This window comes from Ranitomeya imitator, chromosome 2 (assembly GCF_032444005.1).
Source record: "Ranitomeya imitator isolate aRanImi1 chromosome 2, aRanImi1.pri, whole genome shotgun sequence".
Classification (NCBI taxonomy): Eukaryota; Metazoa; Chordata; class Amphibia; order Anura; family Dendrobatidae; genus Ranitomeya; species Ranitomeya imitator.
The window spans coordinates 28472869-28761226 of NC_091283.1; the positions used below are offsets into that span (position 1 = coordinate 28472869).

A 288358-nucleotide genomic window follows, 5' to 3' on the forward strand; every position below is an offset into this window, starting at 1 on the left:
CGTACCGACGCACGTTGTGAAATTTGTGTACAAAGTGGGCAGCGGATGCAGTTTTTCAACGCATCCGCTGCCCATTCTGAAGTGCGGGGAGGAGGGGGCGGAGTTTCTGCCGCGCATGCGCGGTAGAAAATAGCGGGCGCAACGGCCAAAAAAACATTCACTTGAACGTTTTTTCGTGCCGACGGTATTCCAAAACACGACTGATCCGTAGCACGACGGACGCGACTTGTGGCCATCTGTCGCTAATACAAGTCTATGGGTGAAACGCATCCTGCGAGCACATTTGCAGGATCCGTTTTTTTCCACAGGGACGTTTTTTTTCCGCTGGATCCGTTTTTTTCCGCCGGATGTTTTTTTTTTCCACCAGATCTGTTTTTTCCACCGGATCCGTTTATTTTCGCCGAATCCTTTTTTTAACGCCAGATCCGTTTTTTCTCATAGAGTTGTATTAGCGCCGGATTACACCTGATGGCCACACGTTTCATCCGTTTTTTGCAGGATACGTCAAAAAAGCTGTTTCCGCCGGACGGAAAACACATACAGAGAAACGGTTTTTCGGTACGTCGAAAAAATGCACAGCGACGGATCTAGCAAAAAACGGATGAAACGTGTGGCCATCAGGCGCACTCCGGCGGTAATACAACTCTGAGAAAAAAACGGATACGGCAGAAAAAAAAAGATCCGGCGAAAAAAAACGGATCCTGCAAATGTGCTCGCATATAGTATATGACAGCCTCCCCCATAGAATATAATATACCCCACATAGTATATAAGACAGCCTCCCCCATAGAATAGAATATACCCCCGCAGTAGTATATAACACAGCCACATCTATAATATAACACTGGGAGCGTCACTCTGTCCGAAGCCTTTATAGACTGCGCAAGCGCCGGCGCAGTCTGGACCCCACAGAGTGATGCTCCCAGGAGATCGAGGCATGCGTAAACACTGAACGCACACCGCGATCTCCAACGGAGAGGCAGGGACGCGCCAGGAGGGTAAGTATAAGCTATATTCACCTGTCCCCCGTTCCAGCTCTGCGTGCGGCTCCGTCTCCCGGGTCCTCTGCCTGTGATTTTTCACAGTTCAGAGGGCGCGATGACGCGCTTAATGCGCGCCGCCCTCTGACTGAACAGTCACAGCCAGAGGACCCGGAAGAAGTGGCGTGCAGCGCTGGAACAGGGGACAGGTGAATATAGCAAGTGTCGGGGGCCTGAGCTAGCGGCAATACCGGCACCTGACCCCCACAGCGCGCCGGTGATCCCGCCTGCTAAGGCCCCCCAGCACTCGGCACCCAGCGACGATAGGTGAGTATGTTATTTTTTTTTTTTATATATATATCGCAGAAGCATACGGGGCATATAATACTATGGAGCATCTTATGGGGGCCATCAACATTTATGGAGCAGTGTACGGGGCATATACTATGGAGCATGTTATGGGGGCCATGAACCATAATGGAGCAGTGTACCGGCCATATGCATGGGAGCAGCAAATTACAGAACGATGGCGCGGGATGGGAGCAGCGCATGTCAGAATGGGGCTGCAGGATGGGAGCAGCACATGACAGGATGGGGGCGCAGGATGGAGCAGCACATGACAGGATGGAGACCATATACCAATATAAATGCTCGCCACCTGGGCGTAGAACGGGTTCAATAGCTAGTAGTATATAACACGGCCTCCCCCTTAGCATATAATATACCTCCCATAGTATATATCAAAGCCCGCATATAATATAGCACAACTTGCATAGTATACAGCACAGCCCGCATAGTAGTATACAGCACAGCCCGTGTAGTAGTATACAGCACAGTCCGTGTAGTAGTATACAGCACAGTCCGGGTCGTAGTATATACAGCACAGCCCGCGTAGTAGTATATACAGCACAGCCCGCGTAGTAGTATACACAACACAGCCCACACAGTGGTATATACACAGCACAGCCCACACAGTGGTATATACACAGCACAGCCCACACAGTGGTATATACACAGCACAGCCCACACAGTGATATATACACAGCACAGCCCACACAGTGGTATATACACAGCACAGCCCACACAGTGGTATATACACAGCACAGCCCGCATAGTAGTATACAGCACAGCCCGTGTAGTAGTATACAGCACAGCCCGTGCAGTAGTATACAGCACAGTCCGGGTCGTAGTATATACAGCACAGCCCGCGTAGTAGTATATACAGCACAGCCCGCGTAGTAGTATACACAACACAGCCCACACAGTGGTATATACACAGCACAGCCCACACAGTGGTATATACACAGCACAGCCCGCACAGTGGTATATACACAGCACAGCCCACACAGTGGTATATACACAGCACAGCCCACACAGTGGTATATATACACAGCACAGCCCACACAGTGGTATATATACACAGCACAGCCCACACAGTGGTATATACACAGCACAGCCCACACAGTGGTATATACACAGCACAGCCTACACAGTGGTATATACACAGCCCACACAGTGGTATATACACAGCACAGCCCACACAGTGGTATATACACAGCACAGCCCACACAGTGGTATATACACAGCACAGCCCACACAGTGGTATATACACAGCACAGCCCACACAGTGGTATATACACAGCACAGCCCACACAGTGGTATATACACAGCACAGCCCACACAGTGGTATATACACAGCACAGCCCACACAGTGGTATATACACAGCACAGCCCACACAGTGGTATATACACAGCACAGCCCACACAGTGGTATATACACAGCACAGCCCACACAGTGGTATATACACAGCACAGCCCACACAGTGGTATATACACAGCACAGCCCACACAGTGGTATATACACAGCACAGCCCACACAGTGGTATATACACAGCACAGCCCACACAGTGGTATATACACAGCACAGCCCACACAGTGGTATATACACAGCACAGCCCACACAGTGGTATATACACAGCACAGCCCACACAGTGGTATATACACAGCACAGCCCACACAGTGGTATATACACAGCACAGCCCACACAGTGGTATATACACAGCACAGCCCACACAGTGGTATATACACAGCACAGCCCACACAGTGGTACATACACAGCACAGCCCACACAGTGGTATATACACAGCACAGCCCACACAGTGGTATATACACAGCACAGCCGACACAGTGGTATATACACAGCACAGCCCACACAGTGGTATATACACAGCACAGCCCACACAGTGGTACATACACAGCCCACACAGTGGTATATACACAGCACAGCCCACACAGTGGTATATACACAGCACAGCCCACACAGTGGTATATACACAGCACAGCCCACACAGTGGTATATACACAGCACAGCCCACACAGTGGTATATACACAGCACAGCCCACACAGTGGTATATACACAGCACAGCCCACACAGTGGTATATACACAGCACAGCCCACACAGTGGTATATACACAGCACAGCCCACACAGTGGTATATACACAGCACAGCCCACACAGTGGTATATACACAGCACAGCCCACACAGTGGTATATACACAGCACAGCCCACACAGTGGTATATACACAGCACAGCCCACACAGTGGTATATACACAGCCCACACAGTGGTATATACACAGCCCACTGTTATGGAGGCAATCCAGTGACACAGTGTACCAGCGATCAGAGCACATACAGTGATCTGACAATAACCCAAAAACAATAGAACGAGCTCTGAGACGTGGAATCTCTGTAGACTGCAATACCTGAACCTATCCTAAACACAACTAAAGGTGGCTGTGGATTGCGCCTGACGCTACCTATGCAACTCGGCACAGCCTGAGAAACTGACTAGCCTGAAGATAGAAAAACAAGCCTGGCTTGCCTCAGAGAAATACCCCAAAGGAAAAGGCAGCCCCCCACATATAATGACTGTGAGTAAGATGAAAAGACAAAACGTAGGGATGAAATAGATTCAGCAAAGTGAGGCCCGATATTCTAGATAGAGCGAGGATAGTAAAGAGAACTTTGCAGTCTACAAAAAACCCTAAAGCAAAAACCACGCAAAGGGGGCAAAAAGACCCACCGTGCCGAACTAACGGCACGGCGGTACACCCTTTGCGTCTCAGAGCTTCCAGCAAAACCAAAAGACAAGCTGGACAGAAAATATATCAACGAAAAGCAAAGAAGCACTAATCTAAGCAGAGCAGCAGGCCACAGGAAAGATCCAGAAGCTCAGATCCAACACTGGAACATTGACAGGGAGCAAGGAAAACAGAATCAGGTGGAGTTAAATAACGAAGCAGCTAACGAGCTCACCAGAACACCTGAGGGAGGAAGCTCTGAAGCTGCAGTACCACTTGTGACCACAGGAGTGAATTCAGCCACAGAATTCACAACAGTACCCCCCCTTGAGGAGGGGTCACCGAACCCTCACCAGAGCCCCCAGGCCGACCAGGATGAGCCACATGAAAGGCACGAACAAGATCGGCAGCATGGACATCAGAGGCAAAAACCCAGGAATTATCTTCCTGAGCATAACCCTTCCATTTAACCAGATACTGGAGTTTCCGTCTAGAAACACGAGAATCCAAAATCTTCTCCACAATATACTCCAATTCCCCCTCCACCAAAACCGGGGCAGGAGGCTCAACAGATGGAACCAAAGGTGCCACGTATCTCCGCAACAACGACCTATGGAATACATTATGTATGGAAAAGGAGTCTGGGAGGGTCAGACGAAAAGACACAGGATTGAGAACCTCAGAAATCCTATACGGACCAATAAAACGAGGCTTAAATTTAGGAGAGGAAACCTCCATAGGAATATGACGAGAAGATAACCAAACCAGATCCCCAACACGAAGTCGGGGACCCACACAGCGTCTGCGATTAGCGAAAAGTTGAGCCTTCTCCTGGGACAAGGTCAAATTGTCCACTACCTGAGTCCAGATCTGCTGCAACCTATCCACCACAGAATCCACACCAGGACAGTCCGAAGACTCAACCTGTCCTGAAGAGAAACGAGGATGGAACCCAGAATTGCAGAAAAATGGAGAAACCAAGGTAGCCGAGCTGGCCCGATTATTAAGGGCGAACTCAGCCAACGGTAAAAAGGACACCCAATCATCCTGGTCTGCAGAAACAAAACATCTCAGATATGTTTCCAAGGTCTGATTGGTTCGTTCGGTCTGGCCATTAGTCTGAGGATGGAAAGCCGAGGAAAAAGATAGGTCAATGCCCATCCTACCACAAAAGGCTCGCCAAAACCTTGAAACAAACTGGGAACCTCTGTCAGAAACAATATTCTCAGGAATGCCATGCAAACGAACCACATGCTGGAAGAACAAAGGCACCAAATCAGAGGAGGAAGGCAATTTAGCCAAGGGCACCAGATGGACCATTTTAGAAAAGCGATCACAGACCACCCAAATGACTGACATCTTTTGAGAAACGGGAAGGTCAGAAATGAAATCCATCGAAATATGTGTCCAAGGCCTCTTTGGGACCGGCAAGGGCAAAAGCAACCCACTGGCACGAGAACAGCAGGGCTTTGCCCTAGCACAAATCCCACAGGACTGCACAAAAGTACGTACATCCCGTGACAGAGATGGCCACCAGAAGGATCTAGCCACTAACTCTCTGGTACCAAAGATTCCAGGATGACCGAACAATGAAGTTCAGAGATAACTTTATTAGTCCACCTATCAGGGACAAACAGTTTCTCCGCTGGACAACGATCAGGTTTATTAGCCTGAAATTTTTGCAGCACCCTCCGCAAATCAGGGGAGATAGCAGACACAATGACACCTTCCTTGAGAATACCCGCCGGCTCAGATAACCCTAGGGAGACGGGCACAAAACTCCTAGACAGAGCATCCGCCTTCACATTCTTAGAGCCCGGAAGGTACGAAATCACAAAGTCGAAGCGGGCAAAAAATAACGACCAACGGGCCTGTCTAGGATTCAAGCGCTTGGCAGACTCGAGATAAGTCAAGTTCTTATGATCAGTCAATACCACCACGCGATGCTTAGCTCCTTCAAGCCAATGACGCCACTCCTCGAATGCCCACTTCATGGCCAGCAACTCTCGGTTGCCCACATCATAATTACGCTCAGCGGGCGAAAACTTCCTGGAAAAGAAAGCACACGGCTTCATCACTGAGCAACCAGAACCTCTCTATGACAAGACCGCCCCTGCTCCAATCTCAGAAGCATCAACCTCGACCTGGAACGGAAGAGAAACATCTGGCTGACACAACACAGGGGCAGAACAAAAACGACGCTTCAACTCCTGAAAAGCTTCCACAGCAGCAGAAGGCCAATTAACCAAATCAGCACCCTTCTTGGTCAAATCGGTCAATGGTTTGGCAATGCTAGAAAAATTACAGATGAAGCGACGATAAAAATTAGCAAAGCCCAGGAACTTTTGCAGACTTTTCAGAGATGTCGGCTGAGTCCAATCATGGATGGCTTGGACCTTAACCGGATCCATCTCGATAGTAGAAGGGGAAAAGATGAACCCCAAAAATGAAACTTTCTGCACACCAAAGAGACACTTTGATCCCTTCACAAACAAAGCATTAGCACGCAGGACCTGAAAAACCATTCTGACCTGCTTCACATGAGACTCCCAATCATCCGAGAAGATCAAAATGTCATCCAAGTAAACAATCAGGAATTTATCCAGATACTCACGGAAGATGTCATGCATAAAAGACTGAAACACAGATGGAGCATTGGCAAGTCCGAACGGCATCACTAGATACTCAAAATGACCCTCGGGCGTATTAAATGCAGTTTTCCATTCATCTCCTTGCCTGATTCTCACCAGATTATACGCACCACGAAGATCTATCTTAGTGAACCAACTAGCCCCCTTAATCCGAGCAAACAAGTCAGATAACAATGGCAAGGGATACTGACATTTAACAGTGATCTTATTAAGAAGGCGGTAATCAATACACGGTCTCAGCGAACCATCCTTCTTGGCTACAAAGAAGAACCCTGCTCCCAGTGGTGATGACAATGGGCGAATATGCCCCTTCTCCAGGGATTCCTTCACATAACTGCGCATAGCGGCGTGTTCAGGCACGGATAAATTAAATAATCGACCTTTAGGGAATTTACTACCAGGAATCAAATTGATAGCACAATCACAATCCCTATGCGGAGGTAGGGCATCGGACTTGGGCTCTTCAAATACATCCTGATAATCAGACAAGAACTCTGGGACCTCAGAAGGGGTGGATGACGAAATTGACAAAAATGGAACATCACCATGTACCCCCTGACAACCCCAGCTGGATACCGACATGGAATTCCAATCCAATACTGGATTATGGGTTTGCAGCCATGGTAACCCCAACACGACCACATCATGCAGATTATGTAGCACCAGAAAGCGAATAACCTCCTGATGTGCAGGAGCCATGCACATGGTCAGCTGGGCCCAGTACTGAGGTTTATTCTTGGCCAAAGGTGTAGCATCAATTCCTCTCAATGGAATAGGACACCGCAAAGGCTCCAAGAAAAACCCACAACGTTTAGCATAATCCAAATCCATCAGATTCAGGGCAGCGCCTGAATCCACAAACGCCATGACAGAATACAATGACAAAGAGCATATCAAGGTAACGGACAGAAGGAATTTGGACTGTACAGTACCAATGACGGCAGACCTAGCGAACCGCTTAGTGCGCTTAGGACAATCAGAAATAGCATGAGTGGAATCACCACAGTAGAAACACAGCCCATTCAGACGTCTGTGTTCTTGTCGTTCAACTCTGGTCATAATCCTATCGCACTGCATAGGCTCAGGTTTAATCTCAGGCAATACCGCCAAATGGTGCACAGATTTACGCTCGCGCAAGCGTCGACCGATCTGAATGGCCAAAGACATAGACTCATTCAAACCAGCAGGCATAGGAAAACCCACCATGACATCCTTAAGAGCCTCAGAGAGACCCCTTCTGAACAAAGCTGCCAGCGCAGATTCATTCCACTGAGTGTGTACTGACCACTTCCTAAATTTCTGACAATATACTTCTATCTCATCCTGACCCTGGCACAAAGCCAGCAAATTTTTCTCAGCCTGATCCACTGAATTAGGCTCATCGTACAGTAATCCGAGCGCCAGGAAAAACGCATCGACACTACTCAATGCAGGATCTCCTGGCGCAAGAGAAAATGCCCAGTCCTGCGGGTCGCCGCGCAAAAAAGAAATAATAATCAATACCTGTTGAACTGGATTACCAGAAGAATGAGGTTTCAGGGCCAGAAATAGCTTACAATTATTTTTGAAGCTCAGAAACTTAGTTCTATCACCAAAAAACAAATCAGGAATAGGAATTCTTGGTTCTAGTATAGATTTCTGATCAATAGTATCTTGAATCTTTTGTACATTTATAACGAGATTATCCATTGAAGAGCACAGACCCTGAATCTCCATGTCCACACCTGTGTCCTGAAGTACCCAAATGTCTAGGGGAAAAAAAAGACTGAACACAGAGCTGAGAAAAAAAAATGATGTCAGAACTTCTTTTTTCCCTCTATTGAGAATCATTAGTATGGGCTCCCTGTACTGTTATGGAGGCAATCCAGTGACACAGTGTACCAGCGATCAGAGCACATACAGTGATCTGACAATAACCCAAAAACAATAGAACGAGCTCTGAGACGTGGAATCTCTGTAGACTGCAATACCTGAACCTATCCTAAACACAACTAAAAGTGGCTGTGGATTGCGCCTGACGCTACCTATGCAACTCGGCACAGCCTGAGAAACTGACTAGCCTGAAGATAGAAAAACAAGCCTGGCTTGCCTCAGAGAAATACCCCAAAGGAAAAGGCAGCCCCCCACATATAATGACTGTGAGTAAGATGAAAAGACAAAACGTAGGGATGAAATATATTCAGCAAAGTGAGGCCCGATATTCTAGATAGAGCGAGGATAGTAAAGAGAACTTTGCAGTCTACAAAAAACCCTAAAGCAAAAACCACGCAAAGGGGGCAAAAAGACCCACCGTGCAGAACTAACGGCACGGCGGTACACCCTTTGCGTCTCAGAGCTTCCAGCAAAACCAAAAGACAAGCTGGACAGAAAATATATCAACAAAAAGCAAAGAAGCACTAATCTAAGCAGAGCAGCAGGCCACAGGAAAGATCCAGAAGCTCAGATCCAACACTGGAACATTGACAGGGAGCAAGGAAAACAGAATCAGGTGGAGTTAAATAACGAAGCAGCTAACGAGCTCACCAGAACACCTGAGGGAGGAAGCTCAGAAGCTGCAGTACCACTTGTGACCACAGGAGTGAATTCAGCCACAGAATTCACAACAGCCCACACAGTGGTATATACACAGCACAGCCCACACAGTGGTATATACACAGCACAGCCCACACAGTGGTATATACACAGCACAGCCGACACAGTGGTATATACACAGCACAGCCCACACAGTGGTATATACACAGCACAGCCCACACAGTGGTATATACACAGCACAGCCCACACAGTGGTATATACACAGCACAGCCCACACAGTGGTATATACACAGCACAGCCCACACAGTGGTATATACACAGCACAGCCCACATAGTGGTATATACACAGCACAGCCCACACAGTGGTATATACACAGCACAGCCCACACAGTGGTATATACACAGCACAGCCCACACAGTGGTATATACACAGCACAGCCCACACAGTGGTATATACACAGCACAGCCCACACAGTGGTACATACACAGCACAGCCCACACAGTGGTATATACACAGCACAGCCCACACAGTGGTATATACACAGCACAGCCGACACAGTGGTATATACACAGCACAGCCCACACAGTGGTATATACACAGCACAGCCCACACAGTGGTATATACACAGCCCACACAGTGGTATATACACAGCACAGCCCACACAGTGGTATATACACAGCACAGCCCACACAGTGGTATATACACAGCACAGCCCACACAGTGGTATACACACAGCACAGCCCACACAGTGGTATATACACAGCACAGCCCACACAGTGGTATATACACAGCACAGCCCACACAGTGGTATATACACAGCACAGCCCACACAGTGGTATATACACAGCACAGCCCACACAGTGGTATATACACAGCACATCCCACACAGTGGTATATACACAGCACAGCCCACACAGTGGTATATACACAGCACAGCCCACACAGTGGTACATACACAGCACAGCCCACACAGTGGTACATACACAGCACAGCCCACACAGTGGTATATACACAGCACAGCCCACACAGTGGTATATACACAGCACAGCCCACACAGTGGTATATACACAGCACAGCCCACACAGTGGTATATACACAGCCCACACAGTGGTATATACACAGCCCACACAGTGGTATATACACAGCACAGCCGACACAGTGGTATATACACAGCACAGCCCACACAGTGGTATATACACAGCACAGCCCACACAGTGGTATATACACAGCCCACACAGTGGTATATACACAGCACAGCCCACACAGTGGTATATACACAGCACAGCCCACACAGTGGTATATACACAGCACAGCCCACACAGTGGTATACACACAGCACAGCCCACACAGTGGTATATACACAGCACAGCCCACACAGTGGTATATACACAGCACAGCCCACACAGTGGTATATACACAGCACAGCCCACACAGTGGTATATACACAGCACAGCCCACACAGTGGTATATACACAGCACATCCCACACAGTGGTATATACACAGCACAGCCCACACAGTGGTATATACACAGCACAGCCCACACAGTGGTATATACACAGCACAGCCCACACAGTGGTATATACACAGCACAGCCCACACAGTGGTACATACACAGCACAGCCCACACAGTGGTACATACACAGCACAGCCCACACAGTGGTATATACACAGCACAGCCCACACAGTGGTATATACACAGCACAGCCCACACAGTGGTATATACACAGCCCACACAGTGGTATATACACAGCACAGCCCACACAGTGGTATATACACAGCACAGCCCACACAGTGGTATATACACAGCACAGCCCACACAGTGGTACATACACAGCACAGCCCACACAGTGGTACATACACAGCACAGCCCACACAGTGGTATATACACAGCACAGCCCACACAGTGGTATATACACAGCACAGCCCACACAGTGGTATATACACAGCACAGCCCACACAGTGGTATATACACAGCCCACACAGTGGTATATACACAGCACAGCCCACACAGTGGTATATACACAGCACAGCCCACACAGTGGTATATACACAGCACAGTCCACACAGTGGTATATACACAGCACAGCCCACACAGTGGTATATACACAGCACAGCCCACACAGTGGTATATACACAGCACAGCCCACACAGTGGTATATACACAGCACAGCCCACACAGTGGTATATACACAGCCCACACAGTGGTATATACACAGCACAGCCCGCACAGTGGTATATACACAGCACAGCCCACACAGTGGTATATACACAGCACAGCCCACACAGTGGTATATACAGCACAACCCACATGTCATCCCCCCGATAATGGCTCCACACTCTCCTCACCTTTCCTCTTGCCCGCGCTGCTCCTGTCTCGGCGGCTGCAGTCTGCCCGGGACACAGCAGGTGTGTGATGATATGACGTCATCGCGCACCCGCAGTGTCAAAGGCAGAGCGGGGAATGATGGGAGAGGGAGCGTCAGCAGACGCTCTCTCCTCCATCATTGCATTGAACTATACCGGCGTCAAAGACGCCGGTATAGTTGAATGCGGCGGCGGCACTGGCGGAAGGAGGGGGAAAGAGTGCAGCGGCCCACTACTGGCACCGGCCCTTCTGGCATTTGCCAGAAGTGCCCGATGGCCAGTCCGGCCCTGGTCACCACCCACACACTTCCCTCCTCCTGAACTGCAGCGTTTCTCGGACTCCACATCCACAGCAAAACTGCAGATATTTTTTACATATCAATGAAAGTCTGAGGCCGGAGTCACACTACAGCGAGATACAGCCGAGTCTCGCAGGTTAAATCCAAGCTCTGGCACTGGCACTCCGGAGCGGAGCGTGCGGCTCCATGTATTGCTGTGCGGCTGCACGCTCCGCTCCGGAGTGCCGGTGCCAGAGCTTGTATTTAACCTGCGAGACTCGGCCGTATCTCGCTGTGTGTGATCCCGGCCTAAGCGTGCAGAAACGCTGCAGTTCGGCACAAAAGAAGTGACATGCTGCGGAAAAAAAAAAAAGTTGCGTTTCGGTGCGGTCTTTTCCGCAGCATGTGCACAACAAGTCTGAGGCTCCCATAGACTTGCATTGGTTGTGCACTACACTGCGGATTTGCTGCAATTCTGTGCGGCAAAAAACGCTGCGGATCTGCAATCAAATCCGCAACGTGTGCACACAGCCTTAGCATTTAGTGAGCCTAGCAAAAAGGCAAGCAAAAAACAAGTGTGGGATTTGCACTTTTTTTGCAATTTCATCGCACTTTGAATTTTTTTCACATTTTCTGTTACACGACATGGTAAAACCAATGGTGTCGTTCAAAAGTAGAACTTGTCCCGCAAAAGATAATTCTCACATGGCCAAATTGACGGAAACATTATGGCTCTGGAAAGAAGGGGAGCAATAAACGAAAAAAGCTCCAGGGGTGAAGGGGTTTAGAAACATGGATATGGACATATCTATGGAAATAGATATATAGATATATAGATCTATCTGTATGTATTCATCCCATATCTATCTAATTCTATCTATCTGTCTGTCTGTGTCTATTTATCTATCTATCTATCCCATATCTATCTATCTATTATCTGTCTGTCTATTATCTATCTATCCCATATCTATCTATCTATTATCTATCTATCTATCTATCTATCCCATATCTATCTAATATCTATCTATCCCATATCTATCTAATATCTATCTATCTATCTATCTATCTATCTATCTATCTATCTATCCCACATCTATCTATCCCACATCTATCTATCTATCTATCTATCTATCTATCTATCTATCTATCTATCTATCTATCTATCTATCCCATATCTATCTAATATCTATCTATCCCATATCTATCTAATATCTATCTATCCCATATCTATCTATCTATCTATCTCTCTATCTATCTCTCTATCTATCTCTCTGTGTAATGGAGTGTGGGTTGTACAAATGTAAAAGAGGAGTTGGACAGAAATGACACCACAAATCTTTTTGAAGAGAGAGGAGGGAGGGGTTTGGGTGTGTTTTTGGAGTGGGTGTGGTAGGTCCGGGCTTAGTGGCAGTGCAAAGCATCATGGAACTTGTAGTATTAGAGCACAATAAGGAAGTTGTCGATTAACCCCATGAGAGCTGAATCCAGCACTGAAGATGTGCTGCTACAGCATGATAACAGCTAATATTGCTAAAATAAACACAGTAGATGTTTTCAGTGGCACATAATAGCAAGATTTATGAAAAAAAAACAAAAACTTTATAGTAGTGGATAACTTCTTTAATATCTGCCCTCAGTCACTTTCTTTCCCACTCTGGCGGAGAAAATTGCACGGGAGCCCACGCCAGCTTTTTCCGTGATTTAACCCTTTATTTTAACACCAAAATTTTGCACACAGACACTTCTAACATTATTAATGAGGAATGTGTAAAAAAAATAAGGGATATGAAATGGTTTACGTTATGTAATCATGTCTCATATCTTGTAGCAGAGATAGCAAAAGCCGCCAATTGAATTACCGGCTTTTCTGTTATCTAGCTCTGTAATATATATATATATCTCCCTATTCTATGTGTAGACATTAATTTTATCTATTCTATTCTAACCTGTTAGTGTGATTTTACTCTACACCGCACTGAATTGCCGGCTTTTCTATAGAACACCGCTGCGTATTTCTCACAAGTCACACTGCTGGTCCGTGTGTAATCTGTGTTTTTCTCGCCCCCATAGACTTTCATTGGCGAATTTTTTGCGCAATACACTGACAAACGCAGCATGCTGCGATTTTCTCAGCCCGTAAAATACAGCCGAGAAATATATGGCAGATAGGAGCTGCCCCATAGAGAATCATTGGTCCGTGTGCAATGCGTAGTTTTTGCGCCTCTCATACGTCCGTAAAACTCTCTAGTGTGACCCCGGCCTAACTCTTTGTTTGGATGTAGATAGTATTTTTTGAAGTGACGGGTTCCCTTTAACTTCTGGTAAAGCAGATATAAACAGAATAACAACCCTAGTGAAGGTAACAGTAACACACAGGCTAACTGAGCTTGTAGGAGAAGAAGTCTACCCAGAAACTATGAGGTCAGACTCCATTACTGAGCTCATTGGATGAAGAATATGAAACACTCCCTGTAATAACTTCTACTTGTTAGATTTTTGTGTTAGAAATAAGATCTGCAAAGGTTTATTCAGAATTTGTGCATTATACGAACAAGATGGTCGGGAGAACAGACGTGTACCTAGTGCTGATCTGTGCATTGTGCCTGAAAGTGTGCCCGGCTGTGCGAGGTAAGTGGGGAGGATGGGGGTTATACTCTGCTATGGTTTATAAATACAGAGGTGTAAAGAGAATAAGACTGTAGAATGAAGTAGACTAATGTATTCTTTTTACTATCTGTATTTTTTGTTTTATGTTCTTTTTAGGTCTTTATGAAATCCTTCATTCACCTGAATTTATTTTATGTGAAATATGATCATATAGCAAAAGAAAATGAAACTGTTTTTAGCAAAGACCAATGTATGAAAAATTCCTGTTGCTGACATTTTGTGCAAATTGTAACTTTTCACAAGTTTTTGTGTAAAAGTGTTTTTTTAAATTATGTTATTAAGTACATTTCCCAATGTTTTAAAAGAGTGTCAAATGTTGCATGTTAATGTTGAATTTTGTGTTAGTTGAGACTTTTTATCGATGTTTAAAATGGCTGCAACATTTGTTCCAATCAGAGGCATAGCTGGGGTTCAGCTCAGGGGGGGCGGTGAAACATTTGAGTTGTCCCCTAACCAGGTAACCATTTGTACAACTAGAGTTGTGAACCCTGATCGTGGGTATAGAGGAACGTCAGCAGATGACCGCGCTATTACTGAAAATATATCTACACAAAGACCAGCACTGATATTTCTGCCATATGGTGACCATATAATGGTAGATACCAGTGCTACAGAACATATAGGTGATTACAGTACAGTTATATATAGTAACTTACTGCAGAGATAACAAAAACACATTTGACTTCTTACATTTCCGGCACAGTCCCCATCTATTCCTATCCTGCTCAAACTCCTCATCCTGCCAATACCCCAATACTGATCCGTTGCTGCCATATGTGTCCCTATTACTGCACCTGCTGTGTGGTACAAAAACAACGTTCCTCTTACTGCCCCACATAGTAATGCCACCACTGTGCCCTTAAAAAGTAATAATGTAACAATGCCCCATTTGAGCCCTTTAAATGGTAAAATTACTCCATTGAAAAGATGAATACCCTGTGTAAATGCCCTAGAAAAGAGTCCACAATTTGCCCCTTTGATGGTTACAATACTCTGAGTGCCCCTATAACAATAATGCTTCTTAAGTGCCCATTTAATATTTAATTATGTCCACTGTGTCCCTCAATATACAGCATCTCTATATACAGTATAGTGGACCCACAGCTTCCTTATACAGAGTATGATGTACCTACAGCTCCCCTATATACAGTATGATGGGTCCATAGCTCCCCTATATACAATATTATGCCCCACAGCTTACCTATATATAGTATGGTGGGCCCACAGCTCCCCTATACACAGAACCACAGTCAGTACATGAATACTGCACAAGAACCACAGTCAGTACATGAATGCAGCACCAGAACCACTATTGGTAAATGAATGCAGTGCCAGAACCACAATCAGACAATCAGTATATGGGCAGCACGGTGGCTCAGTGGTTAGCATTGCAGCGCTGGAGTCCTGGGTTCAAATCCCACCAAGGACAACATCTGCAGGGAGTTTGTATGTTCTCCTCGTGTTTGTGTGGGTTTCCTCCGGGTACTCCAGTTTCCTCCCACATTCCAAAGACATACTGATAGGGAATTTAGATTGTGAGCCCCATCGGGGATAACGATGATAATGTGTGTGCAAAACTGTAAAGCGCTGCAGAATATGTTGGTGCTATATAAATAAAGAGATTATTTATTTATTATTTATGAGTATAGCACTAGAACCACACTTTTACTCTTCTGCATAGTGCCCACAGGATACTATGCCTTCACATTAGCATCCCTCATATACAATAAAAGTCCTTTTAACTGTCAGCTCTATAAGGCACTTACCTTTCCCACTTCGGCACCAGGGTGACAGCCATAATAGGGAACCAGACTGACTCAGTTGGGTGACGACCTCTAATCAGTTCTGGATTGGTATATTTGCACACAATCAGGATCATGGTCAGTACATGAATCCATTACCATATCCACTGTCAGTATATGAATCCAACTTCTCCATACTGTGCCACTGCTTTTCCATATTGTCCCCAAAGCTCTCACCTCTCCATACTGTCTCCCTACGCTGCCATCTCTACATACTGTTCCCCTACTTCTCCATGCAATCCCCTCACACTCTCACTTCTCCAATTCCCCATCATGTACCCCCATTTGTCCCTACTGTCCCCTATGCTCCATCCTGTTCTCCCACCTCTCCATACTGTTCCGCCACATATTCCTATTGTACACCCACCTCTCCACACTCCCATTTCCCCATACGGTCCCGCCACCTCTCTATAATGTCTCCTACTTCTCCATATGGTCCCCCCAGTCCTCTATATTGTTCCCCACTTCTCCTTACAATCCCCATACGGAGTTCTCCATAAAGTCCTCAGACACTCCCAATTCTCCATCCTGTTCCCCCACATTGTCCCCTATGTTTCCACCTCACCATACTGTCCCCCCACTTCCTCATATTGCACACCCACATTTCCATATTGTACCCCCACTCCAAATTTTCCATAAGGCCCTCCACCTCTCCGTAATTCCCCCACTTCTGTCCCAGCACTTCTCCATATGGCCCACCCTCATGCAGCTCCCTCTCACAATTTTCCCCACTGCCCCATAATAAGCAAACACAAAGCGACGGCTCTGTGATCACAGCAGAAGAGTGATGAGGTCAGCAGTGTGCTACCTCATCACTCCACTGCACTGCATGTCGGGGTGGGGAGATGACGAGTGCTCCCCTTCCTTCCTACAATGCTGTGTTGCTTAGCTGTATTCACGTTCAAGAGACGTGAATACATCTGAGCACAGGGAAAAAGAACCCGCATGCTGTGCAGCCCTGGATTAATTATATCGGCTCACTGTGCTCTCCAATGTGCACTTCGATATAGTTAAGGGTAGCATAGCTCCGGGTGGGCGCCCCGTGGTGGTCCTTCCCCTGAGGACGGGGCCCAGAGAGACCGCACCCTCTGTCCCCGCGATAGCTACACTTCTGGTTCCAAGCCATTTTAGACAGCTATGTTCTGTCTTGACTGTCACGATCTCCACATTGTCATTGTCTGCTAAGTTACTATTGTGTAGAGGGCGTCAGTCTGTTTGGGTTGTGCTGGGTCTGGGCTGTAATCACCTGTGTTCACTTCTCTTGATTAGTCCTCTACTTAGGCTTGCTAGCTCCTCCATCCAGTGTCAATCTCTCGGTGCTCTTTGGCTGACCCAGCCTGACTTTATTCCCTTCCTGGACTTAGACTCTTTGCTTGTGACCTGATTTCTCTTTTGTCTGCTCCCTGTAAACTATATTGCCTTTCTGGTTTTCCTGACCCGGCTCGTGAATTGGATTTCGTCTCTGACTACCCCTTGTTGTACTGTGCAATTTCCTGGATCTGACCTCGGATCGTTTGACCTCCCTTTACTTATCCAGTAAGTAGTATTATATTACCATCTCTTATTGTAGTCTTTCTCTCCACTTTTGGGACTTAATATTTCTATAATGACTCGCGTCACATTGACTGTCTTTGTTGCTACTTTTATGTAGAAATTAGAGTGGAGTGCATCGATTCATGAAACCCTGATCCAGAGGCCGGTTCAATATTTTGTGGTCGCAGGACAGGAGCACCACAAAGCGCCTCCTGCCTGCTTGCATCTTTGGTTCCTGGCTAGTCAAAAGAAGGTCAGGAGATGCCAGCAGGTAAGTGGCAGTTCAAAGGGCTTCCATCCTGCAGCCATGAAATACTGACCTATCCACTGTATCCGGCTCCTGCTGATTCACTCATTTCTAGTAACATAGTAACATAGTAACATAGTAACATAGTTAGTAAGGTCGAAAAAAGACATTTGTCCATCCAGTTCAGCCTATATTCCATCATAATAAATACCCAGATCTACGTCCTTTTACAGAACCTAATAATTGTATGATACAATATTGTTCTGCTCCAGGAAGACATCCAGGCCTCTCTTGAACCCCTCGACTGAGTTCGCCATCACCACCTCCTCAGGCAAGCAATTCCAGATTCTCACTGCCCTAACAGTAAAGAATCCTCTTCTATGTTGGTGGAAAAACCTTCTCTCCTCCAGACGCAAAGAATGCCCCCTTGTGCCCGTCACCTTCCTTGGTATAAACAGATCCTCAGCGAGATATTTGTATTGTCCCCTTATATACTTATACATGGTTATTAGATCGCCCCTCAGTCGTCTTTTTTCTAGACTAAATAATCCTAATTTCGCTAATCTATCTGGGTATTGTAGTTCTCCCATCCCCTTTATTAATTTTGTTGCCCTCCTTTGTACTCTCTCTAGTTCCATTATATCCTTCCTGAGCACCGGTGCCCAAAACTGGACACAGTACTCCATGTGCGGTCTAACTAGGGATTTGTACAGAGGCAGTATAATGCTCTCATCATGTGTATCCAGACCTCTTTTAATGCACCCCATGATCCTGTTTGCCTTGGCAGCTGCTGCCTGGCACTGGCTGCTCCAGGTAAGTTTATCATTAACTAGGATCCCCAAGTCCTTCTCCCTGTCAGATTTACCCAGTGGTTTCCCGTTCAGTGTGTAATGGTGATATTGATTCCCTCTTCCCATGTGTATAACCTTACATTTATCATTGTTAAACCTCATCTGCCACCTTTCAGCCCAAGTTTCCAACTTATCCAGATCCATCTGTAGCAGAATACTATCTTCTCTTGTATTAACTGCTTTACATAGTTTTGTATCATCTGCAAATATCGATATTTTACTGTGTAAACCTTCTACCAGATCATTAATGAATATGTTGAAGAGAACAGGTCCCAATACTGACCCCTGCGGTACCCCACTGGTCACAGCGACCCAGTTAGAGACTCTACCATTTATAACCACCCTCTGCTTTCTATCACTAAGCCAGTTACTAACCCATTTACACACATTTTCCCCCAGACCAAGCATTCTCATTTTATGTACCAACCTCTTGTGCGGCACGGTATCAAACGCTTTGGAAAAATCGAGATATACCACGTCCAATGACTCACCGTGGTCCAGTCTATAGCTTACCTCTTCATAAAAACTGATTAGATTGGTTTGACAGGAGCGATTTCTCATAAACCCATGCTGATATGGAGTTAAACAGTTATTCTCATTGAGATAATCCAGAATAACATCCCTCAGAAACCCTTCAAATATTTTACCAACAATAGAGGTTAGACTTACTGGCCTATAATTTCCAGGTTCACTTTTAGAGCCCTTTTTGAATATTGGCACCACATTTGCTATGCGCCAGTCCTGCGGAACAGACCCTGTCGCTATAGAGTCACTAAAAATAAGAAATAATGGTTTATCTATTACATTACTTAGTTCTCTTAGTACTCGTGGGTGTATGCCATCCGGACCCGGAGATTTATCTATTTTAATCTTATTTAGCCGGTTTCGCACCTCTTCTTGGGTTAGATTGGTGACCCTTAATATAGGGTTTTCATTGTTTCTTGGGATTTCACCTAGCATTTCATTTTCCACCGTGAATACCGTGGAGAAGAAGGTGTTTAATATGTTAGCTTTTTCCTCGTCATCTACAACCATTCTTTCCTCACTATTTTTTAAGGGGCCTACATTTTCAGTTTTTATTCTTTTACTATTGATATAGTTGAAGAACAGTTTGGGATTAGTTTTACTCTCCTTAGCAATGTGCTTCTCTGTTTCCTTTTTGGCAGCTTTAATTAGTTTTTTAGATAAAGTATTTTTCTCCCTATAGTTTTTTAGAGCTTCAATGGTGCCATCCTGCTTTAGTAGTGCAAATGCTTTCTTTTTACTGTTAATTGCCTGTCTTACTTCTTTGTTTAGCCACATTGGGTTTTTCCTATTTCTAGTCCTTTTATTCCCACAAGGTATAAACCGCTTACACTGCCTATTTAGGATGTTCTTAAACATTTCCCATTTATTATCTGTATTCTTATTTCTGAGGATATTGTCCCAGTCTACCAGATTAAGGGCATCTCTAAGCTGGTCAAACTTTGCCTTCCTAAAGTTCAATGTTTTTGTGACTCCCTGACAAGTCCCCCTAGTAGAAATGCAATCAAAAATAAGTCATATTTCTCTACAAAATGTTAACCATTCCTTTTCCTCATACATTTTCCATTTTGGCATGGTACTGGATAATTTTATAATAGTGTAATAAATCTATAAATTTGGCATTTATGACAATGTAATGTTGCAATTTGCATACATTTTGGCACAAACGTAATAAGTGTATGTCACTATAATTTCATTAATAGTGTTGAGCATTCCGATACTGCAAATATCGGGTATCGGCCGATATTCGCGGTATCGGAATTCCGATACTGAGTTCCGATACTTTTGCAATATCGGATACCGGAATCGGAAGTTCCCATAATGCAATGAGCCAGTTTGATTTCATTCAGCCAAGGAGGAATCATTAGAAGTGTGGGCACATCCTGTTCTGCATGTTAGGCATGTAACTACTGGCAAGGCTGTGATTGGCTGCTGAAATGATGTCATGATGCACTATAAAAGTCGCCGCCGCCATTTTGTGTTCACTCTGCTGTGAATTCAGTTAGGGACAGGACGCTGTGTTCTCACTGAGGGCCAGTTTGAGATAACGAGATGCTTCATTGTGCTTTACCCAGGCTAATTTAGCAACCACTGTGTGAGAACCTTGTTTTTGCCTTGCAGCGCTGTTCACGGCTGTCTGCAAGGTCTCTGTGTGAGTGCAGCTCACTCTGTAGTCTGTTCTGCAGCCACAGCTGGTTGTAGTCAGCTCAGCGTGCATCACTGCCTCATACTGTTCCATTGTCCTATTTTCAATTAGTGCTGCATGCTGCACATTTTTCCAGATTTATCCTATTAGTGGGTTTCCATCCGTATCCTGCTAGATTATGGAAAAACACTATATAGGAGTACATAGAGGAGCCTTTCTGCAGCTTTGTGCCCTGCAGCCCCAGCCAGAGTAGTATTAGCCTATTTTTTGGAGCCTCATCTATTGCATTGTAGGTTACCTTCCTGTATTGTAATCGCTAGAAAAAGTTTGTGATACTATCGGTTTTACATCTTTGGGCACATCCAGTGTCTTTTTGTGAAAAAAAACAAAAAGTTAATAAAGTTCACCAAACACTCCACTTTCCAGTTGTGTAGGCCGCATTAGCTCATTTTAAAGTCTAGTCCACACTTTATAAAATTAGTGTTTCTATTACGTTCTAGGTGAAAATAGAGTGGACCCTCTGGACCGTGGAAGAGACCTACCCCTGGGCGAGCTGGCCTAAGGGTAACCAACCCCTATACAGGCACTGTCAGGAGCAGGCCCAGAGGTCGCTAATCCACGGTAGCAGATACCAAGAGGGATGGCTCCGAAGGACAAAGAAAAAGACACAAACAGGAGTACCGGAACGGAGGCGGAAGGACTAATGGCAACGGAGAATGGAAGAGGACGTCTAGCTAGAGCTGAAGTAAGACTGGAACAGGAGCGGAACAGAGGAAGAGAAAGCACAAAAAGAAACGGGAAAGTGGCGAGCAAAAGGGCGAGAGCAAAGGAGTAACACTCGGAGCTGACTGAAGCACAGTAGCACAAAGCAGAAGGGCCAGAGACAGAGGCTAATAGCAAATGATACTCAGGCACCTCCTAACAGAGGAAGTGGCCTGAAATACCCCGAACCTACCCAGGATTGGCTGAGACAGAAGGTATCCGGAAACAGAGGATCAGCGTCAGCTGCGAACCCCTGCGCACCTGCGCAGAAGCTAAACAAGGTGCCGGGAACGAGCGCGCCGCCCACCAGTAGTAGGACAGCGGGAGCGCGCACTGAAGGCGGGAGTTCGCGACGCCGAGGAGGAAGCGCGCCGGAACCTGGAAGAAGAGGAACCGAGGAGAACGGAAGCCGCAGCACCGGCGGAAGGAGCGGCGCGCCGAGAGCCAGGGACAGAACCGCAAAGGTGGGTAGCGGCCGTAACAGTACCCCCCTCCTTAAAATCCCCCCTTCCAAAACTGGAGAGAAATTTGTTTAGAAGGCGAGGTGCATTGATATTCTCCAGAGGCTCCCACGATCTCTCTTCAGGACCAAACCCCTTCCAATCCACCAAGAAAAATTTTCTCCCACGAACCCTCTTCATAGCTAAAATATCCCTCACCTCAAAGATATTATCGGCACAGGCAGGCTGAGGAGAGGCGCAGGAAGAAGGGTGAAAGCGATTAAACGTAACCGGTTTGAGTAGGGACACATGGAAGGTATTGGGAACACGGAGCGAAGCAGGCAACTTCAGCTTGTAAGCGACATCGTTGACTCGACTCAGAACCTCAAAGGGACCGATGTAGCGAGGACCAAGCTTGCAGGAAGGTATCTTGAGTCTTATGTAACGTGAGGAGAGCCAAACTTTGTCGCCGGGTAGAAACGGAGAAATATCCAATCGCCTCTTGTCGGCAAATCTCTTCATCCTCACAGATGCCTTATCGAGAGCGCTTTTAACTTGTCCCCAAACAGACGAAAAGTCCGAAGTCAAAGTATCTGCTGCCGGTACTCCAGACGTAGAGGAGATCGGGAGAGGCATATTAGGATGTTGTCCGAACACGATAAAAAATGGAGACTTAGCAGAAGACTCATTGGAATGGTTATTATAGGCAAACTCAGCCCATGGCAGAAGGTTAACCCAATCATCCTGATGGGCGTTAGAGAAATGACGAAGATAGGTAGCCACGATCTGATTTGTTCGTTCAGCTTGACCATTAGTCTGAGGGTGATAGGCAGATGAAAAATCTAAAGAAATCTTCAGGAGTTTGCATAGTGCCCTCCAAAAATGCGAAGTAAACTGTACCCCTCTGTCGGACACAATGTTTTGAGGAAAACCATGAAGTTTGAAGATATTAGAAATGAAGATCTTCGCCAATTCTGGAGCCGAAGGTAGACCAGGCAGGGGTACAAAATGAGCCATCTTGGAAAACCGATCTACTACCGTAAGGATGACTGTACAACCAGAGGAATTTGGTAAGTCGGTAATGAAGTCCATGGCGATGTGCTGCCATGGACTAGAAGGTACTGGAAGAGGAAGCAGACCTCCATGAGGTAACTGTCTTGGAATTTTGTATTTAGCACAGGAAAGACAGGAGGCGACAAAGTCTTTAATATCAAGACGCAACGAAGGCCACCAATAGTAGCGAGAGATGAGAAGGAAGGTCTTCTTTATCCCTGCAGGGCCTGCTAATTTAGAGGAATGTCCCCAACGAAGAACTCTCTCTCTGTTGTTTTCAGCCACCAGTGTCTTACCAGGAGGGGGACAGGTCATCCTCAAAGGTGCCACCGTGATGATCTTGCAGGGATCCAAAATATGTGCTGGTTCTTCGTCCAAGTCTTCCGGCTGCGAAAGCCTGGACAGAGCGTCTGCTTTGACATTTTTGTCGCCGGGCTGAAAACGAAGCTCGAAATCGAAGCGAGCAAAGAACAGAGACCAACGAGCTTGCTGTGGATTTAGTCTTTGCGCGGTTTGAAGGTAGGCCAAATTCTTGTGGTCAGAGAAAATTACAAATGGATGAACTGCTCCTTCGAGAAGATGCCTCCATTCCTCTAGGGCTAATTTAATAGCCAAGAGTTCTCGGTCTCCAATGGTATAATTACGTTCAGATGCAGAAAACGTCTTGGAAAAGAATCCGCAAGGAACCAGATGACCCACTGAGGACCTTTGGGAGAGAACTGCTCCAGCTCCCGTGGAGGAGGCGTCCACCTCGAGAACGAATGGCTTGTTAATCTCAGGATGGTGTAACACTGGAGCAGAGGAAAAGGACTGTTTCAAGAGCAAAAAGGCATTCTCGGCCTCCGGGGTCCAAGTCTTCGGGTTGGAACCTTTGTGGGTGAGAGCAGAAAGAGGCCGAATAGTTGAGGAGAAATGAGAAATGAACTGCCTGTAGTAGTTGGCAAATCCCACAAACCGCTGGATGGCTTTTATCCCATGGGGACGTGGCCAATTGAGAATGGCATTCACTTTCTCAGGGTCCATCTTGAGGCCGGAATCCGAAACAATATATCCAAGAAAGGGCAAAGAAGTTTGTTCGAATAGACATTTCTCATATTTAGCGTAAAGACGGTTCTCTCTTAGCCGCTGCAGGACCAGGCGAACACTTCTTCTGTGGGACGGTAAATCTGCTGAGAACACCAGGATGTCGTCTAAACATACCACAACACAGGAATAGAGAAGGTCTCTAAAAATGTCATTAACGAATTCTTGGAAGACTGCGGGAGCATTACAGAGGCCGAATGGCATGACCAAGTATTCATAATGGCCGTCTCGAGTGTTAAAAGCGGTTTTCCATTCATCACCGGCGCGGATTCGGACAAGATTATAAGCTCCACGAAGGTCTAACTTGGTGAAAATTTGCGCCCCTCTGAGACGATCAAAGAGCTCAGGGATGAGAGGTAGAGGGTACTTGTTCTTGACCGTGATGTTGTTCAACCCTCTGTAGTCGATGCAAGGTCTAAGTGAACCGTCCTTCTTTTTGACGAAGAAGAATCCCGCACCTGCGGGAGACGAAGACTTACGAATGAAACCCTTAGACAAGTTCTCTTGGATGTATTCAGACATGGCTTTGGTCTCAGCCGGAGAAAGTGGATAAATTCTCCCCCTAGGTGGGGTGGAACCGTAGAGAAGCTCGATAGGGCAATCATAGGCACGATGTGGAGGAAGGCTCTCGGCCTCCTTTTTATCGAAAACATCTAAGAATGACCAGTATGGAGAAGGTAGATCAGAGGGAACGGAAACTGCCGGAGGTGGAAAAACAGGACGAACTGATTGCAGGAATTGTCTATGACAAGAAGAACCCTAACGAAGCACGTCACCCGAACGCCAGTCGAGAGTAGGTTCATGAGTTCGGAGCCATGGTAACCCAAGCAGTAGAGCATGGGCGAGGTTAGGGAGAACGTAGAAAGAGATCTTCTCGTGATGTAGGGCTCCGATCTGAAGTTCAATTTCTTCCGTTACCAGGGTGATGGCGTCTTGCAAAGGTCTTCCATCTACGGAGGCGATCAAACGAAGAGAATCCAAAGAGAGCACTGGAACGCGAAGCCTCCGAACCGCCTCAAGGCTGATAAAGTTGCCTGCCGCACCCGAATCCACATACGCTACCTCGGAAAAACGCTTCAGTTTAAAAATAAGCAAGACGGACAGAAATAGGGGTTGAGAGGGATCAGAATCACCTAGGGAGGCCTCTCTTACCTGTCCTAGGCGGAGGAGTTTTCCGGTCTCTCAGGGCAAGATCGTAGTAAATGCGAAGCACTACCGCAGTAGAAACAGAGTCCCTGGGAACATCTCTCCTGACGACGTTGCTCAGCCAACTTGATGCGATCTACTTGCATAGGCTCTGGTACGGATGCAGTAGAAGACAACAGGGGCCGTGGACTCCCTGACCTGCGAACGGAGGGTAAAGAGCGAACGGACCTCCTCTCTCTTATGGACTCACGAGTTCGCTCTTGGAAGCGCAGGTCTATGCGTGTAGACAAGGCTATAAGATCCTCTAAAGAGGTTGGGGTATCTCTTCCTGCCAACTCATCTTTTATCCGAGAGGACAGACCTCGCCAGAACGCACCTACCAAAGCCTCATTGTTCGACCCAAGCTCAGAGGCTAAGGTGCGAAAGCGGATGGCATACTGACCTACTGTTTGAGAGCCCTGTTGTAGGTTGAAAAGCGACTCGGTTGTGGAAGCTAAGCATCCGGGCTCGTGAAAAACTCGGCAAAAAGTCTCAAGAAAAATAACTAACTGAGAAACTATGGGATCATCCCGCTCCCACAAGGGATTGACCCAAGCCAGAGCCTCTCCCTCTAAATGAGACACAATAAAAGCCACCTTGGCTCCATCGGTAGGATATTGCTGAGGGAGGAGTTCGAAGTGGAGACGGCACTGGTTTAGGAATCCCCTACAGAGTTTAGGATCCCCGTTATACCTGGGAGGTTTGCCTAAGCGAGGTGGCGGATGGGGTGAAATCGTAGAATTAGGATCCTGAGGGGCTACCTGAGTGGAGAGCGACTGCAAGCTAAATAAACGGTCATCAATAGAGGCCATATAAGAAAGCATGCGTGTCTGCGTATCGCGCTGCTGGGAGAGCTCTTGCTGCAGACCCGCAATTTGAGAAGCATTAGCTGGGTCGGTGATTTGTAGAGCGGTCAGACGAGTCTCCAAGGTTTTTAAGAAAGACATGATGCGCTGCTGATTATCGCGCAGATGCGCCAATTCTTTCTGAGCCGAAAACGCGGCACCTGCGGGGTCCATGGCCTGAGTATACAATTACGTTCTAGGTGAAAAGAGAGTGGACCCTCTGGACCGTGGAAGAGACCTACCCCTGGGCGAGCTGGGCTAAGGGTAACCAACCCCTATACAGGGACTGTCAGGAGCAGGCCCAGAGGTCGCTAATCCACGGTAGCAGATACCAAGAGGGACGGCTCCGGAGGACAAAGAAAAAGACACAAACAGGAGTACCGGAACGGAGGCGGAAGGACTAATGGCAACGGAGAATGGAAGAGGACGTCTAGCTAGAGCTGAAGTAAGACTGGAACAGGAGCGGAACAGAAGAAGAGAAAGCACAAAAAGAAACGGGAAAGTGGCGAGCAAAAGGGCGAGAGCAAAGGAGTAACACTCGGAGCTGACTGAAGCACAGTAGCACAAAGCAGAAGGGCCAGAGACAGAGGCTAATAGCAAATGATACTCAGGCACCTCCTAACAGAGGAAGTGGCCTGAAATACCCCGAACCTACCCAGGATTGGCCGAGACAGAAGGTATCTGGAAACAGAGGATCAGCATCAGCTGTGAACCCCTGCGCACCTGCGCAGAAGCTAAACAAGGTGCCGGGAACGAGCGCGCCGCCCACCAGTAGTAGGACAGAGGGAGCACGCACTGAAGGCGGGAGTTCGCGACGCCGAGGAGGAAGCGCGCCGGAACCCGGAAGAAGAGGAACCGAGGAGAACGGAAGCCGCAGCACCGGCGGAAGGAGCGGCGCGCCGAGAGCCAGGGACGGAACCGCAAAGGTGAGTAGCGGCCGTAACAGTTTCTTATATCTGTTAGCAGCTGTTCAGGAATAAGCACACTAAGCCCTTAGTACTTTTCTGCCTATCTTTATCAGTCTACCAAGATGAAGAAGGCAGGGAGTAAGGCACGTGGTCTCTGGGCGTGGAGTTTCTGCAGGGAGAGGATGTGGGGATTCTGTGCCTGCTGTGGGCACCGGTGACTCATCATCTCCCAGTTTTAGCAGGGAACAGTCCTTCATGCGCAGCTTTGTAGGAGCTCGCCGCACCCCACTGTGGGACGAACAAATTGAAGCCATTGTCGGATGGATGGCAGCTAACGCATCGACTTCAATTAGTGCCACATCCTCTCAGGCACAGAGCACTGAAGAGCACCCATCTGCCATCAGGCAGTCAGAGAGCCCAGGACAGGAGCCATCTCTACTTCTGTTCTCTGAATCTCTTGGCTTGGAAAGAGGGGGCCAGCCAAGCAGCATTTGAGAAACTGAAGAAGAGGCAGTATGCAGTGATGGGCAACTGCTTTGTCTCTCTGAATCTGAAGAGGAGGGTGGGCCAGTGCCTACGGTCAGCACACATCAGTACGCATCTGATGATGAGACTCAGGTGCCACTTTCTGGTGCGTACTGTGCTGCCGAGACTACCCAGTAGAAGCAGTTGTTGGAAGAGGGTAGTGTAGATGATGAGGTCCTTGACCCATCATGGCGTGAGGTACAGGAAGGTGGTGGGAGCAGCTCTGAGGAAGAGATTCCCCGAATGGCCCAAAAAGGAAGGAGAGGGAGGGGCGTTGCCTGTAGCCTCCACTTCGGCACCCATTAGGAGCATGCCACTTCCACAACCCAAAACAGGCGCTCCCAAGACTTGCAGTGCCTAGTCCTTTTTTGACACAGTTGCAGATGACATTTGCTTTGTCAAATGCAAGCTGTGTAATCAGAAAGTCAAGAGGGAAAAGTGTTAGCAACCTCAATACCACAAATATGTGGAAACATGTGCGGACCAAGCACGTGGTGGAGTTACAAAAACACACTGAAGACCTAGGCCAACCTACAGCGGCACCTACCACCTCTTCAGCTCGTGTTGTAGCCTCTTCCTCCAGCTCACACACACAGCTGGTTCGGCTTCCTCACAGGATCGCCATGGAAGAACCTCTGGCACTGTTGTACAGAGACCCAGTGTAATTCCACCCACAGCACCACATTCCCTGTCATCCTCACACTCCCAGCCCAGTCTACAGCCATTGGTAGCACAGGCATGGGAGAAAAGGCGGCCATTCTTGGCAAACCACCCCCGATCACAGGCTCTGAATGCTGGCATTGCAAAACTACTGTCCCTTGAAATGCTCTCATTCAGGCTGGTGACACCTTCCGTAACTTGATGGCATTGGCAGTCCCACAATAGAATGTGCCCAGCCGCTTTTATTTCAGCAGGCAAGCCGTCCCTGCCCTGCAAATGCATGTTGAGGGAAACATTAAACATGCGCTACTAAATGCCGTCAGTAGCAAGGTCCACCTCACCACCGATGCGTGGACCAGTCACCATGGACAGGGACGATACCTTTCCCTCACTGCCCATTGGGTAAATGTTGTGGAGCCAGGTACAGATCTTGAGAGTGGCGCTGTACGTGTTCTGCCAACTCCAAGGATTGCAGGAATCCAGTCTGTACAAATTGACTCCTCTTCATACTCCAATTCCTCTGAATCAGCGCTGCAGGAGCCGTCACAGTCTACCTCCACATGGACCTGTGAACGCTTACCTGTTACGATCGATATGAGCACAGCCGTGGCCAAACGTCAACAGGACATATTGAAATTAATTTCTTTGGGGAATCGAAGCCACACAGCGCAGGAGCTCTGGAATGCCATCAAGCAGGAGAGCGACGTGTGGTTTGTGCCAGCGAATCTCCAGCCAGGCATGGTAGTGTGTGACAATGGCCGAAATCTGGTGGCAGCTCTGGGCCTAGGCAACCTCACTCACATCCCATGTCTGGCACTTGTGCTCAACTTGGTCGTGCAGAATTTTTTGAGGGACTATCCGGATCTATGCACTGCTGCACAAGGTCTGCCTAGAGTGTGCTCACTTGCCGCGTTCCAGCATGGCAAGATTGCGAATTGCAGCTCTGCAGCGTCGATTCCGCCTTCTGGAACATCGCATAATATGTGACATACCCACCAGGTGGAATTCAACGTTACATATGTTGGAGCGGTTGTGTGAGCAGCAGCCAGCAGTAATGGAGTACCAGCTGCATCAGGCGCAAAAAAGTTGCACTGCTCGCCATTCAGACTTCACAACCACTGAGTGGGCCACTATGAAGGACATCTGCCAGGTTTTGCGTGCCTTCGATGATTCCACGCGGATGGCGAGTGCAGATGATGCACTAGTCAGCATGACTATCCCCCTTATCTGCCTGCTTGAAAAAACACTGCAAGCGCTAAGGGAGGAGGTTGTGGAAGAGGTGGAGGATGAGGAGTCACAAATGCCATCTGCTTCTGGACAGTCTGCGCAACGTGGTTCCTCACAAAGGCCTAGGCAGGGGACACTTTGTTAGGAGGATGAGGAGGAGTCAATGGAGGAGGAAGACATCTGTACAGAGGAGGGAGTTACACAATGCTCTAGTAGTCAGTGTGTAGAGCGAGGGTGGGGTGATGCAGAGCAGGCAGAGATCAAGCTTCAAGCAGGGGACAGCGTTTCTTGGCCAGTTGGCAGTCTGCAGCACATGGTTGATTTCATGTTGCAGTGCCTGAGAAATGACCGCCGCATCGCCCACATTCTCAACACGGCTGATTATTGGGTGTACACCCTCCTAGATCCTCGCTACCGGGACAACTTACAAAGCCTCATAACACCGTTGAACCGGGAGCGAAAAATGCGGGAGTACCAAGACACACTGGTGCAGTCCATCTTCTCCAGTCCAATTGAGAGAAGTTCTGCTAGTGCTTTACAAAGCAGCTCAGTGCATCGAGGCAGTAGAGGAAGCTCTGCACAAAAAGGGAGCAGAAGCAGTGCCTCAGCACAAGGCAAGACCGGTATGGCCCAACTGTGGCAAACTTTTGTGTGCCCGCCACAAATGTCTACACCATCACAGACTGGTCCAGTCAGCAGGAGGCCATGTTTCCGTCAGATGGTGACAGACTACATGTCTTGCCCTCTCAGTGTACTCCCAGACGGCTCTTCCCCCTTCAAGTTTTGGGTCTCTAAGCTGGATACATGGCCAGAGCTTAGCCAGTATGCATTGGAGGTGCTGGCTTGCCTTGCTGCTAGTGTATTATCGGCAAAAAACAAAATACAATATAACCTATAGGTCAAAGAGAATCAAAGTACTACCAAATAACCTATAATCCTCAAATAACTATATAAAACAATATTTTATTGGTTAAAACCATAAACACAACCACAAACTCAGCATAACAGACAACCGTGCTCTCTATATATACCCTGCAACGGGGACCCTAAATACCTACTGCCTAACAGTGGAGGTTGGCACCCTACATATGAACGAGACTGGCGCCCCCACTCAACGACGGCTCACCCTGAAACTCCTATTGCTGCCCTGCATATGTGTCACAGCCGGGCTCACAGATATACAACAGGAAGAAATAGAGTAAATAGATATCAATAGCCAAGATTGCTTATTGATAAATAAGGCAATAGTATTATTGTATGTATTTTGGTAGGGTGAGAGACACGGACATACAAAGTGCAAAACAGTGCAAAATAAAGTGCTAAGTGAACAAAAAAATCCTAGCTATACTGCTCCCTAGGCTCCATACCTGCCTAGCTGTGGAGGTTGGCACCCTACTGTTCAGCAGAAGTGGCGCCCCCACTCCGCGACGGCTATCCCTTAAATTCCCTATGGATAGCTTAAAAAAATGGCACACAACAAATATATAAATGTGCCCAGATAAATAGCTATGACAGGCAAAGCAGAAAATAGATAAATACACTGACTAAATAATCAGTAGCATAGACAGCCTACCCATGTATATATATAATACAGAGACAGAGTAGTGCATCTCTAATATAGATCATCATAGTATGCACATTATTTTATAGAGGCCACCATGATCAAATAACAAGAGGTATAACACTGTTATACATAGATAGCCTCATTGATATGAAGATAACCTCATTTACTCACACATCCAGACATCATAGCCTCCTGATGATCCGAGAAGGTGAAACGCGTAGAGGCGCAAAATGACATCTTCAGAACGATGAGTATTGCTCCTAGCTCATTGCTCCATTAGCATTGTTACCCATGTACACTAAGAGACTTGTTTATGTTATAGGTAGTAAATGAGGTTATCTTCATATCAATGAGGCTATCTATGTATAACAGTGTTATACCTCTTGTTATTTGATCATGGTGGCCTCTATAAAATAATGTGCATACTATGATGATCTATATTAGAGATGCACTACTCTGTCTCTGTATTATATATATACATGGGTAGGCTGTCTATGCTACTGATTATTTAGTCAGTGTATTTATCTATTTTCTGCTTTGCCTGTCATAGCTATTTATCTGGGCACATTTATATATTTGTTGTGTGCCATTTTTTTAAGCTATCCATAGGGAATTTAAGGGATAGCCGTCGCGGAGTGGGGGCGCCACTTCTGCTGAACAGTAGGGTGCCAACCTCCACAGCTAGGCAGGTATGGAGCCTAGGGAGCAGTATAGCTAGGATTTTTTTGTTCACTTAGCACTTTATTTTGCACTGTTTTGCACTTTGTATGTCCGTGTCTCTCACCCTACCAAAATACATACAATAATACTATTGCCTTATTTATCAATAAGCAATCTTGGCTATTGATATCTATTTACTCTATTTCTTCCTGTTGTATATCTGTGAGCCCGGCTTTGACACATATGCAGGGCAGCAATAGGAGTTTCATGGTGAGCCGTCGTTGAGTGGGGGCGCCAGTCTCGTTCATATGTAGGGTGCCAACCTCCACTGTTAGGCAGTAGGTATTTAGGGTCCCCGTTGCAGGGTATATATAGAGAGCACGGTTGTCTGTTATGCTGAGTTTGTGGTTGTGTTTATGGTTTTAACCAATAAAATATTGTTTTATATAGTTATTTGGTAGTACTAGTGTATTATCGGAACGCGTCTTTAGTGCCGCAGGTGGTGTACTAACAGACCATCGCATGCGACTATCCTCCGATAACGTTGAGCGGCTTACTTTTCTGAAAATGAACAAGGCCTGGATCTCACAGGAATTTGCCACTCTTCTTCCAGATGAAATAATTGGTTGGCAACAGTATCCAGGTCTCCTATTGTGTTCATGTTTCTACCACCTGAACTGTAATCCCTGGGCTCCAACACCACCAGTTGCTGCACAGAAGTGCCATGTGCACAGTCAACACATGACCAGTGTTATTGGTTTTCAGTAACGTCAGCTGATCCCCAGATGTGTATCCAGCAATTTCTCCTGCTCCGTCCACGCTCACACTACAACAGATATTAAACTTGCTCCAATTAGGCCGCAGCCTACACTCTGTTTCTAGCATTGACCCTGGGCTCCAACACTGCCAGTTGCTGCACAGAAGTGCCGTCTGCACAGTCAACAGTTGCTCCTCTGTTATTGGGGTTCAGTAACGTCAGCTGCTCCCCTGCTGTGTGTCCCGCAATTTCTCCTGCTCTGTCATCTCTCAGACTACTACAGATATTAACCTGCCTCCAATTAGGCCTCAGCCTACGCTGTTTCTCCTGGATTCCCTGGGCTCCAACACTGCCAGTTGTTGCTCAGAAGTGCCGTCTGCACAGTCAACACTTGCTGCCGTGTAATTGGGGTTCAGTAACGTCAGCTGTTCCCTTGCTGTGTATCCGGCAATTTCTCCTGCTCCCTCCACATTCACACTACTACAGATATTAAACATGCTCAAACTAGGCCTCTGCCTACACTGTGTTTCTCCTGGAATCCCTGGGCTGCAACACTGCCAGTTGCTGCTCTGAAGTGTCGTCTGCAGTCAACAGTTGCTCCTCTGTTATTGGGTTTCAGTAACGTCAGCTGATCCCCTGCTGCGTGTGCGGCAATTTCTCCTGCTCCCTCCACACTAAGACTACAACAGATATTAAACTAGCTCCAATTAGGCCTCGACCTACACTCTGCTTCTAGCATTGACCTTGGGCTCCAACACCGCCAGTTGCTGCTCGGAAGTGCCGTCTGCACAGTCAACAGTTGCTCCTCTGTTATTGGGTTTCAGTAACGTCAGCTGATCCCCTGCTGTGTGTGCGGCAATTTCTCCTGCTCCCTCCACATTCACACTACTACAGATATTAAACTTGCTCAAACTAGGCCTCTGCCTACACTGTGTTTCTCCTGGAATCTCCTGGGCTCCAACACCACCAGTTGCTGCGCGGAAGTGTCGTCTGCACAGTCAACAGTTGCTCCTCTGTTATTGGGGTTCAGTAACGTCAGCTGATCCCCAGCTGTGTGTGTGGCAATTTCTCCTGCTCCCTCCACACTAAGACAACAGATATTAAACTAGCTCCAATTAGGCCTCGGCCTACACTCTGCTTCTAGCATTGACCCTGGGCTCCAACACCGCCAGTTGCTGCTCGGAAGTGCCGTCTGCACAGTCAACACTTGTTCCGTGTTATTGGGGTTTAGTAACGTCAGCTGATCTCCTGCTGTGTATCCAGAAATTTCTCCTGCTCCCTCCACACTCACACTACTAGATATTAAAGGGAACCTGCCCCCTCCAGGCATTTGTAACTTAAAGCCACCTTGTGCAGCACTAATGCTGCATTTGGACAAGGTGGTCTTTTGTTTATGCTCCTTGCACACTCTGAACTAAACACTTATAAAATGTGCCCCTTCATACCGTGAAAGTCCCGGAGGCGGGACTTTCCTTACTAATCAGACACGGCTCAGCCGTCATTCATACCCCCTTGGTGCCGTGGGCCGCCTCCTGAGCATTGTTTGAATCTGTCCCGTATCCTGCACTATTAATTTTTCCCTTGGGCATGCGCAAGGGGGGTTTACAGGTTCCCTTTCAACTTGCTCCAATTAGGCCTCAGCCTGCACTCTGTTTCTCTTGTAATCCCTGGGCTCCAACACCGCCAGTTGCTGCTCGGAAGTGCCGTCTGCACAGTCAACACATGCTCCAGTGCTTTGGGGTTCAGTAACGTCAGCTGATCCCCAGCTGTGTGTGCGGCAATTTCTCCTGCTCCCTCCACATTGAAAACACTACAGATTTTAAACTTGCTCCAATTAGGCCTCAGCCTACACTCTGTTTCTCCTGTAATCCGTGGGCTCCAACACTGCCAGTTGCTGCTCAGAAGTGTCTTTGGCACGGGTACTCCCTCCTGCCCAGCCTGGTTCCAGCACGCCAGCTGTTTCCGGGTAGCATCAAGGTCACTTTGCCTCCAATACGTTGTCCTGTCGGGTTACGGTCGGGTTAGCCAACTCTATGGTGCCTGCAGTTTAGGTGCTTCCTATGTGGGCTGCGGGAACTGGCAATCAAGGCAGGTTCCGTAGTGCCAATAGGACAAGCTCCCTCTGCAGGACTGTGGGTTTTCGGTAACTCCGGCTGGCTCGCAGCCTTGCAATTTTTTTTTCATGTAGACCTACTGCTGCGTATCTGAGTTCCAGCACCATTAGCTGGTTCTTTGGAAGTCAATCTTGAATAGGTCCCCCTGGCTTCCAGTACCATCAGCTGGTTCCAGGCAGAGCCTTTGGCTTAGGTGCCTCCTTCTTGGTATCCGAGTTTCACCAATGTCTGGTGGTCCTTGGTAGTGCTTTCTGGCACGGGTACCTCCTGCTTAGTAACCGGGTTCCAGTACCATCAGCTGGTCCTCGGTAGTTCCATTGGCTCTTGCACCTTCGTCTACCCATCTGAGTTCCAGTACTGTCAGCTGGTTCTCGGCAGTGTCTTTTGCTCTTGTAGCTTCTGCTCTTGTACCTTCTGCTCCCCATCCTGGTTCCAGTACCTTCAGCTGGTTCCAGGCAGAGCCTTTGGCTTAGGTGCCTCCTTCTCGGTATCTGAGTTCCACCACCGTCTGGTGGTCCTTGGTAGTGCTTTCTGGCACGGGTACCTCCTGCTTAGTAACCGGGTTCCAGTACCGTAAGCTGGTCCTCGGTAGTTCCATTGGCTCTAGTACCTTCGGGTAGCCATCCGAGTTCCAGTACCGTCAGCTGGTTCTTGGCAGTTCCTCAGCCTTCTTGTACCTTCTGCTACATTTCCAAGTTCAAGCTTTTGGAAATGGTGTTTGCTAATCACTCTGGATCTCCCTGATGATGACCCTAAAGACCACCCTGAAGAAGACGACGACCCCGGAGATGACGACCCCGGAGACGACGACCCCAGAGATGACGACCCCAGAGACGACGACCCCAGAGATGACGACCCCAGAGACGATGACGACCCTGAAGAAGACGACGACCCCGGAGATGAGGACCCTGGAGACCACCCCGAAGAAGACCAAGAAGCAGAAGAACAAGAAGCTGCAGAACAAGAAGCTGCAGAACAAGAAGCTGCAGAACATTAAGCTTAACACTAAAAATCAGAGCAAAAGATATTATCTAAATTATAAGCAGAAGAAGGGTATGTTTCCACGTGCAGGAAACGCTGCGTGTCTGACGCTGCATAGAGCCACAGCGTCAGACACGCAGCGTCCAGATGTTACAGCATAGTGGAGGGGATTGAATGAAATCCCGTCTCCACTATGCGTGGTAACACGCACGCGGCGGCCCTGCGACTCCGGACATGCTGCGCGTCTTTTCAGATCGCAGCATGTCCGTATATCTTGCGGCGACGCTGCGTCGCCGCAAGATATAGCACAGGGCCCTGTGGTGGGGAGCGATGATCCCGGATGTGTGCTATGAACACATCCGGCATCATCACGTCCCAGAAAGGGGGCGGGGCTTACCGCAGAGCGGCTAAACCGCTCCGGCGATACCGCCGGCCATCCTGAAAGTGGACACATACCCGAAGACTAAGCAGTGTATGGGGGTGAGTCCGTTCCTCCTCGTGGTGCCCCTGGAAAAAACCTGCTGCTGAAGGCCAAACTGAACGCAGACAAATCCTGTTGTAAATCTTTTGTGACAGGCAGAACGGAAGGTGTAATCTTCAAACTTTTATAAATAACAACTACAGGAAGGCCTGTCACAAATAAGAATATGATAAAGAAAAAGAATATGAAGAAGATGAAGAAGTAGAATATGAAGAAGAATAATAGTTGAATAAAAAGAATATGAAGAATGTAAAAAAAAAGAATAGGAAGAAGGTGAAGAAGAAGAAGATGAATAAGGTGAAGAAGAAATTGATGAAAAAGATGCTGCTGCTGAGGAAGATGAAGAAGAAAGTGTGGGAGAAGTAAAAAAAAAAGGTGAAAGTAGTGAAACTTAAATATCTGACAAAATATAAAAATATTAACATAGTCAATATATTTGTAACTCCGAACATCTTAAAAAGAAAAATTAATTCCTGCTATTCCATTTGATTGTGCCAAACCTCTATGCCTTTAATGTCTCCTCCATCTCCCCCAATACATTCTACATTATTCTTGTCACGATCCATGTTTGGATCTGTGGCAGATCTGGTTTCCCTCTGATTTAAACCTTTTTTCCTTTCTGGTCATTGGGGGTTAATGCAGTTTTTCCCCCCGGTGGCTGCTGGTGTTATTGCATTGCTGCTGGGTCAGCTGATGTTTGTGACCACTCCCATCATCCTTTATAAGGTCACCTGGTGCATCAGCTGACTGTTGGTTATACAGTTCCTTTCAGGAGACCAACCTCGCAGTAGCAGCTCCCTGGTGTCAGCCAAGTCTGGTGTTTGGAGCTCTGTTGCTGTACTATCTGTGTTGTGGAGTCTGCAGCGGCGTGCTCAAGCTAAGTTCTGAGTTTTGTTACTTTGTAGTTTGTGCATTCACCTTTTGGTATTGTGTTCCCGTTACTCTCATATGGTTTATTTGCTTTGTGGTGCTGTTTACACTGTTCACCTCCTTGGGTGGGGGTTGGGGGTTTAGTTTAGGGTTTAACAGGAGACAGGGACAGGTCAGTGACTTGGGCCTCCCTACCTTCAAGGGTACCCCCAAGTTAAGGAAAGACAGGGCTTCCCCTAGCCGGAGGGGCAGTTCAGGGGCCCAGATTCCTCATCTCCTGTTTTCCTATTTCTGTCCCGTGACATTATAACCAACCATTCTGTTTTTTTCTGGTAAGCCATGGCCCAAATGCAGGCCTTTGCCCAATTGCTACAGACAGTCACTGAGGAGTGTAAGGTGCTGCGTAGTGAGGTGGTGCAGCAGCTGCAGCAAATGTTGGTGTTTTGGGCCTCGGCTCAGGTACAGGCTCAACCAGAACCCAAGATATCTCTCCCAGACAGGTTCTCTGGAGGGAGAGATACATTTTTGGTTTTTAAGGAGGCCTGCAAGTTGTACTTCAGGCTCCGCCCTCGTTCATCAGGGAGTGAGGAACAACGGGTGGGGATCATCGTTTCCCTTCTTAAGGGTGATCTCCAATCCTGGGCCTTCTCCCTGCCGACCGGTTCACCATCCCTACGGTCAGTGGACGAGTTTTTTACGGCTCTAGCGCTGGTGTATTGTGATCCAGATGGTGTTTCCCTGGCGGAATCCCGACTCCGTAAGATCAAGCAGGGGGTTGGCCGGCTGAGGAGTACTGTTCAGAGTTCAGGAGGTGGGCCACTGACACACAGTGGAATGACCCTGCCCTTAGGAGCCATTTTGTGCAGGGTCTGTCCCCTAGGTTGCAAGATACTCTGGTCCAGTACGCAGCCCCCAGGTCGTTGGAGGCCGCCATGTCCCTTGCCATCTGGGTGGATAGACGCTTGAAGGAGAGGCATACACCAAATGTGCCCCCTATAGTCCTTGCTAGGGAGGAGAGGAGGACACACCTGGGCAGGTGGACGAACCCATGCTGGTGGGAGGAGTTGGTTCCCAAACAGGATTGCCTGTGGTTCGCCGTGGAATGGGGGCATGTTTCTACTGTGAGCAGACCGGTCATTTTATCAATGTCTGCCCAGCACGTGCCAAAGTACCTGCATCATCTAAAGAGCCGCGTCCCCCTGGTCGTGTGGAGGGAGGCGACCAGGGTGTGTATATTTCCTCCATTTTTTCTTCTCAGTGTACCATCCCTGCTGAGGTGATAATTGGTGGGGTAACTGAGAATATTCCAGTGCTTGTGGACAGCGGAGCAGGAGTCAATTTGGTGGATGCTCATTTTGTCCAGACCCATGGCCTGATGAGTAGGACGCTAGCGAAACCCTTAAGCATCCAGGCCATTGACTCTGCTCCGCTCAGCCAGGGGAGCATTACACAAGTCGTAGACAATATACATCTACGTATAGGGGCTTGTCATGAAGAGTCTTTATCATGCTACGTCTTGGAGGGCATACCAACTCCCATGGTTTTAGGACTCCCTTGGTTGAAAAGACATAACCCGGTCATAGACTGGCAGTCCAGGGAAATAGTCAGCTGGGGTCAGTCGTGTAAGGACTGCTGCCCGGGAGCTACGATCTCTGCCATTCTTCTAAAACCTACCCCTTCCCCTTCAGTGGGGGCAGCAGAGGTGCTGCCAGGGACTGGGGCAAGACTTTACCCTCACTACAGGTTTACCCGGTGGGTCAGAGACCTCTTAGGAGGAGTGGTCAGATGAGGGTGGTGGTTCCCTCGGAGCATTGTGGGGGTGTGAGTGTAGTGACACAGGGGGACGCCTCTGTTGTCAATTCCTCAAAGAACTCTCCGTCCTGTGGCAAACATTTGCATGGAAATAAACGTTCAGGTCCGGACCTGTGTGTGAATGAGTACGTATGGGTGTCCACCAAAAACATCAGGTGGCAGTGTGCAACTGGGACCTGGAGTTCCAGGGTGATTGGGCCATATCGGGTGTCGGCCATTCTCAGCCTGGGGACATTTCAGTTGGAGTTACCCCCAGTTATGCATGTACTCAACTCATTCCCCAGGTCGGCCCTCTGGAGGTTTGTGGCTCCTCTGGAGCCTACGTTGCTGGCATTTTCATGCGTTTTCGCATTTGCCATAAACCTGAGAGTCAGGTGCCTGACGAGGTGAACTCTGGTGGATCGAGGCGTCCTCACCGTAGGTAGGTCTGATGTCGTGTCCAGAGGCCACTCATTGAAAGGTGGGTACTGTCACGATCCATGTTTGGATCTGTGGCAGATCTGGTTTCCCTCTGAATTAAATCTTTTTTCCTTTATGGTCATTGGGGGTTAATGCTGTTCCCCCCCCCCCCGGTGGCCACTGGTCTTATTGCATTGCTGCTGGGTCAGCTGTTTGTGACCACTCCCATCATCCTTTATAAGGTCACCTGGTGCATCAGCTGACTGTTGGTTATACAGTTCCTTTCAGGAGACCAACCTCGCAGTAGCAGCTCCCTGGTGTCAGCCAAGTCTGGTGTTTGGAGCTCTGTTGCTGTACTATCTGTGTTGTGGAGTCTGCAGCGGCGTGCTCAAGCTAAGTTCTGAGTTTTGTTACTTTGTAGTTTGTGCATTCACCTTTTGGTATTGTGTTCCCCTCACTCTCATATGGTTTATTTGCTTTGTGGTGCTGTTTACACTGTTCACCTCCTGGGGTGGGGGTTTAGTTTAGGGTTTAACAGGAGACAGTGACAGGTCGGTGACTTGGGCCTCTCTACCTTCAAGGGTACCCCCAAGTTAAGGAAAGACAAGGCTTCCCCTAGCCGGAGGGGCAGTTCAGGGGCCCAGATTCCTCATCTCCTGTTTTCCTATTTCTGTCCCGTGACAATTCTTAGTTGTTTTCCTTCATGTAGAATTAACCTACAAGGAAAGAAAGGGTTTATTTTAATTCCGATATTTTTGTCCCATTGACTTGCATTGGTTTCCGGTATCAGTATCGGCAATATCCGATATTTTTTGAATATCGGCCGATCCAATCCAATACTGATATTTTCAGATATCGGAAGGTATCGCTCAACACTATCTATAAGTTCTGAAGACACTGCGGGGCGGGATCTCGGGCAGCGCGGCCACACAGGCGAAGTCAGCCTGACAACAAATGATGTCAGAAGACCGGCAGCGCTAACTGCGCATGCCTAAGGGAAAACATAACAGCGCAGGCTCCGGGACAGATTCAAACAAAGCTGAGGAGGCGGCGCCCGGAACCAAGGGGGTAAGAATGACGGCTGTGCTGCGTCTCATTAAGGAAAGTCCCTCCTCCGGGACGGTTTCACGGTATGAGGGGACACATTTTATAAGTGTTAAGTTCAGCGTGTGCAAGGAGCATAACTAAAAGAGCCACCTTTTCATTGTGCAGCATTACTGCGGCACAAGGTGGCTCTTTCAGTTACAAACGCCTGGGGGCGGGGACAGGTTCCCTTTCAGTTCTGTAGTAGTGTGAGTGTGGAGGTAGCTGGAGCAATTGCCGGATACACAGCTGGGGATCAGCTGACGTTACTGAAAACCAATAACACTGGGTCATGTGTTGGCTGTGCAGACGGCACTTCTGAGCAGCAACTGGCGGTGTTGGAGCCCAGGGATTACAGTTCAGGTGCTAGAAATATGAATAGAATACAATAGGAGACCTGGATACTGTTGCCAACCAATTATTTAAGGCTACTTTCACACTGGCGTTTTTTTTAATGCGTCGCAATGCGTCGTTTAGGGGAAAAAACGCACCCTGCAAAGTTATTTGCAGGATGCGTTTTTGCCCCATAGAGTAACATTACCGACGCATTGCGATGTATTGACACACGTCGCAACCGTCGAGCGACAGTTGCGCCGTGTTGTGGCGGACCGCCGGGAGCAAAAAACGTTAAATGTAACTTTTTTTGCTGCCGACGGACTGCTTTTTCTGACCGTGCATGCGCGGCCGGAACTCCGCCCCACCTCCCCGCACCTCACAATGGGGCATTGGATGCGCTGGAGAAATGCATTCGCTGCACCCGTTGTGCAGCGCATCAAACGCTAGCGTCGGAATCTCGGCCCGACGCAATGCGACGGGCCGAATCTGACGCTAGTGTGAAAGTAGCCAAATCTGGAAGAAAAGTGGCAAATTCCTGCGAGATCCAGGCCTTGTTCATTTTCAGAAAATTAAGCCGCTCAATGTTATCGGAGGATAGTGGCATGTGACGATCTGTTAGTACACCACCTGCGGCACTAAAGACGCGTTCCGATAATACACTAGCAGCAGGGCAAGCCAGCACCTCCAATGCATACTGGCTAAGCTCTGGCCATGTATCCAGCTTAGAGACCCAAAACTTGAAGGGGGAAGAGCCGTCTGGGAGTACACTGAGAGGGCAAGACATGTAGTCTGTCACCATCTGACGGAAACGTGGCCTCCTGCTGACTGGACCCGTCTGTGATGGTGTAGACATTTGTGGTGGGCACACAAAAGTTTGCCACAGTTGGGCCATACCGGTCTTGCCTTGTGCTGAGGCACTGCTTCTGCTCCCTCTTTGTGCAGAGCTTCCTCTACTGCCTCGACGCACTGAGCTGCTTTGTAAAGCATTAGCAGCACTTCTCTCGATTGGACTGGAGAAGATGGACTGCACCTGTGTGTCTTGGTACTCCCGCATTTTACGCTCCCGGTTCAACGGTGTTATGAGGCTTTGTAAGTTGTCCCGGTAGCGAGGATCTAGGAGGGTGTACACCCAATAATCAGCCATGTGGAAAATGTGGGTGATGCGGCGGTCATTTCTCAGGCACTGCAGCATGAAATCTGCCATGTGCTGCAGACTGCCAACTGGCCAAGAAACGCTGTCCCCTGCTTGAGACGTGATCTCTGCCTGCTCTGCATCACCCCACCCTCGCTCTACATACTGACTACTGGAGCATTGTGTAAATCCCTCCTCTGGACAGATGTCTTCCTCCATTGACTGCTCCTCATCCTCCTCACAAAGTGTCCCCTGCCTAGGCCTTTGTGAGGGACCACGTCGTGCAGACTGTCCAGAAGCAGATGGCATTTGTGACTCCTCATCTTCCACCTCTTCCACCACCTCATTCCTTAGCGCTTGCAGTGATTATTCAAGCAGGCAGATAAGGGGGATAGTCATGCTGACTAGTGCATCATCTGCACTCACCATCTGCGTGGAATCATCGAAGGCACACAAAACCTGGCAGATGTCCTTCATAGTGGCCCACTCAGTGGTTGGGAAGTCTGAACGGCGTGCAGTGCCACTTCTTTGCGCCTGATGCAGCTGGTACTCCATTACTGCTGGCTGCTGCTCACACAACTGCTCCAACATATGTAACGTTGAATTCCACCTGGTGGGTACGTCACATATGATGCGATGTTCCGGAAGGCGGAATCGGCGCTGCTAAAGCTGCAATGCGCGATCTTACCTTGCTGGGATGCCACAAGAGAGCAAACTCTAGGCGTACATTGTGCAGCAGTGCATCAAGATGCGGATAGTCCCTCAAAAAATTCTGCACGACCAAGTTGAGCACATGTGCCTGACACGGTATGTGAGTGAGGTTGCCTAGGCCCAGAGCTGCCACCAGATTTCGGCCATTGTCACACACTACCATGCATGGCTGGAGATTCGCTGGCACAAACCACACATCGCTTCTCCTGCGTGATGGCATTCCAGAGCTCCTGCTCTGTGTGGCTTCGATTCCTCAAAGAAATTAATTTCAATATGCCCTGTTGACCTTTGGCCACGGCTGTGCTCATATCGGTCGTAACAGGCAAGCGTTCACGGGTCCATGTGGAGGTGGACTGTGATGGCTCCTGCAGCGCTGATTCAGAGGAACTGGAGTATGAGGAGGAGTCAATATGTACAGACTGGACTCCTGAAATCCTTGGAGTTGGCAGAACACGTACAGCTCCACTCTCACGATTTGTACCCGGCTCCACAACATTTACTTAATGGGCAGTGAGGGAAAGGTATCGTCCCTGTCCATGGTGACTGGTCCACGCATCGGTGGTGAGGTGGATCTTGCTACTGACGGCGTTTAGTAGCGCGTGTTTAATGTTTCCCTCCACATGCTTTTGCAGGGCAGGGACGGCTTGCCTGCTGAAATAAAAGCGGCTGGGCACGTTGTATTGTGGGACTGCCAATGCCATCAAGTTACGGAAGGTGTCAGTCTCCACCAGCCTGAATGACAGCATTTCAAGGGACAGTAGTTTTGCAATGGCAGCATTCAGAGCCCGTGCTCGTGGGTGGTTTGCCGAGAATGGCCGCCTTTTCTCCCATGCCTGTGCTACCGATGTCTGTAGAGTGGGCTGGGAGTGTGAGGATGACTGGGAACGTGGTGCTGTGGGTGGAATTTCACTGGGTCTCTGGACAACAATGCCAGAGGTTCTTCCATGGCGATCCTGTGAGGAAGTCAAACCAGCGGTGTGTGAGCTGGAGGAAGAGACTGCGAACTGAAGAGGTGGTAGGTGCCGCTGTATGTTGGGATCATAGAATAAGCAGGAATTTAAAACATAACTTTTAATGTGTGTATAAAAAAGAAAAAAGAAAACAAAAAGGAAAATCATAAAAGTGTACTACATGGTGTGACCTGTCATGTAATACATCATATCTGAATTAGTACTCCTAAGGGTTTAGTGAAACAACACTAGCAATGGCCCAGTGTGTTTTTATCGATCAACCCAAGGTACCTTATTTGATAAGGGTAATGCACACATGCAAAAGCACTAATCGAGTGCCAAAACAAATAAATGGGTAACCTTGGTTGCATAAATATCAGCAGGTATCTCCCTACGCTGAGTGTGACGCCGGCCTTATACTGATTACAATGATACCTGGTGATGAACTCTGTCTTGTGGTTGTTGTTTAACCTGTTTTGTCAGAATAAGAAGAATAAGAATAAGTTATTTATTTTTATATAGCGCTAACATATTCCGCAGCGCTTTACAGGTTGCACACATTATCAATGATATGCTCCTGCTCCAGGGTGGCCTGTGGGGGTCTGCATGTGGTGTTCTTCAGCTTAATAGTAGGGGAGGATCAGTATAGCTTCTGACAGGTCACTGATTCTTCACTGACCTGCCATGTGGTTTACATAATGAATATTACATATGTACGGAAAAAAAAAATCCCCTCTGCAGGCAGGCGGCGGCGGTGGCGCCTGCCTGCACCATGATCGTATATGTAATGTGCAGTTCATTCTTTTTTTATGGTATCCATAGATTTAAAAAAAAATTACCTTATATACTCGAGTATAAGCCGAGATTTTCAGCCCCAATTTTTGGGCTGAAAGTGCCCCTCTCGGCTTATACTCGAGTCAATGTGGGTGGCAGGGTCGGCGGGTGAGGGGGAGAGGGCGCTGAGGTATACTTACCTAGTCCTGGCGATCTTCGCGCTGTCCCTGCCGTCCCACGGGCTTCTGTGCTGCAGCTTCTTCCTCTCTTCAGCGGTCACGTGGGACCGCTCATTAGAGATATGAATAAGCGGCTCCACCTCCCATAGGGGCGGAGCCGCCTATTCATTCCTCTAATCAGCGGTGCCGGTGACCGCTGACAGGAAGAGCTGCGGCACCGAAGACCAGGCAGAGGGACAGCGCGAGGATCGCCAGGACTAGGTAAGTATAGCATATTCACCTGTCCTCGTTCCAGCCGCCGGGCGCCGCTCCATCTTCCCGGCCGGTGCCTCCATCTTCCCGGCGTCTGCGCTCTGACTGTTCAGGTCAGAGGGCGCGATGACGCATACAGTGTGCGCGGCGCCCTCTGCCTGATCAGTCAGAGCAGAGACGCCGGGAAGATGGAGGCGCCGGAACGAGACGCCGGGAGCTGCAATCAAGGGAGGTGAGTATGTGGTTTTTTTTTTATTGCAGCAGCGGCGGCAGAGATTTCTATGGGGCACAATGAACGGTGCAGAGCACCGTATATGGCACAGCTATGGGGCACAATGAACGGTGCAGAGCACCGTATATGGCACAGCAATGGGGCACAATGAACGGTGCAGAGCACCGTATATGGGCACAGATATGGGGCACAATGAACGGTGCAGAGCACCGTATATGGCACAGCAATGGGGCACAATGAACGGTGCAGAGCACCGTATATGGGCACAGATATGGGGCACAATGAACGGTGCAGAGCACCGTATATGGCACAGCAATGGGGCACAATGAACGGTGCAGAGCACCGTATATGGCACAGCAATGGGGCACAATGAACGGTGCAGAGCACCGTATATGGCACAGCAATGGGGCACAATGAACGGTGCAGAGCACCGTATATGGCACAGCAATGGGGCACAATGAACGGTGCAGAGCACCGTATATGGCACAGCAATGGGGCACAATGAACGGTGCAGAGCACCGTATATGGCACAGCAATGGGGCACAATGAACGGTGCAGAGCACCGTATATGGCACAGCAATGGGGCACAATGAACGGTGCAGAGCACCGTATATGGCACAGCAATGGGGCACAATGAACGATGCAGAGCACCGTATATGGCACAGCAATGGGGCACAATGAACGGTGCAGAGCACCGTATATGGCACAGCAATGGGGCACAATGAACGGTGCAGAGCACCGTATATGGGGCACAGCTATGGGGAAATAATGAACGGTGCAGAGCACTATATGGCACAGCTATGGGGAAATAATGATCTATTTTTATTTTTGAAATTCACCGGTAAATGCTGCATTTCCACCCTAGGCTTATACTCGAGTCAATAAGTTTTCCCAGTTTTTTGTGGCAAAATTAGGGGGGTCGGCTTATACTCGGGTCGGCTTATACTCGAGTATATACGGTAAAAATTGGTTTGAAAATAGCGCCAGCCGTGCCTGTGCAGTAGTAGCTATCGGCGATCTGATAGCTGCTACTGCGTAGGCTCCATCTTGCTGCAGAGAAAAAAAATTCTAAGCGCTGCCATCTTTGAGGAGGAATTTTTTTTCTCTAGCCGCCTGCGCAGTAGCAACTACTGAATCGGCAATAGCTGCTACTGCGCAGGCACAGCCGGCGCCATTTTCAAACTGACTTTTTTTTCTTATTTTAGGAATTTATGGATACCATAAAAAAAATAAATGAACTGAACTGTATTTTTTTTTTCAAGCCATCAGTATGAATATCTAATTAGAGCACTACATGAAGACCCGCCCCACAGGCCGCCCTGGGGCACAGGTATATCATTAATAGTGATGAGCGAATATACTCGTTGCTCAGGTTTTCCCGAGCATGCTCGGGTGATCTCCGAGTATTTATGACTGCTCTGAGATTTAGTTTTTGTTGATTCAGCTGCTTGATTTACAGCTACTAGCCAGCCTGAGTACATGTGGGGGTTGCCTGGTTTCTAGGGAATCCCCACATGTAATCAAGCTGTCTAGTAGTCGCAAATCATGCACCTGCGGCAAGGAAAACTACCGTATTTTCTGGTGTATAAGACGACTGGGCGTATATAAGACGACTCCCAACTTTTCCATATAAAATATGGAATTTGGGATAAGCCCGCCGTATAACGGGGGTCATCTTATACGCCCAGTCATCTTATACGGCATGTGGTTCCCAGGGTCTGGAGGAGAGGAGACTCTCCTTCAGGCCCTGGGATCCATATTCATGTAAAGAAATAAAAATAAAAAATATGGATATACTCACCCCTCCGACGGCGCGGCGCCTCCGTTCCTAAGAATGCAGAGAGTGAAGGACCTTCGATGACGTCGCGGTCATGTGAGCGGTCAGGTGAGCGGTCACCTGACCGCTCACATGACCGCGACGTCATCAAAGGTCCTTCACTCTCTGCATTCTTAGGAACGGAGGCAGACGCTTGCAGCGGTGTCAGCCAGGGTTCGTCGGGGGGGTGAGTATATCCATATTTTTTTTTTTATTCTTTATTTTTTACATGAATATGGATCCCAGGGCCTGAAAGAGTCTCCTCTCCTTCAGACCCTGGGAATATCCGGGATCGCTCCCTGCACACGCCGTACCTGGCGTATAAGACGACCCCTGACTTTTGAACAATTTTTAGGGGCTAAAAAGTCGTCTTATACGCCGGAAAATACGGTAAATCTCTGAACACTAACAAATACTTGGAGACCACCCGAGCGTTTTCGGGAAAACCCGAGCAACGAGTATACTTGCTCATCACTAATCATTAACTGAAAACTGAAAATAAGGATTCAAGGGAATCTGTCACCCAAAATTCGCCTATAAGCTAAGGTCACCGGCATTAAGGTCTTATCTACAGCATTCTGTAATGCATTCTGTAATGCTGTAGATAAGCCTGAAAGATAAGTAAAACGAGTTAGATTATACTCATCCGGGGAGGTCCCGGTGCGGTCCGATGGGCGTCACGGTCTGGGTCCAGCGCCTCCCATCTTCATGCGATGACGTCCTCTTCCTTGCTTCATGCCGCGGCTCCTGCGCAGGCATACTTTATCTGCCCTGTTGAGGGCAGAGTAGAGTATTGCAGTGCGCAGGCGCTGGGTCTCTCTGACCTTTCCCGGCGCCTGCGCACTGCTATACTTTGCTCTGCCCTCAACAGGGCAGACAAAGTATGCCTGCGCAGGAGCCGCGGCATGAAGCAAGGAAGAGGACGTCATCGCATGAAGATGGGAGGCGCTGTACCCGGAGTTCGACGCCCATCGGACCGGACCGTACCGGGACCGCCCCTGGGTGAGTATAATCTAACTAGTTTTTCTTGTTTTTCAAGTTACATCAGGGGCTTACCTACATCATTACAGAATGCTGTAGATAAGCCCCTTATGCCGGTGGCCGCAGCTTATAGGCGAATTTTGGGGTGACAGATTTCCTTTAAACAACAACCACAAGACGGATTTCATCACCAGATATCAGTGAAAGGCTGGAGTCACACTAGAGAGGAATATGGACGAGTGCTATGTGAGAAAAAAAATCGCATAGCACTCGGACCAATGTTAATCTATGGGGCAGCTCCTATCATCCGTTTTTTTCTCGGCTGTATTATACGTGCGAGTGAAATCGTAGCATGCTGTGATTTGCACCGTATATCGGCCAAGACTCGCCAATGAAAGTCTATGGGTGTGAGAAAAGTCTATGGGTGTACAGTAAAATCACACTGACAGGTTAAAAATAGAAACGGTAGAATAGAAATATACACATAGTATAGATGTACAGCTTCTCATTCATTCCTCAGTTATTTACAGCCAGGCGGTCACATTAGCACTGCTCCCGATTGTAAACTATTTAACCTGAACAATGAAGACGGTTAGGTTTCAGCTCACCCCCATCAGCAAATCCATGAAAGTCCACAGGAACATCCGAGCAAGGAAAACGCCACCGCCCAACGTCCAATATTGAATAAGTAAGAAGAAAATCCAGTTCCGGAATAAAAAATCATCACATTTATTTCCACATAATTAAAATTCAGAAAAAGCTGCTTGGGAATGACTGCACAGCTATTCCAGAAAAGAAGCCATAAGTTAGCTGAAGTCAGTTAATCCTTTACAAATTTTAGGATTGTAAGGATAGGTGCCGCTGCCGACTCTTTAAAACGGGTCAGGGAATCTGTGGCCACATGCGGCTCGCAGGCTGGTCCTCGCAGTCCGCAATTCTCCGGCGGCAGCCGTATCCTGGCAGCTGCCGGCCGTTTAACCCCCAAGTGCATGCAGCGTTCATTACAGAATGATACAGTCCACACAGTCAGAAGCGGTGCACTCACTATACACTGGTGCTCAGAGGTAAAAAATAATCATATAATAGAAAAACCTCTAGCACTCAAAAAATAATATCACTCTTTAAATTTTCTTGAGAAAAATATTGTTTATTAATCTTCGATATTCAGCCGATATTTGTCATAGACATCAAAAATATCCCAACGTTTCGGCACACTAGTGCCTTTCTCAAGGGAGTCTATAATATTAGAAAAACAACAATATAAATAATGACATACATAATAATCAACAATTTAAGTTGAGAAAGAAAAAGAATGTGAACAAGTCCACCCAGGACGTGAAAGAAATAAACAAAAAATAATAATAAGTGTATGACAGATGAGAATCCAGAGGACCAAGAGCCCTAATAATACATATAGAAATACCGGTGCAAAGAAACACGTAATCTCCACCAACTTGAACAAGACCCCATCTCACAAACCACCGGGAGGTGCATCCTATTAGAGAGTGTGATTCTGAGGAAACCACATGCAAAACCATGTCATAACCACAACCATGCAGCGGAACAGCCATATCTACCTATTCCACAGAGATAAGTTGCCCAAAAGAAACACGGAGCCCTCAGGCTCATCCATATACTGGCACTACATAGAGGAATAAGGCACCAAGGAAAACATTAATGAAACAGAAGAACTCCATATCGCTATCTACAAATACTGCGGAACAAACCAAGACATACCTGTAGTAATGTATGAAATCGGCGCGTGTCACAAGAAGACAGGAAGTAGCGTGCAGTAAGTGGCCGTCCCGCGGCGTATAAATGCTAAGAGAACGCTGACGTCATATCCGGTATACGTTCGTCACAGGGCACGAAAAGGCCCGACGAAAGACGAAAGTGCGCACCTGCGCACATCACCGCTAAGGGAACAAAGAAGCCCGGAGTCCTGACAAAACCGGAAGTACATACAGCGCATGCGCACTGCGCCGCAAAGCTCTCCTATTATACCACAGCACCGCACACCAGGTATACCCATACTAAAGCCACGGTAACGTTCAAAGAACATTCAGAAAACCAATCCATATAATCGGCAGATGAAAGAGGTCAACAGAGAGCCCGCAAACACATAAATCCTGTCATCAAAAAAGAATAAACATGAAAGATAAGGGAAGGAAATACTAACAGCCACCTATAGGGCAGAGTAATCAATCCCAAATATAAAAAAGTTCAGGAGTACATATAATGACACAGACCAAGGGAAAATACACCTGATAATACTCAACACATATATACAATTATGTATATATATATATATACATATATGCTAAACATACACATAGACGATATCGAGAATCTTTATTATATATAACAAATGAACAAAAAAAAGAAAAAACACATGGCGACATTCAGAATCAATCCATCGATAGATCTCTACGCTGCATAGCCGATAGGAATAAAGGAAGAAGAAAAGGGGTGTCACCCAGTAGAAGAGCCACCTTGAGGAGAAGTAATAGTGTCATGAAGGCATCTATAAAAGAAAAATCAACATATATATACACAATTAGTATCATATAAAACACAGTAGAACCACATAACTATATATTTATCTATACAAGGCCTCATATTCTCTATTCATCCCATGTGGGTAAAGTGTCTGTAGTGTGTATATCCAAAAAGCTTCCCGCTCCTTCAGCTTCTGGACTCTGTTACCACCCCGTCTAGAAACAGGAATACATTCAAGTACCTGAAATCTCAGTTGGGCAACCGTGTGCCCCGCTGAGATAAAATGAGCAGGGACAGGTAATAACGTGCGTTGACACCTGATGGTCGATTTATGTTGGGAAATGCGGTCCCGGATATGCTGGGTTGTCTCCCCCACATATCCGAGACCGCATGGACATTTGATCAAATAAACTGCAAATGTAGAATCGCACGTATAAAAGCCTTTTATATGAAAAAGTTTCCCAGATCTCGGGTGAGAAAAAGTACTGCCCTTAGTAATGTTGGAGCACTGGGGGCAATGTAAACAAGGAAATGTACCACATTTCTGAGTAGCCAAGAGGGACTGCCGTTGCGTCATCCGAGATGAACCAATATCGGCTCTTACCAACATGTCCTTAATATTCTGAGGTCGCTTGTAACACCATAAAGGAGGGAGGGAGAACTCAGAGACAGAGGGGTAAGCTTTACCCAATATGGGCCAATGTTCGAGTATACACTTTTTAAAGAAATTCGTATAAGGATGGTACGTAGTAACAAATGCTACCCTCTTAGAATTCTCCACGCTACGCGGCGTATCTTGCAAAGCTTTTTGTAAAACCGAGGATGGATAACCGCGGTCCGAAAATTTATTGGTCATCTCTATACTACGTTGAAGTTTCAACCCAGGATTAGTAACAATACGTTGGACTCGCTGTACCTGGGATTTGGGTAATGACTGTTTAACGTGAATCGGATGACAACTGGAAAACAATAACAAATTATTTCTATCTGTAGGCTTAGTATACAGGTCAATATCCAAGAGGCCATTGTCTTTAATTGTTACCAATGTATCCAAAAAGTTAACACTCTGTTGACTCTTAGACATCGTAAATGTCAAATTAGATATCTGAGTGTTCATATCCTGAAAAAATTGAGTAAGAGAGACCTCATCTCCCCCCCATATGAAAAACACGTCATCGATGAATCTTTTCCAATACAACGAATGTCTCTGGAACAAGGGATGGGTATATACATAGTTTTCCTCAAAAAAAGCCATAAAGATATTGGCGTAGGGTGGCGCCATATTTGACCCCATAGCGGTCCCAACCTTTTGAATAAAAAATTGATCAGAAAAAAGAAAAAAATTCTTGGTAAGAATAAGCCGTAATAATGTCAAACAAAAATTGGTCTGAATAGATGTGAAATCGGTATATGTACTCAAAAACCAATTAACAGCCTCAAGGCCTCTATTATGTTCAATATTAGTGTACAAGCTGTTTACATCCATTGTTACAAGAAAACACCCCTTACGTAGAGTACCCAATGAATTAAGTCCATCCAGAAAATCTGGAGTGTCCTTAATAAAGGACACTATATTGCCAAGGAGGGGGGTAAGGATTTTCTCGACCGTTTTTGCTAGTGGTGCCAATAATGAATCTGTCGACGCCACGATAGGCCGTCCCGGAGGTAAAGTCTGATGTTTATGAATTTTGGGCAGTGCGTAAAAGACAGGAGTCACTGGATGTTTATTTATCAGGTACTCAGCCAATTTGGAGTCAATAACATTCTGTTCCTTAAAGGAATCCACCATCAGTTTGATCTCCTGAGTTATCTCCCTCGTGGGGTCCCTGTCCACTGGCATATATGTATTCACATCATCCAAATGCTGGCGAACCATCGAAATATAGAATGAAGTATCCATAACCACCACCGCTCCCCCTTTATCCGCCTGTTTTATCGTAATGGATTTATTACTCTTCAGATCTTCCAGGGCCCTCTTTTCAATTGGGGTACAATTCCTTTTGATAGATAGTAGTCCCTGATTAATCAGAGCACACTTACTCTGTATATCATGTGAGACAAAAGAAATATATGTCTCCACTGGGTGGTAAGTCTTTGGGGGATTATAATTACTCGACAAAGCCAGATTCAGCTCCTTAAGGCTGAAAACACTCCTATCGGAGACAGAAATAGAACTCGAGGGAACAACACCAGAATCGACAGTAGCAAAATGGGCCTTCAACCTCAGGTTCCTAAAAAACCTTTGGAGCTCCTGATCCAATTGGAATTCTCTAAAAGATGGCGTAGGACAAAATGAAAGGCCCTTTTGCAATACCGTCAATTCTGGTGGTGAGAGGTTGTAGGAGGAGATGTTGTAAACTAGCATATCCCTACCTGCGACCGAGTTCTGACTCTGGAGATGTCGTTTGCGTGATCCGGAGCCCCTCCTCGTCGGTTTCTGCTGGACCGACCTCGCCTTTGCTCTAAAAAAGGAAGGGTTGTGCGGGAACCAGATTCATTGTCAGAACTAGAGGATGTAGTATAAAAATTATTATTATCGCGCCTAAACTGGCATTACAGAATGATGCCTGCAAATGGATGATGTCATTGGGGTGGGCGGAGTTAGCGTGGAGGCGGGTGGGGTCAACGCCGAGGTAGGCGGGGTTAGCGCCCATGCTCACCTGTCCCAGAAGAGGAGCCGTTGCCAGCCAGAGAGAGTCCAGAGGGATCTCTGTGCTGGGAGATCAGTGCCTGCCTGTTTGCTTTTATTTTATGCCCCCCTGTGATCTGTGCCCCTGCCCAACTATATGCCCCCTGTGATCTTTGCCCCCAGCTATATGCACCCCTGTGATTTGTGCCCCCAACTACATGCACCCCTGTGATTTGTGCCCCCCAGTTATATGCCCGCTGTGATCTGTGCCCCCCAACTATATCCCCGCTGTGATCTGTGCCCCCAGCTATATGCACCCCTGTAATCTGTGCCCCCTGTTGTGATAGGCAATTCAGTATCACAATGGACATAGCGGTCAGAGCACATACAGTGATCTGACAATAACCCAAAATAATAGAACGAGCTCTGAGACGTGGAAACTCTGCAGACCGCAATCCCTAATCCTCTCCAAACAACACTAGAGGCAGCCGTGGATTGCGCCTAACTCTGCCTATGCAACTCGGCACAGCCTGAGAAACTAACTAGCCTGAAGATAGAAAATAAGCCTACCTTGCCTCAGAGAAATACCCCAAAGGAAAAGGCAGCCCCCCACATATAATGACTGTGAGTTAAGATGAAAAGACAAACGTAGGGATGAAATAGATTCAGCAAAGTGAGGCCCGACTTTCTTAACAGAGCGAGGATAGGAAAGATAACTTTGCGGTCTACACAAAACCCTAAAGAAAACCACGCAAAGGGGGCAAAAAGACCCTCCGTACCGAACTAACGGCACGGAGGTACACCCTTTGCGTCCCAGAGCTTCCAGCAAAACAATTAGACAAGCTGGACAGAAAAAATAGCAAACAAATAGCAAAGAAGAACTTAGCTATGCAGAGCAGCAGGCCACAGGAATGATCCAGGGAAAAACAAGTCCAACACTGGAACATTGACAGGAAGCATGGATCAAAGCATTAGGTGGAGTTAAGTAGAGAAGCACCTAACGACCTCACCAGATCACCTGAGGGAGGAAACTCAGAAGCCGCAGTACCACTTTCCTCCACAAACGGAAGCTCCCAGAGAGAATCAGCCGAAGTACCACTTGTGACCACAGGAGGGAGCTCTGCCACAGAATTCACAACAGTACCCCCCCCCTTGAGGAGGGGTCACCGAACCCTCACCAGAGCCCCCAGGCCGACCAGGATGAGCCACATGAAAGGCACGAACAAGATCGGGAGCATGGACATCAGAGGCAAAAACCCAGGAATTATCTTCCTGAGCATAACCCTTCCATTTAACCAGATACTGGAGTTTCCGTCTTGAAACACGAGAATCCAAAATCTTCTCCACAATATACTCCAATTCCCCCTCCACCAAAACCGGGGCAGGAGGGTCAACAGATGGAACCATAGGTGCCACGTATCTCCGCAACAATGACCTATGGAATACGTTATGTATGGAAAAAGAATCTGGGAGGGTCAGACGAAAAGACACAGGATTAAGAACCTCAGAAATCCTATACGGACCAATGAAACAAGGTTTAAACTTAGGAGAGGAAACCTTCATAGGAATATGACGAGAAGATAACCAAACCAGATCCCCAACACGAAGTCGGGGACCCACACGGCGTCTGCGATTAGCGAAACGTTGAGCCTTCTCCTGGGACAAGGTCAAATTGTCCACTACATGAGTCCAAATCTGCTGCAACCTGTCCACCACAGTATCCACACCAGGACAGTCCGAAGACTCAACCTGTCCTGAAGAGAAACGAGGATGGAACCCAGAATTGCAGAAAAATGGCGAAACCAAGGTAGCCGAGCTGGCCCGATTATTAAGGGCGAACTCAGCCAAAGGCAAAAAGGACACCCAGTCATCCTGATCGGCAGAAACAAAGCATCTCAGATAGGTTTCCAAGGTCTGATTGGTTCGTTCGGTCTGGCCATTAGTCTGAGGATGGAAAGCCGAGGAAAAAGACAAGTCAATGCCCATCCTACCACAAAAGGCTCGCCAAAACCTCGAAACAAACTGGGAACCTCTGTCAGAGACAATATTCTCTGGACTGCCATGCAAACGAACCACATGCTGGAAGAACAATGGCACCAAATCAGAGGAGGAAGGCAATTTAGACAAGGGTACCAGATGGACCATCTTAGAAAAGCGATCACAGACCACCCAAATGACTGACATCTTTTGAGAAACGGGAAGATCTGAAATAAAATCCATAGAGATATGTGTCCAAGGCCTCTTCGGGACCGGCAAGGGCAAAAGCAACCCACTGGCACGAGAACAGCAGGGCTTAGCCCGAGCACAAATCCCACAGGACTGCACAAAAGTACGCACATCCCGCGACAGAGATGGCCACCAAAAGGATCTAGCCACTAACTCTCTGGTACCAAAGATTCCAGGATGACCAGCCAACACCGAACAATGAACCTCAGAGATAACTTTATTCGTCCACCTATCAGGGACAAACAGTTTCTCCGCTGGACAACGATCAGGTTTATTAGCCTGAAATTTTTGCAGCACCCGCCGCAAATCAGGGGAGATGGCAGAAACAATTACTCCTTCCTTGAGGATACCCGCCGGCTCAGATAAACCCGGAGAGTCGGGCACAAAACTCCTAGACAGAGCATCTGCCTTCACATTTTTAGAGCCCGGAAGGTACGAAATCACAAAGTCAAAACGGGCAAAAAACAGCGACCAACGAGCCTGTCTAGGATTCAAACGCTTAGCAGACTCGAGATAAGTCAAGTTCTTATGATCAGTCAATACCACCACGCGATGCTTAGCTCCTTCAAGCCAATGACGCCACTCCTCGAATGCCCACTTCATGGCCAGCAACTCTCTGTTGCCCACATCATAATTTCGCTCAGCAGGCGAAAACTTCCTGGAAAAAAGAGCGCATGGTTTCATCACTGAGCAATCAGAACCTCTCTGCGACAAAACAGCCCCTGCTCCAATCTCAGAAGCATCAACCTCGACCTGGAACGGAAGAGAAACATCTGGTTGACACAACACAGGGGCAGAAGAAAAACGACGCTTCAACTCTTGAAAAGCTTCCACAGCAGCAGAAGACCAATTGACCAAATCAGCACCCTTCTTGGTCAAATCGGTCAATGGTTTGGCAATACTAGAAAAATTGCAGATGAAGCGACGATAAAAATTAGCAAAGCCCAGGAACTTTTGCAGACTTTTCAGAGATGTCGGCTGAGTCCAATCATGGATGGCTTGGACCTTAACAGGATCCATCTCGATAGTAGAAGGGGAAAAGATGAACCCCAAAAATGAAACCTTCTGCACACCAAAGAGACACTTTGATCCCTTCACAAACAAAGAATTAGCACGCAGGACCTGAAAAACTGTTCTGACCTGCTTCACATGAGACTCCCAATCATCCGAGAAGATCAAAATGTCATCCAAGTACACAATCAGGAATTTATCCAGGTACTCTCGGAAGATGTCATGCATAAAGGACTGAAACACTGATGGAGCATTGGCAAGTCCGAATGGCATCACTAGATACTCAAAATGACCCTCGGGCGTATTAAATGCAGTTTTCCATTCATCGCCTCGCCTGATTCGCACCAGATTATACGCACCACGAAGATCTATCTTGGTGAACCAACTAGCCCCCTTAATCCGAGCAAACAAATCAGATAACAATGGCAAGGGGTACTGAAATTTAACAGTGATCTTATTAAGAAGGCGGTAATCTATACAAGGTCTCAGCGAACCATCCTTCTTGGCTACAAAAAAGAACCCTGCTCCTAATGGCGAAGATGACGGGCGAATATGCCCCTTCTCCAGGGATTCCTTCACATAACTGCGCATAGCGGTGTGCTCAGGCACGGATAAATTAAACAGTCGACCTTTTGGGAATTTACTACCAGGAATCAAATTGATAGCACAATCACAATCCCTATGCGGAGGTATGGCATCGGACTTGGGCTCATCAAATACATCCCGGTAATCAGACAAGAACTCTGGAACCTCAGAAGGGGTGGATGACGAAATTGACAGAAATGGAACATCACCATGTACCCCCTGACAACCCCAGCTGGACACCGACATGGATTTCCAATCCAATACTGGATTATGGGCTTGTAGCCATGGCAACCCCAACACGACCACATCATGCAGATTATGCAACACCAGAAAGCGAATAACTTCCTGATGTGCAGGAGCCATGCACATGGTCAACTGGGTCCAGTATTGAGGCTTATTCTTGGCCAAAGGCATAGCATCAATTCCTCTCAATGGAATAGGACACTGCAAGGGCTCCAAGAAAAACCCACAACGCTTAGCATACTCCAAGTCCATCAAATTCAGGGCAGCGCCTGAATCCACAAACGCCATGACAGAATACGATGACAAAGAGCAGATCAAGGTAACGGACAGAAGAAATTTTGACTGTACTGTACCAATGGTGGCAGACCTAGCGAACCGCTTAGTGCGCTTAGGACAATCAGAGATAGCATGAGTGGAATCACCACAGTAGAAACACAGCCCATTCAGACGTCTGTGTTCTTGCCGTTCAACTCTGGTCATAGTCCTATCGCACTGCATAGGCTCAGGTTTAATCTCAGGTAATACCGCCAAATGGTGCACAGATTTACGCTCACGCAAGCGTCGACCGATCTGAATGGCCAAAGACATAGACTCATTCAAACCAGCAGGCATAGGAAATCCCACCATGACATCCTTAAGGGCTTCAGAGAGACCCTTTCTGAATATAGCTGCCAGCGCAGATTCATTCCATTGAGTGAGCACGGACCACTTTCTAAATTTCTGGCAATATACCTCTATCTCATCCTGAGCCTGACCAAGAGCCAGCAAATTTTTTTCTGCCTGATCCACTGAATTAGGCTCATCGTACAGCAATCCAAGCGCCAGGAAAAACGCATCAATATTACTTAATGCAGGATCTCCTGACGCAAGAGAAAATGCCCAGTCCTGAGGGTCGCCACGCAAAAAAGAAATGACGATCCTAACCTGTTGAACTGGGTCACCAGAGGAGCGAGGTTTCAAAGCCTGAAATAGTTTACAATTATTTTTGAAACTCAGAAATTTAGTTCTATCTCCAAAAAACAAATCTGGAATAGGAATTCTCGGTTCTAACAAAGAATTCTGAACCACAAAATCTTGAATATTTTGAACTCTTGCCGTGAGCTGATCCACACATGAAGACAGACCTTTAATGTCCATTGCTACACCTGTGTCCTGAACCACCCAAATGTCTAGGGGAAAAAAAAGGCAAAACACAGTGCAAAGAAAAAAAAATGGTCTCAGAACTTCTTTTTTCCCTCTATTGAGAATCATTAGCACTTTCGGCTTCCTGTACTGTTGTGATAGGCAATTCAGTATCACAATGGACATAGCGGTCAGAGCACATACAGTGATCTGACAATAACCCAAAATAATAGAACGAGCTCTGAGACGTGGGAACTCTGCAGACCGCAATCCCTAATCCTCTCCAAACAACACTAGAGGCAGCCGTGGATTGCGCCTAACTCTGCCTATGCAACTCGGCACAGCCTGAGAAACTAACTAGCCTGAAGATAGAAAATAAGCCTACCTTGCCTCAGAGAAATACCCCAAAGGAAAAGGCAGCCCCCCACATATAATGACTGTGAGTTAAGATGAAAAGACAAACGTAGGGATGAAATAGATTCAGCAAAGTGAGGCCCGACTTTCTTAACAGAGCGAGGATAGGAAAGATAACTTTGCGGTCTACACAAAACCCTAAAGAAAACCACGCAAAGGGGGCAAAAAGACCCTCCGTACCGAACTAACGGCACGGAGGTACACCCTTTGCGTCCCAGAGCTTCCAGCAAAACAATTAGACAAGCTGGACAGAAAAAATAGCAAACAAATAGCAAAGAAGAACTTAGCTATGCAGAGCAGCAGGCCACAGGAATGATCCAGGGAAAAACAAGTCCAACACTGGAACATTGACAGGAAGCATGGATCAAAGCATTAGGTGGAGTTAAGTAGAGAAGCACCTAACGACCTCACCAGATCACCTGAGGGAGGAAACTCAGAAGCCTCAGTACCACTTTCCTCCACAAACGGAAGCTCCCAGAGAGAATCAGCCGAAGTACCACTTGTGACCACAGGAGGGAGCTCTGCCACAGAATTCACAACAGCCCCCCAGCTATATGCACCCCTGTGATCTGTGCCCCCCAGCTATATGCACCCCTGTGATCTGTGCCCCCAACTATATCCCCGCTGTGATCTGTGCCCCCAGCTATATGCACCCCTGTAATCTGTGCCCCCCAGCTATATGCACCCCTGTGATCTGTGCCCCCAGCTATGTGCACCCCTGTGATCTGTGCCCCCCAGATATATGCCCCCTGCGATCTTTGTGCTTACCACTGATCTCTGTACCTCCCCCCTGTGATAGTCATGCCACCTCACGGTGATCTCTGTGTCCCCCCGGTGATCTATGAGCTCCACCACGTGATCTATGTGCCTGCCCGGCGATGCCTGTCCCTCCCAGTGCTATATATCCCCCTTTTTTGATTCCTGCTCTTCTCACCGTCCGAGCAAGGGACCCACTCCTGTGAACACCCGACGATGCCTCTCCCCAGCTTGGACACGGATTGGGTCAGCTCCACTTGGCCACCAACACTGGCTCCCATTACTAGGACTGCAGTAACCACAGGACTTGTATCCCTGTATATTCCCCCTTTGGGCCTTAACGCAACACAACTATATTACGGTTTGGGCCTGGCTGGTTGTACATTTTTCTGGCAGGTACTATACAACCATACACCTATTATCTGTTACCTGTCCAGGTACCTCATCAACCGTATTTTCAAGTTCTCCATACAGCTATTTGCCTTCAACCTCGTATGGTGATGTCACTTTAGCCGATACATACGATATGGCTATAATCGCATTAATACTGTGGTGGAACAAGCACCTCTAACCCTAGTTGAGTACTTCAGCAACACTGCATATTCATACTAGAAAACCTCCAGAAAGGCGATATTGTGACCAAGGCTACGGGTTGGCCGAAACGTTTTTTGCCTATCGCTCCACTACTTCTAATTTGAATAAGCTTTTCACTGAAAACAATTATTTCCATAGTACGAGTGCAGTGATTATACATTTATACAACACCTCAGCTGTTCATCTTCCCCCCCATCTCCATACCTGGGTGAGTCCCAATATGGAAACTTTGTGTATGTACAGCACTTGCACTATCACCTGTATACAGACTGCTGTGTATACACTATATAGGTGATACTGGCTGCTAAGTCTGTGTATAATCACAGTATCATCTATATAATGTACTAGCTATTGAACCCGTTCTACGCCCGGGTAGCGAGCATTTATATTGGTATATGGTCTCCATCCTGGTATGTGCTGCTCCATCCTGCGTCCCCATCCTGTCATGTGCTGCACCCATCGTGCGCCCCAATTGTGACATGTGCTGCTCCCATCCTGCGCCCCCATTGTGACATGTGCTGCTCCCATCCTGCGCCCCCATTCTGACATGTGCTGCTCCTATCCTGCGCCTCCATTCTGACATGTTCTGCACCCATCCTGCGCCTCCAATCTGTCATTTGCTGCTCCCATCCTGTCACGTGCTGCTCCCATCCTGTGCCCCCGTTCTTTCATGTGCTGCTGCCATCCTGCGCCCGTTCTGTCATGTGCTGCTGCCATCCTGCGCCCTCGTTCTTTCATGTGCTGCTCCCATCCTGCGCCCCCGTTCTGTCATGTGCTGCTGCCATCCTGCGCCCGTTCTGTCATGTGCTGCTGCCATCCTGCGCCCGTTCTGTCATGTGCTGCTCCCATCCTGTGCCCTCGTTCTTTCATGTGCTGCTCCCATCCTGCGCCCGTTCTGTCATGTGCTGCTGCCATCCTGCGCCCGTTCTGTCATGTGCTGCTGCCATCCTGCGCCCGTTCTGTCATGTGCTGCTGCCATCCTGCGCCCCCGTTCTGTCATGTGCTGCTGCCATCCTGCGCCCGTTCTGTCATGTGCTGCTGCCATCCTGCGCCCGTTCTGTCATGTGCTGCTGCCATCCTGCGCCCGTTGTCATGTGCTGCTGCCATCCTGCGCCCGTTCTGTCATGTGCTGCTGCCATCCTGCGCCCATTCTGTCATGTGCTGCTGCCATCCTGCGCCCGTTCTGTCATGTGCTGCTGCCATCCTGCGCCCGTTCTGTCATGTGCTGCTGCCATCCTGCGCCCGTTCTGTCATGTGCTGCTGCCATCCTGCGCCCGTTCTGTCATGTGCTGCTGCCATCCTGCGCCCGTTCTGTCATGTGCTGCTGCCATCCTGCGCCCGTTCTGTCATGTGCTGCTGCCATCCTGCGCCCGTTCTGTCATGTGCTGCTGCCATCCTGCGCCCGTTCTGTCATGTGCTGCTGCCATCCTGCGCCCGTTCTGTCATGTGCTGCTCCCATCCTGCGCCCTCGTTCTTTCATGTGCTGCTCCCATCCTGCGCCCTCGTTCTTTCATGTGCTGCTCCCATCCTGCGCCCCCGTTCTGTCATGTGCTGCTGCCATCCTGCGCCCGTTCTGTCATGTGCTGCTCCCATCCTGTGCCCTCGTTCTTTCATGTGCTGCTCCCATCCTGCGCCCTCGTTCTTTCATGTGCTGCTCCCATCCTGCGCCCCCGTTCTGCCATGTGCTGCTGCCATCCTGCGCCCGTTCTGTCATGTGCTGCTGCCATCCTGCGCCCGTTCTGTCATGTGCTGCTCCCATCCTGTGCCCTCGTTCTTTCATGTGCTGCTCCCATCCTGCGCCCTCATTCTGTCATGTGCTGCTGCCATCCTGCGCCCGTTCTGTCATGTGCTGCTGCCATCCTGCGCCCGTTCTGTCATGTGCTGCTGCCATCCTGCGCCCGTTCTGTCATGTGCTGCTGCCATCCTGCGCCCGCTCTGTCATGTGCTGCTGCCATCCTGCGCCCGTTCTGTCATGTGCTGCTGCCATCCTGCGCCCGTTCTGTCATGTGCTGCTGCCATCCTGCGCCCGTTCTGTCATGTGCTGCTGCCATCCTGCGCCCCCGTTCTGTCATGTGCTGCTGCCATCCTGCGCCCCCGTTCTGTCATGTGCTGCTCCCATCCTGCGCCACCATTGTATTATATGCCCCCCATAAGATGCTCCATTATATAAAAAAAAAAAATACCATACTCACCTATCGTCGCTGGGCGCCGAGTGCTGGGGGCCTGAGCAGGCGGGGACACCGGCGCGCTGTGGGGGTCAGGTGCCGGTATCGCCGCCAGCTCAGGCCCCCAGCACTTGCTATACTCACCTGTCTGTCCCGTTCCACCGCTGCGCGCCGCCATCTTCCCGGCTCCTCTGCTGTGACTGTTCAGTCAGAGGGCGGCACCGGCGCGCATTAAGCGCGTCATCGCGCCCTCTGAACTGGGAACGTCACAGCAGAGGAGCCGGGAGATGGAGCCGCACGCAGCGCTGGAACGGAGGACAGGTGAATATACTTACGCTCCTGGCGCGTCCACGGTCCCTGACTCTCCGGTGGAGATCGCGGTGTGCGTTCAGTGTTTACGCATACTGCGACCTCCTGGGAGTGTCACTCTGTGGGGGCCAGACTGCAACGGCGCCTGCGCTTGCGCAGTCTATAAAGGCTTCGGACAGAGTGACGCTCCCAGCGTTATATTATAGATATACAGCAGTCTATATAAATTATATAAAGGATACTGTGACTTAGGTCGGGGTCGCACTAACGTGTTTGATGTGAGAAACTTGCACCAGTCTCTCGCATCAACACCCGGTGCTGCAGCCAGTACTCGGGACTGGAGCATGAGGATGCATGTATTTCTCTGCAGCCGCACGCTCTGGTCCAGAGTGCCAGCGGCAGTGCCAGGTATTGATGCGAGAGACTGGTTTCTCACATCACACGCTAGTGTTAAACCGGCCTTATAAATACAATATATTGGTGATACTGCTGTACATATGTTACATAGGTGATACCACGACTATACACCCGTCACAGTATCACCTATATAATGTATATACAGCAGTCACCTATGATGTATGCAAAATAATATAGTATAATGCTGTCTTAATATAGTGTATAATGTAGAGAATATATATATATATATATATATATGTGTATATATATATATAATCTACTATATAATTGTCAAAGGGTCACTTCCGTCTTTCTGTCTGTCCTTGTGTCACGGTTATTCATTCGCTGATTGGTCTCGCCAGCTGCCTGTCATGGCTGCCACGACCAATCAGCGACGGGCACAGTCCGGAAGAAAATGGCCACTCCTTACTCCCCGCAGTCAGTGCCTGTCGCCCGCATACTCCCCTCCGGTCATCACTAACACAGGGTTAATGCCGGCGGTAATGGACCGTGTTATGCCACGGGTAACGCACTCCGTTACCGCCGCTATTAACTCTGTGTGTCCCCAACTTTTTACTATTTACGCTGCCTATGCGGCATCAATAGTAAAAAATTTATTGTTAAAAATATTTAAAAAAAAAAACTGCTATACTCACCCTCCGTAGTTGCTCGCACCGGCCGCCATCTTCCGATGGTATGGGAGAAGGACCTGCCATGACGTCACAGTCATGTGACCGCGACGTCATCACAGGCCCTGCGCGCCTGCGCGAGAAGGACCTGCCATGATGTCACGGTCATGTGACCACGATGTCATCACAGGCCCTGCGCTAGAAAGACCTGCCATGACATCACGGTCATGTGACCGTGACGTCATCACAGGTCCTGCGCTCATACCAACCCTGGGACCGGAAGCTGCCGTGGACTACAAGGGGCCTTCGGAAAGGTGAGTATATGTTTATTTTTTAACCTGTGACAAACTTGGCTGGGCAATATACTACGTAGCTGGGCAATATACTACGTGACTGGCCAATATACTACGTGGCTCTGTGCTGTATACTACGTCACTGGGCAATATACTACGTAACTGGCCAATATACTACATGACTGGGCAATATACTACGTGGCTCTGTGCTGTATACTACGTCGCTGTGCAATATACTACGTGGCTCTGTGCTATATACTACGTCACTGTGCAATATACTACGTGGCTCTGTGCTGTATACTACATCGCTGTGCAATATACTACGTGGCTCTGTGCTTTATACTACGTCACTGAGCAATATACTACGTGGCTGCGCAATATACTACGTGGCTGTATATATGGATATATATATATATATAGATATATATATATCTATATATATATATATACACATATATACATATACACACAGTACAGACCAAAAGTTTGGACACACCTTCTCATTTAAAGATTTTTCTGTATTTTCATGACTATGAAAATTGTACATTCACACTGAAGGCATCAAAACTATGAATTAACACATGTGGAATTATATACTTAACAAAAAAGTGTGAAACAACTGAAATTACGTCTTATATTCTAGGTTCTTCAAAGTAGCCACCTTTTGCTTTGATGACTGCTTTGCACACTCTTGGCATTTTCTTGATGAGCTTCAAGAGGTAGTCACCGGGAATGGTTTTCACTTCACAGGTGTGCCCTGTCAGGTTTAATAAGTGGGATTTCTTGCCTTATAAATGGGCTTGGGACCAGGGGTGCCGCTATCATGAGGCAAGTTGAGTCCTTTGCTTCAGGCGGCAGTCCTCATTGAAAGACGGGGTGGCAGAGCGGCAGTCAGAACACGTGGTGCCGACTCTTCATAATCCATAAAAATCAATGATCAATGCACACTTAACAGGAATTTTGCTTCAAGTGAAATGTTTTTATTAATAGGTGATAAGAGACAGGCAAAAAGACGTTTTGGCCACGCTGTGGCCTTGATCACAGTGTCGCTGAAAAAAAGGAAAAAAATATATATACATAAGATATACACTATATATATATATACAGTGAGACCCTTAAGTGAGGGGCATATAATGCATATTTACACAGAGAATGAAGGCATGTCAGGGGGACGAATGGACAAAGTACATAGCTGGTCCCAAGCACTAAAGGAACACGTTATATTGATAAGGAGCATCAATTCGAGGCATAGGAAACAATAGAAAAAAATAGTTCAAGAGATTGTTACGTATTAACGTTGAATGACGTGATGGGATGTATAGACCAGAAGACTGAACAAAACCAAAATAGCAAAATAGAACAAAATTGAACAAAGATGGACATACCGTTATATTGGTGCATCAATAAGTTGTACGTCCTGTAGGAGAAAACTATAATTGGTAAGTATGTCCTCAGTGGAGCTAATGCTGAGGCCGCAATATGATTAATGTCCAGCGTACGTCTTGCTATAGGATAAAGAATTATAACCGATAAGTATGGCGGTATGCAGAGTATGTTTCGTAAAAACAGAAGGGAATATATAGTTACCCTGTTAGATAAAGACGGTATTTGGGCTGCAAAGCCGTATTTGGTATGTGCTCATACTGCTGGAAGGAAAGGGTATCAATCGGTAAAATGTGGTAATGGTGTATAGCGTTAATGCTTATCCGTATAACGGCTGGACTTACATGCAGCGATGTCCGCAACGTGGTGCCTGTTACAAGCCGACGTTGGTGGTGAAGTGGGAAGGCTGGCACAGCTGTGCCTTAGCGTGGAGAAGCGATGGTGTCAGCGGCACCGCGCTATTTAAAATGCTCGTGGGTCAGATGACCGGAAGTGACGGACAACGCTGGCGCATGTGCGGTAGGGCGCACGCCACTATGGCAACATACAAACATCCTAACAATTAGGCTGCATTAGGTAACACGCCTCCCCCCACCGCGCATGCGCCAGCGTTGTCCGTCACTTCCGGTCATCTGACCCACGAGCATTTTAAATAGCGCGGTGCTGCTGACACCATCGCTTCTCCACGCTAAGGCACAGCTGTGCCACACATATAGCCTCATCCCCATACCCTATCCCCAGCAATGGGCCATTCCTTCTGCACGCTTTACATCAGTGTTCCCCAACTCCAGTCCTCAAGAGCCACCAACTGGTCATGTTTTCAGGATTTCCTTAGTATTGCACAGGTGATGACCTGTGCAATACTAAGGAAATCCTGAAAACATGACCTGTTGGTGGCTCTTGAGGACTGGAGTTGGGGGAACTGTTATGGACCTGATGGTTAGGACTGTTATGGACCTAGTGGTTAGGAGCACCCGGAACGACCAGATAGTTAAACAACACAGGACAAGCTCTGGGAAGTGGGAACTCTGCTGACCGCAGCCCCTAAACCTATCACACACACTAGAAATAGCCGTGGATTGCTCCTAATGCTCCCTATGCAACTCGTCACAGCCTAAGAGCTAACTAGCCCTAAAGATAGAAAATAAAGCCTACCTTGCCTCAGAGAAATTCCCCGAAGGAAAAGGCAGCCCCCCACATATATTGACTGTGAGCAAGATGAAAGTCACAAACACAGAGATGAAATAGGTTTCAGCAAAGGGAGGCCAGACTTACTAAACAGACAGAGGAGAGGAAAGGTATCTTTGCGGTCAGCACAAAAAACTACAAAAAACACGCAGAGTGTGCAAAAAGACCTCCGCACCGACTCACGGTGCGGAGGTGCCACTCTGCATCCCAGAGCTACCAGCTAGCAAAGCATAATCATAAAAGCAGGCTGGACAAGAAAATACTGAACAAATATTCAACTAGCAGGGACTTAGCTTCTGCTGAAGTAGACAGGTCACCAGAAAGATCCAGGAGCGAACTGAACCAGTACTAGAACATTGACAACTGGCATGGAGTAACGATCTGAGTGGAGTTAAATAGAGCAGCCAGCTAAAGAATAACTTAAGTCACCTGTGGAAGGAACCTCAGAAGCAGCAGCCCCATTCACAGCCACCAAAGGAAGTCCATGGACAGAACTCGCCGAAGTACCATCCATGACCACAGGAGGGAGTTCGATAACCGAATTCACAACAGTACCCCCCCCTTGAGGAGGGGTCACCGAACCCTCACCAGAGCCCCTAGGCCGACCAGGATGAGCCAAATGAAAGGCACGAACCAGATCGGCAGCATGAACATCAGAGGCAAAAACCCAGGAATTATCTTCCTGACCATAACCCTTCCACTTGACCAGGTACTGGAGCTTCCGTCTCGAAACACGAGAATCCAAAATCTTCTCCACCACATACTCCAACTCCCCCTCGACCAACACCGGGGCAGGAGGATCAACGGAGGGAACCATAGGCACCACGTATCTCCGCAATAACGACCTATGGAACACATTATGGATGGCAAAAGAAGCTGGAAGAGCCAAACGAAATGACACAGGATTGAAAATTTCAGAAATCTTATACGGACCAATGAAACGAGGCTTAAACTTAGGAGAGGAAACCTTCATAGGAACATAACGAGACGACAACCAAACCAAATCCCCAACACGAAGTCGGGGAACAACACAGCGCCGGCGGTTAGCGAAACGTTGAGCCTTCTCCTGGGACAATGTCAAATTGTCCACCACATGAGTCCAAATCTGCTGCAACCTGTCCACCACAGTATCCACACCAGGACAGTCCGAAGGCTCAACCTGCCCTGAAGAGAAACGAGGATGGAAACCAGAGTTACAGAAAAAAGGCGAAACCAAAGTAGCCGAGCTGGCCCGATTATTAAGGGCGAACTCAGCCAAAGGCAAAAAAGACACCCAATCATCCTGATCAGCAGAAACAAAGCATCTCAGATATGTTTCCAAAGTCTGATTAGTTCGTTCGGTTTGGCCATTTGTCTGGGGATGGAAAGCCGAAGAAAAAGACAAATCAATGCCCATCCTAGCACAAAAGGACCGCCAACAAACTGGGAACCTCTGTCCGAGACGATGTTTTCCGGAATGCCATGCAAACGAACCACATGCTGGAAAAACAATGGCACCAAATCAGAGGAGGAAGGCAATTTAGACAAGGGTACCAAATGGACCATCTTAGAGAAGCGATCACAAACCACCCAAATGACCGACATCCTTTGAGAAACAGGGAGATCTGAAATAAAATCCATAGAAATATGCGTCCAGGGCCTCTTCGGGACCGGCAAGGGCAAAAGCAACCCACTGGTACGAGAACAGCAGGGCTTAGCCCGAGCACAAGTCACACAGGACTGCACAAAAGAACGCACATCCCGTGACAAAGACGGCCACCAAAAGGATCTAGCCACCAAATCTCTGGTAGCAAAGATTCCAGGATGACCAGCCAACACTGAACAATGAACCTCAGAGATAACTCTACTAGTCCATCTATCAGGGACAAACAGTTTCTCTGCTGGACAAAGGTCAGGTCTATCAGCCTGAAACTTCTGCAGCACCCGCCGCAAATCAGGGGAGATGGCAGACAAAATTACCCCCTCTTTGAGAATACCCGCCGGCTCAGAAGCACCCGGAGAGTCAGGCACAAAACTCCTTGACAGGGCGTCAGCCTTCACATTCTTAGAGCCCAGAAGGTATGAAACCACAAAATCAAAACGGGAGAAAAACAGCGACCACCGAGCCTGTCTAGGATTCAACCGTTTGGCAGACTCGAGATAAGTCAAATTCTTGTGATCCGTCAAGACCACCACGCGATGCTTGGCTCCTTCCAGCCAATGTCGCCACTCCTCGAATGCCCACTTCATGGCCAACAACTCTCGATTGCCAACATCATAATTGCGCTCAGCAGGTGAGAACTTTCTAGAAAAGAATGCATGTTCTGCCCATCTTAATGTGCAGAGAGTTAATTATCATTTTATTCAAGTTGTGGCCACTGGAGGTCATCAGTTGCCTACTTTTCATGTTGTTTACCAACCTTTCCCTCCTAAGAGCAATGTCTTATGGGTTAGTTCCGCCCACATTCTTCTTGTGAAGACAAGCTTTAGTAGCCGTTTTTCCTCAGATCTGCAGAGAGGCACACGTGCTCCTGTCTCGCTTACTTTCTTACCCCTGTCCTAACGGATCTCGGTACGTTTATAAAGGTTTAATGCATCTTATGTTTGTGTTAGTATTTAAGCCTTATGCAGCTCCTATAGCCAGATATATTTAGGCAGATGTGCTTTGCAGCTTGCAGTTAGGTTAATGTGTACTCTGCATTTAGATAGATGCATTCTTGTATAGAATAGGGCAGTGCTGTTAGAATTACTGTGTAATGCACTCTGTATAATTCTTGCTGTTATGTCCCAGTTATTTATGTGATTGCACCCTGTATGTGCATATACTGAAATGCTGTTATTCTTTACAGTTTTTCACCAGTCATCCACTATGATCAGTCATCCACTATGATTATTCACTGAACATCCACTTTGTACATCAACATCATTCACTATTCGATCATCTACTATGAATACTGTCCACCATTGTTGTTCAACATTATAGTTTTGGTTATCATCACCCTAATAAATAAGACTTAAGCATCAACACAGTCTGTTTACTGGGATGTGGATGAAGGTTTAGCCGTATGTTGGAATCCACACAGCATCCTACGTGGAGGAAGACAGGACAATGCACATGGTTTCATCACCGAGCCATCAGAACTTCTTTGCGACAAAACAGCCCCTGCTCCAATTTCAGAAGCATCAACCTCGACCTGAAACGGGAGCGAAACATCTGGCTGGCACAACGCAGGGGCAGAAGAAAAACGACGCTTCAACTCCTGAAAAGCCTCTACAGTCGCAGAAGACCAATTCACCACATCAGCACCTTTCTTGGTCAAATCAGTCAATGGTTTAACAACACTAGAAAAATGAGCAATGAAGCGACGATAAAAATTAGCAAAGCCCAGGAACTTCTGTAGGCTCTTCACAGATGTCGGCTGAGTCCAATCATAAATGGCCTGAACTTTAACAGGGTCCATCTCGATAGTAGAAGGGGAAAAAATGAAACCCAAAAATGAAACCTTCTGAACTCCAAAGAGACACTTTGACCCCTTCACAAACAAGGAATTCGCACGAAGGACCTGGAACACCATTCTGACCTGCTTTACATGAGACTCCCAATCATCCGAAAAGACCAAAATATCATCCAAATATACAATCCGGAATCTATCCAGGTACTCTCGGAAGATGTCATGCATAAAGGACTGAAATACTGATGGAGCATTAGAAAGCCCGAATGGCATAACCAGGTACTCAAAATGGCCCTCGGGCATATTAAATGCTGTTTTCCATTCATCGCCCTGTTTAATACGCACAAGATTATACGCCCCTCGAAGATCTATCTTGGTGAACCAACTAGCCCCCTTAATTCGAGCAAACAAATCAGACAACAGCGGCAAAGGGTACTGAAATTTGACTGTGATCTTATTAAGAAGGCGGTAATCAATACAAGGTCTCAAAGAACCATCCTTCTTGCCCACAAAAAAGAACCCTGCTCCCAACGGTGATGATGACGGGCGAATATGACCTTTCACCAAGGATTCCTTTATATAACTCCGCATAGCGGCGTGCTCTGGCACAGATAAATTGAACAGTCGACCCTTAGGAAACTTACTACCAGGAATCAAATTAATTGCACAATCGCAATCCCTATGAGGAGGTAGGGCACTAGATTTGGGCTCATCAAATACATCCCGGTAAATCGACAAAAACTCAGGGACTTCAGAAGGAGTGGAAGACGAAATTGACAGAAATGGAACATCACCATGTACCCCTGACAACCCCAGCTGGACACAGACATAGATTTCCAATCCAATACTGGATTATGGACCTGCAGCCATGGCAACCCCAAAACGACCACATCATGCAGATTATGCAACACCAAAAAGCGAATATCCTCCTGATGTGCAGGAGCCATGCACATGGTCAATTGAGTCCAATACTGAGGCTTATTCTTGGCCAAAGGCGTAGCATCAATTCCTCTCAATGGAATAGGATACTGCAAGGGCTCCAAGAAAAAACCACAGCGCCTAGCAAACTCCAAGTCCATCAAATTCAGGGCAGCACCTGAATCCACAAATGCCATAACAGAATAGGATGACAAAGAGCAAATCAGAGTAACGGACAAAAGAAATTTAGACTGTACCGTACCGATAGTGGCAGACCTAGCGAACCGCTTAGTGCGCTTAGGACAATCGGAGATAGCATGAGTGGAATCACCACAGTAGAAACACAGCCCATTCCGACGTCTGTGTTCTTGCCGTTCAGCTCTGGTCAAAGTTCTATCACATTGCATAGGCTCAGGCCTATGCTCAGAGAATACCGCCAAATGGTGCACAGCTTTGCGCTCACGCAAGCGCCGATCGATCTGAATGGCCAAAGACATAGACTCATTCAGACCAGCAAGATTTTCTCTGCCTGCTCCACTGAATTTGGTTCATCACAAAGCAATCCAAGCGCCAGAAAAAACGCATCTACATCACGCAATGCAGGATCTCCTGGTGCAAGGGAAAATGCCCAGTCTTGAGGGTCGCCACGTAACAAAGAAATAATGATTTTTACTTGTTGAACAGGGTCACCAGAGGAGCGGGGTTTCAAAGCAAGGAACAGTTTACAATTATTTTTTAAATTCAGGAACTTAGATCTATCCCCAGAAAACAAATCAGGAATTGGAATCCTAGGCTCTGACATCGGATTCTGAACCACAAAATCCTGAATGTTTTGTACCCTTGCAGTGAGATGATCCACACAAGAGGACAGACCTTGAATGTCCATATCTACACCTGTGTCCTGAACCACCCAGAGGTAAAGGGGAAAAGAAAGCCAAAACACACTGCAAAGAAAAAAAAATGGTCTCAGAACTTCTCTTATCCCTCTTTTGAGATGCATTAATACTTTGGGCCAGCTGTACTGTTATGGACCTGAAGGTTAGGACTGTTATGGACCTAGTGGTTAGGAGCACCCGGAACGACCAGATAGTTAAACAACACAGGACAAGCTCTGGGAAGTGGGAACTCTGCTGACCGCAGCCCCTAAACCTATCACACACACTAGAAATAGCCGTGGATTGCTCCTAACGCTCCCTATGCAACTCGTCACAGCCTAAGAGCTAACTAGCCCTAAAGATAGAAAATAAAGCCTACCTTGCCTCAGGGAAATTCCCCAAAGGAAAAGGCAGCCCCCCACATATATTGACTGTGAGCAAGATGAAAGTCACAAACACAGAGATGAAATAGGTTTCAGCAAAGGGAGGCCAGACTTACTAAACAGACAGAGGAGAGGAAAGGTATCTTTGCGGTCAGCACAAAAAACTACAAAAAACACGCAGAGTGTGCAAAAAGACCTCCGCACCGACTCACGGTGCGGAGGTGCCACTCTGCATCCCAGAGCTACCAGCTAGCAAAGCATAATCATAAAAGCAGGCTGGACAAGAAAATACTGAACAAATATTCAACTAGCAGGGACTTAGCTTCTGCTGAAGTAGACAGGTCACCAGAAAGATCCAGGAGCGAACTGAACCAGTACTAGAACATTGACAGCTGGCATGGAGTAACGATCTGAGTGGAGTTAAATAGAGCAGCCAGCTAAAGAATAACTTAAGTCACCTGTGGAAGGAACCTCAGAAGCAGCAGCCCCATTCACAGCCACCAGAGGAAGTCCATGGACAGAACTCGCCGAAGTACCATCCATGACCACAGGAGGGAGTTCGATAACCGAATTCACAACAGGGAACACTGCTTTACATAGTCCACCATACCGCTCTTACCCATTAACGTTGAATTTCAATAGAATTAGGGGGTCTTTATGTCATTACATGTATTTTTATGTCTCTTTATGACATTGTACTATTCTTAAACAGGACATACTTACCAATTACAGCTTTCCCCTATGGGACGTACAAGTATGACTTATTGATGCACCAATATAACGGTATGTCCATCTTTGTTCAATTTTGTTCTATTTTGTTCTATTTTGGTTTTGTTCAGTCTTTTGGTCTATACATCCCATCACATCATTCAACGTTAATACGTAACAATCTCTTGAACTATTTTTTTTCTATTGTTTCCTATGTCTCGAATTGATGCTCCTTATTAATATAACGTGTTCCTTTAGTGCTTGGGAACAGCTATGTACTTTGTCCATTCGTCCCCCTGACATGCCTTCATTCTCTGTGTAAATATGCATTATATGCCCCTCACTTAAGGGTCTCACTGTATATAGTGCATATCTTATGTATATATATATTTTTTTCCTTTTTTTCAGCGACACTGTGATCAAGGCCACAACGTCGCCAAAACGTCTTTTTGCCTGCCGCTTATCACCTATTAATAAAAACATTTCACTTGAAGCTAAATTCCTGTTAAGTGTGCAGTGATCATTGACTTGTACGTACATAGGGGATTAGGTTTCCCATTCACTAGCACCTTTAATTCAAACTACAGTCGTGTGCTAGCCATTCGTCTATTCTTCATAATCCCTGACATTTGCTGAGTGTCACTAGTGCAGTGCATGCTCCCCTGCTCACAACCCAGAACCTATTGGCTGCTCTGTGCGCACATGACCTGTGATGAGGTCACAGGAGGGGAGGAGTCAGGGGGTCACATGATCGGGACCTCCATGGATAGCAGGACTCTGCTGTGCTGGTTGCCATGGTAAGCTACCTTATGTGTGGGGTCAGGAGGTGTTTACAGTGTGGATGTAGCAGAGCCGTGTGTGTACGAGGTGTACGGAGCGAAGCTGAATGTGTACGAGGTGTACGGAGCGGAGCTGAACGTGTATGAGGTGTATGGAGTGGAGTCGTGTGTGTATGAGGTGTACGGAGCGGAGCCGCTTGTGTATGAGGTGTACGGAGCGGAGCCGCTTGTGTATGAGGTGTACAGAGCAGAGCCGCTTGTGTATGAGGTGTAAAGAGCGGAGCCGCTTGTGTATGAGGTGTACGGAGAAGAGCCGGGTGTGTATGAGGTGCACGGAGCGGAGCTGCGTGTTTATGAGGTGCACGGAGCGGAGCTGCGTGTTTATGAGGTGCACGGAGCGGAGCTGCGTGTTTATGAGGTGCACGGAGCGGAGCTGCGTGTGTATGAGGTGCACAGAGCGAAGCTGCGTGTGTATGAGGTGCAAGGAGCGGAGCTGCGTGTGTAGGAGTAACTATGTGTGGCCATTATACAGTATAGAGCACTATGTGTGGCCAATATACAGTATGGAGCATCATGTGTGGCCATTATACAGTATGGAGCATCATGTATGGGCAATATACAGAATCAAGCACTGTTTTGCCATTATACAGTATGGCGCATCATGTGGGGCCATTATGCAGTATGGAGCATCATGTGTGGCAATTATACAGAATGGAGCATCATGTAGGGCCATTATACAGTATGGAGCATCATGTGGGACCGTTATACAGTATGGAGCATCATGTGGGGCCATTATACAGTATGGAGCATCATGTGGGGCCATTATACGGTATGGAGCATCATGTGAGGCCATTATACAGTATGGAGCATCATGTGTGGCCGTTATACAGTATGGATGCGGCCATTATACAGTATGGAGCATCATGTGTGGCCATTATAAAGAATGGAGCATCATGTGGGGCCATTATACAGTATGGAGCATCATGTGGGGCCATTATACAGTATGGAGCATCATGTGTGGCCATTATAAAGTATGGAGCATCATATGTGGCCAATATACAGTATGGAGCATCATGTGGGGCCATTATACAGTATGCAGCATCATGTGTGGTCATTATACAGTATGGATGCGGCCATTATACAGTATGGAGCATCATGTGCGGCCATTATACAGTATGGAGCACCATGTGGTGCCATCATACAGTATGGAGCATCATGTGGGGCCATTATACAGTATGGAGCATCATGTGGGGCCATTATACAGTATGGAGCATCATGTGTGGCCATTATACAGTATGGAGCATCATGTGGGGCCATTATACAGTATGGAGCATCATGTGTGGCCATTATACAGTATGGAGCATCATGTGTGGCTTTTATACAGTATGGCGCATCATGTGGGGCCATTATACAGTATGGAGCATCATGTGTGGCTTTTATACAGTATGGCGCATCATGTGGGGCCATTAAACAGTATGGAGCATCATGTGTGGCTTTTATACAGTATGGCGCATCATGTGGGGCCTGTTATGATCAGGTGACCTTGGAGCAGCATGAAAACTTTCACTGGAGTAGGTGGTAACTATACTGATCGCAAACCCTGATCTTAACACCGCAACTAGAAGTAGCCGTGGGGTGTGCCTAACAAAACCTAGACACCTCGACACAGCCGGAGGACTAAATACCCCTATAGGTGGAAATAGGAATACTAACTTGCCTCAGAGCAGAATCCCAAAGAATAGGCAGCCCCCCACAAATAATGACTGTGAGTAGTAGAGGAAAAGACACACGCAGGCAGTAAACTGGATTTAGCAAAAGAAGCCACACTAGCTAAAATAGAAAAGGATAGGAAAGGATACTAAGCGGTCAGTATTAAAATCCTTCCCAAAAATATCCACAGCAGAAAATACAAAAACTCCACCATCTAACTAAAGATGAGGAGCGTATATCTGCAACTCCAGAGAATCCAACAAGACTGAGAAAACACTGACACAGTCTAAGCTGGACAAGAGAAAATGTTGTGAATTCAGCTTTTGGGCTCCCTCCGGTGGTTGTAGAGGGTAATGCAGTTGTGCCTGGATTGCAGGAGTGGACATGTGTATCTACTAATTGCAGGACTGACTGGGGTATATAGCTTTGCTGGATCCTTTAGTCAGTGCCAGTTGTCCATTGTTCTTGAAGGATTCACTTCCCTGCTGGTCTTTCCAGTTTGCTGTGATTTTCTTCAAACATAAGTCCTGGCTTTGTTTTTGCTGTCCACCTGCAGTGGACCTTATAGTTCTGTGCATTTTCATGTTTTTGTCTTGTCCAGCTTGGTCTGTGAAGGATTTTTTGCAGCCTAGCTATTTCTCTGGAGATGCAGATATACCCCCCATGTCTTTAGTCAGATGTGGTGATCCGTATTTTCTGTGGTGGATATTTTCTAGTGTTTTTATACTGACCGCATAGTACTCTGTTCTATCCTTTCTTTTTAGCTAGTATGGCCTCCTATGCTAAAATCTGATTTCATTTCTGCGTATGTTATTTCCCTCTCCTCTCACAGTCAATATTTGTGGGGGGGCTATCTATCCTTTGGGGATTTTCTCTGAGGCAAGATAGGTTTCCTGTTTCTGTCTTTAGGGGTAGTTAGATCTTAGGCTGTGCCGAGGGGTCTAGGGAGTGTTAGGTACCCCCCACGGCTGCTTTTAGTTGCGCTGCTAGGTTCAGGGTTTGCGGTCAGTACAGGGACCACCTTCTCCAGAGTACGTCTCATGCTGCTCCAAGGCCACCAGATCATAACAAGAAAACAAATGAATAGCACAGAATATAAGCACACTGCATGTGTGCCACAGAAAAAGAAGCAGACACTTATCTTTGCTGAATTGGCAGCTAAGCAGGAGAAGCCAGAAAGAGATCCAACTCTTCACAAGAAACATTGCCAACTGGCAAGGACTAATGAATCATGCACACCTAAATATCCCAGTCAGAACTGCAATCAGCAGATATACCTGGCCAGGACTGCGACTCAGAGACAACTGCATTCCCACTTACAACGACTGGAGGGAACCCAAAAGCAGAATTCACAACAGTACTTCCCCCTTGAGGAGGGGTCACCGAACCCTCACCAGGGCCCCCAGGATGATCAGGATGAGCCAGATGAAAGGCATGGACCAAATCAGCAGCATGGACATCAGAGGCAAAAACCCAAGAATTATCCTCCTGGCCATAACCCTTCCATTTGACAAGGTACAGAAGCCTCCGCCTCGAAAAACGAGAATCCAAAATCTTCTCAACAACATACTCCAACTCTCCATCAATCAACACAGGGGCCGGAGGATCAACAGAGGGAACAACGGGCACCACATATTTCCGCAATAAAGATCTATGGAAGACATTATGGATAGCAAAAGAGGCCGGAAGCGCCAAACGAAAAGACACCGGATTAATAATCTCAGAAATCTTATAAGGACCAATAAACCAAGGCTTAAACTTAGGGGAAGAAACCTTCATAGGAACATGACGGGAAGACAACCAGACCAGATCCCCAACCCGAAGCCGGGAACCAACACACCGACGACGGTTAGCAAAACGTTGAGCCTCTTCCTGAGACGACACCAAATTGTCCACCACATGAGCCCAAATCTGCTGCAACCTGTCAACCACAGAATCCACACCCGGACAGTCAGAAGGCTCAACCTGCCCAGAAGAAAACCAAAATTACAAAAGAAAGGCGAAACCAAAGTAGCCGAACTTGCCCGATTATTAAGGGCAAACTCGGCCAACGGCAAGAAGGCCACCCAATCATCCTGATCAGCAGACACAAAGCATCTCAAATACGTCTCCAAAGTCTGATTAGTTCGCTCGGTCTGGCCATTTGTCTGAGGATGAAATGCAGAAGAAAAAGACAAATTAATGCCCAGCCTAGTACAAAAGGCCCGCCAAAACCTAGAAACAAACTGGGAACCTCTGTCGGACACAATATTCTCCGGAATACCATGCAAACGAACCACATGCTGAAAAAACAACGGAACCAAATCTGAAGAGGAAGGCAATTTAGGCAAAGGCACCAAAGGAACCATCTTAGAGAACCGGTCACTAACAACCCAGATAACAGACATCTTCTGGGAGACCGGAAGATCAGAAATAAAATCCATCGAAATATGCGTCCAGGGCCTCTCAATGGTAAAAGCAACCCACTAGCACGGGAACAACAAGGCTTGGCCCGCGCACAAGTCCCACAGGACTGCACAAAAGAACGCACATCACGCGACAAAGAAGGCCACCAAAAGGACCTACCAACCAAGTCTCTGGTACCAAAAATGCCAGGATGACCAGCCAACACGGAACAGTGAACTTCAGAAATCACTCTACTAGTCCATCTGTCAGGAACAAACAGTTTCCCCACAGGACAGCGGTCAGGTTTGTCAGCCTGAAATTCCTGAAGAACCCGTTGTAAATCAGGGGAAATGGCAGAAAGGACCACCCCTTCTTTCAGAATACCGACCGGTTCTAAGACCTCAGGAGAATCAGGCAAAAAACTCCTAGAGAGGGCATCAGCCTTAATATTCTTAGAACCCGGAAGGTACGAGACCACGAAATCAAAACGGGAAAAAAACAAGGACCATCGAGCCTGTCTAGGATTCAGCCGTTTGGCAGACTCGAGGTAAATCAAATTCTTATGATCGGTCAAGACCACAATACGGTGCTTAGCTCCCTCAAGCCAATGTCGCCACTCCTCAAACGCCCACTTCATAGCCAACAACTCCCGATTGCTGACATCATAATTGCGTTCAGCAGGCGAAAACTTATGGGAAAAGAAGGCACACGGTTTCATTAAGGAACCAACAGGATCCCTCTGAGACAAAACGGCCCCTGCCCCAATCTCAGTAGCGTCAACCTCAACCTGAAATGGAAGAGAAACATCCGGTTGGCGCAACACTGGAGCAGAAGTAAATCGACGTTTAAGCTCCGGAAAGGTAGAGACAGCCGCAGAGGACCAATTTGCCACATCAGCGCCTTTCTTCGTCAAATCGGTCAAGGGTTTAACCACGCTGGAAAAATTTGAAATGAAACGGCGATAAAAATTTGCAAAACCCCAAAATTTCTGAAGGCTCTTCACGGATGTGGGCTGAATCCAGTCATGAATGGCCTGAACCTTAACCGGATCCATCTCTATAGACGAGGGAGAAAAAATAAAGCCCAAAAAAGAAACCTTCTGCACCCCAAAGAGACACTTAGACCCTTTCACAAACAAAGCATTGTCACGAAGGATCTGAAATACCATCCTGACCTGTTGCACATGAGACTCCCAATAATCGGAAAAAAATCAAAATATCGTCCAAATATACAATCAAGAATTTATCAAGATAAGTCCGGAAGATATCATGCATGAAGGACTGAAAAACAGATGGAGCATTAGAGAGTCCGAATGGCATCACAAGGTATTCAAAATGGCCTTCAGGCGTGTTAAACGCAGTTTTCCATTCATCACCCTGCTTAATACGAACAAGATTATATGCCCCCCGAAGGTCAATCTTTGTAAACTAACTAGCTCCCTTAATCCTAGCAAACAAATCGGAAAGCAAAGGTAAAGGGTATTGAAACTTGACCGTGATCTTATTCAAGAGGCGATAATCAATACAGGGTGTCAAGGAACCATCTTTTTTAGCAACAAAAAAGAAACCCGCTCCCAACGGTGAAGAAGATGGTCGAATATGCCCTTTCTCCAAAGACTCCTTAATATAGCTCCGCATGGCGGTATATTCAGGCACAGACAGGTTGAAAAGTCGACCCTTAGGAAACTTACAGCCTGGAATCAAGTCAATAGCACAATCGCAGTCCCTGTGCGGTGGAAGGAAACTGGACTTGGGCTCATCGAATACATCCTGAAAATCAGACAAAAACTCTGGAATTTCAGAAGAGGAAGAAGAGATTGACATCAAAGGAACATCATTATGAACCCCCTGACAACCCCAACTAGTCACAGACATGGACTTCCAATCCAACACAGGATTATGTACCTGCAACCACGGAAAACCCAGCACGATAGCATCATGCAAATTATGCAACACTAGAAATCGACAATCTTCCTGATGGGCTGGCGCCATGCGCATGGTCACCTGTGTCCAAAACTGGGGCTTATTTTTAGCCAAGGGTGTAGCATCAATGCCCCTTAAAGGAATAGGGTTCTGCAAAGGCTGCAAGGGAAAACCACAACGCTTGGCAAACTCAAAGTCCATTAAGTTCAAGGCGGCACCTGAATCCACAAACGCCATGACAGAAAATGATGACAATGAGCAAATCAAGGACACAGATAACAAAAATTTAGGTTGTACAGTACTGATGGCAATTGAACTGGCGATCCTCTTTGTCCGCTTAGGGCAGACAGAAATGACATGAGAAGCGTTGCCACAATAATAACACAACCTATTCTGACGTCTGAAACCTTGTCGTTCCGTTCTAGACAGAATCCTATCACACTGCATTGGCTCAGGAATTTGCTCTGAGGATAATGCTACAGCGCGCACAGTTCTGCGCTCCCGCAAGCGCCGGTCAATCTGAATGGCCAGAGACATATAATCACTCAGACCGGAAGACGTGGGAAGCCCCACCATAACATCTTTAACGGATTCAGAAAGACCCTTTCTGAAAATTGCCGCCAAAGCATCATTATTCCATTTAGTCGACACAGACCATTTTCTGAATTTCTGACAATACAATTCTGCCGCCTCTTGACCCTGAGACAGGGCCAACAAGGTCTTCTCAGCTTGATCCACAGAATTAGGTTCATCATATAATAATCCTAATGCCTGAAAAAAGGAGTCTACATTAAGCAGAGCTGGATTCCCAGATTCCAGGGAAAATGCCCAATCCTGCGGGTCGCCACGCAGCAGGGAGATGACGATTTTAACTTGCTGAATGGAATCACCGGAGGATCGAGGTCTCAAAGCAAAAAACAGTTTACAGTTGTTTTTAAAACTCAAAAATTTGGACCTGTCACCAAAAAACAAATCAGGAGTAGGAATCTTCGGTTCTAAAACAGGAGTCTGAACTATATAATCACAAATACCCTGTACCCTAGCAGCAAGCTGGTCTACACGAGAAGCTAATTCCTGAACATCCATGCTAGCACAAGGCTCTTCAGCCACCCAGAGATAAAGAGGGAGGAGAAGACAAAGTAGACTGAAGAAAAAAAATGGCTCAAGACCTTTCTTCCCTTCTTCTGAGATGCATTTAACTCATTATTGGCCAGTTGTACTGTTATGATCAGGTGACCTTGGAGCAGCATGAAAACTTTCACTGGAGTAGGTGGTAACTATACTGACCGCAAACCCTGATCTTAACACCGCAACTAGAAGTAGCCGTGGAGTGTGCCTAACAAAACCTAGACACCTCGACACAGCCGGAGGACTAAATACCCCTATAGGTCGAAATAGGAATACTACCTTGCCTCAGAGCAGAACCCCAAAGAATCTGCAGCCCCCCACAAATAATGACTGTGAGTAGTAGAGGAAAAGACACACGCAGGCAGGAAACAGGATTTAGCAAAAGAGGCCACACTAGCTAAAATAGGAAAGGATAGGACAGGATACTAAGCGGTCAGTATTAAAATCCTTCCCAAAAATATCCACAGCAGAAAATACAAAAACTCCACCATCTAACTAAAGATGAGGAGCGTATATCTGCAACTCCAGAGAATCCAACAAGACTGAGAAAACACTGACACAGTCTAAGCTGGACAAGAGAAAACAAATGAATAGCACAGAATATAAGCACACTGCATGTGTGCCACAGAAAAAGAAACAGACACTTATCTTTGCTGAATTGGCAGCTAAGCAGGAGAAGCCAGAAAGAGATCCAACTCTTCACAAGAAACATTACCAACTGGCAAGGACTAATGAATCCTGCACACCTAAATATCCCAGTCAGAACTGCAATCAGCAGATACACCTGGCCAGGACTGCGACTCAGAGACAACTGCATTCCCACTTACAACCACTGGAGGGAACCCAAAAGCAGAATTCACAACTGGGGCCGTTATACAGTATGTAGCATCATTTGGGGCCGTTATACAGTATGGAGCATCATGTGTGGCCGTTATACAGTATGGATGCGGCCATTATACAGTATGGAGCATCATCTGCGGCCATTATACAGTATGGAGCATCATGTGGGGCCATTATATAGTATGGAGCATCATGTGTGGCCATTATACAGTATGGAGCATCATGTGTGGCCAATATACAGTATGGAGCATCATGTGCGGCCAATATACAGCACGGAGCATCATGTGGGGCCAATATACAGTATGGAGCATCATGTGGGGCCATTATACAGCACGGAGCATCATGTGGGGCCATTATATAGTATGGAGCATCATGTGTGGCCGTTATACAGTATGGATGCAGCCATTATACAGTATGAAGCATCATGTGCGGCCATTATACAGTATGGCGCATCATGTGGGGCCATTATGCAATAGGAAGCATTATGTAGGGCCATTATACAGTATGGAGCATCATGTGGGGCCATTATACAGTATGGAGCATCATGTGGGGCCATTATACAGTATGGAGCATCATGTGTCGCCATTATACAGTATGGAGCATCATGTGCGGCCAATATACAGTATGGAGCATCATGTGTGGCCATTATACAGTATGCAGCATCATGTGTGGCCATTATACTGTATGGAGCAATATATGAGGCTCATTATTCTGTATGAAGCACTGTGGTGCCCAGAATACTGTATAGAGGACTATACTGTCTGATTTATGTCCTATTGTAGAATGTACAATAGTTATCACTCATGTAATGTATGGTGGGACTCTATATGAGATGGGAGCCCTATAGGGGGGCTGTACTGTATATGTGTTTGGGGGGGCGCCGTTTTGAAGTTCGCCTCAGGCAGCAGTGTGGCTTGGTTCACCCCTGGTTGGGACCATCAGTTGTTTTGTGCAGAAGTCTGGTGGATGCACAGCTGATAGTCCTACTGAATAGACTGTTAGAATTTGTATTATGGCAAGAAAAAAGCAGCTAAGTAAAGAAAAATGAGTGGCCATCATTACTTTAAGAAATGAAGGACAGTCAGTCCAAAAAATTGGGAAAACTTTGAAAGTGTCCCCAAGTGCAGTGGCAAAACCATCAAGTGCTACAAAGAAACTGGCTCACATGAGGACCGCCCCAGGAAGGGAAGACCAAGAGTCACCTCTGCTTTTGAGGATAAGTTTATCCAAATCACCAACCTCGGAAATCGCAGGTTAACAGCAGCTCAGATTAGAGACCAGGTCAATGCTACACAGAGTTCTAGCAGCAGACACATCTCTACAACAACTGTTAAGAGGAGACTTTGTGCAACAGGCCTTCATGGTAAAATAGCTGCTAGGAAACCACTGCTAAGGACAGGCAACAAGCAGAAGAGACTTGTTTGGGCTAAAGAACACAAGGAATGGACATTAGACCAGTGGAAATCTGTGCTTTGGTCTGATGAGTCCAAATTTGAGATCTTTGGTTCCAACCACCATGTCTTTGTGCGACGCAGAAAAGGTGAATGGATGGACTCTACATGCCTGGTTCCCACCATGAAGCATGGAGGAGGAGGTGTGATAGTGTAGGGGTGCTTTGCTGGTGACACTGTTGGGGATTTATTCAAAATTGAAGGCATACTGAACCAGCATGGCTACCACAGCATCTTGCAGCGGCATGCTATTCCATCCGATTTGCGTTTAGTTGCACCATCATTTATTTTTCATCCTCCAGGCTGTGTAAGGGCTATTTGACCAAGAAGGAGAGTGTTGGGGTGCTACGCCAGATGACCTGGCCTCCACAGTCACCAGACCGGAACCCAGTCGAGATGGTTTGGGGTGAGCTGGACCGCAGAGTGAAGGCAAAAGGGCCAACAAGTGCTAAGCATCTCTGGGAACTCCTTCAAGATTGTTGGAAGACCATTCCCGGTGACTACCTCTTGAAGCTCATCAAGAAAATGCCAAGAGTGTGCAAAGCAGTCATCAAAGCAAAAGGTGGCTACTTTGAAGAACCTAGAATATAAGACATATTTTCAGTTGTTTCACACTTTTTTGTTAAGTACATAATTCCGCATGTGTTAATTCATAGTTTTGATGCCTTCAGTGTGAATGTACAATTTTCATAGTCGTGAAAATACAGAAAAATCTTTAAATGAGAAGGTGTGTCCAAACTTTTGGTCTGTACTGTATGTGTGTGTATATATATATATATATATATATATATATGTGTGTGTATATATATATATATATATATATATATATATATATATATATACACATATATATATATACCGTATATACTCGAGTATAAGCCGAGATTTTCAGCCCAAATTTTTGGGCTGAAAGTGCCCCCCTCGGCTTATACTCGAGTCACGGTAGCGATGTGGTCGGCAGGTGAGGGGCTGAGGGCGCTGGGGTATACTTACCTAGTCCCAGCGATCCTCGCGCTGTCCCTGCCGTCCCACGGGCTTCGGCGCTGCAGCTTCTTCCTCTCTTCAGCGGTCACGTGGGACCGCTCATTACAGAAATGAATAAGCGGCTCCACCTCCCATAGGGGCGGAGCCGCTTATTCATTTCTCTAATCAGCGGTGCCGGTGACCGCTGATAGAGAAAGAAGCTGCGGCACCGAAGACCAGGCAGAGGGATAGCGCGAGGATCGCCAGGACTAGGTGAGTATAGCATATTCACCTGTCCTCGTTCCAGCCGCCGGGCGCCGATCCATCTTCCCGGCCGGCGTCTCCATCTTCCCGGCGTCTCTGCTCTCTGACTGTTCAGGCAGAGGGCGCGATGACGCATATAGTGTGCGCGGCGCCCTCTGCCTGATCAGTCAGAGCAGAGACGCCGGGAAGATGGAGGCGCCGGAACGAGACGCCGGGAGCTGCAATCAAGGGAGGTGAGTATGTGTTTTTTTTTCTTTATTGCGGCAGCGGCGGCACAAATTTATGTGGAACATCTATGGGGCACAGTGAACGGTGCAGAGCACCGTATATGGCACAGCACAGCTATGGGGCACAGTGAACGGTGCAGAGCACCGTATATGGCACAGCACAGCTATGGGGCACAGTGAACGGTGCAGAGCACCGTATATGGCACAGCACAGCTATGGGGCACAGTGAACGGTGCAGAGCACCGTATATGGCACAGCTAGGGGGGGGCACAGTGAACGGTGCAGAGCACCGTATATGGCACAGCACAGCTATGTGGCACAGTGAACGGTGCAGAGCACCGTATATGGCACAGCACAGCTATGGGGCACAGTGAACGGTGCAGAGCACCGTATATGGCACAGCACAGCTATGGGGCACAGTGAACGGTGCAGAGCACCGTATATGGCACAGCACAGCTATGTATGGGGCACAGTGAACGGTGCAGAGCACCGTATATGGCACAGCACAGCTATGGGGCACAGTGAACGGTGCAGAGCACCGTATATGGCACAGCTAGGGGGGGGCACAGTGAACGGTGCAGAGCACCGTATATGGCACAGCACAGCTATGTGGCACAGTGAACGGTGCAGAGCACCGTATATGGCACAGCACAGCTATGGGGCACAGTGAACGGTGCAGAGCACCGTATATGGCACAGCACAGCTATGGGGCACAGTGAACGGTGCAGAGCACCGTATATGGCACAGCACAGCTATGTATGGGGCACAGTGAACGGTGCAGAGCACCGTATATGGCACAGCACAGCTATGTATGGGGCACAGTGAACGGTGCAGAGCACCGTATATGGCACAGCACAGCTATGGGGCACAGTGAACGGTGCAGAGCACCGTATATGGCACAGCTATGGGGCACAGTGAACGGTGCAGAGCACCGTATATGGCACATCTATGGGGCACAATGAACGGTGCAGAGCAACGTATATGGCACAGCTATGGGGAAATATGAACGGTGCAGAGCACTGTATGGCACATCTATGGGGCACAGTGAACGGTGCAGAGCACCGTATATGGCACAGCTATGGGGCACAGTGAACGGTGCAGAGCACCGTATATGGCACATCTATGGGGCACAATGAACGGTGCAGAGCACCGTATATGGCACAGCTAGGGGGCATAATGAACGGTGCAGAGCACTATATGGTTCACACCTATGGGGAAATATGAACGGTGCAGAGCACTATATGGCACAGCTATGGGGAAATAATGATCTATTTTTATTTTTGAAATTCACCGGTAAATGCTGCATTTCCACCCTAGGCTTATACTCGAGTCAATAAGTTTTCCCAGTTTTTTGTGGCAAAATTAGGGGGGTCGGCTTATACTCGGGTCGGCTTATACTCGAGTATATACGGTATATATATATACATATACACACACACTGCTCAAAAAAATAAGTGGAACAGTAAGATCTCAAATCCTAGATATCTCTGAATGAAATATTCCAGTTTTAAATCTTTATTCATTACATAGTGGAATGTGTTGAGAGCATTAAAACCTAAAAATGATCAACGTAAATCACAACTAATATCCCACGGAGGTCTGGAGTTGGAATGATGCTCAAACTCAAAGTGGAAAATGTAGTTACAGGCTTATCCAACTTTAGTGGAAATGCCTCAAGACAAGGAAATGATGCTCAGTAGTGTGTGTGGCCTCCACGTGCCTGCATGATCTCCCTACAATGCCTGGGTATGCTCCTGATGAGGCGGCAGATGGTCTCCTGAGGGATCTCCTCCCAGACCTGGACTAAAGCATCCACCAACTCCTGGACAGTCTGTGGTGCAATGTGACGTTGGTGGATGGTGCGAGACATGATGTCCCAAATGTGTTAAATCGGATGCAGGTCTGGGGAACGGAGGGGCCAGTCCATAGCTTCAATGCCTTCATCTTGCAGGAACTGCTGACACACTCCAGCCACATGAGGTCTGGCATTGTCCTGCATTAGGAGGAACCCAGGGCCAACCGCACCAGCATATGGTCTCACAAGGGGATCTGAGGATCTTATCTCAGTACCTAATGGCAGTCAGTCTACCTCTGGCGAGTACATGTAGGGCTGTGCGGCCTGTTATGACCTGGTGGTTAGGAGCACCCGGAATGACCTGATACTTAAACCTCATACAGGACGAGCTCTGGGATGTGGGAGCTCTGCTGACCGCAAGCCCTAATCCTATCACACACACTAAAAATAGCCGTGGAGCGCTCCTGAACAGACCTAGGTGCCTCGTCACAGCCTAAGAGCTATCTAGCCCTAGAGATAGAAAATAAAGCCTACCTTGCCTCAGAGAAATTCCCCAAAGGTAAAGGAAGCCCCCCACATATATTGACTGTGAGTAAAGATGGAAGTCACAAACGCAGAGACGAAACAGGTTTCAGCAAAGGGAGGCCAGACTTACTAAATAGACAGAGGATTGGAAAGGTAACTTTGCGATCAGCACAAAAACCTACAAAAGACCACGCAGAGTATGCAAAAAAGACCTCCGCACCGACTCACTGTGCGGAGGGGCCACTCTGCATCCCAGAGCTTCCAGCTAGCAAGACAAAATCATGATAACCAGCTGGACAAGAAAACAGTGAACAAATAATGACTATCAGGAACTTAGCTTCTGCAGGAGAAGGCAGGTTACCAGAGAGATCCAGGAGCGAACTGAACCAATGCAAAAACATTGACAGCTGGCATGGAGTAACGATCTGAGAGGAGTTTAATAGAGCAGCCAACCAAAGGATAAACCACGTCACCTGTGTAAGGAACCTCAGAAGCAGCAGCTTCACTCATAGCCACCAGAGGGAGCTCATAGACAGAACTCGCCGAAGTACCATTCACGACCACAGGAGGGAGTTCGACAACAGAATTCACAACAGTACCCCCCCTTGAGGAGGCGTCACCGAACCCTCACCAGAGCCCCCAGGCCGATCAGGATGAGCCACATGAAAGGCACGAACAACATCGGCAGCATGAACATCAGAGGCAAAAACCCAGGAATTATCTTCCTGACCATAACCCTTCCACTTGACCAGGTACTGGAGTTTCCGTCTCGAAACACGAGAATCCAAAATCTTCTCCACCACATACTCCAACTCCCCCTCGACCAACACCGGGGCAGGAGGATCAACGGAGGGAACCATAGGCGCCACGTATCTCCGCAACAACGACCTATGGAACACATTATGGATGGCAAAAGAAGCTGGAAGGTCCAAACGAAATGACACAGGATTAAGAACTTCAGAAATCTTATATGGCCCAATGAAACGAGGCTTAAACTTAGGAGAGGAAACCTTCATAGGAATATGACGAGAAGATAACCAAACCAAGTCCCCAACACGAAGTCGGGGACCCACACAATGCCGGCGGTTAGCGAAACGTTGAGCCTTCTCCTGGGACAATGTCAAATTGTCCACCACATGAGTCCAAATCTGCTGCAACCTGTCCACCACCGCATCCACACCAGGACAGTCCGAAGGCTCAACCTGCCCTGAAGAGAAACGAGGATGGAAACCGGAATTACAGAAAAAAGGAGAAACTAAAGTAGCCGAGCTGGCCTGATTATTAAGGGCGAACTCAGCCAAAGGCAAGAAGGACACCCAATCATCCTGATCAGCAGAAACAAAGCATCTCAGATATGTCTCCAAAGTCTGATTAGTTCGTTCGGTTTGGCCATTAGTCTGAGGATGGAAAGCAGAAGAAAAAGACAAATCAATGCCCATCTTAGCGCAAAAGGACCGCCAAAACCTGAAAACAAACTGGGAACCTCTGTCCGAGACGATGTTCTCTGGAATGCCATGCAGACGAACCACATGCTGGAAAAACAATGGCACCAAATCAGAGGAGGAAGGCAATTTAGATAAGGGTACCAAATGTACCATCTTAGAGAAGCGATCACAAACCACCCAAATGACCGACATCTTTTGAGAAACAGGGAGATCTGAAATAAAATCCATAGAAATATGCGTCCAGGGCCTCTTCGGGACCGGCAAGGGCAAAAGCAACCCACTGGCACGAGAACAGCAGGGCTTAGCCTGAGCACAAGTCCCACAGGACTGCACAAAAGAACGCACATCCCGTGACAAAGAAGGCCACCAAAAGGATCTAGCCACCAAATCTCTGGTACCAAAGATTCCAGGATGACCAGCCAACACCGAACAATGAACCTCAGAGATAACTCTACTATGCCATCTATCAGGGACAAACAGTTTCTCCATAGGACAACGGTCAGGTCTATCAGCCTGAAACTTCTGCAGCACCCGCCGCAAATCAGGGGAGATGGCAGACAAAATTACCCCCTCTTTAAGAATACCCGCCGGCTCCGGAACACCCGGAGAGTCAGGCACAAAACTCCTTGACAGGGCGTCAGCCTTCACATTCTTAGATCCCGGAAGGTATGAAGCCACAAAATCAAAACAGGAGAAAAAGAGCGACCATCGAGCCTGTCTAGGATTCAACCGTTTGGCAGACTCGAGATAAGTCAAATTCTTGTGATCCGTCAAGACCACCACGCGATGTTTAGCTCCTTCAAGCCAATGTCGCCACTCCTCGAATGCCCACTTCATGGCCAACAACTCCCGATTGCCCACATCATAATTGCGCTCAGCAGGCGAGAATTTTCTAGAAAAGAAGGCACAGAGTTTCCTCACCGAGCCATCAGAACTTCTTTGCGACAAAACAGCCCCTGCTCCAATTTCAGAAGCATCAACCTCAACCTGAAAAGCGAGCGAAACATCTGGCTGGCACAACACAGGGGCAGAAGCAAAACGACGCTTCAATTCCTGAAAAGCCTCCACAGCCACAGAGGACAAATTGACCACATCAGCACCTTTCTTGGTCAAATCAGTCAACGGTTTAGCAATACTGGAAAAATTAGCGATGAAGCGACGATAAAAATTAGTAAAGCCCAGGAATTTCTGCAAGCTCTTCACAGATGTCGGCTGAGTCCAATCGTAAATGGCCTGAACTTTAACAGGGTCCATCTCGAAAGTAGAAGGGGGAAAAAATGAAACCCAAAAATGAAACCTTCTGAACTCCAAAGAGACACTTTGACCCCTCCACAAACAAGGAATTCGCACGAAGGACCTGGAATACCATTCTGACCTGCTTCACATGAGACTCCCAATCATCCGAAAAGACCAAAATGTCATCCAAGTATACAATCATGAATCTATCCAGGTACTCTCGGAAGATGTCATGCATAAAGGATTGAAACACAGATGGAGCATTAGAAAGCCCGAATGGCATAACCAGGTACTCAAAATGGCCCTCGGGCGTATTAAATGCCGTTTTCCATTCATCACCCTGTTTAATTCGCACAAGATTATACACCCCTCGAAGATCTATCTTGGTGAACCAACTACCCCCCTTATTCCGAGCAAATAAATCAGACAGCAGCGGCAAAGGATACTGAAATTTGACTGTGATCTTATCAAGAATGCGGTAATCAATACAAGGTCTCAAAGAACCATCCTTCTTGGCCACAAAAAAGAACCCTGCTCCCAATGGTGACGAGGACGGATGAATATGACCCTTCTCCAAGGATTCCTTTATATAACTCCGCATAGCGGCGTGCTCTGGTACAGATAAATTAAACAGACGACCCTTAGGAAACTTACTACCAGGAATCAAATTAATAGCACAGTCGCAATCCCTATGAGGAGGTAGGGCATCAGATTTGGGCTCTTCAAATACATCCCGGTAATCTGATAAAAACTCAGGGACTTCAGAAGGAGTGGAAGAGTGGAAGACGAAATTGACAGCAATGGAACATCAACATGTACCCCCTGACAACCCCAGCTGGACACAGACATAGATTTCCAATCCAACACTGGATTATGGACCTGTAGCCATGGCAACCCCAAAACGACCACATCATGCAGATTATGCAACACCAGAAAGCGAATATCCTCCTGATGTGCAGGAGCCATACACATGGTCAATTGAGTCCAGTACTGAGGTTTATTCTTGGCCAAAGGCGTAGCATCAATTCCTCTCAATGGAATAGGATACTGCAAGGGCTCCAAGAAAAAACCACAGCGCCTGGCAAACTCCAAGTCCATCAAATTTAGGGCAGCACCTGAATCCACAAATGCCATTACAGAATAGGACGACAGAGAGCAAATCAGAGTAACGGACAAAATAAATTTAGACTGTACCGTACCAATGGTGGCAGACCTAGCGAACCGCTTAGTGCGCTTAGGACAATCGGAGATAGCATGAGTGGATTCACCACAGTAAAAACACAGCCCATTCCGACGTCTGTGTTCTTGCCGTTCAGCTCTGGTCAAAGTCCTATCACACTGCATAGGCTCAGGCCTATGCTCAGAGAATACCGCCAGATGGTGCACAGCTTTGCGCTCACGCATGCGCCGATCGATCTGAATGGCCAAAGACATAGACTCATTCAGACCAGCAGGCGTGGGAAATCCCACCATGACATCCTTAAGGGCTTCAGAAAGACCCTTTCTGAAAATTGCCGCCAGGGCACATTCATTCCACTGAGTAAGCACAGACCACTTTCTAAACTTCTGACAGTACACCTCCGCTTCATCCTGACCCTGACACAAAACCAGCAAGATTTTCTCTGCCTGATCCACTGAATTTGGTTCATCATAAAGCAATCCAAGCGCCAGAAAAAACACATCAACATCACGCAATGCAGATCTCCTGGCGCAAGGGAAAATGCCCAGTCTTGAGGGTCACCAGGCAACAAAGAAATAATGATTTTTACCTGTTGAACGGGGTCAGAGGAGCGGGGTTTCAAAGCTAGAAACAGTTTACAATTATTTTTGAAATTCAAGAACCTAGATCTATCCCCAGAAAACAAGTCAGGAATAGGAATTCTAGGCTCTAACATAGGATTCTGAACCACAAAATCTTGAATGTTTTGCACCCTTGCAGTGAGATGATCCACACAAGAGGACAGACCTTGAATGTCCATATCTACACCTGTGTCCTGAACCACCCAAAGGTCTAGGGGAAAAGAAAGACAAAACACAGTGCAAAGAAAAAAAATGGTCTCAGAAGTTCTCTTATCCCTCTATTGAGATTCATTAATACTTTGGGCCAGCTGTACTGTTATGACCTGGTGGTTAGGAGCACCCGGAATGACCTGATACTTAAACCTCATACAGGACGAGCTCTGGGATGTGGGAGCTCTGCTGACCGCAAGCCCTAATCCTATCACACACACTAAAAATAGCCGTGGAGCGCTCCTGAACAGACCTAGGTGCCTCGTCACAGCCTAAGAGCTATCTAGCCCTAGAGATAGAAAATAAAGCCTACCTTGCCTCAGAGAAATTCCCCAAAGGTAAAGGAAGCCCCCACATATATTGACTGTGAGTAAAGATGGAAGTCACAAACGCAGAGACGAAACAGGTTTCAGCAAAGGGAGGCCAGACTTACTAAATAGACAGAGGATAGGAAAGGTAACGTTGCGATCAGCACAAAAACCTACAAAAGACCACGCAGAGTATGCAAAAAAGACCTCCGCACCGACTCACGGTGCGGAGGGGCCACTCTGCATCCCAGAGCTTCCAGCTAGCAAGACAAAATCATGATAACCAGCTGGACAAGAAAACAGTGAACAAATAATGACTATAAGGAACTTAGCTTCTGCAGGAGAAGGCAGGTTACCAGAGAGATCCAGGAGCGAACTGAACCAATGCAAAAACATTGACAGCTGGCATGGAGTAACAATCTGAGAGGAGTTAAATAGAGCAGCCAACCAAAGGATAAACCACGTCACCTGTGTAAGGTGAAGCAGCAGCTTCACTCATAGCCACCAGAGGGAGCCCATAGACAGAACTCACCGGAGTACCATTCATGACCACAGGAGGGAGTTCGACAACAGAATTCACAACAGCGGCCCTCCAAAGAAATTCCACCCCACACCATTACTGACCCACTGCCAAACCGGTCATGCTGAAGTATGTTGCAGGCAGGTGATTGCTCTCCATGGCGTCTCCAGATTCTGTCACGTCTGTTACATGTGCTCAGTGAGAACCTGCTTTCATCTGTGAAGAGCACAGGGCGCCAGTGGCGAATTTGCCAATCCTAGTGTTCTGTGGCAAATGCCAAGCATCCTGCACGGAGTTGGGCTGTGAGCACAATTCTCATCTGTGGACGTCGGGCACTCAGACCATCCTCATGGAGTCGGTTTCTAACCGTTTTTGCAGACACATGCACATTTGTTTCCTGCTGGAGGTCATTTTGCAGGGCTCTGGCAGTGCTCCTCCTGTTCCTCCTTGCACAAAGGCAGAGGTAGCGATCCTGCTGCTGGGATGTTGCCCTCCTATGGCCCCCTCCACATCTCCTGGTGTACTGGCCTGTCTCCTTGTAGCGCCTCCAGCCTCTGGACACTACGCTGACAGACACAGCAAACCATCTTGCCACAGCTCGCATTGATGTGCTATCCTGGATGAGCTGCACTACCTCAGCCACTTGTGTGGGTTGTAGAGTCCATCTCATGTTATCACGAGTGTGAAAGCACAACCAACATTCAAAAGCGACCAAAACATCAGCCAGAAAGCAATGGTACTGAGATGTGGTCTGTGGTCCCCACCTGCAGAATCACTCCTTTATTGAGTGTGTCTTGATAATTGCCAATAATTTCCATCTTCCATCTGTTGTCTATTCCATTTGCACAACTGCATGTGAAATTGATTGTCAATCAGTGTTGCTTCCTAAGTGGACAGTTTGATTTCACAGAAGCTTGATTTACATGGAGTTATATTCTGTTGGTTAAGTGTTCCCTTTGTTTTTTTTTTAGCAGTGTACATATATATATATATATATATATATATATATATACATCACTCCGATAAGTTGTGAAAAAAGTGGCGGACTCTTTATTAGCCCATGTTGTAACGCTTCAGATGATCCATAACACAACCTTTCTCTGCTGTAAAATTGAAATGTTGCCACATGGACTAACAAAGAGTCTGCCCTCCCCGCTTGCTCAGGGCCCTGTCACTTGCGATACTTACCTCTTCCCACTCCTCCACTGCGGCATCTTTTGACTGTGACGTTTCAGGTCAGAGGGTGCAGTGACGTCACTTCTGTGCGCCCTCTGCCTTAGTCACAGTGCAGAGAGCCAGAAGACACCGACGCTGAGGAGTACGGAGCAGAGCAGCGGCCAGCAAGGAGACGGGAGGATTTCAGTTTTTTTTTAAATGTTTTGATCAATATATGGGGCCCATCATATACTGGAGCATCATTTGGGGCCCATTTTTTATGGTCTGGTGATTATGGAGCGACATGAGACTAGCTCTGAGCAGGTGGTATCTATACTGACCGCAGATCCTAAGCTCAACACACAACTAGAAGCAGCCGTGGATTGCTCCTAACGCTCCCTATGCAACTCGTCACAGCCTAAGAGCTAACTACCCCTAAAGATAGAAGCAGGAAAACTATCTTGCCTCAGAGAAAATCCCCAAAGGAAAGACAGCCCCCCACATGTAATGACGGTGAGAGGAGAAGGAAATGACATATGTAGTATGAAACAAGATTGAGCACAGGAGGCCACTTCTAGCTAGAAAGGAAAGTACAGAAAAGAGCTCTGTGCGGTCAGTAGAAAAAACTAGAAAAAGTCCACCGCAGAGAAATGCAAAAATCTCCACACCTTAACTAAAGGTGTGGAGGGCAAACCCTGCTGCCCAGAGCTTCCAGTTTAGCTAAATAGATCCATACTGATAAACTGGACAAATGAGCAAAAACAAGACAGTACAAAAACAACAAGTCCACATAAGTGAACCGCAAAGGACATGGAAGAACTTAGCTTAGCAGAACTTGGTCAGAGTGTCAGGAAAGTCCAAAGAGCAATGACTCCAGGCAGATACAATTGACAACTGGCATTGATTGAGGGCTAAGGCAGACTAATATAGCCGAGCCCAAAAGACGATCAAAGGAAACAGCTGAGAAGCTAAATCCAAGAAGCAGCAATACCACTAAAGACCACAGGAGGAGCCCAAGAGCAGAACTCACCAAAATACTACTTACAACCAAGAACGGAATTCACAACAGTACCCCCCCTTGAGGAGGGGTCACCGAACCCTCACCAGAGCCCCCAGGCCGATTAGGACGAGCCAAATGAAAAGCACGAACCAACTCGGCGGCATGAACATCGGAGGCAACAACCCAAGAATTATCTTCCTGGCCATAACCCTTCCACTTGACAAGATACTGAAGCTTCCACCTTGAAAAACGAGAATCCAAAATTTTCTCAACCACATATTCCAACTCCCCCTCAACCAACACCGGGGCAGGAGGATCAACAGATGGAACAACGGGCTTCACATATCTCCGCAACAAAGATCTATGGAAAACATTGTGAATAGAAAAAGAAGCTGGAAGGGCCAAACGAAAAGACACAGGATTGATAATCTCAGAAATCTTATAAGGACCAATAAACCGAGGCTTGAACTTAGGGGAAGAAACCTTCATAGGGACATGACGAGAGGATAACCAGACCAAATCCCCCGCACGAAGCCGAGGACCAACACACCGACGGCGGTTAGCAAAACGCTGAGCCCTTTCCTGGGACAATGTCAAATTGTCCACCACATGAGTCCAAATCCGCTGCAACCTGTCCACCACAGAATCCACACCAGGACAATCAGAAGGCTCAACCTGCCCTGAAGAAAAACGAGGATGGAAACCAAAATTACAAAAGAAAGGCGAAACCAAAGTAGCCGAACTGGCCCGATTATTAAGGGCAAACTCGGCCAACGGCAAAAAAGTCACCCAATCATCCTGATCAGCAGACACAAAGCATCTCAAATAGGTTTCCAGGGTTTGATTAGTTCGCTCAGTTTGGCCATTTGTCTGAGGATGGAACGCCGAAGAAAAAGACAAATCAATACCCATCCTAGCACAAAAGGCCCGCCAAAACCTGGAAACAAACTGGGAACCTCTATCAGACACAATATTCTCCGGAATGCCATGCAAACGAACCACATGTTGAAAAAACAATGGAACCAAATCAGATGAGGAAGGCAATTTAGGCAAAGGTATCAAATGGACCATTTTAGAGAACCGGTCACAAACCACCCAGATAACAGACATCCTCTGGGACACAGGAAGATCTGAAATAAAATCCATGGAAATATGCGTCCAAGGCCTCTCCGGAATTGGCAAAGGTGTAAGCAACCCACTAGCACGGGAACAGCAAGGCTTAGCCCGGGCACAGGTCCCACAGGACTGCACAAAAGCACGCACATCCCGCAACAAGGAAGGCCACCAAAAGGACCTAGCAACCAAATCTCTGGTACCAAAAATTCCAGGATGACCGGCCAACACAGAACAATGGACCTCAGAAATTACCTTACTTGTCCATCTATCAGGGACAAACAACTTCCCCACAGGACAGCGGTCAGGCTTATCAGCCTGAAACTCCTGAAGCGCCCGCCGTAAATCAGGGAAGATGGCAGATAAAATCACCCCTTCCCTAAGAATGCCAACCGGCTCAAGGACTCCAGGGGAATCAGGCAAAAAACTCCTAGAGAGGGCATCCGCCTTAACATTCTTAGATCCCGGAAGATACGGGACCACAAAATCAAAACGAGAGAAAAACAGGGACCACCGAGCCTGTCTAGGGTTCAGCCGCTTGGCCGACTCAAGGTAAATCAGATTCTTATGATCGGTCAAGACCACAATGCGGTGCTTGGCTCCCTCAAGCCAATGACGCCACTCCTCAAATGCCCACTTCATAGCCAACAACTCCCGATTGCCGACATCATAATTACGTTCCACAGGCGAAAACTTCCGAGAAAAGAAGGCACATGGCTTCATCAAGGAACCATCAGAATTCCTCTGTGATAAAACAGCCCCTGCCCCAATCTCAGAAGCGTCAACCTCAACCTAAAAAGGAAGAGACACATCCGGCTGACGCAAGACAGGGGCAGAAGTAAATCGCCGTTTAAGTTCCTGAAAAGCCTCAACAGCCTCAGAGGACCAGTTAGTCACATCAGCGCCTTTCTTAGTCAAATCGGTCAGGGGTTTAACCACACTAGAGAAGTTAGCAATGAAACGGCGATAAAAATTAGCAAAGCCCAAAAATTTTTGAAGGCTCTTCACAGATGTCGGTTGAATCCAGTCATGAATGGCTTGGACCTTAACAGGATCCATTTCAATAGATGAAGGGGAAAAAATAAACCCCAAAAAAGAAACCTTCTGAACTCCAAATAGGCACTTAGACCCCTTCACAAATAGAGCATTATCACGAAGGATCTGGAACACCATCCTGACCTGCTTCACATGAGACTCCCAATCATTAGAAAAAATCAAAATATCATCCAAATACACAATCAAGAATTTGTTAATTGCGGAAAATATCATGCATAAAGGACTGAAACACAGAAGGAGCATTAGAAAGCCCGAAAGGCATCACCAGATATTCGAAATGGCCTTCGGGCGTATTGAATGCAGTTTTCCATTCGTCACCCTTTCTAATATGAACAAGATTATATGCCCCTCGAAGGTCAATCTTGGTAAACCAACTAGCCCCCTTAATCCTAGCAAATAAGTCAGAGAGCAAAAGTAAAGGATATTGGAATTTGACCGTGATCTTATTAAGAAGTCGATAATCAATACAAGGTCTTAAGGAGCCATCCTTCTTGGCAACAAAGAAGAATCCCGCTCCCAAAGGTGACGAAGACGGCCGAATATGCCCCTTCTCTAAGGACTCCTTGACATAGCTCCGCATGGCGGCATGCTCTGGCACAGACAGATTGAAAAGTCGGCCCTTAGGGTACTTACAGCCAGGAATCAAGTCGATAGCACAATCACAGTCCCTATGTGGAGGAAGGGAACTGGACTTGGGCTCATCAAATACATCCTGGAAATCTGACAAAAACTCAGGAACATCAGAAGAGGGGGAAGAGGAAATTGACATTAAAGGAACGTCACTATGTACCCCTTGACAACCCCAACTAGTCACAGACATTGATTTCCAATCCAGCACGGGATTGTGTACTTGTAACCATGGAAAACCCAGTACAACATCATCATGTAAATTATGCAACACCAGAAAACGGCAATCTTCCTGATGTGCAGGAGCCATGCACATAGTCAGCTGAGTCCAATACTGAGGTTTATTCTTGGCCAATGGTGTAGCATCAATACACCTCAAGGGTATGGGACTCTGCAAAGGCTGCAAAGAAAAACCACAGCGCCTAGCGAATTCTAAGTCCATTAAGTTTAGAGCAGCGCCTGAATCCACAAATGCCATGACAGAAAAAGATGACAATGAGCAAAGCAGGGTCACAGACAGGAGAAATTTAGGGTGCACAGTACTAATGGTAACAGATCTGGCGACCCTCTTAATACGCTTAGGGCAATCAGAAATAGCATGAGCCAAATCACCACAGTAAAAACACAACCCATTCTGACGTCTGTATCCCCTCTGTTCCGCTCTAGTCAAAATCCTATCACATTGCATGGACTCAGAACTCTGCCCAGAGGACACTGCCATATGGTGCACCACCCTGCGTTCACGCAGGCGCCGATCAATCTGAATGGCTAGAGACATAGATTCGCTCAAACCAATAGGCGTGGGAAACCCCACCATAACATCTTTAAGGGCTTCAGAAAGACCATTCTTGAAAATGGCTGCCAGAGCGTCCTCATTCCATCCAGTGAGCACAGACCATTTTCTATATTTCTGGCAGTATAACTCTGCTGCTTCCTGACCCTGACACAGGGCCAACAGTGTTTTCTCAGCATGCTCTACAGAGTTAGGTTCGTCATACAATAATCCGAGCGATTGAAAAAATGCATCTACATTAAGCAATGCCGGATTCCCTGACTCAAGAGAGAATGCCCAATCCTGAGGATCGCCACGTAGCAGAGAAATAACAATTTTTACTTGCTGAGTGGGATCACCAGAGGAACGGGGTTTCAGAGCAAAAAACAATTTGCAATTATTTTTAAAGTTCAGAAACTTAGATCTATCCCCGTAAAACAAATCCGGAGTAGGAATTCTAGGCTCTAAGGCCGGAGTCTGAGCAACTACATCTTGAATATTCTGTACTCTTGCAGCAAGCTTATCCACACGAGAAATAACCCTTGAATATCCATGCCTGCATCCAAATCCAGAATCACCCAGAAATCAAGAGGAAAAAAGAAAGACAAAACAACCCAAAGAAAAAAAAATGACTCAAAACTCCTTTTCTTTTCCTTCTTTTGAGAGGCATTCAGTTCAATTCGGGCCAGTTGTACTGTTATGGTCTGGTGATTATGGAGCGACATGAGACTAGCTCTGAGCAGGTGGTATCTATATTGACCGCAGATCCTAAGCTCAACACACAACTAGAAGCAGCCGTGGATTGCTCCTAACGCTCCCTATGCAACTCGTCACAGCCTAAGAGCTAACTACCCCTAAAGATAGAAGCAGGAAAACTATCTTGCCTCAGAGAAAATCCCCAAAGGAAAGACAGCCCCCCACATGTAATGACGGTGAGAGGAGAAGGAAATGACATATGTAGTATGAAACAAGATTGAGCACAGGAGGCCACTTCTAGCTAGAAAGGAAAGTACAGAAAAGAGCTCTGTGCGGTCAGTAGAAAAAACTAGAAAAAGTCCACCGCAGAGAAATGCAAAAATCTCCACACCTTAACTAAAGGTGTGGAGGGCAAACCCTGCTGCCCAGAGCTTCCAGTTTAGCTAAATAGATCCATACTGATAAACTGGACAAATGAGCAAAAACAAGACAGTACAAAAACAACAAGTCCACATAAGTGAACCGCAAAGGACATGGAAGAACTTAGCTTAGCAGAACTTGGTCAGAGTGTCAGGAAAGTCCAAAGAGCAATGACTCCAGGCAGATACAATTGACAACTGGCTTTGATTGAGGGCTAAGGCAGACTAATATAGCCGAGCCCAAAAGACGATCAAAGGAAACAGCTGAGAAGCTAAATCCAAGAAGCAGCAATACCACTAAAGACCACAGGAGGAGCCCAAGAGCAGAACTCACCAAAATACTACTTACAACCAAGAACGGAATTCACAACAGTACCCCCCCTTGAGGAGGGGTCACCGAACCCTCACCAGAGCCCCCAGGCCGATTAGGACGAGCCAAATGAAAAGCACGAACCAACTCGGCGGCATGAACATCGGAGGCAACAACCCAAGAATTATCTTCCTGGCCATAACCCTTCCACTTGACAAGATACTGAAGCTTCCACCTTGAAAAACGAGAATCCAAAATTTTCTCAACCACATATTCCAACTCCCCCTCAACCAACACCGGGGCAGGAGGATCAACAGATGGAACAACGTGCTTCACATATCTCCGCAACAAAGATCTATGGAAAACATTGTGAATAGAAAAAGAAGCTGGAAGGGCCAAACGAAAAGACACAGGATTGATAATCTCAGAAATCTTATAAGGACCAATAAACCGAGGCTTGAACTTAGGGGAAGAAACCTTCATAGGGACATGACGAGAGGATAACCAGACCAAATCCCCCACACGAAGCCGAGGACCAACACACCGACGGCGGTTAGCAAAACGCTGAGCCCTTTCCTGGGACAATGTCAAATTGTCCACCACATGAGTCCAAATCCGCTGCAACCTGTCCACCACAGAATCCACACCAGGACAATCAGAAGGCTCAACCTGCCCTGAAGAAAAACGAGGATGGAAACCAAAATTACAAAAGAAAGGCGAAACCAAAGTAGCCGAACTGGCCCGATTATTAAGGGCAAACTCGGCCAACGGCAAAAAAGTCACCCAATCATCCTGATCAGCAGACACAAAGCATCTCAAATAGGTTTCCAGGGTTTGATTAGTTCGCTCAGTTTGGCCATTTGTCTGAGGATGGAACGCCGAAGAAAAAGACAAATCAATACCCATCCTAGCACAAAAGGCCCGCCAAAACCTGGAAACAAACTGGGAACCTCTATCAGACACAATATTCTCCGGAATGCCATGCAAACGAACCACATGTTGAAAAAACAATGGAACCAAATCAGATGAGGAAGGCAATTTAGGCAAAGGTACCAAATGGACCATTTTAGAGAACCGGTCACAAACCACCCAGATAACAGACATCCTCTGGGACACAGGAAGATCTGAAATAAAATCCATGGAAATATGCGTCCAAGGCCTCTCCGGAATTGGCAAAGGTGTAAGCAACCCACTAGCACGGGAACAGCAAGGCTTAGCCCGGGCACAGGTCCCACAGGACTGCACAAAAGCACGCACATCCCGCAACAAGGAAGGCCACCAAAAGGACCTAGCAACCAAATCTCTGGTACCAAAAATTCCAGGATGACCGGCCAACACAGAACAATGGACCTCAGAAATTACCTTACTTGTCCATCTATCAGGGACAAACAACTTCCCCACAGGACAGCGGTCAGGCTTATCAGCCTGAAACTCCTGAAGCGCCCGCCATAAATCAGGGAAGATGGCAGATAAAATCACCCCTTCCCTAAGAATGCCAACCGGCTCAAGGACTCCAGGGGAATCAGGCAAAAAACTCCTAGAGAGGGCATCCGCCTTAACATTCTTAGATCCCGGAAGATACGGGACCACAAAATCAAAACGAGAGAAAAACAGGGACCACCGAGCCTGTCTAGGGTTCAGCCGCTTGGCCGACTCAAGGTAAATCAGATTCTTATGATCGGTCAAGACCACAATGCGGTGCTTGGCTCCCTCAAGCCAATGACGCCACTCCTCAAATGCCCACTTCATAGCCAACAACTCCCGATTGCCGACATCATAATTACGTTCCACAGGCGAAAACTTCCGAGAAAAGAAGGCACATGGCTTCATCAAGGAACCATCAGAATTCCTCTGTGATAAAACAGCCCCTGCCCCAATCTCAGAAGCGTCAACCTCAACCTAAAAAGGAAGAGACACATCCGGCTGACGCAAGACAGGGGCAGAAGTAAATCGGCGTTTAAGTTCCTGAAAAGCCTCAACAGCCTCAGAGGACCAGTTAGTCACATCAGCGCCTTTCTTAGTCAAATCGGTCAGGGGTTTAACCACACTAGAGAAGTTAGCAATGAAACGGCGATAAAAATTAGCAAAGCCCAAAAATTTTTGAAGGCTCTTCACAGATGTCGGTTGAATCCAGTCATGAATGGCTTGGACCTTAACAGGATCCATTTCAATAGATGAAGGGGAAAAAATAAACCCCAAAAAAGAAACCTTCTGAACTCCAAATAGGCACTTAGACCCCTTCACAAATAGAGCATTATCACGAAGGATCTGGAACACCATCCTGACCTGCTTCACATGAGACTCCCAATCATTAGAAAAAATCAAAATATCATCCAAATACACAATCAAGAATTTGTTAATTGCGGAAAATATCATGCATAAAGGACTGAAACACAGAAGGAGCATTAGAAAGCCCGAAAGGCATCACCAGATATTCGAAATGGCCTTCGGGCGTATTGAATGCAGTTTTCCATTCGTCACCCTTTCTAATATGAACAAGATTATATGCCCCTCGAAGGTCAATCTTGGTAAACCAACTAGCCCCCTTAATCCTAGCAAATAAGTCAGAGAGCAAAAGTAAAGGATATTGGAATTTGACCGTGATCTTATTAAGAAGTCGATAATCAATACAAGGTCTTAAGGAGCCATCCTTCTTGGCAACAAAGAAGAATCCCGCTCCCAAAGGTGACGAAGACGGCCGAATATGCCCCTTCTCTAAGGACTCCTTGACATAGCTCCGCATGGCGGCATGCTCTGGCACAGACAGATTGAAAAGTCGGCCCTTAGGGTACTTACAGCCAGGAATCAAGTCGATAGCACAATCACAGTCCCTATGTGGAGGAAGGGAACTGGACTTGGGCTCATCAAATACATCCTGGAAATCTGACAAAAACTCAGGAACATCAGAAGAGGGGGAAGAGGAAATTGACATTAAAGGAACGTCACTATGTACCCCTTGACAACCCCAACTAGTCACAGACATTGATTTCCAATCCAGCACGGGATTGTGTACTTGTAACCATGGAAAACCCAGTACAACATCATCATGTAAATTATGCAACACCAGAAAACGGCAATCTTCCTGATGTGCAGGAGCCATGCACATAGTCAGCTGAGTCCAATACTGAGGTTTATTCTTGGCCAATGGTGTAGCATCAATACACCTCAAGGGTATGGGACTCTGCAAAGGCTGCAAAGAAAAACCACAGCGCCTAGCGAATTCTAAGTCCATTAAGTTTAGAGCAGCGCCTGAATCCACAAATGCCATGACAGAAAAAGATGACAATGAGCAAAGCAGGGTCACAGACAGGAGAAATTTAGGGTGCACAGTACTAATGGTAACAGATCTGGCGACCCTCTTAATACGCTTAGGGCAATCAGAAATAGCATGAGCCAAATCACCACAGTAAAAACACAACCCATTCTGACGTCTGTATCCCCTCTGTTCCGCTCTAGTCAAAATCCTATCACATTGCATGGACTCAGAACTCTGCCCAGAGGACACTGCCATATGGTGCACCACCCTGCGTTCACGCAGGCGCCGATCAATCTGAATGGCTAGAGACATAGATTCGCTCAAACCAATAGGCGTGGGAAACCCCACCATAACATCTTTAAGGGCTTCAGAAAGACCATTCTTGAAAATGGCTGCCAGAGCGTCCTCATTCCATCCAGTGAGCACAGACCATTTTCTGTATTTCTGGCAGTATAACTCTGCTGCTTCCTGACCCTGACACAGGGCCAACAGTGTTTTCTCAGCATGCTCTACAGAGTTAGGTTCGTCATACAATAATCCGAGCGATTGAAAAAATGCATCTACATTAAGCAATGCCGGATTCCCTGACTCAAGAGAGAATGCCCAATCCTGAGGATCGCCACGTAGCAGAGAAATAACAATTTTTACTTGCTGAGTGGGATCACCAGAGGAACGGGGTTTCAGAGCAAAAAACAATTTGCAATTATTTTTAAAGTTCAGAAACTTAGATCTATCCCCGTAAAACAAATCCGGAGTAGGAATTCTAGGCTCTAAGGCCGGAGTCTGAGCAACTACATCTTGAATATTCTGTACTCTTGCAGCAAGCTGATCCACACGAGAAATAACCCTTGAATATCCATGCCTGCATCCAAATCCAGAATCACCCAGAAATCAAGAGGAAAAAAGAAAGACAAAACAACCCAAAGAAAAAAAAATGACTCAAAACTCCTTTTCTTTTCCTTCTTTTGAGAGGCATTCAGTTCAATTCGGGCCAGTTGTACTGTTATGGTCTGGTGATTATGGAGCGACATGAGACTAGCTCTGAGCAGGTGGTATCTATATTGACCGCAGATCCTAAGCTCAACACACAACTAGAAGCAGCCGTGGATTGCTCCTAACGCTCCCTATGCAACTCGTCACAGCCTAAGAGCTAACTACCCCTAAAGATAGAAGCAGGAAAACTATCTTGCCTCAGAGAAAATCCCCAAAGGAAAGACAGCCCCCCACATGTAATGACGGTGAGAGGAGAAGGAAATGACATACGTAGTATAAAACAAGATTGAGCACAGGAGGCCACTTCTAGCTAGAAAGGAAAGTACAGAAAAGAGCTCTGTGCGGTCAGTAGAAAAAACTAGAAAAAGTCCACCGCAGAGAAATGCAAAAATCTCCACACCTTAACTAAAGGTGTGGAGGGCAAACCCTGCTGCCCAGAGCTTCCAGTTTAGCTAAATAGATCCATACTGATAAACTGGACAAATGAGCAAAAACAAGACAGTACAAAAACAACAAGTCCAAATAAGTGAACTGAAAATGACATGGAAGAACTTAGCTTAGCAGAACTTGGTCAGAGTGTCAGGAAAGTCCAAAGAGCAATGACTCCAGGCAGATACAATTATTATTATTATTATTATTATTTATATAGCACCATTGATTCCATAGTGCTGTACATGAGAAGGGGTTACATACAAGTTACAAATATCACATACAGTAAACAAACTAACAATGACGGACTGATACAGAGGGGCGAGGACCCTGCCCTTGCGGGCTTACATTCTACAGGATTATGGGGAAGGAGACAGTAGGTTGAGGGTTGCAGGAGCTCCGGTGTTGGTGAGGCGGTAGCTCCGGTGTTGGTGAGGCGGTAGCTCCGGTGTTGGTGAGGCGGTAGCTCCGGTGTTGGTGAGGCGGTGCAGGCTGTAGGCTTTCCTGAAGAGATGAGTTTTCAGGTTCCGTCTGAAGGATTCGACTGTGGTTGATAGTCGGACGTGTTGGGTCAGAGAGTTCCAGAGGATGGGGGATATTCGTGAGAAGTCTTGGAGGCGATTGGATGAGGAGCGAATAAGTGTGGAGGAGAGAAGGAGGTCTTGGGAGGACCGGAGATCACGTGAGGGAAGATATCGGGAGATTAGTTCAGAGATATATGGAGGAGACAGGTTATGGATGGCTTTGTAGGTCAGTATTAGCAATTTGAACTGGATACGCTGAGGGAATGGGAGCCAGTGAAGAGATTTGCAGAGGGGGGAAGCGGAGGAGTAGCGAGGAGAGAGATGGATTAGTTGGGCAGCAGAGTTAAGGATGGACTGGAGAGGTGCAAGGGTGTTAGCAGGGAGGCCACAGAAAAGGATGTTGCAGTAGTCAAGGCGGGAAATGATGAGGGCATGCACAAGCATTTTAGTAGATTGGGGGTTGAGGAAAGGACGGATCCTGGAGATATTTTTGAGCTGGAGGCGACAGGAGGTGGAAAGAGCTTGGATGTGTGGTTTGAAGGACAGGGCAGAGTTGAAGGTTACGCCGAGGCAGCGGACTTCGGGTACAGGGGAAAGCATGATGTCATTAACTGCGATAGATAGGTCAAGTAAGGAAGATTTGTGGGATGGAGGAAAGATGATGAGTTCAATTGACAACTGGCATTGATTGAGGGCTAAGGCAGACTAATATAGCCAAGCCCAAAAGACGATCAAAGGAAACAGCTGAGAAGCTAAATCCAAGAAGCAGCAATACCACTAAAGACCACAGGAGGAGCCCAAGAGCAGAACTCACCAAAATACTACTTACAACCAAGAACGGAATTCACAACACCCATTATACGGAAGCATAACATGGGGTCCATTATATACCGGAGCATCATATGGGGCCCATTATATATGGAGCATCATATGGGGCCCATTATATATGGAGCATCATATGGGGCCCATTATATATGGAGCATCATATGGGGCCCATAATATATGGAGCATCATATGGGGCCCATAATATATGGAGCAGCATATGGGGCCAATAATATATGGAGCATCATATGGGGCTCATTATATTTGGAGCCTCATATGGGGCCCATAATATATGAAGCATTATACGGGGCCCATTCTGTTTGGAGTTTGGATCAATATATTGGGCAAATCATGTGCTGTTTGGAGCATTATATGAGGCCCATTATATTCTGTATGGAGCATTATATGGGGCCCATTCTGTATGATGCAAGGTATGGGGCTCATTATACTGTATAGAGTATTATATGGGGCGCATTATACTGTTTTGAGCATTACATGGGGCTCATTAGCACAATGTAGTACCCATAATACTGTGTGGAGCATTATATAGGGCTTATTCTGTATGGAGCAATATATGAGGCTCATTATTCTGTATGGAGCAATATATGGGGCTCATTATACTGTATGGAGCAATATATGGGGCTCATTATTATGTATGGAGCAATATATGAGGCTCATTATTCTGTATGGAGCAATATATGGGGCTCATTATACTGTATGGAACAATATATGGGGCTCATTATTCTGTGTGGAGCAATATATGGGGCTCATTATTCTGTATGGAGCAATATATGGAGCAGCATATGGGGCCATTAATATATGGAGCATCATATGGGGCTCATTATATTTGGAGCCTCATATGGGGCCCATTATATATATATATATATATATATATATATATGGAGCATTTTACGGGGCCCATTCTGTTTGGAGTTTGTATCAATATGTTTGGCAAATCATGTGCTGTTTGGAGCATTATATGAGGCCCATCATATTCTGTATAGAGCATTATATGGGGCCCATTCTGTATAGAGCAATATACGGGGCTCATTATACTGTATGGAGCAATTTATGGAGCTCATTATACTATATGGAGCAATATATGGGGCTCATTATTCTGTATGGAGAAATATATGGGGCTCATTATTCTGTATGGAGCATTATATGGTACCCAAAATACTGTGTGGAGCAATATATGAGGCTCATTATTCTGTATGGAGCAATATATGGTGCTCATTATACTGTATGGAGCAATATATGGTGCTCATTATACTGTATGGAGAAATATATGGGGATCATTATACTGTATGGAGCAATACAGTACCTTGCGAAAGTATTTGGCTCCCTGGAACTTTTCAACCTTTTCCCACATATCATGCTTCAAACATAAAGATACCAAATATAAATTTTTGGCAAACTCACTCCAGAAGTTCTTTGTGGATCTATGAATGATCCAATGTTGTCCTAAATGCCTAATGATGATAAATATAATCCCCCTGTGTGTAATCAAGTTTCCGTGTAAATGCACCTGCTGTGTGATAGTCTCAGGGTTCTGTTTGAAGCACAGAGAGCATCATGAAGACCAAGGAACACAACAGGCAGGTCCGTGATACTGTTGTGTACTGTTGTGGAGAAGTTTAAAGCTGGATTTGGATACAAAATGATTTTCAAAACTTTAAACATCCCAAGGAGCACTGTGCAAGCGATCATATTGAAATGGAAGGAGTATCATACCACTTTAAATCTACCAAGACCCGGCTGTCCCTCTAAACTTTCATCTCAAACAAGGAGAAGACTGATCAGAGATGCAGCCAAGAGGCCCATGATCACTCTGGATGAACTGCAGAGATCTACAGCTGAGGTGGGACAGTCTGTCCATAGGAAAACAATCAGTTGTACACTGCACAAATTTGGCCTTTATGGAAGAGTGGCAAGAAGAAAGCCATTTCTCAAAGATATCCATAAAAAGTGTCATTTAAAGCTTGCAACAAGCCAACTGGAAGACACACCAAACATGTGGAAGCTGGTGTTCTGGTCAGATGAAACCAAAATCGAACTTTTTGGCAACAATGCCAAACGATATGTTTGGTGTAAAGGCAACACATCTCATCACCCTGAACACACCATCCCCACTGTCAAACATGGTGGTGGCAGCATCATGGTTTGGGCCTGCTTTTCTTCAGCAGGGACAGGAAAGATGGTTAAAATTGATGGGAAGATGGATGGAGCAAAATACAGGACCACTGTTGAAGAAAACCTGTTGGAGTCTGCAAAAGACCTGAGACTGGGACGGAGATTTGTCTTCCAACAAAACAATGATCCCAAACATAAAGCAAAATGAAACATAAAGCAAAATCTACAGTGGAATGGTTCACAAATAAACTTATCCAGGTGTTAGAATGGCCAAGTCAAAGTCCAGACCTCAATCCAATCGAGAATCTGTGGAAAGAGCTGAAAACTGCTGTTCACAAACGATCTCCATCAAACCTCACTGAGCTCGAGCTGTTTGCCAAGGAAGAATGGGCGAAAATTTCAGTCTCTCCATGTACAAAACTGATAGAGACATACCCCAAGCAACTTGCATCTGTAATCGCAGCAAAAGGTGGCGCAACAAAGTATTAAGTTAAAGGGGCCGAATAATATTGCACGCCCCAGTTTTCAGTTTTTGAGTTTCCACAAAAATTTAAAGTAACCAATAAATTTTGTTCAACTTCACAATTGTGTTCCACTTGTTATTGGTTCTTCACCAAAAATTTACATTTGGTATCTTTATACTTGAAGCATGATATGTGGGAAAAGGTTGAAAAGTTCCAGGGGGCCGAATACTTTCGCAAAGCACTGTATATAGCCATATATAGGGTATTTCTACATTCAGTAGAAATTGTGGGACAAATTTTGGTGCAATGTTTACCCATTTCCCAATATGAAAATGTAAAATTTGGGGCTAACATAATTTTGTTGATAGAAATGTAAATTTCTTCTTCATTGCCCAATGGTATAAAATTCTGTGACGCACCAGTGATATGTCACATCAACTCCCCCGACTATCACCTCACTTGCCACTGCACCAGGGCAAGTGGGAAGAGAGAGGCTAAGTGCCAGAATTGGTGCATCTTATGGATGCGCCTTTTCGGAGATGACTGAGAGCTGATGTTTTTAGTCTGGGATGGGGCCAATATCCAGCTATTATTGTCATCCCACAGCTATATGACTAGCCTTTGCTCGTTTTATATATATATATATATATATATATATATATATATATGTATATATATATATATATATACATATATATATATATATATATATATATATATATATATATATATATATATATGGAGCATTTTACGGGGCCCATTCTGTTTGGAGTTTGGATCAATACATTTGGCAAATCATGTGCTGTTTGGAGCATTATATGAGGCCCATCATATTCTGTATGGAGCATTATATGGGGCCCATTCTGTATAGAGCAATATACGGGGCTCATTATACTGTATGGAGCAATTTATGGAGCTCATTATACTATATGGAGAAATATATGGGGCTCATTATTCTGTATGGAGAAATATATGGGGCTCATTATTCTGTATGGAGCATTATATGGTACCCAAAATACTGTGTGGAGCAATATATGAGGCTCATTATTCTGTATGGAGCAATATATGGTGCTCATTATACTGTATGGAGAAATATATGGGGATCATTATACTGTATGGAGCAATACAGTACCTTGCGAAAGTATTTGGCTCCCTGGAACTTTTCAACCTTGTCCCACATATCATGCTTCAAACATAAAGATACCAAATATAAATTTTTGGTGAAGAATCAGCAACAAGTGGAACACAATTGTGAAGTTGAACGAAATTTATTGTTTTATTTTTTTGTGGAAATTCAAAAACTGAAAAGTGGGGTGTGCAATATTATTCGGCACCTTTACTTTCAGTGCAGCAAACTCACTCCAGAAGTTCTTTGTGGATCTATGAATGATCCAATGTTGTCCTAAATGCCTAATGATGATAAATATAATCCCCCTGTGTGTAATCAAGTTTCCGTGTAAATGCACCTGCTGTGTGATAGTCTCAGGGTTCTGTGTGAAGCACAGAGAGCATCATGAAGACCAAGGAACACAACAGGCAGGTCCGTGATACTGTTGTGGAGAAGTTTAAAGCTGGATTTGGATACAAAATGATTTTCAAAACTTTAAACATCCCAAGGAGCACTGTGCCAGCGATCATATTGAAATGGAAGGAGTATCATACCACTTTAAATCTACCAAGACCCGGCTGTCCCTCTAAACTTTCATCTCAAACAAGGAGAAGACTGATCAGAGATGCAGCCAAGAGGCCCATGATCACTCTGGATGAACTGCAGAGATCTACAGCTGAGGTGGGACAGTCTGTCCATAGGAAAACAATCAGTTGTACACTGCACAAATCTGGCCTTTATGGAAGAGTGGCAAGAAGAAAGCCATTTCTCAAAGATATCCATAAAAAGTGTCATTTAAAGCTTGCAACAAGCCAACTGGAAGACACACCAAACATGTGGAAGCTGGTGTTCTGGTCAGATGAAACCAAAATCGAACTTTTTGGCAACAATACCAAACGATATGTTTGGTGTAAAGGCAACATATCTCATCACCCTGAACACACCATCCCCACTGTCAAACATGGTGGTGGCAGCATCATGGTTTGGGCCTGCTTTTCTTCAGCAGGGACAGGAAAGATGGTTAAAATTGATGGGAAGATGGATGGAGCAAAATACAGGACCACTGTTGAAGAAAACCTGTTGGAGTCTGCAAAAGACCTGAGACTGGGACGGAGATTTGTCTTCCAACAAAACAATGATCCCAAACATAAAGCAAAATGAAACATAAAGCAAAATCTACAGTGGAATGGTTCACAAATAAACTTATCCAGGTGTTAGAATGGCCAAGTCAAAGTCCAGACCTCAATCCAATCGAGAATCTGTGGAAAGAGCTGAAAACTGCTGTTCACAAACGATCTCCATCAAACCTCACTGAGCTCGAGCTGTTTGCCAAGGAAGAATGGGCGAAAATTTCAGTCTCTCCATGTACAAAACTGATAGAGACATACCCCAAGCAACTTGCATCTGTAATCGCAGCAAAAGGTGGCGCAACAAAGTATTAAGTTAAAGGGGCCGAATAATATTGCACGCCCCAGTTTTCAGTTTTTGAGTTTCCACAAAAATTTAAAGTAACCAATAAATTTTGTTCAACTTCACAATTGTGTTCCACTTGTTATTGGTTCTTCACCAAAAATTTACATTTGATATCTTTATACTTGAAGCATGATATGTGGGAAAAGGTTGAAAAGTTCCAGGGGGCCGAATACTTTCGCAAAGCACTGTATATAGCCATATATAGGGTATTTCTACATTCAGTAGAAATTGTGGGACAAATTTTGGTGCAATGTTTACCCATTTCCCAATATGAAAATGTAAAATTTGGGGCTAACATAATTTTGTTGATAGAAATGTAAATTTCTTCTTCATTGCCCAATGGTATAAAATTCTGTGACGCACCAGTGATATGTCACATCAACTCCCCCGACTATCACCTCACTTGCCACTGCACCAGGGCAAGTGGGAAGAGAGAGGCTAAGTGCCAGAATTGGTGCATCTTATGGATGCGCCTTTTCGGAGATGACTGAGAGCTGATGTTTTTAGTCTGGGATGGGGCCAATATCCAGCTATTATTGTCATCCCACAGCTATATGACTAGCCTTTGCTCGTTTTATATATATATATATATATATATATATATATATATATGTGTATATATATATATATATATATATACATATATATATATATATATATATATATATATATATATATATATATATATATATATATATATATATATGGAGCATTTTACGGGGCCCATTCTGTTTGGAGTTTGGATCAATACATTTGGCAAATCATGTGCTGTTTGGAGCATTATATGAGGCCCATCATATTCTGTATGGAGCATTATATGGGGCCCATTCTGTATAGAGCAATATACGGGGCTCATTATACTGTATGGAGCAATTTATGGAGCTCATTATACTATATGGAGAAATATATGGGGCTCATTATTCTGTATGGAGAAATATATGGGGCTCATTATTCTGTATGGAGCATTATATGGTACCCAAAATACTGTGTGGAGCAATATATGAGGCTCATTATTCTGTATGGAGCAATATATGGTGCTCATTATACTGTATGGAGAAATATATGGGGATCATTATACTGTATGGAGCAATACAGTACCTTGCGAAAGTATTTGGCTCCCTGGAACTTTTCAACCTTGTCCCACATATCATGCTTCAAACATAAAGATACCAAATATAAATTTTTGGTGAAGAATCAGCAACAAGTGGAACACAATTGTGAAGTTGAACGAAATTTATTGTTTTATTTTTTTGTGGAAATTCAAAAACTGAAAAGTGGGGTGTGCAATATTATTCGGCACCTTTACTTTCAGTGCAGCAAACTCACTCCAGAAGTTCTTTGTGGATCTATGAATGATCCAATGTTGTCCTAAATGCCTAATGATGATAAATATAATCCCCCTGTGTGTAATCAAGTTTCCGTGTAAATGCACCTGCTGTGTGATAGTCTCAGGGTTCTGTGTGAAGCACAGAGAGCATCATGAAGACCAAGGAACACAACAGGCAGGTCCGTGATACTGTTGTGGAGAAGTTTAAAGCTGGATTTGGATACAAAATGATTTTCAAAACTTTAAACATCCCAAGGAGCACTGTGCCAGCGATCATATTGAAATGGAAGGAGTATCATACCACTTTAAATCTACCAAGACCCGGCTGTCCCTCTAAACTTTCATCTCAAACAAGGAGAAGACTGATCAGAGATGCAGCCAAGAGGCCCATGATCACTCTGGATGAACTGCAGAGATCTACAGCTGAGGTGGGACAGTCTGTCCATAGGAAAACAATCAGTTGTACACTGCACAAATCTGGCCTTTATGGAAGAGTGGCAAGAAGAAAGCCATTTCTCAAAGATATCCATAAAAAGTGTCATTTAAAGCTTGCAACAAGCCAACTGGAAGACACACCAAACATGTGGAAGCTGGTGTTCTGGTCAGATGAAACCAAAATCGAACTTTTTGGCAACAATACCAAACGATATGTTTGGTGTAAAGGCAACATATCTCATCACCCTGAACACACCATCCCCACTGTCAAACATGGTGGTGGCAGCATCATGGTTTGGGCCTGCTTTTCTTCAGCAGGGACAGGAAAGATGGTTAAAATTGATGGGAAGATGGATGGAGCAAAATACAGGACCATTGTTGAAGAAAACCTGTTGGAGTCTGCAAAAGACCTGAGACTGGGACGGAGATTTGTCTTCCAACAAAACAATGATCCCAAACATAAAGCAAAATGAAACATAAAGCAAAATCTACAGTGGAATGGTTCACAAATAAACTTATCCAGGTGTTAGAATGGCCAAGTCAAAGTCCAGACCTCAATCCAATCGAGAATCTGTGGAAAGAGCTGAAAACTGCTGTTCACAAACGATCTCCATCAAACCTCACTGAGCTCGAGCTGTTTGCCAAGGAAGAATGGGCGAAAATTTCAGTATCTCCATGTACAAAACTGATAGAGACATACCCCAAGCAACTTGCATCTGTAATCGCAGCAAAAGGTGGCGCAACAAAGTATTAAGTTAAAGGGGCCGAATAATATTGCACGCCCCACTTTTCAGTTTTTGAGTTTCGACAAAAATTTAAAGTAACCAATAAATTTTGTTCAACTTCACAATTGTGTTCCACTTGTTATTGGTTCTTCACCAAAAATTTACATTTGGTATCTTTATGCTTGAAGCATGATATGTGGGAAAAGGTTGAAAAGTTCCAGGGGGCCGAATACTTTCGCAAGGCACTGTATATAGCCATATATAGGGTATTTCTACATTCAGTAGAAATTGTGGGACAAATTTTGGTGCAATCTTTACCCATTTCCCAATATGAAAATGTAAAATTTGGGGCTAACATAATTTTGGTGATAGAAATGTAAATTTCTTCTTCATTGCCCAATGGTATAAAATTCTGTGACGCACCAGTGATATGTCACATCAACTCCCCCGACTATCACCTCACTTGCCACTGCACCAGGGCAAGTGGGAAGAGAGAGGCTAAGTGCCAGAATTGGTGCATCTTATGGATGCGCCTTTTCGGAGATGACTGAGAGCTGATGTTTTTAGTCTGGGATGGGGCCAATATCCAGCTATTATTGTCATCCCACAGCTATATGACTAGCCTTTGCTCGATATATATATATATATATATATATATATATATATATATATATATATATATATATATATATATATATATATATATATATATATATACAGTTGTGGCCAATAGTATTGACACCCCTGCAATTCTGTCAGATAATACTCAGTTTCTTCCTGAAAATGATTGCAAACACAAATTCTTTGGTATTATTATCTTCATTTAATTTGTCTTAAATGAAAATAACAAAAAAAGAATTTTCCTAAAGCCAAATTGGATATAATTCCACACCAAACATAAAAAAGGGGTGGACAAAAGTATTGGCACTGTTCAAAAAATCATGTGATGCTTCTCTAATTTGTGTAATTAACAGCACCTGTAACTTACCTGTGGCACCTAACAGGTGTTGGCAATAACTAAATCACACTTGCAGCCAGTTGACATGGATTAACGTTGATTCAACCTCTGTCCTGTGTCCTTGTGTGTACCACATTGAGCATGGAGAAAAGAAAGAAGACTAAAGAACTGTCTGAGGACTTGAGAAACTAAATTGTGAGGAAGCATGAGCAATCTCAAGGCTACAAATCCATCTCCAAAGACCTGAATGTTTCTGTGTCTACCGTGCGCAGTGTCATCAAGAAGTTTAAAGCCCATGGCACTGTGGCTAACCTCCCTAGATGTGGACGGAAAAGAAAAATTGTCAAGAGATTTCAACGCAAGATTGTGCGGATGTTGGATAAAGAACCTCCACTAACATCCAAACAAGTTTAAGCTGCCCTGCAGTCCGAGGGTACAACAGTGTCAACCCGTACTATCCATCGGTGTCTGAATGAAAAGGGACTGTATGGTAGGAGACCCAGGAAGACCCCACTTTTTACCCCGAGACAAAAAAAAGCCAGGCTGGAGTTTGCCAAAACTTACCTGAAAAAGCCTAAAACGTTTTGGAAGAATGTTCTCTGGTCAGATGAGACAAAAGTAGAGCTTTTTGGGCAAAGGCATCAACATAGAGTTTACAGGAGAAAAAGAGGCATTCAAAGAAAAGAACACGGTCCCTACAGTCAAACATGGCGGAGGTTCCCTGATGTTTTGGGGTTGCTTTGCTGCCTCTGGCACTGTACTGCTTGACCGTGTGCATGGCATTATGAAGTCTGAAGACTACCAACAAATTTTGCAGCATAATGTAGGGCCGGCCCAGTGTGAGAAAGCTGGGTCTCCCTCAGAGGTCATGGGTCTTCCAGCAGGGCAATGACCCAACACACACTTCAAAAAGCACTAGAAAATGGTTTGAGAGAAAGCACTGGAGACTTCTAAGGTGGCCAGCAATGAGTCCAGACCTGAATCCCATAGAACACCTGTGGAGAGATCTAAAAATGGCAGTTTGGAGAAGGCACCCTTCAAATATCAGGGACCTGGAGCAGTTTGCCAAAGAAGAATGGTCTAAAATTCCAGCAGAGCATTGTAAGAAACTCATTGATGATTACCGGAAGTGCTTGGTCGCAGTTATTTTGGCTAAAGGTTGTGCAACCAAGTATTAGGCTGAGGGTGCCAATACTTTTGTCTGGCCCATTTTTGGAGTTTTGTGTGAAATGATCAATGTTTTGCTTTTTGCTTCATTCTCTTTTGTGTTTTTTCATTTAAGACAAATTAAATGAAGATAATAATACCAAAGAATTTATGCTTCCAATCATTTTCAGGAAGAAACTGAGTTTTATCTGACAGAATTGCAGGGGTGTCAATACTTTTGGCCACAACTGTGTGTGTGTGTATATATATATATATATATATATATATATATATATATATATATATATATATATATATATATATGTACATATATATATATATATATATATATATATATATGTACATATATATATATATATATATATATATATATATATATATTATAATATAGTGGGGGGGGTCCCTCATTTTAATAACCAGTATAGAGTCATAGAATCATAGAATGTTAGAGTTGGAAGGGACCTCCTGGGTCATCTGGTCCATCCCCCTGCTCAAAGCAGGATTCACTAAATCATCCCAGACAGATGTCTGCCCAGCCTCTGTTTGAAGACTTCCATTGAAGGAGAACTCACCACCTCTCGTGGCAGCCTGTTCTACTTATTGCTCATCCTCACTGTCAGAAAGCTTTTTCTAATATCTAATCTGTGTCTCCTCCCATTCAGTTTCATCCCATTGCTTCTAGTCTTTCCTTGTGCAAATGAGAATAAAGATGATCCTTCTACAATGTGACAGCCCTTGAGATATTTGTAGACAGCTATTAAGTCTCCTCTCAGTCTTCTTTTTTTCAAGCTAAACAATCCCAAATCCTGTAATCGTTCCTCATAGGACATGGTTTGCAGACCGGTCACCATTCTGGTCGCTCTTCTTTGAACTTGCTCCAGTTTGTTGATGTCTTTTTTAAAATGTGGTGCCCAAAACTGGACACAGTATTCCAGGTGAGGTCGGACCAAAGAGAAGTAGAGGGCAATAATGACTCCGCGTGATCTAGATTGTATGCTTCTGTTAATACATCCCAGAATTGCATTTGCTTTTTTTGCTGCTGCATCACATTGACTACGTGTTCAGCTGTGAACTGATATCAATAGCCTGGCAAGATCCATGGGCATTAGCCACTTCCCAGGCTATAAACAGCAACCTCTCAATCTCTATTCATCAGCTTTCCCTCTGCTGATTATGAAAATTATGCGAGAGCCAACACCATTTTTTTTCCAGAAAATAATTTAGTATGAAAAAAAGACATGTACAGTGAGCTACAGAAGCACTGTACTAATTATATCTGTCAAAAGCAGAGATTGAATCCCTAGCAAATGGTGTCAACAATAATCAAAATTAATTATATGGTCCAGTGGGACAAAAAGTTTTCTAGCACCAAAATAGGACTGTATAAAAAGCTGTTTTACACTACAACAGAGAGAGCATATAAGGAGAGGCGTAAGACCAATAATTAATGTACAATACCGCCTCAATGTATTAACCTAACGATCCCTGTGTGGCCTATTTAAAAAAAATAAATAAATAAATAAATAAATAAAAACAATCAGGTTCCTCGCATCATGTTCTCATTCACTTTATGCAGTTAATAGCCCTCTGTGTCTGTACTGCTGCATACTTAGGCAGTTAACTGGTTCATGCAGCTTTACATGAACACCTGAGCCTTACACTATGGCTGGTCCGAATAACTAAAGCAATTGTTACCATCCACCTCTCGTGTCTCCCCTTTTCCTCATAGTTTGTAAGCTTGCGACCAGGGCCCTCATTCCTCCTGGTATCTGTTTTGAACTGTATTTCTGTTATGCTGTAATGTCTATTGTCTGTACAAGTCCCCTCTATAATTTGTAAAGCGCTGCGGAATATGTTGGCGCTCTATAAATAAAAATTATTATTATTATATTATTTATTAGAAATAATTTAAAAGTCAAACAATGTTAAAAAAGTGCCAATATAGTGCAAGGTCATGAGCCTAAGAAAGTAAGTGGAACCATCAGATGGCAGGCAAGAGAAAGATCTAATGCTAATAGACAATGTAGTCAAAAGTTGAAAATACACAAATAAGTACCAACATAAATAAAACTTGCATCCAGAGACTAGAAAAAAGTCATATAGTGTATTGTCTATATTCCCATAACCCTGAATATTACAGCTAAAGTACCTGCAATACACATTAGATAGAAGTCTGGAGCATAGATATGAAGACCATAGTATCCTACATTGATGTAATGAATGTAATAAACATATCTTACCTCACCATGCAATGGTGCTACTTACCCTACGTGCGTTTTGGCGGCATGCCTTCGTCAAGTGCAGTTTTTAAAATGGTGTCATTTTTTCTGATTTCCAACATACAGAATGTTAGAATTGGATGAGACCTCCAGGGTCATCATATCCAACCCCTTCTCAAAGCAGGATTCACTAAACCATCCCAGACAGATGTCTGCCCAGCCTCTGTTTGAAGACTTCCATTGAAGGAGAACTCACCACCTCTCGTGACAGCCTGTTCCACTCATTGATCACCCTCACTGTCAAAAAGTTTTTCCTAATACCTAATCTGTATCTTCTCCCTTTCAGTTTCATTCCATTGCTTCTTGTGTTTACACGTGCAAATGAGAATAAAGCTGATCCATCTACAGTTTGACAGCCCTTCAGATATTTGTAGACAGCTATTAAGTCTCCTCTCAGTTTTCTTTTTTGCAAGCTTAACATTCCCTGATCCTTTAGCCATTCCTCGTACTTTGCAGTCCGCTTATCATCCTGGTAGCTCTTCTCTGAACTTCCTCTAGTTTTTCAATGTCTTTTTAAAAATGTGGTGCCTAGAACTGGACACAGTATTCCAGGTTAGGCCTGACCAAGGTGGAGTAGGGGGGATAATTACTTCATGTGATCTAGACTCTATGCTTCTCTTACTACCTTCCAGAACTGTGTTTGCCTTTTTTGCGTCTGCATCACACTGTTGACTCATGTGCAGTCTGTGATCCATTAGCATACCCAAGTCTTTTTCACACGTGCGGTTGCTTAGTTCTATTCCTCCCATTCCGTAGATGTAATTTTCCTTTTTCTTACCCAGATATAGGCCCCTCCAACTCCTTTCAACAGTGAATTGTTCCCTAAAAAATAGGTATTGTAGATTTAATTGAAAATACAATCATTTGCTGCTAAACTGTTCTAATTTCTCTAACAACTGAACATAAACTAAACAAAATTAAAGTATGATTGAAAAATTATGTTGATATAAATAGATATCCCATAGATATATGGGAAATGTTCTTTGTTAACTATTTTGCATGGTATGACTTGGTCATATAAATGGAACGTCTGAACCTGAGAACAATCTGGGTGTGCTTGTAGACTTTTGGATCACAGACTAAATAACAGCATGCAATGTAAATCAGCAGCCTCTAAAGCCAGCAGTATATTATCATGTATTAGACGAGGCATAAAGAGTCTTACCTCATCTGTAACATGCAGTTCATTTCCAGGCATCAGTTCATAGAAAAGATGCTGTGGACTTAGAAAAGGTACAAAGAAGAACCACAAAACTGATAAGAACATGAAGGATCTTAGTTATGCGAAAAAATAAAAGAATTACATTTATTTAGTCTTAAGAAGAGACATCTATGGGGTGACTTGATTAACTTATACAAGTACATAAATGACCCAATAGTCACAGCACAAAAAGATAATTAGGTAGTACACAATCTTTGGCAAATTCACAGAAAAAGACCCCAATATACCTATATTAAAAGATAACTTTTATTTACTCAATCTAAAATGACAAACTGGTGCAAAACAAAACAATCCCATCACCAAAATATTAAAAGGACACTAAATAGAAAAGGCCAAGGTGGTGCCTGGCCCTATTCTAAAACTAACTGCGCCCTACCTGCCAGCGGAGGTTGGCACCCTATTCTTGTGCAAGTGGCACCCCCACTCACCATCGACTGACCCTTGTACCCCTTGAAAACCCTATATGGGTAGGGTGGAAAACTAATAATAAGGCTATGTGCACACGTCAGGATTTTTTCCTGACAAAATCCTGAGAATTCTGCCAGAAATCCGTGTGCTTTTTTAGCACGGATTTTGTGCGGAATTTGCGCGTTTTTGATGTGTTTTTTTGCGCAGATTTTTTGCGGATTTTTTGCGTTTTTTTCCGGACACTCCAATTTGATGGGAAATCCGCAAAAATAATGAACATGTCCGTTTTTTTTGCGGTATGCGTTTTTTTTGCGGAAAAAAACGCAAACATATGCACAAAAAATGCGGAATGCATTCTAAATGATAGGATGCATAATGTTTGCATTTTTTTAGTGATTTTATAGTGTTTTTATTGCGAAATTCCGCAAAAAAAACGCAAAAAATCCGGACGTGTGCACATACCCTAAGAGTAGAATGTATCCAATAATATGGATACAATAAGAAGTGATGTTTCTTCAATAACAAGGAATGGGGGGAAGGGGGTCTGGCAGTGAAATGTAGTGTATACTTTGGACACAGAGCTAACAATATAACAATCCCTGTCCTGACCCTGCCTGTTCGCGGGGGTTGGCACCCTTATTAATAAACCAGATTGGCGCCCTTGCTCCTCAACGGCTTTCCCAAATCACCCTGATCAGTTAATCACAAAGGGAATGGCATAACATGTAAAGTGCTAGAGTGCGTAAATGGGACATAAATTAGAGCGCATGAACCATCAAATCGGACATATGATGAATATAAAGGCACAGATGATTGGCCTTGGGGAGACCAAAACATCCAACACCGCGGAGACACCATCACATGTTTCTCAACGCAGTGATTCCAGAACACTGCCCCCATCCCATATGGGAAATATGCAGATGCATGTAAAGAAGCTGCGGAGACACCATCACGTGTTTCTCGACGCAAGCAGTGAATAGCCAGGCCTTTCCCCGGGAAGGAACAACCACGGGAAGGGCAGCATCCTATGAAGGAAAGCCACCTATGCCAAGCATGGTATCCATCCACAGACAGCTGTTTCGGGGTTTTTGCCCCTCATCAGTGTGGAGTAGGAATCTGGCTATTAGGAGCAGTGCCTAGTAAAAAGGCTATAAAGGCACAGATGATTGGCCTTGGGGAGACCAAAATATCCAACACCGCGGAGACACCATCACGTGTTTCTCAACGCAGTGATTCCAGAACACTGCCCCCATCCCTTATGGGAAATATGCAGATGCATGTAAAGGGGAGTCATCACAGCCACTGTGGGAATGGCGCCGACACGGGAGGTGAGTATAGGCTTTATTATTTTATCAGGGCTGAACATTTAAAGGGTTGTCCTAGTAGAGTTTGTCCTAGTAGAGTTTGTCCAGTTTGACTGATTTTTCTCTTTATAAGTATATTTTTGAGTAAAATGTAAATTTTTCATTTATTCTATAGACTACTGACAACATGTCCCTGAATTTCCAAGCAATACATTTTGTATTTTTTTTCTGAAAAGGAGAAGTGGTCAAAATTAAAAAAGCAACAGTGCTTTCAGACCTCAAATAATGCAAAGAAAACAAGCTCATAATCATTTAGAAACAACAATTCTAATGTTTTAACTCAGGAAGAGTACAGAAATCAATATTATGTGGAATAACCATGATGTTTAATCACAGCTTTCATGTGTCTTGGCATGCTTTCCACCAGTCTTCCATACTGCTCCTGGAGCAAAAATGTAAGCAGTTCTTCTTTGTTTGACGGCTTGTGACTATCCATCATCCTCTTGATTACATTCCAGAGGTTTTCAATGGGGTTCAGGTCTGCAGATTGGGCTGCCCATGACAGGGTTTTGATGTGGTGGTTGATTACCTGTTTGTCTTCTCTTTGTACTGTCCCCCCCCCCCCCTCTTTTTCTTTTCTCCCCCAATGTTAAAATTTGTATTTGTTCATTATTATTGAAATTTACACCTTCCCTGCATGGGAGAACCTACCCAAACTGTTGTATACTTTAAATATCTTATTTCTAAATAAAACCTATTGAAACTAAAAGTTAATTTATTTCAGTTCTTCAATACAAAAAGTGAAACTCATATATTATATAGAGTCATTACAGAGTGATCTTTTTCTGCCTGTGTATGTTTTTTCCTCTCCGACTCACCGCCAATATTTGTGGGGGGCTGCCTATCCTCAGGCTTTGGGATTATTATATGATGAACCTAATTCTGTGGATCAAGCTGAGAAGACCTTGTTAGCCCTGTCTCAGAGTCAAGAGGCGGCAGAATTGTATTGTCAGAAATTCAGAAAATGGTCTGTGTTGACTAAATGGAATAATGATGCTTTGGCGGCAATTTTCAGAAGGGGGCTTTCTGAATCCATTAAGGATGTTATGGTGGGGTTTCCCACGCCTTCCGGTCTGAGTGATTCTATGTCTCTGGCCATTCAGATTGACCTGCGCTTGCGGGAGCGCAGAACTGTGCGCGCTGTGGCGTTGTCCTCAGAGCAAATTCCTGAGCCTATGCAGTGTGATAGAATTCTGTCTAGAACGGAACGACAAGGTTTCAGACGTCAAAATAGGTTGTGTTATTATTGTGGCGACGCTTCTCATGTCATTTCTGTCTGCCCTAAGCGGACAAAGAGGATCGCCAGTTCAATTACCATCAGTACTGTACAACCTAAATTTTTGTTATCTGTGTCCTTGATCTGCTCATTATCATCATTTTCTGTCATGGCGTTTGTGGATTCAGGCGCCGCCTTGAATTTAATGGACTTTGAGTTTGCCAAGCGTTGTGGTTTTCCCTTGCAGCCTTTGCAGAACCTTATTCCTTTAAGGGGCATTGATGCTACACCCTTGGCTAAAAATAAGCCCCAGTTTTGGACACAGGTGACCATGCGCATGGTGCCAGCCCATCAGGAAGATTGTCGATTTCTGGTGTTGCATAACTTGCATGATGCTATCGTGCTGGGTTTTCCGTGGTTACAGGTACATAATCCTGTGTTTGATTGGGAGTCTCATGTGCAACAGGTCAGGATGGTATTTCAGATCCTTCGTGACAATGCTTTGTTTGTGAAGGGGTCTAAGTGTCTCGTAGGGGTGGTCCTTTCTGCCATTTCCCCTGATTTACGACGGGTTCTTCAGGAATTTCAGGCTGACAAACCTGACCGCTGTCCTGTGGGGAAACTGTTTGTTCCTGACAGATGGACTAGTAGAGTGATTTCTGAGGTTCACTGTTCCGTGTTGGTTGGTCATCCTGGCATTTTTGGTACCAGAGATTTGGTTGGTAGGTCCTTTTGGTGGCCTTCATTGTCGCGTGATGTGCGTTCTTTTGTGCAGTCCTGTGGGACTTGTGCGCGGGCCAAGCCTTGTTGTTCCCATGCTAGTGGGTTGCTTTTGCCATTGTCAGTCCCTGAGAGGCCCTGGACGCATATTTCGATGGATTTTATTTCTGATCTTCCGGTCTCCCAGAAGATGTCTGTTATCTGGGTAGTTTGTGACCGGTTCTCTAAGATGGTTCATTTGGTGCCTTTGCCTAAATTGCCTTCCTCTTCAGATTTGGTTCCATTGTTTTTTCAGCATGTGGTTCGTTTGCATGGTATTCCGGAGAATATTGTGTCCGACAGAGGTTCCCAGTTTGTTTCTAGGTTTTGGCGGGCCTTTTGTGCTAGGCTGGGCATTGATTTGTCTTTTTCTTCTGCATTTCCTCCTCAGACAAATGGCCAGACCGAGCGAACTAATCAGACTTTGGAGACTTATTTGAGATGCTTTGTGTCTGCTGATCAGGATGATTGGGTGGCTTTCTTGCCATTGGCCGAGTTGGCCCTTAATAATCGGGCTAGTTCGGCTACCATGGTTTCGCCTTTCTTTTGTAATTTTGGTTTTCATCCTCGTTTTTCTTCTGGGCAGGTTGAGCCTTCTGACTGTCCTGGTGTGGATTCTGTGGTGCACAGGTTGCAGCAGATTTGGGCTCATGTGGTGGACAATTTGGTGTTGTCTCAAGAGGAGGCTCAACGTTTTGCTAATCGTCGTCGGTGTGTTGGTTCCCGGCTTCGGGTTGGGGATCTGGTCTGGTTGTCTTCCCGTCATGTTCCTATGAAGGTCTCTTCTCCTAAGTTTAAGCCTCGGTTTATTGGTCCTTATAGGATTTCTGAGATTATTAATCCGGTGTCTTTTCGACTGGCGCTTCCGGCCTCTTTTGCTATCCATAATGTCTTCCATAGATCTTTGTTGCGGAAATATGTGGAGCCCGTTGTTCCCTCTGTTGATCCTCCGGCCCCTGTGTTGGTTGATGGGTAGTTGGAATATGTTGTTGAGAAGATTTTGGATTCCCGTTTTTCGAGGCGGAAGCTTCAGTACCTTGTCAAATGGAAGGGTTATGGCCAGGAGGATAATTCTTGGGTTTTTGCCTCTGATGTCCATGCTGCTGATTTGGTCCGTGCCTTTCATCTGGCTCATCCTGATTGTGTTATGACCCCAATGGCGAGGGTCTCAGAGGAACGTGGAAGTCTGCAAGATACAAAAATCCAGCTCATAGGGCAGTGGTAACTGGGTTGACCATATTTCTACTCCTAACGCCAACACTAGAAGTAGCCGGGGGTCATACCTACGTTGATCCTAGATGACTCGCGCCAGCCGGAGAATCTAACTACCCCTAGTAGAGGAAAACAAAGACCTCTCTTGCCTCCAGAGAAAGGGACCCCAAAGCAGGATAGAAGCCCCCCACAAATAATAACGGTGAGGTAAGAGGAAATGACAAACACAGAAATGAACCAGGTTTAGCACAGAGAGGCCCGCTAACTAATAGCAGAAAATAGAAAGGTAACTTATATGGTCAACAAAAAACCCTATCAAAAATCCACACTGGAAATTCAAGAACCCCCGAACCGTCTAACGGTCCGGGGGGAGAACACCAGCGCCCTAGAGCTTCCAGCAAAGGTCAGGATACAGATTTGGAACAAGCTGGACAAAAATACAAAACCAAAAACAAATAGCAAAAAGCAAAGTAGATGACTTAGCTGAATAACCGGACCAGGATCAGTAGACAAGAGCACAGCAGATTAGCTCTGATAACTACGTTGCCAGGCATAGAACTGAGTGTCCAGGGAGCTTATAAAGCAACGCCCCTAACTAACGACCCAGGTGCGGATAAAAGGAATGACAGAAAAACCAGAGTCAAAAAACTAGTAACCACTAGAGGGAGCCAAAAAGCAAATTCACAACAGTACCCCCCCCTTAGTGAGGGGTCACCGAACCCTCACCACGACCACCAGGGCGATCAGGATGAGCGGCATGAAAGGCACGAACTAAATCGGCCGCATGAACATCAGAGGCGACCACCCAGGAATTATCCTCCTGACCATAGCCCTTCCACTTGACCAGGTACTGAAGTCTTCGCCTGGAGAGGCAAGAATCCAAGATCTTCTCCACCACGTACTCCAACTCGCCCTCAACCAACACCGGAGCAGGAGGCTCAGCAGAAGGAACTACAGGCACAACGTACCGCCGCAACAAGGACCTATGAAATACATTGTGAATAGCAAACGACACAGGAAGATCCAGACGAAAAGATACAGGATTAAGGATTTCCAATATCTTGTAAGGACCAATAAAACGAGGTTTAAATTTGGGAGAGGAGACCTTCATAGGAACAAAGCGGGAAGAAAGCCATACCAAATCCCCAACGCGTAGTCGGGGACCCACACCGCGGCGGCGGTTGGCAAAGCGCTGAGCCCTCTCCTGTGACAACTTCAAGTTGTCCACCACATGATTCCAGATCCGCTGCAACCTATCCACCACAGAATCCACCCCAGGACAGTCAGAAGACTCCACATGACCTGAAGAAAAGCGAGGATGGAAACCAGAGTTGCAGAAAAAAGGCGAAACCAAGGTGGCGGAACTAGCCCGATTATTAAGGGCAAACTCAGCCAACGGCAAGAATGTCACCCAATCGTCCTGATCAGCAGAGACAAAACACCTCAAATAAGCCTCCAAAGTCTGATTGGTTCGCTCCGTCTGTCCATTAGTCTGAGGATGGAAAGCAGACGAAAACGACAAATCAATGCCCATCCTACTACAAAAGGATCGCCAGAACCTGGAAACGAACTGGGATCCTCTATCTGACACAATATTCTCAGGGATGCCGTGCAAACGAACCACGTTCTGGAAAAACACAGGAACCAGATCGGAAGAGGAAGGCAGCTTAGGCAAAGGAACCAAATGGACCATCTTGGAGAAGCGATCACATATCACCCAGATAACAGACATGCCCTGAGATAGCGGAAGATCAGAAATGAAATCCATGGAGATATGTGTCCAAGGTCTCTTCGGGACAGGCAAGGGCAAGAGCAACCCGCTGGCACGAGAACAGCAAGGCTTAGCTCTAGCACAAGTCCCACAGGACTGCACAAATGACCGCACATCCCTTGACAAAGAAGGCCACCAAAAGGACCTGGCCACCAGATCTCTGGTGCCAAAAATTCCCGGGTGACCTGCCAACACCGAGGAATGAACCTCGGAAATGACTCTGCTGGTCCACTTATCCGGAACAAACAGTCTGTCAGGTGGACAAGACTCAGGCCTATCAGCTTGAAATCTCTGCAACACACGTCGCAGATCCGGAGAAATAGCTGATAAGATAACTCCATCCTTAAGAATACCAACAGGATCAGCGACTCCAGGAGCATCAGGCACAAAGCTCCTAGAAAGAGCATCGGCCTTCACATTCTTTGAACCTGGTAAATACGAGACAACAAAATCAAAGCGGGAGAAAAACAATGACCAGCGGGCCTGTCTCGGATTAAGGCGTTTAGCAGACTCGAGATACATCAGATTTTTGTGATCAGTCAAGACCACCACACGATGCTTAGCACCCTCGAGCCAATGACGCCACTCCTCAAATGCCCACTTCATGGCCAACAACTCCCGATTGCCCACATCATAATTTCGCTCGGCAGGCGAAAACTTCCTAGAGAAAAAGGCACAAGGTTTCATAACAGAGCAACCAGGGCCTCTCTGCGACAAAACGGCCCCTGCTCCAATCTCCGAAGCATCCACCTCAACCTGAAAGGGAAGTGAGACATCGGGCTGGCACAAAACAGGCGCCGAAGTAAACCGGCGTTTCAACTCCTGGAAAGCCTCCACGGCAGCAGGAGCCCAGTTAGCTACATCGGAGCCCTTCTTGGTCATATCCGTCAAAGGTTTCACAATGCTAGAAAAATTAGCGATAAAACGACGGTAGAAGTTAGCGAAACCCAAGAACTTCTGAAGACTCTTAACTGACGAGGGCTGAGTCCAATCAAGAATAGCTCGGACCTTGACCGGGTCCATCTCCACAGCAGAAGGGGAAAAAATAAACCCCAAAAAGGGAACCTTCTGTACACCAAAGAGACACTTTGAGCCTTTGACAAACAAAGAATTTTCACGCAAAATTTTAAAGACCAACCTGACCTGCTCCACATGCGAGTCCCAATTATCAGAAAAAACCAAAATATCATCCAGATAAACGATCAAAAATTTATCCAGATACTTCCGGAAAATGTCATGCATAAAGGACTGAAAAACTGAAGGCGCATTGGAGAGCCCAAAAGGCATCACCAAGTACTCAAAATGACCTTCGGGCGTATTGAATGCGGTTTTCCATTCATCACCTTGCTTAATGCGCACAAGGTTGTACGCACCACGAAGGTCTATCTTGGTGAACCACTTGGCACCTTTAATTCGGGCAAACAAGTCAGACAACAGCGGCAGAGGATACTGAAATTTGACAGTGATCTTATTTAAAAGCCGATAATCAATACAAGGCCTCAAAGATCCGTCCTTTTTAGCCACAAAAAAGAATCCTGCACCAAGAGGGGAAGAAGACGGACGAATATGTCCTTTCTCCAAAGACTCCTTGATATACGAACGCATAGCGGTATGTTCAGGTACCGACAGATTAAAGAGTCTTCCCTTAGGAAATTTACTGCCTGGAATCAAATCTATAGCACAGTCACAGTCCCTATGAGGAGGCAATGCACTGGACCTGGACTCGCTAAAGACATCCTGATAATCAGACAAATACTCCGGAACTTCCGAAGGCGTAGAAGAAGCAATAGACACAGGCAGGGTATCCCCATGAATACCACGACAGCCCCAACTTGAAACTGACATAGCCTTCCAGTCCAGGACGGGATTATGGGTCTGTAACCATGGCAGCCCTAAAACAACCAAATCATGCATTTTATGTAAAACAAGAAAACGTATCACCTCGCGGTGTTCAGGAGTCATGCACATGGTAACCTGTGTCCAATACTGCGGTTTATTTGCTGCCAATGGCGTAGCATCAATACCCCTAAGAGGAATAGGATTTTCTAATGGTTCAAGAGTAAAACCACAGTGCTTAGCAAATGACAGATCCATAAGACTCAGGGCAGCACCTGAATCTACAAACGCCATGACAGGATAAGACGACAGTGAGCAAATCAAAGTTACAGACAGAATAAATTTAGGTTGCAAATTTCCAGCGGTGACCGGACCAACAACCTTAGCTATACGTTTAGAGCATGCTGAGATAACATGTGTAGAATCACCACAGTAGTAGCACAAGCCATTCCGGCGTCTATGAATTTTCCGCTCATTTCTGGTCAGGATTCTATCACATTGCATTAAATCAGGTGTCTGTTCAGACAACACCATGAGGGAATTTGCGGTTTTTCTATCACATTGCACCGAATTAGGTGTCTGTTCAGACAACACCATGAGGGAATTTGCGGTCTTGCGCTCCCGCAATCGCCGGTCAATTTGAATAGCCAGTGCCATAGCATCATTCAGACCTGTGGGAATGGGAAAACCCACCATAACATCTTTAATGGCATCAGAAAGACCATTTCTAAAATTAGCGGCCAGTGCACACTCGTTCCAATGTGTCAGCACGGACCATTTCCGAAATTTTTGGCAATACACTTCAGCCTCGTCCTGCCCCTGAGACATAGCCAGCAGGGCCTTTTCTGCCTGAATCTCAAGATTGGGTTCCTCATAAAGTAAACCGAGCGCCAGAAAAAACGCATCAATATCAGCCAATGCCGGATCTCCTGGCGCCAGCGAAAAAGCCCAATCTTGAGGGTCACCCCGTAAGAACGAAATAACAATTTTTACTTGCTGAGCGGAGTCTCCAGATGAACAGGGTCTCAGGGACAAAAACAATTTACAATTATTCTTGAAATTCCTAAACTTAAACCTGTCTCCGGAAAACAGTTCAGGAATCGGTATCTTAGGTTCTGACCCAGGACTTCTGATAACATAATCTTGTATGCCCTGCACACGAGTAGCCAGCTGGTCCACACTTGTAATCAAGGTCTGGACATTCATGTCTGCAGCAAGCATAAGCCACTCTGAGGTAAAGGGGATGAAGAAAAAAAAAATGAGAGAGGAGAAAAAAAAACTCAGAATCTTCATTCTTATAATCCCTCTTTTGCAATGCATTAAACATTTAATATGGCCTGGCAAACTGTTATGACCCCAATGGCGAGGGTCTCAGAGGAACGTGGAAGTCTGCAAGATACAAAAATCCAGCTCATAGGGCAGTGGTAACTGGGTTGACCATATTTCTACTCCTAACGCCAACACTAGAAGTAGCCGGGGGTCATACCTACGTTGATCCTAGATGACTCGCGCCAGCCGGAGAATCTAACTACCCCTAGTAGAGGAAAACAAAGACCTCTCTTGCCTCCAGAGAAAGGGACCCCAAAGCAGGATAGAAGCCCCCCACAAATAATAACGGTGAGGTAAGAGGAAATGACAAACACAGAAATGAACCAGGTTTAGCACAGAGAGGCCCGCTAACTAATAGCAGAAAATAGAAAGGTAACTTATATGGTCAACAAAAAACCCTATCAAAAATCCACACTGGAAATTCAAGAACCCCCGAACCGTCTAACGGTCCGGGGGGAGAACACCAGCGCCCTAGAGCTTCCAGCAAAGGTCAGGATACAGATTTGGAACAAGCTGGACAAAAATACAAAACCAAAAACAAATAGCAAAAAGCAAAGTAGATGACTTAGCTGAATAACCGGACCAGGATCAGTAGACAAGAGCACAGCAGATTAGCTCTGATAACTACGTTGCCAGGCATAGAACTGAGTGTCCAGGGAGCTTATAAAGCAACGCCCCTAACTAACGACCCAGGTGCGGATAAAAGGAATGACAGAAAAACCAGAGTCAAAAAACTAGTAACCACTAGAGGGAGCCAAAAAGCAAATTCACAACAGATTGTCCTGGAGGTCCTGGTGAGGGTTCGGTGACCCCCTCCTCGAGGGGGGGGGTACTGTTGTGAATTCTGCTCTTTGGTTCCCTCCAGTGGTTGTAGCTGGGAATGCAGTTGTCTCCGAGTCACAGTCTTGGCCAGGTGTATCTGCTAATTGCTGTTCTGACTGGGATATTTAAGTGTGCAGGATTCATTAGCCCTTGCCAGTTGTCAATGTTCCTTGTGAAGTGTTGGTTCACTTGCTGGCTTCTCCTGCTAGCTGCCAAATTCAGCAAAGATAAGTGTTTGGTTTTTTGTGTCTGTGGCACACTGCTGTGTGCTTGTTTTTGTTTGTATTCCTGCTCTGATTGTAGGATTCGCTGGAGTTGCAGATATACGCTCCTACATCTTTAGTTAGATGCAGGAAGTTTTTGTATATTCTGCTGTGGATATTTTTGAAGGGTTTTAATACTGACCGCACAGAACTCTGTCCTATCCTGTCCTATTTAGCTAAAAGTGGCCTCCTGTGCTAAATCCTGTTTTTCTGCCTGTGTATGTTTTTTCCTCTCCGACTCACCGCCAATATTTGTGGGGGGCTACCTATCCTTTGGGAATCTGCTCTGAGGCAAGATAGTATTCCTATTTCCATCTTTAGGGGTATTTAGTCCTCCGGCTGTGACGAGGTGTCTAGGATTGTTAGGTACACTCCACGGCTACTTCTAGTTGCGGTGTTAAGTTAAGGATTGCGGTCAGTATAGTGACCACCTTCTCCAGTGAAAGTTCTCATGCTGCTCCAAGGTCACCGGATCATAACAGCTTGGATACAGAACTCTGTGTACAGCCAGCTTTTTAGCAATGACCTTTTTTGGCTTATCCTCCTTGTGGAGTGTGTCAATGACTGTCTTCTGGACATCTGTCAAGTCAGCAGTCTTCCTCATGATTGTGAAGCCTACTGAAACAGACTAAGGGACCTTTATAAACGCATAGAAAGCCTTGGCAGGTTGTTTTTTGCTATTTATTCTAATTTACTGAGATAATGACTTTTGGGTTTTCATTGGCTGTAAGCCATAATCATCAACATTAACAGAAATAAACACTTGAAATAGATCACTCTGTTTGTAATGACTCTATATAATATATGAGTTTCACTTTTTGTATTGCAGAAGTGAAATAAATTAACTTTTTGATGATATTCAACTTTTGTGAGAAACGTGTGTGTGTGTATACACTGCTCCAAAAAATAAAGGGAACACTTAAACAACAGAATACAGTTCCAAGTAAATCAAACTTCTGTGAAATCAAACTGTGCACTTACTGACTCTTAGTCTGCAACCCACACAAGTGGCTCAGGTAGTGCAGCTCATCCAGGATGGCACATCAATGCGAGCTGTGGCAAGAAGGTTTGTTGTCTGTCAGCGTAGTGTCCAGAGGCTGGAGGCTGTTATGACCTGGTGGTCAGGACAATAATGGACCTGGTGGTTAAGAGCACACGGAATGACCTGATAGTTACTGATAATAAGGACGAGCTCTGGGACGTGGGAACTCTGCTGACCGCAATCCCTAAACCTATCAAACACACTAGAAATAGCCGTGGATTGCGCCTAACGCTCCCTATGCAACTCGGCACAGCCTAAGAAACTAGCTAGCCCTGAAGATAGAAAAATAAAGCCTACCTTGCCTCTGAGAAATTCCCCAAAGGAAAAGGCAGCCCCCCACATATAATGACTGTGAGTAAAGATGAAAATACAAACACAGAGATGAAATAGATTTAGCAAAGTGAGGCCCGACTTACTGAACAGACCGAGGATAGGAAAGGTTACTTTGCGGTCAGCACAAAAACCTACAAAAAGACCACGCAGAGGGCGCAAAAAAGACCCTCCGCACCGACTCACGGTGCGGAGGCGCTCCCTCTGCGTCCCAGAGCTTCTAGCAAGCAAGACAACAAATTAAATAGCAAGCTGGACAGAAAAATAGCAAACCAAAGAAATACAAGCTGGAACTTAGCTTCTGATGGGAAGACATGTCACAAGAATGATCCAGGAGTGAACTAGACCAATACTGGAACATTGACAGGTGGCATGGAGCAACGATCTAAGTGGAGTTAAATAGAGCAGCAGCTAACGAATTAATCTCGTCACCTGTGAAACTCAGAAACACCCACCAGAGGAAGTCCATGGACAGAACTAGCCGAAGTACCATTCATGACCACAGGAGGGAGCCCGACAACAGAATTCACAACAGTACTCCCCCTTGAGGAGGGGTCACCGAACCCTCACCAGAGCCCCCAGGCCGACCAGGATGAGCCAAATGAAAGGCACGAACCAGATCGGCAGCATGAACATCAGAGGCAAAAACCCAGGAATTATCTTCCTGACCATAACCCTTCCACTTGACCAGGTACTGGAGTTTCTGTCTCGAAACACGAGAATCCAAAATCTTCTCCACCACATACTCCAACTCTCCCTTAACTAACACCGGGGCAGGAGGATCAACGGATTGAACCACAGGCGCCACGTAGCTCCGCAATAACGACCTATGGAACACATTATGGATGGCAAAAGAAGCAGGAAGGGCCAAACGGAATGACACAGGATTGATAACCTCAGAAATCTTATACGGACCAATGAAACGAGGCTTAAACTTAGGAGAGGAAACCTTCATAGGAACATAACGAGACGACAACCAAACCAAATCCCCAACACGAAGTCGGGGACCCACACAGCGCCGGCAGTTAGCGAAACGTTGAGCCTTCTCCTGGGACAATGTCAGATTGTCCACCACATGATTCCAAATCTGCTGCAACCTATCCACCACAGTATCTACACCAGGACAGTCTGAAGACTCAACCTGCCCTGAAGAGAAACGAGGATGGAAACCAGAATTGCAGAAATACGGCGAAACCAAAGTAGCCGAGCTGGTCCGATTATTAAGGGCGAACTCAGCCAACGGCAAAAAAGGACACCCAATCATCCTGATCAGCAGAAACAAAGCATCTCAGATATGTTTCCAAAGTTTGATTAGTTCGTTCGGTTTGGCCATTTGTCTGAGGATGGAAAGACGAGGAAAAAGACAAATCAATGCCCATCCTAGCACAAAAGGATCGCCAAAACCTTGAAACAAACTGGGAACCTCTGTCAGAAACGATGTTCTCCGGGATACCATGTAAACGAACCACATGCTGGAAAAATAATGGCACCAAATCAGAGGAGGAAGGCAATTTAGACAAAGGTACCAAATGGACCATCTTAGAAAAGCGATCACAAACCACCCAAATGACCGACATCTTTTGAGAGACGGGGAGATCCGAAATAAAATCCATAGAAATATGCGTCCAGGGCCTCTTCGTGACCGGCAAGGGCAAAAGCAACCCACTGGCACGAGAACAGCAGGGCTTAGCCCGAGCACAAGTCCCACAGGACTGCACAAAAGAACACACGTCCCGCGACAAAGACGGCTACCAGAAGGATCTAGCCACCAAATCTCTGGTACCTAAGATTCCAGGATGCCCCGCCAACACTGAACAACGAATCTCAGAGATAACTCTACTAGTCCATCTATCAGGGACAAACAGTTTCTCCGCTGGGCAACGGTCAGGTCTATCAGCCTGAAATTTTTGCAGCACCCGCTGCAAATCAGGGGAGATGGCAGACAAAATTACCCCCTCTTTGAGAATACCCGCCGGCTCAGGAACACCCGGAGAGTCAGGCACAAAACTCCTTGACAGGGCATCAGCCTTCACATTCTTAGAGCCCGGAAGGTACGAAACCACAAAATCAAAACGGGAGAAAAATAACGACCATCGAGCCTGTCTCGGATTCAACCGTTTGGCAGACTCAAGATAAGTCAAATTCTTGTGATCTGTCAAGACCACCACGCGATGCTTGGCTCCTTCCAGCCAATGACGCCACTCCTCGAATGCCCACTTCATGGCCAACAATTCACGATTACCAACATCATAGTTACGCTCAGCAGGCGAAAACTTTCTAGAAAAGAAAGCACATGGCTTCATCACCGAGCCATCAGAACTTCTTTGCAACAAAACAGCCCCTGCTCCAATCTCAGAAGCATCAACCTCAACCTGAAACGGAAGCGAAACATCTGGCTGGCACAACACAGGGGCAGAAGAAAAACGACGCTTCAACTCCTGAAAAGCCTCCACAGCCGCAGAAGACCAATTGACCACATCAGCACCCTTCTTGGTCAACTCAGTCAACGGTTTAGCAACAGTAGAAAAATTAGTGATGAAGCGTCGATAAAAATTAACAAAGCCCACGAACTTTTGCAGGCTCTTCACAGATGTCGGCTGAGTCCAATCGTAAATGGCCTGGACTTTAACAGGGTCCATCTCGATAGTAGAAGGGGAAAAAATGAACCCCAAAAATGAAACCTTCTGAACTCCAAAGAGACACTTTGACCCCTTCACAAACAAGGAATTCACACGAAGGACCTGGAACACCATTCTGACCTGCTTCACATGAGACTCCCAATCATCCGAAAAGACCAAAATATCATCCAAATACACAATCAGGAATTTATCCAGGTACTCTCGGAAGATGTCATGCATAAAGGACTGAAATACTGATGGAGCATTGGAAAGCCCGAATGGCATAACCAGGTACTCAAAATGGCCCTCGGGCGTATTAAATGCTGTTTTCCATTCATCGCCTTGTTTAATACGCACAAGATTATACGCCCCTCGAAGATCTATCTTGGTGAACCAACTAGGCCCCTTAATCCAAGCAAACAAATCAGACAGCAGCGGCAAAGGATACTGACATTTGACTGTAATTTTATTAAGAAGGCGGTAATCAATACAAGGTCTCAAAGAACCATCCTTCTTGGCCACAAAAAAGAACCCTGCTCCTAACGGTGATGACGATGGGCGAATATGACCCTTCTCCAAGGATTCCTTTATATAACTCCGCATAGCGGCGTGTTCTGGCACAGATAAATTGAACAATCGGCCCTTAGGAAACTTACTACCAGGAATCAAATTAATTGCACAATCGCCATCCCTATGAGGAGGTAGGGCACTGGCTTTGGGCTCATCAAATACATCCCGATAATCCGACAAAAACTCTGGAACTTCAGAAGGAGTGGAAGACGAAATAGACAAAAATGGAACATCACCATGTACCCCCTGGCAACCCCAGCTGGACACAGACATAGATTTCCAGTCCAATACCTGATTATGAACCTGTAGCCATGGCAACCCCAAAACGACCACATCATGCAGATTATGCAACACCAGAAAGCGGATATCCTCCTGATGTGCAGGAGCCATGCACATGGTCAATTGGGTCCAATACTGAGGCTTATTCTTGGCCAAAGGCGTAGCATCAATTCCTCTCAATGGAATAGGATACTGAAAGGGCTCCAAGAAAAAACCACAGCACCTAGCATACTCCAAGTCCATCAAATTCAGGGCAGCGCCTGAATCCAGAAATGCCATAACAGAATAGGATGACAAAGAGCAAATCAGAGTAACAGATAATAGAAATTTAGACTGTACTGTACCAATGGTGGCAGACCTAGCGAACCGCTTAGTGCGCTTAGGACAATCGGAGATAGCATGAGTGGAATCACCACAGTAGAAACACAGCCCATTCCAACATCTGTGTTCTTGCCGTTCAGCTCTGGTCAAAGTCCTATCACATTGCATAGGCTCAGGCCCATGCTCAGATAGTACCGCCAAATGGTGCACAGCTTTACGCTCACGCAAGCGTCGATCGATCTGAATGGCCAAGGACATACTCATTCAGACCAGCAGGCATGGGAAACCCCACCATGACATCCTTAAGGGCTTCAGAGAGACCCTTTCTGAAGATTGCTGCCAGGGCACATTCATTCCACTGAGTGAGCACAGACCACTTTCTAAACTTCTGACAATATATCTCCGTTTCATCCTGACCCTGACACAGAGCCAGCAAGATTTTCTCTGCCTGATCCACTGAATTAGGTTCGTCATAAAGCAATCCAAGCGCCAGGAAAAACGCATCAACATCACGCAATGCCGGATCTCCTGGCGCAAGGGAAAATGCCCAGTCTTGAGGGTCACCACGTAACAAAGAAATAATGATCTTTACTTGTTGAACAGGGTCACCTGAGGAGCGAGGTTTCAAGGCAAGAAACAATTTACAATTATTTTTGAAATTCAAGAACTTAGATCTATCACCAAAAAACAAATCAGGAATTGGAATCCTAGGCTCTGACATCGGATTCTGAACCACAAAATCTTGAATGTTTTGTATCCTTGTAGTGAGATTATCCATCCAAGAGGACAGACCTTGAATGTCCATGTTTACACCAGTGTCCTGAACCACCCAGAGGTAAAGGGGAAAATAGAGACAAAACACACTGCAAAGAAAAAAAATGGTCTCAGAACTTCTCTTATCCCGCTATTGAGATGCATTAGTACTTTGGGCCACCTGTACTGTTATGACCTGGTGGTCAGGACAATAATGGACCTGGTGGTTAAGAGCACACGGAATGACCTGATAGTTACTGATAATAAGGACGAGCTCTGGGATGTGGGAACTCTGCTGACCGCAATCCCTAAACCTATCAAACACACTAGAAATAGCCGTGGATTGCGCCTAACGCTCCCTATGCAACTCGGCACAGCCTAAGAAACTAGCTAGCCCTGAAGATAGAAAAATAAAGCCTACCTTGCCTCCGAGAAATTCCCCAAAGGAAAAGGCAGCCCCCCACATATAATGACTGTGAGTAAAGATGAAAATGCAAACACAGAGATGAAATAGATTTAGCAAAGTGAGGCCCAACTTACTGAACAGACCGAGGATAGGAAAGGTTACTTTGCGGTCAGCACAAAAACCTACAAAAAGACCACGCAGAGGGCGCAAAAAAGACCCTCCACACCGACTCACGGTGCGGAGGCGCTCCCTCTGCGTCCCAGAGCTTCCAGCAAGCAAGACAACAAATTAAATAGCAAGCTGGACAGAAAAATAGCAAACCAAAGAAATACAAGCTGGAACTTAGCTTCTGATGGGAAGACAGGTCACAAGAACGATCCAGGAGTGAACTAGACCAATACTGGAACATTGACAGGTGGCATGGAGCAAAGATCTAAGTGGAGTTAAATAGAGCAGCAGCTAACGAATTAACCTCGTCACCCGTGAAACTCAGAAACACCCACCAGAGGAAGTCCATGGACAGAACCAGCCGAAGTACCATTCATGACCACAGGAGGGAGCCCGACAACAGAATTCACAACAGGAGGCGCTACCAGGAGACAGGCCAGTACACCAGGAGACGTGGAGGGGGCCGTAGGAGGGCAACAACCTAGCAGCAGGACCGCTACCTCCGCCTTTGTGCAAGGAGGAACAGGAGGAGCACTGCAAAATGACCTCCAGCAGGCCACAAATGTGCATGTATCTGCACAAAAGGTTAGAAACCAACTCCATGAAGATGTTCTGAGTGCCCAACGTCCACAGATGGGGGTTGTGCTCACAGCCCAACACTGCGCAGGATGCTTGGCATTTGCCACAGAACACCAGGATTGGCAAATTCACCACTGTCGCCCTGTGCTCTTATCAGATGAAAAAAGGTTCACACTGAGCCCATGTGACAGATGTGACAGAATCTGGAGACGCCATGGACAGTGATCTGCTCCCTGCAACATCCTTCAGCATGACCTATTTGGCAGTGGGTCAGTAATGGTTTGTGGTAGCATTTCTTTGGAGAGCCACACAGCCCTCCATGTGCTCGCCAGAGGTAGCCTGACTGCCATTAGGTACCGAGATTAGATCCTCAGACCCCCTGTGAGACCATATGCCGGTGCGGTTGGCCTTGAGTTCCTCCTAATGCAGGACAGTGCCAGGCCTCATGTGTCTCACTCCATCCACCAATGTCACGTTGCACCACAGACCGTCCGGGAGTTTGCGGATGCTTTAGTCCTGATCTGGGAGGAGATCCCTCAGGAGACTATCTGCCGCCTCATTAGGAGCATGCCCAGGCGTTGTACAGTAGGGAGGTCATACAGGCACAAGGAGGCCACACACAATACTGAACATCTTTTCCTTGTCATGAGGCATTTCCACTGAAGTTGGATCAGCCTGTAATTTGATTTTCCACTTTGATTTTGAGTATCATTCCAAATCCAGACCTCCATGGGATATTCGTTTTGATTTACATTGATAATTGTTATGTTTTATTGTTCTGAACACATTCCACTATGCAATGAATAAAAATTCACAACTGGAATATTTCATTCAGAGATATCTAGGATGTGCTATTTTAATTAGTGCTCCCTTTATTTTTTGAGCAGTATATATATATGTATATATATATATATATATATATATATATATATATATTACACACATATATATATATATATATATATATGCACAATGCACAGTACCACTTCTCTTGTCCTGTATATATACACTGCACAGTACCACTTCTCCTGTCCTGTATATATACACTGCACAGTACCACTTCTCCTGTCCTGTATATATACACTGCAAAGTACCACTTCTCCTGTCCTGTATATATACTGTACACTGCACAGTACCACTCATCCTGTTCTGTATATATACACTGCACAATACCACTCCTCCTGTCCTGTATAAATACACTGCACAGTACCACTCCCCCTGTCCTGTATAAATACACTGCACAGTACCACTTCTCCTGTCCTGTATATATATACTGCACAGTACCACTCCTATCCTGTTGTTGGAGAGGTGACATTAGACTTTGGAAGGGTTAATATTGGTTTATTATTTTCAGTATTCCTATGGGAAACAAAAATTATTGGACAACCCATTTAAATGGATTATTCCAAGTAATCCCCTATCCCGAGAACTTCACTGGCTTCCGACTGCTGGGTCCCCCATGATTCCGAGAACCGGTGCTCTAAAGAGCACCATGTAAATAGACCTGTGGTCGATCATGCGCTCTGCGGCGCCATTCACACATGGCTCTTCAAATAACGCCTTTAAGAGGAGTGTTGAGGGGCATAGCAAAGTATAGCAAAATCCACTGATTGGGTGTGGGTGGAGTGTTATAGTTTGTGGGCTGATGGGGTTTGTGTGGCAGGACTCCTTTTTTGTCCCAGTCCGGCCCTGACCAGTAAACTACGGAAGTGAGACGTGGGGGCGGATATCTGGCAGGTGGGGCAGGACCTACAATAATTTAGGATCTCCCAGTTACATCCCAACCTATAAAACCTCCGTATTATCCATTCCTGAGAATTTTCTACACCCAGATGTCCCCCCAAAACATGCGAATGGGCCATGTCTAAATCTCTACGCCGATAGGGACCTGGAAGCAACAGCTGCTCCACGAGTTCTCATTCCCTCAGTTTAGTCATTCGATACAATAACTTCCTATCAATTGCAAAGTGTGGGAACCTGGTGTCTGCTCCCGGCTCTTGAGCATCCCTGTTAGTGACGGTAATATAATCAAATGCCCCATTTAAGGGGGCATTTAATTTGAGAATTCCCAAAGTTCTCTCCTGACACACTCAAATCAGGGATGTTGACCTCCTCGGACACTGTCTCATCCTCCTGCCCAGCAAGGACACACAGGGGGAACTCATCCACCTTGGATTTTGATGGAGTTTCTGGCTTTTGGCCGAGATACTTGATACGGACCCCTTTTGCCTCAAGTCCCAAAATAAGGAAAAATCATGCTCCAAAATGACTGGATGTATCAAATCCTTGACTACCCCCGACCTCATGTGACTTTGTACCGAAGTCTGTTTTCATGGTTTCTCCGGGCACAGGGTAGTCCTTGGCGTCTCTGTGTATGCGACGAACGCCCACAAATTTGTCCGGGAAGAGTAGCACTGATCAGGGTCACAAGACTTCCCAATTCCAAGAGTCCAAGTACCATTACACCATTAAGAGCTCATTTCCACTTGTGATGAAATCGGACGAATGCAATCAGATAAAAAATCGGACTGAATTCGGACCAATGGTGTTCATCTGCATTTTTTTTTCCAGCTCGGATCGGATCACAATCGGACTGGAAAAAAGTAACAGCATGCTCTGATTGTAATTGGAAATCGGATTGCATGCTGCAATAGAAATCAATGGATGCAAGAAAAAAATTCACACAGCACTCGGACCATGCAGATTTTTACACACCAATCGCATTTGAAATGCCGGCAATTCATCTGCCACATACAGTAATCACACTGACAGATTAGAATAGAATACATAGAATAGATATATATACACATAGAAGGCATAGATACAGTGCCTTGCGAAAGTATTCAGCTCCCTGGAACTTTTCAACCTTTTCCCACATATGCTTCAAACATAAAGATACCAAATGTAAATTTTTAGTGAAGAATCAACAACAAATGGAACACAATTGTGAAGAGAGAGACTGAAATTCTTGCCCATTCTTCCTTGGCAAACAGCTCGAGCTCAGTGAGGTTTGATGGAGATCGTTTGTGAACAGCAGTTTTCAGCTCTTTCCACAGATTCTCGATTGGATTGAGGTCTGGACTGTGACTTGGCCATTCTAACACCTGGATACGTTTATTTGTGAACCATTCCATTGTAGATTTTGCTTTATGTTTGGGATCATTGTCTTGTTGGAATACAAATCTCCGTCCCAGTCTCGGGTCTTTTGCAAACTCCAACAGGTTTTCTTCTCAAGAATGGTCCTGTATTTGGCTCCATCCATCTTCCCATCAATTTTTTTTTAAAATCAGATACTTTTTTATTAACAATATTCAAATTGACAACTACACACAATTGTGTCAGCAAAGGAGAATTTACATGTTTACAAACATTTTGAAACAATCCCCCAGTTCCCCACCCTCCCTCCCCCCTCCCTTAAAGCCTCTATAAACAAGAATAGGACATAGCATACATTGCTTACATATTAAAACAACATCCCACTGGAATCAGTTCCTCTCCATCCAAGGTTTCCAAAGTGTTTCAAAAGTTTTCACACTTTTCCTTTTTTCATAAATATCCTTTTCCATATTAATAACTGTGAGGATTAACGGAGGAGACTATAGAGTGGACCCACTGGACCGTGACATCGAACCTCCCACAGGCGAGCTGACCAAGTGCACCATCCCCTATACAGAGAGCATTAGGGGCAGGCCCCATGGAGACTATCGCCACGGCAGCTGGTAAGGCAGGACGGGCTAGAAAGCAACTAATAGGGTTTAGTGAGGACTAACGAGGAGACAGAAACAGGTAAGGCGTGGGAATACGGACAGGACGGAGGAGACAAACAGGAAGACTAACCACGGGAGCAGGGACTGGAGGGAGGACACGGGCAGACAGGCTGGATACTGCCACAAGGACAAGGAGGAAGACAGAGGCAGGCAGGCAGGAACACTGGAACAGGGACTGGAAGGAAGACACCGAAGAGCAGGCACTAGGGGGGAGCAAAGGAGAAGACCAGGATTAAGCTACAGCAACGGAAGTAAGCGGTGAGCAAAGAGGCAGGAAGAAACACAAGAGGGATGTAGAGCCAGATTCACTTGTAGAAAGCAAATGACAATCAGGCACCACCGATAGGAAGAGGCGGCCTGATAAAGGGAGTGAGGGCATACCTTCCGGGTAAGAGTCCACAGGGCGGCACTGAAGACACAGCCAGGATTCAATAAGAGACGTGTGCGCGTGCGCTATGGAACCCAGAGCGCACACGCACCCGAGGAGGAACGGGAGCCGAGCGCGCAGGGAGAAAAGGCCGGAAGCAAGCAGGGACGCGCCGGGACGCCACAGCGAGGTGAGTATGAGACACATGCGGCGAGGCAGGCGGGAGCATAACAGTGTCCCCCGTTATGCTCCTTCCTCCTAGGAGCCAAAAGAAATTTTGCCAGAATTCGAGGAGCCTGAATGTTCTCCCGAGACTCCCAAGATCTCTCTTCGGGACTAAAACTCTTCCAATCAACCAGGAAAAAAGCCCTCCCTCTAATTTTTTTAATAGCAAGAATATCTTTAACTTTAAAGACATCACTAAAAAAATTAGGCTGAGGAGAACGATTGAAAGTGGAATGGAACTGATTGAGGACCACAGGCTTCAGGAGGGAAACATGAAAAGAATTGGGGATACGGAGAGAAGCAGGAAGTTTTAACTTATAAGAAACATTATTGATACGGGACAAGACCTCGAAGGGCCCAATATAGCGGGGACCCAGTTTGTGCGAAGGCACTTTTAAGCGGACAAACTTGGAAGACAACCACACCTTATCACCGGGCAGAAAAAGAGGAGAGTCCAAGTACCTCTTGTCTGCATGTCTCTTCATTCTGGCGCAGGCCAGTTCAAGAGCGGTCCTAGTCTCCTGCCAAATCCTAGAGAACTCCCCGGACAAAAGATCGGCCACTGGGACAACTGAGACAGGAGGAACCGGAAGTGGTTCACCAGGATGTTGCCCGTAGACGATGAAGAAAGGAGACCTGGAAGTAGATTCGCTGGTATGATTGTTGTAAGCAAAGTCAGCCCACGGAAGCAAATCTACCCAGTCGTTCTGATGAGAGTTAGAGAAGTGATGAAGATAAGTCACCAAAGTTTGATTGGTACGTTCCACTTGGCCATTGGTTTGTGGGTGGTAGGTAGATGAGAAATCAAGCGAGATGTCCAAAAATTTGCAGAGACTTCCAAAAACGAGAGGTGAACTGCACCTCTCTATCCGAAACAATATGTTGAGGAAGGCCGTGAATGCGAAAAATATGATGGATAAAAGCTCTCGCCAACTCAGGTGCAGAAGGTAAACCAGGAAGAGATATAAAGTGAGCCATCTTGGAGAACCTATCTACGACGACAAGGATGACAGTGCAACCGGATGATCGAGGCATATCGGTGATAAAGTCCATTGCAATGTGCTGCCAAGGAGCAGACGGAATAGTGAGCGGATGAAGCAAACAGGAGGGTAAATGCCTAGGAGTCTTATTCTTGGCACAAGACGGACAGGAGGCAATGGAGCTTCGGGTATCCTGAAGAAGAGTCGACCACCAATAAAAGCGGGACACAAACGAGAGTGTTTTCTTGAAGCCGACTTGACCTGCCAGTTTGGAAGAATGTCCCCAGCGAAGGACTTGTCTTCTGTTGCACACAGGAACGAAAGTTTTACCAGGAGGTAGAGAAGGCAAACTAACAGGTGCCACCATGATGACCTTAGATGGATACAAGATATGCGAGGGCTCCTCCTCTGAGTTAGAAGATAAGAAGGATCTGGACAAAGCATCAGCTTTGAGATTCTTGTCACCCGGACAAAAATGCAACTCAAAATTAAAACGGGCAAAAAACAAAGACCATCTAGCTTGCCGAGGATTAAGTCTCTGAGCAGAACGGATGTATGCCAGGTTCTTGTGATCCGTGAAGACTTTAAATGGGTGAACAGCTCCCTCCAAAAGGTATCTCCATTCCTCAAAAGCCAACTTGATGGCTAAGAGCTCCCTGTCGCCGATGGAGTAGTTCTGTTCAGAGGAAGAGAATGTCTTGGAGAAGAAACCGCAGGGAACCAACTTCTCAGAAGATGACCTTTGAGAAAGTACGGCTCCGGCACCAGCGGCAGATGCATCAACCTCCAGAACAAAAGGTCTATTCACCTCCGGACGATGTAATACTGGAGCAGAGGCAAAGGCTTGTTTCAGAGACGAGAAAGCATCTAAAGCTTCAGACGACCAGATATAAGGATTGGACCCCTTTCGTATCAGAGCGGTGATGGGACTGGACAAGGAAGAGAAATGAGGGATGAACTGCCGATAGTAATTTGCGAAACCAAGGAATCGCTGGATAGCTTTGACACCATTAGGACGTGGCCAATTGAGTACGGCAGACACCTTCTCCAGATCCATGCGAAGACCTGAGTCAGAGATAATGTAACCCAAGAAGGGAAGAGACGGCTGTTCAAAAGCACATTTTTCAAGCTTGGCGTAAAGGTGATTCTCTCTCAGCCGCAGTAGAACTAGACAAACATGCTTTCTGTGGGTGACCAGATCCAGAAAAAATAAGGATATCATCCAAATAGACCACCACACAGGTGTACAGAAGATCTCGAAAAATTTAATTTGCGAATTCATGGAACACAGCAGGAGCATTGCATAAACCAAAGGGCATGAATAAATACTCGTAGTGTCCGTCCCTGGTGTTAAAGGCAGTCTTCCATTCGTCGCCAGAACAAATACGGACTAAATTGTAGGCCACACAAAGATCTAGTTTCGTAAAAATGCATGCTCCTCGTAGTCGATCAAATAGTTCCGGAATAAGAGGAAGTTTGTTCTTGTTCTTAATTGTGATATCATTAAGACCCCGGTAATCGATGCAGGGACGGAGAGACCCATCCTTCTTCTTGACAAAAAAGAAACCCTCGCCAGCGGGTGAAGATGACTTCCGAATAAAACCTCTGGCTAGATTCTCCTGGTCATAGCTTGAGACTCGAGGGGATTCAGTGGGTAAATTCGCCCCATGGGTGGTGTTGTGCCGGGTACAAGGTCGAACGAGCAATCATACGGACGACGTGGGGGAAAATTCTCAGCCTCTTTTTTGTCAAAGACGTCCGAGAAGGACCAGTAGACTGAAGGCAAACTTGCAGGTGCCAGATTAGGCTGAAGAGTCTTTACAGGTTGCACGGAAAGAAGACATCTGGTCTGACAGGCGTGACCCCAGCGTTGGACATCACCAGATCGCCAATCCAGGACAGGTTCATGAGTTCTTAACCACGGAAGACCCAATAGGAATGTATGAGACAACGAAGGCAGCACATAGAAGGCAATCTTCTCCCGATGCAGGGCTCCGATCTGTAACTCCACCTCTTCTGTGACGAGGGTAACGGTCTCCCGCAAGGGCCTACCATCGACTGAAGCTAACTGCCGGGGAGTCTCCAAAGATTTGACAGGAAGATGGAGTCTCTTAACTGCCTCTAGTTGAATAAAGTTCCCTGCAGCACCAGAATCAACATAAGCCACCTCAGAGAAACGACTGATACCAAAATTAACTAAAACGGAAAGAGTTAAAGGTAGAGAGGATTCACAAATACCTAGGGAGGCCTCTCTTACCTGGCCTAGGTGGAAGCGTTTCCCGGCCTCTCGGAACAAGAACGCAAAAGATGAGATGCGCTGCCACAGTAGAAACACAGACCCTGAGCGATTCTTTCTTTGCGGCGTAGTTCGGCTGAGCGAAGACGATCCACCTGCATGGGTTCAGGAGGTGAAACCGGAGGCGAAGAAACCAATCGTGAAGAGGAAGAACTGGAAGAAGCCGAAGGTAGGCGAGAAGATCTTCTCTCTCTAGCCGTTTCAGGAAGCCGTTCCTGGAAACGAAGATCGATGCGATTAGCCAAGGATATGAGATCCTCCAAAGATGTTGGTGTGTCTCGACCCGCCAGTTCGTCCTTGATTCGAGAAGACAGACCTCGCCAAAAAGCTCCCAACAAGGCCTCATTGTTCTGTTGAGGGAGGATCTAAAGTGATCCTTCACGGTTAACTCAGTGATTTCCAAATTAATCTACAGGGCGTTGCCGGCAACTGAAAATGACCAGACGGAGACGAATGTCTCTGTTTGGGGGGGATCAAGCAGATCTCTGGGCCCCCGTTTATTGTCTACGACTTTTCATAGTCATAGAAATTATGCATCAGCATAAGAACACGTTCACAGTTCTTAACCTATAAGAATGCAGGAACAGTCTGTACGTCAAAGTCTCGGAGAACAATGCACCCTCAGTCTCATGTCCTGGCAGATTGCAACAATCAAGATCTCATCAAGGTCTCATAACAGCTGTAAACTTTAGCCTACTAACAAAATTTATATCAAAACAACAAAATGGAGTCGGAAAGCACAAATTGGAGAATCCTTCTTAATTTGTCCCTTCACATTCCCCCCTAGATAAATTTTGTTAATTAATGTCCAGCATCAGAGGTACTATCCCAAGCTATAAGCTCGAGGGGTACTGGTCTTCACATGGCTGGTGCTATGTTACCAGCCATGGCTGTTGCGGCGTACCCGTCCCCCCTGTATACTAGAATTTACGAATAACAATTATTGATAACAGTGGTGGGGATCTTTTGAAGATAGCAATGCACCGGGCTTCAACATCTTCATCAGGTAACTTTGTGAAATCGGTATAGAGAAGAGCAGGGGTGGCAACGCTTTTGGTTTCATCATTAGTAGTCTTAGTGCAGAATTTCCTAATACATGCAGAAATACACCAAAGAACAAGTTTTAGTATTACATACATGACAAGGATAAAGGCAGCGATGTGTAACAAACTTTGCAAGATTCCAGCTATCCAGCCCCCAAGTCCCTCAAACCAATTGGCTAGATAAAAGGAGAAGGTGTCTGCCACCAACTGTCCCTATTACGGTCATTGTCTTTATCATATTAATCTCTGAGTCTTTGCATATCTTCTAACTTTAACTTTAGAGTACTATTGGGTTCTACAGTATATAATAACAGCATGCAGGTCCAATAACCTGACACATACCGCCCTGTGCTCCTGTTAAGTAGTCCAGTACTACATTATGTTGATTAGTGACTATGATACATTGATTTTGGACAACAACAGTAGTATTAAGTATATCCAATATATCCCAAATTTGATCATCTAGATAATCTGTGGCCCCAAGCAATTTATCCCACATTTGTGTAATCATAGGGTAAATGGAAATAGAACTGACAATTTTATTGGCTATACCCATCTGTACTACTAATCTTTCATGATATTGTACAAACTTATTATTCAAGGATGTTGGGGAATTTTGGCTGTCCCATGCGGTTATCAATATTATTATATGGCAATACGAAAAACTAAAACATTATGTACCCTTATTTGCTACTAGTCTGTTTGACCAGCTTGTACTGTGATACGTGGATCAACGTCGGCCTTCCTTCCAGCTTTACTGACATAGGAGTAATGAGGACTTGGTAGGGACCGTCATACAAGGGTTCTAGTCCGTGCTTTCTGACATGCCTTTTCACGACCACAAAATCACCAGACTTCAAGTTGTGACAAGTATCGGTTTCTGCTTAATCTGGAAGGGAAGGAGAAAACTAAAACATGGGTGTTAGCAAGATTTTTACTAAGCTGAATAACACATTGAACAGCACGGTCAGTTTCTTCTGACAACTACTGAGACTGGAAATTTGCAACTGAGGGCCTAGCACCAAACAATATCTCATTAGGGGACAGGCCATGTTTTGCAATAGGGGTAGTACAAATATGGTACAGTACAATAGGTAGGAGCTCTGGCCATGGAGCCATAGTCTCCTGCATCATTTTGGTCAATTGTCCCTTCAGTGTGCCGTTCAGCCTCTCAATTTTCCCACTAGATTGTGGATGGTACGGAGTATGGAGGGCTACAGTGGATCCAAACCTTGCCAAAACCTCCTGATACACATAATAATAATAATAATCTTTATTTATATAGCGCCAACATATTCCGCAGCGCTTTACAGTTTAACAGTTTCAAACACAAAAGTCATAAGTAACAACGTTAACAATACAATAATTAAAGCAAAATAAGACGACCCTGCTCGTGAGAGCTTACAATCTACAATGAGGTGGGGGAGATACAAAGTACAGGTGTGTATTTACAATGATGTATTTACAATCATGGTCCAGCCATCTTCAGGGGTTGGGGAATAGATGGGGATAGTGAATGGGCTACACACACACACACACAAACATAAAATGACTTTGATTAGTGAACATGAAAGGCTGCTCTGAACAAATGTGTTTTGAGCGAGCGCCTAAAACTATGCAAATTATGGATGGTCCTAATATCTTGGGGTAGAGCATTCCAGAGGATTGGCGCAGCATGGGAGAAGTCTTGGAGTCGGGAGTGGGAGGTACGGATTAGTGCAGAGGTTAATCGAAAGTCATTTGCAGAGCGCAGTGGTCTGTTAGGCCGATAGACAGAAATGAGAGAGGAGATGTAAGGGGGTGCCGCACTGTGGAGAGCTTTGTGGGTGAGAACAAGTACTTTGAATTGTATCCTGTAATGAATGGGTAGCCAGTGTAACGACTGGCGAAGAGCGGACGCGTCCGAGTAACGATTAGCCAGATGGACGACCCTGGCTGCTGCATTAAGGATGGACTGGAGAGGGGAAAGTCGAGTGAGGGGGAGGCCAATTAATAGAGCGTTACAGTAGTCCAGGCGGGAGTGGATCAGGGCGACAGTGAGGGTTTTTGTTGTCTCCATGGTGAGAAAAGGGCGGATTCTAGAGATGTTCTTTAGGTGTAAGCGGCACGAGTGGGCAAGAGATTGTATATGGGAGGTGAAGGAGAGCTCGGAGTCAAACATAACACCCAGACAGCGCGCCTGCTGCCGGGGTGTTATTATGGTGCCACCCACGGAGAGGGAAATGTCAGATTTAGAGAGTTTAGTAGATGGTGGGAGCAGAAGAAGTTCAGTTTTGGAGAGGTTGAGTTTCAGATAGAGAGCGGACATGATTTTGGAGACTGCGGACAGACAGTCAGTGGCGTTCTGTAGTACAGCGGGGGTAAGGTCAGGGGATGACATATATAGTTGTGTGTCGTCGGCATAAAGATGGTACTGAAAGCCAAATCTGCTGATGGTCTGTCCAATTGGGGCCGTGTAGAGAGAGAACAGAAGGGGGCCAAGGACTGAGCCCTGAGGTACCCCAACAGCGAGAGGAAGAGGAGATGAAGTGGAGCCAGAGAACAGAACACTGAAGGAGCGGTCAGAAAGGTAGGAGGAGAACCAGGAGAGAGCAGTGTCCTTAATGCCTAGTGACTGGAGCCTAGAGAGAAGGAGAGGGTGGTCAACAGTGTCAAAAGCTGCAGAAAGGTCGAGAAGAATGAGCAGAGAGTGGTCACCATTACGTTTTGCTGTCAGAAGGTCATTGGTCACTTTGATGAGTGCAGTTTCTGTCGAATGTAGGGGGAGGAAACCGGACTGTGAAGGGTCTAGGAGGGAGTGAGTGGAGAGGTAACGGGTAAGGCGGGAGCATATCAGGCGTTCCAAGAGTTTAGAGATGAAGGGGAGATTGGAGACCGGTCTGTAGTTGTTTGTGCAGGATGGGTCGGGGGTGGGTTTCTTTAGTACACATGAGAAGAAAAGGCCAGACCTTGGTCACTTTCAACAACTTCTGGAACACCATATCTGCATATAACTTCCATCACCAGTTTCTTTGCTGTGGTCTTTGCAGTCATGTTGGTAACAGGGAATGCTTCTGGCCAACTGGAGAACATGTCGACAACCACCAGACAATACTCATACCTTCCAGACTTAGGCAAAGTGATATGGTCCACCTGGAGCCTTTGGAAAAAATAGTCGGGCTTAGCAAGGTGCTTCGGGGGTACACGTTGAAGTTGACCAGGATTGCAGGTCTGACAGATGTTACATGCACGGTTGAGTGCTGTCAGGACTGTAGAAATACTTGGAACCCAGTAGAATTTTTGTACCAGGGCTAGGGCCTGGTTTTTTCCTCGATGTGTGGGCCCATGTGCCCACGTAGCAATAGCAGGATACATCCGCTTAGGGAGGCACACAAGTTGGTCCTTTTTCCAGAGACCATTGTCCATACGTGCTCCATCAGCCTTCCACCGCTTCACTTCTTCCTTTGGGGACATTCTCTGCATCGTCATTAAGCGGTCTCGCGGGGTCCGACAGAAAACCTCAGTCTGGCGTGGATCATCAGGTTCCTGTAGAGTCAGTGTTTCTTGTAACTGTTTACGCTGAGAGCGTGTGGTCACCATAGCTGGTATGGTCTGTTCAACGGTTAGGAGAGCAGCAGCTTTTGGTTGCATATCCGCAAAGGTGTTACCAACAGTCTGTGGACTGTTCCATAGTACCGTGCTCCTTAACTTTGGTAATGGCCACCTGAGTAGGTAATTTGATTGAGTCCATGAGGGTTTTAACAGCTTCAGCATTCTTCACTGGAGTCCCGGCGGTAGTAATAAACCCTCGATTGGCCCATAGGGCTCCGAAATCATGAGCAATACCAAATGCATACTGTGAGTCCGTGTATATATTAGCCCGCCTGTCTTTGGCCAGAACACATGCAGTAGAAAGACCCTGAAATTCTGTTCTTGTGCTGACAGGGAGGGAGTGCAGCTACGTGCACTACAGTGTCTTCCGTAGTAACAGTGTATCCGGTGTGGAATCTGCCAAAATCATCAGCATATCTTGAACCGTCTTTCAGGGCATTGTAGAGAGGTTGCATTATGCGGGATGCGTCCGGTATCCACTTACAACAATAAGTACATAGTCCAAGAAAACGCTGGAGTTCAGTCTCATCTTTTGGGAAAGGAAGGGAGCTGATGGCTATTTTTCTTTATTCTGTGAGGTGTTTGACACCCTGAAGGAGACAGTGACCCAAAAATATCACTTGACCAAGGCAGAACCGAAGTTTCGAGGCCGAAACCCGACAGTTCAGATCTGCCAGATACTTGAGGAGGCTAACAGTGGCAACAATGGCTTCCTGCTCTGTCCGTGCACACAACAAAAGATCAGCCACATACTGAAACAGCGTGACATAGGGGTGATTTAACTGCCAGGGTAAAAGACACTCGCCCATATTTTTTGCAAACTGATTGGGACTGTTTTGGGCCCCTTGTGGCATAACTGTCCACGTCAATTTTCGTTCCTGATAAGTGAATGCAAACAGAAACTGGCAATCTGGGTGTAATAGAATGCTGAAGAAGGCATTGGCGAGGTCGATGACTGTGAACTAAGCGGCATCCTGAGGTATCTGGGACAAAAGAGTATGTGGATTAGGCACCACCGGAGTTTCTAGAACAGTAGCTGCATTAACTGCCCGTAGATCTTGTACCAGCCGGTACACAGGGGGTTGGGTGGTCTTTTTCTTAACGAGAAACACGGCACCACTATCGAGTAACGTTTGTATTTGACCCCTGAGGCCCCGCTCCTGATCATGTTTCAAAGGGTACTGATGGACTTTGGGAAAAGGGGCACCAGATTTGAGAAACACTTTTACTGGTTCTACGGGCATTTTCCCTATATCATCTGGCCCTTTTGACCAAAGTTTGGGTGGTATCTCTGAGAGATATGGGGTGAGTTGCTGATCCTCAGGCATTATTAGGGGAGGATCTGGGCCTATCAGGGCCATCATAACTGTGGGAAGGGCGTGTAGGATACAGATCTCCTCATGGTGTTCATCTGCATAGGGGTTATATAATGTGAGGACCATCTGACCATCATCTTGGAATTATATTCTGGAGCGGAACTGTGATAATAAATCTGCCCCCAGTAAATTTACCGGACATGTGGGAGAGATTAGGAACTGGGCCGTGACTTCAGACAGGGATGGATTTTGTAAGAGTAATTTATTGGGTCTGCCATCTACTCTAATTAAAACAAGCTCTTGCTCTGAGAATTAACATGGCGAGGGAGATTCCCAGACATAGGATTAAAAGGGATATTGGAGTATGGGACTGGATTTGTGTAAGGGTACCGTCACACAGTGGCATTTTGATCGCTACGACGGCACGATTCGTGACGTTCCAGCGATATATCCGTGACGTTCCAGCGATCTCGCTGTGTCTGACACGCTCCTGCGATCAGGGACCCCGCTGAGAATCGTATGTCGTAGCAGATCGTTTGAAACTTTCTTTCGTCGTCTAGTGTCCCGCTGTGGCGGCATGATCGCATGGTGTAACAAAGGTGTGCACGATATTGTATACGATGTGCGCATAGTAACCAACGGCTTCTACATCGCACATACGTCATGAAATTATCGCTCCAGCGTCGTACATTGCAAAGTGTGACAGCAGTCTACGACGCTTGAGCGATATTGTTACGATGCTGGAGCGTCACAGATCGTGCCGTCGTAGCGATCAAAATGCCACTGTGTGACGGTACCCTAAGGTGGGGAGGGCAGGAGCTGAAGTCTGTTACATGGACCATGATAAGGAACAGAGCTGTGTCCTTGTAACTGTGGGGGGGGACTGAGATTGGACTAGAAATCGCTGCAGCTACTGGTTTAACCCTTGATTTCCCTGTTGATGCAAGAGCGGGTTAAGTTCTTTTGAAAACTTTGCACTACTTTTAATGCATCATTCGGAGTGGAAGTCTCAATATCGGATCTAACTGACATTATTGCCTCTTTCAATTCAGATTTAAGGCCGGACATTAAAGCTACTACAAAAAGGTGTGCATGGGCTTTTTGTTACAATGAGAATCCCAGATCTTTAAACACTACCATAAGACGCCCATAGAACTTCTCTGCAGTCCAGGATATATTGATACCTTGGGGTTAAGGGACATAGGGCTTACATTCGGGAGAAGAGGCTAAATTTCCTGGGGAGGGACCATATTATCTAGCAGGGAGACCCCCTGTACCAAATTTTTAATTGTTTGCTTTCCCGACACATTAGTCACTTTCTCGGTTCCTTCTTACACCACAAACATCCAGATTTTTGTCATAGCAATAGACAACTTTCCTTTTTCAACGTAACAAAAACAAATCAGAATTCACTTCCTCTGTTAATCCTCAATTTGCTATATATCAACCACTCAACTTGAAGCAGATGAATCTTTTACCAATCTTTCAATTACACTGATAACCAAACAATCTCTTACAAGTTTCCTTCTAAAACTAGGCGCCATTTTTTACTTTAAACTTACAATATTTCTTTCTAATTCGATACAATATTGTTGTTTTAAACAAAACACAGATCTCCCAGCGCGTTCTACACCAAGGACATAAAATTCAGAGAGGACGCAGCTACGTGCCCCCTCAATACCAGAGACACAGAGATAAGAATTTACAGCATTCCTCAACACAGAAAGAAGAAAGCAACAGCGCAGCTGTTTGACCCCTCCCATCGGGTATCTTAGAAATCTACACAGAAACAGAATACAGCAGTTCTCAGACTTAATTAATTTCTGCAAAACCATCACACAATTCACATGCCAGAACACCTTAGAAAAACCAATGATTAATAATATTTTCCTGCATTCCTGACAGATTTCTTTCCCTGTCTTTGGGCTAACAATATCAGATTCAAAATAATAAATATGTCTAAAAATGAACCATACGGCGCTGCTTAGTTGCTCCAGGTGAATAAGCAGCAAATATATGGACGAAATCACTCCCAATCGTCCCAGAAGTGGTTAATCAAAGAAAACTATATGTGATATTTGCGCTAAATTCACCTATATGAAGCCATAAATAGTTAAAATACTAAGAAATGTCATAAACAAGGATCCCCATACAGGACTGTGATTAACAAAATGTGTTTACCTTAATATAAAAAAAAGAGGAAATCTGTGTCCAGTGCTGACATGCGGGAAGGTCCTTCACTCATGTGCTGAAAGGTTGGTATCTGAAGCCTTCTCTGAATCTCTGTTCCAAAAATATCCAATATGTTGCAGAGCAAATAGTAGTATAGGAGACGCTGTCCCGGCCGGTGACTAGCGTACTCCCCCAGAGCTTGGTAACTGCCGTGCACAGGCAGTGGCGGCCGCGTGTATAGAGCTAAAGCCGACAAGGTGAAGGACCTTGTGTGACGTCACAGTCACGTGATGTGTACACGTGACCAGCTGCAAAGCTGCGGAGCTGCGGAGCTACGGAGCTATGGATAGCACACAGGACCAACTACTCCTACGCGTTTCAGAGTCACTGACTCCTTCATCAGGGATGGTGCTGTGTGCAGGATGTGTGCTTTTTATAGCGTGCCGCCATTTTTTTTTTTTTTTATAATTTATTTGCTCATTGGATAAAAGCAAACAGTTCTATCTCAGTATTTAGACCGTGGGGTGCCAAAGTATTCAGTTCAAATATGTACCTCATTTCTTCTCTTGACATTTGGTGAATAAAGTTACCACCCCTCCAGTCTTTTTTCACTATTTTCAGTCCAGTGACTAAGATGTCCTCAAGTGAACCCCCGTGATATTTGGCAAAATGTTGAGATAGAGGATGTTCCGAGAATTTTTTACTAATGTTACACAAATGTTCTCTAATCCTTACATTCATAGGGCGAATAGTGCGACCTATGTATAATTTCTTGCAAGGGCACATGATACTGTAGATAACTCCTTTAGTGGAGCAGGTGATGAAATCTTTGATATTAATTACTGTTGACTGATTGGAGATGGAGATTTGTTTTTTGTGCCTAATTTCTTACATGATAAGCATTTTTTGCATGGGAAGAAGCCATTGGGGCGTTTTGATAAAAAATGATGATTTTTTTCTTCTTTCTCCAGAGGTCTACATATCGTTGGGGCAATTAGATTCCCCAAATTTTTTGCCCTTTTGAAAACGAATTTTGGATGCACTGGTAGTAACTCCCCAATTATCTTGTCCTCTTTGAGTATGTTCCAATGTTTATTTACAATCTTGTTCAGCAGTCCACTTTTAGAGTTATATTGCATTATAATTGGAATCTCATAATCTCCCCATTTTTCTCCATTCATTTTTTCTGGCTTGTTTTCTATCTGCATCAGGAACCTTTCCCTCGGGTGTTCTCCAACCTGTTCCTTAGTTTCTAACAGGAATTTTTTGTCATATCCTTTAATTACAAATTTCTCCACCAAGAGGTTTGCTTCCTTATTGTAGTCGTCCAGTCTAGAGCAATTTCTATGTGCCCTGATGAATTGGCTCTTTGGAACATTGAGAAGCCAACTGGGAAGATGACAACTGTCCAAGGCTATATAGTTTCCAGAATCAGTGGGTTTGTGATATATTTGAGTATGTATTTTGTTGCTATCAATAACAATTCTTAAGTCTAAAAAATGTATTTCTTTATTATTTATAACTGAAGTGAATTTTAAAAAGTAATCATTTGTGTTTAAGTGTTGAATAAAATCATTTAATAAAATGGGGCCCCCAGACCAAATAAATATGATATCGTCAATGAACCTCTGCCATAGGACCAGGTTCGCCCGTAGCTCACCCCCGCTGAAGATGGTTTCTTCTTCCCACCTCCCTACGTAGAGGTTGGCGTAACTAGGGGCGAACCTGGTACCCATGGCAGTACCCCATTCCTGGGAGTAGTAGTCCGCCCCGAATTTAAAATAATTGTGAGTGAGTATAAAATCGATACAATCTAGAATAAAAAGATTTTGATCCCTGGGTGTCTGGCTATTCTTTGACATAAAATATTCAACTGCTTCACATCCCTTTTTGTGCTCAATCACAGTGTAGAGGGAAGTTATATCTAAAGTCCCCATGATATAGTGTTCTTCCCATTGTATCTTCTGCAGAATATTTAAAATGTGTGCACTATCCTTCAAATAGGATGGAAGGTGGGGACACAGTCTCTGTAGGTAGCAATCCACAAATTTAGAAAGGTTAGATGTGAGGCCTCCTATGGCGGAGATGATTGGTCTGCCTGGTGGATGCAGCGGATCTTTGTGGACCTTAGGTAAATAATAAAAATATGGAGCCCGGGGATGCATGTTATTTACAAAATCAAATTCATTCTTATTTAAAAATCCCTTTTGGAAACCTGTTTGTATCAAGCTTTGCATTTCTTTTAAATAGTTAGCTGATGGGTCCATGGTTAGTTTTTTATAGGTGCGATTGTCACTCAACAGCCGTAGGGATTCTTTATCATAATCAGGAGTGTTGAGTATAACTATACCACCCCCTTTATCGGCCGGTCTGATGGTTATTTGTTTGTTGTCTTGAAGTTGTTGAATCACCCTACGTTCTTGATTAGACAAGTTATACTTGAACTGAGAACATTTTCTGTCCGAAATTTTTCTAATATCCCGAGTCACGTTATTCTGAAAAGCCTCAAATGCCTCAGAATATTCCTGGATCGGGTTAAAATTTGATTTCTTTTTGAGATGGATGTGTTCATACAGATCAAAAGTATCCATTGATCCATCATTATTTGCCATGCTTAGCTTCTTCTTTAGATAGTGTTTCTTAATAGCCAGTTTCCTCATGAACAGTTTCACCCATATATAGACCTGAAATTTATTGAACTTTGTACTCGGTGCGTATTTAAGTCCCCTATTGAGTAAGCAAACCTCATTGTTGCTCAATGTATGATTGCTCAGATTGAAGATCTTCTGTTTTAATTGCGCTGAGATGTTTTCCTGTTGTTGATGTACTGATCTCTCTTTTTTGGTTGATTTCCCGCCCCTACATCCCCTTTTTCGTTTTTTCTTTGTCCCTTTTGAAAAAAAGGAGGAAGATGGCTTTGTGTGATTTTTGGTTTAATTTTATTTTGTTGTAATTTTTTATCTTTCTGTCCTAACATGAAAGATGGCGCCTGTTTCTGTCGAAGAGGTTGTGAATTAGATTCTTCCCCGGAAATCCCAGGTGTATTATCATTATTTTCAAATGCTAGGGATCTATTATGTGTTTCAATAGCCGGTATTGGGGTGGAAATATCCGGGGCAATATTTGGTTGAATGAGATTATCTTCCATATTGGTGTCTTCTGTGCCGTTATTTACATTTATTTCGTTAATTGTGAAGTTTTCTACATCAGAAGTCAAGTGGATAGAAAATCTTTCACTTGATGATAACAATGAACTGGCATCACCATTTATTTCATCAATTGTTACCATTGGGAAGTTATGTATTGGAGTATGACACTGCTCCAAATGGTGTGTCTTAATTTTTTTCTTTCTACCTGCTTCGAGATGGTCATTATGCTCTATACCAATTAGTAGAGGACACTTCCCTTCCTCAAATAAATCCCTACCAAATTTTCTTTTTTTCCTTTCCATAATCTCGTTTTCTTTAATTTTGATCCTTCTGCGTATACTATTAGAGAGTTTAATCAGTTCAGGATGCATCTCAAATGGTTTAATCACTTCAAAAAGCTTAGCTATTTCATTCCTTATTTTTATTAGTTCTTTCCTTCTTTTTTCGATAATAAATGATACTGCTCTCACTGAAAATTCGTGGAACATGGCGTTCCATTCATCTAACGTGTTTGGATCGCCAATGTCACCTGACAGTGACTTTTGTACCACCAGGCCCTTAGGTATATAGTCAAGTGATAAATATCTCTCAAGAGTAGCTATCTCCCATAGGTCCCTCATCTCCTTTATTAAATGCTGTTCTAGCATTTTTAAAGACTCTATGGCATTTTTGATATCTTCCTTATTCGATTCCATAGGTATCTCTGAATGGACAATGTTAAAAAAATTTTGGATTGCATGAACCCTATTTTTCCTATCACACCATAGTTCACTCATCCTAGTTTGTTTAAAAAAAAAAAAATGTGAAAAAATATGTAAAATGTAAAATATAAAATAAAATGAAAGCTGCTGCCTCTGGAAAGGAGTGATAAAAAATAATAAATATGTCTAAAAATGAACCATACGGCGCTGCTTAGTTGCTCCAGGTGAATAAGCAGCAAATATATGGACGAAATCACTCCCAATCGTCCCAGAAGTGGTTAATCAAAGAAAACTATATGTGATATTTGCGCTAAATTCACCTATATGAAGCCATAAATAGTTAAAATACTAAGAAATGTCATAAACAAGGATCCCCATACAGGACTGTTAATCACAGTCCTGTATGGGGATCCTTGTTTATGACATTTCTTAGTATTTTAACTATTTATGGCTTCATATAGGTGAATTTAGCGCAAATATCACATATAGTTTTCTAATATCAGATTCATCACATAACTTCAAAGTCTTCTTTTTCTACCACGGAAACTGATTCTACTTTAGAGCTAAATATCCTTACTTTGTCGTGCATAGTACTAGAGCGGCCGGATAGTCTATTCCACTAGGTCTACCTGTCCCCCTCTGGGACAACCTAAAAACGCGGTACTCAGCGAAAGGAGGAGGGCGTCTCAGACTAACCCTCCGGACACCTCTGGAAATACACATTTATATCTATATATTACTGAGTTACGCATCCTACCCATCTTCGATCACCTCACCGCGCCTGATTCTAACAATGATCAGGAATTCAGGATATTTTGACTATAAAGAGAATTACATCACTGGTCAATCTGGGGCGTCCGTCCCTTATGAGGTACGGTTCGAGCACTGGGCTCCCAACGGAACTACACATCTATATGATTCCACCCAAGAATCACCCCACCATCGGGGACAAACCTCAGATCCTCTTTGCAGCACAAACACAGGAAAACCACACCAAACGGTCAGTCTGGACAGTATAACTGCCAACTTACCGTGGTTGTTGTGGGGGATGATCAGTCCCAATTTCCAGTGCCCGTGTCCGGTCCGAGGGTCCTTTGTCTTGTTGTCCTCCAGGGGGCAGAGGCGTTCCTGTTTGGGGCCACAAGTTTCGGGCGCCAACTGTTGAGGGAGGATCTAAAGTGATCCTTCATGGTTAACTCAGTGATTTCCAAATTAATCTAGAGGGCGCTGCCGGCAACTGAAAATGACCAGACGGAGACAAATGTCTCTGTTTGGGGGGGATCAAGCAGATCTCTGGGCCCCCGTTTATTGTCTATGACTTTTCATAGTCATAGAAATTATACTTCAACCAATCAGCATAAGAACACGTTCACAGTTCTTAACCTATAAGAATGCAGGAACAGTCTGTACATCAAAGTCTCGTAGAACAATGCACCCTCAGTCTCATGTCCTGGCAGATTGCAACAATCAAGGTCTCATCGAGGTCTCATAAAAGCTGTAAACTTTAGCCTACTAACAAAATTTATATCAAAACAACAAAATGGAGTCGAAAAGCACAAAATGGAGAATCCTTCTTAATTTGTCCCTTCACAGTTCCATCTTAACTCCGATGACAAAGTACGAAATTGAATGGCGTATTGGCCGACAGAAAGAGAACCTTGGTGGAGATTAAAAAGGGACTCGGTAGCAGAGGCCAAGTGTACGTTTTCATCGAACACCTTACGGAAAGTCTCTAAAAAATTGGCGAGTTGGGAAACCAGGGGATCATCCCGCTCCCAAAGTGGATTAACCCAGGTCAAAGCCTCTCCTTCCAGGTGAGACACAACAAAAGCCACCTTAGCCCGATCAGTGGGGTATAGTTGTGGTAAAAGCTCAAAGTGTAATTGGCACTGGTTTAAAAAACCTCGACATAACTTGGGATCTCCACTATAGCGTGGAAGTTTGGCCAAGCGAGGTGGTGGATGCAGAGCGGGAACAGGAGCTGAAGCAGCCGACTGCATGGAAAGCAGACGATTATCCAGCGAAGCAAGATAATTTAGAATGTGCCCCTGGGTGTCACGCTGCTGGGCGAGCTCTTGCTGGAGGCTTGCCATCTGGGATGCGTTCCCAGGATCAGAGGGCTGTAACGCCGATAAGCGGGATTCCATGGCTTTTAAAAAGGCCATGATCCTAGTCTGATTCTCACTGAGAACCCCAAGCTCCTTCTGCGTGGAAAAAGGAGTACCAGCGGGGTCCATGGCCTGATTGTACTGTGAGGATTAATGGAGGAGACTATAGAGTGGACCCACTGGACTGTGACAACGAACCTCTCACGGGCAAGCTGATCAAGTGCACCACCCCCCATACAGGGAGCGTTAGGGGCAGGCCCGAGGGAGACTATCGCCACGGCAGCTGGTAAAGCAGGGTGGGCTAGAAGGCAACTAATAGGGTTTAGTGAGGACTAATGAGGAGACAGAAACAGGGAAGGCGTGGGAATACGGACAGGACGGAGGAGACGAACAGGAAGACTAACTACGGGAGCAGGGACCGGAGGGAGGACGCGGGCAGACAGGCTGGAGACTGCCACAAGGACAAGGAGGAATACGGAGGCAGGCAGGCAGGCAGGAACACTGGAACAGGGAAATGAAGGAAGACACCGAAGAGCAGGCACTAGGGGGGAGCAAAGGAGAAGACCAGGATTAAGCTACAGCAATGGAAATAAGCGGTGAGCAAACAAGCAGGAAGAAACACAAGAGGGACGTAGAGTCAGATTCACTTGTAGAAAGCAAATGACAATCAGGCACCGCCGATAGGAAGAGGCGGCCTGATAAAGGGAGTGAGGGCATACCTTCCGGGTAAGAGTCCACGGGGCGGCACAGAAGACACAGCCAGGATTCAATAAGAGACGTGTGCGCGTGCGCCGTGGAACCCAGAGCGCGCGCGCACCTGAGGAGGAACAGGAGCCGAGCGAGCAGGGAGAGAAGGCCGGAAGAGAGCAGGGACGTGCCGGGACGCCGCAGCGAGGTGAGTATGAGACACATGGGGTGAGGCAGGCGGGAGCATAACAATAACCATATCAGACTGTCTATAAAATTCCTGCAGAGTCGGCGGTACCTTACTCAACCAGTGTCTGGCAATTAGCTTTCGCGCAACATACAATAATCTAGCAATGGCCAGTTTATGATGATTTGGAACTCGGATCTCTTCCACATATCCCAAAATATATATATATTGCTTGCGATTATACAGCCATACGATTTCCCAATTGCTTCTCCCACCTCCAACCAATATGAATTCAATCTCGTACATTGCCATAACATGTGTAGAATCCCTGCCCCCTCGGACTGACACCTAGGACACTCGGAGGTCTGTCTCAGCCCTGCCTTATACATCCTATCTGGAGTTCTATATACTCTGTGAAGCACATATATTTGTGAAAGTCTACCCTGCTCACTTAATAATAATTGGGGAATATATTTCATGATATCCTCCCATTTATCCTCCTCTATCCTTCCCAGCTCTTCCTACCATTTCTCTTTTGCCTTAATAGTGAATCTATTAAGAAAGGTATATAACAAATCCCTATAAATATCCAAGACTACCCCTTTCGTTCCTCCCGTCGCACAGACATAGTCGGCCAGAATGTCTCTATAAATTCCCATATACATCGTTTTACTCTGCTCCAGGTAGGCATGTCTCAACTGTCCATATTGAAACCTAAAGGTCTCCCTACAGCCCGTAACTCTCCTGCAGTGTCTCAAAGGATAACAGTCCTTGTGCATCCTGAATCTGAGCCACATATTGAATACATAATGATGTCCAATTTTTGAATTCCCCCATTTTAATAAATTCAGGTAGTATTTCATTATGCCATACTGGGGAGAGATTTGTTAAAAGTCCCACTTCTTTTGTCTTTTTAATTGCCTCCCATACTTTTTGAACCAGTACCAAAGTAGGATAGGCCGTTCCAAACTTCCTGAATCTCCCTGCCTCCAAGCCCTGAACCAATGGGTCCCTTTCCACCAACCAAACCAAAATCCACTGAACCGAACCCAGTCCATTCACCTCTCTCCAACCTCTCATTTGCTGACCCTGCACTGCCAAAAAGTAGATCCAGGGATTCAGAAGGACCAACCCCCCCCCCCATATTTAGGCCTCTGATGGAACTCCAGCCTAATTCTTGGCTGTTTCTTCCCCCAAACAAGGTCTTGAAATATAGAGTTAATGGTATAAAACCACTTTCATGGCAACCAAACGGGGGAGTTATGTAATATATATAATAATTGGGGCATAAGCTTCCCATCAATTTTAACCATCTTCCCTGTCCCTGCTGAAGAAAAGCAGGCCCAAACCATGATGCTGCCACCACCATGTTTGACAGTGGGGATGGTGTGTTCAGGGTGATGAGCTGTGTTACCTTTACACCAAACATGTCGTTTGGCATTGTTGCTAAAAAGTTTGATTTTGGTTTCATCTGACCAGAGCACCTTCTTCCATACGTTTGGTGTGTTTCCCAGGTGGCTTGTTGCAAACTTTAAACAATACTTTTTATGGATGCTTTCTTCTTGCCACTCTTCCATAAAGGAAAGATTTGTGCAGTGTACAACTGATTGTTGTCCTATGGACATACTGTCCCACCTCAGCTGTAGATCTCTGCAGTTTATCCAGAGTGACCATGGGCCTCTTGGTTGCAACTGTGATCAGTCTTCTCCTTGTTTGAGATGAAAGTTTAGAGGGACAGCCGGGTTTTGGTAGATTTGCAGTGGTATGATACTCCTTCCATTTCAATATGATCACTTGCACAGTGCTCCTTGGGATGTTTAAAGTTTTGGAAATCATTTTGTATCCAAATCCAGCTTTAAACTTCTCCACAACAGTATCACGGACCTGCCTGTTGTGTTCCTTGTTCTTCATGATGCTCTCTGTGCTTCAAACAGAACCCTGAGACTATCACAGAGCAGGTGCATTTATACGGAGACTTGATTACATACAGGTGGATTATATTTATCATCATTAGGCATTTAGGACAACATTGGATCATTCAGAGATCCATAGTGAACTTCTGGAGTGAGTTTGCTGCACTGAAAGTAAAGGGACCGAATAATATTGCGCACCCCACTTTTCAGTTTTTGAATTTCCACAAAAATTTAAAATAACCAATACATGTCGTTCAACTTCACAATTGTGTTCCACTTGTTGTTGATTCTTCATCAAAAATTTGCATTTGGTATCTTTATGTTTGAAGCATGATATGTGGGAAAAGGTTGAAAAGTTCCAGGAGGCCGAATACTTTTGCAAGGCACTGTATATACTGTAGATGCCAGTGACGCACACATATGTACCGTATTTTGTGGTTTATAAGACACACCGGATTATAAAACTCACCCCAAATTTTGAGGAGAAAATTAGCAAAAAAATTTTTTTTTCATAAAGTGGTGGTGCTTCTTACAACTCAGGCGTCTTATTGCTTAACGGGGGTGATGGCTACGGTGAAGTGGGGTCCCAGGGTCGCGGCTGGAGAAGGCAAGAGTGGTGTTGCAGGTGTTCAGTGGTGCAGGCCACAGTGGAGCAGGGTCCCTGGGTCACTGCTGGAGGAGGCAAGAATGGCGCTGCAGGTGTTCAGCGGTGTGGGGGCTCTGCCGAAATTTTGTGAAAGCCCAGAGTCCCTGCACTGTTTACTATGCAGTGGACTCCTGGAAAATGACTGCCGGGACGGCGCATGCACAGATGGAGATCTTGGCGCTAAGACCTCATCTCTCAAGATCATGATGCTGAGATCTCCATCTGCGCCGCATCCGTGGCCATTTTCCAGGAGCCATCACATAGAGGCGGGTGCGGATGGAGATCTAGGCTTTCTTCCATCTGCACCGAGTGAGAAGCCGGACCCGGGAAGAAGAATGGCGGCCGATATATGCCGCCGCAGGGCTACAGCTCACCGCCATACCACCACCACTCGCCGCCGTGCCACCACTGCAGGACCATTGCTCGCCGCGTATCACCATAGCACACAGAAGGACCGGTGCACCACCACCGCAACACTCCCATCTCCGGGCCCACAGCATCGGTAAGAACAGTGTTCGGTTTATAAGATGCACCCCCATTTTCCCCCTAATTTTGGGGATTATAAAAGTGCTTCTTATAAAGCGAAAAAATATGGTAAATGTATTTATATTACAAAGATACAAGAAAAGCCGGCAATTCTTGTGCTGTATACTGTAGAAATCACTGCAGGAGCTGACAGGATAGAATAGATGGATTACATATAGAAAATACATATAGACTAGATAGATGTCAGTGACACACATATATAGCTCTGGCAAAAATTAAGAGACCACCACATCAAAACCCTGTCATAGGCAGCCCAATCTCCAGACCTGAACCCCATTGAAAACCTCTCAAATGTACAGTCATGGCCAAAAGTTTTGAGAATGAGACAAATATTATTATTATTATTATTTATTATTATAGCGCCATTTATTCCATGGCGCTTTACATGTGAGGAGGGGCATATACTCCTGAATGTCAGAGTGATCAGCTTAACAGCAATTACTGTACTTGCAAAGTCAATATTTGTCCAGAAAATGAACTTTAACCCCCAAAACACATTTCAACATCATTGCAGTCCTGCCTTAAAAGGAGCAGCTAACATCGTTTTAGTGATTTATCCATTAACACAGGTGTGGGTGTCGATGAGGACAGGGCTGGCGATTAATCAGTCATGATTAACCCCTTAGCGACCGGCGATACACCTTTTAACGGCGGCCGCTAAGGGTACTTAAACCACAGCGCCGTTAATTAACGGCGCTGTGGAAAAAGTACATAGCGCCCCCCAGAGGCCGATTTTCTCCGGGGTCTCGGCTGCCGGGGGTAGCCGAGACCCCAGAGAACATGATTCGGGGGGTTTTTAACCCACCCCGCATTTGCGATCGCCGGTAATTAACCGTTTACTGGCGATCGCAAAAAAAAAAAAGCGATCTCTTTTTAATTTCTCTGTCCTCCGATGTGATCGCACATCGGAGGACAGAGAAAAGGGGTCCCAGGTGGCCCCCCAATACTCACCTAGCTCCCCCGATGCTCCTCGTGTCTCCCGGTGGGCGCCGCCATCTTCAAAATGGCGGGAGCATGCGCAGTGCGCCCGCCGGCCGGCACCGGGAGAATCTTTGGGGTCTCGGCTGCCGAGGGTAGCCGAGACCCCAAAGAGCATGATCGGGGTCGGTTTTACCGACCCCTGTTTTGCGATCGCCGGTAATTAACTGTTTACCGGCGACCGCAAAAAAAAAAAAAAAAAAAGTAAAGTGTAATTCTCTGTCCTCTGATGTGATCGCACATCAGAGGACAGAGAAATAGGGGGATTCGGGGACCCTACAATACTCACCTGTGTCCCTGGATCCTCTTGCTGCTCCTCCTGGCCGCCGGCAGAAGAACATGGCGGACGCATGCCCAGTGCGCCCGCCATCTGTCTCCATCTGCCGGCCGGCAGGAGAACAGCAGTTGGGGCTAAAATTAGGGTTAGGGGTAGGGTTAGGGGTAGGGTTAGGGGTAGGGTTAGGGGTAGGGTTAGGGTTAGGGTTAGGGTTAGGGGTAGGGCTAGGGTTAGGGTTAGGGTTGGGGCTAAATTTAGGGTTAGGGTTGGGGCTAAATTTAGGGTTAGGCTTCTTTCACACTTACGTCGGTACGGGGCCGTCGCAATGCGTCGGCCAGACATACCGACGCACGTTGTGAAAATTGTGCACAACGTGGGCAGCAGCTGTAGTTTTTCAACGCATCCGCTGCCCAATCTATGTCCTGGGGAGGAGGAGGCGGAGTTACGGCCACGCATGCGCGGTCAGAAATGGCGGATGTGACGTACAAAAAAAGTTTCATTGAACGTTTTTTTGTGCCGATGCTCCGCCAAAACACAACTGATCCAGTGCACGACGGACGCGACGTGTGGCCATCTGTCACGATCCGTCGGCAATACAAGTCTATGGGCAAAAAACGCATCCTGCGGGCACATTTGCAGGATCCGTTTCTTGTCCAAAACAACGGATTGCGACGGAATGCCAAACGACGCAAGTGTGAAAGTAGCCTTAGGGCTAGGGTTAGGGTTGGGGCTAAAGTTAGGGCTAGGGTTGGGGCTAAAGTTAGGGTTAGAGCTGGGATTAGGGTTAGGGTTTGGATTAGGGTTGGTATTAGGGTTAGGGTTGGCATTAGGGTTACGCTTGGGATTAGGGTTAGGTTTGGGATTAGGGTTAAGGTTAGGGTTGTGATTAGGGGTGTATTGGGATTAGGGTTAGGTTTGATGTTAGGGTTGAGATTAGGATTAGGGGTGTGTTGGATTTAGAGTTTTGATTAGGGTTATGGTTAGGGTTGACATTAGGGTTGTTTTGGGGTAAGGGTTGTGATTATGGTTAGGGTTAGTGATTAGGATTATGGATCAGGTTGGGATTAGGGTTAGGGGTGTGTTGGGGTTAGGGTTGGAGCTAGAATTGGGGGGTTTCCACTGTTTAGGTACATCAGGGGGTCTCCAAACACGACAGCCAATTTTGCGCTCAAAAAGTCAAATGGTGCTCCCTCCCTTCTGAGCTCTGCCGTGCGCCCAAACAGTGGGTTACCCCCACATATGGGGCATCAGAGTACTCGGCATAAATTGGACAACAACTTCTGGGGTCCAATTTCTCTTGTTACCCTTGTGAAAATAAAAACTACAATATCTTTTTTGTGAAAAAAAAATATTTTTTATTTTCACGACTCTGCATTCTAAACTTATGTGAAGCACTTGGGCATTCAAAGTTCTCACCACACATCTAGATAAGTTCCTTGGGGGGTCTAGTTTCCAAAATGGGGTCACTTGTGGGGGGTTACTACAGTTTAGGTATATCAGGGGCTCTGCAATCGCAACATAATGCCCACAGACCATTCTATCAAAGTCTGCATTCCAAAAAGGCGCTCCTTCCCTTCCGAGCTCTGCCGTGCGCCCAAACAGTGGTTTACCCCCACATATGGCGCATCAGTGTACTCGGGATAAATTGGACAACAACTATTGCAGTCCAATTTCTCCTGTTACCCTTGTGAAAATAAAAACTTGGGGGCTACAATATCTTTTTAGTGAAAAAAAAATATTTTTTATTTTCACGACTCTGCATTCTAAACTTCTGTGAAGCACTTGGGCATTGAAAGTTCTCACCACACATCTAGATAAGTTCCTTGGGGGGTCTAGTTTCCAAAATGGGGTCACTTGTTGGGGGTTACTACAGTTTAGGTATATCAGGGGCTCTGCAATCGCAACATAATGCCCACAGACCATTCTATCAAAGTCTGCATTCCAAAAAGGCGCTCCTTCCCTTCCGAGCTCTGCCGTGCGCCCAAACAGTGGTTTACCCCCACATATGGCGCATCAGCGTACTCGGGATAAATTGGACAACAACTATTGCAGTCCAATTTCTCCTGTTACCCTTGTGAAAATAAAAACTTGGGGGGTACAATATCTTTTTTGTGGAAAAAAAAATATTTTTTATTTTCACGACTCTGCATTCTAAACTTCTGTGAAGCACTTGGGCATTCAAAGTTCTCACCACACATCTAGATAAGTTCCTTGGGGGGTCTAGTTTCCAAAATGGGGTCACTTGTGGGGGGTTACTACAGTTTAGGTACATCAGGGGCTCTGCAATCGCAACATAATGCCCACAGACCATTCTATCAAAGTCTGCATTCCAAAAAGGCGCTCCTTCCCTTCCGAGCTCTGCCGTGCGCCCAAACAGTGGTTTACCCCCACATATGGTGCATCAGCGTACTCGGGATAAATTGCACAACAACTATTGCAGTCCAATTTCTCCTGTTACCCTTGTGAAAATAAAAACTTGGGGGCTACAATATCTTTTTTGTGGAAAAAAAAATATTTTTTATTTTCACGACTCTGCTTTCTAAACTTCTGTGAAGCACTTGGGCATTCAAAGTTCTCACCACACATCTAGATAAGTTCCTTGGGGGGTCTAGTTTCCAAAATGGGGTCACTTGTGGAGGGTTTCTACTGGTTAGGTACATCAGGGGCTCTGCAAACGCAACATAATACCCGCAGACCATTCTATCAAAGTCTGCATTCCAAAACGGCGCTTCTTCCTTCCGAGCTCTGCCGTGCGCCCAAACAGTGGTTTACCCCCACATATGGGGTACCAGCATACTCAGGACAAATTGGACAACAACGTTTGGCGTCCAATTTCTCTTGTTACCCTTGTGAAAATAAAAACTTGGGGGCTACAATATCTTTTTTGTGGAAAAAAAAATATTTTTTATTTTCACGGCTCTGCATTATAAACTTCTGTGAAGCACTTGGGCATTCAAGGTTCTCACCACACATCTAAATAAGTTCCATGGGGGGTCTAGTTTCCAAAATGGGGTCACTTGTGGGGGATTTCTACTGTTTAGGCACATCAGGGGCTCTCCAAACGCGACATGGCGTCCGATCTCAATTCCAGCCAATTCTACATTGAAAAAGTAAAACGGCACTCTTTCTCTTCCCAGCTCTGCGGTGCGCCCAAAAAGTGGTTTACCCCCACATATTGGGTATTGATGTACTCAGGAGAAATTGCACAACAACTGTAGTGGTCTAATTTCTCCTGTTACCCTTGTGAAAATAAAAATTTGTGGGCAAAAATATCATTTTTGTAGAAAAAATTCAAATTTTTTTTTCACGGCTCTACGTTATAAACTTCTGTGAAGCACATGGGGGTTCAAAGTGCTCGCCACACATCTAAATAAGTTCCTTAAGGGGTCTAGTTTCCAAAATGGTGTCACTTGTGGGGGGTTTCCACTGTTTAGGCACATCAGGGGCTCTCCAAACGCGACATGGCGTCCGATCTCAATTCCAGCCAATTCTACATTGAAAAAGTAAAACGGCACTCTTTCTCTTCCCAGCTCTGCGGTGCGCCCAAAAAGTGGTTTACCCCCACATATTGGGTATTGATGTACTCAGGAGAAATTGCACAACAACTGTAGTGGTCTAATTTCTCCTGTTACCCTTGTGAAAATAAAAATTTGTGGGCAAAAATATCATTTTTGTAGAAAAAATTCAAATTTTTTTTTCACGGCTCTACGTTATAAACTTCTGTGAAGCACATGGGGGTTCAAAGTGCTCGCCACACATCTAAATAAGTTCCTTAAGGGGTCTAGTTTCCAAAATGGTGTCACTTGTGGGGGGTTTCCACTGTTTAGGCACATCAGGGGCTCTCCAAACGCGACATGGCATCCAATCTCAATTCCAGCCAATTCTACATTGAAAAAGTAAAACGGCATTCCTTCTCTTCCAAGCTCTGCGGTGCGCCCTAACAGTGGTTTACCCCCACATATTGGGTATCAGCGTACTCAGTAGAAATTGCACAACTTTTGTGGTCAAATTTCTCCTGTTACCCTTGTGAAAATAAAAATTTGTGGGCAAAAAGATCATTTTTGTAGAAAAAATGCGATTTTTTTTTTCACGGCTCTACATTATAAACTTCTGTGAAGCACATGGGAGTTCAAAGTGCTCACCACACATCTAGATATGTTCCTTAAGGGGTCTAGTTTCCAAAATGGGGTCACTTGTGGGGGGTTTCCACTGTTTAGGCACATCAGAGGCTCTCCAAACACGACATGGCGTCCAATCTCAATTCCAGCCAATTCTACATTGAAAAAGTAAAACGGCGCTCCTTCACTTCCAAGCTCTGCGGTGCGCCCAAACAGTGGTTTACCCTCACATATGGGGTATCGACGTATTCAGGAGAAATCGCACAACAACTTTTGTGGTATAATTTCTCCTGTTACCCTTGTGAAAATAAGAATTTGTGGGCGAAAAGATCATTTTTGTGTAAACAAAAGCAATTTTTTATTTTCACGGCTCTACGTTATAAACTTCTGTGAAGCACTTGGGGGTTCAAAGTGCTCACCACACATCTAGATAAGTTCCTTAAGGGGTCTAGTTTCCAAAATGGTGTCACTTGTGGGGAGTTTCCACTGTTTAGGCACATCAGGGGCTCTCTAAACGTGACATGGCGTCCGATCTCAATTCCAGCCAATTCTGCATTGAAAAAGTCAAACGGCGCTCCTTCACTTCTAAGTTCTGCGGTGCGCCCAAAAAGTGGTTTACCCCCACATATGGGGTATTGGCGTATTCAGGAGAAATTGCATAACAAAATTTATGGTTACATTTCTGTTTTTACACTTGTGAAAATAAAAAAAATGGTTCTGAATTAAGAGGTTTGCAAAAAAAAGTTAAATGTTCATTTTTTCCTTCCACATTGTTTCAGTTCCTGTGAAGCACGTAAAGGGTTAATAAACTTCTTGAATGTGGTTTTGAGAACCTTGAGGGGTGTAGTTTTTAGAATGGTGTCACACTTCATTATTTTCTATCATATAGACCCCTGAAAATGACTTCAAATGTGATGTGGTCCCTAAAAAAAATGGTGTTGTAAAAATGAGAAATTGTTGGTCAACTTTTAACCCTTATAACTCCCTAACAAAAAAAAATTTGTTTCCAAAATTGTGCTGATGTAAAGTAGACATGTGGGAAATGTTATTTATTAACTATTTTGTGTGACATATCTCTCTGATTTAAGGGCATAAAAATACAAAGTTTGAAAATTGCAAAATTTTAAAAATTTTCGCCATATTTCCGTTTTTTTCATAAATAATCGCAAGTAATATCGGAGAAATGTTACCACTAACATGAAGTACAATATGTCACGAAAAAACAATCTCAGAATCAGCGGAATCCGTTGAAGCGTTCCAGAGTTATAACCTCATAAAGTGACAGTGGTCAGAATTGCAAAAATTGGCCTGGTCATTAAGTACCAAATTGGCTCTGTCACTAAGGGGTTAAATAAGGATGACATCAATGGACACTTTAAAAGGAGGCTGGTGCTTGGTATCATTGTTTCTCTTCAGTTAACCATGGTTATCTCTAAAGAAACATGTGCAGCCATCATTGCACTGCACAAAAATAGCCTAACAGGGAAGAGTATCGCAGCTACAAAGATTGCACCTCAGTCAACAATCTATCGCATCATCAAGAACTTCAAGGAGAGAGCTTCCATTGTTGTCAAAAAGGCTCCAGGGCGCCCAAGAAAGACCAGCAAGCGCCAGGACCGTATCTTAAAACTGTTTCAGCTGCGGGATCGGACTACCAGCAGTGCCGAGCTTGCTCAGGAATGGCAGCAGGCTGGTGTGAGTGCTTCTGCACGCACTGTGAGGCGGAGACTCTTTGAGCAAAGCCTGGTTTCAAGGAGAGCAGCAAAGAAGCCACTTCTCTCCAGAAAAAACATCAGGGACTGACTGATATTCTGCAAAAGGTACAGGGAGTGGACTGCTGAGGACTGGGGCAAAGTCATTTTCTCTAATGAATCCCCTTTTCGATTGTTTGGGACATCTGGAAAACAGCTTATTCGGAGAAGAAGAGGTGAGCGCTCCCACCAGTTTTGTCTCATGCCAACTGTAAAGCATCCTGAAACCATTCATGTGTGGGGTTGCTTGTCAGCCAAGGGAATCGGCTCACTCATAGTCTTGCCTAAAAACACAGCCATGAATAAAGAATGCTACCAGAATGTCCTCCAAGAGCAACTTCTCCCAACCGTCCAAGAGCAGTTTGGCGCCCAACAATGCCTTTTCCAGCATGATGGAGCACCTTGCCATAAAGCAAAGGTGATAACTAAATGGCTCATGGAACAAAACATAGAGATTTTGGGTCCATGGCCTGGAAACTCCCCAGATCTTAATCCCATTGAGAACTTGTGGTCAATCATCAAGAGACGGGTGGACAAACAAAAACCAACAAATTCTGGCAAAATGCAAGCATTGATTATGCAAGAATGGACTGCTATCAGTCAGGATTTGGTCCAGAAGTTGATTGAGAGCATGCCAGGGAGAATTGCAGAGGTCTTGAAGAAGAAGGGTCAACACTGCAAATATTGACTTGCTGCATTAACACATTCTAACTGTCAATATAACCTATTGGTACTCATAATATGATTGCAATTATATTTCTGTATGTGATATAAACATCAGACAAACACTAATAAAAACCAGAGGGCAGCAGATCATGTGAAAATATAATTTTGGTGTCATTCTCAAAACTTTTGGCCATGACTGTAATCAAGAGGATGATGGATAGTCACAAGCCATCAAACAAAGAAGAACTGCCTAAATTTTTGCGCCAGGAACAGTGTGAAAGCCAGGTGAAAGCATGCCAAGACGCATGAAAGCTGTGATTAAAAATCACGGATATTCCACAAAATATTGATTTCTGAACTCTTACTGAGTTAAAACATTAGTATTGTTGTTTCTAAATTATTATGAACTTTTTTCTTTGCATTTTTTGAGGTCTGAAAGCATTGTTTCTTTCTTTTTTTTACCACTTCTCCTTTTCAGAAAAAAAATACAAAATGTATTGCTTGGAAATTCAGAGACATGTTGTCAGAAGTTTACAGAATAAATGAAAAATTTACATTTTACTCAAAAATATACATATAAAGAGAAAAAGCAGACAAACTGAACATTTTGCAGTGATCTCTTAATTTTTGCCAGAGCTGTATATACATTATGCGACACAAGTCACTATAGTAATAATTAGTCCCAGAAGTGGAGAGAAAGACTACAATAACAGATAGAAATATAATATTTTCTAGTTACTGGATAAGTAAAGGGAGGTCAAACGATCCGAGGTCAGGTCCAAGACATGGTGCAGTACAGCAAGGGGTAGCAAGAGACGAAATCCAATACACAAAGCGGGGTCAGGAAAACCAGAAAGACAAGACAAGTCTGGCACGCATGGCTGACTTTATGTTGCACTACGTTTCACGTGACCCTCGCATTATAAAAATTTGGGATGACACTCATTACTGGTTGGTGACACTTCTAGGCCCACGCTACAAGGAGAACTTTCAATCTCTTCTGCTTGAGGCAGAGAGGTGTACTAAAATGTTGCAGGACCAGAGGGCCCTTGTAGCGGAATTACTTAGAAAATTCCCATGTGAGAACTCTGGCAGCAGACGTCAGTTTGTTGTACAAACAAGGAGTTCAAGTGAGAGAGACAGAAGTACAATCCAATTCAGGCAGGGGACCAATGGCAATGTTCTGGGACAGTTTTCTCAGACCCTCCCATCGTGCTCACACAGAGACAAGGGGTGCTGTCACAAGAAGTGCAATGTTTGGGAAGATGCTGAGGGAGTACCTTGCAGATCGTACAAACGTCCTCCGGAATTCTTCTGTGCCTTTTAATTATTGGGTAGCCAAGCTGGACACGTGGCATGAACTGGCTCTCTACGCCTTGGAGGTCCTGGCCTGCCCTGCTGCTAGCGTTCTGTCAGAGCGGGTTTTTAGTGCCGCTGGTGGAATTATTACTAATAAGCGCATCCGCCTGTCAACTGAAAATACTGACAGGCTGACTCTTATCAAAATGAACAAGGGCTGGATGGGGAAAGACTTCTGTACACCACCAAGTGAAAACAGCGAAACATGACCTCTAATTCATTCTATTTTTTTGTATTCTCAGGCACCTTTTCAAAACCACACATGGGTATACGCTTCCAGATTTGGTCTGTTTGGTGTTATTCTCCTCCTTATCCTCATCATCCACAACCAGTAGAGCACCAGGGTGAACGGATTCCGTGATGCCTAAGTCACAATTTTTGGGGGGCAAGGGTGCCTATGATGCCCATAGTTCTTTTTAATCCCTTCATCCCATATGATGTACTATCCCGTCGAGGTGGGGTGGGCCCGTATAACCACCGACGGGATACATATGCAATCGACCGCGCTCATGGGGGGAGTGCGGCCAGGCGTCAGCTGACTATCGCAGCTGACATCCAGCACTATGTGCCAGGAGCCGTCACGGACCGCCCCCAGCACATTGACCCCCAAAACACTGTGATCAAACATGATTGCAGTGTTCCGGCGGCATAGGGAAGCATCACGCAGGGAGGGGGCTCCCTGCGTGCTTCCCTGAGACCCTCGGAGCAACGTGATGTGATCGCGTTGCTCCGAGCGTCTCTTACCTCCTCCTCCTTGCAGGCCCTGGATCCAATATGGCCGTGGGGCTGCTACCGGGTCCTGCAGGGAGGTAGCTTACAGGCGCCTGCTCAGATCTGGCGCCTGTAAGCCTGGAGCGCTGTGTTAGGGCTGGCGGAACGCACCGAGTAAATATAGAGATGTCATTTGGTGCGTTCGCAGCCCGGGGTCCACCGTGCAGGAAAATAACCTGCTGCTGGCAGACAGCGGCACAATATGGCGGTAGAAGCGAACTCTGTTGCTTCACAGAGTCGCTATAAGGAAAGGACTGTGTCCTGTTAAACTCCACAGGAATACACAGTAACTGCTGAGCAGTTAGCAGCTTGTGGTCACGCAGTCCAGGAGGCAAACATACAATCTCCTCACCGGAGGAGCCGGTATTCTAGTGGCTTATTTCAGCCGGGGCCCTGTAACCAAACACACAATCTCCTCACCGGAGGTGCCGGTATTCTAGTGGCTTATTTCAGCCGGGTCCCTGAATACACACAAGCGTAACCACACTGGCGCAAAACTCATGTCATGCATTGATACTAGCGCATGGCCGTGCGGCCATGCGAGCCTTATATAGCTGCAGCAAGTAAAAAGACCTTCCTAGAAGGACCAATGAGAGACTGCCATACCTGAGCATGTGACCCTAGATCTCCACTGAGAGATCTTACCCTGGGCATGCTCAGTGTGTGAAAAGCAGGAGTTAGTCCTAGCAGCTATAGGACCTTCCTACCATGTGACCCTCGATCTCCACTGAGAGATCTTACTCCGGGCATGCTCAGAATGAGAAAAGCAGGACTTAGTCGCAGAAGCGTCTGCACGCCGCTGCCCAGCACTGACTTCAATGGCAGAAGCAGGAAAGGCAGCAGTAACTCTTTGTACAGAGTGGGACTGAGCAAGACGCTTGGACTGACGTCTCCGCTGAGCAGGCTCAACTGCGGCAGGAGAAGAATGGGAGACCGCAGCGGAGATGGTCCGAGATTCCCCCTGTGCAGAGGCGGGAACTCGACCCCTAACATCACCCCCCCCCCCTAGGGCCCCCCCCTCCTTGGGCCTCGCTACGTTCAAAGGCAGCAATGAGCTGCGGAGCCTGAATGTGCTCAGCAGGCTCTCAGGACCATAACCCTTCCAGTCCACCAAATAAAATTTTTTACCACGTACCACCTTGCACCCCAAAATAGCATTCACCTCGTAATCGTCCGTAGACGAACCCGATGTCCCAGCAGATGACTCGGAAAACCGGGACATGTATACGGGTTTCAAGAGGGACACATGAAAGGTGTCGGTGATACCAAGGCGTGGCGGAAGGGCTAAACGATAGACCACAGGATTAACCTGTTCGAGGATCTTAAAAGGACCCAAGTAGCGAGGTGCAAACTTAGTGGACTCCACTCGCAGCCTGATGTTACGGGCGGAGAGCCACACCAAGTCGCCAGGAGCAAAGGTCGGAGCGGGGCGCCGATGTGCATCGGCGGAGGACCTCATTCTCTCCTTGGAGGCCCGAATGGCATCCTGAGTGCGGTCCCAAATATCCCGTGCCTCCACAGCCCAGTCTGCCACCCTGGAGTCGGCGGAAGACACGGGCATAGGCACAGGTACCCGCGGATGCTGACCATAGTTAAGGAGAAATGGGGTTTGTCCAGTGGAGTCGGCCACGGCGTTGTTCAGCGCAAACTCTGCCCAAGATAGCAAGGATGCCCAGTCATCCTGCCTGGCTGAGACAAAATGCCGCAGATATGTGACCAAGGTCTGGTTGGCCCTCTCTACCAACCCATTCGTCTCGGGATGATATGCGGAAGAGAGATTTAACTCAATGCTGAGAAGACGACAAAGCTCTCTCCAGAACCGAGACGCAAACTGGGGACCCCGGTCACTGACAATTTTGTCCGGCATACCGTGTAGGCGGAAGATGTGTTTTATGAACAACGCTGCCAAGGCCCGTGCAGAAGGTAACCGTGGAAGCGGGACCAAATGCACCATTTTAGAAAAATGATCGGTGACAACCCAAATGATGGTACAGCCACGAGACTTGGGCAAACCCACGACAAAGTCCATCCCGACCATCTCCCATGGCCTGTCTGCCACCGGCAAGGGATAGAGCAACCCTGCTGGCCGTTGTCGAGGAGATTTATTTTTGGCACAGGAGACACATGCCTGAATGTAATCTCTGACATCACGAACCATATGTGGCCACCAGTACGACCTCGCCAGTAGCTCAGACGTCCTTTTTGTCCCAAAGTGTCCACCCACCCTGGACGAATGAGCCCAAGAGAGAACCTCCGGTCGCAAATTAATGGGTACAAAAGTCTTGCCCGGAGGCACAGACTCTAGCGAAACCGGAGCTACGGTTCTCAGGCTCTCAGAAGGGACAATAAGCCGAGGCTCCCCTTCCTCCTCCTCAGATGACACAACAGAGCGAGAGAGGGCGTCAGCACGAATGTTCTTCTCCCCAGCGAGATAATGGAGGGTGAAGTGGAACCGGGAGAAGAACAAGGACCATCTGGCCTGGCGAGCATTTAGCCGCTGGGCTGTTTGCAAATATAACAAATTTTTGTGGTCCGTGAAGACTTGAAAGGGAAAGCGAGCCCCCTCCAAGAGATGTCTCCACTCCGAGAAAGCCAACTTCATCGCTAGCAACTCCCTGTCCCCGATGGAATAATTCCTCTCCGCTGGTGTGAAGGTCTTGGAGTAGAAGAAGCAAGGATGCTTCCGACCTTGAGCATCCTTTTGGAAGAGGACTGCTCCTGCACCAACGGATGAGGCATCCACCTCCATTATGAATGGCTTATCAACATCGGGACGATGTAGGATGGGAGCGCTAGCAAAATGGGACTTAATAGAAGAAAAGGCCCTGGAGACCTCTTCTGACCACAATTTTGGATTTGCTCCCTTCTTGGTGAGGGCTACCAAGGGAGCTACCAAAGTTGAGAAGTGGGGAATGAACTGGCGGTAATAATTAATGAACCCCATAAAGCGCTGCACCGCTTTAAGAGAATGGGGTTCTTGCCAGTCCATCACAGCCTGTAGTTTGGCAGGATCCATAGCCAATCCCTGGGCGGAGATGATATAGCCCAGGAAAGGTAAAGACTCCTGCTCAAACATACACTTCTCCAACTTTGCATAGAGAGAATTTGCCCGTAAGAGGTCGAAGACTCTGCCAACATCTCTCCGGTGGGAGTCAATATCTGGAGAAAGGATGAGAATATCATCCAGATAGACTACGACCGAGGTGGAAAGCATATCCCGGAAGATGTCATTGACAAAGTCTTGGAAAACAGCTGGAGCATTACAGAGCCCGAAGGGCATCACCAGATACTCATAGTGCCCATCCCTGGTGTTAAATGCCGTCTTCCATTCGTCCCCCTCACGGATGCGAATCAGGTTATAAGCACCCCGCAGATCTAATTTGGTAAATACCTTAGCTCCCCTTAGCCTATCAAAAAGCTCAGAAATCAGGGGCAGCGGGTACTTATTCTTAACGGTGATGGCGTTAAGACCCCTGTAATCTATGCAAGGACGTAATTCTCCATTCTTCTTCTGCACGAAGAAGAACCCTGCCCCTGCTGGTGACACTGACTTCCTAATGAACCCTCTTGCCAAATTCTCCTGGATGTATTGGGACATGGCCTCCGTCTCCGGAAGAGAGAGGGGATAGACACGTCCCCGAGGAGGCTCTGCTCCAGGCAAGAGATCTATAGGACAGTCATAGGGGCGGTGAGGCGGAAGGGTCTCCGCAGCCTTTTTGGAGAAGACGTCTGCATAGGACCAATAGTATTTGGGAAGAGAAGAGAGATCTGCGGGTATCTCAGTGGTGGAAACCTGAACGCACTCTTTCACACATCTGCCCTTACAGGATTCACTCCAACCCAATATCCTCCCAGAGGACCACTCAATATGTGGGGAGTGGAAACGGAGCCAGGGTATTCCCAGCAGAATCTCATCCATTCCCTCGGGAAGGACAAGAAGGGAAATTATCTCCTGGTGGGATGGGGACATAGCTAACGTGAAAGGGACAGTCTGGTGTGTGATCTGAGATGGAAGTGTCGACCCATTCACTACCCTAACAGTCACCGGTTTGGCGAGCATCACCAGAGGTATTGCATGGCGCAGAGCAAAAGCTGAGGAGATGAAATTCCCCTCAGCTCCAGAATCCACACAAAGCTCGACTGTTAGAGAGTAAGAGCCTAATATGATTGTCCCTTTGAAGGACAGCTTGGAGGAAAATGCCGCTGTGTCTAGTGAACCTCCTCCAAGGGTTACTAGACGCGATCGTTTACTCGACCGCCGTGGACATTTATTGGCATAATGTCCTTCTTGTTGGCAATTTCTGCAAACCACGGGTACTCGAGCGGTCCGAGACTTAGGTCCCGCTCGAGAAACCTCCATGGCCTCATGGGAGTCGGACGCCTGAACGGAAGATTCCAGAGGTCTGGCGAAGGTGGGAGCCAGCCGAAACCTCTGCCTACACTGGGCCCGCTCCAACCTCCGCTCGTTAAAACGGAGGTCGATGCGGGTAGATATAGAAATAAGCTCCTCCAGTGTGGCGGGAATCTCCCTGGTGGCCAAGGCGTCCTTCACATGGTCTGCCAGTCCTCTCCAGAACACCGGAATAAGGACTTTATCCGGCCATTCCAGCTCAGAGACCAGAGTCCGGAATTGCACGGCGAACTGGCTGACCATGGACGAACCCTGTGTTGTTGCCAACAATTGGAGCGCGGTATCGTGGGTGACACGAGGTCCCAAAAAGACCTGTTTCAGAGTGTCCAGGAAGAGAGGAGCACTCTGCGCCACACGATCATTGCGCTCCCATAGCGGCGTTGCCCACTCCAACGCCCTGCCCGACAAAAGGGATAAAATAAATCCCACTTTCGCCCGTTCCGTAGGAAAACGTGCAGCCAGAAGCTCAAGATGTATGGAGCACTGACTCACGAATCCCCGACATAGCTTACTGTCACCAGCAAACTTGTCTGGAAGCGGGAGACGGGATAAAGTCGGAGCAGGGGTGGCAGAGGACAAACTGGCTGCAGCTACACTTGCAGCCTGAACAGCGACTGCGGTAACATCCACAGCTGAGGTTGTGCGCTCGAGAGCCGTCAACCTACCCTCCAGCTGCTGGATGTACCGCTGTAAACGCTGATCGTCCGCCATTTACCAGCCAGACCCTGGCGCTAGTATACTGTTAGGGCTGGCGGAACGCACCGAGTAAATATAGAGATGTTATTTGGTGCGTTCGCAGCCCGGGGTCCACCGTGCAGGAAAATAACCTGCTGCTGGCAGACAGCGGCACAATATGGCGGTAGAAGCGAACTCTGTTGCTTCACAGAGTCGCTATAAGGAAAGGACTGTGTCCTGTTAAACTCCACAGGAATACACAGTAACTGCTGAGCAGTTAGCAGCTTGTGGTCACGCAGTCCAGGAGGCAAACATACAATCTCCTCACCGGAGGAGCCGGTATTCTAGTGGCTTATTTCAGCCAGGGCCCTGTAACCAAACACACAATCTCCTCACCGGAGGTGCCGGTATTCTAGTGGCTTATTTCAGCCGGGTCCCTGAATACACACAAGCGTAACCACACTGGCGCAAAACTCATGTCATGCATTGATACTAGCGCATGGCCGTGCGGCCATGCGAGCCTTATATAGCTGCAGCAAGTAAAAAGACCTTCCTAGAAGGACCAATGAGAGACTGCCATACCTGAGCATGTGACCCTAGATCTCCACTGAGAGATCTTACCCTGGGTATGCTCAGTGTGTGAAAAGCAGGAGTTAGTCCTAGCAGCTATAGGACCTTCCTACCATGTGACCCTCGATCTCCACTGAGAGATCTTACTCCGGGCATGCTCAGAATGAGAAAAGCAGGACTTAGTCGCAGAAGCGTCTGCACGCCGCTGCCCAGCACTGACTTCAATGGCAGAAGCAGGAAAGGCAGCAGTAACTCTTTGTACAGAGTGGGACTGAGCAAGACGCTTGGACTGACGTCTCCGCTGAGCAGGCTCAACTGCGGCAGGAGAAGAATGGGAGACCGCAGCGGAGATGGCCCGAGATTCCCCCTGTGCAGAGGCGGGAACTCGACCCCTAACACGCTGCGTGTCAGATCGCTGATCTAACACAGTGCTCTGCAAAGTGTCAGATCAGCGATCTGACCCTATAACATGATGCCCCCACCTTGGGGCGATGTTACAAAGTAAAAAAAAAAATATTTGCATATATAAAAAAATGTATATATTTCCATTTTCCCATTAGGGTTAGGGCTAGGGTTAGGGCTAAAGTTAGAGTTAGGGTTGGGGCTAAAGTTAGAGTTAGGGCTACAGTTAGGGTTGGGGCTAAAGTTAGGGTTTGGATTACATTTACGGTTGGGATTAGGGTTAGGGGTGTGTCAGGGATAGGGGTGTGGTTAGGGTTATCGTTGGGATTAGGGTTAGGGATGTGTTGGAGTTAGGGGTGTGGTTAGGGTTGGGATTAGGGTTAGGGATGTGTTGGGCTTAGGGGTGTGGTTAGGGTTAGGGGTGTCTTTAGGTTAGGGTTTCAGTTAGAATTTGGGGTCTCCACTGTTTAGGCACATCATGGGCTCTCCAAACGCGACATGGCGTCCGATCTCAATTCCAGCCAATTCTGCGTTGAAAAAGTAAAACAGTGCTCCTTCCCTTCCGAGCTCTCCCGTGCGCCCAAACAGGGGTTTACCCCAACATATGGGGTATCAGTGTACACATGACAAATTGGACAACAACTTTTGGGGTTCAATTTCTCTTATTACCCTTGGGAAAATAAAAATTTGGGGGACTAAAAAAACATTTTTGTGGGAAAAAATGATTTTTTATTTTCACGGCCCTGCGGTATAAACTGTAGTGAAAGACTTGGGGGTTCAAAGTTCTCACAACACATCTAGATAAGTTCCCTGGGGGGTCTAGTTTCCAATATTGGGTCACTTGTGGAGGGTTTCTACTGTTTAGGTACATCAGGGGCTCTGCAAATGCAACGTGACGCATGCATACCAATCCATCTAAGTCTGCATTCCAAATGGCGCTCCTTCCCTTCTGAGCTCTGCCATGCGCCCAAACGGTGGTTCTTCCCCACATATGGGGTATCAGCGTAGTCAGGACAAATTGGACAACAATTTTTGGGGTCCAATTTCTCCTGTTACCCTTGGGAAAATACAAAACTGGGGGCTAAAATATAATTTTTGTGGAAAAAAAATCATTTTTATTTTCACGGCTCTGCGTTATAAACTGTACTGAAACACTTGGGGGTTCAAAGCTCTCACAACACATCTAGATAAATTCCTTAGGGGGTCTACTTTCCAAAATGGTGTCACTTGTTTCAATGTTTAGGCACATCAGGGGCTCTCCAAACGTGACATGGCGTCCTATCTCAATTCCAGTCAATTTTGCATTGAAAAGTCAAATGGCGCTCCTTCCCTTCCGAGCTCTGCCGTGAGCCCAAACAGTGGTTTACCCCCACATATGGGGTTTCAGCGTACCCAGGACAAATTGCACAACAACCTTTGGGGTCCAATTTCTTCTGTTACCCATGGGAAAATAAAACATTGGGGGCGAAATGATCATTTTTGTGAAAAAATATGATTTTTTATTTTTACTGCTCTGCATTATAAACTTCTATGAAGCACTTGGTGGGTCAAAGTGCTCACCACACATCTAGATAAGTTCCTTAGGTGGTCTACTTTCCAAAATGGTGTCACTTGTGGGGGCTTTCAATGATTAGGCACATCAGGGGCTCTCCAAACGCGACATGGCATCCTATCTCAATTCCAGTCAATTTTGCAGTGAAAAGTCAAATGGCGCTCCTTCCCTTCCGAGCTCTGCCGTGCGCCCAAACAGTGGTTTACTCCCACATATGGGGTATCGGAGTACTCAGGACAAATTGCACAACAACTTTTGTTGTCCTGGTAAAATAAAACTAATTGGAGCTGAAGTAAATTTTTTGTGAAAAAAAATTAAATGTTCAATTTTTTAAACATTCCAAAAATTCCTGTGAAACACCTGAAGGGTTAATAAACTTCTTGAACGCAGTTTTGAGTACCTTGACAGGTGCAGCTTTTAGAATGGTATCACACTTGGGAATTTCTATCATATAAATCCCTCAAAGTGACTTCAAATGTGATGTAGTCCATAAAAAAAATGGTGTTGTAAAAATGAGAAATTGCTGGTCAACTTTTAACCCATATAACTCCCTAAGAAAAAAAAAATTTGGTTCCAAAATTGTGCTGATGTAAAGTAGACATGTGGGAAATGTTACTTATTAAGTATTTTGTGTGACATATGCAGCGCCCCAGAGTCCTGGTCGTTGCAGTAATGTCGTTCTTCCACCGGGGGAGTGATGTTACGTCTGATGGCACCAAAGGAGTTCACCCTGCCAGGTATCACAAAACACACAGCACACTTCACACTCCAGGCCACCAGGAGGAGCAAAAGGTTCTATTTACTAGGCCACTCCTCACATTAATGTAAAACTGGTGGGGTGGATAGGAAGTTAGACAGAAGCAGACTGGGCATTGCCCGAGTAACACCTAGGCCCAGGGAATACCTGTCAGGCAGACAGAGGAAAAAGGTAAGAACATCAGAGGCTCAGCAAGATAGAAAGACACGGAGCTGCGCCTGCAACCCATGCAGCAGCATCCTAAGAAAGGATACGAAAGGAATTGTGTTGTAGAGAGTGAGCCACGAAGTCACAGCACAAGGAGAACAAAAAAAAACAGAAGGAGTCCTGTCCTAAGAGACGCTGCCTCCTTTTGGAGCACGGGCCGGTGGCCAGAACGCCGAGGGAGTAACTGACTCTACACATTACTTCAGAGATCGGCAGGGCAGTCAATTCCAAGTTGGCTGTCTGACCTAAAAACCTAAGCAGACACGGTGGCAATTGCGGAGGAGGGGCGTCTCTAGGGTCCCTATAAAAAAAGCCTCAGGCCACCACTGTCATACGGGTTTGTCCTATCCATCTGGGGGACAGAGAGAAAGAAACATAACATCCACAAAAGTTGTGAGGACCTTACAGAGTTGCTCAGCAAGGGGGTACTACAACGCACGAGCGCTAGTAGGAAGGCTACTGATTTTCACCTGGATAAGGGGACTCTGGAATTGCCATCAGACTGGCCGGACCCTGCTTACCCTGTCATCTGGCACTCTGGACTGTGGATGCTGAAGCCTTCAGTAAAGGTAAAGAGACTGCACCCATTGTGTCCTCGTTATTCACCGCACCTTGCACCATCCACCATCACCATCTACAATTCTGGGAAGCCCTGGGGAAACACTTCACCTGTGGGAAGGTATACCATCTAGCTGCCATAACATCACCCCAGCGGGCCCCTGAGCAGCGTCAGTCACTCTGACCAAATACCACAGGTGGCGTCACGAACACTACCGTCTTCTACGAACTCTGCCTTTAATTGGGCGCCCCTCATAGGGCCACGGTCCGGGTCGGGCCACGTGACATTCTCGCTGAGGGAACTGAAGGACCCGGTACTGAGTACCCCATTGCCCTTACGTGGGGGCGATCCACATATCTCTGTGATTTAAGGGCATAAAAATTCAAAGTTGGAAAATTGCTAAATTTTCAAAATTTTTGCCAAATTTCCATTTTTTTCACAAATAAATGCAAGTCTTATCGAAGAAATTTTACCACTATCATGAAGTACAATATGTCACGAGAAAACAGTGTCAGAATCATCAGAATCCGTTGAAGCGTTCCAGAGTTATAACCTCATAAAGGGCAGTGGTCAGAATTGTAAAAATTGGCTCGGTCATTAACGTGCAAACCACCTTGGGGGTAAAGGGGTTAAATAATCCCGCTGAAGGGATTAAAAGGGGACCTGTGGTTAATGGTTTTGGATATTGGCCAGGTTGGTTAATAGCTGCCTCTGAGCTGGTGCATAGCGGCTAGAGGTAAGACTCGACCTAGGGCCAAGGTGGGATTATAAAATCTGCGGTTTACAGTTTTTGGGGCTTTGAGGACCACCCCTTCTGGGAGGTTGTTGTTTAAACTGTTTTGTACTAAAAGTTAATAAAAGGCTGCTGTGGCCAATTAATCCAATTTAAATGTGGTGAGTTTATTGGGTCTTTTATTCTAAAGGATTAGACAGGGATTAAGTGGTTAACCCCTTTCTGACATTGGACGTAGTATTCCGTCCATGTGGGGTGGTTTTATGATCTGGTGGCCTAGGAGCAGCATGAGACGGACTCTGGAGAAGGTGGTCCCTGTACTGACCGCAAACCCTGAACCTAGCAGCGCAACAAGAAGTAGCCGTGGGGGGTACCTAACACTCCCTAGACTGTTGTGAATTCCGCTCTTGGGCTCCCTCCGGTGGTTGTAAGTAGTATTTTTGTGAGTTCTGCTCTTGGGCTCCCTCCTGTGGTTTTGAGTGGTATGGCTGCTTCTTGGATTTAGCTTCTGCAGCTGTTTTCCCTGATCATCTTATGGGCTCGGCTATATTAGTCTGGCCTTAGCCCTCATTCAATGCCAGTTGTCAATTGTTCCAGCCTGGAGTCATTGCTCTTTGGATTTTCCTGACACTCTGACCAGTTCTGCAAATCTAAGTCCTTGCTTGTCCTTTGCAGTTCACTTATTGTGGACTTTGTTGTTCAGTACTGTCTTTATTTTTGCTCATTTGTCCAGTTTATCAGTATGGATCTATTCAGCTAAGCTGGAAGCTCTGGGCAGCAGAATTTGCCCTCCACACCTTTAGTTAGGTGTGGAGTTTTTTGCATTTCTCTGCGGTGGACTTTTTCTAGGTTTTATTACTGACCGCACAGTGCTCTTTCCTGTACTATTCCTATCTAGCTAGAAGTGGCCTCCTGTGCTAAATCTTGTTTCATACTACGTATGTCATTTCCTTCTCCTCTCACAGTCATTACATGTGGGGGGCTATCTATCCTTTGGGGATTTTCTCTGAGGCAAGATAGTTTTCCTGCTTCTATCTTTAGGGGTAGTTAGCTCTTAGGCTGTGACGAGATGCCTAGGCAGAGTTAGGAGCATCCCACGGCTACTTCTAGTGTTGTGTTGAACTTAGCGACTGCGGTCAGTATAGTTCCCACCTGCTCAGAGCTAGTCACATGTCGCTCCTTAATCACCAGACCATAACAGTACAACTGGCCCAAAATGAGCTGAATGCATCTCAAAAGAAGGAAAAGAAAAGGAGTTCTGAGCCATTTTTTTTTCTTTGGTTTGTTTTGTCTTTTTTTCTTCCTCTTAATCTCTGGGTGATTCTGGATTTGGATGCAGGCATGGATGTTCAGGGGTTATTTTCTCGTGTGGATCAGCTTGCTGCAAGAGTACAGAGTATTCAAGATTATGTTGTTCAGACTCTGGCCTTAGAGCCTAGAATTCCTACTCCGGATTTGTTTTACGGGGATAGATCTAAGTTTTTGAACTTAAAAATAACTGCAAATTTTTTTTTGCTCTGAAACCCCGTTCCTCTGGTGATCCCATTCAGCAAGTAAAGATAGTTATTTCTCTGCTGCGTGGCGATCCTCAGGACTGGGCATTCTCTCTTGAGTCAGGGAATCCGGCATTGCTTAATGTAGATGCATTTTTTCAATCGCTCGGATTATTGTATGACGAACCTAACTCTGTAGAGCATGCTGAGAAAACACCGTTGGCCCTGTGTCAGGGTCAGGAAGCGGCAGAATTATACTGCCAGAAATTTAGAAAATGGTCTCTGTGCTCAAGGGTCTTTCTGAAGCCCTTAAAGATGTTATGGTGGGGTTTCCCACGCCTGTTGGTTTGAGCGAATCTATGTCTCTGGCCATTCAGATTGATCGGCGCCTGCGCGAACGCAAAGTGGTGCACCATATGGCAGTGTCCTCTGAGCAGAGTCCTGAGTCCATGCAATGTGATAGGATTTTGACTAGAGCGGAACAGAGGGGATACAGACGTCAGAATGGGCTGTGTTTTTACTGTGGTGATCCTGCTCATGCTATTTCTGATTGCCCTAAGCGTATTAAGAGGGTCGCTAGATCTGTTACCATTAGTACTGTGCAGCCTAAGTTTCTCCTGTCTGTGACCCTGATTTGCTCATTGTCATCTTTTTCTGTCATGGCATTTGTGGATTCAGGCGCTGCTCTGAACTTAATGGACTTAGAATTCGCTAGGCGCTGTGGTTTTTCTTTGCAGCCTTTGCAGAGTCCCATACCCTTGAGGGGTATTGATGCTACACCATTGGCCAAGAATAAACCTCAGTATTGGACTCAGCTGACTATGTGCATGGCTCCTGCACATCAGGAAGATTGCCGTTTTCTGGTGTTGCATAATTTACATGATGTTGTTGTACTGGGTTTTCCATGGTTACAAGTACACAATCCAGTGCTGGATTGGAAATCAATGTCTGTGACTAGTTGGGGGTGTCAAGGGGTACATAGTGACGTTCCTTTAATGTCAATTTCCTCTACCCCCTCTTCTGATGTTCCTGAATTTTTGTCAGATTTCCAGGATGTATTCGATGAGCCCAAGTCCAGTTCCCTTCCTCCACATAGGGACTGTGATTGTGCTATTGACTTGATTCCTGGCTGTAAGTTCCCTAAGGGCCGACTTTTCAATCTGTCTGTGCCAGAGCATGCCGCCATGCGGAGCTATGTTAAGGAGTCTTTAGAGAAGGGGCATATTCGGCTGTCTTCGTCACCATTGGGAGCGGGATTTTTTTGTTGTTGCCAAGAAGGATGGCTCCTTAAGACCCTGTATTGATTATCGCCTTCTTAATAAGATCACGGTAAAATTCCAATACCCTTTACCTTTGCTCTCTGATTTGTTTGCTAGGATTAAGGGGGCTAGTTGGTTTACCAAGATTGACCTTCGAGGGGCATATAATCTTGTTCGTATTAAACCGGGTGACGAATGGAAAACTGCATTTAATACGCCCGAAGGCCATTTTGAATACCTGGTGATGCCTTTCAGGCTTTCAAATGCTCCTTCTGTATTTCAGTCCTTTATGCATGATATTTTCTGCAATTATCTTGACAAATTCTTGATTGTGTATTTGGATGATATTTTGATTTTTTCCAATGATTGGGAGTCTCATGTGAAGCAGGTCAGGATGGTATTCCAGATACTTCGTGATAATGCTCTATTTGTGAAGGGGTCTAAGTGCCTATTTGGAGTTCAGAAGGTCTCTTTTTTGGGGTTTATTTTTTCTCCTTTGTCTATAGAAATGGATCCTGTTAAGGTCCAAGCCATTCATGACTGGATTCAACCCACATCTGTGAAGAGCCTTCAGAAATTTTTGGGCTTTGCTAATTTTTATCGCCGTTTCATTGCCAACTTCTCTAGTGTGGTTAAACCCCTGACCGATTTGACTAAGAAAGGCGCTGATGTGACTAATTGGTCCTCTGAGGCTGTTGAGGCCTTTCGGGAACTTAAACGCCGATTTACTTCTGCCCCTGTCTTGCGTCAGCCGGATGTTTCTCTTCCTTTTCAGGTTGAGGTTGACGCTTCTGAGATTGGGGCAGGGGGCATTTTGTCACAGAGGAATTCTGATGGTTCCTTGATGAAGCCATGTGCCTTCTTTTCCCGAACGTTTTCGCCTGCGGAACGCAATTATGATGTCGGCAATCGGGAGTTGTTAGCTATGAAGTGGGCATTTGAGGAGTGGCGACATTGGCTTGAGGGAGCCAAGCACCGCATTGTGGTCTTGACCGATCATAAGAATCTGATTTACCTTGAGTCGGCCAAGCGGCTGAACCCTAGACAGGCTCGGTGGTCCCTGTTTTTCTCCCGTTTTGATTTTGTGGTCTCATATCTTCCGGGATCTAAGAATGTTAAGGCAGATGCCCTCTCTAGGAGTTTTTTGCCTGATTCCCCTGGAGTCCTTGAGCCGGTTGGCATTCTTAGTGAAGGGGTGATTCTATCTGCCATCTCCCCTGATTTGCGGCGGGCGCTTCAGGAATTTCAGGCTGATAAGCCTGACTGCTGTCCTGTAGGGAAGCTGTTTGTTCCTGATAGATGGACAAGTAAGGTAATTTCTGAGGTCCATTGTTCTGTGTTGGCCGGTCATCCTGGGATTTTTGGTACCAGAGATTTGGTTGCTAGGTCCTTTTGGTGGCCTTCCTTGTCGCGGGATGTGCATTCTTTTGTGCAGTCCTGTGGGACCTGTGCCCGGGCTAAGCCTTGCTGTTCCCGTGCTAGTGGGTTGGTTTTGCCTTTGCCCATTCCAGAGAGGCCTTGGACGCATATTTCCATGGATTTTATTTCGGATCTTCCTGTGTCCCAGAGGATGACTGTTATCTGGGTGGTTTGTGACCGGTTCTCTAAAATGGTCCATTTGGTACCTTTGCCTAAATTGCCTTCCTCCTCTGATTTGGTTCCATTGTTTTTTCAACATGTGGTTCGTTTGCATGGCATTCCGGAGAATATTGTGTCTGATAGAGGTTCCTAGTTTGTTTCCAGGTTTTGGCGGGCCTTTTGTGCTAGGATGGGTATTGATTTGTCTTTTTCTTCGGCGTCCATCCTCAGACAAATGGCCAAACTGAGCGAACTAATCAAACCTTGGAAACCTATTTGAGATGCTTTGTGTCTGCTGATCAGGATGATTGGGTGACTTTTTTGCCGTTGGCCGAGTTTGCCCTTAATAATCGGGCCAGTTCGGCTACTTTGGTTTCGCCTTTCTTTTGTAATTTTGGTTTCCATCCTCGTTTTTCTTCAGGACAGGTTGAGCCTTCTGATTGTCCTGGTGTGGATTCTGTGGTGGACAGGTTGCAGCGGATTTGGGCTCATGTGGTGGACAATTTGACGTTGTCCCAGGAAAGGGCTCAGCATTTTGCTAACCGCCGTCGGTGTGTTGGTCCTCGGCTTCGTGTGGGGGATTTGGTCTGGTTGTTCTCTCGTCATGTCCCTATGAAGGTTTCTTCCCCTAAGTTCAAGCCTCGGTTTATTGGTCCTTATAAGATTTCTGAGATTATCAATCCTGTGTCTTTTCGTTTGGCCCTTCCAGCTTCTTTTGCCATCCACAATGTTTTCCATAGATCTTTGTTGCGGAGATATGTGGTGCCCGTTGTTCCATCTGTTGATCCTCCTGCCCCGGTGTTGGTTGAGGGGGAGTTGGAATATGTGGTTGAGAAAATTTTGGATTCTCGTTTTTCAAGGCGGAAGCTTCAGTATCTTGTCAAGTGGAAGGGTTATGGCCAGGAGGATAATTCTTGGGTTGTTGCCTCCGATGTTCATGCCGCCGATTTGGTTTGTGCTTTTCATTTGGCTCGTCCTGATCGGCCTGGGGGCTCGGGTGAGGGTTCGGTGACCCCTCCTCAAGGGGGAGGGTACTGTTGTGAATTCCGCTCTTGGGCTCCCTCCGGTGGTTGTAAGTAGTATTTTTGTGAGTTCTGCTCTTGGGCTCCCTCCTGTGGTTTTGAGTGGTATGGCTGCTTCTTGGATTTAGCTTCTGCAGCTGTTTTCACTGATCGTCTTATGGGCTCGGCTATATTAGTCTGGCCTTAGCCCTCATTCAATGCCAGTTGTCAATTGTTCCAGCCTGGAGTCATTGCTCTTTGGATTTTCCTGACACTCTAACCAGTTCTGCAAAGCTAAGTCCTTGCTTGTCCTTTGCAGTTCACTTATTGTGGACTTTGTTGTTCAGTACTGTCTTTGTTTTTGCTCATTTGTCCAGTTTATCAGTATGGATCTATTCAGCTAAGCTGGATACTCTGGGCAGCAGAGTTTGCCCTCCACAACTTTAGTTAGGTGTGGAGTTTTTTGCATTTCTCTGCGGTGGACTTTTTCTAGGTTTTATTACTGACCGCACAGTGCTCTTTCCTGTACTATTCCTATCTAGCTAGAAGTGGCCTCCTGTGCTAAATCTTGTTTCATACTACGTATGTCATTTCCTTCTCCTCTCACAGTCATTACATGTGGGGGGCTATCTATCCTTTGGGGATTTTCTCTGAGGCAAGATAGTTTTCCTGCTTCTATCTTTAGGGGTAGTTAGCTCTTAGGCTGTGACGAGATTCCTAGGCAGAGTTAGGAGCATCCCACGGCTACTTCTAGTGTTGTGTTGAGCTTAGGGACTGCGATCAGTATAGTTCCCACCTGCGCAGAGCTAGTCACACGTCGCTCCTTAATCACCAGACCATAACACTAGACCCTCGGCACAGCCTAAGATCTAACTACCCCTAAAGACAGAAACAGGAAACCTATCTTGCCTCAGAGAAAATTCCCAAAGGATAGATAGCCCCCCACAAATATTGACTGTGAGAGGAGAGGGAAATAACATACGCAGATATGAAATCAGATTTTAGCATAGGAGGCCATACTAGCTAAAAAGAAAGAATAGAACAGAGTACTATGCGGTCAGTATAAAAACACTAGAAAATATCCACCACAGAAGATACGAATCACCACATCTGACTAAAAACATGGGTATATCTACATCTCCAGAGACTCAGCTTGGCTGCAAAAAATCCTTCACAGACAAAACTGGACAAGACAAAAACATGAATATGCACAGAACTATAAGGTCCACAGCAGGTGGACAGCAAAAACAAAGCCAGGACTTATCTTTGTAGAAAAGCACAGCAAACTGGAGAGACCAGCAGGGAAGTGAATCCTTCAAGAACAATGGACAACTGGAACTGACTAAAGAGTCCTGCAAAGCTATATACCCCAGTCAGTTTTGCAATTAGTAGATACACATGTCCACTCCTGCAGTCCAGGCACAACTGCATTACCCTCTACAACCACTGGAGAAAGCCCAAAAGCTGATTTCACAACAGTATCCCCCCCTTGAGGAGGGGTCACCGAACCCTCACCAGAGCCCCCAGGCCGATCAGGATGAGCCCGATGAAAGGCACAAACCAAATCAACGGCATGGACATCAGAGGCAGAAACCCAAGAATTATCCTCCTGGCCATAACCTTTCCACTTGACAAGGTACTGAAGCTTCCGCCTCGAAAAACGAGAATCCAAAATCTTCTCAACAACATATTCCAACTCCCCATTGACCAATACAGGGGCCGGAGGATCAACAGAGGGAACAACGGGCTCCACATATTTCTGCAACAAAGATTTATGGAAGACATTATGAATAGCAAACGAGGCCGGAAGTGCCAGGCGAAAGGACACCGGATTAATAATCTCAGAAATCCTATAAGGACCAATAAATCGAGGCTTAAACTTAGGGGAAGAAACCTTCATAGGAACATGACGGGAAGATAACCAAACCAGATCCCCAATCCGAAGCCGGGAACCAACACACCGACGACGATTAGCAAAACGTTGAGCCTCCTCCTGAGACAGCACCAAATTGTCCACCACATAAGCCCAAATCTGCTGCAACCTGTCGACCACAGAATCCACACCAGGAAGGTCAGAAGGCTCAACCTGCCCAGAAGAAAAACGAGGATGAAAACCAAAATTACAAAAAAAAGGCTAAACCAAAGTAGCCGAACTAGCCCGATTATTAAGGGCAAACTCGGCCAATGGCAAAAAAGCCACCCAATCATCCTGATCAGCAGACACAAAGCATCTCAAATAGGTCTCCAAGGTCTGATTAGTTCGCTCAGTCTGGCCATTTGTCTGAGGATGAAATGCAGAAGAAAAAGACAAATCAATGCCCAGCTTGGCACAAAAGGCCCGCCAAAACCTAGAAACAAACTGGGAACCTCTGTCGGACACAATATTCTCCGGAATACCATACAAACGCACCACATGCTGAAAAAACAACGGAACCAAATCAGAAGAAGAAGGCAATTTAGGCAAAGGCACCAAATGAACCATCTTAGAAAATCAGTCACAGACAACCCAGATAACCGACATTCTTTGGGAAACAGGAAGATCGGAAATAAAATCCATAGAAATATGTGTCCAGGGCCTCTCGGGAACCGGTAATGGCAAAAGGAACCCACTAGCGCGGGAACAGCAAGGCTTAGCCTGCGCACAAATCCCACAGGACTGCACAAAAGAACGCACATCCCGCGACAAAGAAGGCCACCAAAAGGACCTACTAACCAAATCTCTGGTACCAAAAATCCCAGGATGGCCAGCCAACACAGAACAATGAACCTCAGAAATCACTTTACTAGTCCATCTATCAGGAACAAACAATTTCCCCACAGGACAGTGGTCAGGCTTATCAGCCTGAAATTCCTGAAGAACCCATCGCAAATCAGGGGAGATGGCAGAAAGAATCACCCCTTCCTTCAAAATGCCGACCGGCTGAAGAACCCCTGGGGAATCAGGAAAAAAAACTCCTAGAGAGGGCATCCGCCTTAACATTCTTCGTACCAGGAATGTACGAGACCACAAAATCAAAACGGGAGAAAAACAGGGACCATCGAGCCTGTCTAGGATTCAGCCGTTTGGCAGACTTGAGGTAAATCAGATTCTTATGATCGGTCAGGACCACAATACGGTGCTTGGCCCCCTCAAGCCAATGTCGCCACTCCTCAAATACCCACTTCATAGCCAACAACTCCTGATTGCCGACATCATAATTGCGTTCCGCAGGTGAAAACTTCAGAGAACAGAAGGCACACGGTTTCATCAAGGAACCATCAGAATTCCTCTGAGACAAAACGGCCCCTGCCCCAATCTCAGACGTTTCAACCTCAACCTGAAATGGAAGAGAAACATCTGGCTGACGCAACACAGGGGCAGAAGTAAATCGGCGTTTAAGCTCCTGAAAGGCAGAAACAGCCGCGGAGGACCAATTCTTCACATCAGCGCCTTTCTTGGTCAAATCGGTCAGAGGTTTAACCACACTGGAGAAGTTGGCAATGAAACGACGATAAAAATTAGCAAAGCCCAAGAATTTCTGAAGGCTCTTCACAGATGTGGGCTGAATCCAATTATGAATGGCCTGAACCTTAACCGAATCCATTTCTATAGATGAGGGAGAAAAAATGAAACCCAAAAAAGAAACCTTCTGCACTCCAAAGAGGCACTTTGACCCCTTCACAAATAAAGCATTATTACGGAGGATCTGAAATACCATCCTGACCTGTTTCACATGAGACTCCCAATCATTGGAAAAAATCAAAATATCATCCAAATATACAACCATGAATTTATCAAGATAACTCCGAAAGATATCATGCATGAAGGATTGGAACACAGATGGGGCATTAGAGAGTCCGAATGGCATCACAAGGTATTCAAAATGGCCTTCGGGCGTATTAAATGCAGTTTTCCATTCGTCACCCTGCTTGATACGAATAAGATTATATGCCCCTCCAAGGTCAATCTTAGTAAACCAGCTAGCCCCCTTAATCCTAGCAAACAAATCAGTAAGCAAAGGCAAGGGGTATTAAAAATTTGACCGTGATCTTATTCAAGAGGCGATAATCAATACAGGGTCTCAAGGAGCCATCCTTCTTGGCAACAAAAAAGAACCCCGCTCCCAATGGTGAAGAAGATGGCCGAATATGCCCTTTCTCCAAAGACTCCTTAATAGAGCTCCGCATGGCGGTATGTTCAGGCACAGACAGGTTGAAAAGTCGGCCCTTAGGGAACTTACAACCTGGAATCAAGTCAATAGCACAATCACAGTCCCTATGCGGTGGAAGGGAACTGGATTTGGGCTCATCGAATACATCCTGGAAGTCTGACAAAAACTCAGGAACTTCAGAAGAGGGGGAAGAGGAAATTGACATCAAAGGAACCTGATCATGAACCCCCTGACAACCCCAACTAGTCACAGACATGGATTTCCAGTCTAACACCGGATTATGTAGCTGTAACCATGGAAAACCCAGCACAACAATCTTCTTGATGGGCTGGCGCCATGCCCATGGTCAGCTGTGTCCAAAACTGAGGTTTATTTTTAGCCAACGGTGTAGCATCAATGCCCCTCAAAGGAATAGGGTTCTGCAAAGGCTGCAAGGGAAAACCACAACGTCTGGCAAATTCTAAGTCCATTAAGTTCAGAGCGGCGCCTGAATCCACAAATGCCATGACAGAAAATGATGATAATGAGCAAATCAAGGTCACAGATAATAGAAATTTAGGTTGTATAGTACTGATGGCAACAGAACTAGCGATTCTCTTTGTACGCTTAGGGCAATCAGAAATAACATGAGCAGAATCGCTGCAGTAAAAACACAGCCTATTCTGATGCCTGAATGTTTGACGTTCAGCTCTAGACAAAATCCTATCACACTGCATAGGCTCAGGGCTCCGCTCGGAGGACAACGCCACAGTGTGCACAACTCTGCGCTCGCGCAAGCGCCGATCAATCTGAATGGCCAGAGACATAGAATCACTCAGACCAGCAGGCGTGGGGAACCCCACCATAACATCTTTAATGGATTCAGAAAGACCCTTTCTGAAAATTGCCGCCAAGGCATCCTCATTCCATTTAGTCAGTACAGACCATTTTCTAAAATTCTGGCAATACAATTCTGTTGCTTCTTGACCCTGACACAGGGCCAACAAGATCTTCTCAGCTTGATCCACAGAATTAGGCTCATCATACAATAACCCCAATGCTTGAAAGAAAGAATCAACATTAAGCAAAGCAGGATTGCCAGATTCCAGGGAAAATGCCCAATCCTGTGGGTCACCACGCAGCAGAGATATGATGATTTTAACCTGCTGAATAGGATCACCAGAAGACCGGGGGTCTTAATGCAAAAAACAGTTTACAGTTATTTTTGAAACTCAAAAATTTGGATCTGTCACCAAAGAATAAATCAGGAGTGGGAATCCTAGGTTCTAAGGCAGGAGTCTGAACAATATATTCTGAAATACTCTGTACCCTAGCAGCAAGCTGATCCACCCGAGAAACTAACTCCAGAACATTCATGTTAATACTAGATTCCGTAGCCACCCAGAGATAAAGAGGAAAGGAAAGACACAACAGACTACAGAAAAAAAAATGGCTCAGCACTTTCCTTCCCTTCTTCTGAGATTCTGAGATGCGTTTAACTCATTGTTGGCCAGTTGTACTGTTATGATCTGGTGGCCTAGGAGCAGCATGAGACGGACTCTGGAGAAGGTGGTCCCTGTACTGACCGCAAACCCTGAACCTAGCAGCGCAACTACAGTAGAAGTAGCCGTGGGGGGTACCTAACACTCCCTAGACCCATCGGCACAGCCTAAGATCTAACTACCCCTAAAGACAGAAACAGGAAACCTATCTTGCCTCAGAGAAAATTCCCAAAGGATAGATAGCCCCCCACAAATATTGACTGTGAGAGGAGAGGGAAATAACATACGCAGATAGGAAATCAGATTTTAGCATAGGAGGCCATACTAGCTAAAAAGAAAGAATAGAACAGAGTACTATGTGGTCAGTATAAAAACACTAGAAAATATCCACCACAGAAGATACGAATCACCACATCTGACTAAAGACATGGGGGGTATATCTGCATCTCCAGAGACTCAGCTTGGCTGCAAAAAATCCTTCACAGACAAAACTGGACAAGACAAAAACATGAATATGCACAGAACTATAAGGTCCACAGCAGGTGGACAGCAAAAACAAACCCAGGACTTATCTTTGTAGAAAAGCACAGCAAACTGGAGAGACCAGCAGGGAAGTGAATCCTTCAAGAACAATGGACAACTGGCACTGACTAAAGAGTCCTGCAAAGCTATATACCCCAGTCAGTTTTGCAATTAGTAGATACACATGTCCACTCCTGCAGTCTAGGCACAACTGCATTACCCTCTACATCCACCGGAGGGAGCCCAAAAGCTGAATTCACAACAGGGTGGGCCCTAATTCCCAAGTACGGAATAATACGTCATAGCGATCGGGGGGAGCGCGGCCAATCGCGGCCGGGTGTCAGCTGCCTATCACAGCTGACATCCAGCACTATGTGCCAGGAGTGGTCACGGACCACCCCCGGCACATTAAACATGATCGCAGTGTGCTGGCGGTATAGGGAAGCATCGCGCAGGGAGGGGGCTCCCTGCGGGCTTCCCTGAGACCCCCGCAGCAACGCGATGTGATCGCGTTGCTGCGAGGGTCACTTACCTCCTCCTCCTTGCATGCCCGGATCCAAGATGGCCGCGGCATCCGGGTCCTGCAGGGAGGTGGCTTCACTGCGCCTGCTCAGAGCAGGCGCTGGGAAGCATAAGAAAAGTGCACGTCAGATCGCTGATCTGACACAGTGCACAGCAAAGTGTCAGATCAGCGATCTTACACTATAACATGATGCCCCCCCCTGGGGCAATGTTATAGTGTAAAAAAAAATATTCCAATGTGTAAAAAAAATTTTACAAAAATTTCAAAAAAATATTGTTCCTATTTCTACATTTCTTTATCTAAATTAAAAAAACAATAAAAGTACAGATAATTAGTATCGCCGCGTCCGTAACGACCCCACCTATAAAACTATATCACTAGTTAACCCCTTCAGTGAACACCGTAAAAAAAAAAAAAGGCAAAAAACAACGCTTTATTCTCATACCGCCAAACAAAAGGTGGAATAACACGCGATCAAAAAGACAGATATAAATAACCTTGGTACCGCTGAAAACGAAAAAGAAAATCCAGCTCACCATAGTAACAGTTCCACTCGGAGCACGGAAACGCTGTGTCAAGGCGTGAGGAATCCAAAATGCAAAAAAAGAATATCCAGCTCAACGAGACAGTGAAAAATAAAAACTTGGTACTTTATTGACTTCATGTAGAATCATGATATCATGATTAAGGGTGCTTTGCCACCTGAAACGCGTAGATAGATAGTGTTCTTATCCTTATTGTGCTGATGTTTTTATCCTCTGCTTCTACATGAAGTGAATAAAGTACCAAGTTTTTACTTTTCACTGTCTCGTTGAGCTGGATATTCTTTTTTTTACCGCTGAAAACGTCATCTTGTCCTGCAAAAAACGAGCCACCATACAGCATCATCAGTGAAAAAATAAAAAAGTTATAGTCCTCACAATAAAGCGATGCAAAAATAATTATTTTTTCTATAAAATAGTTTTTATTGTATAAAAGCGCCAAAACATAAAAAAAATGATATAAATGAGGTATCACTGTAATCGTACTGACCCGAAGAATAAAACTGCTTTATCAATTTCAACGGTATAAACGCCTCCCCCAAAAGGAATTCATGAATAGCTGGTTTTTGGTCATTCTGCCTCACAAAAATCAGAATAAAAAGCGATCAAAAAATGTCACGTGCCTGAAAATATTACCAATAAAAACGTCAATTCGTCCTGCAAAAAACAAGATCTCACATTACTCTGTGGACTCAAATATGGAAAAATTATAGCTCTCAAAATGTGGTAACGCAAAAAATATTTTTTGCAGTAAAAAGCGACTTTGTGTGTGACGGCTGCCAATCATAAAAATCTGCTAAAAAACCCGCTATAAAAGTAAATCCAACCCCCATCATCACCCCCTTAGTTAGGAAAAACTTAAAAAATTAATAAAATGTATTTATTTCCATTTTCCCATTAGGGTTACGGCTAGGGTTAGGGTTGGGGCTAAAGTTAGGGTTTGGATTACATTTAAGGTTGGCAATAGGGTTGGGATTAGGGTTAGGGGTGTGTCTGGGTTAGAGGTGTGGTTAGGGTGACCGTTGGGATTAGGGTTAGGGGTGTGTCTGGGTTAAAGGTGTGGTTAGGGTTACCGTTGGGATTAGGGGTGTGTTTGGTTTAGGGTTTCAGTTATAATTGGGGGGTTTCCACTGTTTAGGCACATCAGGGGCTTTCCAAACGCGACATGGCGTCCGATCTCAATTCCAGCCAATTCTGCGTTGAAAAAGTAAAACAGTGCTCCTTCCCTTCCGAGCTCTCCCGTGTGCCCAAACAGGGGTTTATCCCAACATATGGGGTATCAGAGTACTCAGGACAATTTGGACAACAACTTTTGGGGTCCAATTTCTCCTGTTACCCTTGGGAAAATACAAAACTGGGGGCTAAAAAATAAGTTTTGTGGGAAAAAAAAGATGTTTTATTTTCACGGCTCTGCGTTATAAACTGTAGTGAAACACTTGGGGGTTCAAAGTTCTCACAACACATCTAGATAAGTTCCTTGGGGGGTCTAGTTTCCAATATGGGGTCACTTGTGGGGGGTTTCTACTGTTTAGGTACATTAGGGGCTCTGCAAACGCAATGTGACGCCTGCAGACCAATCCATCTAAGCCTACATTCCAAATGATGCTCCTTCCCTTCCAAACTCTGCCATGCGCTCAAACGGTGGTTCCCCCCAACATACGGGGTATCAGCGTACTCAGGACAAATTGGACAACAATATTTAGGGTCCAATTTCTCCTGTTACTCTTGGAAAAATACAAAACTGGGGGCTAAAAAATAATTTTGTGGAAAAAAAATATTTTTTATTTGCACGTCTCTTTGTTATAAACTGTAGTGAAACACTTGGGGGTTCAAAGCTCTCACAACACATCTAGATGAGTTCCTTAGGGGTCTGCTTTCCAAAATGGTGTCACTTGTGGCGGGTTTCTACTGTTTAGGTACATTAGGGGCTCTGCAAACGTAATGTGACGCCTGCAGACCATTCCATCTAAGTCTGCATTCCCTTCCGAGCCCTCCCATGCGCCCAAACGGTGGTTCCCCCCAACATATGGGGTATCAGCATACTCAGGACAAATTGGACAACATCTTTTGGGGTCCAATTTCTCCTGTTACCCTGAGGAAAATACAAAACTGGGGGCTAAAAAATAATTTTTGTGGGAAAAAATGTTTGTTTTATTTTTACGACACTGCATTATAAACTTCTGAGATGCCCATGGTGGGTCAAAGTGCTCTCCACACATCTAGATAAGTTCCTTAGGGGGTCTACTTTCCAAAATGGTGTCACTTGTGGGGGGTTTCAATGTTTAGGCACATCAGTGGCTCTCCAAATGCAACATGGCGTCCCATCTCAATTCCTGTCAATTTTGCATTGTAAAGTCAAACGGCGCTCCTTCCCTTCTGAGCTCTGCCATGCGCCCAAATAGTGGTTTACCCCCACATATGGGGTATCAGCGTACTCAGGACAAATTGTACAACAACTTTTGGGGTCCATTTTCTTCTGTTACCCTTGGTAAAATAAAACAAATTGGAGCTGAAGTAAATTTTTTGTGAAAAAAAGTTAAATGTTCATTTTTATTTAAACATTCCAAAAATTCCTGTGAAACACCTGAAGGGTTAATAAACTTCTTGAATGTGGTTTTGAGCAACTTGAGGGGTGTAGTTTTTAGAATGGTGTCACACTTGGTTATTTTCTATCATATAGACCCCTCAAAATGACTTCAAATGAGATGTGGTCCCTAAAAAAAAATGGTGTTGTAAAAATGAGAAATTGCTGGTCAACTTTTAACCCTTATAACTCCCTAACAAAAAAAAATTTTGGTTCCAAAATTGTGCTGATGTAAAGTAGACATGTGGGAAATGTTACTTATTAAGTATTTTGTGTGACATATCTCTGTGATTTAATTGCATAAAAATTCAAAGTTGGAAAATTGCGAAATTTTCAAAATTTTTGCCAAATTTTCATTTTTTTCACAAATAAACGCAGGTAATAGCAAAGAAATTTTACCACTTTCATGAAGTACAATATGTCACGAGAAAACAATGTCAGAATCACTGGGATCCATTTAAGCGTTCCAGAGTTATAACCTCATAAAGGGACAGTGGTCAGAATTGTAAAAATTGGCCCGGTCATTAACGTGCAAACCACCCTTGGGGGTAAAGGGGTTAAAAGGGTAAGAATTGAAGCTCACATGAATTATGAATATCCCTCATGTCATAAATTGATTAAGCAGAAATTGTCCAGTAGTGAATAACTTCTATAAGGCCCTGTACATATTAGACTAATGTGAGACAAACCTGCTGATATCGGATGACAGTCTAATGTGTATGGGGCCTCCCAACTCTCCCCCAACAGATGATGTCAAGGGAAAGAAGGATCTTGGAAATAAGCTGCCGCCATAGGAGTCTGGCAGCATCTGTCTCATAGACAACATAGGAGGCTCACTTGGCTACACCGAGCGTTTGTGCTTGGAGGATTTTAGTATTGATAACTGTGCCTCATTATTCATTCTGAGAGGGGATGTAGATTGGGAGCCCCAATGGGGACAGTGATGATGATGGCTGTACAGCGCTGCGGAATATGATGGCGGTATTAACTGTAAGAGAGTACAATAAATACAAATATTATATGTAACGTCATCTGTGTGGCTGCTTCGCCTGACACTACTATGTGGTGAGAGACTCCTGATATATCAATGCAGCTTAGAAAAGGAATATAGAAAGGAATCTATTATGCAGCTGATATAATGACCTAAAGAAATGTTATTCACACAAAAGATCGTGCGAGTCGCTTTAGTAATTTTACAATAGATACAGATGTAAATTAAGGACATTACTATATGTAGATTTGGCCACTTTATAAAGCCTTTGTGAGAAAGCGGCATTAGTATACAGTCCGTCCTGAGTAAAGTGAGGTTAAACGATGATGACAATGATTTTCTCCAAAGATAATTTCCATGGAAAAACATTACAGTTTTTAAAAGACGATCAAACCATAAATGTAAGTGATAAGTGCACAGTGCGATGTGTGTACGACGATCTGTGATAATAATCATCGTGTGATTGTGTTTTCAGTGGGAAATGTCCTGATCCAGTCACAATTCTTCCAGACGCAGCTGCCAAGTGCCGAGTACGCCTTCCAGTTTGATGATGACGAGATATTTAATGTGGATTTTGACAATAAAACTGTGAACTGGAGACTGCCGCAGTTTGGAGAAGTGGCTAGTGTTGACACTGCTAATGCCTTACAGAACAAAGCAGTGATGACTCAAAATCTGAAAGTCGATATGAAAAGAACAAACTACACGGCAGCAAAACCAGGTAAAATCATCAGTGTCCTATATAAGCCAATGTTGTTTCTGAAACAATAGCACAATACACAGAATGGGAAAATGAACACTGACAATGGTTTATTCAATAATTGTTACAAAAATGTACAAAGATATCACATGGAAATCTTCATTATGGTGCTACATTGAAAAGGCCAAAAAATTCTCTTTTGAGCTCAATAATTTAAAGACATCACTGAAAGGGAAATCTGTGCAGTAAAAGTGTAGAGCGGGTCTCAGGGTCTAAACACCACATCTTACACATCTTACAGCCAAGCAGATGACGGAGCCGGTCGCATAAGAAAGTTCATTCAATGAACAGTGGAAAGTTCACTAACTTTTCGTACCAATTTTTTGCTGTTTTCAAGATCTCTGCTCGCTGTCATAGGAACTATCATGGTTTTCCTTCAGGGGTTGAACATATTCCCGGATTTGTGATCTTTAGGGTATGTGCACACGTTCAGGTTTTTTCGCGTTTTTTTTGCGATAAAAACGCATTAGAAAACGCCTACATATGCATCCTATCATTTACTGTAGAATGCATTCTGTAATTTTTGTGCACATGATGCATTTTTTTCCGCAAAAAAAAACGCATTGCGGTAAAAAAAGCAGCATGTTCATTAATTTTGCGTATTTTTCGCGTTTTTCCCGCTATTCTATGCATTTGGAAAAAACGCACAAAAAACGCGTCAAAAACCGCAAAAAAAACCCGCATGCGGATTTCTGGCAGAAATGTCCATTTTTTGTCAGGAAATTTCTGCTAGAAAATCCTGACGTGCGCACATAGCCTTACACTGGTACATGAGTCTTCTCATATCTTTACTGTGAGGTGACTTCACACTTTGAGGGCGCAGCATTAACCCCTTCCTGACATAGGACTTACTGCTATGTCTTACGCCAGGTGAAGGTGTATGGATCAGGCTCAGGAACTGTTATATACTGTAGCCTGAATCTTCCTTTAACAGCAACAAGCGACATAAACTCTGATTGCTGCTGTTTAACCATTTAAATGCCACTGTCATTCTTTGACAGGGGTACTTAAGGGTCCCAATTCATGGCACAAACATTTGATCACCCATAAACCCCGTCCCCACATGATGGCATTACAGGAAGCAGATAGCCTGCACTGGCAGCCAGAGCCCTGATAAAAGCCCAGTCTTTGTGATGCCCAGCCGATGGTACAGTTTCATAAGAGATCAGTAATATTCACTGTAATTACACTGACATAGAGAATAATTTTTCCACGTCATTTCATAAAAATAAAACCCAAGAAACTACAGCAGCATTGCATTATTTCACCCAAGTTGGATTTTTTTCCCTGTTTTTTAGTACGTTACATGGGAAAAGTGAATGGTGTCATTCAAAAGTAAAACTGGTCATGCAAAAAACGAGCCTTAAATGGCAATCTCGTTGGGAAGGATAAAATAAATGATGCCTCTTGGAAGAAGAGGAGGAAAAAGTGAAAGCAAAAATACAGAAATCATCTAGTCATGAAGGGGTTAAAAATTGTGAACTCGATCTAACTATAATGAGCATCTTGTACTGTGGAAGCACTCATAGACCAGGAGGGTGGCTTGAAGACTATGCCCTTGTGTGTGATACCAAATGTGGCCCAGGTTGTAGGCTAGGCTCCAGGGCTGGTGTCACCACACAGGCAAGTGCTGGGTCCCTGAACAAGTAGAGAGACCCACTCGCCATCAGGGACGCCAACACGCTATGGGGCTCGTGAGTCGGAGGTTTCAGCGCGGGCTCTTGCAAAAGGCCTCCAAAACCCACCGTACCTTAAACTGTTTTCAATACTTACCTCTCCCTGTTCCCCGATGCTTCAGTGTCTTCCACTTCTTTGGACTCTGTGAAATGTCAGAGCAGAGGGTGTGATGACGTCACTACAGCGCCCTCTGTGCTGAGCAGTCACAGTGCAGAGAGCCAGAAGACACTGAGGAACCTGGAGCAGCGGCCAGCAAGGAGAGGCGAATATTTGACTTTTTTTTAGTGGAGCAATATATGGGGCCCATACTGTATGGAGCATTATATGGGGCCCATTTTATATGGAGCATTATATGCGGCCCATTCTATATGGAGCATTATATGAGGCCCATTTTATATGGAGCATTATATGCGACCCATTCTATATGGAGCAATGTATGGGACCCATTCTGTATGGAGCATTATATGAGGCCCATTCTGTATGGGGCATTATATGGGGCCCATTTTATATGGAGCATTATATGCTGCCCATTCTATATGGAGCATTATATGGGACCTATTCTGTATGGAGCATTATATGGAGCCCATTCTGTATGGAGCATTATATGGGGCCCATTCTGTATGGAGCATTATATGTGGCCCATTCTGTATGGAGCATTATATGGGGCCCATTCTGTATGGAGCATTATATGGGGCCCATTCTGTATGGAGCATTATATGGGGCCCATTCTGTATGGAGCATTATATGGGGCCCATTCTGTATGGAGCATTATATGGGGCCCATTCTGTATGGAGCATTATATGGGGCCCATTCAGTATGGAGCATTATATGGGGCCCATTCTGTATGGAGCATTATATAGGTCCTACTGTGTATCGAACAATTTATGGGGCCAATTCTGTATGCACTATTATATGGGGCCCATTCTATATGGAGAATTATATGGGGCCCATTCTGTTTGCAGCATTATATGGGGCCCATTCTGTATGGAGCATTATATGGGGCCCATTTTATATGGAACATTATATGGGGCCCATTCTATATGGAGTATTGTATTGGGCCCATTCTGTATGAAGCATTATATGGGGCCCATTCTGTATGGAGCATTATATGGGGCCCATTCTATATGGAGTATTGTATGGGGCCCATTCTGTATGGAGCATTATATGGGGCCCATTCTATATGAAGCATTATATGGGACCTATTGTGTATTGAGCATTATATGGGGCCCATTCTGTATGGAGCATTATATGGGGCCCATTCTGTATGGAGCATTATATGGGGCCCATTCTATATGGAGCATTATATGGGACCTATTGTGTATTGAGCATTATATGGGGCCCTTTCTGTATGTAGCATTATATTAGGCCCAGTCTGCATGGAGCATTATATGGGGCCCATTCTATATGGAGCATTATATGGGGCCCATTCTATATGGAGTATTGTATGGGGCCCATTCTGTATGGAGCATTATACGGAGCCCATTCTGTATGGAGCATTATACGGAGCCCATTCTGTATGGAGCATTATATGATGGCCATTCTGTATGAAGCATTATATGGAGCCCATTCTGTTTGGAGCATTATATGTGGCTCATTCTGTATGGAGCATTAGGAGTCTATTCTGTATGGACCATTATATGGGGCCTATTTTGTATGAAGCATTATATGGGGCCCATTCTGTATGGAGTATCATATGGGGCCCATTTTGTATGCACAATTTTAATGGGCCTATTCTGTATGCACCATTATATGGGGCCCATTATTTTGTATGGAACATTATATGGGGCCCATTATTCTGTATGGAGCATTATATTGGGCCTATTTTTCTGTATGCACCATTATATGGAGCTCATTATACTGTATGAAGCACTATGTGATGCCCATAATACTGTATAGTTCAGATTATATGGGGCTCATTATTCTGTATGGAGCACTATGTAGTAGCCAAAATACTGTATGGAGCCCATTATTCTGTATGGAGCAATATATGGGGTTCATTATTCTGTATGGAGGACTATACTATAGGGTTTCTATAGATATATATAGATCACTCATGTAATGGAAGAAGTAAGTGAAATCTTTTACATTGTAATATAAACACAGAATACACTGGCGCTATATTAGTACACAAAATGGAGGTCCCACCCGTGCTGCTGGTAAATCAGACAGATACTGTGCTAAATCTGTCAGGGGAATAGAAGACAATAGAACAAAGAGAGATACCGCGCTACAAGTGGCCAAGACCTAACTGAAAAGATAGGTGCATGTGGATAAAATAATACTACCAACCTAGTACCCTGAAAGAATGGGGCCGATACACTAAGTCTAAATAAACAATGCGGGATGTACAATCCCAGAGTCTGCCTGCAAAATAGCCTGATAAGGTAGTAACTGCTAGGACTAAACTGATACCGTAACAGGAAATAATGACTGCTGTGTGGCAGACACACTTACCTGCCCAGCTAGGGGAGGTATGCAAGAGATGTCCGGCGGCTAGTAGAAATGCAGGGAGCCGATGAAATGTGCTCGCCTGTAGCGGTGCTCACTCAGGCTGAAGGTGAGCGAGCGTGCCCCAGTGCCTGTGATAGCAAGTGCTAGGCGGGGGGTGAGTGGAGCTCTGTGCAGCGCCAGAGACGTCCCGGCCGGAGGCGTCCCTGGATGCACGAGGAAAAAAAAAAATGGCCGACGCTGCTGCGCAGCGTGTGACGTCACTGGCCTATGGAACCCTAGCAGGGTCAGTACAACCAACGCGTTTCGGAGTGTGCCGCACTCCTTCGTCAGGGTTCCCGTGACATCACACGCTGCGCAGCAGCGTCGGCCATTTTTTTTTTTCCTCGTGCATCCAGGGACGCCTCCGGCCGGGACGTCTCTGGCGCTGCACAGAGCTCCACTCACCCCCCGCCTAGCACTTGCTATCACAGGCACTGGGGCACGCTCGCTCACCTTCAGCCTGAGTGAGCACCGCTACAGGCGAGCACATTTCATCGGCTCCCTGCATTTCTACTAGCCGCCGGACATCTCTTGCATACCTCCCCTAGCTGGGCAGGTAAGTGTGTCTGCCACACAGCAGTCATTATTTCCTGTTACGGTATCAGTTTAGTCCTAGCAGTTACTACCTTATCAGGCTATTTTGCAGGCAGACTCTGGGATTGTACATCCCGCATTGTTTATTTAGACTTAGTGTATCGGCCCCATTCTTTCAGGGTACTAGGTTGGTAGTATTATTTTATCCACATGCACCTATCTTTTCAGTTAGGTCTTGGCCACTTGTAGCGCGGTATCTCTCTTTGTTCTATTGTCTTTTACATTGTACTATACCTATATTTCGCTGCTGTATCTGTGCATCATGCACTGTGGTATCTGTTAAAGGGGCCCAATTTCTCCCAGGGTCCATGAAAACCTGTAGCCAGCCCTGCTAGGCTTTCCACTTATTTATTACAGACCATCACTCCATTCACACTTCCCCAGGTTTGGGTTCAGGATCCCCATTCTAGTGATCAGTGGGACCCAGTGGTCATACATGATGAATGTTTTTTATTTATGTTGAATAAAGTATGGTAAAAAAAAAACAACTAAAAACTACAAAAAAAAATTCATCTTGTGTTAAAACTGCACTGCAAACTCCGTGTCAGTATGGATCAAACTAAAGGACACGGACTTATATGCCATAAAAATTAAAAAATTTATTAAGGTATATTAAAAATGACATAGCAGTAAAATGAAAATCAACAGGGACAAAAGTACAAGAAAAGTTCACCGCCAAAAATACAGTGCCATTCATTTTTGGAAGTGCCAATTATCTAGGCAGTTATATAATTTTGAGTTCATGTCAGTATGGGCTGATGCACGCTGCCTTATTAATCCGGGCTGTGGAGTCGGAGATCTCACTGCAGTCAGCTCCAATGAAGTGCATTCATCACTCAAGTGGTGGGACACGGAGCCGATGACTCTTTGCTCCGACACAGTTGTTAACAGTGTACTCATTTCTAGATACTGTTAAAAGTGTTGTTGGCTGATGTGGCCCAATGGGTCACTAACCCCTCTGGCATTTACTGGACATTTTTTTCATAGCTAGTCTGGCCCTTCCTGTGAGTGAATGTTATATGAATTAAGAATGTAAAGTGACTATTGTTCTCATCCATCTTTGTCTTCCAGTCACTCCCACTATACAGATTTTCACAGAGAATCCAGTGGTTCTCAATGAGCCCAATCAGCTGATTTGTTTGGTCAAGAGAATCTTTCCTCCCGTTATGAAGATGAGTTGGATGAAGAATAATCAGCCGGTGACAGACGGAGTTTCAGAAACCGACTTTTATATACTATCAGATTACTCTTATTACAAATTCCTATACTTGGCTACAATCCCAAAAGAAGGCGACATGTACACCTGTTCTGTGGAGCACGCGGGGCTGCCGAAAAACCCCACCAACAAGCTCTGGAGTAAGTAAAACCATTAGGCCTCATGTACGACTTTCAAGTGTTTTTCATGGCACATTTTAGTGGCTTTTTGTATTTATGCATAACTTGTATTTTTTCATGCAGCATTTTGAATCATATAGAGAAACCCATTAAAAAAACACAGCAAAAATCATGTCCTCATGTCCTGCAATCACGGGTTTTTGAGAGGAAGTGAGACCGTTAATCTCCAGGGCTCTGTATTCACCTGGGGGATGGGGAAAATCTCAGCTAAGTTGTCATTACATATTCTTACAGTGGCAAGGTGTTTGATGGCCTTAACTGGAAGAAGTTATCTCCTCCTTCATATCAGCATTTATTGAATAGAATTAATGACATTCATAGGATGGAATATATGACGGCTCTCTTGGGAGCGAGAGTAGATGGTTTTGACTCCATCTAGGCCTCGTCGGAATAACTTCTGGGCGTAGGCAAATGGTTAGTCCAGCTCTTAAATATTTGGTCTCCTGTTTGGACCCTGTATTCCTCTCCTACCCATCCTTGATATGTGTGTCTCGTCCTTTTGTCTGTCTATATGAGGTTCATCCTTAGATTATTCAGGATATTCCGCATTTGTTTTTTGTATGTTCGACCTGGCATAGCCAATGCTCAATATTCCATTGTATAATTTACTTATGGATAACCATTTATTATAAGGGGTTTTTACCTCTACTGTTTCTCTCACTCCCCAACTAATGTAATCTCTCTAATCTCACATGATTCTATATGTTTTTTGTTTGTTTGTCTGGACATACGTGCATTTGTTGAAAATTTACAGTTATAAAAAAAACCACAGCAAAAAATTATATACCTAGAACATGATGCGTGTGAAAAAAACACCACTAATCCATAAAATGTACAAAAAAGTGCCACAAACAAAAAAGTATTATTTGCAGTGAATATTATATTTCACTATTAACTTTTCTGTAACAACAAAGGTAAAAATGCCACCATGAAATACATGTATTTTTTTCAGAAGGCTTCAGAAAAACTAAAGGACCTATTGACACAGGGCAGACCAATCATTATAACAATTGTCCCTAGGGTTTTAGCAATAAAATGTTTGCCATCATTTGCCCTCAATAAGGCCATGATGTTTTTGATCCATCATTTTTGTATTTAGTTGATCAATTATCCTCTTTTTCAGAAGAGTACTCATAATTTTCACTACTACAGATGTCAGACTCACATGCCTGAAGTTACCAGAATCTTATCTACTACCCTGCTCACGCATGGGTATAACATTGGCCATTTTACAATCATCGCCTAGAAAGAAGAGACTGGTTAAACAACAGAGTTTGTCCACGTTCACACGTTCAGTATTTGTTCAGTATTTTACATCAGTATTTGTAACCAAAACCAGGAGAGGGTGATATTACAAAAGTGTTGACGTGTTTCTATTGTTCTTTTCCTCCAATTGTTCCATTCCTGATTTTGGCTACAAATACTAATAAATAAATACAGCAATATCCTAAATCATCACATTACTAAAGCCAGAAAAGCATATCATAGTAAACACCTTTTCTTTGAAAGGGCTAAAAAGGTCTTTATTGATATACATTAACCCCTTAACGTCCAATGACGGATATATCTGACATTGGCGCTGAGCCTGCACCTTTTCAGGCACATGACAGCTGATCTGATCAGCTGCCATGTGCTCCTAACAGCCGCGGGTGGAATCGCGATCCACCCGCGGCTGTTAACATGTTACATGCAGCTGTCAAATTCTGACAGCGGCATTTAACATTAATCCCACCCATGTCACATGACCTTTGGTCGTCGACTGGTTGGCATGACAACCTGGGGTCTGCAGGAGACCACTGTGGTTGTCATTGCCGCATCGCTATGAGTGCCGCCCAGCGGTCAACACTCATAGCAAGTGAGCATTTCTGCTAAACATAGCAGGGCTGCAGCCCTTCTGTGTGGCACAGGCGATCAGATGATAGCAGCTCATAGTCTCTCATGGAGACTATTGAAGCAAGAAAAAAAATGTTTTTAAAAATATTCAACAATTAAAAGAAAAACACGTATATTTGGTATCGCCGTATTCAGAATCAGTCAATCTATCAATATCTAAAAAGAATTAATTTGATCGGTAAATAGCTTAACGGAAAAAGCAAAACCCCATCATTACATTTTTTTGTTCAACATTGCAATAAAATGCAATTACTGGCAATCGAAAGAATGTATCCACACCAAAATAATATCAATAAAAACATCAGATCAGCGTGCAAAAAATAAGTCCTCACCCAGCCCCAGATCCTGAAAAATGGAGATGCTACGGGTCTTGGAAAATGGCAACTTTTTTTATTTTATTTACAAATTGTTTTTTTTTCACCATTTAAATGAAAAATAATCTAGACATATTTGGTATCTACGAACTGGTAATGAACTGGACAATCATAATAGCAAGTCAATTTTAGCATTTATTGAACATGGTAAAAAAAAAAAAAACAATTATGGAATTCCACTTTTTTTTTTTTGCAATTTCACCTCACTTTGAATTTTGTTCCCGTTTTCCAGTACAAGATATAGTAAAATAAATGGTGTCGTTCAAATATACCACTCGTCCTGCAAAAGATAAGCCCTCACATGGCCATATTGACGGAAAAATAAAATTTTTTATGTATCTGGGAAGAAGGGGAGTAAAAAAGGGAAACTCAAAAATTAAAAAAAAAACCTGGTCCTTTTATTATTATTATTATACATTTTTATAGCGCCATTTATTCCATGGCGCTTTACATGTGAATACGAGGCAAATATAGACAAATACATTAAACATGAGCAGATAACAGGCACACGGGTACATAAGGAGGGAGGACCCTGCCCGCGAGGGCTCACAGTCTGCAGGGGATGGGTGATGAAACACTAGGAGAGGGTAGGGCAGGTTGCGCGGCGGTTCAGTAACTTCAGGATCACTGCAGACTGTAGGCTTGTCGGAAGAGGTGGGTCTTCAGGTTCTTTTTGAAGGTTTCTATGGTAGGCGAGAGTCTGATGTGTTGGGGTAGAGAGTTCCAGAGTATGGGGCAAGCACGGGAGAAGTCTTGGATGCGGTTGTGGGAAGAAGAGATGAGAGGGGAGTACAGAAGGAGGTCTTGAGAGGATCGGAGGTTGCGTGTGGGTAGGTACCGGGAGACCATGTCACAGATGTATGGAGGAGAAAGGTTGTGGATGGCTTTGTATGTCATTGTGAGGGTTTTGAACTGGAGTCTCTGGGCGATAGGAAGCCAGTGAAGGGCATGACATAGGGGAGAGGCTGGGGAATAGCGGGGAGACAGGTAGATTAGTCGGGCAGCAGAGTGTAGGATGGATTGGAGCGGTGCCAGAGTGCTAGAGGGGGAGTCCAGAGAGTAGGAGGTTGCAGTAGTCGAGGCGGGAGATGATAAGGGCATGCACTAGCGTTTTTGCGGTGTCGCGGTCAAGAAAAGCACGGATCCGGGAAATATTTTTGAGTTTGAGACGGCAGGAGGAGGCAAGGGCTTGGATATGTGGCTTGAAAGAGAGGGCAGAGTCGAGGATCACCCCGAGGCACCGGGCGTGTGGGACTGGGGAAAGTGAGCAGCTATTGACATTGATGGATAGGTCTGGTGGAAGGGTAGAGTGAGATGGGGGAAAGATGATGAATTCTGTTTTGTCCATGTTTAGTTGTAGAAAGCGAGCAGAAAAGAAGGCTGAAATAGCAGACAGACAGTGCGGGATTTTGGTAAGTAAGGAGGTGAGGTCAGGTCCGGATAGGTAGATCTGCGTGTCATCAGCGTAGAGATGGTACTGCATACCGTGGGATTCTATGAGCTGTCCCAAGCCAAAAGTGTAGATGGAGAAGAGTAGGGGTCCTAGAACAGAGCCTTGAGGAACGCCAACTGACAAGGGGCGAAGTGAGGAGGTGGTGTGGGGGAGGGAGACACTGAATATTCGGACTGTCAGATATGACGAGATCCAGGAAAGGGCCAAGTCTGTGATGCCAAGAGATGAGAGAATTTGTAGCAAAAGGGAGTGGTCCACAGTGTCAAAGGCAGAAGACAGGTCCAGGAGAAGGAGGACAGAGTAGTGTCGCTTGCTCCTGGCAGTTAGAAGGTCATTGGTGACTTTAGTTAGGGCAGTTTCAGTTGAGTGATGGGGACGGAAGCCTGATTGTAACCGATCAAAGAGGGAGCAGGAGGAGAGGTGGGAGGACAGTTCAAGATGGACGTGTTGCTCCAGCAATTTGGAGGCATAAGGGAGAAGAGATATTGGTCGATAGCTAGACACAGAGGATGGGTCGAGGGAGGGCTTTTTGAGGATGGGTGTGATCTTGGCATGCTTGAAGGATGAGGGGAAGACACCTGTTGTGAGTGAGAGGTTGAAGAGGTGCGTTAGGGTTGGGATTAAGACCATGGAAAGGTTAGGGATGAGGTGGGATGGGAGCGGGTTAAGCGTGCAGGTGGTGAGGTGTGATCTTGACAGGAGGGTGGAGAGCTGATCTTCTGTCATGGTGGAGAAGCTGGTTTTGGAGGAGCAGGGTTGAGCAGCTAAGAGGGGCAGTGGGCGCTGTGGGCCAAAGCTTTCTCTGATCGTATCGATCTTCTGTTTAAAGAAAGAGGCGAAGTCTTCAGCAGAAATGAGGGGGGAGGGAGGAGGTGCTGGAGGACGGAGTAGAGAATTGAAAGTGTTGAAAAGCTGTTTAGGGTTGTGAGACAGGGAGGATATGAGAGATGAGAAGTAAGTTTGTTTTGCGGCAGTGAGTGCAGACTTGAAGCTGGCGAGGGACTGCTTGTATGTAGTGAAGTGGTCGGCAGAGCGGGATTGCTTCCATCTCCGCTCAGCAATCCTGGAAGCCCGTCTCAATTCTTTGGTCAGGCTGGTCAGCCAGGGCTGCCTGTTAATTGTATGAGTTTTACTATGCATGAGCGGGGCGGCCGAATCGAGTGTTGCTGTTATTGTGGTGTTATAAAAAGTGGCAGCAGCATCTGTGTCATGAAGGGAGGCTATGTCTGTGAGAGGGAGAAGGGACTCCGAGAGTGATTGTAAGTTGAGATGTTTGAGATTTCTGTGAGGGAGTTTGTGGAGTGGGGGTTGCACATTAGGAGAGGAGAGGGAAGAGAATGTCAGTAGGTTGTGGTCAGACAGGGGGAGGGGTGTGTTAATGAGATTAGTAAGGGAGCAGAGGCGGGTGAAAATGAGGTCCAGCGTGTGGCCATCTTTGTGAGTGACCTCAGCCTTAGCCGTGTGGTGTCCTTAAGGGCTTCTTGGAAGAAGAACAGGCGAAACGCGCGTCGGGGTGGGACGTTCACCTAGGCAAAGGCACGCCACTGGTAATATATTCTTATTTATTATTTACTATGGACTCTTGCTCGTTTTTGGCTCTATGTATATTAGCAAAGGTACCAAAGTGTCCCTCTAGCGAGTTTTCCATTTAGGTCCAGTTGGTCCAGTTGGTTTCTGTGACGCTGTTTTGTAAGGTTCACTCTTTTGAGTATCAGTCTATGCTGTGTGTATGGGTCAATAGGAGTATGACGCAGTATTGATTAATTATTATGCCTTAGTCGTGTGGTGTCCTGTTGCATTATGAGGTACTCTGGTGTTATGATGTTATGTTTAAAAAGTTATTAATAAAATTGGTATATATTTGCATTCCATGAGCCACGTGTAATAATTTTTTTTGCGTGGCTTTTTGTTGTGACGATTATTCTACGGAATGTGACCAAGCCTGTATGAGCTTTAGGTCGATTGGATTAATATGTATACATCTATACTCAATTGAGTGAAGTTGTACACACATCTAATTGGAGTGTGGTTTTAGGTATGCAAGTCACATGACTGCCCGCTCCTGACACTGTAGTGACTGCAGACTTTCGTGCCAAACCTGGACAAACCCTTTAAGCTTGTACTCCTTACGGTGTGTTTGCTCAGGCATGCGCTGAATGCATCTGTCTTCTCAGCTAATCTCTTCTTCTTCTTACTGGACCCCCACAAACCTGCAGGGAATTTAAGGGCCGGCAAGATTTGAGAAAAATTATAGAAACCTTAGTGGTACTTTAAAAATATTTTCTTGCACTGCTTCTAGAAGAAACCTTGACTGTGGTACCATATGGAAACTGTGCAGTTTCTTTCCAGACAAAAAAAAAACAGTACGCATCACTACCTCCCCGGATCATGCAGTCCCAAATTTGTGGAGCTGTCCTGCTGTCCCAGGAAGTCAGGGGTAAGTCCTGACTTCAGCTGCATCTCTCTCCTCTGAACACCGTTAAAATTGAAGATAGTAATGGAGTAGGGAGCCATCAGTTCCCTGCTCCACCATTCTGACTTGATAAAGAGTGAAGGGCCTGCAAGGACCTTCAGCTCATTTACCATTCTTAAGTCACATGATTGGGCAGCACAGACCAGCTATGTAGCGGAGGAGCAGGGATGTAGACACACAAACAAGTAAGTGTGATGCTTGTTTAGGGGCCACTTTGGGAACTTTAAACTTTATTGGGGGTTTATTTGGGTTTTCATAATATGTGCGGTAGGACTGTGGGGAATATTATGACAATGAAAAGTATGCCATATTGTGTTTCAGACAAATTGGCATCAATAGGATCAATATTGTTGTGAGACAACATGTAAAGGACTGGGTGAGGTTAGGGAAATGGCTTAGGCCTCTTTCACACTTCCGTCATTTAGCTCCCATTGAAATCCGTCGATTTTTGAAAAAACAAGATCTAGCAAATTTTTCTGCAGGATCCTGTTTTTTCTCATAGACTTGTATTAGCGACGGTTTGTGACGGATGAACATACGTTTCATCCGTCGTGCACTGGATCCATCGGAAAATTGCTGTCCGTCGGGTGGTGACAACGCACAGAGGAACGTTTTTTCTGTACGTCGGAAAATCGCCCAGTGATGGGTCCTGCGCTGCCCGTCGTTGGCTATAGTGGAAGCCTATGGACACAGGATCCGTCACTGACTGTTAAAAGCAGGAATCCAGCGACGGGTGCCGTCTTTTGAAACTGAGCATGTGTGGAAGAATTTCGAGTCAGGGAAATTCTCTCTCACTCGCTCTCTCTCTTTTTACTATTGATACTGCCTATGCAGCATCAATAGTAACAAGATATAATGTTATAAAAAAAATGCAATATTCTCACCTTCCGGCGTCTCGCGCAGCGTTACCGATGCTCCCGGCAACTAGCGTTCCCAGTAATGCATTGCGAAATGACCCGATGTCGCGGTCTCGCGTGACTGCTACATCATCAGAGATCATTGTGCGCAAAGCATTACTGGGAACGGCAGCTGCCGGCAGCAGCGCGAGCATCGGTAACACTGCGCGGGACGTCGGAAAGTGAGAATATTGCGATTTTTCATTTTTCTTATTATTTTAAACCTGGAGTTGTGTTGTGTATGCGTTTTCGCAGCGGAAAACCACTGCCAAGACGCATTCACAACAGGTGCACATAGCCTCGACGGGTCCGTCATGAAAACGGGGCCAGTGCACCCGTTTTTTACAATCTGTACAGGATCCGTCTTTTCAACATTTTAACGGATCCTGTGCAGATTGTAAAAGCGGAAGTGTGAAAGAGGCCTTAGGATTATATCTTTATAGCTTACAATGACTTATGTGTTATATTAAGAGCCACAATGTGTGAATGATGCCGTATAGAATTTTATTAAGGTTAATTGGCGACATGTGCCGCAGAACACTGAAACTGCAGCGTCGCATCGTGACATCGCTGCTAATGATTTCCTGTGGTGTAGCATTGCGACCTGTGACCTTATACGACAAGAGCCGCGAATGTTTTGAAATGTGTTGGATTGTCTGTCGCTGGTCACAAGACTCACTTGCTATAGACATCAAAGAAAGTCACATTTGACTTCCACTTTTGTGCGACTTATTAATGATTTAGTTATTGTTTTTTACAGCAGAATCTAAGATGTAGAATAGTTGTGACAGTAAAATGCAGACAAGTTGCACAGGTGTTTTAGGTTGTTCTAAGACTTGCTATTGCGTGACACATGTCGCCGTATAGCCGCAGCCTAAAGTCTTCAGATGATTAAAAAAACTTGAGACATTGCCTGAAGTATAACGACTTATTGTTTTTACATAGTGCAATGTTGATAACCAAATCTACCACCATATTGTTGTTCACTTTTACAGCAGCAGGTTGTCTTCAATATCTGACATGTTACATTTCTCTTTAAGGTCCTGAAATTCCCAGCCATGTGTCAGAGACATCTGAGAACGTTGTGTGTGGCCTGGGCCTGGCAATTGGAATCATTGGAATCATCGCCGGCATTTTTCTGATCTTCAAAGGACTTAAAAATAATCAGAATAGAGGCCACTGAGCGTCCAGGTAACGTCTAATCACTGCACTCATCGAAACAGCCAATCATATTCATTTTATGTATCCGATATAGAAAAGTTTTCATCACATTATCAGCCTTACAGGAAACTGATTATTTTTTCCAATTATGAGCAAAAGAAGCAAAATGCATTTGTTTAGAGTGTCTACCCAATGTAGAGGTTCCACTCTTTGGCAGCTATTTAGGCAGGCAGCTAGTTCTTATATCAAAACAGGAAGGTTTGTTAAAAGACCATAAACTTTCCAAAGTGGCAAAACTAAGGCTAATTTCACACTAGCGTTCGGCAGGGCTGTGGATGGCAGCTTTCTTCCTCTGTTAAGCCCCGCCCACTTCCCCCCCTCTTCCTTCAGCTCCGCCTATGTCTGCATGCGTCCTGCGTAACGTCTTTAACATTGGGTACGCAGGCCATGCGGATGTATGCGGATGCCTCCGCATGCGTTGTTTTGACACTGCGCCGACCGCAACAAAATGCAACATGTTGCGTTTGACGCAGGTCAGCGCAGCATCAAAACGACGCATGCGGAGCTGATGGAAGAGGCGCGGCAGTGGGTGGGGCTTAACAGAGGAATAAGGCTGCCATCTGCAGCCCTGCCAAACGCAAGTCTGAACCCAGCCTAACAACTGCCTTCTCTCGGCAAAACAGTAATCAAAAGGGAAACAGTCCATGTACATACACAAGTAGGGTTCACACGTTCAGACCAAATGTACAGCTGTCTCTCAAGCATTATCAGAGACCAGCCCCAAGAGGTCTTTCCAAGTCTAATTCACAGACAGTTTCGGAGACAGCTCAGCTGCTTTTTTAACTGAGCTGCACCGTTTAGATAAGAGAAAGGGAATGACCAGACTCTTCCAGTCGTTCCTAAAACCCAGATCCAAATTCCAGACCTATTAATAAAACCTCTTATCACTATCTGTGCTGGAGCCTGCGTCTTTGGCTTCTACATCACCTAGGCTAACCATCTCTGTGACACATACCTCCCATCCAGGACTTGTCCGGCTGCAACCTTACACCAGTTATATTATATTAGATGGGTTGTCTGGCCTTTGAAAACTCCTTTCCACGTTTATATAGTCAGGACCCCCGAGTAGCCAGTATAATAATTATAATAATAATTTTATTTCTATAGTTCCGACATATTCCGCAGCGCTTTACATTATAGAGGGGACTTGTATATACAATAAACATTACAGCATAACAATAAACACAGATCAAAACAGATGCCAAGAGGAGTGAGGGCCCTGCTCGCAAGCTACAATCTATGAGGAAAAGGGGAGACACAAGAGGTGGCAGGTAACAATTGCTTTAGTTGTTTGGACCAACCGTAGTGTAAGAATCGGGTGTAACAGTACAGACACAGAGGGCTATTAAATGCATAAAGCTTATGAGAACATGATGTGAGGAACCTGGTTATGGTGAAAATTTTGAATGGGCAACACAGGGATAGTTAGGTTAATGCATTGAGGCGGTAGGCCAATCTGAACAAATGCGTTTTTAGGCCACTCTTAAAACTGTGTGGATTGGGGATTAATCGTATTAACCTAGGTAGTGCATTCCAAAGAATTGTCGCAGCATGTGAAAAGTCTTGGAGACGGGAGTGGGAGGTTCTGATTATTGAGGATGCTAACCGGAGGTCATTAGCAGAGTGGAGGGCACAGGTAGGGTGGTAGATTGAGAATAGAGGGAGGAGATGTAGGGTGGTGCTGAGCCATGGAGTGCTTTGTGGATGAGGGTAATAGTTTTGTACTGGATTCTGGAATGGATGGGTAACCAGTGTAATGACTGGCACAAGGTAGAGGCATCGGTGTAACGGTTGGTGAGGAATATGATCCTGGCTGCAGCATTCAGGACAGATTGGAGCGGGGAAAGTTTTGTAAGAGGGAGGCCGATTAATAGAGAGTTACAATAGTCCAGACGAGAATGAATAAGTGAAACAGTAAGAGTTTTTGCAGAGTCGAAAGTAAGAAAGGGTCGAATTCTAGAAATGTTTTGGAGATGCAGATAACAAGAGCGATACAGTGATTTGATGTGGGGGGGTGAATGAAAGCTCGGAATCAAGTATGACCCCAAGGCAGCAGCATGGTGCTTGGGAGTAATGGAGGAACCACACACGGAAATGGCAATGTCAGGCAAAGGTAGGTTAGTAGAGGGAGGAAACACAAGAAGTTCAGTTTTTGACAGGTTCAGTTTCAGATAGAGGGAGGTCATGATGTTAGAGACAACGGTAAGACAATCACTAGTATTTTCTAAAAAGGTGGGCGTGATAACAGGGGTAGAAGTGTATAATTGGGTGTCATCAGCATAGAAGATGGTACTGGAACCCAAATCTACTGATTGTTTAACCAATAGGGGCAGTATACAAAGAGAAGAGGAGGGGGCCTGGAACCGATTCAGTATGTAAAATTGCGTGCATTGGTGCTCAGAAAATTGGATGGATTATTGTCTAATCCTGTAAATCGCACTGAGATTAGCTGCTCATTCACATTGATAAAAAGTTACCAAAATAGCTAAATAATATCCAATTTAGCGTTTGAAATGTCCTATACCCAACACATGCTTGATATTGGGGGGCTATTTGCCTCTTCTAGTGATATATAGTATGAAGCACTCACACAATGTCATCCATACATCCTTTCCCATCTAGTTTGATCAGTCAGTTCTGATTCAGTGCAAGAATAGGCATAAGATTGGAGAGGACGAGATGAAAGACTTTTCTGACCGGTTAAGGAGGGTAGCAATGGTAACTCCAGGTTAAATTTGGTGAGTAGACAGGTCTGCAGTGCCAGCCACAGAGACAGTCACAGAGTCCCCATAATGGTGACAGCAATTGTGCTGCCAGGTCTGCTGACAAGTGACAGCGCTTGTCTCGCTGTATCAGAAGAATGGAGTTATCACTTGACAGACATCTTTCTGTATGACCTTCAGTGGTGCAGTGACTATTGTTGGCCAAGTTGGGTGGACATTGTGATGAACGGTCTGAGGTTAGTATTAAAGATGATGAGACCTAGTGTGGCACTAATAGATTTCTTATTTAATGTGTTTCATGCTGCTGTGAATATTATTACTGATATATTAACTTTCTTTCTCTACTACAGCAGCCGCAAATCTCTCTGCTCATAGATGATCCAACTATCCATAAATATTCCCGCTGAGCTTCTAGAACGGCTGATAAGACTGAAGATATGGCTGCTCTGCTGAGCCGGTCACAATGGAAACCCCGGCTCTACATATTCCTGCTGTTTTCTCACTGCTTTGTGTTATAGGATTGTACATGGATACATGTCCTGCCGGTTATATAAATTGCTTTCTCTCTGTTGGCATCTGTCTGGGTATTGGCTCAGTGCACAGTGTGGATACTTCCATTGTATATAGGCGCTCAGTACAATCATTTTCCTGTGCTCGGCTTCTGGATGATTCCAACATTTTAACCATCATTGTTTCCTATTAAATCATGTAACAGCCTTGTAGAAAATCATTGCAGGAAACATAATTGTCTCTGTCGATAATTAAATATAAAAGGTCTCTAGCTCTACGGCGACATCTTAAAGTTGCTTTAATTACAAGACATCTGTGTTGTGAAAGTTACCGTCAATCCAAGTGTAATTTCCTTGCTCTTTTAAGTTGGAAATAAAATACTGTTTGTGTTTATATTTTATTTTTCCTCTTTCTTGAACTTATGATAAATAAGCTAAAACAGAATATAAATGTATTTGCATATTAATACTCAAAAAAATGTATAACCGGCCCCTCCTTCCACGGGGTTGCATGAGAATTGTTATCCATGTCACTGACTGATATTTTCAAAAATATGTTTGACGTGGTTTTGGCTTTATGTAGACTTTCAGCTCTGTGGCAGCCACTTGGGTATGCACAGGCACGGAGTTTATATGTTAAAACAACATACAGTTTATTGTCCATTATAAACTTTACAGCTCCAGAAGGAAAAACAGCCTTTCTCCAGTACAAGGGAACAACAGTCCTTCCTCCAATATAAATAAATAACGTAAACAGTCCTTCCTTCAGTATAAATTAATAACGTATAAACAGTCCTTTCCTGAGGTATGATGAAACAAGGTCAATGTAGCAGCCTCACTAGTCTCAGTACTCCACGCAGTAGCAGCACAAATAATATTAAATGTGTTCACCAAACAAATATACCTCTGGTCAGCTCCAGCATGAGTTCAACACTGCTGAGCTAACCCAGCTGCTGTTATTAGGCCTGTAAGCTCTGGGCTGGCTTATGGGAATGAACTTTCCCACCCACACGCTTTTGGTTGCTTCCAAGTCAAAGAACCAAAATCCAGTCAAATTAAAACTCTCTCAGTAACCTATTGATACAGGTACAGATTTTATATTACTGAGGCCAAACACCTCGCTGACACATATCTGCCACTTATATTGTTACCTCCTGCTTTCCTACATTTAGTATAAGTAAATCAATATATATAAACCCAGACTCATATTGCAAAGTGTCCAGGAACCATGTCCTGGCAACTCTCTATACTACTCCAAACAATAATGTAACCAAATACGGAGAAAAAAAAAAAAGTTACTATAAAATATACAAAAGTTTATTGAAAAAAACTTAAAACACACATACATACATGTACATAAAATAAGGACACCAAACACTAGCCTCCTGTAAAACACACAATGCCATAAACAATGACAAACCATTAGAAAATCATATGCGGATAAGAGGGTATGCCATATCCGAAACCCACACACGGATCTATGTACCCATGCTAATCATGATCAATGTACAGGAGATAGACTGAGTTGGGTGACACCCAACTCAGTCTATCTCCTGTAAATTGGTAAGAGGGTCTATAGGGTACTCCCATCACGGCATTTTCACGCCAGTTGGCATGCTAAGGACATTGTGTCATGGGGGTTTTATCCTTAGCCCGCTCCGAGTCCTGGATCACAGACTAAATACATTGATTATGATTAGCATGGGTACATAGATCCGTGTGTGGGTTTCGGATATGGCATACCCTCTTATCTGCATATGATTTTCTAATGGTTTGTCATTGTTTATGGCATTGTGTGTTTTATAGGAGGCTAGTGTTTGGTGTCCTTATTTTATGTATGTGTATGTATGTGTGTTTTAAGTTTTTTCAATAAACTTTTGTACATTTTATAGTAACTTTGAATACTCCTGTTTTTCTCCGTATTTGGTTACATTTAGTATAAGTAGTGGTGAATGAGAGCCGCTACTCGGTACCTGATAATGACCACAGCAGTGTAGGGAATGGTATATACAAGGTTTGTGTATCTAAAGGTACCTTCACACTCAGCGATGCTGGAGCGATACCGACAACGATGTCGATCGCTGCAGCGTCGCTGTTTGGTCGCTGGAGAGCTGTCACACAGACCGCTCTCCAGCGACCAATGATGCCGGTAACCAGGGTAAACATCGGGTTACTAAGCGCAGGGCCGCGCTTAGTAACCCGATGTTTACCCTGGTTGCCATCGTAAAAGTAAAAAAAACAAACACTACATACTTACCTTCCGTGTCTGTCCCCGGCGCTGTGCTTTCCTGCACTGACTGTGAGCACAGCGGCCGGAAAGCACAGCGGTGACGTCACCTCTCTGCTTTCCGGCTGGCTGGCGCTCACAGTCAGTGCAGGAAGCAGAGCGCCGGGGACAGACACGGAAGGTAAGTATGTAGTGTTTGTTTTTTTTACTTTTAGCATGGTAACCAGGGTAAACATCGGGTTACTAAGCGCGGCCCTGCGCTTAGTAACCCGATGTTTACCCTGGTTACCAGTGAAGACATCGCTGAATCGGCGTCACACACGCCGATTCAGCGATGTCAGCAGGGAGTCCAGCGACGAAATAAAGTCCTGGACTTTCTGCAGCGACCAACAATCTCCCAGCAGGGGCCTGATCGTTGGTCGCTGTCACACTGAACGATATCACTAGCCAGGATGCTGCAACGTCACGGATCGCTAGCGATATCGTTCAGTGTGAAGGTACCTTTAGTCCTGGGAAGCAAAACTGCAGCTCAACCTAAACTATTAATACATTATTATATATTTTACTTTACTCATCACATTGTTACTGGGATTAAAAAGAAGCAGCAAAAACGTAGAGTTCATACACTCATTCATAAACACAGCCATAATTCATTTTTGTACAGCTTCAGCATTGTAATCACACATACAAGTGTACGGGCCTTACTGTACCTCTGTATACCTCCAATTCCTTGTAAAAAAAAATTCTGTCAGAATCCATACACATCTAATAAAGAAAAATGTGGCAAACTTCATTAGATTTCTTATGTATGGAGGTATCAGGAAGCTTAAATTTTTTTATCAAATCAAGTCACGTGTCACTGGAAGCAAGGATCACCAAGCTACAACTCTGGACACATCATACGCAGAGACCAACCACTGTAGAAGGACATCATGGTCGGAAGAACAAAAGGAACACAAGGCAAAGAGGAAGTCCAGTAACCTGATGGTTTGATACTATGACGATAACGTCGGAGAAGACCCTGGTGGACCTGTCTAGGCTTGCACACGATTGATCTTCCTACAGAGCCGTCATCAATGGCTTGCGATTGAGCCGAAGGCCATTAAATCAATCAACATCAGGAAGCTTCTTCTAGATGAGAAGATCTAGCCCAGTGAGGCTATGGGCCATCGTATTGGGGGGCGCAGAGGCCTTGGTCTGCAGAAGAAGTTCACATTTTTCTTTAATAAATTTAGAAAAAAACAAACCACAAACACCCAATTTCTCATGATCTCAGGATTCATTAAAAGGATTGTGCCTCCTAATGAACTTGACTCATCTTTCTCCAGTGTTCCCTCTATAAAAACTGGTGTAGAAAATGCAAGTGTTAATGAATTGGGGCCTTCATGTTACAGTTATAGGGATAGTCCAGCCATGGTACTGCAGTGATATTCTGCTGCAAATCTGAAACATGTTGGGCATGCTGGAGATTTGGACGTTTGATAATGACCACAAAACCAGTGTAAAAAATCACTTAATGTAAGAAATGGAAATTTTAGTGTCATTTGTTGCAGATTTACGCTGTGGAATCTGCCAATAATCCTAATCTGCCCCTAGTATGATAGGGCAATAGTGACTGCAGTATTGGGGTGTCAGATCATCACTGCGCAAGTCCTTTCTTATGTTCATATATTTTCTAAATGCCTTTAAATACATTTTATCTTCTAAATACATTTATTTTGCTTGGATCATTCCTTCACATTCATTTCATGCTTGGTTTCCTTCTATATCAGATGCAAACTTTAACCCCTTAATGACCCCAGCTTTTTTCGTTTTTCGTTTTTGGCTCCCCTTCTTCCCAGAGCCATAACCTTTTTTATTTTTCCGTCAATATGGCCATATGAGGGCTTATTTTTTGTGGCATGAGTTGTACTTTTGAACGACATCATTGGTTTTAGCATGTCGAGTACTAGAAAACGGGAAACAAAAATCCAAGTGCGGTGAAATTGCAAAAAAAAGTGCAATCCCACACTTGTTTTTTGTTTGACTTTTTTGCCAGGTTCACTGAATGCTAAACCTGACCTGATATTATGAGTCTCCAGGTCATTACAAGTTCATAGACACCAAACATGTCTAGGTTATTGTTTATCAAAGTGTTAAAAAAAATCCAAACTTTGCTAAAAAAAAAATTGCGCAATTTTCCGATACCTGTAGCGTCTCCATTTTTCGTGATCTGGGGTTGGGTGAGGGCTTATTTTTTGTGTGCCGAGCTGGCGTTTTTAATGATACCATTCTGGTGCAGATACGTTTTCTTTATAGCCTGTTAAGCGCTTTCCACAGGTAACATCTATACCACAGCCCATATCACACTGCTTTCCTTGTGTTCCAATTCCTATAACAATCCATCTGAGGAAGGTCTGAGTTAAAGAACGAAACATCAATATTTATTGGGATTGTTCTACCTCAATAGACATAGATGATGCTATAAAGAGTGCCAGAATTATTTTTCAAAAATTTGAAACAGATACTGGCTGTAAATTATGTTACTTTTGTTTTTCTACATAAGTTTTATTGTATTTTGACCCTGCATTTTTGATATTTCCTGTTATTTGGTTTTGGCAAAACGTTATTGATACAGTCACATGCGGATTAAATGCGTTTTTGTTGCATTTCCACCAAAACGCACTACAATCACTTTTAGCAGATCTTCTGCATCAAATGGTACAGATGCTTCTCACAAAATTAGAATATCATCAAAAAGTTAATTTATTTCTTCAATACAAAAAGTGAATCTCATATATTATATAGAGTCATTACACACAGAGTGATCTATTTCACGTGTTTATTTCTGTTAATGTTGATGATTATGGCTTACAGCCAATGAAAACCCAAAAGTCATTATCTCAGTAAATTAGACTAATTAACAATAAACGCCTGCAAAGGCTTCCTAACAGTTTAAAAAGGTCCCTTAGTCTGTTTCAGTAGGCTCCACAATCATGGGGAAGACTGTTGACTTGACAGATGTCCAGAAGGCAGCCATATGCTGGTGTAGGTCCACTGTGTTTTATCAAGACCAAAGTCAGCGCAGCCGTCACCCAGGAAATTTTACATCACTTCATGCTTCCCTCTGCTGACAAGCTTTTTGGAGATGAAAATTTCATCCTTCAGCAGGACTCTGCACCTGTCCACACTGCAGAAAGTACCAATACCTGGTTTAAAAACAACAATATCACAGTGTTTGATTGGCCAGTAAACTCGCCTGACCTAATCCCATTGAGAATCTATGGGGTATTGCCAAGAGGAAGATGAGAGACAGCAGACCCAACAATGCAGACGAGCTGAAGGCTGCTATCAAAGCAACCTGGGCTTCCATAACCCCTCAGCAGTACCACAGGCTGATCGCCTCCATGTAACGCCACATTGATGCAGAAATTGATGCAAAAGGACCAAGTATTGAGTGCATTTACTGAACAGACATTTCAGTAGGCCAACATTTCGGATTTTAAAATCATTTTTCAAGCTGGTGTTATAAAGTATTCTAATTTACTGAGATAATGACTGTTGGGTTTTCATTGGCTATAAGCCATAATCTTCAACATTAACAGAAACAAACACGTGAAATAGATCACTCTGTTTGTGATGACTCTATATGATATAGGAGTTTAACTTTTTGTATTGAAGAACTGAAATAAAGTACATTTTTGATGATATGCTAATTTTGTGAGTGGTAAATATGCTTATTTCGTATATTTATTTAATCAGGACTCTTAACCCCTTAGCGACCGCCGATACGCCTTTTAACGGCGGCCGCTAAGGGTACTTAAACCACAGCGCCGTTAATTAACGGCGCTGTGGAAAAAGTAAATAGCGCCCCCCAGAGTCCGATTTTCTCCGGGGTCTCGGCTGCCGGGGGTAGCCGAGACCCCAGAGAACATGATTCGGGGGTTTTTTAACCCACCCCGCATTTGCGATCGCCGGTAATTAACCGTTTACCGGCGATCGCAAAAAAAAAACAAAAAAAAAAAAACGCGATCTCATCGGAGGACAGAGAAAAGGGGTCCCAGGAAGCCCCCCAATACTCACCTGGCTCCCCCGATGCTCCTCGTGGCTCCCGGTGGGCGCCGCCATCTTCAAAATGGCGGGCCCCGCGAGAGTCTTTGGGGTCTCGGCTGCCGGGGGTAGCCGAGACCCCAAAGAACATGATCGGGGTCGGTTTTACCGACCCCGATCATGTTCCTGTTTTGCGATCGCCGGTAATTAACTGTTTACCGGCGATCGCAAAAAAAAAAAAAAAAAGTTAAGTGTAATTCTCTGTCCTCTGATGTGATCGCACATCAGAGGACAGAGAAATAGGGGGATTCGGGGACCCTAGCATACTCACCTGTGTCCCTGGGTCCTCCTGCTGCTCCTCCTGGCCGCCGGCAAAAGAAAGAGGCGGGCGCATGCGCAGTGCGCCCGCCATCTGTCTCCATCTGCTGGCCGGCAGGAGAACAGCAGTTGGGGCTAAAATTAGGGTTAGGACTAGGGGTAGGGTTAGGGTTAGGGGTATGGTTAGGACTAGGGTTAGGGGTAGGGTTAGGGTTAGGACTAGGGGTAGGGTTAGGGGTAGGGTTAGGGCTAGGGTTAGGACTAGGGGTAGGGTTAGGGGTAGGGTTAGGGCTAGGGGTAGGGTTAGGGCTAGGGTTAGGACTAGGGGTAGGGTTAGGGCTAGGACTAGGGTTAGGGGTAGGGTTAGGGCTAGGGCTAAATTTAGAGTTAGGGTTGGGGCTAAATTTAGGGTTAGGGTTGGGGCTAAATTTAGGGTTAGGCTTCTTTCACACTTACGTCGGTACGGGGCCGTCGCAATGCGTCGGCCCGACATACCGACGCACGTTGTGAAAATTGTGCACAACGTGGGCAGCAGATGTAGTTTTTCAACGCATCCGCTGCCCAATCTATGTCATGGGGAGGAGGGGGAGGAGGGGGCGGAGTTACGGCCACGCATGTGCGGTCAGAAATGGCGGATGCGACATACAAAAAAACGTTTCATTGGACTTTTTGTGCCGACGGTCCGCCAAAACACAACTTATCCAGTGCATGACGGACGCGACGTGTGGCCATCCGTCACGATCCGTCGGCAATACAAGTCTATGGGCAAAAAACGCATCCTGCGGGCACATTTGCAGGATCCGTTTCTTGTCCAAAACTACAGATTGCGATGGATGCCAAACGATGCAAGTGTGAAAGTAGCCTTAGGGCTAGGGTTAGGGTTGGGGCTAAAGTTAGGGCTAGGGTTGGGGCTAAAGTTAGGGTTAGAGTTGGGATTAGGGTTAGGGTTTGGATTAGGGTTGGTATTAGGGTTAGGGTTGGCATTAGGGTTACGCTTGGGATTAGGGTTAGGTTTGGGAGTAGGGTTAAGGTTAGGGTTGTGATTAGGGGTGTATTGGGATTAGGGTTAGGTTTGAGGTTAGGGTTGAGATTAGGATTAGGGGTGTGTTGGATTTAGGGTTTTGATTAGGGTTATGGTTGACATTATGGTTGTTTTGGGGTAAGGGTTGTGATTATGGTTAGGGTTAGTGATTAGGATTATGGATTGGGTTGGGATTAGGGTTAGGGGTGTGTTGGGGTTAGGGTTGGAGCTAGAATTGGGGGTTTCCACTGTTTAGGTACATCAGGGGGTCTCCAAACATGACAGCCAATTTTGCGCTCAAAAAGTCAAATGGTGCTCCCTCCCTTCTGAGCTCTGCCGTGCGCCCAAACAGTGGGTTACCCCCACATATGGGGCATCAGAGTACTCGGGATAAATTGGACAACAACTTTTGGGGTCCAATTTCTCTTGTTACCCTTGTGAAAATAAAAACTTGGGGGCTACAAAATCTTTTTTGTGGAAAAATATATATATATTTTTTTTATGACTCTGCATTATAAACTTCTGTGAAGCACTTGGGCATTCAAAGTTCTCACCACACATCTAGATAAGTTCCTTGGGGGGTCTAGTTTCCAAAATGGGGTCACTTGTGGGGGGTTACTACAGTTTAGGCACATCAGGGGCTCTGCAATCGCAACATAACGCCCACAGACCATTCTATCTAAGTCTGCATTCCAAAACGGCGCTCCTTCCCTTCCGAGCTCTGCCGTGCGCCACAACAGTGGTTTACCCCCACATATGGGGCATCAGCGTACTCGGAATAAATTGGACAACAACTTTAGTGGTCCAATTTCTCCTGTTACCCTTGTGAAAATAAAAACTTGGGGGCTACAATATCTTTTTTGTGAAAAAAAAAATATTTTTTATTTTCACGACTCTGCATTCTAAACTTCTGTGAAGCACTTGGGCATTCAAAGTTCTCACCACACATCTAGATAAGTTCCTTGGGGGGTCTAGTTTCCAAAATGGTGTCACTTGAGGAGGGTTTCTACTGGTTAGGTACATCAGGGGCTCTGCAAACGCAACATAATGCCCGCAGACCATTCTATCAAAGTCTGCATTCCAAAACGGCGCTCCTTCCTTCCGAGCTCTGCCGTGCGCCCAAACAGTGGTTTACCCCCACATATGGGGTACCAGCATACTCAGGACAAATTGGACAACAACTTTAGTGGTCCAATTTCTCCTGTTACCCTTGTGAAAATAAAAACTTGGGGGCTAAAAAATCATTTTTGTGGAAAAAAAATTTTTTTTTTATTTTCACGGCTCTACGTTATAAACTTCTGTGAAGCACTTGGGCATTCAAGGTTCTCACCACACATCTAGATAAGTTCCTTAAGGGGTCTAGTTTCCAAAATGGTGTCACTTGTGGGGGGTTTCCACTGTTTAGGCACATCAGGGGCTCTCCAAACGCGACATGGCGTCCAATCTCAATTCCAGCCAATTCTACATTGAAAAAGTAAAACGGCACTCCTTCACTTCCAAGCTCTGCGGTGCGCCCAAACAGTGGTTGACCCTCACATATGGGGTATCGACGTATTCAGGAGAAATCGCACAACAACTTTTGTGGTCTAATTTCTCCTGTTACCCTTGTGAAAATAAGAATTTGTGGGCGAAAAGATCATTTTTGTGTAAACAAAAGCGATTTTTTATTTTCACGGCTCTACGTTATAAACTTCTGTGAAGCACTTGGGGGTTCAAAGTGCTCACCACACATCTAGATAAGTTCCTTAAGGGGTCTAGTTTCCAAAATGGTGTCACTGTGGGGAGTTTCCACTGTTTAGGCACATCAGGGACTCTCTAAACGTGACATGGCGTCCGATCTCAATTCCAGCCAATTCTGCATTGAAAAAGTCAAACGGCATTCCTTCACTTCTAAGTTCTGCGGTGCGCCCAAAAAGTGGTTTACCCCCACATATGGGGTATTGGCTTATTCAGGAGAAATTGCATAACAAAATTTATGGTTACATTTCTGTTTTTACACTTGTGAAAATAAAAAAATTGGTTCTGAATTAAGATGTTTGCAAGAAAAAGTTAAATGTTCATTTTTTCCTTCCACATTGTTTCAGTTCCTGTGAAGCACGTAAAGGGTTAATAAACTTCTTGAATGTGGTTTTGAGAACCTTGAGGGGTGTAGTTTTTAGAATGGTGTCACACTTGGGTATTTTCTATCATATAGACCCCTCAAAATGACTTCAAATGTGATGTGGTCCCTAAAAAAAAATGGTGTTGTAAAAATGAGAAATTGCTGGTCAACTTTTAACCCTTATAACTCCCTAACAAAAAAAAATTTTGTTTCCAAAATTGTGCTGATGTAAAGTAGACATGTGGGAAATGTCATTTATTAACTTTTTTTCGTGACATATCTCTCTGATTTAAGGGCATAAAAATACAAAGTTTGAAAATTGCAAAATTTTAAAAATTTTCGCCATATTTCCGTTTTTTTCATAAATAATCGCAAGTAATATCGAAGAAATGTTACCACTAACATGAAGTACAATATGTCACAAAAAAACAATCTCAGAATCAGCGGGATCCGTTGAAGCGTTCCAGAGTTATAACCTCATAAAGTGACAGTGGTCAGAATTGCAAAAATTGGCTCGGTCATTAAGTACCAAATTGGCTCTGTCACTAAGGGGTTAACCAGATGACTCATAAAAAATGTAGTGGTTTATTGGATTGTCCACCAAAAACCATCATTGCAGCAAAACATAAAATAGGTGAAATAGTTACAAAGAGATTGTCCATTCGTTCATATCAAAGTTTGTTCCCCATCTTTCCTGAGATTCTGAATGGTAAATGGCGTCTGTCTCTGTCATGGAGTATGGTAGAAGTCACCATGAAGCACACGGCTACCAGCTGATCATTCCATCTGTATGGAGTCTGAAGTCTGTAGAGAGTGAAGGAGAAGGCCCCAAGTGACCACCCCCATCCTCCTATGAGCCATGGATATATATGTCCCATAGAGCACGTGTTCTCTCTATATGGTGTTAACTTTTACTCTGAGCTAAATATACAGGAATAGCATTTGTAATGTCAGTGAAACCTTCGACGAGACTGCACAGAATTGAGTGTAATAATCAATAATTAATATCCCCTGACAAAGGAATTTAGTTCCGAAACGCGCGTCGGGTGTGTGCGTGTACTCAGGACGGCGTGGTGCCCTAAGGTAATGTTTATTAATATTATCCCTGGATTATTTACTTTTAAACACTTAGCACCTTGTTCATTGCTGGCACTGTGTGAGGTTTGAAAAAACCCCTATACATAAGTGGACCAAGTTCCCTAAATTAAATTACACTTAAGCAATTTGCATTTTTTGCACATTACTATGGGATTTGTTTATTAAGATACCACTATTTTTGTCACCTATTCTCAGGGAATTATTATACCCCGATTTTGGGGATTACTTACCTTGCACGTCTATATAAGTGATTATTGTTAAATTGTGCTTATGGGTTTCCGCTTATCTATTTTTTATACGCCGTTCTGTGTTGCACACTTTTTTGTATAATTTTTATCATATATTTTTGCTGAATCTATTGTTTTTATATATTCTATCACTGCTAATTAATTAATAAAGGTATACATTTTATGATTCAGTCTGATCTTCCTGGTGCATCCTTGGGTTTGGTGATTGGTTTGGTTCTTGGGTGTAAGTGGTTGCCACTTTTTTCTGTTTGTTGAAAGACACCTTGGGGAGCTAATTTCACTATACAAGTATTTGTGATATTTATCTATAGCTTTTATCTTTGATTTAGGTGATTCTTTTGCAATTTTTCTAGTTTGGTTCTGAGAGAATCAGGTTGGTTATATTAATGACACTCTGATCAAACATTGATCCAAGTTTGCTCAGAGTGTCGGCATAGTGTAATCTGATTCTCTCGGATAACAGAATCGTTGCACAAGCGAGAAGATGGAGAGCAAAATTTCTCCATCTTCTCCATTGTCTTTGTCGGCAAAAATCGGCCTACACTCAGTCCGATGTTTTCCACACACCCATAACCTTTAATGGGTGAGGGGCTTCTGATTTAATAGTGAAATTTCAGCATGCTACAATTATTTTTACATACTGATTCAGTCTGAGTGCTATCTGATAAAAAAAAATCGAATAGCACTCATGCGATGTATGTGCTCGTGTGAGCAAACTCTGTAAGTGATAGAGCCATTGGTTTAGTTAGCATTTTCCAGTTCCTGATGAAGCAAAGGAGAGTAATGTATAAGGAAGCTCCTGTTAATTTGATGAGGCTGAAGTCACACATTAAAGCCAGTATTTTTTTAACTCCTGATTTTATTGCATCAAAGAAAATAAATCAATAGTGAGCTACAACCCCTGGCAAAAATTATGTCATCACCGGACTTTGAAGATGTTCATTCAGTTCCTTAATTTTGTAGAAAAAAAGCAGATCACAGACATGGCACAAAACTAAAGTAATTTCAAATGGAAACTTTCTGGCTTTAAGAAACACTAAAAGAAATCAAGAACAAAAAAATGTGGTAGTCAGTAATGGTTACTTTTTTTAACCAAGCAAAGGGAAAAAATTATGGAATCACTCTATTCTGAGGAAAAAAATATGGAATCGCCCTGTAAATTTTCATATCCAAAAATAACATCTGCATCAAATTAGATCTGCTCATTAGTCTACATCTAAAAAGGAGTGATCACACCTTGGAGAGCTGTTGCACCAAGTGGACTGACATGAATCTTGGTTCAAACACGAGAGATGTTAATTGAAACAAAGGAGAGGATTATCAAACTCTTAAAAGAGGGTAAATCATCACGCAATGTTGCAAAAGATGTTGGTTGTTCACAGTCAGCTTTGTCTAAAATCTGGACAAAATACAAACAACATGGCAAGGTTGTTAAAGGTCAACATACTGGTAGACCAAGGAAGACATCAAAGAGTCAAGACACAAAACAAAATTAGAATATCAAAAAGTTACTTTATTTCAGTTCTTCAATACAAAAAGTGAAACTCCTATATCATATAGAGACATTACAAACAGAGTGATGTATTTCAAGTGTTTATTTCTGTTAATGTTGATGATCATGGCTTACAGCCAATGAAAACCCAAATGTCATTATCTCAGTAAATTAGAACACTTTAAAACACCAGCTTGAAAAATGATTTTAAAATCCAAAATGTTGGCCTACTGAAATGTATGTTCAGTAAATGCACTCAATACTTGGTCAGGCTCCTTTTGCATCAATTACTGCATCAATGCGGCGTTACATGAAGGCGATCAGTCTGTGGCACTGCTCAGGTGTTATGGATGCCCAGGTTGCTTTGATAGCAGCCTTCAGCTCATCTGCATTGTTGGGTCTGCTGTCTCTCATCTTCCTCTTGGCAATACCCCATAGATTCTCAATGGGATTAGGTCAGGCGAGTTTGCTGGCCAATCAAGCACAGTGATACTGTTGGTGATACTGTTGTTGAAAAAACAAAGGATTAGAGATGGGCGGAAACCTGGAAAACTGACACGGTGCTAGCAGGGATCTCACCGAGGTCACCGCAGCTCAGCCTGACTCAGAACGCAGCCTTTGTGACCACGATGATGTCACTGATGGTCACTGAGGCTGCGCTCGCAGAAGTTCAGTCACCAGTGGTTCTCAGCCTGGACAGTCGCATCTTGGCACTGTCCAGGTTGAAAACTGTTTATCCCCCCAAACATGGATTACGGTGTGGGATAGAATGACGGACAGGTGAGGGATATTGTTGTTTTTTATTTTCTTACAGGAAGTGAGGTATTCGGTGGACTTAGGCGATAGGTGAGTATGACTGTGTTTGTTAGAAGTAAAAGTGTGCTTTGTTTCAAATGAAAGACTCTATTCTGGCTGTGTGTTTATTTACCATATAATTATAGGTTAGTAGTGGATAGGTGTCTTATAGACACTTCTCCATTACTAAGCTGTGGGCTTGATGTCACCTGACAATAAAGGTGACATCAACCCCACAAATATGATCCCCACTTGTCACCGCTACAGATCAAGTTGGAAGAGCCGGGCAGAGCGCCAGAATTGGCGCATCTAATAGATGCATCTTTTCTGGGCAGCTGTGGGCTGCTATTTTTAGGCTGGGGGGCAATATCCATGGCCCCTTACAGTCTGAAAATATGAGTCTCTAGCTGTCTGCTTCAGCAGGGCGGGTTGTAAAAAATGGGGGAGACCCCACTCCATTTTTTAATTATTTATTTAAATAATTAAAAAATACGGTGTGTGGACCCCTCTATTCTTGATAACCAGCCTTGCTGAAGATAACAGCTAAGGGTTGCAGCCCCTAGCTGTAAGTTTTGCCTGGCTGGTTATAAAAAATATGGGGGAAGCCACACCTTTTTTTTAAATTATTTATTTACAGCACAGGAGCCGGATGATGAATACCCCCATCAGCCGCAGTAGGTGTCGGATAATGGGAACAGTAGTCCCCTCAGCCGACCCAGTGATTGGAGGTAAACTTTATACCTCCGATCACAGCTGCATGCTTAAGCTGTCATTTCACCGCCAATCAGAAGCAATGTTTGCTACGTTGACATGCACATGACAGCACGAGACACACATGGTTTCGGGGGGGGGGGGGGGGGGGCGAACCCGAACAGTAACACAGACTTCCTGGTGAAGTCCATGTTCGGTGTCTGTGCCCAAACAGTTGGTGTTCGGTACAGACGCCGAAATTTACTGTTCAGGTTCGTCCATCTCTAGAAGGGATACGATTAAAACTTTAAAGTACATGAATGATTCTCATTGGGACAAACTAGAAGTGCGAATGATTTGCAATAACTTTAGAGTGTATTTAGAAAAAGTAAGGGCCGGTATAGGCAATCCAACAGAAGCCATTAAACGGTCACCAATTGGTTATATACAGTCCAATCAGTGGTCCTTTAATAGCCCGGTGCTCGACTTGTTAATCTAGTCTTATCTGTATGCCTCATAGTTTCTGTCTAGATGTGGAGAAATGGACATTTATTTAATTATGTTAATGATTTCTTCCAGGCCCGGGGCGTGCAGTGCTTGGAAGAAATCCCTGCCAGTGCAAAACTCAGAAGGGAAGAAGCGCCATATTGAAGTGCAGATTTTGCTATAATGGTTTGAGGGTACCATGTCATATTGGCAGCGCCCCGGACATGCCAGAAAAAGAGAAACCAAGCAAAGAGAAAAGGAGCACAAGAACAGTGCACACACAGCATGTTTAATCAATAGTGGAGGCTTTATTAAGACAACAAATTGCCAAGGAGAATAGACATCTAAAAACAATTAAAAACAACAGTATGAAAACATACAAAAAATGATGAGCAGGCAAAAAATATTCTCTATGTACAATACAATATAAAATTTAATAATGATATTGAATAAAGAGACCACCACCAGAGGGATCACAATGAAAAATGGGGAATTATGTAATCATGGGCAAGAATGAGAGAACTAATAAGGCAGGAATCTGCCCAGCAGTAAGATGTGAGTATCACATGGATAGGAAAGCACTCCCATTCACATCAGTATCACATGATAATGATCATAAGCCATATTTACCCAATGGAGTGTAGTAATGCCCGCTGGGCTGTGCGGCATTACCACACTCTATTGGGTAAATATGGCTTATGCAGATTCCTGCCTTATTAGTTCTCTCATTCTTGCACATGATTACATAATTCGCCATTTTTCACTGTGATCCCTCTGGTTTCATACTGTTGTTTTTAATTGTTTTTAAATGTCTATTTTCCTTGGCAATCTGTTGTCTTAATAAAGCCTCCACTATTGATTAGACATGCTGTGTGTGCACTGTTCTTGTGCTTGTGTTCACATTGTCTTAGCACATTGGTTGCACCAAGATATATGAATCGTTTGCTATTTTGTGGTGTCCACCATTTTCCATATAAAGAAAAGCAGAAATCCCGATAAGTGACTCCACTTTACAAAGAACACCCCTTAATGAATTCATCTAGGAGTGCAGTGAGCATATTGACACCATGGCTGTCTGGGGGTCAGTCTTGATATAGGCCAGGCTTTTATGATCAGTGATGACTGTAATGGGAAGAACAGCCTCCATTCTTCGAAGGCCAATTTAATCGCCAACAATTCCCTGTTGCCGACATCATAATTTCTCTCGGCTGAAGGGGATTTTTTTTAGAGAAAAAGGCACAGGGTTTAAGGTTAGTAAGGGTGGACGGACCCTGGGACAACACTTCTCCCACCCCCACCTCCGAAGCGTCGACCTACACGATTAAAGGTGTTGACAGATCAGGTTGTATCAATAAGCGTGCTGAAGTAAAACATTTCTTCAGTGTCTGGAAGGAATTTTTTGCGGCCACAGACCAATTTTTTACATCCGCCCCTTTGAGAGTGAGGTCCGTCAAGGGTTTCACCACCTGCGAAAACCCTTTAATGAACTTCCTATAGTAATTAGCGAAGCCCAGAAATCGTTGCAACCTCTTCAGGTCATGAGGTTGCACCCAATCAGAAATGGCCTGAAACTTCCCCGGATCCATGAAAAGACAATTCCTGCATAAGGAATGAACACTTCTCCAGCTTTGCGTAAAAATGGTTCTGCCTGAGTCTCACAAGAACTGTATGTAGATGGTGTAAATGAGACTGACTGTCCTCTGAGTATATGAAGATGTCATCCAGGTAAATGACCACATAATGCCCAATCAGGTCAGAAAAAACAACATTAATGAAATTCTGGAAAACAGCAGGGGCGTTAGTGAGACCGAAGGGCATAACCAAATTTTCAAACATAGTTACATAGTTATTAAGGTTGAAGGAAGACCATAAGTCCATCTAGTTCAACCCATAGCCTAACCTAACATGCCCTAACATGTTGATCCAGAGGAAGGCAAAAAAAAACCCATGCGGCAAAGAGTAAACTCCACCTTGGAGAAAAAAATTCCTTCCCGACTCCACATACGGCAATCAGACTAGTTCCCTGGATCAACGCCCTATCAAGGAATTTAGTGTATATATCCTGTAACATTATACTTTTCCGGAAATGTATCCCCTGTTAAATTTAAGTAATGAATCACTCATTACAACATCATACGGCAGAGAGTTCCATAGTCTCAATGCTCAACAATTCCTAAGAATGAGCGCCTGAAGGACCTTCGATGACGTCGCGGCTTGTGATTGGTCGCGTGAGCGGTCACATGGGCGTCACGTGACCAATCACAAGCCACGACGTCATCTAAGGTCCTTCAGGTGCTGATTCTTAGGAAGGAAGGCTGCGGATTAGAACCAGGGCGTGTCCGAGGGTGAGTATATACCTATTAGGAATATACTCACCCTCGGACGCGCCCTCGGACGCTTCCTTCCTAAGAATTAGCGCCTGATGGACCTTAGATGACGTCGCGGCTTGTGATTGGTCGCGTGATGCCCATGTGACCGCTCATGCGACCAATCACAAGCCGCGACGTCATGGAAGGCCCTTCAGGCGCTGATTCTAAGGAAGGAAGGCTGCCGGTGAGAACCAGGGCGCGTCCAAGGGTGAGTATATCAATATTTTTTTTTTTTTATTCTTTATTTTACACTTGAATATGAATTCCGATACCGATTCCTGATATCTTAAACATATCGGGAATCGGTATCGGAATTCCGATTCCAGATCAGAAGATCGCCGACTTCATGGCCGACCCCACAGACGGGTCGGGTCGGGTTTCATGAAACACGACTTTGCCAAAAGTCGGCGACTTCTGAATCTGGCCGACCCATTTCGCTCAACCCTAGTTTTTATGTCATAGAAAGTCAAAAGATCCCAGCCCAGGGGCATCACAATACTTGTGTGAAGTACGGAGAATGAACAGGGCATCAAAATCATATGTTTATTATTGAAGTGTTTTTCAGCACAGAAATATCAGGATTTGAGTTTTGAATTTTCTGTGGAAAAGCCCTTTAAAGTGAATCTAGCAACAGGATTTGAAGCCTCAAACTATTTGAGTGTGGAGCTCCACAATCCAGCGATACCTTTACATGACCAGCCCATTTCTCCATTACTGAGAAATCTGAATTTGAATTCATATTCTGGCTGACGGATTCTGGCAGATCTGAAACCTCTTTTACTCCACCCTTGACGCTGTGTGATTTAATGCAAAGGAGCCGTCTGTCAAGCAGGTAGAGGCGGATCTGGATGGTAAATAGAGCTGGAGTGACAGAGGTTTCAGATCTACTATAGTGCTTCAGCCTCATTTGCATATCAATTGAAATTCTGATTTATCAGTAACGGAGGAACAGAGGAGCCATGCAAAGGTATTGCTACACCTGTCTACATACACATACAAAAAGTTTGGGGGTGAAATCCTGCTGACAGATTCCCTTTAGAACATGTAGATTCAGGTTTTCTTTAAAGTTTTTTTCTGCTCTGTACAATCCTATACCTTGACAGTTAATAAGTTTTCAAGGATTTTAACGTCGGTAGTCCTCTCTTTGGGATAGCCAATCAATTTTTAATCTGTGTCGGTGGACTCTAGGCACTCCCACCCCAGAAGTGATTGAAGGGGCTGCAGTTGTGTGTAATGCAGGACAGGACTGCTGCATGATAAAGGAAAATAATGTGATTTGTGTTCTCACTGCCTGCAATATACTGTATACTTCATGTGTAAAGACTTTGATCTCCTAAGTGTCTCCTGAATTTAGCTGTAAAACTAATTGTCTATTTTGGTTTAACCTAATTGCACTGAGCAAGAGCAGGCGATGATGGGAAAGTCCCGTGTGTCATTCCCTTCAGTCAGGGCCAATAGGTGCCAGGATAATGACTCCATCACTTGTGTCTGGATAGATGGATGTATAGTAAGCAGTAGTGTTCACTGGAGAGTAAAAAAATTATAACTGTAAGGAAAATGTGTAGAGGTAATTTTGGCATGTTGACACCTGCCATGTTGTGCCTCCATGCTGCTCTGTAATGTTTCCTAGATATACTGTTTCTATAGGGCAATTCCTGTGTAATGTGAAATCTGGTGCACAATGGTAAAAATAAGTATTTGATATTCTGCCGATTTTACAAGTCCCCCCCCACAAAGAACGGAGTTGTCTGTAATTTTTATCGTAGGTACAATTCAACTGTGAGAGACAGAATCTAAAAAAAAAAAAAAAAAAACTGAAAATCACATTATATGATTTTTACATAATTAATTGGCATTTTATTGCATGAAATAAGTTTTTGATCACTTTCCAACCAGCAAGAATTCTGGCTCTCACAGTCTTGTTAGTGTTTCTGTAAGAAGCCTCCTACTCTGCACTCATTACCTGTATTAATTGCACCTGTTTGAACTCGTTACCTGTATAAAAGACACCTGTCCACACACTCAATCACACTCCAACCTCTCCACCATGGCCAAGACCAAAGAGTTGGCTAAGGATACCAGGGACAAAATTGTGGATCTGCACCATGCTGGGATGGGTTACAGGACAATAGGCAAGCAGGTTGGGGAGAAGGCAACAACTGTTGGTGCTATTATTAGAAAATGGAAGAAACACAAGATGACTGTCATCTTCCTTGGTCTGGGGTCCATGCAAGTTCTCACCTCTTGTGGTAAAGATAATTCTGAGAAATGTGAGGAATCAGCCCAGAACTACACAGGGAGACCTAGTCAATGATCTGAAGAGGGCTGTGACCAGTGTCTCAAACATTCCTGTTAGTAACACACTACACAGTCATGGATTAAAATCCTTCAGGGCACGCAATGCCCCTCTGCTCACACAACCAAATGTCCAGACCTATTTGAAGGTTGCCAATGACCATCTGGATGATCCAGAGGAGGCATGAGAAAAGGTCATCTGGTCCGATGAGACCTATTTAGAACTTTTTGGCATCAACTCCACTTGTCGTGTTTGGAGGAAGAAGGATGAGTACAATCCCAAGAACACCATCCCAACCTTGAAGCATGGGGGAGGACATCATACTTTGCAGGGACTATTTCTGCAAAGGGGGCAGGACATCTGCACTGTATTGAAGGGAGGATGGATGGGGTCATGTATTGCGAGAATTTGTCCAACAAGTTCCTTCCCTCAGTAACAGCATTGAAGATGGGTCGTGGTTGGGTCTTCCAACATGACAATGACACAAAACACACAGCCAGGGCAACTAAGGAGTGACTCTGTAAAAAGCATTTCAAGGTCCTGGTGGGGCCTAGCCAGTCTCCAGAACTGAACTCATTAGAAAATTTTTGGAGGGAGCTGAAACTCAATGATGCACATCGACAGCTAAAAAATCTGAAAGATCTGGAGAAGATTTGTATGGAGGAGGGGGCCAAAATCCCTGCTGCAGTGTGTGCAAACTTGCCAAAAACTACAGGAAAAGTCTGACCTCTGTAATAGCAAAGGTATCTGTGTAAAATATAAAGTTCTGTTTTTCGATTGTATCAAATACGTATTTCAAGCAATAAAATGCAAATTCAATATATAAAAATCATGCAATGGGATTTTCTGTTTTTATTTTTAGAATCTGTCTCTCATAGATGAAGTGTATCTACAATAAAAATTACAGACCTCTCCATTCTTTGTCAGGAGGAAACCTTGCAAAATCGGCAGCGTATCAAATACTTATTGTCCTAACTGTATTGCATGCATTGGAATCAGAGGTGTATTTACCATACACTCACTGTGATTTCCCCAATAACCAGCCTAGTAGTGGAAGCAGCTGCGGCCTCGTCCATCACTTGTCAATTAATTGCGCATTTGTCCTGACATTTGGAGGCAGTTGAGATGTGTATTCCTGACAAACTGGTGGCAGTGGTGGACTCTGCATGACCCCACCACCAACCCTATGGTGTCCTCCTTGACGTATATATTGTACGTACCTCTTTTGCAGGATACCGTTATACGGAAGAATGCAGTCCAATGCATTATTCCTTACTTTTATTTGTAGTATACTATCAGATACCAGACAGACATATATTAAAGGGGGCTGTCCACCCCGGTGGTGAATTAGTAAGCAAGCACAGCAGCTTGCTGAAACTTAACGATGTGTAATGCACACACTGTCAGGATTCGTTCTGCCAGTTCCAGCAGTCATCACATGACTACAAATATGCGCTTTTCATACTTTCTATTACATACATACTTGAGTCTTGGCCACCTCTCAGTGTTCATTCATAGATGTGATGAACTTTAGGTCATTAGTCATTGCTACAATAACAGACAAAGCTGAATCCTAATGATGCTTGCTGAAGATTTCATGAGGGTTAGAGATGATCAACAATTTTTAAGGACCACAGTCTAGTGGTCATGTTGCTAATCCATGGCAGCCAGACCAGAGCACTGCAAAATTCCCTCTACCTGTCAGAATCCCAGATTAGTTGGTCAGATGACGACAACGATGTCATGCCTGGTCTCTACATCATGCTATAGTTTTATAAGGGAGGGATACACCATTGCCCGATCTGCCTAGGGCACCACATGTCCAGGGTGAGCGCCACAGAGCTTGCAGGTCACCATATGATCCAGGTAATTCCCTTATCACCTGTTCTTGATACAACACAGCATATGTTTAATATACAGTGGTGATGAACTATGCACACAAGAATGTGCAATATTACACACAACTTTTCACAGGTCCAAGCAGCGTCGGACTGGAGCACCTTGGGCCCACCAGAAAAAATAATTCTTGGGGCCCACTATGTAGCTACGTAGAAATAAATACAAGACCACCAATTGTGTGGTAAAACACGCTAATATCAGGGTATAATATAAGGTAGTACATGTCTTCATTATGTAGCAGGGGTTGGGGTAGCCCCCATTATAGAATATAAAGTAGCCCCCTCACAGAATATAATGCAGCCCTCATATAGAATATAATGTAGCCCCCTCATAGAATATAATGTAACCCCCTCATAGAATATAATGCAACCAACCTCAGAGAATAATGCAGCCCCCATAGGGTATAATGTAGCCCCCTTAGAGTAAAGTGCAACCCCCGCATAAGGTATAATGCAGCCCCCCCATAGAATATAATGTAGCCCCCTCATAGGGTGTAATGCAGCCCCCTTCAAATAGTATAATACAGTCCCCCACAGAATAGAATGTAGACCCCTCAGAGTATAATGCAGCCCCCTCATAAGGTATAGTGCAGCCCCTTCATGGAATATAATGTAGCCCCCTCATAGAGTATCATGCTGCCACCCCACCTCATAAGGTATCACTCTGCCCCCTCTCATAGGGTATCATGCAGCTTCCCTCATAGGATATCATACAGCTCCCACCCAGAGTATCATGCAGCTCACCCCATGGGGTATCATGCAGCTCACCCCCTTTCCATAGGGTATCATGCAGCTCACTCCCCATTCAAATACATGCAGCTCACTCCCCCTTCCATAGGGTATCAGGCAGCTCACCCCCCCCCCATAGGGTATCAGGCAGCTCACCCACCCCATAGGGCATCATGCAGCTCACACCCCTCTACCATACGGTATCATGCAGCTCACCCTTCCCCCATAGGGCATCATGCAGCTCCACCCCTCCCCCCCATACAACCAGGACTCACGGATATTAAAAAAAACAAAAAAAACAAACAAAACCACAACACTCTCTTCGATCCAAGCTGATTCTGGTGGCGGCTCTGCTCTGATGTCAGGAGCTGCGCTGCAGTCGGCCTCACACACAGCAGGTACACGATGAAGTGATGTCATCGCGCACCCTCTGTGTGTCAGAGGCAAGGGGAATGATGGGAGAGGGAGCGTCATCTGATGCTCTCTCCCCATTATGGAGTGCTGGGGGGGGGGGCTCTGGCACCAGGACCCCTGGATTATGGCCCCATAGCGGCCGTGTGGGCTGGGGGCCCCTGAGGGAGCGGGGGCCCTGGTCTGCGGGCTCTGATAGCGGGCAAACACTGCCCGCTATTAAAGTGAAATGAATTCACTCTTCTCCAACCCATGGGGGTCATGGGAAAGCGTGAATATTCATTTCCCTTTAGCAGCGGGGACAGGCTTAGGCTTCCTGTCACCCGCTGCTCCTCTGCTGGCACCGGGGGGCCGCATAGCACCTGCGTGGTATGCTGCTATTAGCAACACCCCACTGTCTAGTGGCCCCTGGAGAAGCGGGGGCCCTAGGCAGCTGCTGGCACAGTATACCAGTAGGTGTCAGAGCCTGGGCTGTTGTGAATTCTGTGGCTGAATTCACTCCTGTGGTCACAAGTGGTACTGCAGCTTCTGAGCTTCTTCCCTCAGGTGTTCTGGTGAGCTCGTTGACTGCTTCGTTACTTAACTCCGCCTGATGCTGCTATCTCTGCTCCTTGTCAATGTTCCAGTGTTGGATCTGAGCTTCTACTGCTTGTTCCTGTGACCTGCTGCTCTGTATAGCTAAGTGCTTTTTTGCTATTTTGTTGCTTTTTTTCTGTCCAGCTTGTCTTTTGTTTTGCTGGTAGCTCTGAGAAGCAAAGGGTGTACCGCCGTGCCGTTAGTTCGGCACGGTGGGTCTTTTTTGCCCCCTTTGCGTGGTTTTTGCTTTAGGGTTTTTTTGTAGACTGCAAAGTTCGCTTTACTATCCTCGCTCTGTCTAAGATTATCGGGCCCCACTTTGCTGAATCTATTTCATCCCTACGTTTTGTCTTTTCATCTTACTCACAGTCATTATATGTGGGGGGCTGCCTTTTCCTTTGGGGTATTTCTCTGGGGGCAAGTCAGGCCTATTTTTCTATCTTCAGGCTAGCTAGTTTCTTAGGCTGTGCCGAGTTGCATAGGTAGTTGCTAGGCGCAATCCACAGCCGCTATTAGTTGTGTATAGGATAGGATCAGGTGTGCAGTCTACAGAGTTTCCACGTCTCAGAGCTCGTTCTTTGTTTTTGGGTATTTGTCAGATCACTGTGTGCGCTCTGATTGCTAGGCACACTGTGTCTCTGGATTGCCTTCATTACACCTTTCATTAGCAGACATAACAGTACAAGGAGCCAACTAATGATTCTCAATAGAGGGAAAGAAAAAGTTCTGACATCATATTTTTTTTTTTTTCCCCTAGACATTTGGGTGATTCTGGACACAGGTGTGGACATGGATATTCAGGGTCTGTGCTCTTCAATGGATAATCTCGTTTTAAATGTACAGAAGATTCAAGATGCTATTGATCGGAAATCTATGTTAGAACCAAGAATTCCTATTCCTGATTTGTTTTTTGGAGATAGAACAAAGTTTCTAAGTTTCAAAAATAATTGTAAGCTATTTCTGGCCTTGAAACCTCATTCTTCTGGTAATCCTATTCAACAGGTTTTGATTATTATTTCTTTTTTGCGCGGCGACCCTCAAGACTGGGCATTTTCTCTTGCGCCAGGAGACCCTGCATTGAGTAGTGTCGATGCGTTTTTCCTGGCGCTCGGATTGCTGTACGATGAGCCTAATTCAGTGGATCAGGCTGAGAGAAATTTGCTGGCTTTGTGCCAGGGTCAGGATGATATAGAAGTATATTGTCAGAAATTTAGGAAATGGTCAGTAGTCACTCAGTGGAATGAATCTGCGCTGGCAGCTTTGTTCAGAAAGGGTCTCTCTGAGGCTCTTAAGGATGTCATGGTGGGATTTCCTATGCCTGCTGGTTTGAATGAGTCTTTGTCTTTGGCCATTCAAATCGGTCGACGCTTGCGCGAGCGTAAATCTGTGCACCATTTGGCGGTATTGCCTGAGGTTAAACCTGAGCCTATGCAGTGCGATAGGACTATGACCAGAGTTGAACGGCAGGAATACAGACGTCTGAATGGGCTGTGTTTCTACTGTGGTGATTCCACTCATGCTATTTCTGATTGTCCTAAGCGCACTAAGCGGTCCGCTAGGTCTGCCGTCATTGGTACTGTACAGTCCAAATTCCTTCTGTCCATTACCTTGATATGCTCTTTGTCGTCGTTTTCTGTCATGGCGTTTGTGGATTCAGGCGCTGCCCTGAATCTGATGGATTTGGATTATGCTAAACGTTGTGGGTTTTTCTTGGAGCCTTTGCGGTGTCCTATTCCATTGAGAGGAATTGATGCTACACCTTTGGCCAAGAATAAACCTCAGTACTGGGCCCAGCTGACCATGTGCATGGCTCCTGCACATCAGGAAGTTATTCGCTTTCTGGTGCTACATAATCTGCATGATGTGGTCGTGTTGGGGTTGCCATAGCTACAAACCCATAATCCAGTATTGGATTGGAATTCCATGTCGGTATCCAGCTGGGGTTGTCAGGGGGTACATGGTGATGTTCCATTTTTGTCGATTTCGTCATCCACCCCTTCTGAGGTCCCAGAGTTCTTGTCTGATTATCAGGATGTATTTGAAGAGCCCAAGTCCGATGCCCTACCTCCGCATAGGGATTGTGATTGTGCTATCAATTTGATTCCTGGTAGTAAATTCCCTAAAGGTCGATTATTTAATTTATCCGTGCCCGAACACGCCGCTATGCGCAGTTATGTGAAGGAATCCCTGGAGAAGGGACATATTCGTCCATCGTCATCACCACTGGGAGCAGGGTTCTTTTTTGTAGCCAAGAAGGATGGTTCGCTGAGACCGTGTATTGATTACCGCCTTCTTAATAAGATCACTGTTAAATTTCAGTATCCCTTGCCATTGTTATCTGACTTGTTTGCTCGGATTAAGGGGGCTAGTTGGTTCACTAAGATAGATCTTCGTGGTGCGTATAATCTGGTGAGAATCAGGCAAGGAGATGAATGGAAAACTGCATTCAATACGCCCGAGGGTCATTTTGAGTATCTAGTGATGCCGTTTGGACTTGCCAATGCTCCATCTGTGTTTCAGTCTTTTATGCATGACATCTTCCGTGAGTACTTGGATAAATTCCTGATTGTTTACTTGGATGACATTTTGATCTTCTCAGATGATTGGGAGTCTCATGTGAAGCAGGTCAGAATGGTTTTTCAGGTCCTGCGTGCTAATTCTTTGTTTGTGAAGGGATCTAAGTGTCTCTTCGGTGTGCAGAAAGTTTCATTTTTGGGGTTCATCTTTACCCCTTCTACTATCGAGATGGATCCTGTTAAGGTCCAAGCCATCCAGGATTGGATTCAGCCGACATCTCTGAAAAGTCTGCAAAAGTTCCTGGGCTTTGCTAATTTTTATCGTCGCTTCATCTGTAATTTTTCTAGCATTGCCAAACCATTGACCGATTTGACCAAGAAGGGTGCTGATTTGGTTAATTGGTCTTCTGCTGCTGTGGAAGCTTTTCAGGAATTGAAGCGTCGTTTTTGTTCTGCCCCTGTGTTGTGTCAGCCAGATGTTTCTCTTCCGTTCCAGGTCGAGGTTGATGCTTCTGAGATTGGAGCAGGGGCGGTTTGGTCACAGAGAGGTTCTGATTGCTCAGTGATGAAACCATGTGCTTTCTTTTCCAGGAAGTTTTCGCCCGCTGAGCGTAATTATGATGTGGGCAACCGAGAGTTGCTGGCCATGAAGTGGGCATTCGAGGAATGGCGCCATTGGCTTGAAGGAGCTAAGCATCGCGTGGTGGTATTGACTGATCATAAGAACTTGACTTATCTCGAGTCTGCCAAGCGCTTGAATCCTAGACAGGCCCGTTGGTCGTTATTTTTTGCCCGCTTCGACTTTGTGATTTCGTACCTTCCGGGCTCTAAAAATGTGAAGGCGGATGCTCTGTCTAGGAGTTTTGTGCCCGACTCTCCGGGTTTATCTGAGCCAGCGGGTATCCTCAAGGAAGGAGTCATTGTGTCTGCCATCTCCCCTGATTTGCGGCGGGTGCTGCAAAAATTTCAGGCGAATAAACCTGATCGTTGTCCAGCGGAGAAACTGTTCGTCCCTGATAGGTGGACTAATAAACTTATCTCTGAACTTCATTGTTCGGTGTTGGCTGGTCATTCTGGAATCTTTGGTACCAGAGAGTTAGTGGCTAGATCCTTCTGGTGGCCATCTCTGTCACGGGATGTACGTACTTTTGCGCAGTCCTGTGGGATTTGTGCTAGGGCTAAGCCCTGCTGTTCTCGTGCCAGTGGGTTGCTTTTGCCCTTGCCGGTCCCTAAGAGGCCTTGGACACATATTTCGATGGATTTCATTTCTGACCTTCCCGTTTCTCAAAAGATGTCTGTCATTTGGGTGGTCTGTGATCGCTTTTCTAAAATGGTCCATCTGGTGCCCTTGGCTAAATTGCCTTCCTCCTCTGATTTGGTACCTTTGTTCTTTCAGCATGTGGTTCGGTTGCATGGCATTCCTGAGAATATTGTTTCTGACAGAGGTTCCCAGTTTGTTTCAAGGTTTTGGCGAGCCTTTTGTGGTAGGATGGGCATTGACCTATCCTTTTCCTCGGCTTTCCATCCTCAAACTAATGGCCAGACCGAACGAACCAATCAGACCTTGGAAACATATCTGAGATGTTTTGTTTCTGCTGACCAGGATGATTGGGTGTCCTTTTTGCCGTTGGCTGAGTTCGCCCTTAATAATCGGGCCAGCTCGGCTACCTTGGTTTCTCCATTTTTTTGCAATTCGGGGTTCCATCCTCGTTTCTTTTCAGGACAGGTTGAGTCTTCGGACTGTCCTGGTGTGGATTCTGTGGTGGACAGGTTGCAGCAGATCTGGACTCAGGTAGTGGACAATTTGACCTTGTCCCAGGAGAAGGCTCAACTTTTCGCTAATCGCAGACGCCGTGTGGGTCCCCGACTTCGTGTTGGGGATCTGGTTTGGTTATCTTCTCGTCATATTCCTATGAAGGTTTCCTCTCCTAAATTTAAACCTCGTTTTATTGGTCCGTATAGGATTTCTGAGGTTCTCAATCCTGTGTCTTTTCGTTTGACCCTCCCAGACTCCTTTTCCATACATAATGTATTCCATAGGTCGTTGTTGCGGAGATACGTGGCACCTATGGTTCCATCTGTTGAGCCTCCTGCCCCGGTTTTGGTGGAGGGGGAATTGGAGTATATTGTGGAGAAGATTTTGGATTCTCGTGTTTCTAGACGGAAACTCCAGTATCTGGTTAAATGGAAGGGTTATGCTCAGGAAGATAATTCCTGGGTTTTTGCCTCTGATGTTCATGCTCCCGATCTTGTTCGTGCCTTTCATGCGGCTCATCCTGGTCGGCCTGGGGGCTCTGGTGAGGGTTCGGTGACCCCTCCTCAAGGGGGGGGTACTGTTGTGAATTCTGTGGCTGAATTCACTCCTGTGGTCACAAGTGGTACTGCAGCTTCTGAGCTTCTTCCCTCAGGTGTTCTGGTGAGCTCGTTGACTGCTTCGTTACTTAACTCCGCCTGATGCTGCTATCTCTGCTCCTTGTCAATGTTCCAGTGTTGGATCTGAGCTTCTACTGCTTGTTCCTGTGACCTGCTGCTCTGTATAGCTAAGTGCTTTTTTGCTATTTTGTTGCTTTTTTTCTGTCCAGCTTGTCTTTTGTTTTGCTGGTAGCTCTGAGAAGCAAAGGGTGTACCGCCGTGCCGTTAGTTCGGCACGGTGGGTCTTTTTTGCCCCCTTTGCGTGGTTTTTGCTTTAGGGTTTTTTGTAGACTGCAAAGTTCGCTTTACTATCCTCGCTCTGTCTAAGATTATCGGGCCCCACTTTGCTGAATCTATTTCATCCCTACGTTTTGTCTTTTCATCTTACTCACAGTCATTTTATGTGGGGGGCTGCCTTTTCCTTTGGGGTATTTCTCTGGGGGCAAGTCAGGCCTATTTTTCTATCTTCAGGCTAGCTAGTTTCTTAGGCTGTGCCGAGTTGCATAGGTAGTTGCTAGGCGCAATCCACAGCCGCTATTAGTTGTGTATAGGATAGGATCAGGTGTGCAGTCTACAGAGTTTCCAGGTCTCAGAGCTCGTTCTTTGTTTTTGGGTATTTGTCAGATCACTGTGTGCGCTCTGATTGCTAGGCACACTGTGTCTCTGGATTGCCTTCATTACACCTTTCATTAGCAGACATAACACTGGGCCCACCGGAGAATCCTCCGGTTCTCCGGTGGCCCAGTCCGACCCTGGGTGCAAGGGTATGAATTGTTGACATCACACCGTTTACTCTTTATACATGTGCATTGTACTATCATAGTTGGGTGATATATTTTTTTCTCTGTGAGGTTACCTTGAATGGTTTGATACCACAACAACATCAATTATGGGTGTTCCTTTCCCTGGTATCAGTCCAGCAGCTTATATTATTTAGTACGGCCTTTTTGGTTCAAATTTGATATGTAAATGTGGCACCCCAGGACTTCAGGTACCACAGTAGTACTGCCTTCCTCTTGGGGAGGGTAGTGCTATTGGAGCGCACCGGCGGGCAGTGGGGTACTCGGTACCGGGTCCTTCAGTTCTCAGGGGGATGTCACGGTGGCTGACCCGGTCCGTGGCCCATGGGACGTCCGTGTAAAAGAGGAAAGGTATTTAAAGGGGAAATGTTCGTGATGCCACCTGTGGTATTCGGTCAGGGTGACCGGCGCTGCTTTAAGGGGTCCGCTGGGGTGATGTTATGGCAGCTAGATGGTATACCTTCCCACAGGTGAAGTATGTCCCCAGGGCTTCCCAGTGTGTGGATGGTAGATGGTGAATGATGAATGGCGCAGTGAAGAGCGAGGACACAAGGTAGCAGTCTCTTTACCTTTTTACTGTAGACTTCAGCATCCACAGCCCAGAGTACAAATCATAGGGAAGGTAGAGTCCGGCCGGTTTGGAGGCAAATCCAGAGTTTCCTTATCCAGGTGGAAATCAGTAGCCTTCCTCTAGCGCCTGGGTGTTGTAGTACCTTACTGCTGAGCCTCTCATAAGGTCCTCACAACTGTTGTAGATGTTATAGATGTTATGTCTCTCTCTCTGACCCCCAGATGGATAGGACAACCTGTATGACAGGTGGTGTGCGGCTTTTTACAGGGACTCTATCATGCCCGGCCTCTCGTGGGTGCCACATTGCCTCCTGGATATGGGGCGGATCAGTAACTTGCAATTAGCTGTCTTGCTGGTCTCTGGAGCAAGGCATAAAGGACTGTTGCTCTCTCGGTGTTCCGGCTACCCGGATCCTGCGCCTCAGAAGGAGGCAGCCTGTGTAGGGCAGAACTCCTTCTGGCATCCACTCCTTTTGCTATGACTTCTTCTCACTCCCTACAATACAGTTCTCTTGTCGTGTCCTTTCTTAGGAACTGCCGCACGTGGGGCAGGCGCAGCTCCGTGACCTTCCGTCTAGGCCTCTGACAGGCTACCACCCCTGTTCATGAAAAACAGCTGCACTCCAGTAGTATGAAGATTTATGCCAAAAGTATATCTTTATTTTTTCGTACAGACATCACCAGGTGCTTTATGATGTATACAAGTTTCGGACAATAAGGTTAACGTTTCGACCGGGGGCGGTCTTTATCAAAACCTCCCTAATAGTAGGAGTGCAGATAGGAGAGAGAAGTCAGTCCAAAAGAGGCGGTGCCTGCAGTAGCGTGGGGAAGCTATGTCCGAACCATCGGTGATGCAGCTCCCACCCTAGTCAGGGACCAACTACCTGAGCAAAGCTCAGACAGCAACTGCCTAACTTCCTCTCCAGGCCACTAGTTTTACCTAAGTGTGAAGAGTGCCCTAATAAATAGGAGCATAACTCCCCTGGTGGACTGGAGTATGAAATGTGTTGTATGTTGGTGTTACCTGGTAAAAAGATCTCCTTTATTGCCTCCAAACCTAACATGCAGGACCCTGGGGTGCTGCACTATGCCTGGAAACAAGAGGAATTTCTTTGGCAGGTAAAGCTTACACACAACATATGTTAACTCCCGGCCAGAAGGGGGAGCTCAAAACCCTGTTTTAGGGAACTTCCCTGAATAAACATCCTGGTCTGGAGGAGTCAGACAGTTGGTCCCAGGAGACCAGTGAGAGCAGTTCAGTCTAAAGCAGACAGTGAAGGGAAAGGAGCAGAGGAGAGATTAGGAGCTCAGGGAGGCTGCGTGTGGGCCTCCTGTGAGCCAGAGCACAGAAACCAGGCACCGGGAGGCCGAGGTCGTGGGAGACTATAAGTCACGTGATAGACCCGGAGGGCATAGGACTATACGTAAACTGCCCTTACAACACCTGTGATACAGCAGCATTCTGGAGCCTGGATTCACTGTGCAGAGACCCCAGAAGGAACGGCTCAAGCTTCCTTCCATATAGGTACTCTCCTAGGACAGGGAAGGACCAGGACCTTGTTAGGACACTTCAGGTAACAAGAGATTAATAGTGAGCGCAAAGCGGAAGGCTCCCAATCTGACCTGCCAAGGGGATTTCCACTTGTTTCTAGGCTGCCTGGACTCCTTCTGTACCTGTTACCAGTACCCTGGACTGTGGCCTGCTACCAACAGTAAACCAGGTAAAGATTGCAACCCTGAGTCCTCTGTTATTTACCGACAACACATCATCCCTGCCATACACCTTGGGAGCCCTGGGGACCCTGCTTCACCTGCGGGAAATGTCAGCATCTTGCCACCATACCAACACCCCAGAGAACCCCTTTAAGCGGCGTCAGCCTTACTGACCGAGAACCACAGGTGGTGTCACGAAAATAGACTTTAACAATTCCCCTTAAAAGACCGTTCCCCTTTAATTTGGCGCTCAGGGCACTGACCTGGTCGCAGCCACCGTGACATTCCCTTTAAGAGTGACCAGACCTGGTGTAGAGTACCCCAGGCCCTGGCGGGTGACCCATATAGCACACTTAAATTTCAGACTCTTTAATTGGGTTTCCTCTATTGGTTTCTTGTGTCTTCGCAATTGGTCTATCCAATTACAGTAATCCAGGTAGACATACATGTATCTCGATGTGAGTGATTCCCTTCAAACAATCTTTATGTAATAGAACATGTACATTATCTGCCCACTCCTTGGTTCATTTGTTTCAGCATTCCATCTGTATAGCTTTCCATGGATGGGTGTCTGTTTGGCCCTGTCCTGCTCTGCCCTATTCACATTGACGTCATTTGACCCATGGTAAGGTTTTAGTACTACAAACAGGTTAGGAGTTGGACCTTCCCGATGAGTACACCTTGACATTGGTGGGATGGCTTTTATGCTTTTTTTATCAAAACAGCATTAACTATAGTAGTTGATTTCCACTTGTAATCTTTCCTGACATTACTCCACACTCGGTATTACGCGCCTCTACCTAGCAGCACATTACGTCTGCAGGAGAAATAATCCCACTGGTTGCAGCCTCGTTATCTAGCCAGTAATGTAAACAATGATTTATTTGTGGAACTTGATACTTGTTTCTTCGCCAGGGACTTTCTGTCTCAAGAATCACCTTCCTGAAAGAAAACCACAGCCAAACACTTGCAGCTTTCTGTTCCATATTACGGAGCTGTAGAAACAGAAGTGATTGTACTAATCACAGCGGCGTCTATGAAGATAACACGATATCACAGCTATAGTATAGGTTACAAGCCAGAGCTCATTAACAGAAGAAGAAGCCAAAAAACATTAAAGTAAAAAAATTCACAAAAATGGAAATCCATAAGTATGTCTGCAACTTCTCAGAACTTTGTATAAATAGCTCAGGCAAATATAGGAAACTGTATTATATCTTATCAGAGGAATATGTGTTGTTCTTCTTGTGCTCTTAAATTAATCAATTAAAGCAGGTTTAGGTTTAGGGGTGTGTTGGGGTTAGGGTTGGAGTTACAATTGGGGGGTTTCCACTGTTTAGGCACATCAGAGGCTCTCCAAACGCGACATGGCGTCCGATCTCAATTCCAGCCAATTTTTCATTGAAAAGTCAAATGGCGCTCCTTCCCTTCTGAGCTCTGCCATGCGCCCAAACTGTGGTTTACCCCCACATATGGGGTATCAACGTACTCAGGACAAATTGGACAACAACTTTTGGGGTCCAATTTCTCCTGATACCCTTGGTAAAATAAAACAAATTGGATCTGAAGTAAAAAATTTTGTTGTAAAAATTAGAAATTGCTGGTCAACTTTTAACCCTTATAATTTCCTAACAAAAAAAAAATGTTGGTTACAAAATTGTACTGACGTAAAGAAAACATGTGGGAAATGTTACTTATTAAGAATTTTGTGTGACATATCTCTGTGATTTAAGGGCATGAAAATTCAAAGTTGTAAAATTCCGAACTTTTCTAAATTTTTGCCAAATTTCCGTTTTTTTTCCACAAATAAACGCAGGTAATATCAAAGAAATTTTACCACTAACATGAAGTACAATATGTCACGAGAATACAGTGTCAGGCTGCAGTCACACGATCAGTATTTGGTCAGTATTTTACATCAGTATTTGTAGCCAAAACCAGGAGTGGGTGATAAATGCAGAAGTGGTGCATATGTTTCTATTATACTTTTCCTCTGATTGTGCCACTCCTGGTTCTGACTACAAATACTGATGTAAAATACTGACCAAATACTGAACGTGTGACGGCAGCCTCAGAATCACCGGGATCCGTTGAAGCGTTCCAGAGTTATAACCTCATAAAGGGACAGTGGTCAGAATTGTAAAAATTGGCCCGGTCATTAACGTGCAAACCACCCTTGGGGGTAAAGGGGTTAAAGCATTTTGGGGGAGTGGTGTTTTTTTTTTTGCTTTTTGATCTCTTAGGGTATGTGTCCACGTTCAGGATTGCATCAGGATTTGGTCAGGATTTTACGCAGGTGAAATCCTGACCAAATCTGCACCTGAGGTCACTGGCAGGTCACCTGCGTTGTCCTTGCGTTGTTTCTGAGCGTATAGTGGACAAATGTGGAATTACCGCTGTCTGTCGGACGCCCTAGTGTGAATAGCGTCTGACATGACAGCTTGTGACAAATTCTGCCATCGCAAAAATAAGACAAGACATGAAAATACTTAAAATCTGCAAATAAATCAGGGCCAAAATGTTACAAAACAAGGACGGGCTCAGTGCACCGCTCCACCCACTGGTTTTATATGTCTCCATCTCCCTCACTGGTGATTGACAGCACTGGCTTGACAGAGCGTTCTGTGCAGACAGTGCACACGACAGACAAGCCAGTGCTGTCAATCACCAGTAAAGGAGGCAGGGACATATAAAACCAGTGGGATGGTGCACTGAGCCTCTCAGCCACACCCAGGGTGTACCGATCCCCTTGGCCACACCCAGACTGCACGATCCACTTGGCCACACCCAGACTGCATGATCCTCTTGGCCACACCCAGGGTGCCCCTATCCTCTTGGCCACACCCAGGGTGCCCCTATCCTCTTAGCCAAACCCAAGATGCCCTGATCCTCTTGGCCGAACCCAAGATGCCCTGATCCTCTTGGCCATACCCAAGGTGCCCCGATCCCCTTGGCCAAACCCAAGGTGCCCCGATTCCCTTGGCCAAACCCAAGGTGCCCTGATCCTCTTGGCCAAACCCAAGATGCCTCAATCCTCTTGACCACACCCAGGTTCCTACAATCCTCTTGGCCACATCCAGGGTGCCCCGATCCCTTTGGCCCCACACGCACGTTGCACTGATCCTCTTGGCCAGACCCAGGGTGCACTGATCCTCTTGGCCACATCCAGAGTACCCAGTCATCTTGGCAACATCCAGGGTGCCCCAATCCTCTTGGCCACACCCAGGCTGCCCCAATCCTCTTGGTCACACCCATTGTGCCCCAATCCTCTTGGCCACATACAGGGTGCCCTGATCCTCTTGGTCACACCCAGGGTGCCCAAATCCTCTTTTTCACACCCAGTGTGCCCCAATCCTCTTGGCCACATACAGGGTGCCCTGATCCTCTTGGCCACACCCAGGATGCCCTGATCTTCTTTTTCACACCCAGGGTGCCCAATCCTCTTGGTCACATACAAGGTGCACCAAGCCATTTGACTAAACTTTATTTTTTGCAAAATGGAGGCAGTGATTTGAACACTAAACTACAAGTTTATATTCCCTACAAGGCCGTGTGCTTAGCTTATACTGTCAGTTTGGGCTGACACACTCCTTTTAATGTCCCTTTAATGTACAAAGCTTTGTGTTTTTATTTGCTAGGAACATCGTCAAGTTATGAAACGGAACAGAAACCAGACAAGTCCTGACAGCGGGAGGCAGATGCCCAAAATCCCCGGGGTTTCCACAGATCTGTTTACAACATAACAAGGAACATGAAAACTTCCAGCCAGTCACAGCCCAGAGATCCTCAGCGTCATCTGTCGCTGGAAGACATTCTGTCCCTTCTGACCATATTGTATAACGCTACTGCACCTGCAGCAGTAAGTGCACAGCGCCACCAACAGGCGAAGGGTGGAGCTGCACCACAATGCATTTACTATAGAGGATTATCACTGAATAATTGGGTCAGTGACAGGTTAATGTGTGTTTCTTTCCAAAATCCATAGTTTACTAAGTCCAATCTGCTGTTTTCAGCAACTTCATAAAACAAATTACATAGTGGTTTATATTTAACAACTGGTTTACTCTTCAGTGTTTCCAGTCTCATTGTGTTGTTCTGCCACCTGGTGGTTAATAACCCTTGCTACAGGGAGCTAAAAGGGGTTTTCTAAGAGTTTGATATTGCTGACCGACCCTATGACAGGACATCTATGAAATCAATAGTGGTTTCAACTGGATTTAATCCGCTGATCCAGCGATCGTGGCACCCCCTCATTTATTACCAGACACAGCGCCACACACTGTGTAGTGGTTGTGCCTGGTACTGCACCTTATTCTCACGTGACCTCATATATAACCTCATTTTTCTTTTATAGAGAATTTGCAACTTAGAGGAAACTGAATCCTGCTGGACACAATCTTCATTGGCCATGACGGTTTGCGTCCCTCACATTATTCTACAAGCGTCATTTATGGCTTCCACACTGCACAGCTTGCTCACACATCACGAGTCGTTGGCTTCTCACTCATCCTGGTTTCGTCTTTCACTGTCAGGCATTTTTCTTCTTCAGCAATTTCCAGTATAAAGCTAGAATATGACATGACATGCGGATAAGAGAGGGTCTGACCTCGGAGACCCCCAACCAATGTGTGACCGGCGCCGAGCTGCTGACACCTGAACCGTCCTACATCTCATGTTGTGAAGCGGTTACGTCCTCGCACAACATTAAAGCAACCCCTTTATGATCTAGAAAAATACAAATATCAATAAATTATCAAACATAAAATGATGTGAACATCATTGTATTAAAACAGTTTAGCGGAGCGTTATAAATGTAGGTAAAGCAATGCCAGAAAACCGCACAGTGATGTAACGCTGAGCTCCCACATACAGGGCGACGTATCCGGGCTGATGATTGGGGTCTTCTCAATTATTCAGATATTTGTCTCATGACTTTAACAGAACAATGGACCCAATGCCGTCTACACACAGGACGAGGGCAAGGAGCGTCGTCTCTGTCGTCTCTACAGTTGTGCTCAAAGGTTTACATACCCCGGCAGAATTTTTGCTTTCTTGGCCTTTTTTCAGAGAATATGAATGATAACACCAAAACTTGTTCTCCACTCATGGTTAGTGGTTGGGTGAAGCCATTTATTGTCAAAAAGTAATGGCTTTCTTCTGGTGACTCGACCATGCCGCCCATTTTTCTTCAAGTGCCTCCTTATTGTGCATCTTGAGACGTCCACGCCGCTAGTCTTCAGAGAGTCCAGAAAGGCCGTACTGGGGGCCCACGGCACGTAAAGGGAGGCCGCCATGACGGGGTTACGTGGGACCTGGGGAGCTGGAGCAGTTAGAAGGGATACGGTGGTAAGGGGTTAACTGGGAACTTGAGGGGTGGCTTTAGGGGCATTTTTTGAAAATAAGGGGTGGAACTAGGGGACTGTGGGGAGGGGGCACATAAAAAGGGGCACGCTCCTCACGCAGGCATCCATTTTAGGTGCCTGCGTGACAAGTGAGGAATCTCTGTCACACTTACCAGAATGGACGTTGAAGCGATCCTCCAACGTCTCCGGACGGCAGCCAGCTCCCAGGGGACAGATTGGCTGAATGCATCCGTTAACAGCCTTCTCCAGGGGACATCGGGAGCACCATCGCAGGCACCGCAGGACGGGCGCCGGCCGCGGAGGACTAGGCCTCCGGCGCGCCTAAGCCCGGACATCATCCCCAGGGCCCGGCGCCGAAATAGGAGCCCCTCTGCGGACCCTCCGGTAAGCAGCGCTGTTCCCTGTTCCCTCCACCTCACAGCGCGGCGCCGGGAGGAATCCTCCAGTGCGGCGGGGCCTACAACGGGGGGTGGATCCTTCCTCCCCTCCTTCAGTGTCCGGGCGACGTGGGGCGGCAGGAGCAGGAGCCGGTACGGCGGCCGCCAGCATGCCCGCTGGCGCCGCTCAGCGTGGGAGGCAGCGACAGCCGAGGAGACGGGGGTCAGGTGCGGTGGCCCCTCAGCGCCGAGGATTATGCGGGCGGCAGTCGGCTGGCCCTGGCATCAGCGTGCGGCCTTCTGCAGTGCACAGCTCTGGAGCAGTGGCGTAGGAAGGGGGGTGCGGGGGGGGCGGGCCGCCCCGGGCGGCACACTGCGGGGGGCGGGTATCAGCACAGCTGCGCGCACTCATTCTCTGCTCCTTCCTCCCTGCATTGTGAGGACTGGAGCAGAGCGCTGGCAGTGCGCGCGGCCGTGCAGAGTTGCTGGCTGCAGTGTAGCAGGGGCGCACAGTCACACACGCTGTGACTCACCCCCGCACCTGCAGTCAGCAGCAGAAGCTCCGATCCCGCCCCTCCAGCATCGTCACAGCTCTCACAATGTGAAGAGCCATGGAGGGGCGGGGCTACATGCCGGGGGCGGAGCCACGGACAAGCAGGAAGAAGAGGCAGAAGGAACTATGAAAATCAGAGCGGGAGACAGAAAACACCACAGAGAGGCAAGACACAGGTGAGAAGTATATATATATATATATATATATATATATATATATATATATATATATGTATAATATATATATATATATATATATATATATATATATATTACATCATTGTCTAAGGGTCACACTTCCGTCTTTCTGTCTGTCCTTCTGTCTTTCTTTCTTTCACGGATATTCATTGGTCGCGGCCTCTGTCGTCGCTGATTGGTCTCGGCAGCTGCCTGTCATGGCTGCCGCGACCAATCAGCGACGGGCACAGTCCGATTAGTCCCTCCGCTGCAGTCAGTGCCCGGCGCCCGCTCCTTCCTCCCCACAATCAGCGCCCGCTCCATAATCCCCTCCAGTCACCACTCACACAGGGTTAATAGCAGCGGTAACGGGTCGCGGTGTAACGCATTCCGTTACCGCTCCTATTAACCCTGTGTCTCCAACTATTTACTATTGATGCTGCCTATGCAGCATCAATAGTAAAAAATATGTCATGTTAAAAATAATAAAAAAACTAAAAAACCTGCTATACTCACCCTCCATCGCCTTTCCCGCTCCTCGCAACGCTCCAGTGCCCGCTCCATGCAAGCGGCAGCTTCCGGTGCCAAGGATGGTATGTGAGAAGGACCTGCCATGACGTCACGGTCATGTGACCGCAACGTCATCACAGGTCCTGCGCTCATACCAACCCTGGGACTGGAAGCTGCCTCGTGCGGTACAGGGCCAGAATTCATCGGAGGGTGAGTATATGTTTATTTTTTATTTTAAGTCTGTATACTACGTGGCTCTGTGCAATATACTACATGGCTGGGCAATATACTACGTGGCTGGGCAATATACTACGTGACTGGGCAATATACTACGTGGCTGGGCAATATACTACGTGGCTGGACAATATACTACGTGGCTGGGCAATATACTACGTGGCTGGGCAATATGCTACGTGGGCTGTGCAATATACTACATGGCTGTGTTATATACTACGTGGCTGGGCAATATGCTATGTGGGCTGTGCAATATACTACATGGCTGTGCTATATACTACGTGGCTGTGCTATATGCTATGTGGGCTGTGCAATATACTACGTGGCTGTGTTATATACTACGTGGCTGTGCTATACGCTATGTGGGCTGTGCAATATACTACGTGGCTGTGTTATATACTACGTGGCTGTGCTATACGCTATGTGGGCTGTGTTATATACTGCGTGGGCTGTGTTATACACTACGTGGCTGTGCTATATGCTACGTGGGCTGTGTTATATGCTATGTGGCTATGCTATATTTCTCTGCTGTATCTGCATCATGAATCGTGCTATGTGTTAAAGGGGGGGCCCACTGAGACTCTTTCGCCCGGGGCCCTCTAAAACCGCGGCGCTGCAGCTGTTTAACGCTATTGATGTGCGGGCCCGCGCCCGTACGTCAATAGTTAACAACAGCCACCAGCCATTTGGAGGCTGGCAGCTGAAGTCGGCCACAGCGCACACGTCGACGGCTTCTAACGTCATTGTCAGTCGCCGGCGAGTGCACGCTTCAGCTGCGTGGAGAGAGCAGGAGCGCGGTCAGGTAAGCAGAACTTGTTTTTTTTTTTTTTTGCAGACCCGATCATGCGTGTTGTCCTATTTTTGGTAACCTTTGTGTGTATTGAGCCGAGGGGGGGGGGGGGCGCCAAACTCGGGAGCAGCCCCGGGCGGCAAAAGCTCTAGCTACGCCCCTGCTCTGGAGTCTTCAACGCAGCAGCGCCCTCTGCTGGTGGTGGCCTGGATATTGCAAGTTCTGCGCCCTCTGCTGGTGTTGGCCGGGATTTTCCTGCAGCTGCGCCCTCTGCTGGTGATGGCCGGGATTTTCCTGGATCTGCGCCCTCTGCTGGTGATGGCCGGAACTTTCCTGGATCTGCGTCCTCTGCTGGTGGTGGCGGAAATTTTCCGGATTCCGGCAGGCGACATTCCGTCGCTTCGGTACGCAGTGCCGTGGACGTATCCGTGGCAAGGAGCCGCACATCTTCCATCGGGCGGCAGGATGCTGGCTCGGCCTTTTCCCTTTCCGCAGCACCAGGGCAGTCGACGGCATCACCGAGTCGCCAGGACACGGATACGGCCGCCAGGAGTTCGGCGGGCAACATCGCGGATCAAGCCGGTCGGGATGAAGGACACCTTCGGCTGGGAGCTGGATCTTCGGCTGCTGGGCTCACAGCACCCAGGCAGCTAGGTGAGAACATTTTCCCTATCTTTAATTTGCCAGGCATAGTTTCCCCTGAAGCTAGGAATAGTGACATTACTTCGGGAGTTGCTAGCGGGGGTATGGGTTTAATCCTTAGAGGTTTAGGGGAGCTAGCGGGCTTGTGGGGGTCCGGTCTTAGCAGGGGGTCTTTGCCGTCAGCTGCTTGGTTGGGAAATACGGGGTCGTTTGAGGGGTCTAGACAGTTGTCTGAAGTTACGGGTACATCCAGCAGTGCGGGTCCTGCGGCAGACACGGGGAGCTCATCAAGGGAGAAGGACGGAACAGCACCAGGGCCTGGGTCAGGAATTGATGCACCAGGTGAGGGAGCTTTGCAGGATAAGGAAAAGGAGGATGTACCGCAACTAGACGATGCGGCTAGGGGGGAGGTCTATGTCTGCTTCGAGGGCCTGTTAGGGGCACATTTAAAACAAGAGGTTAGGGAAAAAATCTGGAAAGGGGAGTACATAGAAATATTTTCTCTTTTACCCCTAGAGAGATTTAATTTGGATAGACCTAGAAGGGAGGACTCTAAAAAAGAAGATGAGGAGAAACGGAGATATAGGCTGATTCCCAGATCATTTTCAAATTGGCTGCAAGCTTTCGCTATTATGGCTAGCATAATCGGGGAGAAGGCCCCGGAAAATTGCTCGGCATTATTTTGTTACTTAGATGCCATAGGGGAGGCTTACAGGACCTATGGGGGACAGGGTTGGTTACGCTATGACGAACAGTTTCGTCAGCGTAAGGCTTTTAGGCCAAGTATCAGGTGGGATCACAAGGACATAGCGTTGTGGATGAGAGTTATGGTCCCGTCCCGTTTAGGTCAGACTAGCCAGCCTTTTCACGGGGGCGCCGGGAGTTCAGGGCAGTCAGGACACTCGGCGGCTTTGCAGAAGGGACTGTGTTTCGCCTTCAATGATGGCATATGCAGATTCGGGAGCAAGTGTAAATATAGGCACGAGTGTTCAACCTGCGGGGGGGTGCATAGCGCTTCAAAATGTTTCAGGGGTAACAGGCAAAAAGTTGGAGATTCAGCTGACAAAAGGGGTGACTCCGGTGCAGTGGGTCGTGATGGAGGCCTTTCTAAGTAGATACCCTGATAGGTCAGCTGCAGTTTTATTGCGCGACGGTTTTAAGGAGGGTTTCAAAATCCCTTATGTTGAGCAGGATGTTAGTTTAAAAAGAAAAAATTTGAAATCGGCGTTACAATTCCCGGAGGTCGTGTCGGAGAAGTTGAATAAGGAAGTTGCTCTGGGAAGAATGGCAGGCCCGTTTGTCGCCCCTCCGATTGCAAATCTGAGGGTGTCACCTCTTGGCGTGGTCCCTAAGAAAGAACCTAATAAATTTAGGTTAATCCATCACCTGTCGTTTCCGAAGGGATCTTCGGTTAATGATGGTATTGATCCCGAGTTGAGTTCGGTGTCGTACTTATCATTCGATTCAGCGATGGAGTGGGTTAGAGCATGTGGAAAGGGGGCTAAGCTGGCTAAGACCGACATCGAAGCGGCCTTTCGTTTGTTGCCAGTTCATCCTGACAGTTTGCATTTATTGGGTTGTTTTTGGGATGGCGGCTTCTTTGTTGATCGTTGTCTTCCCATGGGTTGCTCGATTTCATGTGCTTACTTTGAGGCCTTCAGCACGTTCCTAGAATGGGTGGTGAAAGATGTGTCTGGGATACGCTCATGTTCGCACCATCTGGATGACTTTCTGTTTATAGGGCCAGCGGAATCAGCAGATTGTTCGATTTTGTTGCATACAATGGAGAGTGTGACAAAAAACTTCGGGGTGCCTTTGGCGGAGGATAAAACAGTTGGTCCGGTGACAGTGTTGAGCTTCCTAGGCATTGAAATCGACACGGTAGCAATGGAATGTAGGCTACCTGCAGACAAGGTTACCGCGTTGCGCCAAGATGTGGTTAATACGATTGGTTTGAAGAAGATAAATTTGCGCAGTTTGCAATCGTTGTTAGGGAAACTGAACTTTGCATGTAGGATCATGCCGATGGGTCGAGCGTTCTGCCGCCGCCTATCCTTGGCAACAGTAGGGGTAAAGTCCCCTTTGCATTTCATCAGGATAAAGAAAGAGTTTCGGGACGATTTGAAGATGTGGGCGGATTTTCTGGACGAGTACAATGGCAGATCTCTGTGGATTCAGCCGGTGGCAAATGCTACCTCCTTGGGCATTTTGGTGCATGTCGTTGAAATGAGTGGCTTTGGTCTTTTCTTTCATGGTAGCTGGTCAGCAGCGGCTTGGCCAGAAGAATGGAAGGAGGAGGGGTTAACAAACAACCGGCTACTGTTGCATTTGTTCCCCAGGGTAGTTGCGTTGGCCCTGTGGGGTGACAAATTGAGGAATTTGAAGATTTCTTTTCATTGTGAGCATGTTGGAACGGTGACGGCGGTAAACTCGTTGTCAGCGGCTACGCCTGCAGTAGTGAAGGTCTTGCAGCACTTGGTTTTCCTGGGTCTTAAGTTTAACTTATGGATTGTATCTGAAGTTAGCTTGTCAGCGCCTGATCCAATAGTTGTTGCTCTTTCTCAATTTCAGTGGCAGCTTTTCCGGGATTTGGCACCACAGGCGGAGAGCGCGGGCCGGGATTGTCCAGTGGAGTTGTGGAACCTGCCGCGAGGGCCGTAACAGAGTTATTTACCAAATCGCTCGCGGATTCATCTTGGTCTCATTATAATCAGGCTTGGAGCTTGTGGGAATCCTGGATGTCAAGTATGGACCAGGATATGGAGGAGGAGTATGGTTTGTTGTTGTTCTTAGGTCATCATTGGGAGGCAGGTTGGTCTGTGACACGTTTGAATAAGTTTCTGGCGGGGCTAGCCTTCAACCTTAAATGGAGGGAGGGGGTAAGGATATAACGAAATCCTTCTTGGTTCGGCAAGTTGTTCGGGGTTGGAAGAAAGGCTGGAAGGCTTCGGACGGTCGCCGACCCGTATCTTATAAGGTGCTCTCAGCCATTGAGCGGAAGTTGCAAGAGGTGTGTTTTTCCGAATGGGAAGTGGTTCTGTTCTGTGCAGCCTTTTCTTTGGCCTTCTTTGGGGCATTTCGGTTAGGTGAGTTGGTTAGCCCGTCCGTTAGTAAAAAAGGTATTTTGTTAAGAGAAAACGTGGATGTCGAAGGGAATAAGGTGGTAGTGTTTATTAAGGCTTCCAAAACGGACGTGTATGGGAAAGGGTGCAAAGTGGTGTTGTTCAATGTTGAAGGATCCCCGGTGTGCCCGGTGGCATCCGTGAAGAAGTACATGGCAAAGGGCGGGGTGTTAGACGAGCCATTCTTGGTGCACAAAAATGGGTCTTTCTTGTCCCGTTTTCAGTTTATTTCTGTTTTTAGGAAATGTTTGGCGGCAGCGGGCTTACCTGCAACACAATATAGTGGTCACTCCTTCAGGATCGGGGCAGCGACTGAGGCCGCTAGGTGGGGCCTTGGTGAGGATGTGGTTCGGAGAATTGGGAGGTGGGAATCTTCAAGATTCCAGTCGTATGTTCGCCCAAACCTATTGTGAGTTAGAAGCTGTGTTAAGTTAATTGTTTGTTGCCTTTCTTTCTGTGTTGCAGGGCCTGATCCGATGCTCGTCTGGATCATGGGGCATTCGTATGTTGTATGGGCTGCGTTGCGTGCTGCGGTTCGTCCGGACGGTCGTCAGTTGGGTCTTTCTCGAGAGACAGTGACTTTACAATGGATCGGTAAAAGGGGGATGGTGTGGAAGGAATGGTTACCTGAATTTCATCGTTTTGTTAGACTGGATAGAGTGCCGGAGATCGTGGTGATACATTTAGGGGGGAATGATTTGGCTAAACGGTCTTGTAGGGAGCTGATTAAGGATATCAAATTCGATATCCTGAGGTTCTGGGTCATGTTTCCAAAAGTGTTGTTGGTGTGGTCCGACATCATTCCCCGTAAAAGATGGAGAGGTGCTAGATCACACGAGGGGGTGAACAGGGCCCGGATTAAAATAAACAGGGCCATATCTCGGTTTATGGTGAGGAATGGCGCGTTGGCCGTGAGACATGTGGACTTGGAATCGGGTCAAGGAGCTTACTGGAGAGCTGATGGCGTGCACCTGAACGCGGTGGGTAATGATATGTGGTGTTTGGCTATCCGTAGTGGCATTGAATTAAGCTTGAAGGTGTGGAGGGACATGAATGGCTAAGGTGTCAGGCCATTCGTGTTCGTGGCGGGGGTGGAGGTCCTCGAAGTCGGTGGAAATGGTAAATCGTGGTTCAATGGGGTGGGGATCTTGAGAGGTCCTGGACACCCCATGAGAGAATTTAACAAGGCGCGGTACGGTTATTCCGCGTGAGGTGGATTTATGGACCCCTGGCATGGGGGTGGGTTCGGTGGACCAGGATTGGTTGTTATCTATCCCTGAGCTGGTGCTTTACGGCTGGGGGTAAGACTCATCCTGGGCTGAACATTGTGGAGTTTTTGGGATACTGAGTTTTTTATAACTTTGGGGCTTCGAGGACCGCCCCTCCTATTCTGGGTTGTCATAAAAGTTCTGTTATCTTTTATTTAATAAAATGGCTGCTGTGGCCAATTAAATCCAACATATGTCTCCGTCTGCTGTTTTGAGTATGTTAGAAGTTTATTCTTTAGATTGTTAAGTGATCTGTTTAAGGGGGTTGGGGTAATTTTTTCCAGGTCACGGAACTCACGTATACCCTATGTCATGTATTTCAGCTGATGTCATTTGTGGGTTTTCTTTGCATCCCCAGCAATTTTCCTGGCAGTTGTCACAGGTCGCAGGTGAGGATGTTACCTTTAGTAGCCATTCACACCCATCAGTGTCACCTTCTGTGCATATTATCAGGTCAGAATCACCAGGGTATGGGAACTTTTGATCGGTGTCATTTGGATGTTTTGGGTTGTCATTATGATTTTAAAAGAGAAAACACAGTAGTTTGACAATAAACAGCTTCACCCGACCACTAACCTTGAGTGGAGAACAAGTTTTGGTGTTATCATTTATATTCTCTGAAAAAAAGACCAAGAAAGCAAAACTTCTTCTGGGGTATGTAAACTTTTGAGCACAACTGTATGGCTACGTTCACACGAGCGTATATCAATATCGCCTGATTTTCATCCCGATCTGTGTTGTCTTCCATCTTTATATTCTGTAGTTATTACATTTACAAGACCAAGTGCAGTTTCCTATGTTAAAGAATTGCAATGATAAGTAATGATGGGAGCTATGTGTATGATCCATATGGGTTTGATTTTTATTTCTGCGCCTCCATAGACCTAAAGCCGGCGAGTCTCATCCGACATACGGAGAATAGTACATGCTGACATTTTTTTACGCCGAAAGTCCCTACACATTAGTAAAAGGCCTGAGATGGAGGTCAGATAACTCTTTGGGTATTAAGAACGGATCAGATATAAGCCGATTGTCCAATTAATCATGCAATCTGATGGCCGTATTATTCGCATGAGGATCGTATCGCAATCCTCAGACTGACCTGAGTGATGCATAGACGTACAAGCTGTCACTCTCAGGTCAGGAGCACCGACGGCCAGTCTGAGGATTGCGATGGGATCCTCACGCACATAATAGGGACACCCGGCTGTGCCCTAAAACAGGTATAATTCTGTTTATTGCAGGAAAAAGCCTGAACAAAAAAAAAAACATACCGTATATACTCGAGTATAAGCCGAGATTTTCAGCCCAAATTTTTGGGCTGAAAGTGCCCCTCTCGGCTTATACTCGAGTCAAGGTGGGTGACAGGGCCGGCGGGTGAGGGCGCTGAGGAATACTTACCTAGTCCCAGGGATCCTGGCGCTCCCCCTGCTGTCCCACGGGCTTCGGCGCTGCAGTTTCTTCCCCTCTTCAGCGGTCACGTGGGACCGCTCATTACAGAAATGAATAGGCGGCTCCACCTCCCATAGGGGTGGAGCCGCCTATTCATTTCTCTAATCATCGGTAACGGTGACCGCTGATAGAGAAAGAAGCTGCAGCACTGAAGACCGTGTGACAGGCAGAGGGAGCATCAGGATCGCTGGGACTAGGTAAGTATTTCATTTTCACCTGTCCGCGTTCCAGCCGCCGGGCGCCGCTCCATCTTCCCGGCGTCTATCTGCACTGACTGTTCAGGTCAGAGGGCGCGATGACGCATATAGTGTGCGCGGCGCTCTCTGCCTGATCAGTCAGAGCGGAGACGCCGGGACCGGACGCTGGGAGCTGCAAGCAAGAGAGGTGAGTATGGCTTTTTTTTTTTTTTTTACTGCAGCAGCAGCAATGGCAGAGCTTTCTATGGGGAACTATGTACGGTGCAGAGCACTATATGGCACAGCTATGGGGAAATAATGATCTATTTTTATTTTTGAAATTCACCGGTAAATGCTGCATTTCCACCCTAGGCTTATACTCGAGTCAATAAGTTTTCCCAGTTTTTTGTGGCAAAATTAGCGGGGTCGGCTTATACTCGGGTCGGCTTATACTCGAGTATATACGGTAATCAAGATTAGAAAACCTTACAAATGATGTTTCCAGTGTAGGTATAAATTCCACTCCAAACCTAAGAATACAACTGCTGGGAATTGTTCCATCAGTTCTCGTTTCTCGTGAGATGAACGGTAATTTTTATTGGCACCATTTCAAGGTACTCCATATTTAAGGAGAAGCAAAATGAAAAAAAAAAATCTGTGATTTTTTTTTTCTGTATTGAATGGGAAATGTTGAGGGATTGAAGCCTTTTTTAAAATTGTAAAAAAAAAAATAATCTGAATCTTAGGTTTCTTTTTATTCCAAGGAGATGAGTCTCTGTGGGAGGGCGACGTTCCTATTATCATCATCATCGGTATAAGGCAGAATGTTTATAACAGGCGCACAAGAGAGAATTGGTGGAGAATATGATTTATCAGGCAATATTTGAAAGCCCCTGCTCTGCCTCCTCAGATGAATATGGATTTAAGGGATTAGTCCCATGTTCTTGGAAGGACAATGTTGGATAATTATTGGAAAAAACAAGCACTTTTGTAATTTATTATTAAAATTTGCAGGTTTTCTTGAAATATTTGTTTTCTTTTGTTTACAGCTTGTTACCTAGGAGACCGATCACCACTCCTGTCCATCAGCAGTGGACATAAAACTTGTGTCGTGTTCACAAACACTTTTCTATTGAGCTTGTAATATTTATTTTGAAGCTGGAGCGTAATGTCACCTCCTAATCCCGGCCAGCTTCAGTGCAGTGCTTACAAGCTAGACAGCAGCAGTGGTCGGTCTCCTAGGCAACAAGCTGCAAGCAAAACAAAAGTGTTAATATCTCAAGAACGGCTGGAAATTTGAAAAGACAGTAAATTGGAAATGTTCTTGTTTTTAGGAGCTTAATCCGACTTTATGAGTATGAGATTATCCCTTTAATGTTTTGATGGCATTCATGGATCTATAATACTGGCTAATAAGAGTAGGGAATTTAGCATATCTGGACATAATAGCTAATGGTAACAGCCTGGGAGGAAGGAGGCCGCCTCTTCGCACCTTCTAGGTAGGATGTTATTCACGTGTATTGATGTCTTATTCACTATATTAATATACGTATGTTGTTCTGTATAATATATGACATTTCATCACAATGTCGGCTTCTGACTGTTCTAACAGGCATTTAGGTGGCGGGGTCCATACAGACTGTCCTGCCAACCGCTAATATTGATTCAGCGTATACTGAGATGTGCCGCGGAGTCACCATATTTATGTGTCTCACTCACCAGTCTTCTTATAGTGCAAAAATCGCTTACTTTATTGACGTGACATCTAAAAATCCAAGGTCGGGTTACCGATGGAGCCGAAGCTCAGGTGAGCAGGAGGGAGTGGAGACGACGGCCGTTTCGCGCTGTGCTTGCGCTTCTACGGGTCAGTGCACTGACCCGTAGAAGCGCAAGCACAGCGCGAAACGGCCGTCGTCTCCACTCCCTCCTGCTCACCTGAGCTTCGGCTCCATCGGTAACCCGACCTTGGATTTTTAGATGTCACGTCAATAAAGTAAGCGATTTTTGCACTATAAGAAGACTGGTGAGTGCCCTCGTCATTTCTCTTTTGTTGGACTGTATAGTTGGACTTGTTTCATATACGAGGAGCACCCGAGGTGTGCAATGTGGCAGCAAAGGTTAACCCATTTAAGCACTGAAGTGTGAATTTACCACTTGGCTTGTGACCGTTCTTTTTGAAGGCAGTGCCGCCCCCCCTTTTTTCCTTTTATAGAGACTTGATATTTATGTGTCTCTATGTGGCCACCCAGTGGTTGTGATGAGTATTGCAATCTGGTGAAAGGTTTTCTACAATGGTGCGATATGTTTCGAATTTGTGTCTCAGGAGTCTTCAACCAAAAAGTAAAATTTGTGTGAATGTCTTCATCAGCCATAGTGGTGATCTGAGTCCAATGCATGGAAGCAAGAGAACCAAAAACCTACCTGCTGGCATCTCTAGCTCTGCTTTTGATTAGTCGCTTGGTGCTACATTCTGTGTGTATCAGGCCATAAATATGATGCCGTGCCAGGCTGGCTCATCAAAAGAGGAGCTGCAGATGCTGGCATGTGTGCAAAGGTCATATAGTGGTGTTATCAGTCATTGCAGAGGATGAGGTGAGCTGTGACATCCCCTATTGTGAATGGTGGATCCTGTGTTATCTACTGTATATAGAGGTGTTATCAGTCATTGTACAGGAGGAGGAGGTAAGCTGTGATATCACCTATTGTGTATGGTGGATCCTGTGTTATCTACTGTATATAGAGGTGTTATCAGTCATTGTACAGGAGGAGGAGGTGAGCTGTGACATCCCCTATTGTGAATGGTGGATCCTGTGTTATCTACTGTATATAGAGGTGTTATCAGTCATTGTACAGGAGGAGGAGGTGAGCTGTGACATCATCTATTGTGAATGGTGGATCCTGTGTTATCTACTGTATATAGAGGTGTTATCAGTCATTGTACAGGAGGAGGTGGTGAGCTGTGACATCACCTATTGTGAATGGTGGATCCTGTGTTATCTACTGTATATAGAGGTGTTATCAGTCATTGTACAGGAGGAGGAGGTGAGCTGTGATATCACCTATTGTGTATGGTGGATCCTGTGTTATCTACTGTATATAGAGGTGTTATCAGTCATTGTACAGGAGGAGGTGGTGAGCTGTGACATCACCTATTGTGAATGGTGGATCCTCTGTTATCTACTTTATATAGAGGTGTTATCAGTCATTATACAGGATGGGGTGAGCTGTGACATCACCTATTGTGTATGGTGGATCCTGTGTTATCTACTGTATATAGAGGTGTTATCAGTCATTGTACAGGAGGAGGAGGAGGTGAGCTGTGACATCATCTATTGTGAATGGTGGATCCTGTGTTATCTACTGTATATAGAGGTGTTATCAGTCATTGTACAGGAGGAGGTGGTGAGCTGTGACATCACCTATTGTGAATGGTGGATCCTGTGTTATCTACTGTATATAGAGGTGTTATCAGTCATTGTACAGGAGGAGGAGGTGAGCTGTGATATCACCTATTGTGTATGGTGGATCCTGTGTTATCTACTGTATATAGAGGTGTTATCAGTCATTGTACAGGAGGAGGTGGTGAGCTGTGACATCACCTATTGTGAATGGTGGATCCTGTGTTATCTACTGTATATAGAGGTGTTATCAGTCATTGTACAGGAGGAGGAAGTGAGCTGTGATATCACCTATTGTGTATGGTGGATCCTGTGTTATCTACTGTATATAGAGGTGTTATCAGTCATTGTACAGGAGGAGGAGGTGAGCTGTGTCATCACCTATTGTGAATGGTGGATCCTGTGTTATCTACTGTATATAGAGGTGTTATCAGTCATTGTACAGGAGGAGGAGGTGAGCTGTGTCATCACCTATTGTGAATGGTGGATCCTGTGTTATCTACTGTATATAGAGGAGTTATCAGTCATTGTTCAGGAGGAATGAAGGTAGTTACCTTTGACTTCAACTGTTGTGAGCGTTGGATCTTGTGTTATCTATTCTATATAGAAGTAATTTCTCCTGTAACTGGGGCTAATATATCAGATATATAAATATTGAATTGCTCCCCCTCCGTCAAAGGTCTTTTATGATCCTATGGGGAACAGTTGTCACGAATCGGGGGTGACCTTTGGCCGACACACGGCTATCACATGTGCAGGGGGCTTACCTTAGTTATCCCACCACTGCTACAATGTGATGAAAACACAAACAAGCCTATATACCTAGTAATTTACCGCAGGGGCTTATTTTAGTTATCCCACTACTGCTACAATATGTCACAAACTGCAGGGATTTATGTATATCCCGCTTTCCAGTTCCACTTCAGAACTTGCAGCTCTCCGACGCCCCCCTTACCATCAGGTCAGTCCAGGAACTACACCTAGGATAATTAGCTGCCGGGCGGGCCACTTCACTGTGGGCTGGCTAGCAGGCATGCTGCAGCAAGGGAATTAGAAATGCTCAGGCCGCAGCCAGGCAATAGCTTATAAAACCCCGTTCCATCGCTGCCAGCAGTACCCACCTAGCCCAGAACACACTTCGCTGCCACCAGCTCAGATTTCTCAACAGAGGAGTTCTAGCCAACCCAAATTAGTAGCGTAATTAACTTTAGGCACGTGAAAATTCGCATAGAACATGGAGACACGACTAGTACATTTTATAGTTTACTCCAAAAAGTAGGCAGTATGTACAAAAGGTATATAGAGATTTTACAATATGAGACAAAGTATGTACAAGGAATTACATAAAAAAAGGGATTAAAGAAGATAAACACTCACATGCTGCTTAGATCATCTTAGCTAACCATGCTGGTGGGAGGAGCCAGATATCCCAATTCATCAGGGGGTCTTGGTGCAGTGAGGTCCCAGGCAAGAATGAAAGCTGGGCTGCATGCAGAGACTTATACTTCTGGGCTTGTGACATCCCTAAAGGGGCTGGTTTACCTGCACCCTCCCCTAGCTGCCAGGGTGCACATTTTGGTAAAAGAACTTCTAGCACTCCCAAATGTGCTTGAGAACCTAGCAGAGTCACAGCACACACATCATTCATCTTATATTGAAATTAGCTTTCTAAAGAATCTAGACTTTTGCTAGCTAGTCCACTGTGTTTAGGAGAAATCAACTTCTCTGGTTCTCTTGGTGCCAGACTCCAGTAAGAGGCCCTGTTGCAAAGCTCTATCAAAGCATGTCCCAAATATGTATCTGCCATATTCCTGTCATATAGTGGCAGCGCATTATGGCTTATTTAATATCTCCGGCACACACAGCAAACCTCATGGGTTTGAAAACAAAGAAATTCCTACAGGAGGGGGGAAGGAGCAGAGAGGAGTTTCAAGGCCCCCGCTAGAGTTTCAAGTTACACAGGGATTGTGCCTAAGCCAGCGAAGGCAGGGGGAAGGGAAGAAGGAGGGGCCGGAGCCCGCAGCATGTGTGATAACAAGGGAAAATGAAAAATCTTAGGCCACTTTATACATTAACGTGACAACAATGTACATAATAAATTACAAATAAAATAAATAAATAAAAAATGTGTTTGATATATAAAAGTAATTAATACAGAATAGGGAACAAATTGTTAAATGTATTTTCGTGGCCCTTTGTGGTCAGAAAAAAACTACGAAAAGTGGAAAAACAGACAATTATTTTCCTTATTTAAAAATACATAAATAATAAAGTCCCATGTATAGAAAAGAGGCAAAATTCATGTGACTTAACAATATATATTTTTACAGCTCTTTAAACTGCATGCACAAAAAAAAAAGAAAATGTGACTGGTCAGGAACAGTGGTAAATGGCCCGACCTTAGTCCCTTCACAACCTTGGACATACTGAGTATGTCCAGGTGATTTTGCATGCACAGGATCTGACACCAGGGACCGCACTGCTCCCGGCACTTTAAGCCCCTAAATACTGTGATTGCTAGCGATCGCTTCATTTAGCAGGCATGCAGAGGGAGGCAGCCTCCTCTGCACTCCGATCTGCGCCTCCATGACGTTTTCGTGGGAGCTCGATTGTTGCCTTGGTGACCCAATGTCGTCATTACGTCATCTGGGTCACCAGGCTACAGCAACCCCCTCAGACCATTACCTTGACCATGCAGAGCACGGTCTAAGGGGCTTGTGTCAGTGCAGCACGGACATATATAATCCAGATCCTAACAACAATCAGGCTGCTGAAAGTGAAACTCCCATAGTGAGACAAAGTAAAAAAAAGTTTTTAAAAAATTGTACAAATATTTGATTTAAAAAAATCTGAAAACAATAAAAAAAATTACACTAATAAATTTCTATTTTTATGTAAAAAAAAAAAAAAAAGATGAACAAAAAAAGTACACGTTTGGTATCGCTGCGTCTGTGACAATCTGCACCATAAAACTGTCCCCTTAGTTAACCCCTTCAGTGAACACAGTAAAAAAAGGGGCAAAGAACTATGCTTTTTATCATATCGCCAAACAAAAAGTGAAGTAAAATGCAATCAAAAAGACTAATGTAACTCTGCTTCCTTGTTATAGTGAATGGATCCCTCAGGTTTTTCATCTGAATCACGTCACTCAGAGATTTAGATGGAAACCCAAAAGTGCTCAGCGTAGAGCGCCGGATAAATGTGATTGCAAACATTATGTAAAATGTTTCCAGTAAAAGCTTAAACTTAATCCACAAAAATAGCAAGCCCCCTCCCTTCTGCAGACTCCGCCGCCCTTCATGAAATCTCGCAGCATCAATGGATACACCTGTGAAAAGACCTTAACCCTTTGGATAAAGACTACACTTAATTTTCCCCATGACATATGGTTTATACTAGGATAGACCATATTTTTGTACACCTGACATTCATACCAAATGTGTCAACTATTTCAATTCAGTCAACTCCCTGGTCTGACCATTCCCCAGTTCAATTTACCTGCTCCTCCCTCCATCCACGACCACGCTCATTCGACTGGACTCTGAATGACACCTTGCTCTCCTATCCAGATATTGCTCTAAGGCCGGGGACACACACAACGTATAAAAAAAACGTTCCGTTTTTGACGGACGTGAATCGCACCAATGTTACCAAAACAGTGATCCGTGTGCAGTGCGAGGATGCGATTTTCTCGCATAAAATGATCCGTGTGACATCCGTGTGACATCCGTATGACGAGATTTTCTCGCAGGCTTGCAAAATGGACATATAACGGATTTTACACCAGAAAACATTTAAATCATCACCAAGGACATTATTTAAAGGCCCTAAAACAGGTCCCACCCACCAATCTATGCAGTAGAGTCCCTGCTTGTGTTGGTGCACTTCGGATTTATGAGCAACATGTCTGATCTACTCACTTTTACCACCACAGAACGTGTGCTATACAACTGGGTACTTTCCCAACGTTTTGGCCAGCCATACCCAGTTATTGTAGATCCGAGGAGGCGGAGACGGATGTGGGTACATCCACTTGTAAAGCAATGGATCAATAAAGGCCATTCCAGCCGTCTGTATGCTGCTCTGAGGACTATTCCGGACAAGTTCTTCAACTATTGTCGGATGAGGATTCAAACCTTTGACATTTTGTTGGAGATTTTGCGTCCAGGGATCACGAAGAAGGACACCAGGATGCGCAAATCTATTTCAGCTGACGAGCGCCTTATCCTTACCTTGCGGTATGCCTTAATACTAATTGACCCAATTTTGTAATCATTTTTTGGTCGAGCCCCCTTATTCAAATTAGATACTTAAATGGTTAAGTAACTTCAACATCATTTGGCCTTCTTTTCTAACATTTAATTTTGGCAAAGATCAAAGCCATAGCATGTCCTTAATGTTTTAATAATTTTTTTTTTTTTTAATTTTGTTTTTGCCCCATATAACCCTGTATTGTGTTCATTTGATATTTTCAAACAATATTCTTTTGTCTTTTAGCTTCCTTGCCACTGGCCTATCATATGCGGCCCTGCATTTAGAGTTTTAATTGGGCAAATCTACAATTTCTGGGATTGTGCGGGATACATGCACAGAAATCTGGAGAAGACTCCATCAAGAGGTGATGCCTGAACCCAAAATTGCAGACTGGTTACGTATTGCTCAAGGATTTCAGGACACATGCCAGTTTCCGCACTGTATTGGGGCTCTTGACGGAAAGCACATCCGTGTGCGTAAGCCGCCAGGTTCAGGGACCCAATTCTATAATTATAAACAGTTTTTCTCTGTAGTGCTGTTGGGCCTAGTCGACAGCAACTACAGGTTTATAATTGTAGATATTGGGGCCTATGGGAGAACTGGAGACTCTCGAGTCTTCAGTTCTTACATTATGGGTCGGCGGCTGCGCAACAATGAATTGGATCTCCCACCCCCAAGTCACATACCAGGGGCTAATTTGGATGCGGTGCCTTACATGATGGTAGCAGATGAGGCCTTTCAATTATCAAGGAACGTCATGAGGCCCTATCCACGGAGAGGCCTGGACTACCGGCGCAGAATCTTTAATTTGCGTCTTTCCCGTGCCCGCCGTCTGGTTGAGTGTTCATTCGGCATTCTCAGTGCAAAATGGCGGGTCCTTCAGTCTGCAATCCAACTGAGTGAAGGCAATGTCAATGGCGTGCTCAAAGCATGTGTTGTTCTTCACAACTGTACAAGAGACCATGATTGCCCATCATCTGCTGCAGATGACATTGATTATGCAAATACTGTCTTGACAACTACACGTGTTCGTCCTTCACGTCGTCAGCCCTCTGGCCTAAAAGTTCGTGATGTTTTAACCAATTTTTTTGTGTCACCAGAGGGATCTACGGTTTGGCAAGACAATTCTGTTTTGCCTTAATTTTTATTTAGATTCTAAGTTAATAAATCACATAATTTGCTTCATAAATTTGTGTATTATGTATCTGATGTTGAAAATATGTAAGTGTGTAAAGTTGACAAATCATGTATGTAGCTGGACCAATACATAACACTCTGATTTCTGAACAAATTTTTACTGCTCAGCGCATATATATATGTAGTCAAAAACATATTTACATTCTCATATGTAATTTGAGCAAAATAAACAACACAGCTTTACATGCCAAGCTAACAAAAAACTTAGGCCACCAAAAAGCCCAAATGACAGGCCAAAAATAAAATAAAAAACATTACAGGTTCTGGTAGGTTGGGGGTGGTGATGGTGATGGCGGGTGTCCAGCATGTGCGGAACTTGGCCTGGGTGGTTGACCAACCACACTGTCTACCTGTGTTAGTGCAGATCTAAATTGAGGGTGTTGTGGCAAGTTTCGATCATGTGTTTGAGATAACACTTGATGTGGAGGGTAGAAGGGCATCAGTCCTGGGTACTGGATGGACCCATTTGGTCAGACCCCCCAATATGGCCATGTCGAGCAGACACATGTTGGGACCAGCCTCCAAACATGTGTCTGTTCAAGTGGTCATAATGGGGATTTGATGCTAAATCATAAATACCACTGTTTTGGGCTTGTTGTGTGCTTTGTGCAGGCTGTTGTTGGGGAGCTATAGGTTGCGGGGGTGGTGCTGACACAGTTTGTGATTGGTCCTGTGGAAGGTCTTGCACCGCCAGAAGGTTGGTAGCTGACATTTGCCACCGTTCAAGATAATTAAAAATATTAGTGGGGTTGTTTGGGGGTGTGGCCGCATCTAGCAAAATTTGTATGCAACCTCTGGTCCGCAGCCTGAGCGAGCGTGGAATGGGCCGTAAATAGCGGGCAAGACTGCAGAAGTACGCTTCCTCCCCATCGTCATGGGCAGCTCGTGACAAATAGTCCAACACCCCGGTATCAACTTGCCTCCTGGTGCCAATGTTCAAAGCCACCCTTCTGCGACGACCACGGTTTGGTCTGGTAGTAGGCTGTGGTGATGTATCCAGAGCCAATGTTGGACTGCTACTCTGGGCTCCTTCATCAACCTCAGGATTTGCCTCCTGTGTAGCAGAAGACGCTGCTGCTGGTTGTGGTGGTGGTGGTTGGTTGCTGCCTGTTGCTTGCCCAGATGGTCCAGCCATTTCTGCATCTTCACCAACAGGGTCAATCAACAACTCTGAGTCAGATCCAGTCTCTCTTTCGGTCAGATTTGACTCTGTTCTGTATTTCACAAAATATTATTTAGATAAAAAAATACATACATATTCACCTAATAAGATGTCTACAATATTTGGAGACATGCATGCACTTACGGTCATAGCTCCATCACCGGGGCCAGAAAATTTAGACGATCATAATAAAGGTATTTCCTTTTTTGGGGGGCTGCATCACCACTCCGCCCATGAACTTGACGCTCACGCCGGTATTGGTCCCGGCAACTCCGCCAGTGTCTATTGACATCATTGACTGCAAATATACAAAATATGCGATATAAATATCACACACATAACTCAAACCGTTACAGGGTTTGCAAGAACACATGGGCCCAGGAGGCTAGGCTAAGTTGTCAATATTTCGTCCAAATCCTTAGGCGTGGCCGAACATAGCGCCTTGCAAAAAGGCCTGTCCTTTTGTCCTAGTTACAGACATGACACATTTCAAATGGACATGGACCTGCAAAAATTCTATCGATCCCTAAGGTTAAAAGTTCATTTTTCTAAATCCACCCAAGAAGTACCATCAGACCCACAAATTTCTCCGTCCGTAGGGATTACAGCAGCTAGTCTTGGCCTGAGAGATAAGAGTTTATACCAACCACCTAAGGGTTCACACCCCCTAGAAACTTTTATCCAATTTGTCGACAGTTCTTTTCAACAATTGCGAAATGATATCGACAAAGGTAAAATTCATTACCCCACCAACCTTTCAACAATTGAACGTCAAGCTCTAAAATCCCTCAAGCAGGATGATAGTATTATCATCAAGTCAGCAGATAAGGGAGGGGCCATAGTGGTTATGGACAAACTTCTCTATCGAAATGAAATATACCGCCAACTCGGAGACACGACCACATATAAAAAACTCCCCAACAATCCCACATCCAATATCCAACATACCATTCAGACCACTCTTGACCATTTCCAGTCCCGCGGTATCCTCGATTGTAAAACACGAGTTTTCCTAACAAAAAAACATCCTATTACGCCAGTTTTCTACGTCCTACCCAAGATACATAAGAATCTACTTAACCCTCCTGGCCGACCTATTGTAGCATCCACAGACTCCGTTTTGGCCCCGATCTCCATCTACCTAGAAAAGATCCTGACACCTCTCATCAGAAACACCAGTTCTTTTTTATTGGACACCGGAGCATTCCTCGAAACTGTTATTAGTGTTACACCTATTCCCCCAGATAGCCTTCTAGTTTCTTTCGACGTTAAAGATTTATATACGTCAATACCACACACGAACGGTATACAATCGACCCGTTGGCTTCTTTCCACAAACAATATGGATCCTGGTCTCATTGACCTATGTAGTGACCTTTTGACCATTGTCCTCTATAACAATTTTTTTCTGTTTGAGGATTCTTACTATCTCCAGATACGGGGTTCAGCTATGGGCTCGAATGTGGCACCCCCTTACGCCAATGCCTACATGGCACATTTTGAAAATACGTCTATATATACCCATGAACTCTTCATACACCATGTCTTAACATGGAAGCGTTATATAGACGATATTTTTTGTATCTGGAGGGGGAGTCTGGATTCTCTACGGGACTTTTTTCAATTCCTCAGAACATCGTGGCCCGGATTGGACTTCACTATGACATATGATCCTCATCAAATCAGCTTTCTAGATACCTTAATCATCAAGGACACCAGTGGCAATCTCTCTACAGACCTATTCTCCAAACCTACGGACCGTAACAGCCTGTTACATTACGACAGTTTTCATCCCTATAATATGAAGAAATCCATCCCCAAATCACAGCTGCATAGAGTCAATAAGATTGTCTCGGATCCCATTCTCAGAGCACAGAGGACATCAGAGATGAAGTCCAAATTCCGAGAGAGAGGTTACCCTCCCCGTGTCCTAGATACCGCCAATATCAATGACACCACTATGACAAGAAAGTCTGCTAGGTCACGCATCCCCTTTGTGCACCAATACCATCCCGCTGTATACAGACTACATAAAACTATACGCCAATATTGGCACATTCTCCAAACAGCATTTCCAACTGTACAAGAGTTCCAACACCCTTTTCTCCCGTGTTTCAAACGACCCCGTAATATTAAAGATAATCTGGTTCGTGCCGACATAGGCCCCACACATCCTGGGTCGTCACAGCGTTTTTTGAGCAATCCTAAAATGGGTACTTTTCCTTGTCTCAGTTGTAACCAATGTAACAATGTAATTAAGGGTAACAACATTCACCATCCACACACTGGGAAAAGATACCAGATCAATGGTTTTTTTACATGTACCACCAATTTTGCATTGTATCTTATTAAATGTCCCTGCGGTCTGTTATACGTAGGTGAGACCACCCAACCAGTCAAATCACGTATATCCAAGCATAAATCTACAATTCGTTGCCAGAACCTTCTACTCCCTCTTCCATCACACTTCATAGAAAAGGGTCACAACCTGGCACAATTGAAATTCCAAATCATTGAGCAAATTACACCACCTAGACGCGGTGGGGATCGTATTTCCATGCTCAAACGTAGGGAGGCATATTGGATCCATGAGCTCAACACCCTCACCCCTAAAGGGTTGAATAGGGACTATGACCTATTATCCTTTATGTAAGTTATTCTATACAGGACATTGTCAGCTTTTAAATCCGATTGATACATGTGTCGCTACTATCAAATTGTTATTTGTCTTCACCAGTATCTTATAACCTACAGCCGTTCCCTTTGAACAGAAGAATTGTTCTTGCTGGGGACCATATATGACGTCCTAATGTCAGGTCGTTCTTTGATGCTATCTGGCTTTTTTACCTCCCTGTTTGTACATCCAATACTGGGGTTACTGTTTTGACCCTGTTGAGTTTTTTAACTTCTGTCTTATATCAACTATGCCACTTGCCTAGTTCTCCAAATGTTTTAGTATAGCACCCAATACTTTGGGGATGATTGACAGGTTTGCCCCTTTATAACTTTGTACCAGCGGTTTTTGGTCTACTTTATTATATGCTGTTCAGCTAGCTCAATGATTGTATAACATACATGGCCTTATTACTAATTATTTTTTCCGTTTTACAGAACCGTCCTTTCTGATCTTTCGCTCCTGCTGCCTGTGACACTTCACTGCCACCCGCACAGCGATCGTTCCACTGGAATGCACCTTTCTCCTATAAGATCTTCTGTGGAATGCACATTTTCCTGCCCCTGTGGCTGAAAGGCACCGACGTCATCACCATTTTCTCCACTGGAACGCACCTCCTCCTTCTTTGTTGTAGTAGTATGCATGTGTCTCCGCCTCTGTGACCTATTGACACCGGCCTGTACTCTGTTGGAATGCACCTCTTTTTTTTTTTTTCTCATGTTGGCTCCGCCCATCCAGCTGACATTGTGCTCCTCCCCATCCCCTATATAAAGCTTTACCCAGCATAGCCACACGCTCCTCCTGGCGGTGGACACCGCGGAGTTTTGTCTCTCCTGTGTGCTGGTAAGAATAGTTCTTTTTTCCCCACACCCATCCTATATGGCATCTTTATACCGGGCCGTTCTCCTTAGCCTTATGGTTAACTTACATTTTGTTGCTTCCTTGTAGATTTGCGTCATAGCTCTTTAGCTATAAGGGCTTTCTCCCCTCCCCTTAGCTTAACCCTTTCCATTAGGTATGTATCTCTGTGGGCAATTTATGCAACAATAGTTATTACATCTACCATATTGTCCATTTTCCCGGCCTGTTTTTACTCCTGGATATACTGAATACCATATCTTTTTTATATAGACATCTCCAATTTGTTTGTCCTGGTTCGAGTTTACCAGTTATATTTTTTGGTATGTACCTGCTCTAGTCCAACTATATGGTTACACTGTCACGACACTCCAGCTGTGTCATTTTTTTGATACGTTTCTCATGTCCAATTTTAGATGCCATTTATTTACATTCCATTTGGGGCTCAACCTTACATACAGGTGTACTTAGGTATGTGTTCCATCCTCTTACTACTTTACTCCTTCCTCACCACACTTACTCCACTGCCATCTTATTATATATTTGTATTATTCTCCGGTTCCCTGGCCCCTATACGATCTATGTAGGTTCTGATTCTAGTCCCATACTGGCACTTATGTTCTACTTCTTGCGGTTCTATGTCCACATTCTATTTCGCAGCTTATTTAGTACACAAATGGCGGTTATGCTGGTTGTATTCTACGATTATATATTATCTGACGTCCCATGACATTTTGTATTCATATGATGTATATACTTCTGTTTATTTGGTTAATTTTTGTTATCACTGTGTCCTATTTTGTTTACACTCCCTGTTTTGTTTACATATATTTCTGTTTTGTATTTATTTTCTTTGTAGCACACTGATGAAGGTCTAGAGTTGACCGAAACGTTTGTGACTTTGTATGTAAATAAACCCCTCCATTTTGCATCACAATCCCTAGGAGTGTGCTAGTCACTTGTTTTCTATATATCAAGGTTTGGGCACCTATCGACTGTGCACCTCCCCCCTCGGCTGTGCTCTGCATTTTCTATATCAGGAGGCTAGGGGGACATAAAATTCCTTTGGCCCTATATTAACGGACTATAGCTAAAATACATTTCATCCATATTTGTGTCTCTTGGTAATGTTTTTGCATCTTCAACCAAGAGCATGGATGATTTACTCCCATCATAAACAAAACATATATGATAGTTTCAGGCTTCTTTTTATCCTGAAACCACTATTATTAAACCACATTTTTTGGTGAAGAATGGTACTTACATATTTCTTGCTGAACCTCTTGACGTCGCTCATCAAAATCAGGGAACATGTGGCGACATATTGACCTCCATGCTGCGTCTTTACGTGCACGGTCCGCATAATGTGCGTCGCGTTGGTCCCATAATTCGGGCCTATCATGGACCAGAGCAATCAGCATCTCCACATTTATATGTCTGGCCATGCTGCTACACAGTGCACTCCGTGGAGGCGTGCTTCCTGGTTTGCAATCCAGCGTGGGCCAGAAATTAGCATGCCAAAGCTTCCTGATAATGGATGATTCAATTTCCTGTCACCTGGAGAAGTCTTCCGTATTTCTCGTAATGCACACGCATGGTCCGTATGTAATCCGATTTTTTTTTCTCGCACCCATAGACTTGCATTGGCTATTCTCGGCCGAGATACGCTGACAATCGCAGCATGCTGCGATTTCACTCGGATCCTGAATACGGCCGAGAAAATATCGGATGATGGGAGCTTCCCCATAGATTAACATTGGTGCAAGTGCTATGCGATTTTTTTTTTTTTTTTTTATCGCATTGCACTCGTCCGTATTACGGTCTAGTGTGACCCCGGCCTAAGGGCCCCTTTCCACTTGTGAGAAAAAAAACGGTCCGATTTACGGACCGAAAAAACTGATGTAACGTCTGCGAGTGCCATGCGAGTGTCATGCGAGTGTCATGCGAGTGTCATGCGAGTGTCATGCGATTTTTTTTTTTTTTTTTTTTTTTTTTTTTTTTTAATCGCAACATCCGTATGACATCCGTATTGCTGTCCGATTTTTACGCACGGGTCTCCTTTGAAAAGCCGGTAATTCAATTACCGGCTTTTGCTTTCTCCTTCCTAAACCCGACATGATATGAGACCTGGTTTACATACAGTAAACCATCTCATATCACCATTTTTTTTTTTGCATATTCCACACTACTGTTAGTAGTGTGTATATGCAAAATTTGGCCGTTCTAGCTATTAAAATAAAGGGTTAAATGGCGGAAAAAATTGGCGTAAAAGCCAGTGACTGAGGGCAGATATTAATAGCCTTGAGAGGGTCCATGGTTATTGCCCCCCCCCCCCTGGCTAAAAACACCTGCCCCCAGCCACCCCAGAAAAGGCACATCTGGAAAATGCGCCTATTCTGGCACTTGGCCACTCTCTTCCCATTCCCGTGTAGCGGTGGGATATGGGGTAATGAAGGGTTAATGCCACCAGGGCCGGCTCCAGGTTTTCGAGGGCCCCGGGCGAAAGAGTCTCAGTGGGCCCCCCCCTTTAACACATACCCCGATTTATGATGCACAGATACGGCAGAGAAATGTATAGTACAATGCCAGATTTCACTTCTTACATGAGTGACAGCTATTGTAGATTCTGCAGTGTATATATACAGGAGGAAAGGTGCTGTGCAGTGTATATATACAGGAGAGGTGCTGTGCAGTGTATATATACAGGAAGAAAGGTGCTGTGCAGTGTATACATACAGGAGAGGTGCTTTTCTGTTTTGAGTTTTTCTGTGAAACAAAGACTTTTCTACATAAACAACGTTGTTTGGTTTTGCGGCCCCAACAGATCTGTGCTACAAAGTAACAGGCGGTGCGGGCATTAATGAGGGACCTGATGCTGAATCCTTTCCACAAACCCTAATGACCCAATTAGTGCCCTGTCATTAGAAGCTCATTAAGGCTACGTTCACATTAGCGTTGTGCGCCGCTGCGTCGGCGACACAACGCACGCAACAACGCAGCAAAACGCACGCAAAAACGCTGCGTTTTGCGGCGCATGCGTCGGATTTTGCCGAAATTTGGACGCAAGAAAAATGCAACTTGTTGCATTTTCTTGGTCCGACGCTAGCGGCAAAAACGACGCTTGCGTCGCACAACGCAACTAAAAAAACCGCATGCGTCCCCCATGTTAAGTATAGGGGCGCATGACGCTTGCGTCGCCGTTGCGTCGCCGACGCAAACCCGACGCACATTAGCGTAACGCTAATGTGAACGTAGCCTAAACGCCTCCCTGTCCTGAGCAGTCATGTACAGTATGGGGGGATCCTGCAGCCCACCCCCTGACTGCTCCATACCATACACTGCCCTCTGTCGCTTTCACTATTATCCTGTGCATTTCTCCTTCATCATTACCCCATGTTACACTTGTCACCCCCCACTACAGAGTAGCAGGGCAGCCAATGTCACCCCCTCCCGGACCCTAATGGCAGCAGGAAATGTCTGCTCCTCTATTGGGTTGGAACCTGATTTAATCAAGGAATAATGTGGATTTGTTGCCGGTGGCTGCAGGGGAAGGGTTAAGTGATGCCATGTCCTTGGTGGGAGCAGTGGCAGCTGCTGGGACCTGGACAGACACAACCAATGTTGCTGTGACTGCACAGTGTGATGTGGAGGAGAGAAGCTGAGACTCCGGAGCAGAAATCACCCACATGCCAGCACTGGGCAGAGTCCCTCCAGTCACCAGCCTGGGGCCACGGGGCCCCAACATACAGCCCACAGCTCAGTGTTATCCATGGCAGCAGCTCCCCTTCCTCCTGGCATCTGGTTAACCCCATTTATGTGGGTCGGATTGTTATCTTTAAGGTTCAGCAATAACCTTCATACAGATGGGAAGGGGTTAAGCTTCTTCCTACCCCACTGGTGCAGGTTTGGTGCAGCATGCATGTATTCTGGGGTTCTGGGTGAGCTGGGCGGCTACAGGCTGCACCCCTCCAGCTGCTCCTCCAGACATCACCCACATTTTTAGGCAGCGGAGACAGACAGCAGCAGACTGAGCCACAACTGCAACCACTGCTGGATACCATAGCACTCACTCAGGCACTAGTAGGACGGAGCTCCTCCGGAATCTGCCTGATAAACTTCAGCACTGTCTGCAGCCACCCAGGGGGGAGAGCAGAGAACGTGCCCTCTCCGCCCACAATGTCACACTGGCTGCCTTCTGTTAACCCCTATGTGTGCCTGCCTGGCTGCACTGACTGAGTGAGAAGATGCTTGTGTCAGAGCTGGCACATAGGGGTTAAGAGAACGCAGCCAGCGTGACTTTGTGGGGGGAGAGAGCATGTTATCTCCTGCTCTGCTCTCCGTGGGCCCCCCCCTCTCCCCAGGGCCCCGGCATTTGCCCGCTGTGCCGGATGCTGACGCCGGCCCTGAATGCCACCTTGCTATTGTAAGGTGACATTAAGCCTAATTAATAATGGAGAGGCATCAATTATGACACCTATCCATTATTAATCCAATACTAGTAAAGGGTTAAAAAAAAACACACATTATTAAAAATTAATTTAATGAAAAAAATCACAAAGGCTGTTGTATTAATTTATCCTACTCTCAATCCACTCACTGAAGACCCTTGATCTGTAACTAAAAAACATAATAAACCAACAATATCCTTACCTTCCGCAGATCTGTAAAGTCCAACGATGTAAATCCTTCTGAAGGGGTTAAAATATTTTGCAGACACAAGCTTTGCTAATGCAACATTGCTCATGTCTGCAAAACCCCGGTGAATGAAGCTAAATATAGGTCAATGACCTATATTTACCTGCATTTGCGGTGAGGCGCCCTCTGCTGGCTGTTCCTAGATCGTGGGAACTTTCCTAGAAAGCTCCCTTGCTCGACTTCATATGAGGACAGCCAGCAGAGGGCGCCCTCTTATGATCTCGAGCAAGGGAGCTTTCTAGGAAAGTTCCCACGATCTAGGAACAGCCAGCAGAGGGCGCCTCACCGCAAATGAAGCTAAATATAGCTCATTGACCTATATTTAGCTTCATTCGCCGGGGTTTTGCAGAAATGAGCAGCCTGCATTAGCGGAGCTCGTGTCTGCAAAATATTTTAACCCCTTCAGAAGGATTTACATCGTTGGACTTTACAGATCTGCGGAAGGTAAGGATATTGTTGGTTTATTATGTTTTTTTAGTTACAGATCAAGGGTCTTCAGTGATTGGATTGGGCGTTAAATAAAATATTACAACAACCTTTGTTTTTATTTCATTAAAATAATTTTTAATAATGTGTTTGTGTATTTTTTTAACCCTTTACTACAATTGGATTAATAATGGATAGGTGTCATAATTGACGCCTCTCCATTATTAATTAGGCTTAATGTCACCTTACAATAGCAAGGTGGCATTAACCCTTCATTACCCCATATCCCACCGCTACACGGGAATGGGAAGAGAGTGGCCAAGTGCCAGAACAGGCACATCTTCCAGATGTGCCTTTTCTGGGGTGGCTGGGGGCAGGTGTTTTTAGCCGGGGGGGGGGGCAATAACCATGGACCCTCTCAAGGCTATTAATATCTGCCCTCAGTCACTGGCTTTTACGCCAATTTTTTCCGCCATTTAACCCTTTATTTTAATAGCTAGAACGGCCAAATTTTGCATATACACACTACTAACATTAGTAACATAGTAACATAGTAACATAGTTAGTAAGGCCGAAAAAAGACATTTGTCCATCCAGTTCAGCCTATATTCCATCATAATAAATCCCCAGATCTACGTCCTTTTACAGAACCTAATAATTGTATGATACAATATTGTTCTGCTCCAGGAAGACATCCAGGCCTCTCTTGAACCCCTCGACTGAGTTTGCCATCACCACCTCCTCAGGCAAGCAATTCCAGATTCTCACTGCCCTAACAGTAAAGAATCCTCTTCTATGTTGGTGGAAAAACCTTCTCTCCTCCAGACGCAAAGAATGCCCCCTTGTGCCCGTCACCTTCCTTGGTATAAACAGATCCTCAGCGAGATATTTGTATTGTCCCCTTATATACTTATACATGGTTATTAGATCGCCCCTCAGTCGTCTTTTTTCTAGACTAAATAATCCTAATTTCGCTAATCTATCTGGGTATTGTAGTTCTCCCATCCCCTTTATTAATTTTGTTGCCCTCCTTTGTACTCTCTCTAGTTCCATTTGTACTCTCTCTAGTTCCATTTGTGTGTGGAACATGTACTCTCTCTAGTAGTGTGGAATATGCAAAAAAAAATGGTGATATGAGATGGTTTACTGTATGTAAACCAGGTCTCATATCATGTCGGGTTTAGGAAGGAGAAAGCAAAAGCCGGTAATTGAATTACCAGCTTTAAAGCTATCTCACGCTGCATTAAATATAAATATATATATATATATAGGTGTCTCCCTGACATATATATATATATATATATATATATACCTATTCTATGTGTATATATCTACTCTAATCTAACCTGTCAGTGTGATTTTACTGTACTCTGCGCTGAATTGCCGGCTTTTCTAAGGACACGGGTGCGTAAAAATCGGACAGCACTCGCATGGTGCGAGTGCTGTGTGTTTTTTTTCTCGCACCCATTGACTTGCATTGGCGAGTCTCGTCCGAGAATCGCAGCAATACGCAGCATGCTGCGATTTTTTTTCTCAGCCGACACAGATTTTTCTCAGTCCGATTTCGGCTGAGAAAAAAATTGCAAATGGAATGTCACCTATTGATTAACATTGGTCCGAGTGCAATCTGATTTTTTTATCGGATTGCACTCGTCCATTTTCCTCGCAAGTGGAAAGGGGCCCTAGCCATGTTCACACTATGCGGTTTTTACTGCGGAACTGCGGCGATTTTGCCGCTGCGGGTCCGCAGCTGTTTTCCATGCAGGGTACAGTACAATGTTACCCTATGGAAAACAGAAACCGCAGTGCACATGATGCGGAAAAACCCGGAAAAAAAAACGCGCAGAATTGCTGCGGAAAAAAAGAAGGACCATGTCACTTCTTTGTGCAGAATCGCAGCGATTCTGCACCCATAGAAGTGCATTGATCCGCTTACTTCCCGCATGGGGCTGCACCCACCATGCGGGAAGTAATGCGGATAATGTGCGGGTTATACCCGGGGTGGAGGAGAGGAGACTCTCCTCCAGGCCCCGGGAACCATATTTGTATTAAAAAAAAAGAATAAAAATAAAAAATCATGTATACTCACCCTCGGAAGTCTCAGCGCTGCACGCGGCCGTCCGGTCTCAGGTTTGCTATGCGACCAGGACCTTCGGTGACGTTGCGGTCACATGACCGTGACGGCACCAAAGGTCCTGGTCGCACAGCATCTTTAGAACCGGACCGCCGCCTGCAGCGCCCAGGAGATCGGGACGTCAGAGGGTGAGTATACCATGATTTTATTATTTTTAACATTACTATTGATGCTGCATATTGCTGCATATGCAGCATCAATAGTAGGGGTAAATCCCGCAGCGGAACCCGCAGGACAAACCGCGATAAATCTGCAGGGATAACCGCAGCGGGTTTGCCCTGCAGATTTATCAAATCCGCTGCGGGAAAACACGCAGAATAAAAAGCAACGTGTGAATGTGGCCTAAGACTGAAAAATCACCTTGCGAGTACTTCTCCTTAACCCCTTCATGACCCAGCCTATTTTGACCTTTATGACCTGGCCGTTTTTTGCAATTCTGACCAGTGTCCCTTTATGAGGTAATAACTCAGGAACGCTTCAACGGATCCTAGCGGTTCTGAGACTGTTTTTTCGTGACATATTGGGCTTCAGGTTAGTGGTAAATTTAGGTCGATAATTTTTGCGTTTATTTGTAAAAAAAAATGGAAATTTGGCTAAAATTTTGAATTTTTATTCTGTTAAACGAGAGTGTTATGTGACACAAAATAGTTAATAAATAACATTACCCACATGTCTACTTTAGGCTACGTTCACATTAGGGTTCTGCCGGGCTGCGTCGGGCGCAGCCGCAGCGACGCATGCGCCATGCGCCCCTATATTTAACATGGGGGCGCATGGACATGCGTTTGCATGCGTTTTGCGATGCATGCGTCTTTTTTGCCGCAAGCGTTAGGGCGCAGAGGACGCAGCAAGATGCATTTTTTTTGCGTCCAAAATCCAGCAAAAAAAGGACGCATGCGTCGCAAAACTATGCATTTTGCATGCGTTCTTGTTTGCGTTGTGCGTTGCGTCGCTGACGCAGCACCGCACAACGCAAATGTGAACGTAGCCTTACATCAGCACAATTTTGGAAACAAACATTTTTTTTGCTAGGAAGTTATAAGGGTTAAAATGCAAGTGAAAAAGGGGGCTGCCGCGCTAATACACATGTACAGGTGCACAATCTTATGTGCCTGTAGTCACTGCACGTTCCGGAATAGCTAGGGTGGCACTTACTTGTGTGTGCCCGAAGTCTCTGGTGATGCAGCTAGTGAAGCTGAGTCCACGGTTGGGGAGCGTCCTCCCTTTGCACCAAGAATGGCTCCTGAATCCCCCTCTGCAAGAGCCGGCGGTCTGCCTCGGCCGAAGGCGCTGCCGTGTAGTAGCGTGGTGTGTGGGGGGCGTGGTTAGCGGTGATATCACCTGCCGGTGGAAGACGGACATGTACAAGGGCCAATTACCGACGTGTTTCGAGGGAACGGTCCCTCTTTCTCAAGGTTGTTGTACCTGTACTATCGCTAACCATTTATACCCCCATGTTATTCCCTGCTAATGTGCCAGTCTGCCCGATTGGCTTACGATTAGCATTATCTTTGACACGCTGCTAGCCAAACTTGCACATGATGGAATCTGCATTACCAGTGACTTCCATATATAAGCGCCAGTGTGTTTTCGGTTTATAAGTTATAAGGGTTAAAATTTGACCAGCGATTTCTCATTTTTACAACGAAATTTACAAAACCATTTTTTTTTAGGGACCACCTCACATTTGAAGTCAGTTTGAGGGGTCTATATGGCTGAAAATACCCCAAAGTGACACCATTCTAAAAACTGCACCCCTCAAGGTACTCAAAACCACATTCAAGAGTTTATTAACCCTTCAAGTGCTTCACAGCAACAGAAACAACATGGAAGGAAAAAATGAACATTTAACTTTTTAGTCAAAAAAATTATCTTTTAGCAACAATTTTTTTTATTTTCCCAAGGGTAAAAAGAGAAACTGGACCCCATATGTGGGGGGAACCAATGTTTGGGCACACGACAGGGCTCGGAAGGGAAAGAGCGCCATTTGACTTTTTCAATGAAAAATTGGCTCCAATCTTTAGCGGACGCCATGTTGCGTTTGGAGAGCCCCTGTGTGCCTAAACATTGGAGCTCCCCCACAAGTGACCTCCCATGGAACTAATCTAGATGTGTGGTGACCACTTTAAAACCCCCAGGAGCTTATCTAGATGCATAGTGAGCACTTTGAACCCCCAGGTGCTTCACAAATTGATCCGTAAAAATTAAAAAGTACTTTTTTTCACAAAAAAATTCTTTTATCCTCAATTTTTTCTTTTTCACATGGGCAACAGGATAAAATGGATCCTAAAATGTGTTCGGCAATTGCTCCTGAGTACACCAATACCTCACATGTGGGGGTAAACCACTGTTTGGGCACACGGCAGGGCTCGGAAGGGAAGGAGCGCCATTTGACTTTTTGAATGAAAAATTAGCTCCAATCATTAGTGGGCACCATGTCGCGTTTGGAGTGCCCCTGTGTGCCTAAACATTGGAGCTCCCTCACATGTGACCCCATTTTGGAAACTAGACCTCCCATGGAACTAATCTAGATGTGTGGTGACCACTTTAAACCCCCAAGTGCTGCACAGAAGTTTATAAAGCAGAGCATTGAAAATAAAAAAAATCCTTTTTCTTTCCTCAAAAATTATATTTTAGCCCGCAATTTTTTATTTTCACAAGAGTAACAGGAGAAATTGGACCTCAAAAGTTGTTGTCCAGTTTGTCCTGAGTACGCTGATACGTCATATGTGGGGGGGGGGGGGGGGAACCACTGTTTGGGCGCACGTCGGGGCTCGGAAGTGAAGTAGTGACGTTTTGGAATGCAGACTTTGATGGAATGGTCCGCGGGCATCATGTTACGTTTGCAGAGCCCTTGATGTGCCTAAACAGTAGAAACCCCCCACAAGTGACCCCATTTTGGAAACTAGACCCTGAAAGGAACTTATCTAGATATGTGGTGAGCACTTTGAACCCCTAAGTGCTTCAGAGAAGTTTATAACTCAGAGCCTTGAAAATAAAAAATAATTTTTCTTTCCTCAAACATTATCTTTTAGCAAGCAATTTTTTATTTTCACAAGGGAAACAGGAGAAATTGGACCCCAATAGTTGTTGCCCAGTTTATCCTGAGTACACTGATACCCCATATGTGGGGGTAAACCACTGTTTGGGCACACGTCGGGGCTCGGAAGGGAAGTAGTGACTTTTGAAATGCAGACTTTGATGGAATGGTCTGCGGGCGTCACGTTGCATTTGCAGAGCCCCTGATGTGCCTAAACAGTAGAAACCCCCCACAAGTGACCCCATTTTGGAAACTAGACCCCCAAAGGAACTTATCTTCTAGATATGTGGTGAGCACTTTGAACCCCCAAGTGCTTCACAGAGGTTTATTATGCAGAGCTGTGAAAAAAAAAAAATTTCATTCCACTGTTTGGGTGCATGTCGGGGCTCGGAAAGGAGGGAGCACCATTTGACTTTTTGAACGCAAGATTGGCTGGAATCAATGGTGGCGCCATGTTGCGTTTGGAGACCCCTGATGTGCCTAAACAGTGGAAACCCCTCAATTCTAATTCCAACACTAACCCCAACACACCCCTAACCCTAATCCCAACTCTAGCCATAATCCTAACCACAACTCTAACCCCAACACACCCCTAACCCTAATCCCAACCCTAACCCTAATCCCAACCCTAACCACAACCCTAACCCCAACACACCCCTAACCCTAACCACAAGCCTAATCTTAACCCTATTTCCAACCCTAGCCCTAATTCCAACCCTAACTCTAATTCCAACCCTAACCCTAAGGCTATGTGCCCATAGCGGATTCGTGTGAGATTTTTCCGCACTGCGTTTTACCTGCGGATTTACAGCGGATTTCCAGTGTTTTTTGTGCGGATTTCACTTGCGGATTCTTATTGAGGAACAGGTGTAAAACGCTGCGGAATCCGCACAAAGAATTGACATGCTGCGGAAAATACAACACAGCGTTTCCGCACGGTATTTTCCGCACAGTGAGCACAGCGGATTTGGTTTTCCATAGGTTTACATGGTACTGTAAACCTGATGGAAAACTGCTATGAATTCGCAGTGGCCAATACGCTGCGGATCCGCGGCCAATCCGCTGCGGATCCGCGGCCAATCCGCAGCGGATCCGCAGCCAAATCCGCACCGTGTGCACATACCCTAACCCTAACCCTAGTTCTAACCCTAACCCTAGTGGGAAAAAAATAAATTCTTTATTTTATTATTGTCCCTACCTATGGGGGTGATAAAGGGAAGGGGGGTCATTTACTATTTTTTTAATTTTGATCACTGTGATAGGTTTTATCACAGTGATCAAAATATACCTGGAACAAATCTGCCGGCTGGCAGATTCGGCGGGCGCACTGCGTATGCGCCCGCCATTTTGGAAGATGGCGGCGCCCATGGAGAAGATGGACGGACACCAAGAGGCTCGATAAGTATGAGGGGGGGGGGAATCGGAGCATGGGGGCGGATCGGAGCATGGGGGGGTGGGATCGGAGCAGACAGGACGACGGAGGGGAGCGGAGCACATGACGGAGGACTGGGGAGGAGATCGGTGGTGGTGGGGGGGCACATCAGGGTTTCCAGCCATGGCCGATGATATGGCAGCATCGGCCATGGCTGGATTGTAATATTTCACCAGTTTTTATAGGTGAAATATTACAAATCGCTCTGATTGGCAGTTTCACTTTCATCAGCCAATCAGAGCGATCGTAGCCACGGGGGGGGGGGGTGAAGCCACGCCCCCTGGGCTGAAGTACCACTCCCCCTGTCCCTGCAGATCAGGTGAAATTGGAGTTAACCCTTTCACCTGATCTGCAGGGACGCGATCTTTCCATGACGCCACATAGGCCTCATAGGTTGGATTGGCACTGACTTTCATGACACCTACGTGGCATCAAAGGTCGGGAAGGGGTTAATATAGACCTTAAGATTTTAGCAAAACTCCTTTCTCAACGCCTAAACTCTGGCCTTGCATCCTTAATACGCAAAGACCAGGTGGGTTTTGTCCAGGGGCGGACACAGACAGCTTAGGGCCCCTGTGCAAGTAATGTATCTGGGCCCCCCCTCCTTTCATCGCGACCAAGCTACAGATATACATATTTTTTTTACAGTCTCCTCTCATATATATTGCCGCCCCTTATTACACAGTGCTCTCTCTTTATGTATAGCACCGTCCCTTATCATATAGTTCCCTCTTATGTACAGCACCGTCCCTTACATATCAGATTCTCATTATTTTTGTTATTTATATCTCCCTGTTCTTTATTACATATCATCCACTCCTGTTAGATATAAACTGAAATGATGGCTGATGGAGCATGGG

At 45.6% G+C, this 288358-nt stretch overlaps 1 protein-coding gene across 1 annotated transcript; it reads left to right on the top strand.

The window, feature by feature from the left end:
- The first annotated feature begins 14271 nt into the window (after positions 1-14271).
- On the top strand, positions 14272-217164 carry LOC138661534 (H-2 class II histocompatibility antigen, A-U alpha chain-like). Its single transcript, XM_069746318.1, has 5 exons — positions 14272-14519; positions 198788-199033; positions 204905-205189; positions 213358-213508; positions 216612-217164. Exons 1-4 carry the CDS (start codon positions 14447-14449, stop codon positions 213498-213500), a joined length of 747 nt encoding a protein of 248 aa, XP_069602419.1. The 5' UTR covers positions 14272-14446; the 3' UTR covers positions 213501-213508; positions 216612-217164.
- Positions 217165-288358: the final 71194 nt, after the last annotated feature.

Bases quoted from the DNA above. Each gene is read 5' to 3' on its own strand.
- LOC138661534 (XM_069746318.1), top strand. From the start codon at position 14,447: ATGGTCGGGAGAACAGACGTGTACCTAGTGCTGATCTGTGCATTGTGC. The intron at 14,520-198,787 runs GTAAGTGGGGAG...TTGTGTTTTCAG, and splicing joins AGTGTGCCCGGCTGTGCGAG to TGGGAAATGTCCTGATCCAG. The intron at 205,190-213,357 runs GTAAGTAAAACC...TTTCTCTTTAAG, and splicing joins CCCCACCAACAAGCTCTGGA to GTCCTGAAATTCCCAGCCAT.